Source organism: Indicator indicator, chromosome 5, assembly GCF_027791375.1.
Source record: "Indicator indicator isolate 239-I01 chromosome 5, UM_Iind_1.1, whole genome shotgun sequence".
NCBI lineage: Eukaryota > Metazoa > Chordata > Aves > Piciformes > Indicatoridae > Indicator > Indicator indicator.
Genome location: NC_072014.1, coordinates 25,837,710 through 26,081,410, shown reverse-complemented (window position 1 = coordinate 26,081,410; position 243,701 = coordinate 25,837,710). Strand labels below are relative to the sequence as shown.

General features: G+C 53.4%; 21 protein-coding genes across 29 annotated transcripts; 14 read left to right on the top strand and 7 right to left on the bottom strand.

Moving 5' to 3' along the window:
- Positions 1 to 5,345: 5,345 nt before the first annotated feature.
- On the top strand, positions 5,346 to 10,140 carry RUFY4 (RUN and FYVE domain containing 4). Its single transcript, XM_054381239.1, has 10 exons — positions 5,346 to 5,391; positions 5,791 to 5,897; positions 6,224 to 6,349; positions 6,596 to 6,702; positions 6,858 to 7,001; positions 7,626 to 8,676; positions 8,753 to 8,859; positions 9,479 to 9,625; positions 9,824 to 9,955; positions 10,038 to 10,140. The coding sequence occupies exons 1-10, from the start codon at positions 5,346 to 5,348 to the stop codon at positions 10,138 to 10,140; spliced, it is 2,070 nt and encodes a 689-aa protein (XP_054237214.1).
- Positions 10,141 to 12,363: 2,223 nt separating this feature from the next.
- On the bottom strand, positions 12,364 to 13,440 carry LOC128967282 (C-X-C chemokine receptor type 2-like). The gene has a single exon (XM_054381343.1). It carries the CDS (start codon positions 13,438 to 13,440, stop codon positions 12,364 to 12,366), a length of 1,077 nt encoding a protein of 358 aa, XP_054237318.1.
- Positions 13,441 to 17,671: 4,231 nt separating this feature from the next.
- ARPC2 (actin related protein 2/3 complex subunit 2) lies at positions 17,672 to 37,801 on the top strand. Of its 2 annotated transcripts, XM_054381410.1 has the most exons (11): positions 17,672 to 17,794; positions 27,754 to 27,788; positions 28,787 to 28,899; positions 30,844 to 30,889; positions 31,479 to 31,665; positions 32,098 to 32,191; positions 34,479 to 34,605; positions 35,869 to 35,969; positions 36,450 to 36,550; positions 37,464 to 37,523; positions 37,770 to 37,801. In XM_054381410.1, the coding sequence occupies exons 1-10, from the start codon at positions 17,721 to 17,723 to the stop codon at positions 37,486 to 37,488; spliced, it is 903 nt and encodes a 300-aa protein (XP_054237385.1). In that variant the 5' UTR covers positions 17,672 to 17,720; the 3' UTR covers positions 37,489 to 37,523; positions 37,770 to 37,801. The 2 variants fall into 2 exon arrangements, with proteins under 2 accessions (XP_054237385.1, XP_054237383.1); XM_054381408.1 differs by lacking the exon at positions 37,770 to 37,801 and having other exon boundaries at positions 37,464 to 37,691.
- A 744-nt stretch (positions 37,802 to 38,545) lies between these two features.
- AAMP (angio associated migratory cell protein) lies at positions 38,546 to 42,651 on the bottom strand. Its single transcript, XM_054381407.1, has 11 exons — positions 42,564 to 42,651; positions 42,072 to 42,224; positions 41,542 to 41,661; positions 41,246 to 41,385; positions 40,991 to 41,135; positions 40,757 to 40,840; positions 40,358 to 40,473; positions 39,899 to 40,002; positions 39,338 to 39,428; positions 38,892 to 39,046; positions 38,546 to 38,623 (listed from the first exon to the last, which is right to left on the bottom strand). Exons 1-11 carry the CDS (start codon positions 42,649 to 42,651, stop codon positions 38,548 to 38,550), a joined length of 1,272 nt encoding a protein of 423 aa, XP_054237382.1. The 3' UTR covers positions 38,546 to 38,547.
- Positions 42,652 to 44,326: 1,675 nt separating this feature from the next.
- On the bottom strand, positions 44,327 to 50,416 carry TMBIM1 (transmembrane BAX inhibitor motif containing 1). Its single transcript, XM_054380828.1, has 12 exons — positions 50,284 to 50,416; positions 47,041 to 47,285; positions 46,828 to 46,913; positions 46,672 to 46,736; positions 46,483 to 46,536; positions 46,293 to 46,343; positions 46,086 to 46,125; positions 45,877 to 45,914; positions 45,602 to 45,689; positions 45,400 to 45,495; positions 45,073 to 45,126; positions 44,327 to 44,976 (listed from the first exon to the last, which is right to left on the bottom strand). Exons 2-12 carry the CDS (start codon positions 47,255 to 47,257, stop codon positions 44,833 to 44,835), a joined length of 933 nt encoding a protein of 310 aa, XP_054236803.1. The 5' UTR covers positions 47,258 to 47,285; positions 50,284 to 50,416; the 3' UTR covers positions 44,327 to 44,832.
- A 1,696-nt stretch (positions 50,417 to 52,112) lies between these two features.
- On the top strand, positions 52,113 to 54,565 carry LOC128966888 (probable hydrolase PNKD). Its single transcript, XM_054380827.1, has 8 exons — positions 52,113 to 52,254; positions 52,467 to 52,579; positions 52,826 to 52,884; positions 53,027 to 53,119; positions 53,351 to 53,514; positions 53,628 to 53,714; positions 53,822 to 53,937; positions 54,150 to 54,565. The coding sequence occupies exons 1-8, from the start codon at positions 52,113 to 52,115 to the stop codon at positions 54,321 to 54,323; spliced, it is 948 nt and encodes a 315-aa protein (XP_054236802.1). The 3' UTR covers positions 54,324 to 54,565.
- Positions 54,566 to 55,342: 777 nt separating this feature from the next.
- Positions 55,343 to 58,333, top strand: CATIP (ciliogenesis associated TTC17 interacting protein). The gene is made up of 10 exons (XM_054381238.1): positions 55,343 to 55,418; positions 55,630 to 55,836; positions 55,983 to 56,038; positions 56,350 to 56,436; positions 56,591 to 56,761; positions 57,322 to 57,446; positions 57,541 to 57,617; positions 57,703 to 57,791; positions 58,021 to 58,197; positions 58,247 to 58,333. Exons 1-10 carry the CDS (start codon positions 55,343 to 55,345, stop codon positions 58,331 to 58,333), a joined length of 1,152 nt encoding a protein of 383 aa, XP_054237213.1.
- Positions 58,334 to 59,855: 1,522 nt separating this feature from the next.
- Positions 59,856 to 65,247, top strand: SLC11A1 (solute carrier family 11 member 1). Its single transcript, XM_054381237.1, has 14 exons — positions 59,856 to 59,987; positions 60,700 to 60,822; positions 61,181 to 61,300; positions 62,074 to 62,180; positions 62,272 to 62,342; positions 62,438 to 62,505; positions 62,637 to 62,792; positions 62,916 to 63,074; positions 63,252 to 63,341; positions 63,509 to 63,628; positions 64,147 to 64,296; positions 64,382 to 64,455; positions 64,897 to 65,050; positions 65,137 to 65,247. Exons 1-14 carry the CDS (start codon positions 59,913 to 59,915, stop codon positions 65,245 to 65,247), a joined length of 1,578 nt encoding a protein of 525 aa, XP_054237212.1. The 5' UTR covers positions 59,856 to 59,912.
- A 3,627-nt stretch (positions 65,248 to 68,874) lies between these two features.
- On the top strand, positions 68,875 to 72,582 carry CTDSP1 (CTD small phosphatase 1). 5 transcript variants are annotated; one of them, XM_054380809.1, is made up of 8 exons: positions 68,875 to 68,941; positions 70,251 to 70,393; positions 70,618 to 70,719; positions 70,931 to 70,987; positions 71,244 to 71,246; positions 71,474 to 71,587; positions 71,883 to 72,068; positions 72,165 to 72,582. In XM_054380809.1, the coding sequence occupies exons 1-8, from the start codon at positions 68,875 to 68,877 to the stop codon at positions 72,291 to 72,293; spliced, it is 801 nt and encodes a 266-aa protein (XP_054236784.1). In that variant the 3' UTR covers positions 72,294 to 72,582. The 5 variants fall into 5 exon arrangements, with proteins under 5 accessions (XP_054236784.1, XP_054236781.1, XP_054236783.1 ...); XM_054380806.1 differs by lacking the exon at positions 71,244 to 71,246 and having other exon boundaries at positions 71,495 to 71,587; XM_054380808.1 differs by lacking the exon at positions 71,244 to 71,246 and having other exon boundaries at positions 68,875 to 68,961; positions 70,259 to 70,393; positions 71,495 to 71,587.
- Positions 72,583 to 76,951: 4,369 nt separating this feature from the next.
- Positions 76,952 to 82,518, top strand: VIL1 (villin 1). The gene is made up of 19 exons (XM_054381496.1): positions 76,952 to 77,041; positions 77,272 to 77,346; positions 77,486 to 77,682; positions 77,953 to 78,061; positions 78,356 to 78,466; positions 78,556 to 78,758; positions 79,221 to 79,299; positions 79,396 to 79,494; positions 79,589 to 79,742; positions 79,850 to 79,950; positions 80,086 to 80,223; positions 80,394 to 80,552; positions 80,639 to 80,818; positions 80,931 to 81,076; positions 81,183 to 81,327; positions 81,623 to 81,811; positions 81,966 to 82,034; positions 82,184 to 82,321; positions 82,405 to 82,518. Exons 1-19 carry the CDS (start codon positions 76,967 to 76,969, stop codon positions 82,516 to 82,518), a joined length of 2,481 nt encoding a protein of 826 aa, XP_054237471.1. The 5' UTR covers positions 76,952 to 76,966.
- Positions 82,519 to 86,694: 4,176 nt separating this feature from the next.
- USP37 (ubiquitin specific peptidase 37) lies at positions 86,695 to 118,368 on the bottom strand. The gene is made up of 23 exons (XM_054381196.1): positions 118,213 to 118,368; positions 114,266 to 114,437; positions 113,616 to 113,716; positions 112,149 to 112,330; positions 111,707 to 111,781; positions 111,077 to 111,174; positions 109,466 to 109,550; positions 108,461 to 108,622; positions 107,856 to 107,987; positions 105,839 to 105,962; positions 105,385 to 105,590; positions 104,264 to 104,381; positions 102,988 to 103,067; positions 101,479 to 101,643; positions 99,952 to 100,017; positions 98,640 to 98,790; positions 94,716 to 94,968; positions 93,139 to 93,305; positions 91,370 to 91,430; positions 89,049 to 89,164; positions 88,017 to 88,086; positions 87,531 to 87,669; positions 86,695 to 86,782 (listed from the first exon to the last, which is right to left on the bottom strand). Exons 1-23 carry the CDS (start codon positions 118,366 to 118,368, stop codon positions 86,695 to 86,697), a joined length of 2,967 nt encoding a protein of 988 aa, XP_054237171.1.
- A 1,226-nt stretch (positions 118,369 to 119,594) lies between these two features.
- Positions 119,595 to 133,587, top strand: CNOT9 (CCR4-NOT transcription complex subunit 9). Of its 2 annotated transcripts, none has more exons than XM_054380965.1 (8): positions 119,595 to 119,618; positions 123,760 to 123,939; positions 125,437 to 125,552; positions 126,216 to 126,325; positions 127,087 to 127,196; positions 128,131 to 128,229; positions 131,112 to 131,202; positions 131,901 to 133,587. In XM_054380965.1, the coding sequence occupies exons 1-8, from the start codon at positions 119,595 to 119,597 to the stop codon at positions 132,074 to 132,076; spliced, it is 906 nt and encodes a 301-aa protein (XP_054236940.1). In that variant the 3' UTR covers positions 132,077 to 133,587. The 2 variants fall into 2 exon arrangements, with proteins under 2 accessions (XP_054236940.1, XP_054236939.1); XM_054380964.1 differs by having other exon boundaries at positions 131,112 to 131,203; positions 131,908 to 133,587.
- Positions 133,588 to 136,952: 3,365 nt separating this feature from the next.
- Positions 136,953 to 143,656, top strand: PLCD4 (phospholipase C delta 4). Its single transcript, XM_054381055.1, has 15 exons — positions 136,953 to 136,996; positions 137,305 to 137,480; positions 137,928 to 138,156; positions 138,369 to 138,498; positions 139,094 to 139,325; positions 139,703 to 139,904; positions 140,237 to 140,381; positions 140,842 to 140,994; positions 141,313 to 141,453; positions 141,796 to 141,952; positions 142,342 to 142,458; positions 142,725 to 142,903; positions 143,049 to 143,184; positions 143,277 to 143,426; positions 143,550 to 143,656. Exons 1-15 carry the CDS (start codon positions 136,953 to 136,955, stop codon positions 143,654 to 143,656), a joined length of 2,298 nt encoding a protein of 765 aa, XP_054237030.1.
- Positions 143,657 to 144,414: 758 nt separating this feature from the next.
- Positions 144,415 to 153,699, bottom strand: ZNF142 (zinc finger protein 142). The gene is given in 9 exon segments (XM_054381195.1): positions 144,415 to 144,914; positions 145,224 to 145,329; positions 146,191 to 149,419; positions 149,966 to 150,143; positions 150,399 to 151,211; positions 151,707 to 151,967; positions 152,235 to 152,290; positions 152,292 to 152,871; positions 153,417 to 153,699. Coding segments are annotated over 9 exon segments (6,006 nt in total).
- Positions 153,700 to 155,428: 1,729 nt separating this feature from the next.
- On the top strand, positions 155,429 to 158,891 carry LOC128967106 (mitochondrial chaperone BCS1). The gene is made up of 7 exons (XM_054381130.1): positions 155,429 to 155,748; positions 156,005 to 156,141; positions 156,256 to 156,450; positions 156,825 to 156,888; positions 157,218 to 157,387; positions 157,830 to 157,947; positions 158,575 to 158,891. Exons 1-7 carry the CDS (start codon positions 155,429 to 155,431, stop codon positions 158,825 to 158,827), a joined length of 1,257 nt encoding a protein of 418 aa, XP_054237105.1. The 3' UTR covers positions 158,828 to 158,891.
- Positions 158,892 to 162,770: 3,879 nt separating this feature from the next.
- On the bottom strand, positions 162,771 to 167,012 carry RNF25 (ring finger protein 25). Its single transcript, XM_054381280.1, has 10 exons — positions 166,975 to 167,012; positions 166,800 to 166,874; positions 166,612 to 166,714; positions 166,450 to 166,517; positions 165,703 to 165,772; positions 165,523 to 165,594; positions 165,099 to 165,239; positions 164,253 to 164,342; positions 163,617 to 163,751; positions 162,771 to 163,502 (listed from the first exon to the last, which is right to left on the bottom strand). Exons 1-10 carry the CDS (start codon positions 167,010 to 167,012, stop codon positions 162,792 to 162,794), a joined length of 1,503 nt encoding a protein of 500 aa, XP_054237255.1. The 3' UTR covers positions 162,771 to 162,791.
- Positions 167,013 to 167,475: 463 nt separating this feature from the next.
- On the top strand, positions 167,476 to 179,145 carry STK36 (serine/threonine kinase 36). Its single transcript, XM_054381112.1, has 26 exons — positions 167,476 to 167,559; positions 168,401 to 168,541; positions 169,236 to 169,313; positions 169,753 to 169,883; positions 170,133 to 170,382; positions 170,791 to 170,884; positions 171,137 to 171,306; positions 171,529 to 171,728; positions 171,807 to 171,933; positions 172,037 to 172,168; positions 172,421 to 172,597; positions 172,816 to 172,913; positions 173,238 to 173,343; positions 173,748 to 173,889; positions 174,177 to 174,304; positions 174,808 to 174,906; positions 175,160 to 175,258; positions 175,453 to 175,547; positions 175,867 to 175,930; positions 176,122 to 176,232; positions 176,380 to 176,454; positions 176,871 to 177,042; positions 177,439 to 177,586; positions 177,784 to 177,943; positions 178,130 to 178,876; positions 178,978 to 179,145. The coding sequence occupies exons 1-26, from the start codon at positions 167,476 to 167,478 to the stop codon at positions 179,143 to 179,145; spliced, it is 3,996 nt and encodes a 1,331-aa protein (XP_054237087.1).
- A 487-nt stretch (positions 179,146 to 179,632) lies between these two features.
- Positions 179,633 to 204,977, top strand: TTLL4 (tubulin tyrosine ligase like 4). Its single transcript, XM_054381235.1, is given in 21 exon segments — positions 179,633 to 179,694; positions 179,769 to 180,047; positions 186,089 to 186,430; positions 186,527 to 187,447; positions 188,111 to 188,220; positions 188,640 to 188,703; positions 190,273 to 190,397; positions 190,770 to 190,880; positions 191,821 to 191,897; positions 192,807 to 193,001; positions 193,085 to 193,167; positions 194,167 to 194,295; positions 194,903 to 195,025; positions 196,505 to 196,603; positions 197,150 to 197,284; positions 198,010 to 198,150; positions 199,893 to 199,995; positions 200,852 to 201,062; positions 203,229 to 203,299; positions 203,870 to 203,952; positions 204,758 to 204,977. Coding segments are annotated over 21 exon segments (3,606 nt in total). The 3' UTR covers positions 204,900 to 204,977.
- Positions 204,978 to 207,105: 2,128 nt separating this feature from the next.
- Positions 207,106 to 211,863, top strand: PRKAG3 (protein kinase AMP-activated non-catalytic subunit gamma 3). 3 transcript variants are annotated; one of them, XM_054380706.1, is made up of 12 exons: positions 207,106 to 207,138; positions 208,039 to 208,078; positions 208,396 to 208,616; positions 208,702 to 208,783; positions 208,870 to 208,928; positions 209,178 to 209,223; positions 209,354 to 209,408; positions 209,502 to 209,628; positions 209,729 to 209,894; positions 210,028 to 210,065; positions 210,297 to 210,443; positions 210,519 to 210,635. In XM_054380706.1, the coding sequence occupies exons 1-12, from the start codon at positions 207,106 to 207,108 to the stop codon at positions 210,633 to 210,635; spliced, it is 1,131 nt and encodes a 376-aa protein (XP_054236681.1). The 3 variants fall into 3 exon arrangements, with proteins under 3 accessions (XP_054236681.1, XP_054236680.1, XP_054236682.1); XM_054380705.1 differs by having other exon boundaries at positions 208,039 to 208,081; positions 208,387 to 208,616; XM_054380707.1 differs by lacking the exons at positions 207,106 to 207,138; positions 208,039 to 208,078 and adding an exon at positions 211,841 to 211,863 and having other exon boundaries at positions 208,518 to 208,616; positions 210,519 to 210,612.
- A 1,520-nt stretch (positions 211,864 to 213,383) lies between these two features.
- On the bottom strand, positions 213,384 to 218,494 carry LOC128967271 (sterol 26-hydroxylase, mitochondrial). The gene is made up of 9 exons (XM_054381332.1): positions 218,249 to 218,494; positions 216,039 to 216,229; positions 215,586 to 215,785; positions 215,306 to 215,503; positions 215,009 to 215,169; positions 214,502 to 214,668; positions 214,164 to 214,245; positions 213,875 to 214,075; positions 213,384 to 213,782 (listed from the first exon to the last, which is right to left on the bottom strand). The coding sequence occupies exons 1-9, from the start codon at positions 218,492 to 218,494 to the stop codon at positions 213,657 to 213,659; spliced, it is 1,572 nt and encodes a 523-aa protein (XP_054237307.1). The 3' UTR covers positions 213,384 to 213,656.
- Positions 218,495 to 227,690: 9,196 nt separating this feature from the next.
- On the top strand, positions 227,691 to 239,994 carry WNT6 (Wnt family member 6). Its single transcript, XM_054381172.1, has 4 exons — positions 227,691 to 227,767; positions 236,013 to 236,233; positions 238,953 to 239,254; positions 239,533 to 239,994. Exons 1-4 carry the CDS (start codon positions 227,691 to 227,693, stop codon positions 239,992 to 239,994), a joined length of 1,062 nt encoding a protein of 353 aa, XP_054237147.1.
- The last annotated feature ends 3,707 nt before the right edge of the window (positions 239,995 to 243,701 follow it).

The following is a 243,701-nucleotide window of genomic DNA, read 5'->3' as shown; positions in this document are numbered from 1 at the left end:
ACTCATTGTGTCCCCAAGGTCCCCACACTTGCTTCTAGCAGAGCTGTCCCCGCACTGTTCTTGGGTGCACAGGGCACACGCACACGTTGCACATACGTGCTGGGGTGCACTCAAGCACACCACATGTGTCGGTGCCCATCTGGGCATGGAAAGGGATGGGGAAACACCCTCTAACACCTCACACCAGTGTAAAGCTCCGCTGCTAATGCAGCCAGCACACATGCACATACTAGAGGGCATGCACACACACCCATGCACCCCATGGCGGCTCCCCAGAGGCTTGATACACACCCACACTTGTGTGAGCTGCAGTTCACTCCCCTCTGCCCTATCTGCATACTTGTTAGCATGCACATGCCCAAGCACATGTGTGTTACATGTACCCATGTTCTCACACCCACATCAGGGACACACACGGGGATGGACATGGGACTGCATAACCACCACCCCACATCTCGCCAGTGCCACACACCCACCCACAGCCCTGAGCACCTGTCTGTGCTCTCAGCAGCTCACGGTCCTCTCTTCCTGGTACACGATGGGGTCCCCAGCAGCCAGGGGCCTCTGCCTCCTCCAAGCTTGGTCCCTGTCTTGGCACACACTGGCCTGTCACCACCCTGCAGTAACACTCCCCCAGGCACTGCCCAGTGATGCCTTTGGCACCTGTTTTGCTGGCACAGTGAGCCAGAGTGACCCATGCCAGCCTGCCAGGCACAGGACAGCTTCCCAAAGGTTAAGGAACTAAGTGAGGGTGGCACAGTGGAAGTCCCACATTGTTTGCCAGCCTCTCCCCTCCCTGCCTCAGTTTCCCCAGCCCAGGCAACAGAGTAGGATGGGTGCCCACACCAGGCACTGCATGGGCACAAGGATCCCCTGTTCACAGCTGTCCTTTGGCACAGGGATCTCACACACATCAAGTGCTGATGGGCACAGAGATGCCCCATGCCAGGTTGTTATGAGCATGGGGAGTCTCTCATGATGGACACTTTTTTGGACACAGGGATCCCGCACAGACTGAGCGCTTTAGGGGCACAGGGATCTCTTGTGCCAAGTGCTTTATGGGCAGAGGGGGGCCTCACTGTGGGCGCTGTAAGGACACAGAGACACCCTGCACCTCTGTGATGATTCTGTAAGGACGCAGGGATCGCAGTAGATCCCTTTGCATGAACTGCTGTACAGCAGATCTCAGCAGATTCCCCCCCCCCCCAAGCCAGGCACTGCAGGGGACAACAGCTGTGGGTTATTGGATGGAGGAGTTACAGTTCCAGGCTGGGAGGGAGACACAAGGAGGGACAAAGGACGTGCCCGGCACCCTGGCATGCATGTGCATGGTTTAACCCCCCACTGCCCGGAGCAGGCAGGGCCAGCACCAGCCCGTATCCCCATTCCCTTGCCGTCCCCTGAGTCCGTCCCATCTCCGTGCCCCCCTTGCAGACCCTGACCCTGACGCCGTGCGCAGCGGTGCCTGCTTACCTCCCGGCGGCGGCAGGCGCGGAGGGGCAGGAGGCAAGACACCAAGGACTTTCCCCAGCGAATCAAGGTGGCAAAGCACCAGCTCAACCGGGTCATGGTGCCCCTGCCCGGGGGTCACCAGGCCGGGCGGGGGCAAGTTCCAGGGGCCGAACCCTGATCAGGACACGCTCGTGGGGGCAGCCAAACCCAGCCGTGGTCTCCCCGGCTGCAACAAGCTGCGGTGCCCGCTCAGTGCCCAGGAGGTGCCCGGAGGAAGGCACGGGGCTGTGCGGCGATGAGCTAGGGGGGTTGCGGTCCCACCGGGCCCTGTCCCCCGCGCCGGTCCCCCAGCGTCGCCTGCGTGCTGGCAGCCAGGCAGAGAGCACCGTGCCCGCCCCTGTCCTGCAGTGCTTGGGTGTGAGCCAGCTCCGCCACGCTCCCCCTCCTTCTCCTCCTCCTCCCCCTTCTCCTCTCCCCTCTCCCTCCTCCTCCTCCCCACACACGTCGCTCGGCACCCCCGGGCTCACCCGCCTGCCCACCCTGGGATGGATGCCGGACAGTAACTGTGCCCCTGCCTCCAGCCACCTTTGATTTGGGGTGGAGGAGCCTAGATGCCCGAGTTCGATCACAGCTCAACCTGCAACACCCTCTCCTTCCCTTCCTCTGCCTCAGTTTCCCTCCAACATGCCTTGCTCACCCCAAGCCCTAAATGGCAGTTTCTGCACACAGAGGGGCTTCCCTGCCCCTCTGCCAGCCCTTCCGGTGCTCCACCAAGCCTCTCCCCTTCCCAGGAACCTGACGACACCTTTAGAGACCCTCCTGTCAAGTGCCTGCCACAGCAGGGTCCTTCTCCAGAGAGTGTCTGGGTGATGCACCATGATGTGGGCGCAGCATTACCCAGGTACACCCCTCACCACAGGACACCTTGTCACAGTCCCTTGCACACTAACCCTGCCACTGGGCTTATGCAGAGCAGGGGGTCAGGGTGCACCCCACACTGCAGCTGCACCAGGGACATCATATCCTCCCTCCTGCACTCATCAGGGTGGTGCCAACGGAGGGTGGCTGCTGCACCCCTGGATGCCGCCACAATGCTGTGGTGATGCTGGGCAAGTATCTGTCCCTGCGGGGCAGCTGCTGGTGCCAAGCGTGGGCAGCAGCTGTGCCAGGCCTGGATGCTAATTGCATTTGCCTCAGGAAGGCTCCTAAGGAGTGGCAGCACCAGGGAGGGGTGCAGGGGACAAGGGAGTTCAGAGGGTCCCCCATTCTTCACAGCTTTCCATCCCAGCCTTGCCTGGCACCTTCTGTCTGAAGAGCAGGGTCTGCCAAGTTACGGCCTCCCCACCCCAAAAGCACGAAGAAGGTGACATCACCACTGTCTCCATCATCCCCCACCCCCATTTAATTAGCAGATGGCCCCTGGACCCCCCCCCGCCGGGCAGCACCAGGCCTGTGCAGGGCCATTAGCGTTATTGGCTGCACTGAACCAGAGCCAGTCCTCGTTAATTGAATTGCACCCACGCCAAGGACAGGCGGGCGTCTTCTGCACCCCTCCAGTCCCTGACAGCTCCTCCCTGGCCCTTGGCTGGGGAGGGACAGGGGACCATTCTGCCAGGGCTCTGCAGTGGCACCCAGAGTTGCCACGTATATGGCTTGTGTCTGTACCTGTGCACACAGCCTGCACACGTGTCCTGTCACACACACAAGCAGCCCTCTCCAGTACAGTGGGGCAATGCTCCACTGCCTCTCTGACACCCTACCCACCCACTCCCCATCCAATGTAGGGTGCTGTGTAGGTCACTGTCACCAGGTCCCCTCTCCCCTGCAGCTGCTCAGGGGCACCCCATGGCTCAGCAAGCCCCATTGGGGGCAAGGAGGGTGCAGGGAAGCCCAGGCTCCTGCTCAGCATCACTTCCTACTTTCACTTTGGTGCGGAGCCGAGGCTTGGCCGAGGGGAGGCCCCCTGGGTGGCACAGGTAGGGGCAGTAGGTGCCGTAATGGACCATGGGGAGCAGGTGGGCATCGCCAAGGACAGTGACCAAACTGGATGGTGGTGGGTAGTGGGATGGCAGCGGGTCCCTGTGTCTGGCACAGAGGGGGTGAGCTGACATCATCCCCAACCCTCCTGACAGGGATTCAGACCCCACCCTGAAAGGAGCTCGCAAGTCAGGGCTAGCACAGCAAAGGGGTTCAGGCACGGTAGCTGAGGGGCACTGCCGGGCAGGGGCCCTCCCAGGCACAGATAACAAGAGGGTGGGGCTTGCCCCAGGCACCCAGGAAGTTTGCATCCAGACTCTGGGCATAGCCTCCAAGTAGAGGGGGTAGATGGGTGGGGTGGGCTGTGGGCCTTTCTCCTGTGGCCTGCAAGCTCCTGGAAGTAGTCTGTGTTCCGGAGCTGTTACCACTGGGGAATGCTGTACATGGGAGAGAGGGGCTCTGTGCCAGGGGCTGCTGCCCTGAGGATGCTGTTGGCTGCTGTTAGTTGGGTATGGGTCCCAGTCTCCTTCCCCAAAAACCTGAAAGGGGTCTGTCAAAGCATTCCCAAGCCCCATTCCCATAGAAGAGCACCAAGAGTCCCCCCAAAACCTGTCACTGTCCTTCCTTCTTCTCCTCAGGGGCTGCACAGGGGAACTAGTCTTGCTGACCCTCTCCCCAAAACTGGCATCCCCCAAACTGAGGAGCTGGGTGCTGGGAGGCCAAGCTGCAGTGCTTGATAGGATGTGTGGTGGGCTGAGGGGTGGCTCCTGTGGGTCCCTTGATCTCCCATACTTCCTCCTGCCAGCATACAAAAGGAGAAGCACACAGGCATAGTGTGGGTGGATGTGGGGGGTGAGAGGACACACCAGCATTCTTCCAGCACCCGGGGAGCTCCTCAGGGCACTCCACAGCTCCTGGCCACAGGTAAGGGGCTCCCCTTCCCAGGGAAACTGAGGCATGGGCAGGGTGGGCAGGAGGGAAGATAGATCTTCCAATGTCACCCAAGGGCAGTGGGACAGGTATCTAGGCATCCAGAGTCCCAAGACCTGCTCTGCCCAACAACCCTCTCTGCCATGGAAGGGCATAGAGGGCACTCATGCATTCTTAGGCATGCTCGGGCATGCTTGGGTGCACATGCTTCTGTGAGCATACACACAGCCTGCTGTGCACAGTCTCACACACAGGCATGTGCTCCCCTAGCCCTGTGCCCAGCCATCGGCTATGGTGACAAGCCCTGGATCTGCAACCTCCTTGGGCACCAACCCTCACCCTGTCCCCGGCTTGCCACTTACCACCCTGCAAAACCATCGCACTGCATTGTGCCCCCTGACACCATGCACAGCGCAGAGCCCGCACCAGTCCAACAGGTATCATGCTGTGCCAGAGGCCTCTGCCTGAGGGGGAGCTCAGTTTGGGAAGTTACATCTCAGGGACTGTGTGTCCCCCTTCCCTGCCCCAAATGGGACCCCCTCCACTGTTTGTAGTGTGAGCAAGGGAAGTGAGAGTAGAAGCAAAGGCACCACTTCCCTCACACAAAACCCATATCCTGAATCCTGAGTGATGGGGACAGGGACACATCAGAGTGGGGGGACTCAGCCTCAGGAACCCCAAGGAATGGTGGCAGAGGCTGGGTACAGTGTGAGGGCAGAGCCTGGGGGCAATTTGGGACAGAGCACATGGACAACGAAGGTGATATAGGTTTGCCCACCCCATACTCCCTACTCCATGTAGTGGGGGCAAATGGGCAGGGAAAGAGAGTGCCTGAGCCCACCCTCTCTTACCTTAACAGCAGGCAGTTCTGGGATGGAGCTGGCAGGACAGACCCTCTTCTTGGGGCAGAGAGTCTGGGAGCACCAGCTGTGTGCCAACCTGGCACTTATCACTGCCTCTGTCTTTGCAGATTCCCAGGGACAGCCATGGCAGGGGACGGGGAGCTCAACCGCATCATCAAGGACCTGCAGAGTAAGTGTGCCAGCCTGTCCCCTGCCAAAGTGTCCCCTGCCAGCATGTCCCCTGACGAAGTGTCTCCTGCCAGCATGTCCCCTGCATGGCACATCTTACTCTGGTCGTGCCAGGTCCCTTCTCATACCCATCCCATCACTGCTGGGGGTGGTCCAGAGCATCCCAGTGCCACTGCCAACTGCTCCCATCCTTACTGCCAGCCCCAGGGAACGAGCAGCACCCAGTGGGTGCCTGTGCCCCTTGCTCTCCCTGCTCTCCTGTTTCATCCCAGGGCAGGTTCCTCTTTCACCCACTGGCAAAATTCCCCCGGAGGCAGGAGGAAGTGGGAGGGGGGTGGGATGAGACAGGGTGCCTGCTGCCCAGGGAGGACCATGCCAGCTCAGCCATTCCATCCTGCAGAGACTGTGGCCGAGCTGAACCACAGCTACAGGGAGCAGAATGTGCCAGTGACAGATGGGAGCCGTGAGCTGCACAGCCTCTGTGCCCAGTTGGAGTTTCTCCTCCAGGTACTGACACTCCTCTGTCTCCACCACTCCTTGCCTCAGTTTCCCAAATGAGAGCAGAGGGGATCCTGCTCTAGCCCTGGGCTGGTGGGATGACCCCAGCCTGGGTATCTCTAGCCATGTGAGCATCCAAATCAGGCTCACACACATCCACATGCATGTGCTGCAAAGGGGAAACTGAGGCACGGGGACAGCTAAGAGGAGATAGCCAGGGAACTCTGGGCCTGACCATGCTGGGGGAGCTGGTCGGATTGCAGCCCCACAGGACACAGTCTGGAAGGATGAGAGACACCCCCAAACAAGCTAGTCCAAGCTTGTGTTTCTGTCAGTTCGACCTCAAGGAAAAGAGGAGCTTCTTTGGGCAGCGTAAGGACTATTGGGACTTCTTGTGCCAGGGCCTGGCACGGTGCCGGCAGGAGCATGAGGGTGTTCGCTTCGTCACCTCCCTGGACAAGGTGGGCACAGTCTGGCAGGGCACCTGGGGGCTCATATGCCTGTACTTCTGCTTCTTTGTGGGAATACATGCACTCACTTGGGCACTGAGGATTCACCCACTGGTGTTGTAAAGGGTTTTCTCCCCTCTGGGGTCCCTGCTGCCTCCTATCCCTGGCCTTTGGGACCTCCTTCCCCCTGCAAGGGCTTGGGGGAAGCATGTGTGGAACAAGCTGTCATGGTAGGGCTGAATAATCCTCTCCTCACAGCTGAAGACTCCTGTGGGCAGGGGCCGAGCCTTCCTGCGGTACTGCCTGGTGCACCAGCAGCTGGCAGAGTCCCTGCAGCTCTGTCTCCTAGACCCTGAGAACCTCTGGTGAGAGTAGGGGTCACAGGGAGGGGGTGGTCATGGTGGTGAAGGGCTTGGCCAGAGCAGGCAGTGTCCTACAGCACCCAATCAGTAAGGGTGCTGCAGGTGCATGTGCCCACCCAGGGCATAGCAGGGTACGTGACCCTGTTCTGTGTTTGCAGTGAGTGGTACTATGCTCGCAGCCCCTTCCTGAGCCCCCAGCACCGGGTGGAGATCCTGGGCAGTCTCTACGAGCTGGACAGTGTCACCTTCCACCTGGCCCTGCACAGAGCTGACCTGGACACTGCTTGGCCCATGTTCTCTGAGTGAGCCTGGGGACAAGGAGGGCACTGGGGGCATTTGGGGCACCAGGGATACCAAGGGCATCAGGGGCATTGGGGTACTTGGGGCTCAGCATCACAGAGCAGCATATAGGCATTGCACCAGACCCCATGTGGCACCCCAGCTGTGCCTGCCTTTCATACATGGTCCCAGGCAAGCAGACACCCATGCCAGCATGTATGCCACATCCATGCCTGCAAAGATGCCATACATATACACACACCTATGGTCATCCTCTGACAATCAGAGGCCCAGGCACAGGTCTGCTGCAACACCATGACACTGACATCTAAGACATGTGCATGCAGATCCTTGCCCCCAGCCACACTTGCAGGGGGGCACCCAGGGATGCAGCTGCTCCAGCACACTCATGACTGTTCTGCTGCTTGCACACTTGAGCGCACGCAGAGCCTCAGGCACATGTGAATCCCCCAGATCACCCCTACAACTGCCCGGAGGTGGTGGCACAGGCATTACCAGGTGCCACCCAATGTCACCAGCCCTGCTAATCTCTCCATCTCTGTGCCCAGGGAGCCCTGAGGGAGGGTGGTGGCACACTGCTTACCCTAGCTATTACCTCATGGCCCTGAGTGCCCTGTCCCTTCTAGGACACTGGTACGGCCCAGTCAGGTGGCAGGAAGTAGGCCAGCAAAGACCACCCCACAAAAAGGCAATACCAGCGCCATGGCACATGGATGTCCCAGTGGCATCAACCATCCCAACATGGCACCCCATGGAGCGCCAGCTCACCTATGTCCCCCCACCTCGGTCGCCCTATGGGTCGAGAGTGTACACGTGGAGGATGTGGAAAGGGATGTGGAAGATGTGAAGGGGAAGAAGGATATGGAAGAGAAAGATGAAGAAAAGGTGGAGAATGATCAGGAAGAGAAAGAGAATGAGGAGGAATTGGAGGTGGAGAAGGATATGGAAGAAAAGGATGAAGAAGAATTGCAGGAGGATGAGAAGGATCTGAAGGATGTGGATGTAGAGGAGCTGGAGGATGCACACAACACTGGTAAAGCACCCCAGATCTATGGTGATGGGGAGCCTGGCACGTCACCACCACCCAACACAGGTTGCATGCCAGGCTCCACACCACCAGTGTACAGACAGCCAGAGGGGACAGAGGCATCCCTGCAGGAGCTGGTGTCCAGGCTGCAGACCAAGCTGGGGCAGCAGGAAGAAGCATTGCAGGCACTGGCAGCCCAATTGGCACAGGAAAAGCGTCAGAGCCAGCATCAGGAGGAGAGCAGCGCCCAGCAGGCCCAGCTGCAGGCACGTGAGGCCGAGGTACTGCGGGAGACCAACATCTTCCTGGAGCAGGCACTGGCAGAGGCAGTGGCAGCAGGGGAACCAGGGGCATTGGCACAAGCACAGGAGGAGGCACAGGCCTGGCGGAAATTGGCAGAGGAGCGAGGTGCCCAGCTGGCTGGGGCACTGGCAGAGGCAGCAGCACTGGCCTCACGCCTGCAGGACTGCCAGGCAGCACTGGCAGCTGTGGGACAGACAGACACACTGAATGATGCCAGCGCCCTGCATGAAGTGGGCACCATTGAGAACGTGCTACGGCAGGCACTGGAGCTTGCCCATGGCCCCCAGGACCCCCCAGTGGACCACCAGGCAGAAGGGAAGCCCAGTACAGCCACCAGCATGGCCATGGTATGGAAAGCCCAAGGGGATTCCATTGTGTGGTGGGGAGTCAGGGGGATGGTGATGAGCTGTTGCTCTTCTGCAGTGCTTGGCCACCCTGGCTGCCACAGCACGGAAAGAGGCCCTGCAGAGCCAGCACCAACTCCAGGCCCAGCAGCAGGAAGTGGCATGGCTGCAGGAACAGCTCAGCAGGTTTGGCAGAGACTCCCAGCTCTCACCACCCACCACCCCAGAGTGGGTTTCTCCCATTTGCACCAGACACAGAGTTTCCCCTGGAACCCCTCATGATGCTCCACTTGGACCAAGGGGAGCAGCACCTGAGGATGGGCAGGAAGAGGGAGAGCAGAATTTGAGGAGATAGGGATGGAGGGACATGTCAGTTTGGAGACTGATAAGTAGATGGTGGGTGGGAAGAGGGGTGGGAGAATGTGTTTGGAGTGAGAAGATGGATGGAAGGGTGGATGTAGGCATGAATTTGGGATGTATAAATTGCAGGTCAGGCACACAGAGGGATGGAGGGATGAAATTGGGACAAGTGGATGGAGGAACAGAGGGATGAATTTGGAATGTGTAAACGGATGGATGAGTGGGCAGAAGACCAGAAGGAAAGGTGTGGGGAAGGACAGATGAAGAGATGGGAAATGGATGAGTGGCTGGCCCCACAGATAGTAAGATGGTTGTGGGGATGGGGAGCCAGCATGGGGGGGATAGGCAGCAGAGAGATGGATGGAAGGATGGACAGGTGGATAGATAGATGGAGAGACGACCAGCTGAGGGACAGGGGGACCATCACTCCACTGCCTTACACCAGGGCCCGGCAGGATGGGGAGCGCTGGGCATCGGCACTGCAGCGAGCACAGCGGGAGAGCCTGGAGAGGGAGGCCACGCGTGGTGCCGAGCAGGCGCGGCAGCAGGAGCTCATCCGTGACATGAAGGGGCGGCTGCTGGAGCTGCTGCGGTGAGCGACCACACCACTACGGGGTCACATGCGAGCGTCAAGCCCCAAACCCCTTTGTCCAGAGGAGGGCACCAGAGCCCAGGCAAATGCCACTCACCACCCTTAGGTGCCCACTTTGGGTCTGGGGTGCCAGGGTGTGATCCTGGACTTCCACTACTGGGCATGCTTCTGCCAAGGCTCACCTGTCCCTTCCCACAGGGAAAAAGATGCCTTGTGGCAGAAGACAGAGGGCATTGACACCCCAATACCCAGCCCAGTGCCTCGTGATGCAGGGCTGTGTGCCTGCTGCCACAAGGATTTCCGTCTCCTCTCCCGGCGCTACAACTGCAGGTGGGCTACAGGAGGGGATACTGGATGGGGGACTGACATGGCTTTGGGACGGCACAGCTCTCACTGTCTGCTCCCTTGACAGGCTGTGTCAAGGCAAGGTGTGCCAAACGTGCTCCCTGGACGTGGGAAAGCAAGGGCGCTGCTGCCTGCTTTGCTATCAGCATGGGCAATCACAGGCTCTGTGAGCTGGCACCTCACACGATGCCTGGGACACCCTCTGCTTTGGCTGCCTCCTCTTGAACTTACCGGGGACTCAGACATCTGAGACCTGCAGGCTGGTCCTGCTACCCAACATTTTAGGTTTGAGATGTGTCTTTCTTGTTGCTGGTCCAGAGAGAGGAAAAGAATCATCTCCTGCTACCTCTGTAGCTCCCATGTTGTTTTTCAGTTGCCAGTGGCTTGACCCCTAGGATGAGTGTGGGATGGGAGAATGCTGGCACCAGGGAATCTGAGCCCTCTTGGCGGGGAATCACCCTGATAAAGGGTATCCCAGCTGCAGCCAAATTGAGCTACCATCGATGCCACCCTGCAGCAGGGACACAGCATCAGGCAAGGGAGATGACTCTTGGCTAATGCCCTCAGCTTCCTGCCAGGCTGCAAGGAACCACTTGGACAAGAGGTTTCCCAGATGCAAAGGTGATGTACTGTCCCTGCCTGGCACCCACACTGACCCTGCCCAGCAGTGAGTCGCTAGGGCTCCCTGCATAGGTATCCACAACACCTGTACCCACCCATGAACCAGCACATATGTGGCACCCACTCATGCTCCCCAGTTAAAGACTCCTGTGAGCCTGCAGCAGAGGAGGTGGAGGAGCAGTATGGGACGCTCATGGAGAGATGCTTGGGCACATTGGGGCAGACAATTCTGATGCTTGACACACTGGGTGGCAGGAGGGACCCCAGTAGGGCCACAGCCACGTCTTCAGCCCCTCTGCCCCATGCTGGTGCCAGTCTCAGTTGCCCAAGCCAGGGCGGAAACATCCTGGTTGTGTAAGGGACAGGTTCCCAGCCCTTTGCACAATGATGTCCTGCCACCAGGAGAGCAGGGGGCACCCCAGGTGCTAGCACCCTTCAAGCAGGAGTCACAGGCCTGGCTCAGTGTCAGCAAGGGACTACCCAGGGGCTTGCAGCGATTTGCTTCTCTGGGACTCTGGAAGAGGGTGGCTTTGTCCCCAGCTGGGACAGACACTGCAAGGAGACTCTTGCACAAGGGAAGTGCCAGGACCTGCCTGGGTGGCTGTAAGGACCAAGACCTGAGTTTGGATCTCCTCTGGGGATGTACAGGGTGCCAAGCTCTCTGCAGTAGCCTCTTGGGCCACATCCCTTCTGTGGCCTGGAAGCAGGGTTACCCATACTCTGTCAGGCTCAGAGGGCACCCCACCAGAGGTGGGGAGATCAGGACCCACCATCCCTGGAGATGTGCCCCAGCCCTGGCCTGCTGTTCCCCTCTGTAGGAATAATCTCTCTTGAATGTAAGTCACCTTGTGGATGTGATGATTACATTAAGGACAAGTCTCTCAACAAAGATCAGATCATCACGAACCACCCATCTGATGTGTCAGTCCTGCCTACCAAGGTAGCACACTTGGAAGTCACATATCCATTGTGATGTGACTAGGGTGTGGGCCTGGGGGAGCTATGGTGAATGAGCCAAGAACAGTATAAAATTCCTGAGCTATGGCAGCTTAGTGGGGGGAACATCCCCTGGGACATCTCAGGCTGCAGGCAGCAGCCCAGGAATGTCTTCACCCCTACCACCACCACCACCCCCACCACAGAAGGACCCTATGGTGATAATTCTCTCTTCTGCTCTCTCTTTCTCCATTCTTTCTTTTTCTCTCTCCCTTTTCTTTTCCTTATTTCTCTGTTTTGTTTCTAAGTATCTCTCCCACTCTCTCGTTCTTCATTCTCTCCCTCTCCCTTTTATTTTCCTTCTTTCTCTGTTTTATTTCTAAGTAATAAACAGTCACATCTTGATATATGACCTTGTTTGTGTCTTAATTCCACTCACAGGAATGTTCAAAAGAACCACATCTCCTTCCTAACTTCTGGATCGAGACACCCTGCCTGTGCAAAAGAGGAGCCAGACCTGGGTGACCAACTCACCAATTCCTTTATTGCTGAATGGCCACTGGCCAGGAACACCATCCCCACAGCAGGGTCTCCAAAGTCACAGGCTGTACTCCCAAGAGTGGAGACAGAGGGTGGTACTTGGTATCACTCCCCTGGCAATGGCATTCTAACCCCCCCTCTACTCAATCCCCTTTCCAGCCATGTCCAGCATCCAGTGGTGGCACCTTCAGTCCTGTGGCATTGCTGCCTGCATTCCAAGGAGATGGACAAGGCTGCGGGGGTGCGTGGGGTGTCAGGACCTGATGGAAGCTGCAAGGGTCAGGTCCTAGTGGGGTTCAGAGGGTGGTGGAGGTATTGCCAGAGGTGGAGGCATAGGAGGCACGGCCATAGCGGGCCACAGCATCCTTGCTGATGATCCCACGCTGTGCCAGGATCTTGAGGAAGCTGTTGCGAAACTTCTGCCCAATGAAGGCGTAGATGATGGGGTTGATGCAGCTGTGGGCAAAGCCCAGAACCTGTGTGACGGAGAGGGCTGTGTCAATGCGGTTCCTCCTCTCGCAGGTCTCCATGATGGCCCGTGTCCTCATGAGGGTGTCACTCACCAACGTGATGTTGTAGGGCAGCCAGCAGATAAGGAAGACTAGCACCACCGCAAAGATGACCTTCATGGCCCGCTGTTTCTGGGCATTCTTGGTCTGCAGGAGGGTGTGGATGGTGACACCATAGCAGAAGAGCATCACAAGGAGGGGCAGGACAAAGCCAAAGGTCTGTGGTAGGACCCGCAGCACCACCCGCCACTTGGCCGTGTTCTCACCGCCAATGCGCTCATAGCACACAGTGCCATTGCTGGGTGAGCTGAAAGCCTCACGGAAGAGCAGCACAGGCAGGGACAGCAGAATGGAGAAGACCCAGATGCCCAAGCAGACAAACTTCACCCAGTGCCTCTTCTCAGTGGCAGCCCTGGTGGCATAGACGATGGCCAGGTAGCGGTCCACACTGATGCAGGCCAGCAGCAGAATGCCACTGTAGAAGTTGGCCTCCTGCAGCACAGAGATGGCTTTGCACATCACCGTGCCAAAGACCCATTCGTGGGCTCGGTAGGCAGCCCAGAGTGGCAGGCTGAAGGCAAAGAGCAGATCCGCCACAGCCAGATTGAGCAGGTAGACATCGGTGACAGAGCGGTTGGTGTGGCTGGAAGTCACCACCAGCACCACCAGTCCATTCCCTACCACACTGAGGATGAAGACGAGGCAGTAGACCACCACCACCAGGTACTTGTTGAGGACTGAGCTGTCAGGCTTGCACGGAGCGGAGGAGATAGCGGTGTCGGGCATGGCTGTGCTGTAGTCGTAGGTGTAGTTGTAGAGGGCGAAGATGTTGGAGAAATCCCCGTTGAAGGAGAAGGACTCCATTTTGACTCTAGAGCACAAAGCAGCATGAGTGCATGGGGTGGGAGGGTGGTGTGGGTCAGGGGTAACAGTGTCTCTGAGTCCCCTGGCATTTCCATTGTCCTGCAAGTCCCCTCCCAGACAGTGAGCAGACCCCTCCATTGCTCCACTGTATCCACACTGTGCCCTGTAACAGGCAGTGCTGCAGGTGGACACTGCCTCTCATATGTCTCCTTGTACAACACCCTCAGCACCCATCAGTCTGCTCCACTTCACCCCAGCTCTGTATGTTCTTTGTCTCCCATGGAGGAATGGGTTTCCCCAGACACTGGTCACTCGTTCCTGGGCTGAGGGGCTCACTCATCAATACAGCATCACGTGCCTCCAGGAGACACCTGGCCCTGCCAGCATCCCTACATCTCCCTGGTTTGTTTGGGTCCTTCAAAAGCCTCTGAGTTCTTTGGGCATCTCAGGATCCCTTAGGCACCTCCAAAGTCCTTCAAGCATCTCTGGATCCCTTCTAGTCTCTCTATTCCTTCAAGCATCATTGCTGGATCTGCTCCTCCTGTCACCCCAACCAGTGGCAAGGTTGTGGTCATGGTCCCCAGGGCAGATTGGTCTTGAGAAGGTCTGAAAGTGGTTTCATGCCCTTCTCCCCTCCCTGGTTCTGTCACTGTGTGAGTGGTTTCACACCCCGGACGGAAAGAGATGTCACCCTTTGCAGGTGGCTGTGGAAATATTTCATGTCTCTGGTTTTCCTGTTGCTTAGCTGGGTGCTGCCAGGCACCTCTGTGTCCTCAGTGCTTGGCCACGATGGGGAAATCACAGCTGACAATCACTCTTCCTGTCCCCTCATATGTAGGACACCCTGCTCTGTTCTTGCCTCCCCAAAGACCATTTGGCTTCAGCCTTCTTCCAGTATGGATCTGGACTCTTGTTTCATTCCTGTTTCATCCCTCTCCCTCCTTTCTGAACACCCCCAGCTCTTCCAGGGCTCAGCGATAACAGGGCTGTTTGGAGTGGCTGAGTTGCCACCAGTGAGGTGGCAGGGGTCTCAGGCCCCAAGCTGGTCCTGGTTGAACCCAGACTTTCCCTGGAACCAAACCTGCCCTCCTGCCTGGTAGGAGTTTCCTGGCAGCACCTTTGCCTGGAAAAATCCCTCCCTAGTTCTGCCAGACCCACTCCTGCAGAGATCCTAGAATGGTGATCCTGGGGTGGTGACCTCAGTGACAATGGTGCTGAGATGGTGATGCTCCAGCATCCCAGAGGACCATGCCTGGGAATACTGACAGTGCCAGTGTGGGAAGGTTGCCCCTAACAGAGCTGCCATAGGCATGGAGTAGAGACAGACAATCAACACTTCCCTTCAGTCTATTTTTGGCTGCTTCTTTCTGCCTCTCCATCCCAAAATCCCAGCAGTTCCTCCGAGACTGGCTATCCCCTACTCTTGGGTACCCTGCAGGGGTACCCTGGGGAACAAGCAGCATCCCATTTCCCCTTCTGACTCTGGCAGAGCTGGAAGAAACTGGGGTGGCCCTGAGGGTCTCCAGGGAAGGAAGGAGGGACATGTCATGGGGAAGTGCCCTCATGGCTCCTTGCTGTGAGAGGAAATGGGAGTGGGTGCTGCCCCCCAGGACACCCATGGTCAATGTCCGTAGGGACTGTGGTGTGTCTTTGCACACCAGAAGAACCCCGAGCAACAGCCCTGAGTACCACCACCTGCTGCCTCCCACTCCCTCTGCACTGGGCAGCCCTTTGGGCAGACAGAGCTGCCCACCCTGGTCTCCAGTCCAGCCCACTCCACATGGGATAGTGCTCAGCTAGGTGCTGAAGGGCCAGAAAAACCCAAGGAAAGCTCTGATCTCCAGTGGAGCACCCTGGGCACTCACCGTTTGCTGCCCTTGCTGTTCCCCAAGTCTTGGGTCTTCTACTGATCCCAAGCCGATTCTCCCCAGGAAGCACAGGGCACAGGGATGAATCCAGGCGTCACCCCCAAAGGGCTCCAGTGCAGAGTGTGGCAGGACCAGGTCCAGGGGTCTCACAAGGCCAGCTGGTCCCTCACCTGCACTCGCTGCCTTGTTGCCTCTCAGAACCCCTTCCGTCCACCACCCTCTTTATGCCACCCGAGGAGGAAGCAAGGTTGCAAAATCTTCTCCCAGCATGAAGGGGAAGTGGCAGCCCACAGACCCCTGCCACTCTCCTGTCCCAGGGTGTCCCAGGCCACCTGGCAGCATGTGGTACCAGGGGGGCATCACCCCCCCTGCAGAGATGCACCCCAGGGATCTCCAGCCAGGGGGTCTCCAGTCTGTCCCCTGGCCCCCAGTGGCTGTGAGGCTCCCATTTAGGGCTTCCCTGAGTGCAGACCTCGGTGGGCAGGCCAGTGGGCTAAGTTTCCATGCCTAAGTTTCCCTACTGATTGAGCAGGGGGCTCCCATCCTCACAGATTCAGGGTGATCGTCAGTCTTAGGGGTACCTCACACTTTTGGGGCATCTCTTCCCTGGGGGCACCCACACAGTTGTAGAGCATAATACCTCTGGAGTGTCACCACAGAGCCAAGGACATTCCTATTCCCTGGAGACACCTCTGATGTTTTGGGCAACCCCTGGCCCCAGCTCCAGGACACCCTCACAGTCCCCCTACGGCATCCCCACTTCTTGGGGGTGCCTCACACTTTTGGTGTCCCTTAACTCTGGAATCATTCCACTTACAGGACACCCTGTAAACTGTCCTCTTATGAGGACTTCAATATCCCTGGAGCACTCAATTCTTCCTCAGACCACCACACTCTGGGGCACACCCACTACTTCCTGGAGTACCCCTATATCCTTGGTGGACACCTCCAAACTTTTGAGGACCCACATACACCTAGAGCACCCCATGCCTTCAATGGCCATGTGACCTGTCTAGTGGATGAGAGGAAGGCTGTGGATGTTGTCCACCTGGATTTTAGTAAAGCCTTTGATACTGTCTCCCACAGCATTCTCCTAGAGAAGTTGTTGGCTCATGCCTTAAGCAGCTGTGCTCCTTGCTGGGTAAAAAACTGCATGGATGATGAAGGTCAGAGCTGTGGCGAATGGAATTAAACCCCATTGGAGGCTGGTCACAAGTGCTGTTCCCCAAGGCTCAGTTTTGTGGCCAATCTTGTTTAATGTCTTTATTAATGATGTGGATGAGGGGATTGAGTGCCCCCTCAGTAACTTTGCTGATGACACCAAATTGGACAAGTGTGTTGATCTGCATGAAGGTAGGAGGGTTCTGCAAAAGGATCTGGACAGGTTGGATCTATGGGCTGAGTTCAGTTGTATGAGGTTTAATAAAGCTGAGTGCTAGGTCCTGCACTTGGGTCACAACAACCCTATGCAGGTTTGAGGATGAATGGTCGGAAAGCTGCCAGCAGAAAAGGACTTGGGGATGTTGGTTGACAGGTGTATGAACATAAGCTAGCAGCATGCTCAGGTGGCCAAGGAGGCCAACAGCACCCCAGCCTTTATCAGAAATAGCGTGGCCAGCAGGGGTAGGGTAGTGATTGTGCCTCTACACTTGGCACTGGTGAGGCTGCACCTCAAACACTGTATTGAATATTGGGCACCTCACTACAAGGACATTGAGTTGCTGAAGCATGACCAGAGAAGGGCAACAAAGCTGGTGACCTTATTCTGCTTTATGACCACCTGAAAGGAGGTTGGAATGAGGTGGGGATTGGTCTCTTTCAAGTAACTAGGGATAGGACAAGAGGAAACGATCTCAAGGTCTGCCAGGGGAGGTTTAGATTGGATACTAGGAAGAATTTTACTGAAAGAATGGTTAGGCATTGCAATGGGCTGCCCAGGGAGGTGGTGGAGTCACCATCCCCGAAGCTGGGCATGGTGGTGTGGGGGTGATCGCTGGACTTGGCGATCTTGGAGGTCTTTTCCAATCTTAATGATTTTACGCCCAGGGGGAACCTCTACATTTTGGTGATGTTCCCATGCCCCAGGTACGTCCTGCGCAGCTCCCCGCTGCACCTCTCTGCCTCTGCCCCTGCCCCTGCCCCGCCCCACTTTGGGCCCACCGGGCGGTACCCAAGTCCCCGGCGCACCCCTCTTCCCCGGGGGCCAGCGGAAGAGGCACTTCGTGACGTTGGCCCGGAGGTTGGGGCGCGCGCTTGCGCCGTCGCCTGCCGGCTCCGCCGCGGCCGGAAGTGACGCGCGGGCGCGAGAGCGGAAGCGGCGGCGCAGGCTCGGGCGGGTCCCCGGTGCGCGCAGCGGGCTCGGCTCCCTCCGGCCTCGGCTCCCTGAGAGCCCCTCCCCTCCCCGGTACCGACATGATCCTGCTCGAGGTCAACAACCGCATCATCGAGGAGACCCTCACGCTCAAGTTCGAGGGCGCGGCCGCGGGGTAGGGACGGCGGGGGTGGGGGTCTGTTTGGGCCTGATCGGGGCGGGAACGGGAAGGGGAACAGGCACGGAGGTGGCGGTGCGGCGGACTGAGGCAGGGGCGGGGGCCATCGGCTGACAGGGGCCGTCGGCTGGCAGGGGCAGGGCGGTGCCAGGCGCCCAAGCCTGGCGGATGATGGGGTGGGTGGCGCCGGTGTAGGATGGGGGCCTGGGAGAGGATGAGCCGGAGCGAAACGAGAGGGAGCACTGAGGCAGGACGAGGGACTGGAGAGGCTGGGCTGAGGGAACTGTTACAGGGGCAGGAGGGGGGCCAGGCGGTGGAGGTGCTGAGCTGGGGAATGATGGGGCTGGACTGGGAGGGGTGGTGACAAGGCAGGATGGTGGCCTGGAGAATGCTGAGGGAGTGGCATTGAAGTGGGACAGACAAGGAGGGCAGAGCTGGGACAGAATGGAAGCATGTAAGTTGAGAGTGCTGCAAGGAGGGCTGATACTGGAGGTTTGGGTAGGGGTATCTGAGTCGGAAACGGTGATCATAGCCTGGGGCAGAGTGAAAGTCTGGAGTAGAATGAAGGCCTGGAGCATAAGGGAGCAAAGCAAGGCAGGCAGAATGGGAGGGTGGAGTGGGGCTTGTTGAGGTGGTTAGAGCTAGGGCAGCGTGGAGATCTAGGGGAGGAGTAGGGAAGGTGCTAGAGTTTGCAGCGTGGAGGCAAACTGAAGGTGGAGATCGGACTAGGGGTGCACACCGGGAGGAGAGGAGCAAGACCAGGAGCAAGTTGAAATGGAAAAGGTGGATTTGCAGGGATGTTTGCTTTGGGTAAAGAAACCTTCGTTAGAGCCGACCCAGCATGGTGCCAGCACTGCCACAGAACTGGGGAGGGGGGGAGCCAAGGAACAGGAAGCCTCTGTGTGCATCTGCAGCCTCAGCATTTCCCTTTGGGGCTGGGGAGCAGTTTCCAGCCTGCTCTTCTTAGCTTTCCTTATCAAGAGGGATGCAGGGAGCAGGAGGGATGCAGGGAACAGGAGGGATGCAGGCCTACAGGTCTGCCACAGCCCCTGGTGGGTGTCTTTGCCATAGGGGGTGGGTTGGGGTGCGGACTGGTTTGCATCTGTATCTCTGGCTGGGACAGTTCAGTGCCTGGGGAGCCAGTGATTATTTTGCTGTGAGTGTTGCACCAGGGTTGTAAAGGTGCCTGTCTGAACACAACTTATCTTGGAAGAGAGTCCTTCTTATAAGTGTCTTTATTTGCAACCAAGCTACTCACAGGTTCGCTGCACGTCTGCTGGAGTCGATAACCATGCACTTTGTACAGAGACAAAGCCTTGGGTGTTCTCTCTGGGGTGGAGTCTCAAAGAGCACAACCCAAGCTGCTCCAGAAGGGGACACCCCAGGGAGGTGCCTTGTTCTGTGTCACCTTTTGCTCTAGCGGCTGTTGAAGCTCTCAGGTTTTTTGTGTGCAGGACTTTGACAGAGGCCATTCCTTCTGCTTTCCCCTCTTAGCTGATTTGTTGCTTGGGTTGTGGTGGGGTTTTTTAAAAAATAATAAATGTAAATAATAACGTCACAGACTGCACTGCCTTGCAGCGTAACAGAGCTACTCTCAGGCTTTTTATTCTTCTTGGGCCTCATGGTTTAATGCAAGTTTGCCCTGGGCAGAGGCGCTGCACTGGGAAGAGAGAGTTCCTGAGTGACTGCAGTGGTAGTGCAGCTGCATCCATTAGAAAATATTACATGTACCCAGGTTCATAGTGTCTGTCCAAAGTGCTCATTCATCACAGGATGAATGTGCATGTGTACCCTGTTTGGTGTAAGTGTGGGGGTGGCAGTCTGCAGGTTTAAACATCAAGCCTTAACTCTGTGTGACCAGAGCTGGGGCTGCTCCCTCTGCACCAGCCTGCAGGCCCCCAAAGTTTCCATTCTGCTGTTCAGCAAAGCCTCACTTTTGCGTCAGTGCGCTTGCCCGGAGTACCAATTGTTCCTGGATTGATTCGTAGTGCAGCTGATGGTGCTCTGCTTCTGCCTCTTATCTGCAGCATGTTCTATTGTTTAGATGTTGTTTCTAGATAAGTTTTGTGCCTGGAGTGTGTTGCTGGAGGAGAGGAAGTTACTTACTTCTGCATTTTCTTCTGTGCTTGTGCTGAGGTTCTCCTGTCCAGGCAAGCATAGGGCGGAGACAAAGGTCTGAGACGTGCAGGGAGGTACATTTTTTTTCTCTCACGTTTTCAAGTCTTTTAGGGAATGGGTGTTGTGCAGTGTTTACTCACGTGAAATTTCCTTTCCATCCAGCCACAGTTCTGGGGTCATTCCCATGGTGCTGAGCCTAGAAGCAGGAGGGGATTTTATGTATTTCACTATTTTTTGATGGTTTTCCCAATGTGTGTCTTGGGGCTGGACACAGAACAGTCAGGCCAAGACCAGGCCTTGAAGCATTCAGTGACTAGGAAGAGTGAGCTCAGCACTAGGGCTGAGTTGGATATGTATTACTTGTTCTAAACCAGGAGTGGGGCAGATGCAGTGTGCAAATTTGTCTGTGATGGCTGTCACAGAGCCAGGTGTGTCTGGTGGTTTCAGCACCAGCCTGGGAGTTGGGCGGGGTGGTGTTTATTTCCAGATCCCTTGCCAGAGATTTGTTTTGTGGTGTGGACCGTGTCACTCTCTTCTGCTTCCCATGGCCATGCTGTGGTAATGATTCAGTAGGCTCCCTGCCAAGCTTTCCTGGACCATCAGGTGAGAGATGCTTTGTATTTCACTGTATCATGTAGAAGGTCACATTTAGACATTGGTATTAAGAGCTGCTCATAATGTTACTGCCATATGTTGAAATCCTTATCAGCTGTCTCTGGAGTTCCTAGTATGGAAGGTGCTTTGACAGGGGTGCAGACAGAAACCAGCACAGGAGGCAGGACCTAATCTCTGTCTAAGAGCCCTTCCTTGACAAAGTCTTTGGTGCTTGGTAGCATCCAACTGTAAATAGGATAATTCCAAATTTAGTGTTTTTGTGGGCAAAACCTGTGGAAATCTTACCTCCTTGGAAAGCCACCATTGAACTGTGGTATTTATATTTAGATCAAGGTGGTGACAGGTAATGCATCTGGATTTTAAATTTAATATTGTTATTTCTCATTTTAAATCAACCAACCACAGTTTTAAATAAAGGCCTAAAGCTACCAAAATCTGTTGAAATAGCTCAACAATAGAAATTTGCTGCTGAAACTTTCAAACATCAAAATACTGCAGTGGAGCAATACCTGATCAGTATCTGGAAACAAGTGTGTTGAAATAAGGCAGGCAGCTTGTGTGCTTTTGTAGGTGTAAATAGAATAAACTGGTCTGTAGGCTTTTGACTCATTTCATTTAGTTTTGGAAGTTGCCTAGAAGCTAGAGTCACATTTGGTGTTTCCCATTTCTGATAGAAACATAACGTGAGAGGAATGAGTTCTACCAGCTGGAAGATTTTGTTCCTCCTCGTTACTTCCCTTTGCTAACCACACAGAGAGAAGACAAGGCAACAATTTTGTGTGAAACATTTTGATTATTGTCTTCTCTATCTGGAAAATACCCATTCAACACGTTTAATGTACAGGGAAGAGCTGCCTCCCAAAACAGATTTACCCTCCATTTTTTTCTTGCTCTGGTTTTATTGACCCCCATGAAAGTGGCAGAGGGCTTTATTTCTGGGGTTTGACTTTCCAGCCATACATAGCTTAATTGCTGGTAAATTAATCATCTATCTCAAATTGTTGCTTAGTGTTTACCCACTGTGCAAAATAAGACCAATTGGCATAGCTGAGAACAGTGTGCCTTTTCCTTTGGCTGGAGTCACAGGGAAGAGAATCCCAAATTAAATCATTGGTTTCTTTACAGCCCTTAGTAGATACAAATCTGCAGGGCTTTATGACTGTTAGCTACATAGGAAAATATCTGAAGCTTGAACTTCCCTGATGTGGAGCAGGAGCAGCTCCTGTGGGCTGCTTGGAGAGCAGGGCTGAAGGTGCACTCGTGTGCTTTATGGTATTTCCCATCTGTGGTTGCTGTGGTGTTTGTGGACTGTGGAGCTGAGACTTCAGACAGAGAGGCTGGCCACTGGGTGAAACTGGGTAGTATGAACTTCTTGTTCATGATTTGGTGTGCGAAGTGAGTTCATTGTCAACAGTCTGATTTGGAGGCTGTTGGGCATGCTGGGAGAGTAGCAGAGCCTCAGGTTCTGCATGGCACCACCAAGAAACTCCCTGTGGGAGTGGCTATGGTATTCTATGGTTCTGGTGCTTCAGGGGAACTCAGCAGCCCCATCAAAAAGAGAGGTTGCTCCTCTGCCACCCCACCCTTCTTGCTGACACAAGTATTTTTGTGGCTTCAGGGGAAACAGGATTGGGGAAGTGACCTAGGTTAAAATTAAACAGGCAAAACTGGGTATTTTTAGCCCAGAGTTTCCTCATCCCATTCATTGTGCGAAAGCTGCTTGCCATTGTGCAGCTGAGGAACAGGGATCAGATCTCCCTCCTTCAGCAGCAGTAGCTGGTACTGGCTCAGTGTCCTCACAAGCCCAGGCTGGAGTTGCACATCTCTCCCAGAATAACCTCACCTGCTGAAACTGCCTGACTCTTAGGAATGCTTGTCTGATGCTGCTGGCAGAAAGTGGTACCCTTGGGTTCAGTAATGCATGAGTGGCACTAGTGGTAAACCTTGGCTGTCCATGTTGACTGAACGTGCTGTAGCTGTTTGAGCGTAGCTCTTGGGCTGCCACAGCACATCTTGCTTCAGCCACCGAGGAAGGTGACCTTGCATTAATGGTGGATCGTGAACTACCTTGGTCTGGACCAAGTGCTCCGCTTTCAAGCAGTAGTGCAGGGAACAAGTGGGAAGAGCAGCCCAGATCTGCAAAGTGTTAGGCTTTTACAGGTTGTTTCATCATTGCTTCAGCCTCGGTTTCTATCTCAGGTTCCCAAGAGGGACCTGCTTCATGTTGTCCTTTGGAAATTGTTATTGCTGCAGCCGTCCATGCTTGACACCAGAGAAAAGTGGGTATTAGTTGCCATACTGAAGAAACAAAGCAAACGGTGTACACAAAATGAGGCTTTTCCCCAGAGACCGGCCACAGCACTGGATCACTCCAGCAAGGACCTCTGGGCTGCCTGCTTGTAGCTGGAGCAGAAACGTGTGGAGCAAAGACCTGACTGGAAGCAGACCTACCCATACCTGTACACTGTGGTATCAGCCTATGCTTTGTCTACTGATAATCCCAATGCCTTCCTGTGGGGGCCACAGTGAAGGAGAAGCTCAGCCACAGAGGGGTCACCTAACTGAGAGAGGAGAGCTGGCACATGTGGGGGCTGTCTTGTGCTGCTCAGCATCACCTGCCTGACAGAGCACTCCTGCTTGAGTTTGTGGTGGGTGTGCTGCCACAGCTACAGGAACTCTTTCCTTTCAATACGCTCCCACAGCTTACGCAGAGCAGCTTTTGTTAGCTGAGCAGGGCCCAGGAGTGAAGGAACTGTTCAGATAATTTTAGACATTGCTCATATTTTTTTTATTGGGTGACCTTTTTGTAGCAAGAGCCTGCAGTCTGTCACTGAATCTCTCTCTCTCCAAACTCTGTGTCAACTGAAGTGATGCAAAGGCTCTGCTCAGAGATTTAAGCTTTGAAATAACCCCCTTTCTTCCCTTCCCTCCCCTCCTCTCCTCTGGGGCAAGAGATTAGAATATCTGCATGCCTGCAGCTTTTAAAGTGATTGCCATCCTCCTTTATTTGGTACAGGTTGTAATGGTTCTGTGGGTTCAATACAGTTGTCAGCCAAGTTTGCATTTAGGTCTGTGTAATACCGAATATGAGGACTCTGTATAATTACAGTCTTTATTTTTCTGTTCTTGAATTTGTTGTAACATATGGCTAAGAGCCTCTATGGCCTGAGAATGAAGTGGGGAAGTTTGGAAGTTGTCCGAGTCAAAATTGAGGAAATGTCAGAAAAAAATGATTTGCTGATGCTCTTAAGTGCTCACTGGCATCTGTCCATGGGCGCCGTGGTTCTTTGTGGATGTTCTGCTGGGGTGAAAAATATGATTTGGAGCTGGGTCTATGTTAGATAGAAGGAGCATAGGAGTTGCTTGGCAGTGAGTAGGAGGAATGCAAGAAGACATAAAACCTGTCAGGGCCTTTTATTGCAGAGGTCAGATGGGATTTGTTATGGATTTGACTTCAAACCTGATAAGTGTTATCAGAGACTGGACTGCTGCTTGGAACAACTGCCATTTTAATGTCTGAGTTCAGGCAGGGTTTTGCAAAGTGCAGAGAGGAGCCATTTCAGTGATTCCTAGTGTGAGCTGGTTTTATTGTCTGATGCAGAGGGTAGCAAACAGGGAAGGTTGCTGGGGGAGGCTATGGTTCAGGTAACATTGGTGGTAAGGAGCTTGCAGAGATCCCAGGAGCTCTCTGCCTCAGGAGCAGATGTAGAGTCTGAAATCCTCTGAGCATTGCCAGGCTTAATCTGCTTCTCAGAGACTTGCATCGGGGTGGAAGTGAACCCCAAGCAAGCTCTCAGCTGCCCAGAGCTCCACTTCACAGTAAAACACAGAAAGAATGTCTGGGATTTGCAGTCACTCTGGGCCTAGGTACTGAACTACCTGTTCCCACCACGGGCGTGGATGGGTCTCACCACAGAGGCTGGGGACACTGGCGCACACTAGAGCAGGCAGAGCTCTTTGGGATCACACCAGTAACCTGATGGTAACTGGTGCACACCCCACAGTGGTGCAGCCCTGCTCTCAGGCCTGCTGAGCATCCCCTGCCTGAAGCCTTCGCCCACACAAGAGCAGAGCAGGCAGGGAGGGCTAAGCAGAGGGAGGACACGCTGTGCCTCGGCAGGGTGTTCAGTACATCCCCACTGCTATTTCTCGTGGCAGGAGATGGGGTTGGTGGAAGGTCGAGGTGCAGTAATCGCGTTTGTAATACTGGCAGTGCCATCGCTCGTACGGAACCTACGGGAGGCCGGAGGTGAGAGCTCCTCTGCTTTCTGCCTGCAGACTCCTTGATGGAGGAACAAGAGATGCTTTTTCTGTTGTGTGAAGTACTTGAAGTAGCCAGGATAGTTGCAGTGAGGTGAGACAGAGAAATAAAAAGAAGCACTTTGAACTTCACAGTTTTAAGGCTGATGAATGGTGAAAGAGTAAGAGAGTTCACTTTGCTCCCAGTCACATTTCTGATACCCTTCTCTGTCTTCCTCTGGGCCAGCCCAGGCCTAAGCTACTTAGATGTGTGCCAGACGAGGCAGAAAAATCACCCTGCAGTAGATGATGGGGCTGCTGTGGAGCTCCCTGGAGCTCTGCAAGAAGCTCAGTATGCAGCTCACGTGAGCACTCGCTTCACTGAGGCTGTGTTGGGAAACAGTTGAATATTCAGCACCCAAAGTTCTGCCTAGTTACCTGCTTTTCCCTCAAATATCTCCTCTCCTCTCCATCCCCAGGGACAAGAGCCAAGCCACACAGGAAATCAGTCTTAGTATAAATAACTACTCTAAAAAATCGTGCTTGTGTGGTGAAGGGTTCAAAAATGGGCTGTGTCAGCCGTCAGCTTTTGTGTACAGAACAAAGGCTCTTGTGCAGAGCCATTAGTTGACTTCGGGTACATGGCCTCCTATGGCTCCTGAAATACCGTGGAGAGCAATCTTACTGCAGTCACCTGGGGTACTGGGTGAGTGAGCAGGAAATCGTCCTTCCTCAGCAAAACCACTCCAGTGCTTGCTGTCTGTCGTTTGACTCCCTGCATTACTCTTGCTTGTAGGGAGATCCTGTGTTTGGAGGCTCTACTGGGAGCTGGGGCTCCAGAAGGCTTCAGCTCCCTGTGTGTGGGGAATGGGGATTGAACAGTGTAACTTTGAGAAGAAGACAGAACCCGGGTTTAAGGATGCATCCTTTTTAATGTTCCTAGCTCTCATGTGCTGACTGTGCTATCTTTAAAGCTTCCTACATAGGTTTCTTTTTTTATATAAAATTTATACTGGCATCCAATCTGATTCCCAAGGCTGAGTGTGGTGCTCTAAAAGAAGAACACGTCTGCATCAAGTGACCGAGTGGAATCAGTGGGATTTTCTTTTATATACTGTCTGAGTGGTCCTCAGTGAGCAGAAGTGGCTTGGATGTGGCTTGGGTAATTGTTCCCCTTTCCAAGGGCCTGAGTTGAATATGCAGCTAGGGATGCCCCGTAAGCCTCCATCTCTGGCCCAGCTGGGAGGCAAAGATGAGAGCAAGAGAGGTCGCAATAGAGTCTAAAGGTCCTGTCTTGGGTGCACTCACACTGCTTCTTTTAAGTGTGTGGATTTTATCTTCAGCAGGAGGCTCTCCATCCTTCCTCACAAAAAGAGCTATTGCTTTGCACAGGTAATAGCTTTCAAGAAGCAGCAACACTTTGTCATTTCCACTCAGGATTTCTGGACAGGGGTTAATTACTCCCTTTCCACTCAAGTAAAATGTTGTTGACCCAGTGCACGGTCTGAGATCAGGGGTGTTCAGTGCCTTCGTCTCCCTGCATTGCCCATCTTGAGTTTTAGCACATCGTGGAAGCCAGAAGTGAGGCCATCTGCAGAAAAGCTGATTGAAAAACTGACTTCTGCTGGGTTGGGTCAGAAATTGAAATCTTTCTAAGAATATGGTAAAGGATAGTAGATACTGAGTCACTGCTTCCTGCAGCTTTCTCAGAGTTTGTAGCTGGTATGCAGCAGCGTACGTGTGTGTGGACAGGGCAAATTTTGGATGAAAGATTGAAGCTGGTCACTGGGCGGCAGAACCATAGTGGAGATCACAGGGCTACCTCGACACTGGTTTTGGTGTGGGCAGTTATTTCAGTGCACTGGTTCAGATGGGTGTGAATTACCTGGTTTAGAGGCTTCATCTCTGTTAGCAGAAGCCTGTACTCTATTTTACAAAAGCAGCCAATATTAAACAGGTATGCTGTGGAGCAGCAGCAAGAGGCTGGCATTTTTGTCTTGTTCTTATTTTCCACCCCTGCTCTCGGAATTGGAGGTACCTTTGCATTGCTTCCTGTTGAGGAATGGGCTGTTAATGCCAATCCCCTTGGAGCTGCCAAAGTAGTTACTGCCAGTCACAACAAAATAACTTTCAGAAGCAGTTAGAGCTTTCACAGACCCTGCTCTTCTACAGATCAAGGGCAAACTGGCAAGTAGAGTTTAAGATCTTCATCCCCACAGCATAAGAAGTGGTGTGACTTTGGCTCATGAGGTGCTTTTGTTGCTGACCAGGAATTCCAAAGACTACACTGGGCAGTGTTAGAGTAAACCTAGCTCTATAGTTTTTCCTGGAGAAGTAGCTGGCATAGCGTTGGAGTATTTCAGAGGGGATGAGGGGGTGGGGGGATAGGATGAAACACACATCTGGAGAATTTCTTTCTGTGGTTTGCTTCTAGCCCTGAACTTGGAGAAGGAAGGGGTCTTACCTGTGAGTGAATGATCCCAATCTGTTTGCAGAGCTCTCATTGATGGTGAAGGGGGCACTGTCAGGAGGAACTGCTCAGCCTCTGAGTCCCTTCCATGAGCTGGTATTGCACGAACTCACAAAAGAGCCTCTCTCTCCAAGTCTGTATCATGGCTGTTCCCTACGGAGATGGCACTTGTTAAAACAAGCTCCTTAGTGACAAGTAGTTTATCAGACATTTCTAACTGGAAATCTGTGATCTCAAAATCTATTAATAAGCTACAAATAATAACAATCTCTGCCAGCTTCAAGACCTATTTTTATCATCTGGAGTAAAACTGGTGTTTCTAGGAAGGGGGACAAGTCTTAAGATCTGTTGTCGAAGGTTATCTGCAAGTTGAACAGCAGGAGATTGAAGGGTTTTCAGGCAGAGCTGCTTGTGAGAAATAAGGCATTGGAAATTAATCCTCTTTCCTACACAGCTTGGAGGTTGTTGTTTGAGCTCTGGTTTACCTTTTTTTTTTTTTTTTTTTTTTTTTAAGGAATAAACCAGAGGCAGTAGAAGTAACATTTGCAGGTAAGCTCCACAAGTCTCTTGACTTCTCTGGAAAAAGGGCCTGGTTCAAATATTCTGCTATGGTTACGCCTGGTGTGCTCAAATTCACCTGGTATCACTGGGTGGAAAGTAGAGTCACATGGGCAGATGGTGTGGACACCCTCCAGCATCCCCCAACCTGGGGATTTATCACCAGCCTCACTGTTTTCTCTGTCCATCCACCTTCCCTGGGACTTTTCCCGCAGCACTGAGTTCAGTGGTGGCAGTGCTTTGTTTGGAGTGTGTATGCTGCATAGCTGTTCCCTTTTGCTGTTCTCCAGTCCTGCCCTCAGTGCTACTTCTTATTAGGTCTTTAGCACCATCTGGTCTGGGTTGATAGAAAGCTGGCTCGGGGTGACAGGCAAGATGAATTAATTGTCTAAAGTTTGCTCTCCAGGATGAGAAGTGCCTGGGAAGTTCAAGTGTTCATTCAGCAACTGATGTTTTGCTTCTGTTATTAAGAATCTGTGTAAGCTGCAGAGCTGTGTGGGGAAGTGGAGCTTACTAGGTAGCTGGAGGGTTGCCTTTCCCTGCCTGTTCTGCAGTGAAGTGGAAGCTGTCTCAGCAGGCAGTCTGAGCTGTCTTTGCTGGCAGAGAAGTTTTCTCCTCCAGGCCACAGCTCTGGCCCAGTGGGCACGTCAGTCACTTTCTGTGCTGGCAATCCAGAAGGCTGGTGTCTCTGTGTGTTTGTGTCCTCATGTGATGAAAGCAGATATCCCAGGGATGCTAAATGATGCTAGACTAAAGCTTTCTGTGATGGACAGGTGTCAAAACTGTTTCAGCCCTTTTAATAATAGCAGGCCTCCCTACATGACATTACCACTTTCCTTAATTGCACATTTTCTCTCGTAGTATATACGTGAGGGCTAGAGCAGGGGAACAGTGTTGCTTTCTGCAGTTCCTAGAACATGCAGGGAGAACATCCCTCAGAAATAGGAACTGGTTCTTGTTTCCTCACGTTTCTCTTGCTTGCTTCATAGACTTCGATGGAGTCCTTTACCACATTTCAAACCCCAATGGAGACAAGACAAAAGTGATGGTCAGTATTTCTCTGAAATTCTACAAGGAACTCCAGGAACACGGTGCTGATGAGGTCAGTGAACATCTCTGTCTTAGCATGGGCAATGTCCTTGCTATATTCATGTATTTAGCATCTAACTCTGCTTCTTTGCTGAAAACTCAGTGCTGGTCAAAGGAGCAGTCCTGTGCCAGCCAGGAGTCCCACTTTTCTAGAAGACAAGGGCAAAGTGTGTTCACACTCACTTTTGAATAAGTCATTTTATATGACACTAATTTAGAAAGTCTGAATGAGTGTGACCATATAGAAATAGTTTCCCTAACTGATGTGCTGAGCCCATGAGTGAAGGAAAAAAATCCAGAGTGTCACGGCACTGCTCTTCTGACTCTAACCACACTTGAGAGCAAGTGATGGGCTCCTGCTGTGTGTGCAGCCCTTGATCTTCAGGCTGGTTCTCTTTTTGCTGCTGCTGTGTGAAGTAGCAGGTTCAGTTCCTCTTGAAGGGGCTGGGGCTGTGGAGGGCCATTTATGGTAGAAAGAAGGAGCCTCTCTGAGCTGTGGTTGGGTGGTGAGACAGGAAGTGTGACTCAGTTCCTGAGTCAGTTTTCAAATCTCCACATGGTAGCAAACAGGGCTCATCCAAGGCTCTTCATCAGGATTTTGCCTCTGGGTGATTGTCCTAGGAGGAAAATAAGGAAACTCCTCCATGAGCTGATTGTGAATCTGGTGATTGGAACCCAGAGTGAATTACTGCAAGCTGCAGTCAGAATAAAACTGAAAATATGACCAGTGTCCTGCTTCCATGGTTCCTGTATGCAGAGCTTTCTAGGAGCAGCATTGCCTGCTACTGAAGGTACTGCTGTTGGCAAACCAGAGTCAAGCAGCCCAAATGGTGGAGCCCTCCCAGTATGTTTAGCAAGATTCCAAGTGTGATTCCAAGAGAACTAATGCGTGTAAGTGGCTGACACCACTGTGCACCAGCAGCCCCCACAGTAGTGGCAGAAGGCAGCTTCCCATGGTTTTAGAGGAAAATGGGATCTCTGCAGGACTGCCTTGAGAGTGCTGACTAAACAGAAATTACATTTTAAATCACCATTTAGCAAACTGTTGCTTTCTGTGCTTCCCTGGAGGTGATGGAGCTTGTTTACTCTGTCTTTGGTGAAATCCCGTGGTGAGGAGTGCAAAGTGGGGCTCTTGCTAGGGCAGAGCACCCCTCTGGGCCACTGCAGGCAGGCAGGCTCTCTACAGAGAGGAGGTTTTGGCATGCAGGAAGCCCATGTGTCCTCTCTGCGTGACAGTGGGTGTCATCCCAGGAGGGCCAGTTCTGCCACCACATTGTTGTGTTCTTCTCTGTAGAATGCCTCCTGTTCCCAGCCCCCTCACTGACACAGCTATGGCTCAGTTGAAAATTGCCCTTGATGTAAAATTCAGCAGTGATTCTGTTTCAAGAAAGATTTTTGCTGTGCTGTAGGTGGCTTTGCTTCTGGGAGGCATCCAAACTGCCTGGCAGTCTCTCCTCCCTCCCCATCTGTCCTGTGTGATAGGCTGAGATGGGGAAGGCAGTTGCACAGCCACACTGCACCTGACCCCTGCTCTGAACTGGCCTTCCTGCAGGGAGAGGGACAGGGCACACTTTGCATCTGCTTTGGAATGGGAAAAAGGTTGTAGCCCTCAGATCTGTTGTGACAAGCTCTGCTGACAGTTCTCCTTTCAAGGCATAGGGTGTATGGAAGGGATTTTCTTCCCCTTGCAAGTTGAAGACTCGCAAAAACTTAAAGTTCCAGTTTTGAGTCAGGTCCTTCAATGTCCCCTGTCAGTATAGTTCAGGGAGCTCTGCCTAGAGCAGGAGCAGCCAGTAAAGCTGCTAGGTGGTGTCTTAACATTTGTCCATGTTCACTTAAAACTGGGGGAGTCAGATGCTGTAACGGTGTTTCTAAAGGGAGACCAGCCATAGCCTGGGCTGTGCAGGAGCAAACAACTCTGACAGCTTGTGCTCTTGATGTTTAATTTCTTTCCTAGGTCTTGAAGAAGGTCTATGGAAACTACTTGGTAAATCCTGAATCAGGTAATGCTGCAATAATGTTTACTCTGTGCCTGTGAATGCAGTTCCAAAATTATTTGGATCACCTCAGAAATGCCCAGATGAAGGCTCACTGAGCCTTCAAGAGCTCAATATCTGGGGCTTTCTGTACATTGATGTACCTGAGCCACTGTACAAAAGGTGGCTCTGGTACCTCAGGGCTGAAATAACTTAGCTTGCAGCACAAGCTGTAACTCTTCCTGCAGCCATCCTCCAGGAGGCTTCTGTTCCTCACAGCTGGGGTCTTTGTTCTTCTCTAAGATGCTTCGTGAAACACAGGAAAACCATGGTTACCTGTGACAGCATCTCTTCCTAGTCACTGCAAAAACTTGGGAGCAGCTCAGGCAGCACGTGTGTCTGGGAGCATGGGAAGGAGCCCCAGGAACGTTGCCATGGCCACACACAGGGTTCAGGCACAGCTTCTGGCAGTGCTTGGAGTGGGAAGCACTCATCCCTGGGGCTTTTGGGAGAGCTTAAGCAAAGGTGGGACTGTAGGTGTCTCTTTGTAGAAAATGTCTCTTGCTTCCTCAGGGCCCTGGGTAGATTATTAAGATTTGTGTCTGTCCCTCCCCAGGTTACAATGTCTCTTTGCTCTATGACCTGGAAAACCTTCCTGCAGACAAGGATGCTATCGTGCACCAAGCCGGCATGTTGAAGCGCAACTGCTTTGCTTCGGTCTTTGAGAAGTATTTCAAATTCCAGGAAGAGGGCAAAGAAGGAGAAAAAAGAGCTGTCATCCACTACAGGGATGATGAGACAATGTAAGTGTTCAAACCAAGCATGGGAGTCAGGCAGCTGGTAGTACACTCTGCTCCTGCTCACAGCTGCAGGCTCTGGTGGAAAGTCAGGAAATCCTGCTGCTCTATACTTGGCAGAGTAATTAATAAGAGCCTGTCCTCAGCTGTCAAAAGTATCCAGTGAGGGTAATGCTCATCCCTCAGGCTGCTGGGATGTTACACAAGAGCCTCTGTTAGTGGCAGCACTTGTGGCTGCATGCAGGAGGAACTGGCCACTCCCAACAGAAATGTTTTGCTCTCTCTTAACTACTGTCTCGAGGGAGGAGAAATATTCAGCAGCCAGGCCTGTGAGTGGTTGTTGAATCTACTTGACCTTGTCACATGGTTGCTTCCTCATCCACTTGTACTTCTTAGCTCCTGTTCACAGCTGGGTTCTCCTCTCTCACCCACCTGCAGGTATGTGGAGGCAAAAAAGGACCGTGTCACGGTCGTGTTCAGCACGGTATTTAAAGACGATGATGATGTGGTGATCGGAAAGGTGTTTATGCAGGTATGGAGACTGAACTATGGGGAGGGGGTCTGATCCTCCAGTCAGGTGCCTTCTTGCTGAAGCAGCATTGCCAAACAAGCAGGCATTGGGCTGAAGGGAGCTCACAGACAGTTTAATGCACGTAAATGCTTTGCAGGGCTCCACAGCTGCAGGGCTGCTCTGGGATGGAAGAGCCATGTCAACTAGGCATAGACACTGAGTTTTCTAATCCAGGCTCTTGCATTGGCATCTCTTTCATTGATGATCTCGCTCATATGGTCAATCAAACACATTATGTGTTACAGATGAGAAACACCATGATGAATATTTCTACTTTGAGGCCCTGTAGTGCAGCCACCTGAGGAGCTGAGCATGGTGGGGAGGCTGTAGAGGCAGAAGGGGTGAGGCAATGTTGTGCCATGCCTGGGATGGTGCTGAGGGTTGTCTTCACCTCAAAGTTTGTGCCTGCTAATGCTCAAATGCTGCAGAGAGATTCTGCAGCTCAGTGTGGCTGCTCTCACATGCTTCAATGGGCTCTCAAATTTGAGCTTTTCCAAGCTATGAATTTGTTTAGTTTATGGGCTTGCCAAGTACTTCTGGACTCAGCTACCATTTGCATGGCCATCTAGCTGGGAAGCCTTCAGAGGCCTATAGGAGACACTTGTGTTAGCCGCTACATGCAGCCTGTGGAGACTGAGACATTGGCTTACAGCTGGGAAAGCTCGCTGCATGCTGGTACCTCTGTTCATCCCTGTCACAGGCCCACCTAGCTCTCGCCTTGTGTCTGCTGAAGGACCTGGGGAGCCTTCTGAGCAGGCATGTCTGTGGAGTGTGGCCCTGCAAGGTGTTCCAAGGCTAGAGGACCTTCATCCCATATGTTCAGGCCATGCTGCTGACAGGCTTGTGGACAGCAAGTCACTGGCCTAGTTTACTGCATACCAGTTTACCTATCTTGGGGGTCATTAGAACAGAGTATGTTGATAGGAATCTTATGTTGTAGTTCTGTTTTCTGTTCTTTACCTACAGGCAGGGCATCTGCTCTGGCTTTGAGCTTTTTCCCTACCAGCATATCGCACAGCCTGGAATTCAGCTTTTAAAACAGGAAGGGAGATGTGAGGTAAACAAGACAGGGTTTGTGAGGCTCCCAGGGAGGTGGCAGGACTTCAAGGCAGTGGCTCTCCCAGAGTCTCATTATCCCAACTTCTTGGTTTTTACAACAGCAAACCTTGTTCCCACCCAGCCACAAGAATTTCCACTGAGTCACACTGGCTTCTTCCCTCGAGCTATTACTCTTGCATAACAGAGCCCAGTCAGGCATGGTGGTTGCTCATCTGGGCTCTCATGGAGAAAATCTGACCATTAACTAACCAGTGAAGCCATTGGAACCATTTCACCCTCTGGCAGATGCAGGCCAAAATGCAAGCTAATAATTTCATCAAGGAAACCCTGGTGGACTTACTTGGTTCTTTAAAAAGGGACACAGATGCTCCTGTCCTTCCCAGGGTGAGCTGTGCTCAGAATGGAGGAGGGGCTGAGGGTGGCTGATGAAAGTGGAATTAGGGGTCAGTGAGGCAGAAGGGAGGCTGTCCTACCTTGGGACAGGAGAATGGTGTCTAGACTTTCCCAGTCCCACATAGGCACAGTTCTATAATTCCTGAAATGCTGAGCCAGTTCATTTCATGTGATGTGTGGGTTGCTGTCAGAGAGGTTTCCTGGCAGAAGGGATATCCCTGCCTGGTGATGTTGTTTCAAGGTGCAGAGAAGTCTTAGGAGAAGCAGGCTTTGCATACTGAGCTTCAAACCTCATAGATGCCTCTTAATGCCTAGGCATGGTCTGCTGGTGGGAGATGCTTTCTCAAACAGCAGAGCCTTTATGCTAGGTGTAATGAAGACATCACAGCCCCTGCTGAGAATTTCCTTTCCTCTGGGGTGATGGGCACTGCCCGTGTTCACTGGAAGCATTGATGGTGTCAGCTGTCTCTCAGGAGCTGTGCTGCCCCATGTGCTTGCTCAAACTGAGGTGTCCCTTCCACAAGACATCCACAGCAGAAAATGTGATGTTGAAAGCTGCCCCAGATGAGAGGCTGCTCTGGGGCTCTGTGTGAACTTGGGACAGCCATGTATTCTGGTGTGGTTTTGCTGGGAAAAAGGATTGTTTTCCAAAGGTTTGGCCTGATTGACTTGGGCCCCTTCAGGGAAGGCTGAGAAACCTGCTCGTTGCTGTGTGGGAGAGGGGAACCCCATTTGCTTTGCCAGTGTGGTGTTGGGAGTATTCCACTGGGATTCACCTTCACTTTTTCTTATTCAGGAGTTCAAGGAGGGTCGCCGGGCCAGTCACACAGCCCCACAGGTGCTCTTCAGCCACAGGGAGCCGCCCTTGGAGCTGAAAGACACAGACGCGGCCGTTGGTGACAATATTGGCTACATCACCTTTGGTAAGCAGGCAGCTCTCAGGCCTGGGGACACCTGGGAAGGAGTGGTTCCTGCTGCTGAATGAAAAACAAGAAGCAGTTCACCTTCTCTTGAGTGTTCAAGTGGGAGGCTGAAGGGGCTCTGGAGCTGCATTCTGTGTAGTCTGCCCCTGTAGGTGTGTCCGTTTTGGTATCAGATCACCACAGCTCTGCTCTGGGCAAGGTGTGGAAGCAGACTGAGAGCCATTTAGTGTCTGCCTGCAAAGTAAGTTCAGCATTTGGGAGCAAGGGAAGTGTGGCTGTGCTGTGATACTGTGCAATGTGGGGGTTTCTTGAGGGGTGTTTCATGTGACCATATTTGTACCTTGTCCAGCTGCAGGCACCTGTGCAGAGCTCGGTCAGCTGAGGCAATGGGGGAGCAGGGCAGTGAGCTCTGCTTCTCCAGCTCTGCCTCTTTGCTCTGGGCCAAACACTTCCATCTCTGATGAACCACTTTCCCCTGCCTGCAGAGGTACTGGCCAGCAGTCATTGCTTCCTTCTGTGCAGCAGTGCTGAGGACTGAGCTGAAGAGTCCAAGCCCTGCCCTGTTCAAAGGGAAAGGTCTCTTACAGAAAAATGGGGGGCCATGGTTAGATGTACCATTAGGGTATCCCAGGCCAGTGTTCCTGCAGTTCACAGCCCAGAGGTGGAGCATAGACACAGCAGGGGAAGATGAACTTAGCTGCCTTTATTCCCTGCCGAGAATGGTGCTTTGAGGTTAGGACAGCTTGTCCAGCTACAGGATGGCCCATCTAATGGTAGCAGGTCTGGGACAGTGAGTGAGACTTTGATCTGGTCAGACAGAATTTCCCTGTTACCTCACAGTCCCAGGTGAGATCATCACCCAGCCAAAAAGGTCTCTCAGCCCTTGGATCTGGGACACTTAAGCACAGTGACAGCCTGTGGAAAAAATGAGCCACCAGGCATCTGCACATCTGGCTCTGTCATTGGGCTGGCAGGGATCCACAACTGATTTCAAGATCCCAGAGCAGACTGGGATCTTGAAATCAGCTGAGCAGCCTGATTGCCCTTGTCTGCCTTCCAGCTCTCTCCTGTTTGCTTCTCCCAAGACTGAAGTAGCATCATGCAGTTTCCTACAGTGCCGTCATTGCTGGGCTCTTGACCTCACCTGTGTCCTCCAGAGCGCACAGCTATGTCTGGGTGGCTGCTGCAGATGTGGCAAAATGCTGCAGTTAAAATCACAGGTGCTGGGAGGCACTAACAGTCTGTGCCACCTTCTTCTTTCAGTGCTGTTCCCCCGTCACACCAATGCTGCTGCCAGAGACAACACCATCAACCTGATCCACACATTCCGGGACTACCTGCACTATCACATCAAGTGCTCAAAGGTACCAAGGGGACAGGGCTGGGGGATACAGGGTAACTTCAGCCATCTAACCTGGGTGCTGCAGTGGAAGGGCATGGGGCAGGAGTGCCTCCTGACGTCTCACTAGGGTCTGGCATTGCCCTCCCAGTCACGCAGGTGTGGCAAATCAGCAACATCACCTTCTCCCTGCTCTTTCATGCAGGCAGTGCGGTTTTGCTTCCTATTCTAGCAGTGAGGTTGGATTTTTCCCTTATGGATCTGGTTTTTCTTTCTGGAAAGAGAAATGAGGGTAATTGTTCAGAGACCTGGCTTGAACCAGAGCTTAGGCAGCAGAGTTTTCACCATTGCCTCCTGAACTCCCTTCACAGCACCATGGCTGTACAGAGCTAGGTGTTTTCCCAATAAGGGGCAGAAAGACCCCAGGCTCCAACCCTGTGTCCTGAAAGCTCAGCTGTGAAGACAGGATCCTGATGTGTCCCCACTTTGTCCTGCTGAAACACAGGCCTACATTCACACGCGCATGCGGGCGAAAACATCTGACTTCCTGAAGGTGCTGAACCGTGCCCGGCCAGACGCAGAGAAGAAAGAAATGAAAACAATCACGTGAGTACCAGAACGGGGCCTGGCTCTCAGCTTCTCTGCCAGCCACCAGCTTGCTTCCTCCCTCCAAGGAGGACTGGGATACTCTCGGTGTGATGTGGCCAGGGCCTGATGTGCTGATGTAGGAGGTGTTCCACAGTGAGGTGCTTGCCTTGGTGCCTTGAAGCAAGAGACTGGATCGGGGCATGTTGGCCTCCCAGGACCACTGTGCTCTCTTTCACCACACTTTCTGTCCCATGTGTCCTTTATAGGTCTGTGGCAAGCCCCATGACAGCAGGTCTTTTGCAAAAGGCTTGTATATGGCTCTGCAGGCCCTGACATCTCCACTGTTCTTGAGCACATGGTGGCATTTGTGGGGCTGGTGTATTAAAGCTGGCTGATTTGCTCTGGTGGCAGCTCCAGTTCATGAGCAAGAGTGGCCACGTCCTTCATAGGGGTTTGTGGGTGCTGGATCAGGTTCTTGCTGCCTGGTGTACCTGCAGCTCCCTGGGTCCCAGGTGCCTTTGCCCAGCAGATTGCTTGGGCCAGGAGCACTCCCAGACTACCGTGCTGGCTGGTTTGTTCTGCCTTGTTAATGAAGCAACCCAAAGCTAAGTGGGTGGAAGAGAGCAGTCCCGTGAAAGTGCTTCCCTCAGGTCCTTTACCCTTTGCTGATCCCAGAACCCCTTGGTGTCCTTTCCCTGTGTCATGCATGGCATGTCCCCTTTGCGTTCTGCTCCGGGGCACCAGGATTGTTTCGTCTGTAAAAGCCACCCCATCCCCACAGCCCCGTGACTCAGTTCTGCAGCCACAAATCCCACGAGCTCCGAAGCAGCGGCACCTGCCTGCCTGTGCCCCACCAAAAGCCCTGTGGCCACGCTGGGGCATCCCAGAAGGAAAGCAGGGACTGTGCTGACCTCTTTCCACCTCCTTTCAGGGGGAAGACATTCACAACCCGTTAACGCCAGGGTGTCGGAGGCTGCCGTGGAGGACAAAGGTCGGGGCACTCGCTACCTGATAATCGTAGCTTTTAATGTTGCACCTCTGTGGGCTCATAAAGGAATTCAAGCAATCGGGGTCTGTTTGTAGGACAGTTTGGGGAGTAATCTGCAGAAACGAGCTGTGCTTGCGAGGACTCGATCGTTCCAAGAAACAAAAACCTTAATTCCAGTTTGATTGACTTTAATTTCTTTTTTTTTCTTTTTTTTTTTTTTTCTTTTTTTTTTGTTTTTTTCTTTTCAAGCTGTTTCGCTTTGCAATATGTTACCAGAAATAAGTTGCAGTATTTCTTATGAGAATAATGCAATATTAACTTGTTTTCTTCTGAGTATTTGAGTTCAAAACTCCTGTATCTGAAGAAATACTGTTGGGGTTCATTAATAAAGGAGATCTTTCTATCTTAAGGGGCTGTGAGGCTTTGGCTTGTCAATGCATGTGGCCTTGCCCTGGAAGTCACAGGCACAAGGGGGATAATTACTATATTCTGGAGCAAATTAAACCCGGTGATCTCTGTCTTGGGGGCTGAAATAGGGGGAGGGTGCTGTTCCCAGGTCCAGGAGCGAGTACCCTGTTGTGTTAGGAAAACTCTGGGGTTGCACAGAACAAGTTTCTCTTAGCCTTGGCTTGTAATCTGCACCATTACCTCCTACTCTGTTCCCCTCATTCCCCCAAACAGGGAGAGCTAGGATTGGGGATCTCTGCTTCTACCCAGACCAGCATAAAACTGTCTGCCATTGATCTTCAAGCCATGGTTGGAAGCTGGGGAGATCCCTGAGAAGGCAGGGAGCACAGCTCCTCAGGTCCTCTTCACCCCAACAAGCAGAGTGGATGGCATCCAGTTAGGTGAAATAATTTATATATAAAGACATTTTTATACAAAATCCCAGGCTTGGCCTCTGATGGTGAAGGCAAAGCAGGGCAGGCTGGAAAAATTACAAAGCAGGCACTAGAGATGGGTGGTGAAACCCATCTCCTGTATCCTTCTGTACATGAACCACCAGAACACCGTGCCTCAGCAGGTCCTAGCGATCGGGGCGCTGGACGCAGAATACTTTGGCTTGGTGGTCACCAGAGGTCGTCACCACAATGGAGGCATCCCTAGAGTGGAGAGACAAAGCTCAGAGATGGGGCTGGGGGCTTTGGACATCCCTCACCAATGCCTCTGGCCCAACTCTGCTGTTCCCCATTCCCTCTTAAGACCTTCAAGTCTCAGCATGAAGCTGGGTCTGTGTGCCCACCTTGGAACCAGACCCCAGGGACACCTAAAGGAAAGTCATCTTGTGATTGAACTTCCTGAGGCTGGAGGCCCCTGCCACCTCTGGTCCCTCCACCCAGCAGAGAAGGGGTCTAAGAGCTCCCTGCTCACTTGTTGACAGCAAAGTCGAGGATTTCGGCCGAGTGCCCTCGGTACTCGCTGATCATCTTCCCTGAGCGGGCGTCCCAGAGCCGCACGGCACCATCCAGGCTGCAGGTGTACACCACGGCCGAGTTCTCCTCCCACAGCAACTGCACAATCCCTGACTGGGGCAGGGGGAGGCCACAGGGTGAGCACAGAGGACCCTCAGGCAGTCTCAGTTCTCCCCCTGTGCCCCCCACCCCTGCAGTGTTGTCTGCCACAGACAGCTTGGCCCTGGGGCCTGGCTCTCCTCTGTGACACATCCTCTGTGCAAGAACTGTAGCTGCCTTTGGGGAAGCCAAAGAGGCCAAAGGAGAAGCACAAATTGGGAAATGGCCCCTGGACTCCGAGGGAGGTCTCAGATGGACCTAAAGACAACGACGCCCTGCCAGGCCTAGGGAGGAGTAGGGCAGTACCTTGTGTTGGCACGTATGCCTCAAGCTCTGTGTGGAGAGGTCATAGATAGCCAGTGTGCCATTCAGGTAGCCCACAGCAACCAGTGGCATCCTGCAGAGAGGGGGACAGGTGTTACACGGGCCTAGGGGAAGCAGGAATGTAAGTACATGAAATAGCAAAGTTAAAGGCAAAGCACATTGAGAAGCCATGGGACAACCTGAGGACCAGAGCCATAAAAATCCTTGCTTCAAGAAACAAACAGGACAGTGAAAGCCTGCAAGGGGCCGGAGGCTCACAAGCAAGAAGACAATGTCCTGGTAGGAAAGATCCTCAGCAGTCCTGGCTGGAGGATATCCCAGCCAACAGTGGTATATTGGGCTAGGCCAGAATCCTAATGGATTGAGGGGGAACTGAAGAGCTTCTGTCCCTTATCCTCCCTCCACACAAATGAGCTGGGATACCGCAGCCAACTGGCAAGGACAGGTGAGAGCAGAACAAGGACAAGGGAAGGAAACATGCTTCTGTAAGGTCTGGCAATGAAGAGGTCTATCACCCCCCAGGCCATGCATCCCCATACTCACACATTGCAGAATCCCAATGACTCCACTGAGTTGGATTCAGCCTCCTCACTCTGGCCGGCAGGAGCCTTGGGTGCTATGTTCTCCATCTTGAACACACACACCACCTGGAAGGAGAGAGACTGTCTGGTCCCAGAGGGAACCTCCAGTTGCACTGACACCCTCTTGGACCACCTGGACACCAAGACCCAGCCCCAAAAACCTCAGCTCCTTGGAGAAAACAAGGGTGAACTTCCTCCTACAAGCCTGGTGTGATCACTGTGCTATGGGTCCCACCAGTAGCCTAGAGGAACCTGGTTTGTTGCTCAAGGGCACCTCCTGCTGGCCACTGATGGCCACCACAGGCTGCTAGGGGCTGACAGAGCCCTGAACTTCCAGGAGACACCCACCTTTCCCAAGACAAGGGCTTGGGAGGCTGATCCCCCAGGGCTCCTGGCTCTGCCCCTGCCAGCACAGACCCACCTTGCCCGTGGTGGAGTTGACCAGCTTGGTGTAACAGTCCACTGAGCCTGTCATGATCAAACTGCCATCCTGGTTGCTGGCCACACATGTCAGGGGGTCCTGGTGACCATCCTGCCCTGGAGAGCAAACAGGACAGCATGAGCTCCACGTGTCCTCCTCAAAGAAGAACCAGTGGGCTTCGAAATCCATCCTCCTGCAGCCTCCACCTTGCCTGCCTCTGCCAGCACCCTGGTGGCAAGGAGCAGACATCCTTGGGGACAGGGAAATCCAGTGACCGGCTCTATCCAGCAGCCCCTGGCCTTGGAGTGCTACTTTGCCAACCAACCAGATTCAGGTCAGAGCCAGAGAAGGGGTCATTGTCCAGTTAGGGAGCACCCAGGTGATTGACTTCTTCCCTACCTTTCAGGACATGCAGTGAAGTTCCCTGCTTCAGGTCCCAGATGCGCATGGTCCCGTCCTCATACCCCACCACCACTCGCTTCCCTGGGTGAGACAGAGCCAGCAGATAGAGCTGGATCTTCCTCATCCCTCCACCTCCCACTCAGCACAAACTGGTAGAAGCAGAAGGGCAGATGGTGGCAGCGGAAACTGCTGGTGACATTTCCCAGCAGTTGAACAGTCCCTGTGCCTCACCATCAGGCAGGATCTTGCCACACGTGGCTGGGCACGCAGGGCCTTGGAAGGTTTTGCAGTCTCCACTGGGGATCTTCCACATCCAGGAGTTGCCATCAGCTGTGCCCGCCAGAAGGACATGGGCTTGAGGATGCCACTCCATCCACTGGGCAGAGAGGGACAGGCAGTGTCACAGAGGTCACATACCCCCTGCCACCCTGAGTCCTGGCTGCCAGGCCACAAGATCCACACATCACTATGGGTCCCACCACTTACCTCCAAGTCCCCCACCTCAAATGACCACACTTCTTCCTTGGCATCCACCCGCCACACTTTGATAAGCCCAGACATGTCACCCGTGGCCACAAACACAGAATCATGACTGAAGCCAGCACAGGTGACTGAATCCTTGTGTCCTAGACATATCAGGAGACAGAGACTGCTCAGGCCAAGCTATGGAGGACAGTCAGGAGTCCAGCTCCAGCAGAACACCGGCTGAAGGACAGCACGTCCAGAAAGACGTAGCTAGGAGGGGACATGGCTGCTCACTCAGACAGCCTTAAGCACCTCACCTGAGCATTCAAACAGGAGCTCTCCATCGCTCACGCGCCACACAAAGGCCTTGTCATCCTCCCCACCTGTCACTGCCAGCGTGTTGGTCTTGGGGTCAAGGCTTACGCAGAAAACAGAAGCTTCACAGAAGAGTAAAAAGAGGCTACATGGCTTAGATGCCACTCACACCCCACCCAACATTCCAAGGGTAACAAAACCCCATGCAGTGTTTGGGCTGGGTGGTATGTCAGCAAGCTGAATTCCCAACACAAACCAGTGGGAAGCAATTCTTCCCATGGAGGAAGAGCAGCACAAGCTGACTGCCAAGCCAGGGCAAGCTGCCATGGTAGGAGGCTCAAAGGGTTTCTCTACCAGAGTGTAAGGTAGAAACAAACACAGCCTAAAGCAGCCCTCAGCCATAATGGGTGTCCCAGGAACAGCCAGGAGACAGCAGCCTGGCAAGGACCTGCTGCAGTCCTTCACTCTGGGGAAGGCTAGGACCTAGTCCCGTAAGAGGCCCCTGCTGCTGCTGACCGTGCGCACCACTCACCTGAGTGGAGGGAAAATGTGACATCGCTGTCATCCTGCACCTCCATGCCATCCTCCACTCTCTCATCCTCTTCCGTTTCCCAACCCTCGGCATCGGGCTCTTCTGCCCCCTCGTCATCAAAGTCCACGTCTTCCATCTCGTCGGCCAGGTCATCTGCAGAGGACGAAAGTCAGGACGCGGCTCGCGGCCTGCCTGGCTCGGCCTTTCCAGGGCAGGCAGCTGACGGCACTGGGAGGACCCCGGGGGACGGGGCAGCACGGAGGGCGGGGCGGGACGCCCGATGCCACTGCGGTCAGGAGAACCAGAGCAGAGGAGCCACAAAGAACCTGGGCGCGACGCGGGGAGAAACCGCAGGCCCGACGTGGGGACACAGGCAAGGAGCCGCGGCCGGCCCCGGCGCTGGGGCGGGGCCGGAGTGGGATCAGAACCCTGGCAAGAGGCCGGAACCCCGCAGGCCCTGCCTGGTACGAAGCGTGGGGCACCCCGTCTCACCCGGCCCGGGTGGGCCCAGCTCCACCACCTCGATGATCTCCTCGTCGCCGTGGAAGCTCACCGCCTCCGGGCCCTCGGCGGGCTCCATGCTGGCCTGCCCGCACACCCTACCCCGCCGCCGCTTCCGCTGGTCACCCCGCCCCGGCCAATCCCCGCACACCGCCCTCCCGTCGCACCCAACCCCGACCAGCGTTCTCCCGTTGTGCCCCTCCCCTTCCGCCAGCCATGCTAGCCAACCCTGCCCCGCACGATACGCTCTGGGAGTTGTAGTTTCTCTCGCACTCCCCGGGGCAACGCCATGCTCCGACAGCCAACGCTCGGCGAACTGCAGCTCCCAGCATACAACGGGGCGGCCGCACGCCCGGCAGGGCCCAGCATGGCGGCGCGCGGCGGACTGCGGGGTAACGGCAGGCGGAGGGGCGGCCCGGGGCGGAGGTGGGGAGAGCCGGGAGCGTCCCGCTACCATCCTCACGGCACGACAACTGCGGACCGCGAACGCATACTCCCCCTAGTCCGCAGGGACTCGACCCCTCTTTGCTGAGCAGAGGCCTTAGAACCACGCCCTGGGCCTCACGGCCGCGCCCCTTTGCCGCAGCTTGGCTGCGCGCCTGGCCACGGCCCGCGCGGCTCGGGGCGCGCCCCCGAGCCCCTGCTGCCGCGGGGGAAGAGGCAGAGAGCCCGGACAGCTCGGGTTAGGAATCCGTGTGCCTGCCCTCTGGCCTCCCTTCCTCGATGCCTCTCTCTCCGCAGGGCTGCTGGCGGCAGCAGGACCGGCAGCGGGTCCCTGCAGGCCTCGGCGCTGGACGGCCGACCCGGGCTCACGGTTCATCAGGCAGAGCTGCAAGGGACTGGCAGGGCCAGGGCCTGGCCCGGAGCCTGCCCGTGGGGGACTCCCTGAGGGGGTGGAGTACATCCCCACACGCAAGAAGGCCAAGAACCCGATGAAGCCGGTGGGGGTGGCCTGGTGAGTGGCTGGAGCAGTGAGAGAAGCTCAGCACCAGGAGGCTTTGGTGCTTAGTGGGACCTGGAAGGAGAAGTCTTGGGGGCTGCCACACTGAGCAAGGACAGGTGGCTGTCCTGCCCTAGGGTGGCACAGGGCCCTTGTTTCCCCACTGTCTTTCTCCATCTCCTGCCCACCAACTGTCTTTCAGGGCCATTGGATTGCCTTCTGGCATCATCCTTTTCCTCCTGGCCAAGCGAGAAGTGGATAAAAACCGTCAGGAGCAACTCAGCATCCGCAGAAAGATGATGGAGGCCAACCGGGGCGAGTATGAGTCAGAGCGATACAAGAGTGTGGCCAGGGGCGCATAACCAGCTGCCCCACCCCCAGCCTGGCACCGTGGCACCTTAAAAGGACTGCCGAGGCAACACCAGCCCCAAGGGATGCGTGGCACTAATGCTTGTCCTCTCTGTCCAGTCCATTGGGTGGTGGTGATGCTGGATAGGGACTAATAAACCTCATTCCTGGTGAGTGGAAGAGCTTGGTGCCATTGTACTTGTTCCCTCAATAGTCAGCCCCAAGTTCTACCTGCCCCCACAATGGTGGGGGCCCATCTGCTCTGCAGCCAGCATTCTGCCCACAAGGGGTACCAAGGGGTACACAGGCAGGGGAGGGAAGCCAAAGCTGGAATAATTCAACCTTTTTTTTTTTTTTTTGCTCCCTAAAGCAGGGTTTGTGCAGCCCTAGGCCACAGCCCCACCTCAGGCTGCTCAGTGTTTTTCAGGAGAGTCACCACACTAATAAGACTACAACTGTCTGGAAAATTAGTGTTTTATTTAGCAAGTGCACTTTGACCACATCTGTGGCTGCAGGGCCTCTGTGACGTAAGCTCTGCCACTAAGTCCTGCCACAGGGCTCCCACCTGCACCCTGCCTACACCGGGCATCGCCACAGCTCCAGGAGGGAGACAAAGCCAGAGCTACGTTTAAGGCACAGAGTGATTGAAACCAACTGGGCTCTGCCAAAAAAGTTCCAACATGATCCCAGTGGCCACTACCAGCTCCCAGCACCCAGGCAGGACTGTACTGCTCCATCTCCAGGTCAGCAGTGCTGTCATGGGCTTGGCAAGTGGTCTCAAAGCCAGGCACTGCCTAAACCCTGGCAGCCAGTGCCCCCACTGCTCTTGAAGGCTTTGGAGGGCAAGTGGTGATCAAGGGAAGCTCTTTGCTTAGCAGCCTAAGAAATGCCGAAGCTAAGGGGCCATATGCTGTACAAAGGCCAGAGGAGGGGCTGAGGGGCAGTGGGCAGGGCACAGGAGGGGCCCCAGTGCTAATCCCTGCCCACAATCTGCAGGATGAAGGTGAAGATGTAAATGATGTCAGTGTAGATGGTGAGAGCACCATAGATATACTCCTCAGGGCTCAGTGTGTTCTTCCTGTTTCCCAGCACGAGTTGGGTGTCGTAGGCAAGGAACTGGAGGGACAGAGAGTGTCAGGCAGGGACCAAGGCAGGGATTCCCCACTCTCCAGTCCCTGCCTGACCCTCTGCCCACCGCAGCTGTCAACTCACCAGGGTGAAGGCAATCGCGCCAATGGCTGCATACAGCATGTGGAGCCAGGGGACCTATGCATGGAAGGGGACACAGGCAGGGTGAGCTGGGTGCTGGCAGGCAGCAGGTAAAGCACAGCAGAGCTTGTCTGCACACAGCTGCTGAGAAGGTGCTACTGATGCTGACGCCAACGCCAGCACACCCTCTCCCTGCGGGCAAGTTGCCTCTGCCGTGGCTGACACCACACCCTGCTCCCCAGCATCCAAACCCCCCTGTCCATGCCAGCCCAGGGAACACCCAACCAGACATGTGTGGCACTTCACAGCCCCTTTCTTCCCACTACTTACATATTTGAAGGAGAGGACAATGGCAGTGACAATCCCAGTCACCATGACCACAATGCCAAGCACACAGAAGAGCCCTGGACACGACGTAAAATCAACCTGCCAGGGGAGGACACACATACGTCACAGGAGAGCCCAGGGTGTCCCCACCACCCAGCTCCCCATGCCTGACCCCTCCCAGGGCAGGGCACATCCCCCTCCTTGCCTTGGTCTGGAAGCAGAAAATGGTGACAATAATGGCCACGATGGCAGTGATGAGCATGGCAATCAGGACAGCATTGGTCCGGTACATGCTGCAGATGGAGGAGATACCAGAGTCACCCCACACCTCAGTGTTCCCCTGCCGGGAACTCCACCACCCTGAGCCCAGGAGACACCAAAGCACTCCTCAGCTCCCAGCAGCCTATCATTAGAGCCAGCCATACAGCAGAGGACAGCAGGGCCCCCAGCTCCTGTCACAGCACAGTCTCCAGAGTGTACCTGGCAATCGTCCCTGTCATCAGCCCCATGGCCAGTGTCTGCAGGAAAAAAAGGTGGGCTTAATGGTTGTGAGCGGCACCAAGGTGGGCAGAAGTTCCTGGCTGCCACCTACCTGCCCTCACATTCTCCCCAGCCCTCCCAGCCCACCTGAGGAGCTGAGGAGCCACATGAGTCCCACCAGGTTTCCCCACCTGCCCCATCTCACTCACGAAGATGCTCAGCAGGATGATGTTCCAGGGAAAGCGTCTCCTGGGGATGAAGAGAAGTGAGCTGCTGACAGCAGCTATGTCATGTTCCCCTGGTCCCCACTCCCCAGGGGCAGCCCCAGGTAGGGACCCCACTCCTGATGCCCTAGAGAACCCATCCTCAATATCCACAACCCTCCACCCCAGCAGTCCCAGGCACCAGCAACTCACCGGAGACCCTGGCAGCAGGCCAGCATCAGGTAGGTCACCAGGAACACAGCACTGCAAGAGAAAGATAGCGAGTGTCAGCCTCACAAAATCCCCACCAGGACTGCCCCCAGGCTGGGAGGCTGTGACTGTGGGGTGACAGCTGCCAAAGGGCACCCTGGGAGGGGCATTAGCTGGCAGAATTTCTACTCACTACGAGGCGTAGTAGACAGCCACGTTCCTCTGGACGAAGGAACGGACAGGGGAGCTGTGGGATGGGAGAAACAAGCGTGAGGGAGCAGGCACAGCAACTACTGTCCCCTTGGGACACTCCTCCCCAGGGGACATGGGGCCAGGCTCCCTCCATTTTCAGGGAAAGGCTAAGGAATGACCCTCCACTCACACAAAGGTGAACACAGCGATGATCCCCACTGTCACCAGCAGCTGCAGTGAGATGATGGCATAGACCTGCAAGAGACCAGGCCATCAACAGCTGCCCCCTTCCCCCGATAGGGGCCATCCAACCCTGGACAGGTGCTCCTCATCCCCTAGGACTCACCTTGCGGATGAAGGTGTGCCTGACTTTCCTGTCATCCCAGTCGGCTGATTGGAAGGGTGAGCCATCACCAATGCCAATGCCATCACCTGCAGTGGAGGACACCTCTCAGCACTAGGGAGGACTGAGCAGCTGCCCATAGAACTCCTGTTTCTACTGCCCCTCCTTCCCCCCTGCTCCCCCAAAAAAACCCAGACCCAAGGTGTCCCCACTTACCAAACCGAACTGGCATGGTGGGCATGGCCATTCCTGGTTGGGGGTACCCCCCTGCTGCTGGATAGCCCCCAGGGTGTGCATACCCCCCTGCTGTGGGATATCCCCCAGGCTGTGGGTACCCCCCAGCATAGTGGGGGGGCTGGGGGTACCCCGCTGGGGGTGGGGGGTAAAGGGGGTTCTTGTCATCATAGAGAGGGGGTGCATTGGGTTGTGCCATGCCAACTCCCTGTGTCTCCCACAGGCACCTAGAGGGAAGAGAAGATGGGGGGGGGGAAGGAGGTCAGCACAGGTTCCCTTCCTGGGCAGGACGTGTCCCCAGCAAGTAGAGTCAAGGAACACATGGGAGAGTGCAGCTGCAAAACCTCCCCCTCCCACTTTAATAGCAGCTTCTAACTAATGGAGATGAGCTGGCCTGCATGTGAACAGGTCAAGGAGAGGCAGGGGACATCCCCACTGTCCCTTGGCTAGGGCCACCCACATTCCTGTGCCCTGAGTCCCTGACACCTGCGTCAGTGTCCAGCCACAAGCAGGGCACAGCCATGTGCTGACTCAAGCCACAGCAGGGACATGACCTCTCTGGCAGGGATGTGACCACTTCGGCCTCTGGAGCCCACCCTGCCGTTGCTGGGGGGTGGGGAGGCAGGGAGCATCCCTTGGTATGCTTTGGCTGGTCTCCAGCTCCTGGTGGCACAACTCCAGGGACAAAGTCCATCGCTCTGCCTGCTACCTGGGATGGAAACACAATGCCTGATCTCGATCAAACCCATGCAGACCACAATTCTCCCACCCTGTTTTGCAGATGTCCCCCATCCAGCAGCCCAGTGGATCATCTAGGGGCTTCAGAACTCCTGACTTCTCCCAGGGAGTTACAGGAACAAGTTCTACCTGTGTCACATTGCAGGAAATTAGACAAATCCCTTGGGATGGGAGCCAGGACCATCTAGGGCCCGAGGTTCCCCCCCTTCAGCCAACACTGGGCCCCCTTGCAGAGCCCCCAGCAGCTGCGAGAAGCCAGCCTAGGCCCAGGGCCAGCTGCTGGGCTTGGCCCCAAGAGAAGGAGGAGAAGGAGGAGGAAGACAGGATCTCCAAGGCCACAAAAACAATGTCAGTGCCAGGAGCCATTGCCAGGCCTTTACCCGCTTGCCACCCTACCCCGCTGCTGACACTGGGGGACACCCAACCCAAGCCCCAGGCAGGTGCTAGGACCCTCCACGTTCCCACCCGCCTGTAGCAATGACAAGACCCTGGGAAGGGGCCAGGACTCCAACTGGGTTCAGGCTGGGAGGAGACCAGGAGCTTCCTTCTGCATGACGCCAGCACTTCCCGCAGCCAGGCTGGGCAAACAGCAGTGCTGGGGGGGGGGAAGCACACCCAGGCCTGCCATGCCAGGCTGGGGGAAGCAGCTCAGTGTCTGTCTATCCCTCCCACTGCCCGTTCATCTGCCCCAGCCACAGCAGAGCTGCCACAGCCACACCGCCCTTCACCATCACGATGACAGCAGTGCTAAAAATAACCAGCACAGCAGTGCCCACCCCACCAGGAAGTTTCACTTCTGCTGCTCTACGGCTTCCCAAAAAGCATCCAGTGTTCCCTGGCACTGCCTCATCTGCAGGACCAAGGAAGGGCCCAAAATAGGAACCTGACCCCAGGAATACCTCTGCGATTGGCACCCAGTTAAGGTGGACCAGAGTCCCCAGGAGGGAACCTACATGCCTGGAAAAAGCAGGGTGTATCTGGCTGGCACATGATCACTGGGGGGTGTCTCACCCTGTGCCCATGGTTGGCACCCAGCAGCAGGGGTCTGCCAGCTGCCCCAGCCTCTCCTGTCCCCACTCCAGCGGGGTGGCCTCCAGGGCAGGAAAGGAACCAGCCTGACGGGTCCCTGCGGCCACTGCACCCACAGAAGCAGGCAGAACCTTACACCCTCTCCAGGTCACGGCACCGCAAGGATCTGAAACCAAAGACTGCTGGCCACGGAGCCACTCGGGGTCACCTCAGTGGCCCCAGCACAACACATCATCCCCAGGAACAGGGTGCTACTCTGTGCTGGCACCATGACTCAGCACAGATGACGTAAACATGGTGGGGCCCTGGGGCACAGGTATATGTCATCCCCCAGCATGGCACCACGGGTGGCACCAGCCAGCATCCCCACAGGTTACCCTGTCATTGCTCCTGGGCTCAGGCTCCTGTCACCAGTTCCACGGGGGGCCTTGGGATGCCAAGGGCCATCTTTGGAGTGGACTAGGGTTTGGGGTGGGGGCCAGGCCTCCTCAGTTTCCCCATGGCTCCCCACAGTGAAGGCTGCCTGGGAAAGCATCTGACTGCCTAGAAGAACCTGGAAGCTCCCACGAGTATGGCATGGCTTGGTACAGCACGGCAGAGCTGGGCACTGCATGGCACAGCTTGGTACAGCCATGGCACAGCCTGCTATGGTACACCATGAGTCCATATGACCCAACAAACCAGCAGAATGCAACTTGGCCTGGCTCAGCCTGATCTGGCCCAGCCCAGATCAGTTCAGCTCAGTCCAGCTCACACCAGGAGGGTGAGCAGAGCCCAAACAGGCTGGGGTCCTCTGCTGCCCCAGGCCACTCACAAATGGGAACATGAGTCTGTAAGACCTCGGCATCGCTGTCGTCTCTCTAACCATCCCCACCTCGAAGCCCCACCTGGGGAGCAGGGGCTGTGCCTTCTGCACCTGAGCCCCAGCGCCCAGAGTCGGTCTCCACGCACCCCTCGCGGTACCACCCTACAGCCTGCCGGGCAGAGACCCGTGCCGTGCCCTGCGCTCGCCTCCCGAGACGACCTCCAGGGTCCGTGGGGACACCCTCCGCGGCACAAAGGGCAGCGTCACTCTCGCACTACCCCACGCCGCACCCCGATTCCCCTCTCCCACACGTGATCCCATGGGGTCCGTAAAATGGTCCCGGCCCCACAATGAAGTTCCTCCCGTGGGGTCCTGTCCCACAGCGTCCCCGCCGGCAGGACTCCGCTTCACCCTCGCTTCCGACCCGAAGTGCACCCATTCGCTCCAGCCATGAATGTGTGCGTGGGGTCACAGCAGGCTCAGGAACCGACCTCTCGCCCCCCCACGGGACGCTCCTTCGAGCGTTGGGACACCCCTGCTACCAGCTGTGGCACCGGAGGGGGCCTGGGACAGGGGGGTTGGGAGATACGAGAATGGGAGGAACCGCAGGGGAGGGGATCAAGGGACCGTCAGGAGCGGTCTCCGTGCCTCACCTTATCAGCAGCCCCCCGCGAGAACCGTGAGCGGCGGGAGGTGCGGAGCTTGGACCTAGCCGTCCTACCTGCTGCGCGTTGTTCTTCCTGGCTGCAACCGCGGACAGCCGGAGCGGGACGGAACGTAACGCGACGGGACGGGTCGCGACGGGACGGGACGGCCGAGGCGGGGAAAGGCACCGCCCGCCCCCCCCCCCCGGCCCGCCCCCGCGCCCTCCTGCGGCGGCTTCGTGCTTCTGCACCACTGGGGGGCAGATAAGGCGGGAGGGGTAGTAAGGGGGAGTGGGAGCTTCTCCTACAGATCCGCGGGACGGGATCCCTCCTGACCTTCGCCTACCCCAGGCCCCCCACAGGAACTCCTTTCTCTGCTCTGACGTCACTTAGGAACCCCCTTCTCCACACAGTGATGTCAGCTGGGGGGGGGCATACCTTTTGCACGTACAGAGCACGGGGGGAATCTCCTCCCTTCACCTATGACGTACCCCGTGCACGTCCCTCTCACTTCCTCGACTCCCTCGGCAAGTGACGCGGCGCGACCAGCAGGGGGCGCGGCGGCCAGCCCGAGCGGGGTGAGTCCGAGCGGCGTGACGCGAAGGGGCCGGGCCGGGGAGGGCTGGGCAGGGCCGGACCCGGGGCGGCATGGCTGTGGCGCGCGGGGGGCGGCGCCCGGGGAATGGGGGCTCCGTGCTGCGGGTGGTGGTGGCTGGTGCCCGCGGGCTGGGGGCTGCCTGCCTGCGCCTCTGCCTGCCCCTCTGCCGCTTCGCTCGCCAAGCCGCCGCCACGCTCATGGCCCTCGCCGGCCCGCTGCTGTTCCGCGTGGGGTGAGTATCCGCCGCTTCGGTACCCCAGCCGGGAGGGAGCCACCGCCGCCCGACTTTGTTCTGTCTCCAAGAGGAAAGGCCCGTCCTTTCATTGTGTGCGCTCCACCGGGGGCCAGGCACTGGGACCTGCCCGATGCGTTCCGGCCCCGCTGGCACCGTGGAAGCTGGGCTGGAGCTGAGGGCTGATAGCTCTCCACCAGTGCTCGGTCCGCGGCCGTGGGGCTGAAGGCAGGCGGCGTCAGTCCAGGGTCTTCGCAGACCGCGGAATCGGTCACTGGCTGCCCCACTGCGGGGACAGTCACCCTCGGATATGACTCCCTCCCCTTCCCTCGGGTTTAATCATTAACCCCTGCCGGTGCCCACTGGTGATCCGGCCGTGGCCCCGCTTTCCAGTGCTGGCAGGAGCCCCCGATCCCCGGCTTGGCACTCCCACTTCTCCACAGACACAGGGGATCCCCGGTTGCTGTCAGGATCCCCTCTGATGCACCTGCCAGTGCTAGTGCAGAAGCTGTCACCATCCAGGGGAATACCCTCGACCCTGGGATGGGCTTTGCAGCTCAGACCTTTGCATGTTTTCCGTGACATCGATCCCCAGCCCCATTCTCCATCTGTTGCGCCCCTGTGTGAGACATGCCACAGAGGCATCTCGTTTTGCTTTTCCACCAGCCCTTCTGCTTCCGCTTTCCTTTTTCCCGGGGCTAAGGCACTCGAGGTAGGTCCTCAGAGGGGTTGAGCCCCGGACATGGCCCCCTTGGGTCAGGGGATGGGGACAGTCAGAGACAACTGGCAGGAAGCAATGTACCTTGTCCTTGCTGCCCAAAGTAGCTGACAAGGACTGCCTGGGGGAGTGATTCTACCCTCACTGCATACTTAGGGAAGGGAAGGGGGGACACACGCCACCTCTAGCACCCATGTATGGAATGTGATCATGTATGTGTCCCCTGTGTGGGTTCTGGTCTTGGCAGCAGCTCCATCCCCAAGAGGGCTCCTTGGAGGGACTGGGGTTTCATGCTAGGGGTGTTTGCCCTCCCCAGGTACAGCCTGTATGCCCACACGCGGCTGGGCTACCTCTTCTACCAGCGGCAGGTGAAGAAGGCCCGGGAGCGGTACCCACAGGGCCATTCTGCATCCCAGCCCTGCCACTTCCCTGGTGAGTCCTGGGGCAGCCCCTCGAACTGTGTCCCTGTCATCTCTCCCAACCCCATTGCTTTGGGTGGGGAGGGGTTGCCATTGCCAAATTGCCCAAAATGTGTTTAACTGAAAAATTGTCAAAGATGTAGGGACTTTGGCATGGCCTGCCCACTGCCCCCTTTCCTGGCAAGGGGATTGCACCCTGATGTCTGTCTGTCCATCCCCTGCCAGGAGTGAAAATCCTGCCCATTCCTGTGCTCTCCAACAACTACAGCTACCTGGTCATTGACACTGGCTCTCGCCGGGCGGCTGTCATCGACCCCTCCGACCCACTGGCTGTGCAGGTGAGAGCCACGCAGCCTCCACCTGACCCAGGGTTGCTGGGTGAGTGGGTGGTGTGTCTCAGGTTTTTGGAGGTGAAGCGGGGGGCAAATTGCCCCCAATTGCAACTCTTAGTGCTCAGGGTAAGGTTGGAGGGTGACAAGTTTCACTCAGTGCCTGGGGAGCTGGGGTTGGGAGAAGTTAGTGGTAGACTCATACTTGGGGTCTGTATATCCCCCAAATCTCTGTCAACCCCTTTCCATTCCCAGGCTGCTATTGAAGAAGAGGAGGTAATACTGGAAGCCATATTCTGCACCCACAAACACTGGTAAGTGGCAAGACTGGGCCATGGGTGGGTCAGTGGCACTTGTGAACAGTGCTCCAGCTGAGGCAACCCCTAGCCCTGCTCCATTTGGAGAAGGGATATAGAGGGGGACACTTACAGGACGTGCTGACCTCCCTATCCACAGGGACCACAGTGGGGGGAATGCTGTGCTCCATCAGCGGCACAACTCCTGCAAGGTGTATGGCAGCGCCCTTGATGCCATCCCAGAGCTCACCAGGTAAGCCTTGTGCTCTTCATCCCCTCAACATCCCTGTAACTTCGGAGTGGGGGCTTCACTCCCAACCACCACTCACCCACCAGTCCATTCCCCAGGTACCACACTGCCCCATTTATGGGGGCATGCTCATGATCTAGTGCTGGTACCAGGGAAGGGTTTCATGGGGAGGTGGGTGTTTTGAGGTGCAGGATGGGTAGGCACCTTGACAATGCACCCCTGTGCCCGGTACAGCCCGCTTGTGGACAGGGAGAAGGTGAGCGTGGGCTGCCTGACCTTCGAAGCTCTTGCCACTCCTGGCCACACTGTGGGCCATATGGTGTATGTGCTGGATGGGGGGCCCTTTGGTGCTCCCCCCTGCCTCTTCTCTGGGGACCTCCTCTTCCTCGCTGGCTGTGGTGAGTGAACCCTACCCCAGACCTGGGTGGCTGGGGGGAAAGTCCCATCGTAAGAAGGGCTTGAGGGGATCCCACAATCCCCTGCCATAACAGGCACTTGTGGGGGGGTTCAGGCAGACTGTTTGAAGGCTCCCCTGAGACTATGCTCGCTTCCCTGGATGTGGCTGTGGGCTTGGGTGAGGATACACTACTGTGGCCAGGTGAGTGTGCCTAACAGCAGAGCAGAACCTCCAATATCCCTGCTAGCCCCTGCTGCTAATCTGAGGGACAATTCAGGGCTGATGCTAGGGGGTCCGGGGATCCACAGGCCATGAGTATGCTCTGGAGTGCCTGACCTTTGCCAGCCTCCTGGAGCTGGACAACCCTGCACTGGAGCAGAAGCTGCAATGGGTGACACAGCAGCGCCAGGAGAAGAGGAGCACGGTGAGTCTGAGGGGGTCCCCTGACTGCAGACACTCCCCTCCCCTGCTTGACCAGCCCTTCACAAGGTTCCCCATCCCTTGGTGGGAATGCTGCACCCTGACACTCTCAGGGTGGTGGGTGCCATAGGGGAAGTGGCCTTGGGGGAGAAGTGAGTCCTGGCTCCCTGGCAGGGGTGTTACTTCTGGCAGGGGGCTGAGCATCTGCCCCTGCAGTGCCCGTCCACACTGGGAGAGGAGCAGACCTACAACCCCTTCCTGCGGACCCACCGTCCGGAGCTGCAGGCAGCGCTGGGACTGCGCCAGGGTGCAGGGGAGCAGCACAATGCCTTCCGTGCCCGTGTCCTCAAGGAGGTGCGACAGCGCAAGGATCTCTACAAAGCCACCTAGGACCCCGCTCCCCAGCCCTGTCCTTTCCATGGGGATGGGTGCTGCTCAGGCATGGGAGGCCCAAGGCTGTGGTCTATTTTCCTGAGTTGTAGGGTTGAAGGGGGAAGAGCAGACACACCCCTTGCCTTTGTTACCCCAGACTTTGGGGGTCACCAGCTGTGATGTTGAAGCACCTTGATCCTCTTTTGGGGGGTCCATAGGACCTACCCCACTGCTGGGTCTGTAAGGATGGCACCAAGATCTTATCCTAACACCACCACCCATTTTTCTAGGAGCCCCAAATTCCCACACCACAAGCACTCAGGGAGTACCCCCGTCTCCTGGTAGCCCCCAGTACTGTGCATTTCCTTTGCTGAGGACAGGGCTGGGATGGAGCCAGCAAGGAAGGGGGCAGTACTATCTCCAGGCAAGGGGCTCTTCTCCACCATCCGATGCTTGGTGCCGGACTTCCAAGCCCCTGCCCCACCCCGTTCTTGAGTACGCACGCACACGTACACTGGGATGGGACCATGGGGGCTTGCTGGTGGCGGGGGTGTTGCTGTACTGTGAATTTAAGCCTCTGCCCGCTCCCCCTCCCCCCAAATAAAAGATAGGATCGAATTTGTACCTGTGTGGCTCTTCCCTTCCACGGCCAGTGTCCCTGCCTCCCCGGTCACTCAAAACCTCGCCGCGGGGTCGCCTCTCCTTTAAGAGGCGGGGCCGCGCCGTTGCTGTGGAGACCGCTGTGGCGTCGGGAGGGGATACCGGGGCCCGACCCGAGCAGGTCCAGGGACCGGGCGGTGCACCGGGGGCTGGGGCGGATGTTGGGGGGCGCTGCTGAGGGGAGAGGAGTGTTGGGAGGGTCCGTGGGAGAGCATGGCGGGAGCCACAGGGGCTGGGGGGATGCGGAGGGCGGGGGGTATCAATGCCCCGTCCCAGCCGATTACACCTGTGGGCGCCGGGGGATGATACCACGATTTGGGGGTGACATGCTGCCCCCTCACCTGGGAGGTCTGGCAGCAGGAACCCCCAGGAGAGGCATGGAGCCCCCCGCCGAGGGCCGGCAAGAGAGCTCAGCTCTCACGGAGGCAGCCGCCGAGTTCCTGGGCCTGATCGGTGGGTACCGGTCCACTAGCCTCACCTTTGTCCCCACACCGTGCCCTGGGAGGTCCACAGCGCAGGGATGGGGGGCACCGGGACCGGTAGGAGGGGGACAAGCCAGATGAATGGTGAGGGGCTCAGCTCAGTCTGCACGGGGAGTTGGGGGGAAGGAAACTGAGGCAGGGATGAGTATCCTCCAACCAGGGGTGACTGTCCCTCTGGACAGGACTGGAGGATTTAGACCGTTGTGTGTTTGCTGAGACGCTGGAGGTGGTGGCAGAGGGGAGGCAGCCAAGGGGCCAGGCAGGGGCCCAGTGGTGGGCTGCAGTCCAGTGGGCACCCTATGAGCAGATGGGCAAGCCAGCACGCATCTGCCTCCTGGTGCAGGCCCACGGCAGGCAGGATGGCATGCCTGGCTCCAGGACCCTCAAAGGTGAGCTGGTGGGGGAAGGACCTTGAGGTGTTCCCTCCATCTCCCCAGGGCTGGAGCATCCCCCTCTCACTGGCCCTCCAGGCTAGGCTGGGGAGGGACTGCTGCAGTGCCAGGAGGGTGGGCTGAGTATGGCTCTGTTCTGTCAGCCTATGTGACTCCGCAGCTGGAGACCTTGGAGCAGGAGGAGCAGGAGCGCCTGGAGGTGACTGATGTGGTGGTTGGTGGTGGTGTGTCCCCTTCCCATGTCTCCCATGTCCTGCCCTCCTGCCTGGGGTGCTCCTTGCAGCGATGCACTCTTGGGCCTCATGTAAGGTCACTGTGGGCAGCCCTGTGTCCCTTCCTTGGCTTGGACACCAGCTCTGTCTCAGTAGGCCCTGTGTGGCCCCTGGAGCAGAGTGTTTCCTACAACACATCTGACATGGTGCATTGTTGAAAGGGTGCTGGAGTGTACCATCTCAGAGAGGCTGTGTCCTAGCTCTGCCCCCCACCCTGTGCCCCTCACCCCTCCTGCAGCTAGAAGAATACCCCATAGAGAGGAGGACCCACATAATAAGCCATCATCATGGGATGACTGTCACAAAGATACTCCAGGAGGGAGAGGTGAGGCTGAGGGGGAAATATCTCTTCCCTCTGCCCCCTAGATGGGGCAGGAGAGGAGGTATGGCTGGTCTGTCACACCCAGAGGTGACCCCAGGCTCTAAGGGTTGCTGTCCTCGGGGACAGTGTTCCATGAGATGGATGGATCTCTCTGCAGGCAGAGCCACAGTGCTGGAGTTTCTCCTACAGCCAGGCCAAGCTGCGGGGGCTGCTGCTGGAAGGTGCCAGTCTCCTGCTGCTGCGGGTGCTGGCATGCCGGCAGGCAGTGCCCCCTGGCCTCATCTTCCCAGCCTTTGACATCCAAGGCCACCTCTGCACCTCAAGCTATGTGAGCTGCTGGCCAAGGGCACCCATGGGATCAGGGGTCTGAGTCAAGTTGGGAGTGACAGAGTGGGACGCAAGAGGTGGAAGTGAGCAGTGTGGTTGACTGCATGAGGGCGCATGGGGATGGAACCCGGAGACGACAATGACTCCAGGATGGGTGGTTGACTGCATGAGGGCACATGGGGATAGCACCCAGGGACAGCAATGATTCCAGGACGGGTGGTTGACTGCATGAGGGTGCATGGGGATAGCACCCAGGGACAAAAATGACTCCAGGATGGGTGGCTGACTGCATGAGGGCGCATGGGGGCGCATGGGGATGGCACCCAGGGACAGCAATGACTCCAGGATGGGTGGTTGACTGCATGAGGGCGCATGGGGATAGCACCCAGGGACAAAAATGACTCCAGGATGGGTGGTTGACTGCATGAGGGCACATGGGGATAGCACCCAGGGACAGCAATGACTCCAGGATGGGTGGCTGACTGCATGAGGGCGCATGGGGATGGCACCCAGGGACAGCAATGACTCCAGGATGGGTGACCTCTGGCCGTGTTTCCCCAGCATGCCCTGGGCACCCAGCAGCAGGCAGTGGGCTCAGTGGAGATGGAGGTATTTGTGATTGAGCAAATCCTACACACTGGCACAGACATCTCCACCGTTTGGCACAGCAGCTTCCTCCCCAGTGGGTATGAGGGGTTCCATCCAGGGGCACCTATGCCAAACCTATGCCAGCTTGGTGAGGAGTCAGGAGTAGGAGGTCACCAGCTCCTCCTCCCACAGGCATTTGGCACGGCTAGTGCAGGTTGGCTGCCCAGTTGAAATGCTTCTGCAGGATGAATCAGTCCTCACCCAGAAAGGTACTAAGAGGAGGAAGCTTGTACCTGCCCCAGCACAGGCAGTTCCTGCCTGCTGTCTGGCAGCAAAATGCCTTTCTGCTGCCAGGTGGGATCAAGCTCCAGCCACACTTTGCCAAACAGCCCCTGGACTGGGAGGAGGACATCCAGCTCTACTCCTGGTTCCTGGAAAGGAAGGTGAGACGATGGGGCATGAGAACATGGGACTGTGCCACTCCCCAGCAGGGTCACCCCTAGGGTGCCCAGGGGACACAGGGAGGGGAGCAGACTGGCCAGCATCTTCCTTCACACCTCCTCAAGGGTGGGAAAGGACTCAGGGGGCATCTTGCCTCCTCCCTGCCCCCAGCATAGTACTTGGTGGGGGTTATGTTGAGTGCCCTCGCCTGTTTTGCCCACCATGCCACAGGAGGAGCTGCAAGTGACCTACACCACCTACGTGCAGCAGCACCCGGAGCTCAAGGCACAGATGGCTGACTTTCTTCTGGCCCTGCTCCTCCAGCAGCCTCATGATTCTGTCTCCTTTGCTGCCCAATTCTTTACCCCCTTTGACTACCAGCAGCCCCCTGGGGACCGCTTTGCCTCTGCTGGTGCTGTCAGACCCCTCCCCAGTCCCCCACCTCATCACCCTCCAGCTAACGGGGAATAAAGCTGCCAGCACTGCCCGCCCAGGATTGTTTGCTTTGGAGAAACTGAGGCACAGGGAGGGCAGGGGGTGCTGAATTGAGTACTAACACGCCTCCACACCAGTCTAGGGGGAACCCTGTTCCACTCCCAGCTGTTCTACCCCTTGCTTGGGGTGGAGGTGCTCAGGACATGCCCTGGAGCAGAGACAGGCTTGCACCTGGTCATGTGCTAATCCATCACCCCATAACTCCCTGAGGGCAGACCCCAACGCCTACCTTTTTTGGGGGCACAGCACAGCTGCCAGAAGGGTACCCTGGAGAGGCAGCTGGTACTAGCCAGACATCCATGAGTGCACCTGGGATGCTCCCCGTCCCACCTCCACAGCCACAAGGGTCCTGGGGATGGGGTGCCTCACTTTCGTGGACACAAGCCTCACCTGCAACAACACTGAGCACCTCATCTTTGGGGTGAGGGTCCTTCCACCTGAGGTGGTGTGAGCACCCTGTGGTGCAGAGTTTGCCTGGCTAAGCACTTCCCACCAGCAGCTGAGGGTGCTTTTTGACCAGCTCATGCACTTGTGCAACACATGCCTGCTTCCTCCTCACTCCCTTTGGTGTGGCCTTTCCCCTACTCCCTCTCTCCCCACACTGCAGAACACTGTCCCTGTCCTTTCAACTGTCCAAGGAGTAGGACCCCTGGCATGGGATGGAGGGTGACACTCAGGCACACTCCCACCACCCTGAGCACGCTGGTGTGGGTGCCCTGTGTTGGCATGCAAATGTGCATGGCAAAGGGGAGAGAGGTGCTGGCCCCCCTGCTCCTGGCACAGGGTGGGGAAACTGAAGCCACACACATGCACAGCACCCACCGAGCCCAAGCAGGGCCCCTTTCCCAGCCCGGGTCAGCAAGTGGGGAAGGAGCACTTCCTTCTCCTCCTCCTTGGGGGTGGGAAGGCAGCTGGGAGGTTGTTTAAAAACTAAGTGAAAGGCATTGCACCCAGTGTCGAGATCAGGGCTGCTCAGCACCATGTCCGGATTGAGCTCATCCACAGCACCACTGGAGCCAGGTGAGCCCCATAACACTTGGGTGTTTCCTTCCCTAGAGTCCCTTCCCTCTGCCCTGGAACCCCTGAGCTCTGCTCTCCTTCACTCCACTGGCCACCATCCCCTCTAGCCTGTCCTGGCTTCCCCACAAGTCCTGTCCTCTATTTCCCCCAGCCCACCAATGATTCACCCATGCTCCCAGACGTGGGTGGGCTAGCAGTGGACTGGAACCAGTACTTGCCTCTTGTCCCTGCTTGGTGCCCACCCAGCAGCAGAACCCAAATCAGGGTCCTCTTCTGTCCCTCCTGCCCAGAACTGTACTTGGCTCTTAGACTGATGAAGACTGGGCTGGGATTGGAGGTTTTCAGGGATATCTGAGCTGGAGGTGGCATCCAAACCTTTTGGGTAACTACTGACAGCCACCATACAGCCACCTTCATGCCCCTCTGCAAAGGGCCTTGTCTGTCCTGGGTATCACTAGGTATGGGCAGGTGAAACTGGGGGGGAAGCTGGTACCAAGTGCCATTGACCCCCCGTGGGCTGCCACCTCTCCTCTTCCTCACCCACCCCAGGCCTCACCAGGTCTGTGAACCGCAGCGAGACTCAGACTTATGGCACCGGCAGGATCCCCATGTCCCCGCAGTGCCCTAGCACTCTGGATCAGACCTACTTGGACGAACTCATCAGCATCCCCAAGGGCAATGGGGTAGGTGCTGCAAGGCTGGCACCTCTGTCTGAGGTTGGGCAGGGAGCTGGTACCACAAGAAGTTTAAGGTAGGAGAGCAAAGGGCTACAACAGTGTAGGGCACAGGCCCTGGGGACCATAACATCCCTAAACCTGTCTCAGGCAAGTCATAGCCACAGGCTTGGAAGTTTCCAGATGGGGAAACTGAGGCATGCAACTAGCTGCTACCCAGCCCTCAGGAATCACCCTGCTGCTCACACAGCTCCTGGGCCCCGCATTCTGGGCCACCCGTGACCAGTCCAGTAGGGCTTTCCCAGGCTGCCTGCTCCCCCACCAGCCTCCATCCCCATCTGGTCCCAGGGGGTAGAAGAGAGGAGGGAAAAACATTGGAGCTCTCCTGCCAGGAAGGGTGCTGAAAACAGGTCTCGGCAGTAGGATCCCACGGGGGATCTGCTCCTGACAGTCCCAGGACCTCTCTGCAAATCACTATCCAACCCGTCACCGGGTGGGATGGGGGGGGGTCTCGCTGGACTTGGCACTGCTGCTAATGGAGAGGGGCTGAGGAGCAGCAGTTCACTCCCGAAAGCAAGAGGGAGAAATGCCTCTGGTGTACGAAACACGCCCGTGCAGGCAGCACAGGGCTTCCTAGAACTGGGGCCCGGGAGCGCAACGGGGAGATAAGATAATGGGTTTGAATGGGAGCAACTCCCTCTGACCTGCTGCCACGTCCCAGCCCGGTTTCAGCTTTAGGAAACTGTGGGCTTTCACCGGTCCTGGTTTCCTCATGAGCATCGCCTACCTGGACCCGGGCAACGTGGAGTCAGACCTGCAGTGCGGGGCGGTGGCAGGATTCAAGGTGAGCCCTGCCACCCCCCCCCGGCCCCCGGCCTCGAAGTCAGGAAGCTGTGGGGGTTTCGTAATCTCTCCTGCACCAACGGCCACCCGGCCCTATGGCACACTGGCTTCCTCAGCCCGAGGAGCAGGAAAGGCATGAGGGCGGGGGTGGGGGGGAGGTGGTGTTCTGGCACTGAAAGAAGGCACCCAACAGTGCCAGAGCTACCCCTGCTCCTGGGCTGGGGACCACCTCCACTCCTTTGGGCTTCTCTTGCCCGTGTCCCCGGGCTGATTCATGAACTTGCTGGAAGCCCCCGGCAGCGTGATCCTGCCTGGTGCCCAGCTTCTGCTGCCTCCTTCCGTCCTCTCCCCACCTGCAGCTGCTGTGGGTGCTGCTGTGGGCTACTGTCCTGGGGCTGCTGTGCCAGCGCCTGGCCATCCGCCTGGGCGTGGTGACTGGGAAAGACTTGGGCGAGATTTGCTACCTCTATTACCCCAAGGTAAGCAGCCACTGGGAGCACCCCCAGGGGTCACAGCCTGGGAGGACCCCATGCTTGGGTTTGCGATGGGCCTGGCAGGGACTCAGGGGCTGGAGAGGAGCAGAAAAGATACTGTGAGAGCTCTGCATCTCCCAGGGGCTCCCCAAGGCCTGCCCAGCCCCCCATCCCCCCTACCTAGTGCTTGCACACCACTGTGGTACAGGGGCCCAGGCTGAGGCAGGGAGAAGCAGCTGCCTTGGTGTCCTTGTCTGACCTAGGGACACATGAGAGTGTCCCCAGCAGGGTGAGCGTGGGTATCAGGGCAGTGACACACAGCCAAGATGCAGGACAAGCCTAGGCACATTGGTGCAGGGAGTTGGGGATGCTTGGGGAGAGAGTCACATGGCAAAGGAGGAGTCCCATCTAGGCAGAAGGATCCTGATGGGGGGAACAAGCAATGAGGTGTCGGCTAAGTGCCAGATGCCCAAAAGGACTGCTGAGTACCTCCCTTTGCCCCAGCACATCTCCAGAAGCATTATAACCAGACAGCTAGATGCCATCTTCAGCTCCTTCTGAGGCAGGGATGAGAAGGGGGAACAGGCTGGGATTTAGGCTCCATCTTGCACCCTGAGTCATGAGAGAGGTTGGCGAGTCTCTCCTGAGATCCCCAAGCTGCTCTGGGTGGCCTACCACAGGCTGGGGACAGGGACATCCATCCTGGAGGCTGTGCCAGCTCAGCAGGGGACAAGCCCCATTTTTGGCTTAGGTACCTCACAGTGCTCTGGTCCCTCCAGGTACCTCGTGTCTTGCTCTGGCTTATGATCGAGATTGCCATCATCACCTCTGACATGCAGGAGGTGATTGGGACAGCCATTGCCTTCAGCCTGCTCTCAGCTGGCCAGTGAGCTGCCCCACGAGAACCCCCAGGCCTCCCCAACGGCCCCGCTCTGCTGAGGGGCATGCGTCTAATGCCATCCCTTGCCATCCCACAGCATCCCCCTCTGGGGTGGGGTCCTCATCACAATCATAGACACCCTCTTCTTCCTCTTTCTCGACAAGTACGGTGAGTGCCGAGGTGGGGGGACAGTGGGCAGTCCTGGTGCTGATGCAGCTCCAGTGTCCCCTGCTCTGTCCCACCCCATCTCTTGACCCCTCTAGGGCTACGCAAACTGGAGGCTTTTTTTGGCCTCCTCATTACCATCATGGCCCTGACCTTTGGCTACGAGGTGAAGGGGGGAGCTGGGAACACCCCTTTCCCTGCAGGGTGCTGGCAAGGGTGCCCAGTGGGACATCCCTGCTGGCACAAAGCTGCAGCAGGGAAGAGCAGCTCATAGTGCCCCTTCCCACTGGTCCCCAGTATGTGATGGTGAGGCCAGCGCAGATGGAGGTGCTGAAGGGTATTTTCTTACCCTACTGCCCGGGCTGTGGGCGAAAGGAGCTGCTCCAGGCTGTGGGTATCATTGGTGCCATCATTATGCCCCATAACATCTTCCTCCACTCCTCCTTGGTCAAGGTGAGACCAAGGCACTGCCACCCCATTGTCCCGGGGGATACTTGGTGGGGACCATCTGGCCCTGGCTGTGCAACAGGGTTGCCCACCTGACCCTGTGGCACCCATGTCACCTCCTGTGCCCAGACACGGGCAATTGACCGGTCCAAGAAGGAAGCGGTGCAAGAGGCCAATATGTATTTCCTGACTGAATCTGGCCTGGCCCTCTTCATCTCCTTCTTCATCAACCTCTTTGTCATGGCTGTCTTTGGCGAGGCCTTTTACCACCAGCGAAACCAGGATGTGGTGAGTATCACCTTATACCTGCAAGGAGGTGATGGCTGTGCCTGGCTGTAGAGATAGGCATGGAGCACATCACTTGGAGAGTGGATGTCCTCATCCCCTGAGATGTGGTGTGGGGGATTCCCTCATCTCTGGGGGCTACTGGGTGACCATCACCCTTGTGCCCTTTGTGCCTTGCAGCACAATCAGTGTGTCAACAGCAGTGTCAGCCACTATGCTGGTATCTTCCCCACCAACAATGAGACAGTCTCTGTGGATATCTACCAGGGGGTGAGTAGCCCTGGGCTGTGCCCAGCGGGCATCCATACCATTTTGGAGGACAAAGCACTCCCCTCTCTGGGGATGGAAATTGCTATGACCAGCCTAGGAAGCCAGGACATACGAAGGTGCCTGGGGTGCGCGTGCTTTGAGGTCCCCATGGAAGTGTCCCTGCACAGGGTGTCATCCTGGGCTGCTATTTTGGGGCAGCAGCACTGTACATCTGGGCCATCGGGATCTTGGCAGCAGGACAGAGCTCCACGATGACTGGGACCTATGCAGGGCAGTTTGTCATGGAGGTGAGGGACAAGGATTCCAGCATGATCGCCTTGCCCCTAACAGGAACCTGGGGAGGAGGTGGGCTCTTGGTAGGGTTTCTATGGGCAGCACCCCCTACCACCCCAGGGTGTTTGGTAGAATTAATGGGCCCCCATTCCTGCAGGGAGCTGGGCATGGGGCATTGCCCATCTGGTGGGGGGTAGCTTGCTAGCACCAGAGTCCCAGGTGCTCAAGAGGCGGGATGTGGACAGAGCCCACTCATTGCCGTTGCATGGCCACCCCCGCGCCCTGCGACACCCCCTCCCGGAGGCATCCTGCGGGTGCCCCGAGCAGTGTTTCCCTAATGAGATCGTTTGTTTAATGAGCTGGAGCTGACACCTAGTGGGACTCAGCCGCCCTGCAAGGGCCCGCGCCCCGGCACAGAGGAGCAAGCAATGCCTCCTATGTGCCTCCGAGCCAGCGGTCTGGAGGGAGCCACCTGAGCATGGCATGCCAGACATGGCGAGGGCCAAAGGTGCATGTTTTGCCATGTCCCCAGGGCTTCCTGCAGCTTCGCTGGTCCCGCTTCGCCCGGGTTCTCTTCACCCGCTCCTTTGCCATCCTGCCCACTGTCTTCGTGGCTGCCTTCAAGGATGTCAGCCACCTCACAGGGATGAACGACCTTCTCAATGTCCTGCAGAGCATCCTGGTAAAGGGAGAGGACTGGGGGCATCACCTGCCTCCCAACACTCCAGTCTGGAGGCCATGCCTTCCTCATCTCCATCTCCTTTCAGCTGCCCTTTGCCGTTCTTCCTGTCCTCACCTTCACAAGCCTGCGCCCACTCATGCAGGACTTCACCAATGGCCTGTGAGTGCCATGGTGGGGGGAGGCACATAGAGGGACACAGTGGGGTGCTCTAGTTGCAGGCACCCTCTCTTTGTCTCATCCTGCCCCCTTCAACTATTCTGTGGGGGCAGCTGTGGCGGGCATGTTCATTCCCACCTGCTCAGGGAAGCCAGGACAGGGCAAACTCTAACATTACCCTTTTCATCCTCATCCCAATGCCACATTCAGTCCTTTTGGGCATCCCTGGGTCTTCAGCATCCTCCTGGCACTGCCAGCCCTGCATCTGGAGAGCAGGCAAAACCTATGCCCCATGATGGCATTGGGGTGTTGTATTGCCATGGGTTGCACCACCTCACTGGTGTCTCACTCATCTACAAATCCAGGGCACCCACACCTCTGTGCCTGTTGGGACACAGCATGGGAACTCTGTTCTGGTGCTGATGCCTGCTCACCTGCCCACAGCCCTGGGAAAGTGCTGATGACCCTCATCACAGGGTTGGTCTGTGCCATCAACATCTACTTCGTGGTGGACTTTCTGCCCACACTGCAGGGACTGAAGTACTACATCCCCCTGGGCTTGCTGCTGGCCGCCTATGTGGTCTTCGTTGCCTACCTGGTAGGGCTGACACCACTGGAAGGGGCAACTGGGTGGGAACCAGTCCCCGGTGAGTGCTCATCGATCTGCCCTCTGTACCCTTCCAGATCTGGACATGCAGCATCGCACACGGAGCCCGGTTCCTGGCCCGAGGCCATCACAGGCAGTTCAGCTTCGGCGTCTCTCTCGACCCGCCGGCGCTGGCAGGGAGCCGGTGACAGACCCCGGCCCCCCTTATTGTCTTCTGTGTGTGTGTGTGTCCCCCTCCCCCGGGCACCGATTTGATGCCGCACCGAACCCGGGGATGATGTCCTGCCCAGAGACGCACCCAGCAAATAAATAGTGCAGATCACTCCTTCGGCTTTTTAAAGTCCCCTAAGGCTAGAAATCGAGCGGGGAGGGGGAGCTTGGCACAGAAACTTCAGTGAATGAGCAGCCCTGGAGACCTCCCCTCCTCATTAGTGCCGGGAATCGCCGGCACCCGGGACCGCTAATCACCCCTCGGGACCGCTAATCACCTCCCGGGACCGCTAACCATCGCTCACCGCCCGCGCCCAGGCACGGCGGGGCCAGCCTCTGGGGACCCAAAGCTGCCAACCCTGCTGCCTGGGACTGGCCCCAGCCTCCGGACCTCCCTAGGGGGCTCCTAAATTCGAGCGCAGGGGTGCTAATAATGGGGCTAATAAATGGCATGTTTGTAACCGGCCTCAGCCTCGCTGCTGCTGGGCGCTCCCGGGACCAGGATGGAACCTCCCCGGCCCCCCTATACCCCGGGTCGGACCCTTAGCATAGGGCAGGGAGTGCTTGGCAGGCGGTGGTGTCACAGCATCTAAAGCGTGGCCGTTGGGGCGCGGGACGGGGGTGCTCAGTCCCAGCTCGTTGCATTCCCGCGGGGAGGGAAAGGGTGAGGTAGGGGTCCCCACCGTATCCTCCCCGACCCGGATGCCCCGTTTCCCGCTTGTTGGTCTCGCCGGATGCAGGCTCACGTGAACCCTCCCCGGGGGCAGCCATTGCCCCGGATCCGCAGCCCTGTGGAAGCGCGGAGCTGGGGGTCCAAGCCGCCCTTCGCCCCCCGCCGCGATCCGCACTTGCGAGACGCTCCCTGGCTGTTTCAAGGCTCCCCCTTCTCTCTAGCACCCCCTCTACCCCTAAAATCCCCTTTCCCAAACCATCCCGGTCAGGAGGTGAAAAGGGGGAATTCAGGGGGCCTGGCATCCCCCACTCCATACCCACCTCCCCCCTCCAAAAAGTAGACCCCCGCCCCAGCTCCCAAGGGCCGCGCTTGTTTATGTGAAGAATTTCCCCTTCCTTAAAAGGGCGATGCCGGCCGGGCTGGGGCGGTGCCTTCCCCCCCCGCCTCCGCGTTGGCCCGGTCTTGGGCTGTTCGAAGGAGGAGCGAGAGTGGTGGGCCCCACCGAAAGGCGGTGTCCTATGTATCCCGCACCACCACCACCACGGGGCGCAGCCGAAGGCAGCTCGCCGAGGTTGCCACCGGCTGTGGGGAGAAAGGCAGTGACTACCCCACCACCACAGCACCTGCAAGAGGCAACATCAGCCCAGAGTGCCCCTGCCCAGGGGTTCAGGGCTGGAAAGCCCCCAGGGCCTGAGTGTGGCCGCAGGGGGGGAGTGTCTGGAGGGTATGGGGTATAGAGTCCAGCTCCAGGAAGGAAGAGATCCGCATGTCTGTGTCTTGGGGATCACCCTTCACCAGCCAGGAGCCTTCGGACCAGAGCATTCCCGGGGGCACCTGCCCGCGCCTGGCTCTTAGCAGGAGGTGTCCGGTCCCGGCCGTGGGCCTGCATTCCGTAGAGCGGTGCTTGATGGGGCATAGCCCCCAGGAACACGGTTAGCTGGGACAAAAGGGACAGCACCTGGGACTTCAGCGTGGGGTCAGTGGAGTGGCAGAGAGGAGCCTCTTGTGCCTGGTTTGACAGAAACCTTCTGCCTTTCTGCCCTATTCCTACCCCATGCAGCCACACATCCAGCAGGGCTCTGCCTGTTCCCGCCTGTGCTGGGGGTGCAGAAAGAAGCTCCACAAGCTCCATGTCCTCAGCTTGTTCCACAGCCCAAGGACAGGGGCAACGTCCCCCTGAGCTCCCCAGCTACCCGAACTGCCCCATAACAGACAGCAAAGCTGGAAATGTCGTTCCAACTGCAGTGCAGGTGCCTGTCCTGGCGACTTCCCTAATTGCATTAACTAGAGGACAGGCAGGGCCTGGCTGAACAGGGGCTGCTGCCGGTGGGTGGTTTATCAGGCAGAGAATTCGACTAGAGCAACAGGGGTCGTGGAGGGGACAGTGTATGGCCTCTACAGCCATCCCCATGGCGAGCAGCTTCCAACAGGCCAGGGTCAGGCCAGCCAACCTGCTGGGGATGAGGCAGGCATCCTGCCGGGGTTCCACCTGGGCTAAAGGAGCAACATAGGACAGCCCAAAATAGAGAGGAGGAAGCCCAGCCTCTTCCTTTTGAAACCGCTAGGCAGGGGCCGCAGCTCTGGCTCCAATGCCGAACCTCGTCTCCCAGAGAGGCCACCTGTGGGCATATGTCATGCTCTCTTGTTCTCCAAGCAGTCAGGGGTATCACGTACCCTTTCGGCCTTGTTTCACAGAGACTGTGCTCCCTGTAAAGAAAGGTGCAGCCCCAGGGAGCTGGTGTGGCAGAGAAGACCCTAAGCAAGCTCAGACATGGAATTGCCAGCCTGCTTCGGCACCCGATGCTGACAGAGGACACACCATGTCCTGCCACCGAGATGGCAAGGGAGGAGGTGACCAGGACGGGATGGAAACCCCCCAGGGGTGGATGCTGTCCGGGAGCACAGTGGTGCCAAGTTGCTCTGGCTTGCAGGATCGGGGGAAGGGTCTGAGAATGAAGGATGCCTGCACATGGGGGGCTTGGAGGCTGGCACGAGTTTCTCCCACGGGGGTTGGTGCATTCTCAAGCTCCCAGTAAGACCTTTTTGGAAAAAACCTGCAATCAGTCCTGCTTTCCCTGCCAAATACAAGAGTAGAGCAATTGCAGGGGGAAGTACATACATACATACACACATACATACATACATACACACATATAATTGTTTTCCCCTAAAGCAATTAGGGAATTGCAGGAGAAAGAGGAAAAGAAATTAAAAAACCTCATACGGTTATTGGTGCTGTCTCCCATCACCTGTTGCCCCGTATGCTGTCCTGCCCTGGCAAGCAGGAATGGGTTCCCAAGGGGAAACAGGAACCCCTCCAGCTTGGCGCCACAGGGTCCAGGGATCTCTGTTCCAGGAGACACCCAGCATGGAGGAGTCTTCATATGCCGGGAGTGGCTGCAAGGGGGTCCTTTCCCTGGGGCTGCCAGATGGATGGCGATGTGACAGCAGAGAGGAAGGTGACAGCAGTTCTCATCCTCCGCTCCATTAACCCTGAGTGGAAACGTGGCGTGTGGGAGCCCAGTGCGGTCTAGCACCAAGACACAATAAGGGAGGGTCCTTTCCAGCCAAGCCTGTGCGGCGGCTCCTCGGCGGGGCACCCCTGCTCCTCCCTTGCGGGGCGGGTGCCGGCAAGCGGAGATGGGAGGGGTAGGAAAAGAAGGAGGAGGAGGAAGCGAGGGCCCCCCATCCGTCGTTGCCCTTTTAAGGGGTTCCTTGAAACCGCGCCCGGGTTCCATGTTTGCAGCCCCAGCCCGGGCGGAGGAAACTCCATGTTGTAACAAAGTTTCCTCCGCGGCGCCGCTCCCGCGCCCGCCACCCCGCGCCGCCGCCGGCCCCCGCCCCGCCTCCCGCCCCCCAAACGGGGGCAGCACTGGGGGGGGCGCCCCCTCCCCCCCCAACTGTCCCCCCCCCCCCTCTCCCCGGGGCGCCCATGGAGCACCAGTCCATCATCGCCCAGGTTAGCAGGGAGGAGGGGAGCGCTCCGCTGCAGGAGAAAGGTAATCACCCCCCCTTCCCGGTGGAGGAGGAAATGTGTGTGGGGTGTCTCCCCGTCGCTCCGGTATTTGAGGGGGCTGGGGACGTGTGGGTGGGTGCTCCTGGAGGGTGTGATGAACTGCGGGTGGCCTCAGCCAGTCCCTCCTGCCCGAAGCGACTCCACTGCCCAAGAGCTGGGGCACGGGGAGGGGGGAGCGGAGTTGTCTGCACCCGCCTGGGCTCGGGGGACCGTGCTTCGTCCTCCTGAATTCTGTTGGGGACTCTGGGGTGCTCGGGGCACTGCTCGGGCCATCTGCGCTGTTTCCTCCAGAGCCGGGCGGGGGCAGTGCACGTAGCGCCAGGGGTAACACAGCTGGGGAGGGTGAGGGGCGAGCGCCGGATACCAGGCTGCAGCCCGGGATCCTGCCCACCCAGTGCAGGGGGTTTGGCGGGGAGCGCTGCCCGTCGCCGAGGTGCTACCCGCCGGTTTCGGGAGCTGGCAGGGCCGAGGAGGAAAGCGTGGGAACGGGCCTTGTCCGCAGTAGGGAGCTCCTGGCCTGCGGGTTCCCTGTTGTGGGACGCCCCACAGGGCGACTAGGGCTTCAGGGGTGCACAACCGGGGGAGCTGCGACTCCCATCCCGGTCCAGGGGCATGATCCGGCTCGTCTGGCCGGTGGGGAAGGGACTGGAGCCACCGCGCTACCCTCGGAGCCCGGACCGGGTAGGAGCTGCCCCTCTGCCTCAGTTTCCTTTCGATCGGCCAATGAGCGCTGCGGGAACGGCGCCCAGAGGCGGGCGCTGCGCCCTGGTTGGCCCTCTCGCCTCCGGTAAGCTCGAGTCGGACAACGAGAGGGAGGCTGGCTGGAGGCGGGGAAAAGGGGCGCTGTAAGCCCCGCCTCCCTCCGCGAGTCCCCGCCCACATATTTCTCCCACCCGGCGTAGGTCCGTGTCCCCCGCGGGCGGTCCGCGGGGTCGAGCCGGGGATCCGCTGCCGGCGCTGCTGCAGTGGCCACGGCCTCCTTTGCGGACAGAGCCTGGTTCTGTTAAAGTCTTCAGCCGCACAGGGGAGTCCACGGGGGTCATGCGTGGGGACTGTGGGTCTCCAAACCTCCCCTGTGTCTGTGGTGCTGCCCCGGCACTGGCAATTGATGGGGCAGGAAGTGTGGTCGGATGGGTGCTGTGGGCTGATATGAGTCCAAAGAGCTCTGGAAGATCCCTCTGGCACCTCCTGTGTCCAACATCTACACCCTAAACCCCAGTTCACTTCACCAAGCTGGGGATGGGGGTGCCCCTGCCCCTTTACCCTTCTTTCTGCCCTCTTTTGCTCTGCAGGTACCCAGGTCCCCACCAAGAAGCCTCGGAGCCGCAGCATTCTCCAGTCCCTGTTCTGCTGCCTGTGCTGTGATGAAGGGGAGCCCTGTGCCAGCACCACCAGTGCCCCACTGCTGGTGGAGGAGAATGGGGCTCTGCCCAAGGTACCCCCTACCTCAGGAACACCCCCTCCACTCCCAGCCTTCCACTGGGCAGGGCAGGCAGCACTGCCCATCCCCAGATTTTTTCCTGTCCCAGGATGGAGGAGCTAAGTGGGCTTTCCTCCTGTGCCATGCCCCCTCTTGGAGTGGGCAGGAGGGGAGGGGTGCCCCTCACCACCCCACTGAGCCCATAGGTTTTTGAGTGTGTGTGTGTGTGTCCACCATAGGCTGCTGTCAAACACCTCCTGCCTGAGATCAAGCCACAGGATGCCAGCAAGCTCTGTGTGGTCATCGACCTGGATGAGACACTGGTGCACAGCTCCTTCAAGGTGGGGGACACCCCAGCCCCCCAGCTTTTCCCCTACCTCTTCCGCCCCAAGTGATGCTCAGCATTCAGGCACCCAGCACTTGGCAGACCTGCTGGGTGGGATGGGGTGCCCCTGTGAGTGGGCATGGGATTGGCAGGGTGTGTGTGGTTGGCAAAGGGGCATTTGGGCATGAGGTGTCCACCTGCTGCTGACCCTGCTGTGCCCTCCCCAGCCAGTGAACAACGCTGACTTCATCATTCCCGTGGAAATAGATGGCATCATGCACCAGGTAAGGGGATGCGGGTAGGGTGCCTGGCAGTTGGGGCACAGTCTCCTCTGCCCCCTCCTCAGGGACTGGGAACAGACCCAGCACTCTGCACTGAGGGGCAGTCAGGGTGGCAGGGATGGCTCCTTGGGAGGCAGAGGTGGGCAGTCCCTCTTTCCAGCAGGATGGGGAGTTAAGAGGGGTCCTGGCATGGTGCCCTACTGCAGCGGCTGGCTCTGGGTTCAAGTAATCCAGGATAGGCTGTGGTCTGGGCAGTCAGCCTGTTCTCGGTTACTTGGCTCCAGAGCTGGCCAGATGCTTCGTCCCAGAGGTGCCAGCAGGGTGGTGGCAGCCCCAAATCCAAGCAAGGCAGTCCACAGGGCAGAGACAGCTCTGTGTTCCCCTTACCCAGCAGGGAGCCATTGACTGCTCTCAGGGACATGGGTGTCCCTCAGGGTGGGCGTGAGGGTGTGGAATGGGGGCTGGGTTGCTGGTGCCCATGGTGCACAGCCCTCTGCCCCCTGCCCACAGGTGTACGTGCTCAAGCGGCCACACGTGGACGAGTTCCTGCAGCGCATGGGCGAGCTGTTCGAGTGCGTGCTCTTCACCGCCAGCTTGGCCAAGGTGGGTGCTCCTTCTACCCCCTACCATAGGCCTCCCCAGCTGCCTTTTGGGTGACGTAACTCTCCTTGCCCACACCTGTGGGCATTGCTGGTCCTTTGTCACCTGCCTACCTGCAGGCAGTGGCAGTGGCAGTGTCAGGCACCGCTGCCTGCTTCTCCAAGGCACTCATCAGGGAAACTGAGGCATGGGATGAACTGGCATCAGTGAAGAGCTGGGTGCCATCATCACAGTGGGGTGGGCACAGTGTGCCCCAGTGACACCCCCATCCTCACCCCACCCCGTTCCGTGCCCACAGTATGCGGACCCCGTGGCTGATCTGCTGGATAAATGGGGGGCTTTCCGGACACGGCTTTTCCGGGAATCCTGTGTCTTCCATCGTGGCAACTATGTGAAGGACCTGAGCCGCTTGGGCCGCGATTTGCGCCGCATCATCATTGTGGACAACTCGCCTGCATCCTACATCTTCCACCCCGATAACGCTGTAGGTACCCTCGGGGGAAGGCTTGGGCAAGGGGGGTATGGAGGGAAGGTGGTGGGAGCCTCCCCCCTCAGCTACTGCCCAGTGCTCTACCCACAGGTGCCTGTGGCCTCCTGGTTCGATAACATGGCGGACACAGAGCTGCTGGACCTGCTGCCCTTCTTCGAGAGGCTCAGCAAGGTGGAGGATGTGTACGCAGTGCTCAAGAAGCAACGGACTAACAGCTAGTGCCCCCCCTCCTCCCCCAAAGGTGCTGCCTGTGTGGGGGGCACTGCTGTGGCAGCCAGGTGCCTTATTTTAGGGGCAAACGGGGTCCTGATGTGCCCCCTGCTGTTGTCCTTCTCAGCCCTGGTGGGCACGAATGCCTGCTGGTGGTGGAAGATGTAGGTGCCCGTGCTGAGGAGCTGAGTGTCCCCCTTTCTGTGGAGGAGGGGGTACATGTGTGACCCACTGCCTTGCTGTGCTGGGGAACTGTTGAGGGGTGGTCTCAACCTCCCTTACTGTCTCATCCCCATCCCCCAACCTGTGTTCCCCCTCCCCAAAACAGTTCTCAGGTCCTTTTCCCCTCCGTGTCCCCCTAAGTGGGAAGGGGGGGGCCAGCAGCTGCTGCTTTCCACTGCCTTTGAGGGGGAACTGGACCCCCCACCCAGGTTCTACCTGCTGGGGAGGGCTGGCAGCCCTCAGTCCCTATCTGCAGGGGGACACAAGAAGGGTTAACCCCTCACCACCCCCAAAAAATGCAGGGGTCTTACTGGCCTTGGCGCATGGAGCCATCACTCTACCATTAATTCTGCCTTTGGTGCAGCTGACCACCTTGGGGGAGACCTGTCCCCACCCTCTCCTTGTGCCTTCTGCTGCCCCCTGCCCAGGGGCTGTATGTTAGGTAGCAGCCTGGTCTCAGACCTGTGTATCTGGCCACAAATGCCACCCATGTGCCTTGGGACACCACGTCTCCATGCCCCACCATTCTTTCAAAGGGTGTGCCTGAGGGGTTCTTAACTCACCCTTTCCAACCTCAGTTTGTTTCTATGGGGGTGTTCTGGTGGCCTCCCCACTTCTTATGCTGTAAGTCGGAGCCACTCCAGTCCCAGGCCCTCATGGAGGGGCCACACACTCCTTCCCCATCCATTTGCAGCTTCACCAAAGGCTGCAAATCCTAGAGGTGAGGGGACCCCCATACCAGCCTTAGTGTGCCCCCACCCAAGCCTTGCTCCAGCCGGGGCATATGGTTGGAGGAGGGTACTGTGGGCTCCCTCTCCCTGCAGCCTGGGGTTACACTGACCCCTGTGGGGTTGGGCTTGTGCCAGGGTGTCTCCCAGCCTTGAGGGGCTGGGGGCTCTCAGGGATGGTTTTGGGGGGGGATGCTGATCTCAGCCAGGCCTTTTTTAGCATTGTGATATGGGCAATGTCTCATATCTTTTTAGGGGGAAAAGCAACGGTTTCCCAAAAAGTCATAGACGCCTTTTTATCGCTGTGCCAGGGAGGGGGAGCAGTATTTGGAGGCAGAGGGTGAAGGGTTTTAGCTCTTCGGTGCTGCCTGGCCAGCTCCTACCAGCACTGCCTTTTTGCCAACACTGGTTGCTGGAGGGTAGGCCTGGGGGACCCCCTGCCTGCCCACACTGCAGCCTCCATGCTCTGCCTCCTCGTGGGGGGATGGGATGAGGGATGCTGTGGCACCCCTGGCCCTCTGCCTTTCCTGCCCCTCCAGGAGGATTAACTCAGCACTTTATATTAGACAAGTCGAAATGGCACCAGCGAAGCCTGCTGCCCGGCAAGCAGCTGTGGGTGCTGCAGCATTTGAGGGGCACAGCCCCTGCACTGGGCAGCACCCTGGGGAGGGGTCTGGGGGGGCCAGAGGCTGGGGTGGGCTGGGGGACCAGATCCAAGTGCCTTCATGTGATTAAAGCTGTCAAACCATCTTGGAAAGGGGAGTCTGTGTGTGGGCATGTGCCACCTGCGTGTCAAGAGTGGGTATGCACAGTGTGAGAGCAGAGAGCCCCCACGATCCCCTAAAATCTCCTTGGGGAGGGGGGATGCTACAAGTCTGTGCTGACGGAGCACCCTTGGGCTGAAGTGTTAGGGGGTGTCACCCGTTGCTTATTGCCAGGACGGTGCCTTTATGCTCTGGGGCAGACCCCTAAAGCTGCCCTGACACCCCCATCCTAACCCTTCTTCCTGGAAAAAGGACCTTGAGGCCACAAGGACAGGTATCCTGCCCCTTAACAAGGGCCGGGGTGGGGGGGTGGTGGGGGTGTGTGTGAATTTACTGTATGAGCTATGCCCCTCAAGCTTTAGAGCTTGGAGGAGAGTGTTAGAAGTGCTGCGTTCCTCAGCTTCCTCCAAATAAGGTGGCAGACCCACCCTGCATAGACTGGGGGTCACTGAGGGCAGACTTGTGCCAACATGCAGGCAGTGGGATGCTTTGGGGGAGATGCCTCTTAACTAACCCCCTCTGTGTCCTCATTGGCTCCGTGCCTCCCCTCGTTAACGAAGTCTCTGTCCTCCCTGATGGCTGCACTAATTACTGAGTTCATTAATGGCCCTTCGTGACAGGCTGGGGGGCCCGGAGAGGGGGTGAGCCCTCTGGCAGGCATAGGGCCCCCCCACTCCTGTGCCATACTGACAGGCTCTGCCCCGGAACGCACTGAGTGGAGAGCAGCTGCCCAGGTGTCACACCCAACCTGAACCTGAGCCCCACGCAAGGGCTCAGCACACAGGTAAGGGTCCTGCAGGGGGCACGTGTGGGGTGCAGAGCATGGGGGCTGGGTGACAGGAGAGTTTTAAGGCTAGGGGAGTGGAAGGCAGCAGCAGAGCCCATGCTCGTAGCATCAGGGCACCCCATTGCTCGTGGCTGGCACCCCCCGGCCCGGTTCAGCCCATTACCATCACTGTGGGGGGGAAGGGAGGATTTGGGGCTCGCTGCAGCACAGGCCTGGTGCCAGGGTGACAGCCGGTGTGTGGGATGCTGTGGTGCTCATGGCCAGGGCTGCTGGCTCAGCAGAGTGGCTGAGATAAGACTGTGGCAACCCTGAAGGGCTGGGGAGGAGATAAGGGCAGGACGAGGTGCCCAAGGGCCTGTCCGCTGCTGTGAATCCCCCCTCTCCCCACTTGACCCCTGTCTGTCTCCCAAAACCACCTCTTTGGGGCCGTGAGTCACTAGGCAGGACTCTAGTCCCTTCACCTCCCTGCCAGTGCCAAGGGCATCATCAGGTACCACCCCTTGGGGCTGGGGTTTGGGCTCAGGGAGCAGGGCATAGGGCTTAGCTGTACCACCGCCCTATGCCCTGCCTCATGCCCCATTCCTGCACCTCATTTCAATCCCCAAGGATGGGAAGGAATACAGCCTTCCAACTAGGAGATGGCACACTTTGGGAACGTTCCCATGGGCAGTCAAGTGGTGTGACAGGTAGGGAGCAGGACATGAGGGCATGTGGAGTGGGAAGGAGGGAGAGGCCCTGGGAAGATGCTGCTGCATTGCTGGTGGCTGTAAGGTGGTGTCACCAAAAATCCCAATGCCATACGACTGGGAGAGTAAAGGAATAACCCCTTCCTATGGCATCAGGGCATCTCCATGTTTGTGGCTGACACCTCTCTGTCTTGGCTCAGCATTTGTCCTGCTATCAGTTTGGGGAGCCTTTTGTTGCAGGATTGGCATCAAAACCCCCCTCACCGTGGGCTCAGTGCCAAAGGCCAAGAAGGGAGCAGGCCTGGGAAGGGCAGCAGGCCACACCCTGGGCACAGCAAGCCCTTGGGCAGGTTGCCTGGCATTGCCCTTTGCTGCCATAGCACATGTAGGGAGGTAATCATCCTGTGAGTAACGGGGCTCTTTAAGTGTCAGGAAGCCTTGGAGGACTGTGGGGACCTTGACTCTGGGCTGTTCCTGTCCTTATATGGTGAGCATAGGCTGGGACATGATAGGACAAAGGTCTCCTGGGCAGTGGCACCTGAGCACTTTGCCTAGGTACACTCACCTGTGCCCAGCTCTGCAGGGAAGGTAAGGGACTGGAATGAGGGGCTGGAGAGTGGGCATGGGCAGGGCAGCACATCCCACAGCCACTACCATTCCTGGCACCAGTGTGGCTTGAGGATGGGGCCTGGGGACCCACTTGTGTCCCACCTGAGGGCTGCACTGGGGGATCTGAAGGACAGGATGCAAGTGCTTTCAGGGCAGTGCAGTGGAACCAGGTGGGATTTACAGGGGGAGGAGGAGCAGAGACTGAGAGGTCTAAGGCTGAACCTTGGCACACTCAGCACCTCTGTGGGGCTGGGCTATGCCCGCCCTGGGAGCTTGTATCCAGAGGTGGGGTTGGGATTGGAGGTTTGGAGGGCTGAGTCTGTAAAGTGGACAGAATGCACTTACACACGTGTGTGTGCATGCATATGTCTATAAGGCCACCAGCAGTGGCCATGCCATGCTGTGCCATGTCATGCCAGGCTGTACTGGAACCAGGCTTGAGCAAGGCCAATTCCTGCTGGTGCTGGGGAGGAACAGGCCACTGCGCAGAGATGTCACCCAGCTGTGGCTACTGTACTGGGGATGTCCTGTATAGCACTGCCCTATGCCTGGGCACAGGGCAGGACACTGAGGGCACCCTGCTTCTGCCCACTGTGGGCCATGGCACAAGGCCATGACAGCTCCTATTAACTGCAGTGCCATCCAGGTTGAGGGGGATAGCAGCTCTGCTTGAGTGCCAGCTGCCCTGGCACCAGGGTGCTGAGGGCATTCCTTTACCCCACACACCACTGGACGCAGGGTTTATGGCCTGCCTGCCTGCTGACTAGGCAGGGCAGCAGATGGCATGGCAGGCTGGCTCTGCCCTAGAGCTTAATGACATTGCCTGCTATTAACAAGGGTGTTGCCAATGCCCTGGCAGGTCCCCTTGCCTGCAGCACCCATCACCATGGTGGAGCTCAGCACCAAAGTCAGGAGGACGCTCAACAAGACCACGCCAGGCATCCAGATATGGCGAATAGAGGTGGGGAGGAGGGCACAGCCTGGGCACCCGTCACCAAGCAGTTTGGGTGGGTTGTGGGAGGGAAGAGCCCACCTTTGTGTCCTTAATGCCTGAGGATTTGGGTCTCAGTGCAGCACCTACGGTTAAACCCACCTAGCTTTTGGGTCTACGGGCAGTGGGGGGTGGGGGGCTAGAGGGGGTGGTGGGGGTGTGTGTCCCTGCCAGGGCTGATGTCTCCCTTCCTTTTGCAGAAAATGGAGATGGTGCCAGTGCCCACCAAAAGTTATGGCAACTTCTATGAGGGGGATTGCTACATCCTGCTGTCGGTAGGGCAGCCTAGGTTCCTGTGGGAGACTGGGCATGGGCTCTGCCCTGTCTGAGAGGTTGGGGTGCATGGACAGATGACCCTGGCCAGAGTGGTCTAGGAACACAAGGGGTCTTCTAGTGGGGATTGTTGTTCTGCAGACACGCAAGACTGGAAATGGCTTCAGCTATGACATCCACTACTGGCTGGGCAAGGAATCAAGCCAGGATGAGCAAGGGGCATCAGCTATCTACACCACCCAGATGGATGACTACCTGGGCACAGTGGCCGTGCAGCACCGTGAGGTCCAGGGCCATGAGAGTGAGACCTTCCGTGCCTACTTCAAGCAGGGACTTGTGTATGTTGGTCACCTCCAGTGATCTGTTCCCACAGTGGGTGATGGTGGGTAGAGGTCCTCTGCATGCCTCCCATGGGGACATCTCCAGTGGGGATGGGGACAGTCCTGTCCCAGTGAGGTGGGGAAAGCAGGAGGAATATCTGGAGCTGGTCTTACTCCATCCATCGCCCATGTGGATGGGGGTATCCAAACATTTCCCTGCAATTAGAAATGACTCACTGGGGTGAGAGGGGAGCGAGCCAGGGCTGACACTGTGTCTGTCCTTCCCAGCTATAAGAAGGGTGGAGTGGCCTCAGGCATGAATCATGTGGAGACGAACACCTACAAAGTCCAGCGCATGCTGCACGTGAAGGGCAAGAAGAATGTGGTTGCAATAGAGGTGAGTTATGTGATGCAGAGGGTCCCCAGCCACCAACATGCAGAGATACTGGCTGGGGTCAGAATAAGGCCAGACCTCCCCAGACACAGCTACTCTTAAGAAGGGAACAGAGTGGGTGTTGGGCCATGCTGTCTGGTCTCAGGAGTGACCTCACCTTTAAAAGCCCCTCTTAGGGTAGGGAGGAGGAATACAGACTGGAGGTATCAGCACTGAGCTGGGGCAGACGGAGCTATGGAGCCAAACGGACCCAGGTTTACCCCTGCTTGACAGCCTCATGATCACATCCTGATGCAGGTGGAGGTGAGCTGGAACAGCTTCAACCGTGGGGATGTGTTCCTGCTGGACCTAGGCCAGCTCATTATACAGTGGAATGGCCCTGAGAGCAACAGAAATGAGAGGCTGAAGGTAAGGCTCCAGAGTTCCCCGTTGGAGGAAGAGGATATCTGGCCATCTCCTCTCTGCTCCCGGCTGACCCCTTCTCTCCTGGGGTGCAGGCAATGACCCTGGCCAAGGACATCCGTGACCGGGAGCGTGGGGGCCGTGCCAAGGTGGGTGTGGTGGACGGTGAGGATGAGGACGCCTCGCCAGGGCTCATGCAGGTCCTCAGGCACATCCTGGGAGAGAAGAGGGACATCAAGGCAGCCATTCCTGATGACAAAGTGGACCAGAAGCTGAATTCTGCCCTCAAGCTCTACCAGTGAGTTGCCAGGGGTGGGTCACCCATGGGAGCATCTTGCAGGGTGCCACAGGGACCCAGCACTCATCTCTGCTATGTCCCACAACTCCTGTCCCCATGGACAGCCACCAAGAGGAGTCAAGGCCACCACAGTGGCTGGAATAGGTCCTTTGGATACTGACAGAGAAAAGGGAATCTCCGGTGCCATAGGGTTGCTACTTGCTTGTGAAAGCACGATCTTTGGATATGGTGGCAAGGTCCCTGGGTGGTCCTATCATATCTGACACCCCTTTGTTCCTCACTCATGGTCATGAGTGAGCTGCATAGCAGGGCAAGAGGGTCCCTGGGTTCCACCTCTGCCATGATTAGGGTGGGGAAGGGGCTGGGTCATCCCCATTCAGTCCTGCACTTCAAGGTAGGGATGGGGGAATGTGGTTTCTCAGCCCCATTTCTAACCCCTTCTCTTCTTTTTTCTCCTGCCAGTGTCTCCAATGCTAGTGGGAACCTGATTGTACAGGAGGTGGCAACGCGGCCCCTGACTCAAGACATGCTCCTGCATGAGGTATGCCACTCATGGGATGCTTAGGGGTGCCTAATTTCCTTATCAGCTTTAAAGGTGCCCAAAGCCCTAATTTCTGCTGTTGTCTCTTCTTCCAAGGACTGCTACATCCTTGATCAAGCAGGTCTGAGGATCTTCGTGTGGAAGGGCAAGAATGCCAACAAGGAGGAGAAGCAGCAGGCGATGAACAGGGCACTGGTGGGTGCTGAGTTAGGGGTTGGTTATAGGATAGGTTGGCTGCTGCCTGGAGTGCCAGACACCTTATGCACACACTGGCTCCGAATCTCTTCAGGCCTTCATCAAAGCCAAGAACTACCCAGACAGCATCAGCGTGGAGATGGAGAACGATGGATCTGAGTCGAGCGTCTTCAGGCAGCTCTTCCAAAAATGGACTGTTCCTAACCAGACCAGCGGGTTAGGCAAGACCCACACTATGGGCAAAGTGGGTGAGTGCCCCCCTTCCACCTCTGCAGGACTCCCTGAGTTGGGATGGAGGGCTGTGAGGACCCCCATGGACAGTGGGATGTGACTCAGCCCTCTACTCCTCCCACAGCCAAGGTGGAGCAGGTGAAGTTTGACGCCACCACGCTGCATGCCAAGCCCCAGATGGCTGCCCAGCAGAAGATGGTGGATGACGGATCTGGGAAGGTGGAGGTAGGGTGGCCAGTGTGGAATGTAAGGCCCTCTTGGGGCACCCTCTGGGCTGTATCAGGGGATGAAGTGGGGTCCAGAGGCTGTAGTGCAGGGGGATGTTCCAGCCCTGGCAGCAGCACTTTCCTGTCCCACTAGGTCTGGCGTGTGGAGAACGGGGAGCTGGTGGCTGTGGAGAAGAAGTGGCTGGGCCATTTCTACGGTGGGGACTGCTACCTGGTGCTCTACACTTATTCTGTGGGGCCCAAGGTGAACCGTATCATTTACATCTGGCAGGTGAGACCCCCCCCAGGCCCCTGACTGTGGGTGGAGGACAGGGTCACCTTCCAGGACTAGGGGTGCTCTGCCCCTGTGTATGATTCCATGAGAACAGCATGAGGGCTCCCTGTTCCCAGGAGGGAGAAGGGGATGATGGTGGGTGCTGAGCTTCCCTCTGTGCTGCCCAGGGCCGCCATGCCAGCGCAGACGAGCTGGCTGCCTCTGCCTACCAAGCTGTCATCCTGGACCAGAAGTACAACAACGAGCCCGTGCAGGTCCGCGTCACCATGGGCAAGGAGCCAGCCCACCTGATGGCCATCTTCAAGGGCAAGATGGTGGTGTATGCAGTGAGTGCAGGGCTGCCAAGGGGTAAAGGGCAGCAGGTGGGTGAACCTGCAGTGCTGGTGATGACCTCCTGTTCCCATTTCTACAGGGAGGTACCTCTCGGGCAGGTGGGGAGGAGCCCATGGCCTCCACCCGCCTCTTCCAAGTACATGGCACCAATGAGTACAACACAAAGGCCTTTGAAGTGCCTGTTCGTGCCTCCTCCCTCAACTCCAATGATGTCTTTGTGCTCAAGACCCCCAGCTGCTGCTATCTCTGGTATGGGAAGGTGGGTACCACTGGGCACCAAGGTGTGTGCTGCCACTCCTAAGAGAAATGTCCTGACCTCCTCCTCCTCCTCAGCCAGGGCCAGTGACAGAGCAACTGTGCTTCCTCGGCAGGGCTGCAGTGGGGATGAGCGTGAGATGGGCAAGACAGTGGCTGACATCATCTCCAAGATGGAGAAGCCAGTGGTTGCAGAAGGACAGGAGCCACCCGAGTTCTGGCTGGCCCTGGGGGGCAAGTCCCATTATGCCAACAGCAAGAGGTACCAGCCCTGTGACCAGAGGTCCCTTGCCCTACCCACCCTTCTGGGTAACATGGGCCATCAGAGAGGGTGAGCCCCATTCCCAGCACACATTGCTCCCTACCAGGCTTCAGGAGGAGAACTCCTCTGTGTCCCCTCGACTCTTTGAGTGCTCAAACAAGACAGGTACCTTCATGGCCACGGAGATTATAGACTTCACCCAGGATGACCTGGAGGAGGATGAAGTTTACCTGCTAGACACCTGGGACCAGGTGAGCCCAGAGGGCATGGGACAGAAACCTATCTTTAATCTCACAAGCTGATGTCCCCAAAGGGTGGGTGAAGGACCTGCAGCAGCCAGAGGTAGTGGCATAGGAGGCTGGAAACTCCCGTATCTCTGGCCCCACGTTGTATTTTTTCCAGCCCCCCCTGCTCCAGGGATGGCTAAGGATGGAAACCTGGTGTCCTTCCCTGTAGACAGATCCTACATGCCCCCAGCTATGGGTTAAGCATGGCTCCAGAGTCCCTCATCTCACCCTGGTGGTGGACACAGTGACCTCGTTGCAGGTTTTCTTTTGGACTGGGAAACATGCCAACGAGGCGGAGAAGGAGGCAGCAGCAGTGATGGTGCAGGAGTACTTGCGGAGCCACCCCAGTGGGCGCGACCTGGACACCCCCATCATCGTGGTGAAGCAAGGCTATGAGCCCCCCACCTTCACTGGCTGGTTTCTGGCCTGGGACCCTCTCAAATGGGATGTGAGTTATGGAGGGGGCTGGAAAGACCAGGGAGGTCCTTCACCAATGGTACCAGATGCAGATCTGTTCCAAATCAGCATCTCTAGGGTGTGGGCAGCAGTTTGCTGGATGCTTGCCCATGCCCAGGAGCTGAATGCTTTTGTCCCGTTCCCAGGACAAGATATCCTATGAGGCACTGAAAGCTGAACTAGGGGATGAAAACAGCCTTGGGCAGCTCACCTCAGTAAGTGGCATAGGGAGTGGATGGAGTGGGAGGGGACCCAGAAAGCCTGTGTATCCCCCTGTCAGGTGACATATCCTCCAGTGAGGGGACACCTGGAGCTAGCCTAGTAATTCCATCCACGGGTCAAACCCTCATCCTTCCTCATCCAGGCATTCACATCCAAGCAAGAGGTTTTCACTGCTACCACCACCCTCATCCCTGACAAACTGGAGACATTCCCCCTGGATGTACTGGTGAATACCTCAGCTGAAGACCTGCCTCGGGGTGTGGATCCCAGCAGGAAGGAGGTGAGATGAGGCCAGGGGTGCTAGTGAGGGGGAACAAGAGGAAGCCCCCCAGCTTTAGCTCAACCTCCTCTCTCCTCCCCCAGTACCACCTCTCCGACCGGGACTTTCAGGATGTCTTTGGCATGAGCCGCTCTGCCTTCAGCAGCCTGCCCTTGTGGAAACAACAGAACCTCAAGAAGGAGAAAGGACTCTTCTAGGGCAGGAGCCTGTGCCAAGGGACAACTCTAGTGTGCTGTTTTTATTAAATAAAATATATTTGGAGACCCTTGGGCTTGCAGTTTATTTAGCAAATAGATGGTATGCAGGGGAACAGGGATCTTGACCCCACAGGGAAGGACCCTCCCCTCCTTCTCCACATCCTTCAGCCCCCACGGTGCTCAGGGCAAGGCACAAGCTGGCCACCCCCCAGGCACCCCTGGGGAGCCAGGGCTTCCACATCCCATTCCAGCAGCAGCAGCAGCAGCTTGGGGCTAAAGGTCTGGTGTACACCTGGCACCACACCCTCAGTAAATAGGTGCAGTACCAAAGGTAAAAGTGACAAAGCCACAGGCTGAGAGGATGGTATGTGTGTGGGGACATCACCTGCTGGAGACAGACACCAGGGATCACTTGTCCTTGCCCTGGGAGGGGAGAAGGGCATCTCCCTCCTGCTTGGGTTTCTTGAGGACACAGAGATGGGCAGGGTGGTGGGGCATGTGCTGAGATGTTCCTCACCTGGTGACTCATGAACTCACAGGATGGTCCCAGACAGCTGGTCAAAGTCTCAATGGCAAACACAGGGCAGAGGTGCAGCGCCCAGCACCTGCGGCATGCAACAGACAGCATGGAAATAAGATCTCAAACCAAGAGAGGGTCCATAAAGAGGTTTTAATTTCACAAAAATCTATCTACACATCATTTAAAAAGGGTCGGGGGGAACCCAAGAGCAAAAACTGTAAAGAATATAGGAACAGGTCTGCTAGAACACAGAGAAAAGCGCTGCTCCATATCAACAGTGTAAAGAACCAGGAAGGTGGGCTGCAGGCAGAAACCAGCAGTGGTCACCCTGCAGCAGGCAGGGCTGGAGTCCAACAGCAGAACTAAAGGACAGCAGCTGCCAGGGATCCCACGTCCCTTTGTCTCTCTTTGGAGGGCGATTACAGGGACAATGAGCTTCAGGAGAAAGAAAACAAAGCAGGTGAGTTATTCTCAGTGCCCTTGCTCCCACCAAAGCACAGCGATCCCCATGTGCCCCATGCTGGGGTGCTGACCCACCACAGGAAGTGCTGGGCTGGCCATCAGTCCTTCCTCAGGATGTGGGACGAGAAGGAAGATACACAGGTGATGGTTATCTGTGCTGCACCAAGCAGGGGTGCTGCACCAGGGGGTGGAGGGTGATGCTGGGGCCACAGGTGTTTGAGAGCCCCACTCCTTGTCCTGCTCCACTCCCGGCATCAGTGCCAGGCTGCTGCAGCAGCTGGGAAACTCATCCTCACTTTGCGAAGGCTCTTTGTGCAGCCCCACTTGTCCAGGGCTCCCCAGGTACCTGCACACACAAGTTCCAGTTCACCAACATGAACAATTTCATACCTCTTGGAGTAGGGGAGTAAATCAAGACCAAATTATCACCATCAAACAATGAAGGGGCAAGCAGAACAGCAAGATGGGAGTTCCTTGAGTTATATGCTGAATCACACTTGGGCTAAATGAGGCTGATTCAGGAGCAGGTACATGTTTAACTATGGTTCTGTACATCTGAGAAAGAGCTTGCATGCGTTCAGGGACCACAACTGAATTTCTCCACCTACCTACACCCCAGGATGCATATCCTCCTTGAAGAGATGACCTTGCTGCCGTGACAGAGTGAGTTCTGGGAACATTACAGGTGGTGGGCAGCAGAGCACTTAAGAAGTACACATTCATCTTCCTCCCCCCTCCTCATTGCTCCCAGACAGGGAGAAAGTTGGCTTCTGCAGGGCAGGGGCTCCAAAAACTCTCCTGCCAGGGTGGAAGTGCAACTGAGCTGCCATATGCTAAACAAGCTTAAATTAATTAATAGATGTCTTCAAATTCATACTGGCTAGAGTAACAAGCTAGAACTTTTCATAGAACAAGGAATGCTGGCTTCGAGCGTCAGCTTTTGCAGCTTGATTCAAAAAGAAACTGGTTTTAAACAAATATTACTGCATTGAAAAGTCAAGGCAATGTTTGCTCTAATTCATAAATTAACTGGAGTGCAGCATCTTGCAAAAACAACTTTGCCACCCAAACAAGCAGAGCCGAGTTCTGATACTACAGGAATACTGGCTATTTACAGCACTGGCATGGGATGTGCTTGGGGAAAACAGGTTTGCCCTCTGGACAAAGCAGTCCCTTCATCACATTTGCAGGGGCAATCGGTTCAAAAGACAGCTCCTGCGTCATTGCCTCTTCCCATCACCCAGAATTCTACCAAAATTAGCATCAACAATAGAAAAGTAAAATGCTTTGTAATAAATTAACACACACAACCACTCGGGCTGCATCTTACAAGACAAAGGCTCTGTCATGTTTACAACCAAACGTTTGCTCCTAGCTTGGAAACCAGAAGATGTCACCTTGACCAGGTGCACCTGTCTCGCCTGACACCGGGACTGGAAGGTCAGTCAGTCTTTTCACCACGTATTCAGCTTGGGGAGGGCCACTGCTGGCTGTCACTCACTGCTGTGCAGAGGTTAGAAGAGGCAACTGAGGTAGCACTCCACTGCCAGCCCACTACAATAACCTCTAGTATGGAAGGAGGTGCCTGTTGTTCTCCTAAAATTGGTGTTTTTGTCTGCTTTGCTTCAGCTGATTTATTCCTGAGAAATCTTAACAATAGTTTAAAAAAACCCCAAAAACTATCTGGACAGCAAAAAAATATATATTTTTTTAAATTAAAAAGAAGTCTTTTGCCTCTAAAACTTAAGCTGCAAAAATCAGAATAGAGGCTAAAACAAGAGCAACTACTGTGCTTAACAGCAACTTCTCTGAAATGAGTAAATGCCAACAAAAGGAAACACATGCCCCTGCTAAGTCAGTGTGAAGGAGCTCAAAAAACAGAGCAACTGGGCTTCTACCCCCTGCTGAAACACGTGATTAAAGGAGCATCATGCCTCCAAATCCAATAAAAAGCAACACTTCCTCCTAACTGTGTCCTGCTAATGCTCGACGTGGGCTTGCTCAAAGCTTTCCACCTGGTCTAGTTTCACAGTTGAGGGCTTTGCACTCCTCAGAAAGAACAGAGGCAAAGCTGCAGTAAAAACCTTCTCACCCTGGGATGTGAGAAGACCAAGGCAAGACCATGGTTCAATCAAAGAGCAATTCAACTGCTAAGCACTACCCTGCAGACCCTTTTCCCACGGTTCCCGTTTTGTGATGACCCAGGCCTGTGCAGAAAGGGTAATGCTAGAATGCTCTTTCCCTTCCAGAAGATGAAAAGTAGCTGTTGCTCATCACCTGACACTGCTCTTGGTCTGCTCCAGGTATTCTCCTGCCCCCCAGAGACATATCGAAGCAGCCCTGAGCAACACAATTTCAGTGTGAAATACTGCACAGCCCACGAGAGACTTCTCTCCCAACGGTACTCACACAACCACCTCATGAAGAAAATGCCATCAAATAACAGAACTTGTAAAACAAAAGAAATCACAGATATAATCTCACATCTAGAGAAGGATGACAGTGAATGGTTCAGTAAAACCGAGAGAGCTGCCACCAGGTATGCAATACATTCCACAGCACTGACAGCTTGTTTCCTGGGACCACAGGGAAACAGTGGAGCGCTTACAAACCCAAGAGTGTCAAAACGAGGCCTGTGAGCAAGTTGACCAGCAAGAGCGTAACTCGGTGATCTGGGTTTCCAGAGCATATTACTAACACAACACATGCCAGGATTACAGAATCTATTGCTTAAATTGCTCTTGGAGGAAAAAAAAAAAAAAACCAAACCAAACCAAACCCAAACCCGAAACCAACCCAACAAGCCAAGTGATATGTAAATCTTCGCCACTCACGTCTCACAGGTGAATGGGCTTTTAAAGTCGAGTCTCTTTTTGCACTTCTTGTTTGTTTGCTTGAAATCAGTTTATGAGCAGCTGTAGTCTTGTGGCTTGATTCAACTCTTTAAGGCGCCATGCTGACAAAATTGTTTGAGGAACAATAAAACTTCACCACAGGAGGATCGCTCTGGGATGCCAAACTTTAAACGTGTGGTTCAGGCCCAGGACTCGCACAGATGGTTCAACAAACCGAGCGTCCTGTATCTCTCTACCTTTTGTCTCTTGTTTTGGCCCTGAGCTGTTTGTTACTCCTGCGTGTCTGGCACAAGTTCAGAATCTTCCTTGCTCCTCAGGAGGAACAAGGTGTTTTACTCTTCACAGAGGCTGACGAACCGATCTTCCTACTTCCATGCTAAGTGGCTGTGCATTTTTTTCTGTTTCTAGTAACTCATCGAAGATATCCCTAGGATGGAGGGAAAAAAAAACCCAACAGTGAGACTTCTGTACGACAACAAACGGCTACACAAGACGGCCCCGAGGGAAATCAGAAACCAGAGTGAATTTGCAAACTCAAGTATCATGAACAGTGCCAGAGAAAAGTGTCTTATCTGGCATCTCTAAGCAAGGCTCCTTGAATCCCCCAGCACTTTTTTTTTTTCATTTATTACAATGAATAAGGTTAGTGGTAAGCCTCAGAGAACAGTAACAACAGTTACAGTAAGTCCTGGATGGTAAAAGGATCAGAAGCAACACAAGACAGTCTGTAGATAAAGGAATATCCTTTATTAGGGCAACCAGTAAAGATGGAAGAAGGACAAACTGAAGCACAAAATTTCAGTTCTGTGTGCCTGAGAAGGTATCACTGCTACCCACAAACCTCATCTTGCCTGCCAAGGCTGCAACAACACAACTGCAAGGAGCAGGCATAAAGACATTTACAAACACTACATTTCAGGGAAAAAAACAAGCTCCATTGGGATTCCTGGTATAAGAAATGAATGGCTGAGATCCCTGTGTATTAATGACACACAATTCTGTATCTCTGAATTCAGAGCAGTTGAATGTTTGTCATTCCTGCTACAATTTCTTCTGACAAATAACACAGAGATACTTTTCCACTCAGCAGAGAGGGTTGTTAGAGGAAGAAGAGAAGCCCACTTCCTCACAAACAGCAAGTAATTACAAGCACCAAAACTCCCCAAGACACCTACTTGTGCATGTAGAAGAAGATATAACCGCTTCGGTCTCTGTCACACTGAACGGTGGACTCCAGAGTTCTAGACACTTCGAGGTCATTGTAGGTGAACCAGGACTGCTTCTTGATATCATAGACATCACTGATATAATGACCTTAAAAACAGAGAATGCACCTCTCTTTCCATGCTGCAGTTCAACCAGTAAGCTGCTTAGCCAGACACCCCAGCCCAGCAACCTGGTGATTCCTGGTAACTTGTTGGTGAATGAGCCAGTAACAAGCACAAGCAGTTCCACACAACCCATAAGCATTATATTGTCCACATGTCACAGAGGCACCGTGACATCTTCCACTTGCTCTTCCACCAGCAAGCCACAACAGAAGACTTTGCTTTGAGTCTTGCCCGAATTCTTAATTGCAAATGATCTGGCTATGGTAATTCAGTACTACAGATGTTTTAAAGAGAGGTAAGAGATGAAGAACAAGACAGGGTATCTTTTACCTGAAGATGATGTGCTTCCAATATGGCTGACAATGCTGATGAGGCGATAGGAGTGAGGGAGCTCTCCTGTCTGAAACAAACGAAGTTCAATTGAAGCTTTTAGGCATTCACTTTTGTCTCATGGAGCTTATGGACAAGGTGATTTATACCTGAGCTATCAGCTTTGGCTACTGTATTCAGAGCTGCAATCCAATTAGGGATCACCCAGGTTCAAGACCAAACAAGGAGTCCTTCCAGAAATAGGAAAAAGTCTCCCATCTTAACTTCATCTTTCAGCAAGCCAACGAACACACAAAAGAGCCACTCTGACCTCAGAATAGATGCTGACACGAGCTCTACACTGTGCAGTTTTCTAAACAACCATTTCCTGAGCAACTTCTACTGATGTCAGAGTTAATCCACCAAATAAACACAAAAACCAAAATGGGAACACCGTGCTTATTTCTGAAATATCAAAGAAACACTCTTAGTAATGGTACACAGATTTAACAGCTAATACTGAATATGTAGCCCAGATTCTCTTGTCCTGCACCCATAATGTCAGCAGACAATGTCCTCATTGCATGCAGGAAACATACTCCAGCTGTTCACTGCCAATAAAACTATAAACAGTGGTAACTGGTTTTTGACAAGTATTTTTTAATCCTCTCTGACCAGGAAACATTACTGATACAACTCATCAACTATACTCTTAAAATGTAACGTGTGGTGTTTAAGGGTAAGGAAACTGGGGAAGTCTGTAAGTAAAAATTTCTTTACGTGCACTGGAACATTTCTGGTATGAAATTGCTGTTTCCTTTTCATCATTATCCACATCTCAGAGAAACTCAGAGGGCCTCTGCAGCTGTTTTGTTTTTTTTTTTTTTTTAATTAAAATAACACAATAGAACAGAAAATCTCTATTAAGAGCCTATCTTTTCACTTTTGAACACAAAAGACCTTCCTGGACTTCACACCTTCTCTGTAAAACTACCTCCAACACTAAAAGAAAGGGTCTGTTTCTCATTCGGCTTTTGAAATCATAGATCACACCTCAGCATTTCTTTTCAGCTCTTCTGCTTCAGCTTCGGAATACTCCATGTCAAGAACATCCTCATTCCCAGAATCTTCATCAGAACCAATGCTGTCCAGGAGAGAGCTGTTAAACTCTAGATAGCATGGAAATGACAACACTGCATGAGAAGTCATGGCACGCACAGATATTCACAACAGGTTGAGATCTATCTACCCACACAAACAAGCACAGTAAGATGCTAACGTTCCAAGCTTCCTTTTCAAGGAAAACAGGTGGTATTGGAATTTCCAAACAAAACCTCTCTCCCCCTTACCCAGATTGCCTATGGAGTTAATTCTAGCATCACCTCTCTCATACTTTTACTAAAGGGCACTATGGCAATGACAGCTGGGTGACAAAACAGCATTTAAACACCCAATTTGCTGCAGAGCACCAGGGGTCTGCAGCCAGCATTGCCATGAAAAGAAGTGCAGCCAAGTCTGGTCAGTGAACTGCAAGTTTCTGCGATGAGAAGCTACAAATTAGAGTTTTAACTACAGGTTGCATTAACAAAGCACATTTTTCAATTAAAACTGGCATCAGAATGCTACTGCTGGCAGCAGGCATCTTTTCATTGTTTTCAATGGCAAGAAGGCTGCTCACTGCAGGAACTTCCAGTTTGCTTGGCTGAGCAAAATGCAGGCAGCTTTCTGCAAAGAGCCGGAAGGCACCACTGCTCCCTGTACAGGCTGTTCCAAACTTCCTGGGATTCTGCAGCTACCCAACTAATTTAAGACTTTGTACAGTACTCATTAGCAGAAGTAACTATGCTTCCATCAGCTAAATTAAAGCTGTGCAGTCCTGGGTGGATGAGAAGTGGAGATTAACAGGACACTGCTCAGGAGATATATAGATATAGATATAGATATATATATGTACATATCTTTTTTTCCCCCTTTGTTTTGGAGATTATCACGGCAGTTATGATGGAGATGCTTTGCCAAAGAGATTCTCGCACAGCTTGCCCTGTTAAATCATCAGGAGCTGGATAAGAATAATCTTCTCAGGAAGTTTATAGATGAATTCCTTTAACTGAGAATATTTTACTGCTGGTTTCCACACTGACTCAGGCTGTTGCAAATGAGACTACAGCCAAGAAATGCAGCCACTTAGGTGGGTCTCAGCATGCAGCGCTTGCCATGGGTATTGCTAAATGTCACTTCACCAACAGTGCCTAGACAACTAGTGGTTCTTTGATTGCAGTACCACTGGGAACCTTCCCAATACAATTACTGCCAGCTATAATATGCTGTTAGCATCCCCTTGAGCAACTGCTGGCTGATGCCTTCCAAACGAGACGGTACTAAGTTGAGAAGCACAAAACAACGCTCATGTTTAAGTCAGAGTGACTGCAAATCAGGAGGAAGGATTTCTACCCTTGTGGTCTTCCTGGACACAAATCAAGGCGAGCCTGAAAAAGACGGGGCGCTCAGTCTGCCAGAGCTCATCAGGGGACAGGACTCAGGCTGAGGGATGCTTAAACAGCATTCAACTCAGTTGACTTCAGAAGCAGACACAGCTTCATTCAGTAATAACCAAGGGCCTTTAAAGGTGCCTGAGCAACTACGAGTATCTTAACATGACATTTCATTACCCTTCCCTCCCTGGAGCAGGAATTTTCTCTCAGTTATGCTTTGTGCTGCCAGATTGTATGAACTCACTCACACGCCAGCCTCACATAAATGTTAAACAGTGCCTGAGGCTCCCCACACTGTCTGGGTTTAGAGAAGACAGATAGTGTATTTCGTGTTTCTTTTTTCACCCCCAGCAGTTATACCTTGCAGTGAGGTGTGTCTCCCTCCCATTCTGTATCAGATAAATGTAGCACTTATTCATTTTGCTGGGCAAGGCCAGAGCATTCGTTAATCAGCACTAAAATACCAATGCAAGTAAGAAATAACTTTTATGCTTCAACTAGAGCCATTCATTGGCATGTTGGCTTTTTCTTGTAAAAACTGCAAAATTTCCAAGTCCATTTTGCTCTCTCTAGACTAATATTATATATTAAATACATAATATATGTATTTAACATTATATATTACATACATCCATATCTAATTAATAAAATATTATTGCAGTCTCTTGCATTTTGATTAATTTTTTCCTGGCATCTGCTTTCACAATCACAGGGGAAAAAAAACAAAAAAGCTGACCTGAGCAAATCCAAGCATGAAAAAAGCACACACCAAAAGCCCATGAAATACCATCTGTCTTATAGACACCCTGGAGCTGTGCTCCTACATACAGATCTATTTTCCCCTCAAAAGCAACATCCTGGAAGAAGTTAAATAAGCTTCACCTTGTAGACTTAATTCCGTGGCTCGTTTAAGGTCATCATCCTCTTTTTGTTCTCGTGCCTCCTAATGGGAAGAGAGCAAAACTTAGCTCATTGAGACACTTCACTCTTTAAAATTCTTCAGGTGCTCTTTTTCCAACGAACCCGTGCTGCTCTGGTTTCTACAACAAACCTGACATTGTAAATTAAAGGTTCTCTGTGAAGGAATGTTTGCAACCAGAGAGAGTCCAATGTTCCCATGCAACAGAACCTGAGACAAACTTTCATTAAGGTTCATCAAAGCTCCTGAAGTTTGGCATGCAGCAGAGCAAGTCTCTAGTAACACTGAATGCTTTCTCTGGATCATTAATGTGAAAAACATCTGAATGAATTTGCAACCTTCTGCTAAGGAAAGCTGTCACTTACACAGAAACCTCCTCACACTTTAATAAAATTTAGTCTTCTGCTCAAAGCCAGCTGAGGACAGAGTTAAATCCTGACAGATTTAATTATTTTTCAGCCAGTTGACAGTCAAGCCTATGGTTTGATGTCACACATGAAACTCATAAAGGCAGGATGCAAATAAAGACACCACTAAACCACCAAGTATTAAAAACCTCAAGTCAACAAACCCTTCTAATATTTGTACAATATTGTGCCCCTGTTCCTTCCACCACTCTGGAAAGCTCAGAGATACAGCAAGCCAGTCAATAATATTTAATGAGCTGGCTTCTTCATTCAGGGTTGGAATGCTTTCAGGGTTCTGTGTTCAGGTGCACTAACTACTTATTTCAAATCAAGATAATCACAGCTACTGCATTTCCATGCCTGAATCATTAGAATACCAGATTTTTGCTTCAGAACTGTAGCAGGCCAAAACTCAAAGGGCAGTTTTACACTATTAGCATGAGGCCTTTTATCTCACTATTTCTAAAGCATTTGGGAATCTTTGTTAAACTACTCGGCATCGCTGAATCAAAGCTGCATCTGGCATGGAACATAAAAACCAGAACCTCGTAACAAGTAATGGGAGAGAAAAATCCAAGAGCCATGGAAACATCAGATCTCATAAGGAACACCATGATGGCTAGAGAGCAGACAAGGACACCTATTTAAAGAAAGACCTGGCTAAGCATTTGCTTCATTCTCAATGGCTCAGTCAAATTTGTGGAAACGAGTTACAGGTCTTGAAATTCAAGTGGAATACAGATGGCTAGCACACAACCCAAGATCCCAATTCTTTCCAAGTCTAATTTAAAGGACTTGTTTTAGACTAAATTATTTAGGTTCCTTTTCCAAATTTACTAACAGGGAAGGATCACACAAATGCTCAGCTTCTATATTCTTCACGAAGCATCCTCTGCTTCCTAGTACCAGAAACAAGGCACTGGGATTGACACATCTTTAGCCTGACCTGGCATGGCCATTCTTAGTCTTTGCTTTGACACTTGTCTGTTTCACTTTGAGTCTTGACACCACATGCTGCCAGAAACAACTGCCAGGGAAGCTAAAGGTGGGTTTGGTTTTCAGTGACAGATTGTAAGAGTTTAGTTCATCTTATCCTCAGCTTTGAGAAATCTGCAGGTCTGTGATGTGATACATGGTTTCCAAAGCACATACATTATATACCAGATGTATCCAGGGCTGTGTCACTGGAAGAAACCCGCATCTTTTTTTCCAAAAAAAGCTGCAGAATCCCTTTGCAGTTACTGTCTGAATACAAGCTTTTCTTTCAGCCATTAGATTTCCAGTGCTGGGGAAGGTAACTCAAGAAAGCAAACTTTATTTCTTACTTGCTCTTGAAGGCTTTGAGCCAGTGCCTGTTGAAGTTCTTGTTCTTCCCTCTCTCTTTCCATATCGTACTGCTGCAGCCAATCAACCTCTCCTTGGGAGCCTTCTGGAGTTTTGTTTTCCTTATTCTCATCAAAATCTTTAGCTATCTCGGTGAAAGTGGCAGAACCTGAGGAATGAGAAAGTACAGTGATACTTTCCCTGCCTCCTGTTTGTTACCAGCTAAATCCTCTTTAAATCACCACAATCCTTGCAGCACAGTGACATCTATTGACAGGGAGAGCTCTCCAGCTATGAAAAACCCACACGAGTCAAAAGGAAGAAATCTGTGAAGCACAGTTTTGTTTTAACAGGTGTAAGATGAACCACGATTAACCCCAGAACCTCTTCTATGTTCACTCAGCAACAGCAACTTTAACGCAAGTTAAGATGTCAGCCAGCACTAGGTTTCTGCAGCCATGGAGCTGATACTTGGAATCTCTCTTGAAGGAACCATGGATTATAAAAATTTGCATTGCATATTCTACCTGGGAGTACTACAGATGAAGGCATCATTAAAGCCAAGTGATGTGTAACGGAACCATATCTCTCAAGCATTCTTTAAATTTGTCAACTTTTTGCTTTGGGTAAAAAGCCTCAATCTTGAGGCTGCTATCTACAGCTTTAAAAGTGCAAGAAGATTATGACTCCTCAGTTTACCTTGAAAGAGAACACTGTGGCAGAAGTATTTTAGAAAGCTTCTGGAACGAATGCTCATTCACTGCATACATCTCCTGCAGCTGCAGGACACTCTGTACCTCCTATTTACTTACAGCTGAGAAAGAGTCAGGACCTGCTCTGATAGTTGCCATGCAGCAACATGTGAAACCTCAGAGTTTTGCCCTACGCAGACTTCAACATCTGCTCATTAGTTGTTAGCTAAGATTATACAAGGCAGTCACAGTATCTGCGACCTCTTAAACACAGGACCACCAGAACAAGAACTATAATCCATCAGTTTAATCCTCTTAAGATGAAAAACAAAACAGAATTTATTACACGACCTTTGAAAACTTCCAGTGTGAGAAGAAATACTCACACAATCTTATCCGAGGATCATGTAGCAGACAGGATTTCTTCTGTCATCGCTAAATCAGCCTTTTTTGAAAACATACCCCAGGTATCACTCTTGGACACCAACAACGTGATTGCTGCTAACATGCTTCCCAGGCTGCAGAAGCTCCAGAAATGGAAGTACTTTCTGGCTATGGAAGATTAAGTTCCAGACACTGACAAACTTAGTAGACTAAATTGTCTGGTCTGGGAACCAATGGAAGTATGTGTTAATCAGGAAAAACGGCAATTAACTCTGAAGATGATCTCGCTTTTATCAGAGGTAGTAGACAGAAGCAAAAAAGAACTCACAGTTCAGTGAATTAAATGCTCTACACACAAAGTGTGAGAGAACTCTGAGGAAGTCAGGCAGTTTCAGCAGTGCACTCGCATCCAAATCTACCACCACACATTAATAACCTGCTGCTGTCAACAACGTGCTTTAGCTTGCTATAGTCCAATTAAGATGATGGTTATTTTGCCTTACCTGAGTCTAATGCTGCTTTGGGTTTCTCCATCTCCATAGATTCCAGGTTTTCCGGCAATTCCTGAATTTCATCGTCTCCAAAACCAGTGTCTGGGCTGCTTGTGGGCTTATCTTCATCGTGGCTCAAAGACTGAGAAGCTTCCCTTTTGCTAATCTCTAAGACAGCTGCTAGCAGTTCATCTTCGCTCATCCCATCAAAACCTGCACTGCCCAGCTCAGGTTTATCGCTCTCCATTTTACTTCTTTTTGAACCCTAGAGATGGAGTTATGATTAACTGCTTGAATAAACAAGTTAATAACATCAGCTTTACATTTCTGTGGAGATGGGGGTTTTTGAATTTTATTAACTGAGGGAGTGTCAGCTCAGCTCTATCAACATTAAACAGGTAGTTATGTGAGACTCAGAGGAGAGACAATCTTTGTAGCTACACTCACTCCAAGGAATAACATTTAAATATAAACTACAACCAGTCTTTACAGGCCCTGTGGATTAACATACACAAGGTAACTCTTCCCTTCAACATGTTCCCCCTTTAGGTTCTGATGAATCCTCAAGTCTCTGGCCAAAGTCAGTGCTGAGGCGCTTGCAAAATTGCAAGTTTGTTAACAAAGCCTGGAACAGCAACATGGGAATAACTGAACACAGGGATGGAAGGACAGAAACTGAAATCAAGCTGTACGAAGAGCAATTAAAATTAGATTTGTTGCTAGAGACTTGCCATGTGAAACTTTGGAAGGGGGCAGGACTATGCAAGCCAAGTGAGAAAATAGTTAACCAGGGAAAGGGGGGAATGATTCTTTCCTAAGGAAAACAGAATTACTTTAAATTAGAAGAAAGGAAAACCACTTCAGTCTTAATGTCCATTTTTCCTTTATTTAGTTATTTTTCTAACACTCATCAATTCCTACAAGATACTAATCTGCAGCTAATATAGTAATTTCAATTTTTTTGCAATTAACTATTAATGAGGTTAACCTCCATGCATAAGTATTTACAATTACACTACTTACCATATGCTTAGATTTTTTTCCCTACGTTATGTTAAAAACAGGGATAAGTAGATTCTACCAGAATGTACTTATCCAGGTCTTATTCCAAACTGCATTGAAATGGGTCTCAGAACTTTGCTAAAATGAACAAACCCCCATTTTTCCAGCTGCTTTTTACTTAAATACAGTAAGGTTTTGAAAAGCTAGGCTGGTTTTATATAGCAAACATTTTGTGTTAAATTAGACTTATCAATCAAGATTAGCAAATGAAATCAGCAAACTAAATTTCTTGTTCCAGACATCATGCTCTCCAAGTATAAGGACTGACAAATGTAAACTTCTCACATCTATTCATGCACTGAATAAGGAAAGCAGAGTACCTGCTTTTTAAGCTTTCTGATTTCTCACTCTGCACCTGTGGGCTACTAAGATGAAAACTGGTTTAGGTCTTCAGCAAACTCTGGTTCCAGGCTCTTGGCCAACAACTACCACCAACTCACCGGCTGGACTTTAAAGACTTGGCAGCATCTGTGCATTATTTGGATACAATCTTTCTACTGGAAATTATTTGCATAGACTTTAAGTAGCTTAGGCTCTAAAACAGCCTGCTTTAAATAGGTATTTTTTTAAAAAGTACTTCAAATACCACTTCATCTGCAGGAGCAGAAATCACAGGAACTGCATCTCTGCCTCTAGAACCCAGTGTCATCCTGTACACACGTTGCTCCAGTGTTCTCCCACATGGCAGGACTGGTTTGCAAGCTGTGCCCTGCAGGGAATATACTGGCAGTACTGGCTGTGCAAAGTGACTGCCAAGCCCCTAAATGCAACCTCATCTGAGGAGCTTATCAAGGGAAATGGTGCAGCAGCAGTAATGCCACTTTCCAAGTCCAGGACCAAGTGCCCCCAGGACAACAGTGGGAAGGAGAAAGGATCTGGTTAATGGCTGGCCAGGCCTGTGGTTGAGGACTAGCCTACGTGCATGGCCACAAAGAATGAAGTCACTTATGTGGAATCAGCACCGTCTCTTTCCCACAACAGGCTGGAAAGCCTGTAATTAATTTGCTATTCAAATTAATAGCCTTTTATTCTCACAATTTCTGCACTCCCAGGGCTCGTGCAACAGAGACTACCTATTCCTTCTCACAAAAAAAACTCAAGGAAGAATCAATGAGGACAGTTTGGAATACTTTTTCTATACAGAAGAGGGACTTCAGAGAAGCCAGTTTCTCTCTCCCCCACCCCCCCCCCCTCAGCCAGCTATAGATATGCCACACAGGACAGCAGTTGCCTGAGAGTACCCTGATCCTGAGACTTTCAGCAAAGTCTTTCTCCCAAAGAAATCTATTCCATTCCTACACAATCTGAGCATTAGGAATTTCCTCCTCATATTTAATCTAAAAATTACAGTCTGAATTTAGTCTGTTATTTCTTGTTCTATCCTTTACAGGCATGGAAAAAAAGGTCAAATGTTTCTATGCATTTCTTTCCCTTCCTTGAAGACACAAGCCCTGCTTAAGTTTCTCTATAAATTAAAGGCCCAGGTTCACTTGCCTGCTCTTTCCCTCAAAATCTTCCTTTCTAGACCTCCAACAATTCATGTTTCTCTCCTCTGGCCCCTCTCCAATTAACCAACAGCTATCTTCAGTAGGGAGCCCAAAGCTGGATACTGAACTCCAGCTAAAGCTGGGGAAAGCCTTTGCAGGCTAAGCCCTGTCTGTACATTTCTGTTTTCAACCAGTGTGACCCTGTGACAGATTGTCACCTTTCACACCCTTTCTGAGTGCCTGCTGCATTCCCAGCTGTTCCTATCCCATACTTACAGTAGATCAGTCCTGCTAAGATTAGCACTTTTAGCTTGTTCCCACTGAACAACCTCTCCCACTTTTATGCAATTTTGCAGATTTGTCAAGATCACACTTAACTGTAGTTCTGAGCTTCATTGTACAGGCAGCCCTCTCCAGCTCTGGGTCTTCTGAAAATTTAATACTAATTATGTATTTTATCATTTACTAAATATTGAGTGGATCAGGATACTCTCTTGATCTCCTGATCAGATCAGAAACTGTAGATATTGTCCTCTAGTTACCTTTTGTATTCAACCAGCCTTAAATCTCTCTTTACTGCCATAATCAAGACCACAAATCTCTCATTTGATTAAAATAACCTCATGAATACTGCCAGAAACTTTTGAGAAGCAGAGATGCAAGACACTTGTCCTAAGTACTTGGACACTCTTAATAGAAGAAAGTGGTACTGCAAGATAATCCTCTAAGCTTCTTGTTTTCCCATCTGGGTCATCATTCCTCCCCACACAACTCATCTACCTGCTAATACACTGCCCTGATAGAGGCAGAAAAATATCTTGGCAGCATTAATACTAGCCATATGAAGAGCTCAAAGGCAATTTGCAGTTAACTGTGCCTTTACACCAACTAACCTGATGTCTACATGCTTCTATGTGTCCACCCCCAAAGACTCACAGCTTGTTTCTAAAAGATCGACAGGTGACACAGATGTGAAGTGCAAAAAGTCCTCTCCATTGAATATTTTGCCTAGCCCCGTTTGTACTGTTCAATTTTAATCAAAGGCTTTAGTGTATGATTTTACTATTGACAGTCCATTGTATTTCAGCCTGGGAACATTGTGAGTTAAAGTTGCCCAACGGATTATAGAACTGCTAAGCAGCTGGTATACATAACCTGAAATTTCAAATGCAGTTGCAACACAATTGCCTCTGTTCCCAGTGGGAAGCCAAGACAACTGTACAGAGAGGTCAAGCAGCAAATCACTCTCTTCCAGCAGTGCTAATTAGGCGAGGAAAAAACTTATCTTGCATCAATTTTACTCACAGTCTATGCTAAGAAAGGCACAGGCCAGATATGAGCATGTGTAGGATCTCTGCATACAGAAGTTTGTGTTTTCTTCCCTTACCTTTTCTGGTTCTTCTTGCAGTTGCTGCTGATCTCTGCTCTGTATGTTACACAACCTTTGGCTATGGGCAACAGAGCGTTTCAGTGGCTCATCATCACTGTCAGAATCTACATAGAGAGCTGTGGAGCTCTTTGACTTGAAAGTGTATTTTCTGTGAATGAAAAACATGACTATAAAACTATAGAATTGCACAAAACTGTTTAGAAGTAACTGCTAAAGAAGTACTACATTCAGTTTTCACATTGAGGGGCAGTACCATTTGGGAACAAACAGCAACGCCTGACAGTGACATTTACCAACACAGCATGCAGGGTTGTCAGAGAAGGAGTTTTTACTAGGTTAACTCACACACATACCTCAAGCCTGCAATAGCAACTTGCAACATTAAAATTGATGGTGAAGCTCTTGCTGCCAAGGCCAAGGACTGTATGCTTTATTACCTAACAACCTCAGACACTCATTTGAGTTGAGTCCACAGCAACATGTAGAACTCAGCACAAACCATTCAACTTCCCAAGTTCACTAAGCTCAGCTCAACATCATTACTGGGACGTAAGTTTAAATCTACATGAGATTTCTAGTTTTTCTGTTTGGTCTTTCATCAAGATCTCTTCCAAAGTAAGAATTTAAGACATGGGAGCCCGGAGAAGCCATGATTTCTGCTTGATTAGAAGTCTGGTCTTAAAGCATTTCATGGTGCAACCCTATCCAGAGTGACATCATGTTTTTCACTGTATCAAACACTGGTCTTTCGAAATGGCCTACAAAAACAATACCCTCATCTTTGCAAATGAACTTAAGGAACTAACCACCTATTCCCAAAACACACACTGGGGCACCAGAGTCTCAGAACTGAGAAAAAGCCAGATCGCAGAATTAAAAACCATTTTGCTTCTTATATACAAAACTTTTAACTACACATGCAAGCTAGTTTAAGATATCTGGTACTGACAAGTCATCTGCACAAACTAAATCCAGTTCTCATTCTGATGCTCAGCCTCCTGTCTGAGAAAAAAAAAAAAATCATCTTTGCTTACTCACAAATCCTCAAAGGTTCTCAAAAGAAACACCAAGGTGATCATGCCAACCAGGCAATTTGTACCCTTGATATTAATTTCAGCTAGCATATAACACAAATAAAACTCAGATATTAAAAAAGACAGCAGTTGAAATAATTTACAATACTAAGAAAAGAAAGAAAAAAGAAGAAAAAAGAAATTAAAGAAAACAGAAAAAGTGGAAAGATCAAAGAAGTAGTAGTAGAACATTTTCAAATGCCTCAGGCGATGGACATTTCAGAGTTATAACTCACCTACAAGGTGTGGAAGTGCTTACAGTACAGGAATTCACCATTTGGGAGGCTTTCAATGGACGGGAACTATTAAAAAAGCAAAGTATTTATTGCAGCAGTTACAGTCTTTTAAAAAAAAAAAAGTTTACTTGTCTGCTGTGCATGCAAATCCATGACCAAAGAAACAAGTAGAATACCATTATGTACTTGCTAATTGCTTAGATTTAGAGTAATAATTCCCTCATGCTATAAATATACAACAGTTGTTCAAAATCATATATAATCTTCTAAACTTGATTCACTTCTGAGTGATGCAGCCTTAGGCACAAGCTCACAAATTAAAGGCTTTGGGCTCCCATGTCAAGACAACTCATTCCTTTATTTTTCATTCCCACCAACACTTGAATTCCTGCTCCCAAACCACAGTCTCCTGCTGCTGTCCGGATCAGCCGGTTTGCTGGCATGTCCCAGGTCTCCATTTCTCCTCCCTTACCTAGATTCTTCTAAACAAACTTTCTGATCCATTTAACCCTTTCACAGTCTCCTCAAAGCCCTTCACTATCACTGCACATCTATCCACCAGATGGCCAACAACACAGAAATCTCTTCTCATCTTCTCCCTCATATCAGGACTGTTTCACTCCATCCTAGCTACCCTTCCACTCTCTGATCAATTAGAATTGTTTCAGTAATGAAACAAAGGAACCGGAAAGCTACTTCAAACATTTTCAAGAATTTTTGCTTTGGTTATCTTAAGATGTTTGTTGTGTTTGGGATTTTGATTGTTACAGCAAACATTTGGGAAGCATCCATGTAAATCTCAAAAACCACCGAACACTCAGCAATAGGACACCTGACACACTGCTGAACATGTACACCAGATGTGTCCTAAGGACAACCACACTATGGCTACTGTGGTTACACCACTAGGCAAGGATCACAAAAGACCTAAAGGTTTCTTCTTCCTTTTTCTGTCACAGACTTCCTATGTGACAACTGGCACATTTAATCTGTGTCTCAAGACAAGCAGCTGTACAGAAATAACTGTCATTGGGAAAAGGAAAGAGTATTTTCAGCATGTGGAATGCTCAGATACTACAGTGGCACAGGAAAGACAATGAAAAATGAATGATAGCACAGGAGGTGCAAATGGAAATTAGCAGGAAAAGGTAGGATGTCACACATCACCTAAGTAAAGTGTGCTGTAAAGGGAATCTAGATTATTTTGGACTGGGAAGCAAAAATTTTAGACATTGCTAAACGAAACTCTTAAAAACGATAGAAAGTTATACTCAAGGACATTGAAAAATATTATCTTACCAAGAACTCCCTAGATAATGCCCCACCAGCTCTTCCTGCTGCTTCTATCATGCTTCCTCTTTCCATACACGTTCTCCCAATGCCATTATTACAAACTAGCAGCACACATTTGAAGCTGTGTAATCTTAACATTTCCTTGCCCAAACATCTTTTGGAGATCTGACAACTGCCTACCTTCTGGCCTATGTGCTTAACCTGGCATGGATCACTCACAAGCTGTACACTCACATGGCAGAATGGACGCTCCATCCCAGCGTCAGTGGCAGCCTAGTGCTTTCTGTACAGTGTGAGAGCAGGGTTAAGTATCTTGGAATAACCACCTGCTGCCCGACTTTATGGTTGAGAGACAATGCTACATTGAAGCTGTATCGTTTCAGATGAAGAATCAGGACCCTGAGAGAGATGAGAAAAGGACAAATGTTAAGATTAGGGCAGAAGTCAGTGAAAATATACTCAAAACTCAAGTAACTCCATTTACAAAATGCTCTCATCTGGCTCTAAACCCGGTTATTCCTTCAGGGTGGTAGGAAAATTTTGTCCACCTCTTATTGGGAAAGAGACAGGCAAGTACTCTCCTGTCCACCACAACTTTGTGCAATGTACAGAATGCAGACTCTGTTGACTCTGGAAGCTTCCTGCTTTCATCTGCATCACCCTGCTCTTCAGTCAAGCAGAAGCAAGCAGCTCTTACCAAACCCATTATTTCTACTAATCCGTGAGAGGTAGGAAAAAATCAAAATATTATCATTAGAGAAGAGATTGTTAGTATATTACTTCCAGATACTCAAGACTGTCATGGAGGGCTCACATTGCTGCCCAAAACCGAGGAGGAACTGTGCCCAGTGCAAGATGGGTAGTAGGTTTATCTGTTACACCTTCTCTTTGAAAGAGCTTTAGATCACAACAGTATAAAGAGCCTGGAAAGGCCTCCTTACACTGAATTTTCCACCTGCTGCACAGTGTCCTATTTGGATCATGCAGCTGTATTGACACTGCTTTTGTGCTAATACTCAAAAGCTCTGACAAGGGTTTTGCAGCATCACATAAACACACTCTTTAAGCAAAACTCAAGCTAACTACCACAGGTACTGGGTTCAGTATGAGTTTATTTAGGACAAGGAAACAGGCCAGACAATAATCTAAAACACTTTTAGCTTTACGACCCATGAGAAAATGATGACTACCTCTTAAGCACTTGCACTCTAGATAATGAACTAAACCCAACCAACAGGTCAGAAGCTATTGAGTGTGCCATTAGCCCTCAAAAGCATCTGCCTTCTTCCTCAAAGTGCCATACTTACTGAAAAAGAAGAGAGTCATCAGCATGGGAAGAATTAATTGACCAAAGCAATACACCTCTCTATACACCTTCTGGCATTAATGCTTCCAACTCAGTCCTGCTTATCATGGCAGCTGAGAACAAAATATTAAACTTCCAGGATTTATTTACTGTTTCTGCTTTCCTTGCATCCCAGAAACCATGAGAAAAGTGGATGTGGAAAACTCAGCCCTCTTTGCATAGTGATAGGGAGGAAGAAGGAAGCGTTGCAGTGGGTGTCCAAGAGAGGTTCTTTAGAGGTGAACTGAAGAACAGCATGAAGACTTGTCTGCACACATATATTTTTCACATGCTGACCACCATATGTGCTGTCCAGCTCATTCTCCCAAGTTTACTCTGTGGGACTTTTGCTTGTGGGGTTGTTTCCAAGAAAGAGAAGTACAGACATCAGCATTTACCTGGGAAGCCTGTTGAACTTGTGCGTGACAACAGCAGACTTTCCATTGCACTTCTCACAGGAATATTCAATCTCCTCTGCCTGTTCAAGAGAACAGAAACATGACTAGTGAAATAAAAGACACATCAAACATCTCAGCAGAAAGCACACTGCTTTTGGCCGTCATAGAAGCTCTTCAATACAGCAGTTACATTACCACAATCATAAATGCCTTCAAGATGACCTAACAAGAGGGCATTTGCTAATAGGACAGCTTACAATTTGACAACATATCCACTAATACAAGTAGAATTTTTATTGCAAGTCTACTGCAGACCAGTGAACTGAGACAAATTAGCTTCCAGAGAAAGGGGACAATCTTGCAAGTTTCCAGTTTTCTACCACATACACAGGTTTATTTTTTTCTTCTAATAACTTCTGGTGAAGAATAGTTTTCCAGGAAGCTTTCTCTCCTGTTTTCAAAACCTCAGCTTTCTTCCTGAAGACTTATCCTCATCTAAACTTGTCAAAGATGTGTTACATCAGAATAGAGCTTTCAACAAATAGCAAAAGGGGAAGCGTCACTATACTGAAATTACATGACTTAGATCAAACATTTCTACAGCTCTTTTCTTTAAGTGAGGCCAAATGACATAACTACAATTTAAGACTTTTTAAAAATCTTAAGATCTCCAGCTTTCAGAAGAATAAGCACATCAATTATCCTGCTGAAAACACTATCTGTAAATGGAGAAAAACCACAGGCCTGTCTCAAGATATAACAAAATACAACACTAATTTCACAGACCAAAGGACCAAAGGCTCATTTTTAGCTTTCAGAAACCTCACCTTGAAGCTCTACTTACAAGATGAGCATTCACATATTATAAATTATTACATCTGCATGACCTTCTTCCCCCTGCTAATTTTGGCTAGTACATAAGCTGTTGAAGCACCACAGCCAAGGAGAGGAAGCTGCAATTCCTGAGTGATTATCTCAATCTGACAGCATCCCTTCTCTCCTTTACATTTATGCCTCAACTCTTCCACCATAAAATGGGGAAGTTTACCTGTGCCACAGCAGTGTTGCAAGGATTGGTTAACTTATGCACTGCATTTTACAATAAAAAACTCCTGTATATGGTTAATGTACAAAAAGGTGCCAAGTTAATTACTTCATATACCTGCAGTCACTGTCATACAAACTAATAATCAGCTATACAATTGAAATTTCCATATGCTATGTAACCCACACACAGCCCACCGTGGATAAATAAAACAAACTGAAGACCAGGTACCCGGAAAAAGAGGTCAAGGGAATCCTGGATGGATCGGGAAGGAAGCAATTTCTTTCTTCGAGGAAGGTCAATGGAGAGGTCGTTAAACTGTTCTCGTTTAGTGACTGTTTCACCACACCTAAAGAAGAAACATGCAAGTCTGATGAAAAACATACTTTAATGACAAGTGACATGTTTTAAGCTACTTTCCAGTAAACATACGACTCCTGATCAACCTATTTTTACTCATCAAAACGAAACTGTTTGATGCTTATGACAAAGCTGCATTTTGGGATTTCACTTTGATGCTTTAGAAGTTAAAAGAAACCTTGTCTAAGGGTGAGAACAAAAAACCACGGACTGCTTTGGAAAAGCAAGTGATCAGGTATACAGGAAATCAAAGCAGCTGTTAGGCAGCTGAACAGGTCTCCTTCATTCAGCATTCTTAGGAGAAAAGTGAGCCCAGCCCAGAAGGGGAAGCCAAGAAATACTTTCAAACTTAGAAACAAAATAGTAGTCTAGCTAAACACCCCAAAAATCTCAATTTCCACCTGAATTTTTCAGAAAGGGGAAGACCCTACAGTCATTTGTCTTCAATAATCATTACCTGCATGTAATTTACTTCTAATTATTTTAGGGAAACAATGCAGAACATATAAAGTAATATTCCCAAATACTTGTGCTTATGAAAGCACTCTGTGGAATGCAAGTATCTTGTATAAGAATCTGTTGCACAGGTCACACACAGTGAATGCCCAGACATACTGGTGTACACCTTTTTCTGCAATAACTAGAGACAGAAGAAAATACCATTCCCTGGAAGCACTTAGAAAAAAAACAAATTAAAAAAATCTGGCCTCCCATTTTTTGTGTTTAAGAGGGAAAAAACCCAAAGCATAGAGGCCTTCCACTGGATATGTAACAAAGAACTAGATGGTATGAGACTGTTCAAAGAATGCCTTTAGCCACAGTGTGGTGCAAGGTTTACAGGATTTCTAGACCATATTTTCTAAACACAGCTTTGGAAACAACATATTCCTTAGTTTAAGTTCTAGCTCTAGCCTGTAGATGAAGTCACATAAGATGGAAACATTTTCTAATCTTTTAAGTAAAGTATGAGAAAAGCTCCCAAATATGCTTACATTTTGCAAATGATAGAATGCTGAACCTCAAACTCCAAGTTACTTATAACTGGACATGTATAAACTTTGGTGGCTGAGAGGTCATCAGAAGCCCGTCCAGGTGAGTTATCCTCATTAGGGACTGGCTCACTCTTCCAAGTTTTGTTTAACTTCTCCATGTCTTCCTTCAGCTGATCCAGACACTGGCTTAGGAACTCATGTGCATCCTAGAAACAGGGTACAAAGTGATTCATGTACAACTTCATTATCTTTCTCTCAAACACACACAGAGGGAAAATTATCTTTTAATTCACTATATTCAGCAATATTAAGGTAGCTCTGCTCTGACAAACAGCAAGCAATCATTGTCCTTCAATCCAAAAATCTCAAGTCACTGTCAAAGTTACAGGAGTTCAATGTAGTCCGAACACTGAACAAATTACACACAATTATTTCTAGGCAATATGGTACTTACGTTCTGCATGTACCCAGAAAATCTCTCTGCAGTGGCTGAAATGGCACTTTTCACCTTCTTGAGCAGCTCTTTCTTAACCTCAGGGCTGCAGACATCCTTTTTAGCAAGCAGATGGGCAAAACGTCTGCAGAAGTCAATGCAATGAAAGACTGATTGGCTTTCCAGGACTTTAGAGAATCAAAATAAAGCTCATGATACCTCATTTTAAGAGTTTCTAAAAGCTTTTCTGCTCTGCTAAGTGGCTTAGTGGTTGTCTATGAAAATATTTCATATATCATTAACCTTTTCCATTTCAGTATTTTGAAAGCTCATTTGAAGCCATCACTAGAACAGGATCAAAATGAACAAAAAAATTCCAGTCTTTTAAGGTAACATGAAGACCCTTACAAAGTTCTACAAAACTTGTATTTGCTGTGTATTTTACAAGAAGAAAAAATAAACACCCTATCATCATGCCTTTTGAAAACATCTGTGCTGATAAGAGGTATGAAATCACATGGCATCAAAATAAGCAACACAGAATCATTACATACAGCTTGCATGGTCAGACTGGTTTCTATCTTTCAAGTTTCTACTCTGTTTCAAGTCTTCTTCTTTTGACAGTAAACCATTACAACAGAGCAGGAAAAAAAAGCTGTAAGAAAAGGAGGCAGGAAGGGTTCCTTGGTTCAAGCCACATAGAGTGTTACTGGTAACTTGTTAAAAAAAAAAACACAAACCTGCTGAAATTATTTTTACCTGCCCTTTTCAGTGTGATTTAGTTATCTTCCACAACTGCTTTACAGTTCCACAGGAAATATACACCCAATATATTCCAAGCACAACAGTTTTGGTCATAGTACATACATGGGAAGACATCATGTCCCATGATACACCAAAAAGAAAAACAGAAAAGACCTGTGCAATCCCCTCTCACTCCAAACCAGCAACTAATACTCAGTTAGCCAAAGAATCTGATCAGTTTATGGCAGCTCAACAAGTTTCTGTATTCTGCTGAGTTACAGTAAGTGTATGCTCTCCTTACCAACTGCAACTGCTCAGTGAGGCATGCTAGGCAACACACGTTTTTTCACCACAAAGCAATTGAGAGGCAACTGCTTTTCTACCAGAAAAAAAAAAAATCATCGTATTAGATCAAGTGCCCATACCCAAACCAGTAGAAGCCAAAGTAGATGTTACTGAGCATGAGCTCTTGACTTGTACTTGGGCACAGATCACACACTGCCCTCCATCAGAGGTGCTACGGAACAAGCTCTTCCCACAGAGCTAACTGCAGGGCACAAGCTTCAGAATTATTTCTACAAAAATTAGGGAAAGCACATTTCAAGAGGCACATGGAATAACCTCTGATCCCAAGCAGCTTAGGAAGAGTTCAAGAAAATGAAGCAAAAGAAATGACCCCAAAAGATATAAAAGCTATTAAATGTAAAGGGAAATGGTTCTGATAATCCTGAGTCTTGCACAAGGCACACAGGAGCACATATAATAAAAATCCCAAACGGCAGAGAACGTGGCACAGAAAGCAAACACCAGTTTGCCATACAAGGGCAAATGACTGGCACATGAATTAAAAATTTCCAAGAGAACAGAAAGTTTTATGTATTACAGAAATCTTTGGAGTTTCCTGACATGAGGTTTGACTGAACTGAGAGTTCACTATCCATAGCTACTAGACAAAGGTTACTTTCCAAAAACATATAGGCCTTCAGCTGGTAATGTTTTAAAAGGAAGTTATCCTACATCTATTTATTTTGCAATTTTTTTCCATTTTCTTCTCAAGTATTCACTCTACCACTAGAGACATTGTAGAAGACATAAAAAGACTGCCTGTAACTCAGCATTGCAATCTTTAAGAGCCTACTTCCTATTTCAAAAGTAAAACTCCAAAATACAGAGAGATCAAGGATTTATTTTATTATCTGTGCATATAAATTACCCTCTATGGAGGTGCTTCAGGTACGAAACAAGTTTTTCAGTAATGAAAGAGAAAATATCCTTCCCAGAAAGTGCATTTTACCTGATCAGTGCATTGAGTGGAATTTTTTTCCATGGGATACCCTGCTTGAGCAAATCATTAGCAAAAGACTGAATTGAAAACAAGGACTGTAGAATGGCATTCATGTAGCAGGTGTTTCCCAAGTTTGAAAATCTAAAAATAAAAAAAAAAAAAAATTTAATTGGGTGTGTGTATCAATGCATAAACTTGCCAGTGTTAAGCATGGCACTGCTAACATGTAGGACACTCACCCCAGCTGCTCCCCAGAGCTTCTTGCTGCAGCTGCACTCCTGCCCTTCAGACTAACTAGAAAACTCATGGGAGGTGGCATTTATCAGGAAAGCACCCATGGGTTTCTACAATCAACATTTAATCAAATGTGTGTATATACACAAGACAGAGAAATCATGAAAGCGTACAGAAGCAGCAGGAACTACCTGCAATTATTACATCTCTAAATTTGCACGAAGTGATTTTAAGAATATTTTCCAAACCAGGAAAAAGTATTCCCTGTCTCAGTGTGGATCAATTTCAGGACTAACCTTTACTCATTAAACAATTATAACAAGAATGAGCATGTTCTGATGAACAAAGTGTGCATGCTAGATAAAGAAAATCATATTTACCCTTGTAACTGCTGTTGAGGATGGGTGGAAAGGGGCACTCGGGGTTTGTTCCATCCCGTGTAATCTTGATTAGATCTCATTTTTTTAACAGAAAGAGGGGCAGGTTGAGAAAGAAATCCCAGGCTTCTTTTGGCTGAAGGGGTCTGGTTGGATACACTAGACCTAAAACCAAAAAAGGGTAAGAGTCGCAAGATTTCAAGGCCCTTCCTTAAATATCTATAGTCTATGACACAGGAATTGTATCACTATATAAGACAAGGACCAGTAAAGCCCAACAAGTTAACTGCCATGTATGCTAATGCAAAAGAGGTGTCAGAGCAAGAACTTCTTTCCAGAGCACAGGTATGCATGCAGTGTAACCAAGTCTTTTCTCTAAGATATTTAACAGATCCCCACACTGTATGATGAGAGGAAGAACAATTGTGTAGTATGAGACCACCAAACCTAAGATAGGCTTAACATTCCCATTTGGGCCAGAGTCTTCACTTTCAAATTCTTCTTGTAACCCAATCATGCTGGACTGCTGTCCCTCATTTGGAAAGCATGGATAATGCTTCTTTTCTTTCTTGAGCTGGTATCTCACCTATCTAGCACAGAGACTGACACTACAACTGCATAGCATCTAACACAGAATCCCAGCCTCAGCAGGATTCAGTATTACTAAAATCCTGCTATTAAAATATAGTGTCTCATGCTAAAATGGAGAGTTTCATGCCAGAGTTAGATACCATCTGGATCAGTTGCTCCTATGACTGTAAGAGACTTGAGTGATTTTAGAAAGTCTGTTGCAAGTAGTAACTGGAGTTTGTAACTAGATGTAACTAGAACAATTGTAGCTGCATTCAACACCTAGATTGTACTCCTGTGGGAAAACAAAGTGAAAACATACATATAGAAATTTTAGGCATACAAACTACAGACCACAGGATAAACACACAGGAAACTGAAGATTCTAATTCCTGGGAAAGAACTGTCATTTACAGTTCATGGTAGTGAATCAGATACCTGTCCAGGGTGGAACTGCCAGTGGAGTATTCTTTTGATGAAGATCGGCTACCATAAAAGGATGATGACTGCAGTGGTAAAATACCTTGAAAAACAGAAAGGCAGGTCATTTTGGTCCAGTTGACTCAGCTATTAATATAATAACTCATTCAAAAGTATGTAGCCAAAACCAAAGTTTTTTAAAAAAAATCCTCGAATATTGCTTTCCAGAATCAGTTGGGAAAGTCCTAAGATGCACACTTAGAACCACTAATGTGAACATTAATCATATGTAAGTAAAGACATGCTGGAGCTTTAATGAATTTAATACCACAATCTCCATCAAATTCAAACTGCAGTATAGAAACATGACAAAGTCACTGAATGGTCTTAAATATTTGAAAGATAATAAATAACCACTTCTTGTTCAAATACACAACATACATGTAACAGAACATACTAGTGATTTCCAGTACAGTGCTCTGAAAACACGAAGTAAATAAGCAGAGGTGAAAAGTTTCTTTTACCACTCCAAATCCACAGTAAATTACTATAAGCTTGGGACAAAATATGCTTGTTTTGTTCTGGTATCATTGATCAGATCCTCAGACTCTAATGCCTCAGATGGTGCCACATTAAAAAAAAAAGTGCTCTCAAGAGTAAAAAAAAAAACACCTATTATATGATGGATTGCAGTGTAATTCCTTATGGATAATGAATAAACATTTGCTTCTATCCCAGCTTGGAGTGGTTTGAAAACTTTGAAAAATGTAGGTATATGAAGAAAGTTTGCAATACTGTTACCTGAACTTACAGGTAATATGCTCACAGATTCTGATTTTTACTCTAAAGAGGAAACCAGATTTTCATTCAGAGATAAACATTCACCTTACTGGCTCCTCCAGCAACCAATTTGTGCCATCAGAGCTGCACTTTAAAAAAAAAAAAATCATGCATTCAGTAACATTCCCCTTAAAAATGAGGCCTTGAATGCATTTCCCTTTATGGGGAAAGAGGCTTAGTATTTATTAGAAAAACTGAACAATAGTGCTGCTTTCTAGCTTATGTACATACTGTCAACATTTTTGTCTAGAAAACCTTGTCACACCCAGTATCTAACAGAACTTTGGTACATATAGAACAAAAGTCTTTGCCCCAAAGAGCTCCCCCTCTAAGTTCTGGGGAACAGATAGGGAGGTAAGAGCAAACAGTACACGTTTTCAGAACAAAAATCCATCTACAATTCACATGAGCATTAATAACAAAGGAGAGCTTTAAAAATAACAAGAAAGTAAGCAAAAAGGAAATCCTTAAGCATTTGCAGGAATCCCCTCCCAAGGGGAAGGGCAGCTTGGAGCAAAGTTGAAATCTGCCTGTTGAATTTCCCAACAAGCCTGCATACAGGCTGGCATCAGCACCCAAGTATAAAGGTCAGGGTCGACATGACAGACTTTGAAAAGAAGGCAAGTTTGCATCTCATATATGGCTGTGTAGAAAGCAAGAAAGTTAGTGGCACAGGGAAAGCAGATTAAGAAAAACACCTCTGCAGCAGCTTTCTAAACTTATACAAAAAGGGTAAAATTGTACTGGTCAAAGTCAGGTATCACTTGGCTTTACTTTTATTTTTTTTACCTGATGTTCTGTTTTCCTCTGCCTGCTTCAGATTCAACTGTTTCTCTCTGCTACTGTTCAAGTACTTCCATGATGGATCACTCAAGGCTTTATTATTCCTACAGATACACAAGAGTTGATGTCAGTGCAGTATAGAAGATACAGGATATCCCTGCTTGATACTTACAACTTGTTTTAAAGTATTCATTTTCCTATTACCTTTAATACTTGCCTATGGAACAGTTAAAACTCCACTGGCAGTGAAGTTCAACCAATTCATTTAAAACAAGCCTTCTTACTTACAATTAAATGTGATTTCAAACAAGGAGCTTATTCTTCAAACAGCAATTTCCCTTTCAGAGCAAGTTCAATAACTAAGGTACCTACTGCTGGATAGGTAGAGCACATACACTAATCCTGACAGATCTAAGAAAGGTGACAAAATTTGCATGTGCTAGTTCCTGCAAAGCAGCTGCTAGAGGTCGTATTTCCTTTGTTAAACTTGGATGCAAACCCCATTGCAGGCACCCAGTGTAGTATGTTCAAAAGCTGACTAGTGGCTGGCCTGCACCATGTTGCTGAGATGGGACACATCAAATTTACCTTCACAGATGAACAAAGAGTTTAAAACCAGAAATGACAGTTACTTACGTTGAAGAATCATTCTCTTTGGGATAATCTTCACTCATTTCTGAACCAGGTGGTTGTGCTCTTTTCCTCTTTTCACTGATGACAGATAATTTTTGAAGCAGTCATTTATTTCAGAAAGGCTAGTAAATGATCCTATTACAACTGAACAGAACCTCTCAATGATTTTGGTGCATTTTGCACCTAGCTTCCACAAATCTCCACTTTCATAACATACCATACAGAGAAGAATTTGGTCTGTCCAACTCTTAATTATAATTGTTCACAAAGCTCTAGTGCCAGTACCAGACAGAGGCTAGAAAAGCACATATCCTGTTAAAAGTGACAGCAAAACCAGAGGAAGGAACACATGCACTTTCCCACTTCCAGGTGTACTGAGTTCCACCTGCAGCTCTATAAAGAACTAAATGTCAGTGATACCATAAGAAGAGAATAATGGTCCTACCGATTCTCCAACAAGCCTGTCCTGTGAGGGACTGATGAGACAGGAGATGCTGAAACATTCACCCTAGTGCTGGGTGTTCCAGTTCCAGCAGAATTCTTCACAGATGCTCTCACTGGGGTAGTCAGCACTTTGCGAAACAGATTTTCCTCCTTACTTTCCATGGTCACTCTTTTGGGAGGAGTCTGCAAAGCCCAGGTGGAGGGAGCCAAGGAGACAAGAGAAACAGTGACAAATATGACCATCTTTAGTCTTATCTAGCACTTACACCACCTGCTTTTGCTGCTACAGTATAGCACACAACAGCAAAAAAAAAAAAAAAAAAAAGCCACACCACCACCACAAAAAAACAAAACAAAACAAACCAAACATGCTACTCGTCGTAAAGGAGTTTAACACCAATTAGACAGGGGTAAAACTTTGATTGTATATATATGTCTTAAACATGAAATTACAGCAGTAGCCCATTTCCCTTCTCATTTTCAAATGCTAAGCCAGTTGAACTTCAGTTTTTAAAATCTCCTTTACGTGCTGTAACGTTAAAAAAAAAAAAACCCAAGGCACAATTCCTAACTATACTCACATCAGTCCTGGGTGGTATTAAAAGAAACCTTGTGCAGTATTAAATCCTACACAACCAGAATGGTACCTTGACAGCCTTGGGCCAAGCAAGTGCCATATGTAGTGAAATGGAAAGAGCTAACAGTTGGGCAACTAAGGAACGTCGATCAATTTTGGATTTGAAAATTAAACATGTCTAATCTTACCATGGTACACACAGCCTTAAGAGTTTTTACTGAGAGACTGCCTTTAGGTAACATGTAAAATTTGGTTTGGAACAATATCAAAAATATTCTCCCTCAGGACAGTAGTACAAGTATATTCACAGAGATAAAGTAAATTAAACCTGGCACATGCACCATGAAATTTGTGCTGTGCAGGAAGAAAAGGAAGAATAAAAATATTTCCAAGAAACCCCCACTTTCAGGGAAGTCTGCTAAATTTACACAAAAAAAAAAAAAAACTGAGCAGAATGCAAAAAATTCAGTTACTGTATTCTCATACAAAACTGGGTCAGCAGCTTTTCAATATATACATTTAGCTGAAGCCTGCTAAACTCAGAGACTTATGCTGACTACAACATGTTCAGCTGCTACATAAGGTGCTCAGCACAAAGAGATATCCAGAACAATGTGAGAAGTGTCTTGTGTACTTTCCCTTTACCTATGCTGCTTCTCTGCCTCACTGAAAACTCAGCATGAAGAACATACTCTGTCTTCCACAGCCAGACACTGACCTATTGTATACACCTATTCTAAACCCTCTAGATTCCAAATATTTTGGATGCAAAGTAAGCATTTGTGTTATTATCAGTGCTAATATCAGTGCTATTACAACGTGCAATAAGAGAACGAGAGGAGGAAATGAATGAAATTAAAGGGAAGGAAAAACTGGAACAACTAAACAAACCTGGTTCTCTATATAAGAGAATTGCCTATTAGCTTCCTTCTGTGTGGTCCTGCTGCCCAGCACACCGCCAAAGCTGCCAGATCCCTGAGAGGGTTTCCCAGCTGACAGGAAAAGTAACACAACATTTGATTTGATTGTCATTTAACTGACTGGCATTCTTATTTGTAAGACATTTTTTAGTTGATTTTGGAAGTGACACACTAGGTCCATTGTCAACAGACAGTACAATAATCTGAGTCCAGACATAACCATACTTATAGCTATCCCCTCTATTGGTCATTTACTAGGTTGGCAGTAAAGTTCCTAGCCTTTAAAAGAAAGGTAAAACAAAAAAAGGAAAGGGATTATGCATGTGTGATAGACAGGAGTCTTTCAATTACTAATTCAGTACAAATATGTACAACACAATTCCTACATACTTAAACTCTTATTGTTCAGCATGACAAAGGTACATGATTAGAAAGGTGTGTAACTAAAACTGAGGTTTGGGGACAGAAATAAGCACTTGTACAATTGCAAAGGAAGTCAGTAACACGAGGAGAACAAAATGGCTTAAAAATGAAAAAACAAAAACCAACCTACAACCAACAACCATAGCACTGATCCCTCTCCAAACTGTTATTACCATGATTTACAACAACTGCACTTACCAGGATGAACCTTGTCTTGATGGACTGCATCCAAATACATCCGCATTTCGTTGGCATCTTTAAATGGTACCTTATCAATCGTCAGGAAGCTGGTATCCTTTAATGTTAGCATCAGGCAGCACAGTTTTCTACCATTTGGTCGTAAGGTCACAGTTTTAATGTTATGGCTTAGCTGAAAACAAGAAAGTGACTATAAACTTAAAACCATTTTAACTATTTTAGCCTCTTAAAAATTCAAACAAACCACTCGGAGCGGGTAAGAGGCACTCACACCAACATACTCCTTATTCCGTTTCAAGCCAACATTAAGTCTCACAGAATTAATGCACTTGGTGATCTCACAAGCTGACAGAACCAAAAGGACAGTAACATTATAGCTCAACAGTGCCTGTATTTCTGGACAAGCTCTCTGAAACTTGCTTTGTTATTGAGTGTGTCGTTTTTAAATTTCAAGGAATAAGAGCTTCACACAGTCCCATTCAGCTGCCTGAAACTTCCATATCAAGTTGGAAATGCAGTTTAAGATGGGGAAAGTTTTAAATGCTAATTACAAACTTCTACTTACTTTATGATTTGCTCTCAGTAAAGACAGATTTGACATAGCTTAAAAAAAAAAATCTGCTGAGGGAAATAAGTCAGTAAGAAACATAGTTGGTCTATATACAACGTTACCACAATTAAGTGGTGTCAAAACTTTCAGGGTTACAGTCAAGCACAAGAACAATTTTAACAAGAACCTGTGCTCCCTAGTAATGCCACTGCTATTTTATTATGGCATTAGTTAAATGTTACCTCATATTACATTTCTTTTAAGAGATGCCTCTTCAGTAAAGGCTGTACTACCCACACAGGCTAAAGGCAACTCCTAAAGCAGAGGAAGCAAAAGAATACCTCACATCTGTGGATTGCATGGAGGTTTGACAGCGGAAACCTAACCATACTCTCATTTTCAATTCCCTTGTCCTTTTTGCTCAGTTCTTCATTTTGCTGCTGCTTTGCTTGCCTTGCCTAAGACCAGAAGCTAGCTAGACAATGATCTCCACACATACAGGTATACCCATTGCTTCACACAGGATTGGACACCGCAGCTGTGGTCATTAGACACTACACGAATCAGAGTCCAATACTGCAAATCAGACCAGAGTCTCCTAATTTGGCCTGACATCCCTACTGCCACACTACCCATCTAAAGTAACAATGATGAATTAGTGGACATGAACACTAATAACGCCAAAGTTTCACTATATGTTGCCCTAAAACCTGACTTGTCTGCTTCAAATTCTACACAAGTTCAAAAAGAAATTATTTCTGATTTTTGTTTAGATTTGGTCAGGTATCACAGTATATCAGAGGTTGGAAGGGACCTCAAGAGATCATCCTGCCAAAGCGGGATCAGTTGGAGTAATCCGCACAGGAACGCATCCAGGTGGGTTTTGAAAGTCTCCAGAGAAGGAGACTTCACACCCTGCCTGGGGAGCCTGTTCCAGTGCTCTGTCACCCTCACTGTAAAGAAGTTTCTCCTCACGTTGAGGTGAAATCTTCTATGTTCTAGTTGGAACATATATATAGGTATATAAGACTGAGACAATAAAAGGTGCTCCATTTCAGTAAGTGAGATTTCTTTTTTCCCCCACACAGATCTCCAGCTTTTGGGAAGCCAATCTAAACACATCAGCTGTTTATAAGAGAGGCTAGGAAACCACCTGAATCAGAAACTAAGGGTTTCATTTGCTGGCAAAATTGCCCTTCAGAAATGCTTCCCTTCTCAATTCTTTTGTTGTTGTTTATTGGTTTGGGGGGTTTTGTTTGTTTCTGTGGGGCAGTTGTAGGTTAAAAAAACCCCAAAACTTAAAGGTCTTCAAAGATTAAAAAAAAAAAAAAAAATCAAAAAGGGAGCTCCAAATTTTTCATCTTCTTAAAACATTGAGCCTAGTGGAAAGGGATCACAGTTACTTCACCATCTCAGTGCAAAACTACCTATTTCAACTCAAAATGCTATCAAGAGAGGGCTCCACCCATACTCCCCATGCACCTGTTACAACCCAATCAGCACTGCAAAGTCACAGGAGGTGGGAGTAAATGAAGTTTTTGTCTTAATAGGTATCTGGAATCTAGGACAACTTAGTGAAAGTTCTGAAACATCAGTAAAACATCATCTGACATAAGAAATCTGACGACACACCAGTCACCATAAAAACAAGTAAAAGCCTGGATTCATCCAAGTGTTCTGTCACAGAATGATGGAAAAATCATGCACAGTTCTCTCAGAGTACCTTGTCAAAAGAACTGGAATGCTGCTTCTAAGGCAAAATTATCAGGAATTTATGCCTGAAATGTCAGCAAGTGTCACGGTAACAGTCTGGGGCTGGCTCACACAAACTACACTTGAGCACAAGCCTGGAGCGCAAAGGACAGGCAGCTCTCCCAGACTGTTGTTTTCACCCACCAGCATTTTTCTGCTGATGTCTGGGTTGCATCAAGGCGAACAGGACCAGAAATCAGATCTCACTGAAAAACTACCACCAAACAAAAACAAGTATTCTAAGATGTGGCATTTTCTTCTCCTTTGGTGGGGTCCTTTGATGTGGCCTGGTGCCACATCTCCACTTCCACCAATCTTGCATTCAGTCTCTTCCCCAAATTAAATCATGTTTAAACCCTCCACTGAGCTCACAGACAGATCTCACAAGTGCCTGAGCCAGCAGATGCAAAAGGCTGATAGCAAAACCTGCCCCTTTAGGCCATGGTTAGCTGTTCTATACACTCATACTTCCCATGAAATCACCTTTCACGTCACTGTCACACCACGTTAGCCCTCATCCAGGCAGAAAGGAGAGGGTGAGAACAAGCACCTGGGGAAGGTAGGAGGGGAAGAAAAGACTACTCTTCTCCAAAGCAACATGATCTAATGCTGGTTTAAATCAAACAGACAGTCATAGCATGCCGCATGAGAAGGCAGATGATGCTTTTCAAGTCTGCAGTGACAGAGGTAGAAAATTATCCACAGAGAGTATTTTTCTCATGCTTGAATTCCAAGGCGACACAGCCTGCTAGCTTGTTTGTTGAGACTTTTCAGCACGCTAAGGCAGCTAAACCTCATCTTTCAAAAATAAAGTGGAGTTTCTCACCGAGTCCACACGCAAAAATAAACGGCTCAGAGAAAGATCTGGTGAATGCTATAGATGAAAAACATCTGTGGCAGAAGCCAGCTTTTAAATCAGTTTAGCCTGTTACAAACACACTGAATAAGACAGCATTGGTTTTTCTCACAACTTCTCTTACATCCTCTACATATTTTAAAATCAGATAGGAATTTCTTACAGAAATATACCCCTTCACGTTCTTCTGATTTGAGGCATTTTGTACAAGACAATAAGAAGGCTGAGATGAAAAGGACTATAGAATAGGAAAAAAAAAAGGCAGTTTAGGCTGAACAATTCAAGAAACTTTTTTAACAGTAATTTGTATCTGCTTCCCAGAGAGGCAGCCAGACTGCCCGGCGCATTTAAAACCTAAAGCTGTAACAATTGTTCAGTAGAGTCCTTTATAAACAAGCAAAAGCCTACAAGTGTTTTAACATCATTAGTCTTCAGCTAGGAAAACTGCTAGAAGCAAGAGCTCAGGATCTTCTCTTCTAGAGAAGGTCACACATTCCAAAAATGTGAACACGTGAGCTATGACGCTATATACTCTGCTAACTTTTCTTTGCTTTTTGGTTCTTCCCATTCAGTGGTATCTTGATGCCGACCTTAGCAGATCCTTTAACAATACATGTGAATAATTTACAGGAGAGCCTATACAAAGGGATCAGTGTTCAGGAAACAAGGAACAAGAAACAGTGACAGAGGGAAGTTTGTGTGACACTTAATAGCCTTGAAGAGGACAGCTGTTCACAAAGGCACACAATCCATGCACTGCTCAAACAAAAGCCTTAATATTTGGTGTACCTGAAATGTCTTTGGAATTCCTCCAACATTGTAGTGAACCACTAGACTCACTTTGTTGTCCTTCTCCACAATCTCAAAGCTCCCTTCTTTCCACTTTGTAATCCCAGTCTGCATACTGCGCATCCGGACAGGTCCATGCACCTTTAGCGGGGCCATATTTTCTCACTCAAACACGCTAGCGACGGTAAGCACACTCCACCTTAAAAACCTGTTAAAAAAAAAAAGAAATTTAGAACCAGGCAAGCCAAAAGGTCTCTGCAGAAAGATTTAAGTGTGGCTTAAGGTTTCAGCAGAGGTTCGGTAGGGCTGTTTGCTGGTATTTTTAAACACGGTGAAGGGGAGCTAGGAAGTAAAGGAAACTTAGTTGAGTCTCAGAGTCTGGGCAGCAACATGCCAATGTCTCGCTGTGAAAGGCGAGCGGACCCCAGACAGGGACAGAATACTGCAAATCCTTAAAGCAACTCCAAGATAAACCCCGATGTTTCTGAGGAAAACTAGAAGAGAAAACGTGCTCGTTGCTGACGGGCCGTGAGCCGCGGGGCCCGGCCAGCGATCTCCGGGACGGACAGCTGTCCCAACAGTACTCCATTCGAAAAAGCCACCGATCCAGCGGGATAAGAAACAGTCCCTGTAGCGCCGCGGGCGCCCGGCCTGCACGACGAGGCATATTTAAAGTAAAGGTTATTAGAAATGAATGAAGCGACCCCTGCGCGCTACCCGGGTGGCACCGCCAAGGAGCGTCCCCGCTTCCAGTCATCCCGCGTTCCCAGTCCGGCTCGACGGCGGTCCCGTTCCTCTCTCCCGAGCAGGGCCCCGCCGTCCGTCCAGGCAGGAAGCGCCTCCCGCCCGCTGCTCCATGGCCGCCCCGGGCCGCTGTGAGGGGTGGTGCTATGCCGCGGGGAGGCACCCGGCCGGACGCCACGGCGGGGAGCGGGTAGGAACGAGAGGAGAAAACGAAGTTCGGTACCTGCGTCCCAGCGCGTCCCCGGCGTCGCTCGGCGGGCTGAGGCCCAGGAGGGAGGGGGAACGGGGAGGGGGGAAGGGGAAGGGGGAGCGTCAGCAGCGGCGGATGGCGGGAACCGGGCAGCAGCGCGAGACGCCGCGCGACGCACGCGCGCCCGCTCACGTCAGCGCAGCGGCGCCCTTCCCGGCACGCCTCGCGCCCGCCCGCGCTCCTCGCGAGCGAGCGCTGCAGCGGCCCACGGAGCCCCAGCCCCTTCGCCGGCCTCGCGCGCCTGCGCGCGGCGTGTCCCGCTCCCCCCGCTCCTGTCCCAGCATCCCTCGCGGCGGTGCGCGGCAGGGTGAGGGGTCGTGGCGGCCTTGCGTCCATGGCCGCGGCCTCTTGAGCCCGGCCCAGCGGCAGCATCGGCACCGCATCCACCATGCACAGCCTGGCCACGGCCGCGGTGAGACACGGCTCTGTGCCGGGACTGGGGCTGGGGCGGGACCCGTTGCGCAGGCCGCGCAGGGAGAGGGGCCGCCGTAGCTGTGAGGGTGCCTCTGGGCTGGTGGTGAACTTCTTCCACTCAGTGTCCCGGTGGCCGGCTGTGGCGGCGCAATCCCTTTGGTAGCGGGGAGGCGCTAAGTGAGCGCTTTCTTGCTCCGACTGCTGCTACTGGGATTCCTCCGCGCACCCCTGAAGCGGCATTACGTTGCTCTGCTGCTCGTTGGGATGAAGTGGCCCTTGCAGAGTCTAGGAGGGCTTTGCGGCAGGGTGCCCTGGCTGTACTCCTTTCCCGCCATGTATGTCACGTAGAATTTTCCTTCCTCTTGGCCCCTGCCTTCCCTCCCTGTGCATGGACGCCTTCTGTATGCCCAGCCGTTTTCTCTGGAGCTCTTCTGGCCTTGGCTGCAACGGAAAGAGGAGATAGTGAAAAGTTTGCTAGGACGGCAGGCAAGCCGGAGGAAAGGCTGAGTCTGCCTGTTTCTTTTCCACCAGTGCCTTGCAGTGTTGTCCGTAGTTGGTGCTTGCCCTCTTCCCCTTCAGGAAGCTGCAATGGGGATGGGGTGGAACAGTACCTTGGCCTGATTTGGTTCAAACAGTGGAAGCTGAGTTTGAATGATGTCGTTATTGCATCTTATCTCCCATCAGGGCAGGTTTGTATTTTTGTTTTCGCTTCTCCAAATGAACATTCATCACATGTATAAGACTTCCTGGAGTTGATTGAATCTCTGGTGTGTATTGGGTTTGAGACATGTTGAAAGAGCCGCAGCTAAAGCTCTTTTCAAATTAACTTAGCTCAAGGAGCTGCTTGGACTAACAAGCAGATGCATAAAATACTTAGGAGTAGGAGTTGGGGAAACTTTTTAAGTCTTCCTCCTTTAAGTACTCATGACTTTAAATTGCTTCTTGGAGTACTGGCAAATACTTCTGATTTAAAGTAATGCTTTCTGGAGCATAGAAGGGCATGCAAGATCATAGTGAACTCTCTTAATTAACATTTACTTTTCTATACCAATGTAGATTTTAAGTGCTTGTTGAAATGCATGACGCTTTTGTGCCCCCTGTTAATTCTCCAGATCTGAGTCTGGTCACCTCTATATAAAAATATTTATGTTTTTTTAAAGACAACTTTAACGAAGTAATCTCTATCAGGAATAGAAATAATTCTATTCTGGGACTCATTTGCATATGTATTTACTTTATATATCATTCACAACACCTGGTAGTTCTGTATTGAAATATTTCCTACCACAGTCAATAGGCATGCTTAGACTGAAAGGAACAGGGAAGGGTGTTTGGCTGTGGATGTGTACTTGGGAGCTGTGGTTATTAATTTTGCCTGTTACTGGGGTCATAAAGTTGCTCAGGAGTCCCTTTGGGTGTTATGAATACTGTCACGATAAAGCTGTAGTAAGCCAGAGCACTGGTCTTTATACAGCAGTAGTGGTGTCAGAGCTGGCACTTCAGTTTCAGACCTGAAGACAACATAATGTGCTAAAGGCTTGAGAACAGGCTAGAACAAATAAATGTAGCTGTAACTAGCAGTAAAGCATTGAAATCCCGATTCAAACCAACTAATTCACTGCTAGTGAAGTTCAAAGTTAATTTTTCTATTTTTGAGTTGGTGATCTATCAAACTAGTTTGAAAATTACACATATCCAGTTAGTCAGTGCTTTTGTTGACCAGTACTCTTAGCAGTGTACCTAGCAGCAGTTGCCCAGTGAGGAAGATAAAGCCAGCTGCTTGAATCTAGTTTGTTATGCGGTTGTTGGAAATGTAATCAGGTATGGATGTTTAAGGTAATGCCATTTCTCTTGAGAAAGATGTTACCACATCTTTCATGACGCAGAGGTGGCTAGCATGTGCTGTGTGGAGAAGCTGTAGGTAACTTTTGTTTTCCCTGTGTGCAAAAGGCATTCTGCCTGTCAGGGTTTGTGTGTAGCCCTCAGGGTTCTCCGGAATTTTAGGTTTAGAGGGAGGAGAAGTTGTGACAACAAGTAGGAGAATAAGAAAAAAGTAGGTCTTTCAATTTAAACTGAGAGAAGCAACTGTCAGAAGCAGGTGGTTCTGGCTAAGAGAGATGTTGGACATCATAAACTTAATTGTGTGGAAAATCTACTTAATGCCCTCTAGGGATCACAATTGCATGATCGTGCTTTTAAAGGGTCAATGTATTTAAGCTTACAGGAACTAAAACTTCAATGAGTCTAGAAAAATAGATGGAAGCTTTAGATAACACAATTATAACAACATTTTTTGCTGCAGTGCTTGTCACTCTCCTATCCCAAATAAAAACAAATGAGCTCTGTTCATTCTCTCTTTGAGCTCTCATTCTCTCTCTGAGCTCCAGTATAGGAGTTGGCACTGGAATTGCATGAGGTTCTGGAAAACAAACAAAAAAACCTATGCTGGCAAAAGAAAAAAGAGGATAGGAGGAAAGACGGCAAAGGTGTTTGAGCCCTAGAGTACAGGGATTGCAAACAGCACATTGGCTTATATGTCAGTATTTAAAATGATGGAAGTAGCTGAAGGAGAGAGAAATCCCACAGCTGGGGAAGAATCTCTTTGGACGTGACTATGGATGTAGTACGTGGATTAACGGAGGAGGGGAAACCTTTGCAGTAATAGAGACAGAAAGCTCTGGAGGTGTCTGCAGAAGGCTAGGAAGTCTCCCTTCATCCCTCCTGCAGCTCTGGGAGCCTGCCTCTGGCATATGGCCACTTGATTTCTGAACTCATTTGTGTTCTCTTTGGTGCTTCGGTGATGAGCTGCTTGGTAGTAACGTTGCTGTCAGAGTGGTACAGGCAGTCCTCACATCTGTTGTGCTTGCATGGAGAGGTTCAGTCTGAGTTAAGAGCAGAAACAGCCTGTTCTCTGCTCCCAGTGTGATTGCCACACATGTCGGGGTGTTGAGGTGGTTGCTTGCAGACAGCCTCAAGCTCAGGAGCAGCAGCATACAGCCAGGGCTGTGCTTTACTTGAGCAGTAAATACTGCAGCAGAATGTTTGAATAGATTTTGAACTGGCTTTTGGAAGTATTCACACAGGAGAGTTTAATGTGATGTTTGTTTTGCTCAAAATTTGGTACCTGAATTACCAAGCTGTCTACTTAGGAAGCCTGCTGAGCATTTGTTTGCACTTTGAGTGCTTGTGCCAGCAGAAGCATGAGGCAAACTTTGACTTGTACCTTGCTCTCTCCACAGAAACTGTGCTACAGTTCTACAGTCCCTGTTTCTCTTCTTTTGCTTTCCAGCCTTCCCTCTTTTTTTTTTTTTTTTGTCTGAAAACTTGTTGGCCCTCGTGGTGTTCTTTTCCTGATGTTCCACAAAAGGCAGGAGAGAAATCCTGCATTTCTCCTGAACAGTATGAAATGTGCTTCGACTGTGAATACTGATCTACTCTTCTCTGGGATTTTTTTCTAAACAAGATTTTTTGCACAAATTCTTTTGCACAAAGTCTTGAAAAAATCCCTTTTAGCTTTGTGCATGTAAGCCAAATACATGGGGTGGATATGAGACATCTCTAACAGCAGGTGTTACTGGTTGTGGACAGTGTTGTGCTGATGTTGGAGTAGTGAGAAATTTACTAGAATTCATAAGAATGTTTTTCTCATGTACATTGAGTGAATCCCATTGGCAGGTTCCAACATCATGGACATCTTTGGAGAGGAAAAGGTAGCATATGCCTTAACTGGAACTTGTGTAAGCTTGCACTTGAATCATGAAATGAATGTATAAGTGCAGGTGGAGCAAATCATAGCTGGCTAAAGTATGTGTGTGCCCTGCTGGCACAGGCAGGCAGGACCATGGCTATCCAGTGTTGCAAAACAAAGTTACAAGGTGCTACTTGACAGGTGGATTAAGAGAAACTGTCCTAACAAATCAGGCCAGAAAATAAACCCCTTGCATTTCAAATATGTGACATAATAAGATTAATCTAAGAAAGGGTTCTGTATCCAGAGCATCTTAATGCAGCTTTAGTTCTTTCCTCCCCCAGTCAGGAGTTTCTTGAGCACTTTTTTGCTTATCTGCCAGGTTGTGGAGAGGGTTTGGGTGAGACTTGGATAAAACATTTGGACTGAAGTCTTCTTGTCTCCCTGTCAGCCTGTGCCAACAGCACTGGCTCAGGTTGACCGTGAAAAGATCTACCAGTGGATCAATGAGCTGTCCAGCCCTGAAACACGGGAGAATGCACTGCTGGAGTTGAGCAAGAAGCGTGAATCTGTGCCTGACCTTGCCCCGATGCTGTGGCACTCATTTGGCACGATTGCAGCGCTCCTTCAGGTGGGTAAGACCGGCACTGTCTTTGTCTGCGGTTCAGCACCCGCACATTGCAGAGCTTATGCACCCATGGGGCAGATCTGGGGAGGCACTCCCCCACTGGGGAGGTCCGTGGCAGGATAAGAACCTTTTGGCTGGAAAAGACTTTTAAGATCATTGAATCCAAACATTATCTAACTCTACTGAGCTGGCTGCTAAATTGTGTCCCTTAGCACACCATCTGTGCATCTTCTAAATGCCTTCAGGGATGGTGATTCAAACACCTCCCTCAGGAGCTTATTCCAGAGTTTGATAACCCTTTTGGGGAAGCATTGTTTTCTAATATCCAATCTAAACCTCCCCTGGTGCAACCTGAGGCCATTTCCTTCCATCCTATCCTTTGTTACTAGGGAGAAGACACCAAATCCCACATCGCTACAACTTCCATTCAGCTAGTTGTGCACTTTCTTTCAGGGTGAGAAGGTCTCTCCTGAGCTTCCTTTTCTCCAAACTAAACAGCTCCAGTTCCCTCAGCTGCTCCTCATAAGACCTGTTGTCCCATTATTGCCATTGCTGAGAGTATGATGTATGTTGGATCATGTGGTGAGAGTATCAAATGTTGGAAGCCTATTTGCTATTCATCATCACTAGCAAGGCAGCATATGTTAGGCTGTAAGATTTCTAATTAGTTTCTAATTAGAGAGCTTACATAGTTGGAAGGGCTACAGGCAAGTTCTTGAGTGTGTGAGCTCCCTGCAGATCACATTCTGCTTATTTTCATACAATGTCATAGCAAGGCCATGACAGTTTTATTCCAAAGATCTCTGTTTTGATTTGCTTCACACAAGCTTGAGCACTTCCTGATCAGATTGCTGCTCACTGCTCCAGAGATCTTCACAAAGGAATGTACCTGCGTTCACGTGAAACTGAGCGACTCAACTTGTCTCTGGGCAAACTACCCTAACAGCTGATGACTGGCATCTTTCAGTGCTGAATCTAGTAATTTTGCTCAAAGGAGAGAAAGGAGTGCAGAACTGGCAATGTCAGACTCTTCTTGGAGTGACCCTGAAACAAGTGAAGAAAATAAGAAGGAAGCTGTAGTTGGAAGCAGACAGATTTTTGAACTAGATTTCTTGCCCTGTGCTGCTTCTCCCCCACTGGGTTAGAAGAGTACCAGGAGCTGCAGTGTGAATAGAGTGGATGTGCTCTGCCTCTAGGCACAGCAGCAATGCTTCTGTTCAATCTAGAAGTACAAAACACTAGAAAAGAGTCAGGGAATCAAAAGAACCCTTTTTTTACTGAAATTAAGGTTTTAACATATTCCTGTTAGTCCTTATCAAATTGACTGACACAGCTCTGCCCTTGTCTGGGCAGCATGGTGGCTGCCATGTGACTTCAAAGTGATGTTTGGGGAAAGCAAACTCTTGTCTCCTGTCACCATAGTTCCTTGCTGGGCAAATGCTGTGGTGCAGCTTTCTGATGTTTTTCTCCTTTAAGTTTTCTTCATCTATTCATTTTTAGGAAATTGTAAATATTTACCCATCGATCAACCCTCCAACGTTGACAGCCCACCAGTCCAACAGAGTCTGCAATGCTTTAGCTCTACTGCAGTGTGTTGCATCACATCCCGAAACAAGGTAAGCGCTTCCAGGTGAGGTGTTGATGTTGGTAGCTCAGCCTGTCTCACTCCAGAAGCTTCTTTTTTCTTTTTTACCAAAAAAAGTGGAACAGACAGAGCTGGAACACAGGCAGCTGCCTCCTGCTTTCATTTGTTTGCATTGATTATCAGGATGTCAGCTTTATGGTGGTCCTAAATGTATTGCATTCCCTGAGTTGTCCAAGACACTACAAATTCCCCAAACATCAAGTTGCAGCGGCTTGTGGCAGATGAGCCAGAGATGTAGGTGCTTCTGTGCTGAGTGCTCACTGCAGGATCCTTACTTTAATGAGCTTACAGCTATATAGACCAGCAGCTTACAGTTATTTAGACCAGATGTCCAAAGGGTGGAATGAGCAGGACCATCTTTCTCAGAGACCCTCTATGTCAAAGGAGCAATAGCAGAGCCATGTCTGGAGTCCTCAGTAAGTGCCTGACTTCAGGTTTTCTCAATCTGTGTCCCGCCCATGTGAAGTGGGGCTAAAAGAAGTTACTTCCTACCTTTCCACCAGAGAACAAACTGTTAACCTTTTTTGAGGAACAGCAGCAATGGTGTCTGTCAGGAATAGTTGAGGCAATGCTGGATGGTGTGCTTACTTTCTTTTTCTTGTCTCTCATGTCGGGTGTTCTCCCTTTCCTTCAGGTCAGCTTTTCTGGCAGCTCACATCCCACTCTTCCTGTACCCCTTCTTGCACACTGTTAGCAAGACACGTCCGTTTGAGTATCTGCGGCTCACGAGCCTTGGAGTGATTGGTAAGCAGCCAGACTGATGCTAGAGCATGGGTTTCTTACTAAGCTGGATGCAGTGCATGCACTACCAGAATCACAGGTCTCTTTTTGCTGGGATCTTCTGAGTCCTACAATATTACCAGGAGGAGCTGCTCCTTTTACATCAGTTATAGAGGCAGGTTCCTCTTCATGTGTAGGAACTGGGGGTTTTCACTCGTAAGAAAACACTGAACTCTGGGTGCATTGCCAAAATATATTTTCTGTGAGTATAAGCACCCTGAGCCCAACCAGTAGACTCTGGGATAAATGGGTGCAAACAGGGTTTTCTTTTGGTTTGGGTTTTTTTGTTTTGTTTTGTTTTGTGGTTTTTTTGCCATTGATTGGCTTGGGTGTGTTTGCCTTGCCTTCTTATCCTATTTATTCCTTCTTTCTACCCAAAACACTTTTCTCTCAATGCATAAAGTAAGAGGGTCTTAAAAGTACGTTTCTCCTTCCCAAAGGTTGCTGTAGGTGGCATGATCCTCTTGTGTTCGTGTTATCACTGGGGGAGGGCCAAGGATGCTTTCCCTTTCTGAAAAAAGCATCCCCCATTCCCAGTTCTATTACTTCTATGCTGCCAAAGAGATTTCTTCTCCAGCCATGTGTTGCCACATATTTAAAGTGACAGTTGCTCTGCCTGCTTAATGATTTGGGGAGGACACAGCGCAGCCCCTCTTTGAAATGTGAGATTTTTTTTTTTAAACAGTTTATTGGTTATTGACTTGGGGGTTTCTTTTTTTTTCAAGGGGCCTTGGTGAAAACTGATGAGCAAGAAGTGATAAATTTCTTACTGACAACAGAAATTATCCCCTTGTGCTTACGCATTATGGAGTCTGGCAGTGAACTCTCCAAAACGGTACCTACTCTTTTTGTCTTAATTAAGGCTTCTTCTTGTTTATCTCTGACCAATCAGCCAGTAACCTGCAGAGCTGGCTTTAATCCTGTTGCAAATGCTGCAGCAATTCTGGATGATGTTTTTACCTTCTCAAAAAAAGACCAAACAAACCAAAGCTGCAGAACTAAGTTGGAGTTCCTAATCTTGGTAGTTTTACTGGGAAAGATCTTGCTGCTTTCAACAACCATTCCTTCCTTTGCAGTCCTGCAGCAACTTTCCTTGTCCTGAGAGAACAAATGCTCTAGCTATGTGTTGCAGAAGTGGGTCAGCAGGTGTTAGTGGTGATTATGGGGATGTTCACCACACTGGACCAGTTTTTTTTTCTCCTCTGATCAGGGGCTCCTTTCCCTTGAGCTCTGATCTGTAGTCAGACTCTCTGGGTGACCCAGGAAGGCTGGTTGCAGGTTTCAGTCTGTGTGTGTGTTTCTCTGGTGAATCCTGCCAGCATAGCAAGATGAGGTTCTTCAAGAAAGTCATGTCTCATGAATTGGTAACACTCAAGATGAAAACTGAAATCAGCTTGCTGTCTAGATGTCAGGGTCAAGGGACAGATCCTTCTCCTTCTTCTTGCTCTGTGACCAGAGTAGTGTGGCCATAATCCTGAGGCCATCTGAGCATCCCACCAGTAGTTGCTGTCTTATGCAACCTGCATCCAGTTGTTTGGACACATTGTTTTGCATCCTCTTTCCTTTAGCCAGAAATGCCAAGCCTTGTGAGGTGTCCTGCATTTTTTTTTTGGCTTTAATCTTCCACCAAGTGAAGCATTTGCTACCTGCTGAAAGGTGTTTCAGCTCTGGGACTGACTTGAAAAGAACACAGCACAAAGGCTGTCTCTCTCTTTTCAGGATAGGTAAGTTGTTCATACGCTTTCTTTTCTACTTTCTCCCCACTCTAGGTTGCTACTTTTATTCTTCAGAAAATCCTGCTGGATGACACAGGGCTGGCATATATCTGTCAGACTTATGAGCGGTTTTCCCATGTTGCCATGATACTGGTAAGATAATTTTTTTCCTCTTTCATAGCAAGGGAGAATTGTACTCTAGCAGCCTAGTTCTCCAGTAGCTACTTCATTGCTCCCTGGCTGGAGCACGGGTCTGAAGGAGGCAAATGGTTCTTGGGCTTACTGCTTGTGACGCTGTAGCTCTCTGCTTTGGCATGTTTCCCTTGTGTATCTCTGGTTTGCTTGCCAAGAGAACATATTAGTTGTAATATTCTCCAGGTAAACATCTCCAGAGAAGAAAAAGAGTTTTCAAGGTAGTTGGATGGACAGGGATTGATTTAATTTTATGTAGGAATGATCACACAGCTCAGACTATGAATTCATTCATTTCCCATCTCTGTGTCCCACAAGACATTGAAAGAGCAGCAGGTTGAGCAAAGGAGTGAGAGCAGGGCAAGTGTCTGTGATCATTGCTCTCATAACAGTCTTACAGCTGCCAGCTCTCATGGCAGTTGTGGGTTTCCCATGCACTAAACCCCCCATGTTTGTCCTATCCTCCCTTTGAACTCATGGAAACCTTTTGCATTCACAGTGTCCTTTACCACAGACTTTCACAAGTTTCCTATTCACTGCTTGGAAGGCAGACATCCTTTTTTACTCCTTGAACCTGGCTCCTATGAAGTGCTGCTTATGACTCCAATTCTTGTGTTGTAACATGGAGAGAGCAAACGTTATCCATTCCCTGTGAAGGAGAAGTTGGTTACTCATTTGTTCATCACAGGAGTAGTAGCCCAAATTTGAGCTTTGTTATCTTTGAGCTCGTTGAGGGGAATATATCTGCCCTGGAACAGTTATTGTCCTGTTTTTGTGCTTGGCTCTTTGCTTGCTTGCTTTCTAAAGGACAGTCTCAGGAGAAATAAATACAGCATTAAGTGCTTTGCAGTGCTGGTTCTGTGCCGAAATGTTGGTGTTTCATTGGGAACATTTATTTGTCTGTTTTCTCAAATGTAAAGAAAATGTTACCTCTTAATTCACCCCTAAACAGCAAAATAAGAACAATTGTGAGTTGATACCCATATTATCTAATATGACTTTTTTATTCAAGAAAAGCATTGGCTTTGAGATTACATCTGGCTTGAGGGCAAAGTGAACAAATCAATTAGAAGCCCTGGGATATGGAGGGAGGGAGACTGTGGTGGGTTGAAATTACCCCCAAAATAAAATTGCCAGACAAGCTCAGTTGGAAAGCAAAGGAAGCTATATTTACAAGCAGACTAAAATCTAGAAATATGAAATGCAATGAATATGTACAAAATATAAAATATTTACATATATTTATAAACATACGATATTTACATATATTTATAAACAACACAAGAACCCTGCTGGACAAAACCAGGGGCTACTGATAGCTTCCTCCTCTCTCCCCCCAGACAAGGGAAAAGAGAGAGAGAAGAGCAGAGAGTAGCTTGTTTGTACTTAGCACAAAGACAGCAACAGCCAAGCAGAAGCAATCAGCTAGTATCTGTTAGAGCGAAGAAAACAAAGAGAGTTAATTTATACAACTAACTTTATGTTAGTTATCAGATCAGTGGGATTATTTTAGACCTTATAGTTATTTTCCCTTTTGCATCCAATGGTAATTTATTTACATTCTTCCACTTTCTACTCAATCTGTGGAAAATTTCCTAGGCATCAGCCTAAGACTGCCACAGAGACCAAGGAAGAATCTGTGGCTAGTAAGGGTACAAACATAGAAGGGTGTGGACATCTAAAGCTGTGTTAGGATGGAAGAAATCCTGGGTGGGGAATAGTGAAGCACTGATGTGATTAATGTTCTGCAGTGCTATGGAGGAAGATGAAAGTGTTCATAGATGTCTCTGTTTCACGTATTTGGAGAGTGATCCTGTCTCATGAAGGTGATTATATTTGCTTTCTTTCCTGCTGATAGCTGAGTAAGATGTTAATGCAAGTATCAGATGCTTTTAAAAAAGCAAGTTAGTATTTCCCATCCAGGAGTGGTCTGAGATGCTCTCTGACCTGTTCATCTTTGTTTCAAAGAAGTATTGGTGTCCCAGGGAATTGCTGAGAATGGGAAGCTTGCAAAAGGGCAGATGAAGCTAATTGCTAACTGTTGACTATCCAAATAGAGATGAATTTGGCTGATGAGGAAAATTGTTAGTGATAGCCAATGTTGTACAGGAAAAAAAACCCAACGTGTTAGGGAGATGTGATTGACTCCTAAATATGAGGAAGCAGCCTGCTGAACTGCTTCAGAGCAGGTGTGTTGAAGGCACACTGTTCACTTGTCTGGGCACATCTGAAGGTGCAACCATGTGCAAAATCCTACACAGCGGGAGAAATAGAGACTGGACCAGGGAGATCTGCCCTAGTCTTACATCTTAGTAATGTTTTAATGTGAGATGTATCAGAAAGAGAAAATACAACTCCTGGATGCTTGATAAGACCAGGTGTCACTGTTACTATGTGTGATTTGGGTGAGGCTAGTCCTTCAGCAAGGCTTCCCAAGCTGTGGTTAATGTTTTAAAAGGCAGCACAGTGAGAACAGGGAGTGTTGCAGAGCTTGGGAGCACACCTCACAGGGTGACTCAGCCTGAGTTTATCAAAGCATTTTGGGATATATTTGCCTTCTTCCATGAGTGGGTCTCTTTAATCTAGCAGAGATGTGGACCTGAGGAGGTAAGAACCAAGCAGAGATGGAACAGTCTTTTGTGAGCTGCTGGCAGAAACCTTTCCAAATCCAAAGGCATCTTGGCAAGTAGAGCACTGGTTTCTGTGTGGGAGTGTCTAGATGAAAGGTAGTGGGCTGCAATGCATGGGAAGCCAGAGTGAATGATTTAATGGTCCTTCCTGATCTTCCCGATTGTGAGATTGTACTTACAAAGACTTTGGTGATGCTGGCCTCTCTCAAACAGGGTAAAATGGTCCTGCAGCTCTCCAAGGAGCCGTCGGCACGACTTCTGAAACACGTCGTCCGCTGCTACCTTCGCCTTTCTGATAATCCCAGGTAAACATTTTAGGAGTTTGGTCAGGGGCTTCTGCTGCTCCTTTGGAAGTTTAGTTCTCCACAATGCCGGCCTGGGGACAGTCAAAGTTCCTTGTCTGTCCTTAGATCAGCTTTAGTTCAGTATGGAAAATGGTTGGGGTTTTTTTTTATTTTGTTTTTTGTTTGTTTGTTTTTTACTGCTAGTCCCATGAGGTTTTATGGTATACGGGAGAAACAGTGACTGTCTGGGGCTTGTGCAGATCACCTGAGTTCAAAGGGAGCTTGAATTATGTACAAGGGAGGGGCTGATGTGGAAGGTGCACTATGCTGAACCTCTTCAGCATCATGTGGGCTGTTAGCAATAGAAGCCAATAGATGAAATTTAATTGAAGGACTACACACTGATTTCATGCTGATCAGCAGCTCTGCCCAAAGCTGCTGGATATGTATTTTTTTATCTCTACCTCTCCTGGCATTGCATTGCTCTTGACTGATAGGTGTCAGGACACAGGAGTTCTTCACTCAGTGGGGTGAGGCATGGGGACTGGGAGCCGTGTTGGCTGGCTGAGCACCACATGCTGCAGTGCTGCTGCTTGTGCTTTCCTTGGCTGGATCCGCCAGGGAGACTCCCAGGCAAAGGAGTGTTGTGTCCTCAGTGGGGTTTGCTTCCCCTCTTGCCCCTGTGAGTTTATTTGTTGGGCCCTGTTTCTTGTCTCTTGATGTAGGGCACGTGAAGCTCTCAGGCAGTGCCTTCCTGACCAGCTGAAGGACACCACCTTCGCCCAGGTCCTGAAAGATGACACCACCACAAAGCGCTGGCTGGCTCAGCTGGTCAAGAACCTGCAAGAGGGTCAAGTCACTGACCCACGGGGCATTCCCCTTCCTCCCCAGTGACTGCTAGGGGAAGTGGGGGACCGGGGAAGAAACAGCTCAGGTTTACAAAGAACCAGGAACAGATGACCTCTTCTGCAACAAACTGGGCACACCAGCTGGCTGCCAGCCTGTCAGACCATCCCACCCAGCCAAAGGCCTGCTCTGTAGCAATGCAGCATGCCTCTGGGGATTGCAACACCAGCAAGCGCTGATACTACAGCTTAAAGAGGGAAAAAAAAAAAAGGAAAAAACAAGAGAAGAAAATCAATAAACCAAATCTGTACAGATCCCTGCAACCCCAGGGGGCATGGCTGGCATCTTCCCCACTGCCAGGGAGAGAGAGTGTGGGTGTCTGCTTTTCCAGGTGGTTAAGCCTCTGCCCAGGAGGTGTATGGCATGAGGTGTGCACGCCACATCCCTCCAGTTCCCTGTCACTTCTTGTTTACACGTCTGTAGATGAGTGAGATGAATAAAAGCCAATCCAGTTTTATCCCTTCAAGACTGCTACTGCAGGTAGCCCAGGGTCAGCTTGCTTTCCTTGCTCCTGGCTCTGCACCCAGCTGGCACAGCAAGCTTCCTTTCTGTTGGTGTGGAGGCAGTGGCTGGAGCTGGGCCACTATAATGCTTTCCCCAGAGGAGGGGTGATGAACCCACACGTCATCAGCTTGCTTCCCAAGGCATTGGGGGAGAAGAAAACAGCAGGACTGTGGCTCTTGTGCTGTAAACAGTTCACTCCTGCAGCTAAACAGGGCTTTATGTGTGCTGGCCTTGCCCCTAGCCCAGGTCTTGCCCTGTGGGGCCACAGCTGGCTTGCTGAACGACATTCTGCATTTGGAAACCTGTGTTGTGGGGGGTGCACAGGCCACTGACTGATGATCTTCTGCCACAGGACAGCTGGGAGTGACATCTATTGCAGACTCCAGGTATGCCAGCTAGTGCTGCTGCCCCTCAGCCCTGGCCCCCCTCCCTTTCCCCCTTCTCCAGCTCATCTCTGCCAGCTGAGTGTATCCATTTCAGCTTTCAAACCTGCCTTGGCGCCTGCCTCAGCCCCACTGCAATTCAACTTGACCAGCAGCCACTTACCTGCATTCCCTGTGCCAAGGGGTGAGCATAGCCACTGTGGGCTGTCAGAAGCAGCCAAGGAGCTCCCAGGCTCTGCTGCAGTGGAGCCTACTCTGCCTGCTCTTGGCTGCAGGCAAGCCTGGGCAGGTTTCTCCCCCCTCCTCGACTAGCCCATTTTGCTGATCATCTGCAGTGTCGTGCCAATAGTGTCTTAAATCCCATGTCTGAAATCCCTTCCCTCCTCCCCTTGCAGCCTTGTGTAACAGCGGCAGAACACGGTCTCTTCCGTGCCCTCGGGGTCCCCTTTTATAACCATTGCCTTTCCCCTCCCCTCTGCCCTGACCTTGACAGGGTGTAAAAAGGCTTCAGTTGGTTGGTTGGGTGGTGGTCGTGGTGTTTGTTTCGGGGTTTTTTTGTTGCTGTTGGGGGGAGTTGGTTTGTTTGTTTGTAAATTCGGATTAGTAAATAAAACCCCAGCCAGCACAAGCTGCTCCCGGTCTGGTCTCCTGGGGGGAGGGCAAGAGGTGATGTGGGGTCGAATATACTGTCGGCAGGAGGAAAAGGGCTGTGGCAGCTTGGGCCTATGAGCTGGGGAGAGTGCGTGGCCGCATCCCTGCAGCACCCCCATCTCTCCTGCAGCAGGTAACACGGAGGGGTTTCGGGGAGGAAGTGTCGCTCCGTCCCGGTTTGCTGGGAGGCAGCCAGCGCTGTCCTCGGCGGGCTCTGGGAAGGGACAACGCTGGCTGCCTTCCTGCAGCATATTTGCAAGTGCTGCCACACGCGCCTAGGGCACCGGGGTGCCCCGTCTTGGATCTCTGTTGGGTTTTTTTTTACCCCGGGATGCTCAAACCATGCCCTGCTCTTCGGGCCCTGGCCCTGGGAGCGCCCGGGGACCACCTTTTCTTGAGAAGAGAGCAGGTACACGGTGAGGACAAGATATGGATGGGAAAGGGTCGGCATGTGGTGGGCGCAAGGGTGTCTAGGGAGGCCCAGGCTTTGCTGGAGAATGGGACTGAGGGCTCAGCCCCAAGCAGGGAACACTATAGAGTGCTCCCACCCTCGCCGACCCCGCCATCGCCTTCCCCATAGTCCTCCGGAGCGGCGTGACCTTAGTCTGGGGCGACCTTGAAAGCCGGCGGCTGCGGGGCGTGCGGGGGCCGGGGGCGTCCCGCGGGCTTGGGGGCCGGGGGCGGGCTCGCTGCTTTACTGCTGCCGAGGGGCGGGCAGCCCGGGCAGCCCTAGCCCCGTGCTGCCGCAGGCGGTGGAACACCGGCAGAGCAGAGCGCCACCGCGCCGGAGAGCAGGTACGGAGCGGGATGCCGGATTCTCCGGGAAGCAACGGGGTGGGCTGGGACCTCAGAGCCAGCTGCACGGATGGGGTGGGGGGAGACGTGCAGGGGGTTTTTGTTTCCTCTGAAGTGTCACTTGCTCCCCGAGTCCCTCGAACTTGTGCTGCCCCTTCCCAAAGCCCCTTGTCTGATTCCTCGGTCCGCGTCAGCTGCCAGCTGGTACCCCGGGCGCTGCGGCGTGTCCTGGAGCGGGTGGGAAGGCTGCGTGGGGCGGCGGGGCTGAGAGGAGCTTGTGCCCCCACAGCGGGACGGCAAGAGGATGAGGGGTACCCTGTGGGGAACAACCCTTGCTGCTCGGACACAGACACTCTCTCGGTGGCATTTCGTTCTGCCGCGGACTCCGTTCGGGGGCGGCTGGCGAGCGCTCCCACCCGCCGGCCCTCTCTCTCTGCTTGGGGACCTCCGGACAGAACCTACAGCTTGTGTTGAGGGAAGCTAGGGCTGTCCCTAGCAGGAGGCAGCGGCCCTGCGGGAAGCCCTTTAGTTGAATTTCTTTGTCCCCTGGCTAATGTCCCACTCCTCTCGACAATTCAACTCAGACCAGGGTGAGAGGGAGTGCTAGGAACGGGCTGCGCTGGGCTCGGGATATCGCTTGTGTGCCGGGGAAAGGCGAACAGCCGTGTCCTTGTGCCCACACTCCCGTAGTCTTCCCTGTGCTGGAAGCAACCATCTCCTCTTTGCTGTATGTGCACGGACGGCTGGCTCCGCGGCCGGGGCAGGGCTGGATGCGTTGGGGCCGTGTTGGGAGCCTGACAGGGCTGGCGCTGGGGGTAGATTAGAGTAGCTCTAAAATCTAGCATGGTTACAGGTATGGGGCTACAAGCAACTCTCTTGCACACTGCCATCTTTCCCACATGCGTGGCAGGGTGCAACGAGGACTAGACCTATTAGTGGCACCAAGCTCATCTCTGTCCCAACCACTGTCTCTCTCTAATTCCTCCAGCCTTGGTGCTTCCATCCTGACTTCCCTAGAATATCTTTGTCTCCATCCCCTTGCCTGCTTGCAGTGCAGGGCTGTGACCCTTCTAAGTGGCCATGCCAGGCTGGGTGTTGCCAGGAGGCAGAAGGATGCAGGCAGATAAGTGACTGGGGTTGCACTCTTCTGGTTCCCTGCAGGCTGTGGGGTGCAGGGGGCTGGGAACATGCTAGGGAGTGTGGAGCACTCCTGAGACTGTGAAAGTCAGTGGGCATCAGGGCAGCCACTGCAGTGTGCAAGGCAAGAATGCTGCCACTCCCCTATTTGTGGGTGCGGGCACCCCGGCACGTTGAATGTGAGAGGATGCAGGTGCTACACCAAATCCTTGCAATCTGAGCCCTGCAAGAAGGGCCAGTGCTGGGAAGGCACAGCCCTGGCACTGGACGCTGCTGGGAAGCTTCTGCAATGTCACCTAAGCTGGCTCATGTCTCCAGCAAAACATGAGGTCCCCAAGAGCATGGACAGCTAGTCCCCACTTGCCCTGAAGACAGCTGAACATCCACTGGAGTGTCCCCTAGGATTGGGGCCCACACCAAGCAGGGGATGACTGCCCTCTGTCCCTGGAGCCTGCGAGGATCTGACAGAGAGGCTTGGCAGCTGCTTGCACACTGACGGCACTGGCTATTCCCAGCCCTGTACCTCTGGTGCCTGTGCTGAGTCAGGGGCCTGGGGCATGGCTGCCACCCCTGTGGACCAGCACAGATCCCTTCTTCCCTGGCGACCCCTGGGTTCCCTGCTGCACCCAAATTCCATCCCACTGACTGCAGCATCTTCTCCTTATGGGCCCAGCTCCAGCACATGGGTGATAGGCACATCCAGCGATTTGTTGGTCTAATTAAAAGCTTAAGAGCCTAATCAGAGCTTTATTGTTCAGTCCAGTTGTATTTATAGTCCCATTCCTCGCAGCGCACTCCCTGTACAGCTGCCACTGCAGTGCAGCCCTGCGTTGCTGATGTTCCCCGGAAAGAAGGGGCTGGGAGAAGTGAGGGTCCTGCTGTGCACCCCATTCCTTGCTCTTACAGCAAGTAAGGCTCTCGCTTACTTCCAAATTTGCTGATTGGAGGCCATTTCCCCAGCACTGGAGGCTTGTTCTTGGCTTTGCTGGCACCCCCAGAACAGTTTTTCCTGGTTCTTGGGGCAGCTTCTCCCCTGGGAGCAGTGCCCTGGGAGTACCAGGGCTCCGGTGCCCACCAGGCTGCGGGGCAGCCATGCTCACAAGTTTTTCTGTTCTCCTCTGACACCTTTCGAGCCCTGGCTTCCCGGTAACGCACATTAATGTTGCATGAGCACGGCAGGATGAACTCGACACTTAAGGAAAGCGGTGACCTAGCAGGACACAGGTGCAGGTGCGCTCGCACACAGGCAGGGGCCTGCGCACCTTGCACATGTGTGGGCACAGCTGGAGCCCACCCAGTGGGACCTGGGCGCAGCAGGGGGGTCTGGCCCTGCTCCCCCAAGGCACCCTTTGTCTTTCCTCCCCAGCAGCTGCCAGCGTGAAGGAGAAGGAACCATGGCATCGCTTCTGTGCAATGCCCGTGAGTGCCTTGGCAGGGGGGAGGTGCAGGGCACTCGGCCATCAAGATTTATGTGAGGGCAAATCTGGCCCTTTGGCTGAGCTCACTTTGTTGTGGTCAGGAGCATTCCTACCTTACTGTGGCCATTGGGATTTGGGCTTGGCAGCATTGAGGGTGACTGGGAAGGGTTCATGAGGAATTAATTTCCGCCCCTCTTGTGGCAAAGGGAGTTTATTTGGGGCCCACCCCTCCTGCATCCCTTATTGAGGGACCATGTGGAGTCCCAGAGGTGAAAGAAAGCAAGGTACCAGGGCATAGTGCCTTGATACCTCTGCCATCAGTGATGCAACCCATGCTGCCCCCAGGCATCCAGCTCACAGACACGCTGGAGCAGATGCAGCAAGGGACTCTGATGCGCAAAGTCAAGTCCAAGAGCTGGAAGAAGCAGCGTTATTTCAAGCTTCAGGATGACTGCATGACCATCTGGTACCAGTCCAAGAGGACAGGCAAAACTGAGTCTGCCTGTGAGTACTAGCTGCTCTGTGCTGGCCATGGGGGCTATCAATAAGGTTCAGAGTGAACAGGGATGTAAATGTATGGAGACTCCTGGAGCCACGCTTGCCAAGAGAGCTGGGGCATTCAAGAGAGGCTCTGTGTGCATGTCTGGACTCTTCTCACCCCCGCTTCTCCATGAAGCATCTTGCCACCACTAGGACCCATACTTCACAAGGGCTGAGTAGAATTTGTAGCTGTTACAATTGAAAGCTCTGGCATACCAGTGGAGAATTAGGCAAACAAACTGAGGTGCAGGTTGATGAGCAGCTCAGTGGGTGCATGGATGGATGGATGTAGGGATGGATGGGCAGATGAGCAAAAGAAGGGATGGCTGGAAGAACAGATGACTGTGGGCAGTGCCCCCTGCCCTGCAGTCCTTGTCCCCCACAGACAGACTTTCCCTTCCTCTGCCCCAGTCTCCATCAGTGATGTGGAGACAGTGAGGGAAGGACACCAGTCGGAGGTGCTGCAAAGTCTGGCTGAGGAGTTCCCCCCTGAGCGCTGCTTCACCATTGTCTTCTATGGCCGTCGGGGCAACCTGGACCTCATTGCTGGCTCAGCGGAGGAGGCACAGTGCTGGGTCCAGGGCCTGCGCCAGCTCATCGAAGTGGCCACCAGCATGGACCAAAGGGAGAAGATAGACCAATATCCTTCCTGCAGATAGCACTCTGCCCTCTATATCAAATCCTTTCCTCACCTCTGTTCATCCCCCAGGCCTTTCATCTCCAGCCTTGCCACAGCATGTGCTTAGCTCTTCTGGGTCTCACTATTTGCATCAGGGCAGGGAGGCCCTCTGATGCTCCCTGTATCTGTCTCTCTTAGCCAAGATCCTTAACATCTGCTCTGGCTTCTTGCACGTGGATTCGTGACTGGTTCCAGAAAGCTGACAAGAATAAGGATGGGCGCATGAACTTCAAAGAAGTGCAGCGACTCCTCAAGATGATGAATGTGGACATGAATGAGGATCATGCCTTGCGGCTCTTCCAGGTAAGCACTGCACCTGGGGGCCTGGAGAGTCTGGATAAGGACTGGAGGGGCTGGAAGAAGCTGCCCAACACCTCTCTCCAGAAGGATGTGGTCACTTTCTTCTGTCCATCCATCCATTCAACCACTCACTCATCCATCCATTTATTTGTTTACTCAACTACCTGTTTACCCAGACAAATATCCATTTGTTTGTCAACCCAGGCAGCCAAGGCAGCTATTCCTTCCTCACGTTCATTTGTCCATTCAGCTGCATATCAGCCAGCACAGCTAACCATCTACCTGTTTATGCATCAGTCCAACTAGCCAGTCAGCTATCCATCCATTCATGTAACCATCCATCCACCCATCCATCCCTCCACCTGTGTGTCCATCTCTCCATCCACAGATGCATCCAACTATCAGTCCACCCAACCAGCCCTCCACCTTCCAATCCATCAGTCCATCCATCCATCCAGTATTAATCTATGCCTGTCTCTGCCACTAGAGTGGAGTCTCTGTGCTCTGTTTTGAGGGTGGGTGGATCACCCCACAGCCCCGTGGGGTGGTCAGGAGAGACGTTTTTCCCTGGTTGGGTGCTGAGTGAGCTCCCTTGCAGGATGCTGACAAGTCAGAATCAGGGACGCTGGAAGGGGAGGAGTTCGTGCTCTTCTACAAGGCCCTCACACAACGTGATGAGGTGCTGAGCCTCTTCCAGGACTTTTCTGAGGATGGGAAGAAGCTGACACTGCTGGAGCTGGTGGATTTCTTAAGGCAGGAGCAACTGGAGAATGAGGGCACAGAGGAGTTGGCCATGGAGCTCATCGACAAGTATGAACCATCTGAGACAGGTGAGAGCCAGCCCAGACTGACTGTGTTCTGCATGAGGGGATAAAGGAGGGGGCCAAGACACACAGCCCCATGGCAGGGGCATCACCAGAGCCCCATCCTGTTGCAGATGGGAACAGGGGGAAAGCCCATCATGGTATCATCTGGGTGAAACTCCTCTTTTTTTTGTCCATTCCTGGACCATTTGGGTGTGGAAAGTTGACCAGCCATGGGGTGCAAGCTCTGGCTGTGCTGGGGCATCTCTCCTTGTGCCCCAGCCTCTGGTAGCATCTGTGCCCACCAAGTAAGGGATATCAGGAGCCACCAGCAGCCTCATTTTTCCTTATCCTGTGCCCTCTGGGTCTCTGGCTGTTGGTTGAGCTTCCCCCTCTGCCTGCAGCCCGAGCTCTCCATGTGTTGAGTGCTGATGGGTTCCTCATGTACCTCTGCTCCCCGGAGGGCTCCATCTTCAATCCCCGGCACCGGGCACTGTGGCAGGACATGAGCCAGCCACTCTGCCATTACTTCATCTCCTCTTCCCACAACACATACCTGATAGAGGACCAGATCCGGGGCCACAGCAGCATTGAGGGCTACATCAGGTAAAGGGGCTGCCCCCTCCCAGCTGCCCTCCAGCACCTTCCTGCCCCAGTGCTGTGGTCCATGGAGCTCCATGGGTCAAACCCACTAAGAGGAGAATCTCCTTTACCCCTTCCCGGTCCAACACCGCTGTGGTCATGCCACATGGTGCCCAGCAAGGGGGTTCATTCTGGGGATGTTGAGCCCAGCTCTTCCTGCCCTGCATGCAGCAGCATCTCCACCCTTGGCAGTTGTCCTCCGGTCCCTGCAGGGGTGACACCCGCCGCAGGAGGGGAGAACAAGGGGCTGGTTACCTGGCCAGGTGCGGAGTCCCAGGGCTGACCACCCATTGTAGGGCTCTGAAACGGGGCTGCCGGTGCCTGGAGGTGGATTGCTGGGACGGGCCGAATGGGGAGCCCGTGGTGTACCATGGCCACACCTTCACCTCCAAGATCCCCTTCCGGGAGGTGGTGAGCACCCTGGGAAAGTATGCCTTCAAGGTAGGGCACCCTTCCCTGGGCTCTGGGTGGCCCTCAGTGGGGGGAAGGGATGTAGTTGCAGTTTGGGGCAGTGATGGGGCTCTGGATGGGGAGCCAGTGATGGGGCTCACTTGTCTGGTACTGCAGCAGGTCAGATCTCACCACGGGTGAGGAGAGGGGCTGTGTCTTTTTCTGGGGGACAGCACTGTTGGGTCTGACCCTCAGTCCTGTATTGTCCTATGCCAGGGGCCAGGAGCTCATGAAGACATGGGGAGGTGCAGAGGTGACATGAGACCTGGGTGATGCAGGAGCGAGATGGGGTATGGAGGATGCTGGAGTATTGGAGGGGTATGAAGATCTTGGGTGGTACAAAGACATACAAAGGGCTCCATCCTGGAACTGATCATGCCTGGGCAAAGCACTTGTGAGATTACTTCAACCCCACTGAGACTGATCTCCATCTGTGTCTGTTGCTCCTCAGACCTCAGATTACCCAGTGATCCTCTCCCTGGAGAACCACTGCAGCATGGAGCAGCAGGAAGTCCTGGCTCAGCAGCTCAAGACCATCCTGGGTGAACAGCTCCTCATCGCCACCATTGATGGGCGAGTTCCTGCCCAGCTCCCATCCCCAGAGGTAGGGAAGAAGGCATCACCATACTGGGCATTGCTGTTCTGCCTGGGAGTAGGGTGAGCAGGTGGCTCTGCTGCCCAGAGGAAAGACCACATCTGTCACAGCATCATTCTGTTCCATGGGAACAATCAGGGACTTTGGGAACACTGTGTCGTCGTGTTCACCATGGTTCCAAAGCTGTCCCCAGGGTTGTCCCACCACATGAGAGACATCTGCAGCCCCAGAGAGCTGTGTGCTCCTACCACATTCCCAGGGGACAGCAGATTCAACACAGGAGATGGGTACCCCAGGGTGCTTACCTTTCCATCCACAATCTTGCAGGAGCTGAAGCACAAGATCTTGCTGAAGGGGAAGAAGATCGGGCGGCTGGAGGACACACTGGATGGGCCAGAGGATGAGGCGCCTGACGTGTCTGATGATGACAATGGGGCAGAGGCAGAGGAGGAGAGGCGGAGGGTGAAGGTGGGTGGCTTGGGATGGGAAACTGCTGGGAGCATCAAGCCCCCAAACACAGTGCAGAGAAGAGAGGCAGAGACTGCAGGGACATCACCAAAGAGGGGTAACAGCCATTTTTGTCCCTGGCCATGCCAGCCCCCTCTTTGCAGAGTTCCTGTGGTGACACTGTGGTGGAGGTCCCCTGCTTGCTCCATTTCTGTCAGGAAGGTTGCCTGTGGTGTGGGTGCTGCCACCCGCAGACCCCCTCCAGCTGCTATCAGCTACTCCAGGCTCTGCAGCCTCCATCCTGGGTGAGTGCTGGGGGCCAGCGCTCTTCTCAGGGGGACCTGATATGGCTCTGCCTTGCAGAAGGACAAGGAGACCCTGGCGCAGGTGTTGTCCGACTGTGTTGTCTACTGCAAGAATGTGTCCTTCCGGGGCTTCCAGGAGGCCCGCAGCCATTCCCGGCCCTCTGAGATATCCTCATTCTCTGAGGCCAAGGCCAGGAAGCTCATCCGGGATGCAGGTGAGGCAGAAGGGATAGCAGCATGCAGGCGCTGGGCCAGGGTGAAGGTGGCTTTCTTAAGCATAAGGTGGAGCTTTCAGACATCAGGATTCCCTCCCTGTCTAGGAGAAAGGGGGAGCAATGGGGCTGTACCCTGGGTTGTGGCTTTGAAGGATGATGGGGGGGGAGAAGGGGGCATCAGCTCAGAAAGTGAGGCAGGACACTTGGGTTTCTGGGAGGGGTGAGAGGGATGAGAATTTGCAGGTTGGTGGGTGGATGGATGGATGAGTGAAAGGATGGATGGATGGATGGATGGATGGATGGATGGATGGATGGGCAGGCAGCACATTTTGGGTGGCTGCACAAGCCAGGGAATGACCCCACAAATGGCCCTTGCACTCCATTCCTAGGGAATGAGTTTGTCCGCCACAACACCTGGCAGCTGACACGCATCTACCCCAGTGGGATGCGGACTGACTCCTCCAATTACAGCCCCCAGGAGATGTGGAACGTGGGGTGCCAGATTGGTATGGCTGGGGGGTATTAGGGCTGTGGGGTGGGAAGTTGCCTTGGGTCCTGTGCCTTGGGCCAGTCACTACCCCAGCTGGAGCCAGGTCTGGCTGTGTGTTCTTCCTCTGCCTGGGGGAGCCTGGGAGTACCCAGACAGCAGTGCTGTGTCCCGATGTGCAGCCCCACATATCTCTGGCCATGAAAACAAGCTTGTTCCTCAGCTCCAAGCAGGGCATGGTGTCTCGGAACTGTCCTGAAACTTTTCCTGGCTGCCTACCCACAGTGGCCCTGAACTTTCAGACGGCTGGCATGGAGATGGACCTGTGTGATGGGCTCTTCAGCCAGAATGGTTGCTGTGGCTATGTGCTCAAACCACCTTTCATGAGGGATGAGGAGACTCTCTTCAACCCCAGCGACCCTGGCAGCTGGGAGGGCCCTGGCCCCATCACTCTGACGATCCAGGTATGGGCCTGAGGAGAGACCTTAGGGAGTCGTGAGTGTCCTGGTGCTCATTGGTCGATGGGTGGTGACACTGTTGGGCAGGAAGCTGAGCAGGCTCTCAGCAGATTGGTTTGGCTGCTCATGAAGTCCCTGTCCCTCCCTACAGGTGATCAGTGGGCAGCAGCTGCCCAAAGTGTCCAACAGCAAGGAAGGAGCCATCATCGACCCACTGGTGCGTGTGGAGATCCATGGGGTCCCCGCGGATCAGGCACACCAAGAGACCAAGTATATTGAAAACAATGGTGAGCCCTATGGTGGTACCAGGGACACAGCTGCACCCAGGTGCCCACCCCTGCCTTCCCTCACCCTCCCACTATCTGCTTTCCCTTCCCAGGGTTTAACCCCCGCTGGGATGAGACACTGCAGTTCCAGGTCAATGTTCCTGAGCTGGCCCTTGTCCGCTTTGTGGTGGAGGATTACGACAAGGCATCCAGGAATGACTTTGTGGGCCAGTTCACCCTGGCCTTTGCCAACATCAAACCTGGTGAGCGGCTGCTACCTGCTACCTGGTGGTGTCCCAGGGCAGGCCTGCAAGGACATCAAGGGCTCAGCTAGAGAGCAGGGAAGGGGGCAGCAGTCAGCCAGAGCTTCACTGTCCCCACTGCAGGCTACCGCCACATCCATCTCCTCTCCAAGGACGGCACCAACATCCCACCCTCTTCGCTCTTTGTCCACATTCGCATCAGCAAGCCACCTGGTCCCGAGCAGGACTGAGCTCATGAGGTGAGCAGGACCTGGATAGAAGCCATAAGCCTGGCCATGTGCAGCTGGGACCACAGAGCCAACTACACTGCCCTCCTGTTGAGCCATTTGTGTCATTGTTGCTGCTCTGTCCCTCTTTGCAGTAGCCTCCGAGGGCTGGAAAAAGGCACTAATCTCCCTTTCCCAGGTTTGGGATGCTGCCTCCCATGCATGAGTGTGGAGTCTGTGATGGTGCAGCCCTGCTGTGCCCACCCCATGCATCTTGGCCTGGCCCACGGGCACAGCGTGGTTGTGAAGAGTAGAGAGGATGCATGGTCCCCCCTGGCCCTGCTGCACGGGGTGGTCAGGGGAAGAAGGCAGGAGTTGGGCAAATCCCAGGGCTGAGCAGAGCTGGCAGAAGAGTTGATCCTCACTGTGCCCTGACCCTGCAGACCCCCATCTAAGCCCCCTGCCCCTCCTCACCCTTGTCATGTCCTTCCTCTGTAAGCAACCTAATAAATGGTTCGGTGACAGGCAGGCTCAGGTCTGAGCACAGTGGCATGAGGAAGAGAGGGTGTGTGTGTGTGTGTGCACTCTTTCCCTATGGGCTTCTGGCCCACTGTTCACACAGGGCTCCAAACAGCCCCAAGGAGCAGCATTAAAAGGAAGTGAGAGAGTCCTTTTATACAGCCACACATCTTACACCCCATATACACATATGCCTGTACATACTCATACACCCTGCACCAGGTCTACGCCACTGGGGCCTCAAAAGCTGTCAGCATTCGGCCTCACTGCAAAGCCCCATCCTTCTCTGCAGGGCACCCTTCTTCCTGCTCTGTCCCAGGGGGCCCTTCAGCCTGGCTCTCCCTCTGCACATCGTGGAGGTGGACACTGGGCACACTGGGGTCCTTTCCCACCCCCTGGCTGGGGTCACCAGCTCCACGCTCAGGGTGATGCCGCTGGATGTGTTTGATGACCTGGAACTTCTGCTTGGCCTTGTAGGGGCAGTAGCGGCAGAAGAAGGGGTGCTCGTTGGTGTGGGTCAGGTAATGGTGACGCAGGCCGGCCGCCCAGCGGAAAGCCCGCCCGCAGGCGTTGCAGACATAGGGCTTCTCCTCGCTGTGCTTCTTCAGGTGGGTCTTGAGGAGGAAGCGGGTCTTGAAGGCCTTGCCGCACTGCTCACAGATGAAGGAGCGAGCCTCCTGGTGCCGTGTCTCCTTGTGCACCCGCAGGGCGTCGGCACGGTTTGTGCGGTACTCGCACTCGTTGCAGCGGTACGGCTTCAGGCCTGTGGCAACAGAGAAGGGGATGGCACCGGGGACAGGGGGGATGGTGCCTGTAACAAAGCACTGGCCCCCAAAGACTCCATTGACCATGCCATTGTATCAGCAGGCACCTCAAGACTCCCCCTTTCCAAGGCACACCACCCTCCCACCCATGCCAGAGCACTGTCCCCAGCCCACCAGCACATGAGAACACGCTGACCCTCAACTGCTAGGGGTTGTCTCTAGCCTCCAGCTGGGCCACTGGTAACAAAGGAAGCACACAGCTGGGGTTCATGAAGCCCCAGGGCCTGTCCCCAGTGGGCATCACTCACCTGTGTGCTTCGTCATGTGGTACTTGAGCTGGTTTACCCACTTGCACTTGTAGCCGCAGTCAGGGCAGAGGTATTTCCGCTCCTCTTTGTGGATACGCATGTGGTACTGGGCAAGAGGATAGAGTCAGGATAAGGCCATGTCCCCTGTTCTGGGAATGTGCAGGGCTCTAGAGTGCCAGTGAGGGGCTGTTCTGACATGGACAGTTCTGACACCTCAAACTGTATGAGCTAAAGAGGGCTGTCTGCTTGCCTGGCACATTATGGGCAAAGGGGATCTATAGCAGGGTCAGAATGAAACTCTTATCCTGCTGAGCTTGCTCTGTCCCAGTCTGTGGATGGCACAGGCTTTTTTCCCCAGTTTGGTATTTAGGGCAAAGTCTCGGTTTAAAACCAGCCCAGCAGAGCTTGTGTTGAGCTGAGCACCCTGTGCAGCTTTGTCCAGGCAACCCCACAGGGCTCCAGCTCAGCCTGGCAATTAAAATCTCTTTTAGCAAAACCAGGCCATTTTCCCTTCCATTATCATGTCCTAGCAAAGGCCCTCCATCATAGGTGAGGATGCTAATTACCTGCAGAAATGAGAGCAGGGACTAGCTTTGCACTGAAGCTGAGCTTTTCCTGCACCCTGTTCAGTTGGTGCCACAGAGCATGCTGCAAGCCAGTAGGCAGCCAAACTTGGCTTTGAGTGGTGCAATCTGTACCCAAAGGACACCAGAGATATCAGTGAAAACAGAATCGAACTCAAACAGCTGTCTGCCTTACCCCTTCTTCCCTTAATCTGCAACAGCAGGAAATAAACATGGTACCCATGGAAGTTTTAACCGATGGTCTCCCATTCCTGTGCGAGCTACAGGAGAGAACAGAGGACAAAGCCTCCCCTTGGGAGTTTCTTCTTCCTTAAATCCCCATGTCTGGTTCCACCCCAACCCACACAGATGCAGTAGGATATATCCCCAAGGAGGGTTCTCACCTTGAGACGTGAAGGGTCGGCGCAGGCGTATTTACAGAGGTGGCACTTGTAGGGCTTCTCTCCGGTGTGAATGCGGATATGCCACGTGATCTTCTGCCTGTTCTTGGTGGTGTACTTGCAGTCCAAGCACTTGTACACACGGGTACCCCCATGGCCCTTCATGTGCTGGTCAAACACAAGCTGGTGGCAGCAGGCAAAGTCACAGAAGGGGCACTGCAGGGCTTTGTCCTGCGGGGCAGCTGGCTCGTGGCTCTCCATGTAATGCCACACCAGTTGCTGCCGCTCCTTGGCTGCGAAGCTGCACAGCTCACAGCGGTGGCTGAAATGCTGCATCTTGTGCTCCTCCAGAGCCTCCCGGGTGGCAAAGGTCTCCTTGCAGGTGCCACATTCCAGGTGTGGGTGCTGCTTCTGCATGTGGCACTTGAGTGTGGCCTCGCTGTGGCACACAAAGCCACAGCGTGGGCAGCCATAGGACACCTTCTCCTCATGGCGCCGCAGGACGTGCTGCTTGAGGGCCGTCTCAGAGCTGAAGCGAGCCTCGCAGCGGGAGCAGCCAAAATTGAGCTCGCCATGGTGGCAGCTGTTGACGTGGCGAGTGATGTCGTTCTGCAGGTAGCTGCTGTAGTCGCAGAGCGGGCAGAAGTGGGTGGGGGTCTTCTCGTGCACCCGCAGGCGGTGGATGCGCAGCTTGGAGTTGGTGCCGAAGGTCTGGCTGCAGATGCTGCAGGTGATGCGCCCCACGCCGGTGTGCAGGGACTGGTGGGCTTCCAGGCGGTAGCGCCGTGTGGTGCTGAACTCACAGTAGCGGCACTTGTGGGGCTTCACTCCCTCGTGCTTGATGCGGATGTGCTGCCACAGGCAGCGGGCCTGCTTGCAGGTGAACTCGCACTGGTGGCACTGCAGCTGCGGCCGCTTGCTGTAGTGCTTGCGGTGCAGCTTGCGGTGCAGCCTTAGGGCTTTGGCTGCCTTGGAGGTGAAGGGGCAGGAGGAGCAGCGAAACTCACCCAGCGCCATGCAGCCCCTCTTCTTATGTGTCTTCATGGCCCGTTCCTGGTGGCAGGTAAAGGGGCAGGTGGGGCAGGAGAAATGCCTTCTCTTGGGCAGGGTGGCTTTCTGGGGGGGCACATCCAGTGGAAGCTCACTGGGCTGGCCTGTCTCAATGCTGGCCAAGTCCCACTCGAGAAGCTTTGTGCTTTGGGGTCTGTCCTCCTCAGGACACATGATGTGCTTCTCAGCACAGTGGCTCTTAAGGGCTCTTCGGGAGCGGAAGGTCTCAGGGCACAGGGAGCACCAAAACTGTTCCAGGCTCCGGCATCCATCCTCCACGTGGGAGGTGATGGTAGAAACACGAGAGCACACAAAAGAACAGGCATTGCAGTGCAGCTTCCCTCCTTCCAGCCTGTATTTCTCTGAGGGTTTCCCAAGCTGGAGGGGACAAGTGGCTTCAGCTGGCTCAGCCCCATGTCCTTCCTGGTGAGGCTCTTCTGCCATCTCTGTGCTGTCACCTGGTGGAGACTTCTCAAGAGCTGAACAGCCTAGTGCCTGTTCCCCAGCCAAAGGGCTGCCTTCTGCCTGAGTTTTATCAGGCAGCAGTTCAGTATCCCAGGGCTTATCAGCATGCCCACATTTCTCTGAGCTTTGCTCCTTGCTCTCTGCTGTTTCTGTACCATTATCACCAGGCTGGTCAGCAGATTGGCACAACTCAGGTGGCTCCTGACCAGCCGGTTTCAAGATCTTGTTCTTCTTGAGGAGGATCGGGCACTTCTTGAGGAGGTGGGTGTTGAGTCCCCTTTGCTGCTTGAAGCTGGCGCCACACTCACGGCACAAGAGCGGGGCCCGGCGGCTCTGGCAGCTGGCCTTAGAATGCAGGGACATGGACTTCTCCTTCCGTGTGATGTACGAGCACTTCTCACACTTAAAGATCTGGCTCTCCGACTGCACCACCAGCATCTGCACCCTGCCCTCCATCACCAGTGTCTCTGCCTGCTCTTTATCCTGCTTCCGCAGAGCCTTCAGCGCCAACTCTGAGCCACCCTTGGCATCATCACCAGAGGTGGCCACATCCTTTGGAACAGGTGGGTCGCTCTGCTCAGCTGTCTTTAGCATGCTGAGCCAAACCTTTGGCAGCTCAGCTTGGATGGTCTCTCTCACCTTGGTGTCTGCTACTAAGTTATGGCGCTCTGAACACGATCCCTTGAAGCGGCCCATGGCCTGCCTCAGATCATCTTTTCCCTGTCTGTCTCCTGCCACTACACCATCTTCCAGCCTCACCACCTCCTGTACATCTGCCTCCTCTTCCTCAAAGTCTGGGATGTCTTCAAGTGTATTGTCATTGTCCTCCAAGCCCAGCTCATCCTGGGAGCCCAGCATCTCATAGGCTGTGGGAGTCTCCTTGCAGGACAGCATTTCCACACTCTCTGGCTGTGCCACACAGGCTTCTCCACTCAAATGCGCCAGGAGGGGGTCAGACGAGACGTTCACTGCCTCCAAGTGCAAGGTACAGGTCTCTGCCACATCCTCAGCAGCAGCGAGTTCAGTTGAGATTGTGACAGTATCTCCCTGCATGCACTCATCTCCCAGGGCATCTGCAGCAGTGGGATGGCTCTGCTCATCCTTGCCCACATCTCTCTCTGCCTTGCTGCTGCCCTCTGACAGACCAGCATCCTGCCCAAGGAGGGGTACTATGAACACTTTCTGGTAGCCTTCTTTCCCCTGGGATTCCAGCTGGGATGTCTCTGCCTTTGCCCACTGCTCCTTGCCAGCAAGAGGGGAGTCAGCATCCACACGCAGAGCTGCACCGAGCTCGTAGCCAAAGAGTGTCTCGGGTGAGCTGATCTCCAGCTCCTTGCTGGTGTAGTTTTCCAGCCAGTCCTTGTCACCGGGGACGTAGCCGTGAATCTTGCGCTTGTGGAAGAAGAGGCTGGTGTTGCTGAAGGTATAGTAGGAGCAGAGGGCACAGCGAAACTCCTTCTGCTTGGTGTGCTTGCAGTTCTCATGGTTCAGCAGCGCCTGCTTGTATTTGGTCTGGTAGGGGCAGTACTGGCACTGGAAGACAGGCACCTGGTAGTTCTGCGAGTGCTTCGCCTGCATGTGCTTCTGCAGCTCATACTTGCGCTTGCAGGCGAAGCCACACACCTCACAGATCAGGCTTTTGCCCTGGTGCCGCAGCTTGTGGCTGCTCAGCTGGTCAGCACGGTGGCACCGGTATGAGCACTGGTTGCACTGGTACCTGTGAGAAAAGCAGAATTGGGCAGGCAGGATGAGGAACTGGGACAGGCTGAGCTCTTCTGCTTCCCTGTTCTGGATACCCCTGAAGGGGAACTGCCAGATCTGACCTTTGCCATCCAGGAAAATTACTCTTTGCTGTAGCCCTTGGTAGCGCTGGTGCTTTACACCCCTAGCCTGAGAACAGATTCCCTGGACAGTGACCACATATCACATCAGAGGCACCTCCAGCAGCCCTGAAGGCAGACTAGACCCAAAGGAGGTGATAATATGAAGGTGAAAAACATACTCTGACAGAATCCAGCCATGAGCTAACAAACCCAGCTACACCGTGGTAACACGGACACACCAAAAATAGCACAGCACCATGCTAGCAACAACCTGCAAACTCAAAGACTGCATTTCTTAGGTGGAGGACAGAGCAGGCTGTAGCCATCCCCCCAGACATGGGGGAGCCTTGCACACAAGGCAGCCCAAAGTAACAGATCCTTGGAGCAGAATCTGGGGAGCCCTGACTATGCTTCCAGGCCAGTGGAGCCGGGAGTCATACCGGAGATCTCCAGTGTGCTTGCGCATGTGGACGTTCAGGTAGTGCTTCCACTTGGTGATGTACCCGCACTCGGTGCACATGAAGTTCTTGTCACTGGAGTGCGTCAGCATGTGCTTGGACAGGTAGCTCACATCCCGGCACGTGAAGTCACAGAGCTCACACTTGTGAGGTTTCTCTCCTGCATGCAACACAGGAATACCCTTAGCATGATGGCCAGATAAAGCAATATGGTTTGCCCTCCACTGCAGGGAAACTAGCTCAGCAGGAGCTGGGGGTAACAGGAGGGACAGAATCATGCCACAACTTCAGCCAAGTGACACTAGGGTGACAGAGCTGTTGGTGGGACCCAGAAGCCCCGACGCAGCCACCCTGGAGCAGGGACAGGACCCCTCTATCCCAGCTTGGATCTCAGCGCCCCGAAGAGGACACCCACCAGTGTGCAGCAGCATGTGCCGGATGAGCACCCTCTTGTGTGCAGTGGCAAAGGCACACTCGGTGCACTTGTGGATCTTCTCATTGGCATGCATCTTGCCCACGTGGTCATGAAACTCCACCGGGTTGAAAGTGGCATAGGGGCAGAAGCTGCACTTGAGCTGCTCACTGCCTGGGTGCCCCTGCTTCTTGTGCTTGCGGAAAACATGTTTGTTGGAGCAGATGAAGTCGCACTGCTGGCAGTGGAAGGCATAGTGGGTTTTTCGGTGAGCCTCCATGGCCTCAGCCGTGCTGAAGAGCAGTGAGCAGGCATAGTACTTGCACTCCACTGCCTTGATGGCATGAGCGTCCTTGAGGTGACGGACAAACTCCTTCCGTTCCTCAGTGCAGTAGCCACAACTGCTCTGGAAGCAGTTCAATTTCTTGGGCTCAGCTTTGTGAGACTTCAAGTGCTCTTTGAGGGCCTGGCTGAGCCGAAACTTCTCCTCACAGACAGGGCAGGAGTAAACATCAGAGTAAAAGTTGGAGATGTCCTCATGCATGCTGGCCATGTGGCGGTTGAGGGCATTCTTCTCCACCGAGCTGTAGTGGCAGAGTGGGCAGCGATGAGTCTTCTCACCAGTTTCCCGCATCATGTGGATTTTCAGCTTGCTTTTGCTGGTAAAGTACTTGTGGCAGTTGGGGCACTGCAGGCTGGGGTCAGGGAAGTGCAGATGGAGGTGCTCCACGAGGTGTGTCCGCTTTTTGAAGCACCGCTTGCATTCAGGGCACATATGGGTTTTGTACAGGTACTCAGAACCCTCTACAATGCCTCCTGCGAGAGCAGAAAAGGGGCAGCGATCAGAAGAGAAGGGATGCAGAGGCAAATATGTTTTCTCCCCAATCCAGCGGTGCCACTGTGAAGGCTTAATACACATTTGGTCACATAGCTGCCGTCATCTACCTGGAGGGACTATCCCACCCCAAGTCACCAGCATGATTCAAATGAGATCCTTCCAGCTCAACACTGGCAAAGTGCAGCCTCAGTCAGGGCTGCCTGCATGTCCCTGGTCCCCAGACCCAGGCAGATGTCTTCCTGCTTTTGCCTGAGCCTGGCAGTGGTCATGGAGAAGAAAGAGAGGAGACCCCTTTGCTTGAGCAGAAGGCACAGGGAACAGTGTGCTGGTACATGCAGGAGACGTGAGGCTGCTGGGCAGCATGGGACTCACAGGCCCCACCGGCCCAGCCCATGCTTGCCCACCAGTCTCAGGACTGTGCTTCTTGTTCCCAAGAGAGCTCAAACAGCTTCTGGTAAGTCCCCACATCCTACCTTTGAAGTGCTGTGCCTGTGGCACTTTGGCTTTCTCAGGAGCTGCCTTTCCATCCTCTTTGGCCTCGCCTTCACAGGGGCTCTCACCATCCTCCTCCGGTGACTCATCCCCACCACTGCCAGAGTCCTCTTCTCCAGCTGATGCTTTCCTCCCCTCCAAGAAGCTTTCCCTGGTGCCTGTGGGTTTTGATGGTCTGTCTTCTGCTGAGGTCGCACCCCAGCCAGTGTGGCAAATCCCTGCCTCCTCCTGCCCTTCTGCTGCTGTTTCAGTGCGGAAAGACAGAGACCATCATGTTCCAGGCAAGAGGGAGCCACTATCCCCAGCCCCCCACCAACACGTGCAAAATTCTTCCTGGCCAAGATAAGAGCACAAACACTGCAAACAGGATAAAAGGATAAAAGCACACAGGGCTCCATGGCCCTCTGTCAGCAAAGCCTATCCTCACCCTCCTCCCATTTATAACTGGGACATACAGACACAGGCAACCTCTGCAGCAACCACAGGTCCCAACCCCCACCCAGCTGTACCAGATGGCAGGATGCAGCACTGCTCAAGGATATGGGGGGCCACCTGTCATGGGCGTCTCAGCGGGTGTCTCAGCAGGGGCCTCCATGGTGTGGCCCTTCCTGTGCTGCCAGAAGAGCTTGGCATTGGCGGTGACGAAGTCACAGTGGTTGCAGTGGAAAGGGAAGTGGGTCCGGTGGTGCTGCTCCATGGCCAGCTGGCTGGGGAAGAGCAGTGGGCAGGCACGGTAGGCACAGGACACAGGAGAGGCCCCATGCAAGTGGCGGAGATGGCGACGCAGTTGCTTGCGGTCCTCTGTGGCAAAGCAGCAGCCCTCCTCGGGGCAGGGCAAGGCTCCTGGTGGGGCACGGTGCATCTTGAAGTGCTCCTTGAGTTCACTGGGCTGTGTGAATGCCCGCTGGCAGAGGGGGCACAACAGGTGCTCAGGAGCAGAGCCCTCCTGTGTGCCAGCTCTGGGCTGGTCCAAGCTCCCCGGCTTGCTCTGGCCCTCTCTGGCAGAAGCCAACAGTGCTCCAGGGAGCTCCAGGTGCTCTGGGTGGGGCAGCAGCAGGCACTGGTGCTGGGATAGCAGGGATGCCTCTGGGAAGCTCTGGCCACACCTCTCGCAGAAATACAGCTCCACCACTTTGACCAGTACCTCTGCAGAGAGCAAGGGGTGAGGGTTAGAAAGGGCTTTCTCCAGGCTCAAAGCTTGGGGCTGGCAGTTCAATTCCAACTCCAGACAAGGGGATAAATCTCTGCTGCTATAAATTACAGTTTGGACAATCACAGCTCTCTCCTGCCCAGAGTATCTCAGAACACCTCTCATAAGAGAGAGGATACCACCACACAGGTGACTATGATGACCAGGTCTGTCTCTTATCACCTTTGAGACACACAGAGATGCAAGGTCACCTTGGCCCTGCTCCTAGCAGGATGTGGCAATGCTGGACCCAGGTGAGATGCATGCTGGTGCAGTAGTCCAGGGTCATCTAGCACATAACTTCCACAGCCACCCCTCCCCATCCACACAGCCAGCTTGTGCTAGGTCTGTGCTGAACGGTGGCACCAGAGGTGCCAGGGTCAGAGATGCAAGGGCACCGTGATGTCCAGAGTGCCAGACAGAGGAGACAAGGACCCTGGCCAGACTGCTCTCCCTTCACTTAGTGCCATGGGGCCTATGCTGCCCTCCCTGCAACACATACCTGTGGCACTGGCTGCATTGCCCAGCGTCTCATTGCCAGCCATTGCCTCGATGAATATTTCCATATCGCTTCCTTCCGTATGAGTCCCTTCCCCAAGCACCGATGCCTCTGCCAGCAGCAAGTCCTGGCTGGCACCCAGTGGAGGTGTCCCAGCCAGGTCAGCGTTGGCCACACCAGGGCTTCCCAGGACTTGTGGCTCTCCCGATGTGGGCAGCAGCAGTTCTGAGCACATGACCTCCATATTCCTGCTGGCACCTTCAGGCGCAACCACTTCTGTACTCATTGCCACCGGGCACAGGCTTGGTGCTGGGCAGGAGGACCTCTCACTCTGAAATGGAAGAAAGTGCTTTGAAAGAGGGCACACCCAGAGGCTCAAGGGCCCTAGAAGATTTTTGGGGGAAGCCAGCAGTGACAGTCCCCAGGCAAAGATATAAACTGGGGTACATCAATGCCATTCCCATTCTGCTGTGCCCCAAGTGGGCTGCTGGCAAAACCCACTGCCACGGGGAACAGAGAGCACAAGGACACCTGTACCCTCCCAAAAGACACCTGTGGGCCTCTACCTGAGCCCAATAGTAAGGGCTTACTCCCCGGGCCCAGAAGCAGGCCAAACCCCAAACACGGGCCCAGGTGGCCCCAAGCCCAACCTCCAGCCTTGTGCCAAATCTCCAGCGAGGAGGTGCCCACCGCGAATCCGCGCACGGCCGAGGCCTGTCCCAGCGCCCTCCCAGCGCAGCCCCGGCCTGTCACCGTCACCCCAGACCAGAGACTCAAGCCGGACCCCGGCGCCTCCAGCGCTGACACATCTCGATGGTGCGCACGGCGGAGGAGGGAGCGTCACCCTTTGTGCTGCTCACGCCACCTCGCTGCTCCGCCCCTCCGCCCGCCGCGGCCTCACTCTATGGTGCGAGCCGGCAGCTGCCGGAAGCGGCCCCGGGCGGAAGTGAGAGGCGGGACCGTGGAGAGCGGTGCGGCTGCGAGGGGATTGAGGGTACCGGTACCGAGGGGATTGAGGGTACCGGCTGCGAGGGGATTGAGGGTACCGGTAGCGAGGGGAGTGGAGGCTTTGCTGTGGGGCCGACTGGCGCTGGGCCTCTGCTGTGGGGAAGGGCGGTGTGGGACTGGGTTTTCTGCGGGGGAAGGTGGGCTCCTGCTGCGGAGCTGAGGCTGGGCTGCGGTAAGGCAGGCCCCACTGCGGGGCAGTATCCTGCTGTGGGCCCGAGGCCTTCCTGTGGGGCCGGGGACAGCCTGCCCTGGTGACGAGCCTTGCTGCCAGGTCAGACCCCCTTCTGGGGGTGGTGGGAGAGTGCTTGAAGGAACAGAACATGTCTGTTTGGGGGGCCTCCCCTCATCTCTGTCTGACAGACCTTTGCTGAAGGAGCTGAGTGCGAAGTGCGACTGTGTCTGTCAAGGAAAGCTCCCCCTTGTTCTTGATATCTGACAGACCCTTGGTTAAGGAGCTAGAGAAACTTCAAGCTCCTTAAGCATGCAGCTGGTGTCCTTTATGCCCTTTATGGAGATGCTGCTTCCACCACAGTCCTGTGCTCATTGCCAGCAGCAAAGAACTGGTTCTTGGTTCAGCCTGGGAATGTGCTTCAGCTTTTTCAAACAGGAAACGTTAAATAATTCCAGTGCTCAGTGACTTGTATATGCTTAAAGAATGAAAGCTTATACAGATCCAGGTTTCTTTCTATGATTGAAGAACTGGCAGATACTCTTTTGCTGACCTGAGAGCCTCAAGCTCCTTGACCCCTCGTGCCTGAGGCTGGAGAGAGGGAGGAGACTTCTGTGGCCAGTGACTGTCTGAACCCACAGTAATAAGAGAAGCATGAGTGCAGGGGATCCAAATGTGCCAGGCAGCCTTTTCCCTTGAGAACTGGCCACGATAAAGGCCAAGGAACTGTGGATGTCTGTTGTTTCTCCTGCTGCCATTCAGTCCTTCTCTTTCCATGCAGGTTTGTTTCTGGAACGTAGAGACGATGCTGCGGAAAGGAGTTGCTTAACCTTCCACAATGCCCTTTTCTGACTTCATCTTAGGACTGAAGGACAATCAGTACTTCGGGGCTGGGTTTGGCCTTGTTGGGGTAGGCACAGCCCTAGCATTAGCCCGGAAAGGGGCCCAGTTTGGGCTGGTGGCTTTCCGGCGCCATTATATGATCACCTTGGAGGTGCCCAGCAAAGACAAGAGCTACAGCTGGCTGCTAAACTGGATCTCCCACCATGCCAAGCACACACAGCACCTCAGCGTCGAGACGTCGTACTTGCAGCATGAAAGTGGGCGTGTCAGCACCAAGTTTGACTTTATCCCCAGCCCTGGGAACCATTTCATCTGGTAAAGGAGGGCAGGGGAAAGCAGTCTGGGGATTAACTTGCATTTTAGCAAGGAAACTCCAACCTGGGGGAGCCTGGAAAGGCAGCAGAGAGGATCCTGCTTCCTCCTTCAGTCTGGGTTAGGGCAGAAGATTTGTGGTAGTGAGAGGAGTCCTTGTTCACTGGTGCGAAGTGATTTCTTTACCTAAAATGGGTGTTCCCTTGATGCACTTACTGGGCTGGACTCAGCGTCCCCCAACCCCTTCTTCCCACCCCAGGTATCGCAGAAAGTGGATTCGCATCGAGCGCAACCGGGAGCAGATGATTGACCTGCACACAGGGACCCCTTGGGAGTCTGTCACCTTCACTGCATTGGGCACTGACCGGCAGATCTTCTTCAATATCCTGCAGGAAGGTCTGTAGGGGGCTGCCTGGGCTCCTGCTGGGAACAGCCTGCTCCTTGGATACACCCAGTGTTTCACAGGAGATCTGTTTCCCGGCCAGCTGTCCCCTCTGACTCTCTCTGCAGCCCGGGAGCTGGCCCTGCAGCAGCAGGAGGGAGGGACAGTCATGTACACAGCCATGGGAGCAGAGTGGCGGAAGTTTGGCTACCCCCGCCGCCGGCGGCCTCTCAGCTCTGTGGTGCTGGATGAAGGTGTGTCAGAGAGGCTGGTCCAGGACGTGAAGGACTTCATCAACAACCCCAAGTGGTACAGTGAAAGAGGCAAGGTTCTGCTGTAGTGTTCTCTGTACTGTGCCCAGCATGGCCCCTTACCCACTGCCCCACAGCTGTGGCTGTGGGGCACCACCTTGGGCAAATCCCATAAACAAGTGAGCCCAGGTGCTGAGGGACAAAATCCCCTCAGTTCAATCTAATCCTGGAAACCACCGTAAGCCTCAGAGCTCATTACTCCAGCAGTGCTGCTGTGGGTGGGGCTGGCTGCTCGGGGTCCTCTCTGGAGATGGCCGCAGAGAGATTTTTCGTAGCTGCTTGCTTTCCCCAGGTGTATCCTCTGTGTGCTCAGCGCAGCCCCATGGCTCCCGGGGAGAGAGCTCAGGGCAAACCAGCTGGTTCCTAAAAGGATGCTGTCTCCCTAGGTATCCCTTACCGAAGAGGCTACCTGCTGTATGGCCCTCCTGGCTGTGGGAAAAGCAGCTTCATGTGAGTATTGCCTGCTGTGGGACATGGCAGCCTCCTGGGAGAGGGTGTGGGTGAGTCCGGGTTTGAAATGCCAGAGCAGGCTGTGCCTACTGCAGAGTGCCTGGTGTAAAAGTTTGCATTGCCAGCACAGTGATGAGTCAGAGTGACAAATCCTCCATGCTCTTGCTTTGCCAGTGCTGTGTGGCACCAGTGGGCTGCCCCCCATATCTGATCCTGGCCAGTGGAAGATGCTTTTGTCCTCTCCCCTGCTGCCAGGCAAGGGGATTTGGTTCTTCATCTGCTCTGGGCTTTCTTGCTGTGATTCACTGCTGTGATTTGTTCCTTCCCAGTACAGCCCTGGCTGGGGAGCTGCAGTATGGTATCTGCCTGCTGAGCCTAAGTGACCGCAGCCTCTCCGATGACCGGCTCAATCACCTCCTGAGTGTGGCCCCGCAGCAGAGCATCATCCTGCTGGAGGATGTGGATGCTGCCTTCGTCAGCCGGGACCTTGCTGCTGAGAGTGAGCAGTGCCTCTATTCCTGGGCCAGAAGTGGGAAGGAGGTTTTCTGACTATGCTGGGAAAGGGTTTGGACTCTGTTGCAGAAGCAGAGCCCAGGACTGGGCAGTTTTCTGGGGCCTTAGGGCCCAAGTTGGACCTCACCAAGTTTTGGCTAGGCCATATAAAGGGAAAATTTGGGTGTTTATCCTCAGACTAAGACAGTTCTTCTGTCCACTATGAGGGTAGGAGGTGGTTTTCCTCCCTCACTCCCTTTTTGGGTTCTCAAGGGTGCAAGTGGGCAGGGATCATATATGTGCTGCCATTCAGAAAGAGGCAGAGGGACAACCTCGGGACATGGAGAGAGTGGGCAGCTTGGCACAAGCCTTGGGTGACAGGGAGTTGTCCTGTAAGACTGCAGAGTTGGCAGCCAGTGGATACGATCTCAGACTTCTTTGTCCCCCAGACCCAACTGTGTACCAAGGCATGGGGAGCCTGACCTTCAGTGGCCTCCTCAATGCGCTGGATGGTGTGGCTTCCTCAGAGGCCAGGATTGTCTTCATGACCACCAACTTCGTGGACAGGTCAGAGCTGCCCTTTGGAAGGGAACAGGGAAAACCTTGCTCCCTTTTGATGGGCTTTATGGAGAGCTATTTGTATGCTTCACTGTGAAGATTTGGGAGTTCAGGTTTCCCAAATCCTTCCTTGGGATGCAAATCTCTTGACTGCTAATCAGGATCCCTTCTGATGGAGCCTCAGCTGCTTCCTTGCTGTTCAGACCATTGTTGTGGCCTTCAGGAGCAGTACCAGCCTCCTGCCCATGGGGCTCTGCATGTTTTGGGAGCTGTGCTGCGAGTAGAGTGCTGGTCCTATGCACACTCCATGGGGTTGGCAGAATGCAGCCTGGCTTATGCACCTGGCCAGATGCTGCTCTGTGCCAGGCTTGGCTGGCTCCAGACTGAGCTGGTCTCGAGGCTTGTTCATTGGTTGCTCATAGGGCAGAGATGGACAGAGCTGTTTTCCAGGGTGTGTTTGTCATCCAGCAGAGTGAGCCCTCCACTTGCTTCTTTTGGGTTGGCTTCCCACCTCAAGTCACCAGGGACAAAGTTCTTCCCCACTTTGCAGATAGGACACTGGCTGTGCCAGTGTGTGTAGGGGGGTTCCTGCAGGACTTTGATGGTCTTTCAAGGCATCCTTGTGTCTTTTGACAGGCTGGACTCGGCCCTGGTGCGCCCTGGTCGTGTGGATCTCAAGCAGTACGTGGGGCATTGCTCCCACTGGCAGCTGGCCTGCATGTTCCAGCGCTTCTACCCTGAGCAGCCCCTGGCTGCGGCTCAGCGGTTCGCTGAGCAGGCGCTGCTGGTCTCCAAGCAGATCAGTGCTGCCCAGGTGCAGGGCCACTTCATGCTCTACAAGACAGATCCTGAAGGAGCCATTTCAAATGTATGCTCCATCCTGCTGTGACCAGGGGCCAGCTTTCCCCTGTCAGGCTACGAGGACTGGGACAAGGACACATCCATCCCAGGGCTGCCATGGAGCTGCCCGGGCACGCAGGCCAGGTCTCTGTTCACCTCTGCCCAATGGCCTTGGCTTTTTATTAAAACATGTGGAGAGTCAGAGCTGCCAGCCTTCAGCAGGGAGAGAGAATTGGATCTTGTTGCTCCCCAAATTTGGGTGCTACTGCTCATCAGTATGTGCCTTGTGGCAGCACTGCCATAAGCTGCTGCAGCTCCTGGATGTGGATCCCTTTCCTTTCAGGAAGCCTTGGGGCAGATCAGAAGGGCATTTCCCTGTGGCAGGATGTGGGGGTGCTGCACTGCTAAAAAGCTGCTGGTCTTTGAAAGGAGAATGAAGGTGAAGCGTTTCTCTTGGTTGTGAATATCCTCTGTGAAGTGCACAACATGGTTTTTGGCTCTCTAGTTCCTTCACCTGTTAGTTGCCCCACTATCCAGCTGCTGGTCTGGAGCCCTCCTGGCCAGGGTCTGGCACAGCCAGTACTGCAAACACAGTGTGTTTCAGAAAAAAGCTCCCAAGAGACAGCTCATGTTCCCTCAGGCTACCAGCTGGTGGCATAGCTCCTGCCCTGCTGGGCTGCAATGCCAAGTCCAAGTTGTAGATCTGCTCGGACATTGTCCCTCCTGCCAGAGGAGATGGAGCTACTGCAGGCCTGTCTTTGGGGGCAGGTGAGAAGCTTTGGTTGGTTGCAGAGTATCTTTCCAAGAGCTTGATTTGGGAAGATACTCTGTGAATTCCCCAGCATGAATTTCTGCAGCCAGACCAGCCCAGTGCAAGGTGCAGAAATCCCCACTAGAGGTAGAGCCGAGGCCCAGAGATGCTTAAGGAGGGGTGCAGCCAGCCCGGTACTGGCAGTTTTGCATCCTTTGTCCTGTTATTTGGCCTCCTTCCAGCTAGGAACAAAATTCCTGGATGTCTTGGTAGAGCCAGAGGATTTGCATTTGCCCGAAATTCAATTGAGAAGTGGGCAGGGGGTCAGGAGGTGCATGCTGACCTACTGAACAAGCCAGCCAGAGCCTCTCCTTTCCCAGGTCTCTGTTTCTGAGTCCCCAAATTGTTTTGCCCAGAGTCAGCCCCATGTCTGTGTCTTCACTCCAGGGGCTGTGTCACCTTGGTGGGGTGGGGCGAGATGGTTCCAGGCCAAACCCAAACTGTTAGGCCACTGCTCAGCCCTCTTGGCTCTGTCCTGTGGAGCCAAAGGCAAAGCTGAGTGCATGGGGATATGATGCCACCCAGCCGTGTTGTAGCATGAGCAGGCCCTGCCGTGATGCAACCTCAGACTCCCACAAGTGTTTCTGCAAGTGAAGGGTTCATCCTCTGGTTGTGGCAGGGGGTCTCTAGTGATTTCAGGTGGCTCCCAGAGCAGGGTGCTATTGGTGGCATCTCAAACCCTGTGCTCAGCTGTCCTGCTGAGGTTGGTGGCTTGGATCCAGCTGCTTATCTCAAAGCTGAGGGTCAAAACTGACCAGAGCGACTGGTGAATGCCTTAGCCACCGAGGAGGATGGGGGGAGTGGTGAGGGAAAAGACACAGGGGGCCCTCACCCCACTGCTACCACACAAGACCACAAGCAACATCTCTCTGCTTGGTTTTAATAGTGTTAATGCTACAGGTGCCACTGGTGCCCTGCCCTCCCGAGGGCTTCTGCCAGTGAAGCCTCACAACAGCCCTGTGAGGTAGGTGGGTGACACAGGCAGACACCAAGGAAGGAGGCCCAGGGCAGAGGGTATAGGCTTCATTCCTCCCCTCTGGTCTGGAGGTCTGTTTCTTTTAACCCAAATTCACTTCCATGTACAGTTGCAAAATGTCCTCTGCTCCAGGCTGACAGCAGCTGAATCAGAAAGGGTTAAGGCCTTTCCTAAATCCTTACTCTCAGGAAAAAAAAAAAATTAAGACATCTGGCATTTGACTGAAGTTACTCAAGTCATCATTCTGATTTCCATGCTCCAAATATGAGGCATAGCAGCTTTCCTGCTGAGAGTAAGCCTGGTTCACTGGAGGAAGTCAAGGAGCTACAGTTGCTGCAAGGGGCAGCAATCTGCATTTCTTTCAGGACATGATCAAATGCCTTTCTTGGAGTACAGCAATTTCACAAGGCAGGGAGCAGCAAAACAAGCACCAGTGTCAGACAAAGTTTACACCTTTTTACCCAAGTGTGGACAGGCTGTTCACCCAGAAACCAGCCAGAAAAAGGACAGGGAGAGCACTGAAGAAAAATCAGGGCTCTCTTTAGGGAGCAAGTGCTCAGCCCTCATCCCTAGCAGGACAGCATCTGGCTCCAAGATCCCCAAGCCCAGGAAGGTAGTGTAGGCTCAGACCAAGAAAGGCGAAGGGGAAAGTGCTTTTAGGATGTTAACATTGAAAATAGGCCTGCGTTAGAAATTTAAGGACAGGAGGTTCTTGGGCAGCAGGTTAAACCAAGCTGTTCTGAACAAGGCCAAGCAGAGAAAGAGCAGGGTAGCAGGTGAGGACTCAGGACAGAGAGCTTCTGTGCACCCTTTGTGTGCCAAAGGATCAGCTAAGCAGACGCAGCACAAACGTCCTCCCAGCCAGCATACAGCCCTCAGTTTCTTGGGGATCTTACCCAAAACTCTGGCAAGTCCATTGTGGCACAGCCAGTTTTGCACTCAACAGGAAGACTTAACAACTCGTGTGTGGCCAAAAGAGAGGTGGGGCAGAAGGCACAAACAACTGTGAAGTAATTGGTACCACCTGGGTGAGGCAGCTTACACTGAGCGAGGCAAAGCAAAGACTGGGAGCCCTCCTGCCACCCAGGAGTGGCAGGGGAAGGTTTCTGGCCTGGCCCCGAGTGCAGGGAGCAGGGGAGGGAACGAGCAGTAATGGGGATCAACATCTTCAATCCAAACAGCAAAGAACACAAGCAAGGGGCAGAGAAAACAAAGGTTGCAGGCTCTGGAGAAGACCCAACAAATTAATAGCAGTGTCCCACTTCAGAGACTTGAGAGTGCCTGTCACAGCTCTAGAGTGGGACACTAAATCTGTGAAGCAGCAGAAGGAACTACACCAAGTCTGTTTCAACAGCAAATCCTTACTTCCTTGAGGCAAGATCAGCTTGAAGATGAAAGGAGGGTAAGAGTACTCAAAGTATTGGGGCATGTCATCACTGCAGGCTGTGTGGTCCTAGAAGGGGATCCCAACAGATACAGACTGCTCTCCCCAGGCCAGTCCCCCATGAGCTTCTGCCTGCACAAAAGCTGCTGAAGGACAGGGCAGGAGCTACAGCTAAATTCAGGCTTCCTGGGGGGCCAGGAGCCAACTCAAAGCTTCAGCCCTGACCCGCCAATGCACTGATGTAAGCTTTATTTAGTGCTCCTAGCTGGGGCTGGGAAGTGTCCTGTCCTACAAAGTACTCGTGCAGATGAACCCATCAGCTGAAGAGCAGTCAGGGCTGCAGGAGAAACCATCTTGTCTCCAAGGGGCAAGGAGAGCAGTTTAGAATGGAATGGGGACACAGCAAGCCTGGCTTCAGGCTCCTGCCCTAGCACAGCCTCATCATTTGGCACCACCACAGCTCCACTGTGACGCTGGCTACCAGGGAAAGTTCTGCCATGACAGCATGCTCAATTCAGTCCATTTGCTCTGTAGGTATGCCTGTTTCTTGTCAGCTCACATACAAGGATGATGGCTGCAGGTCCCTGGTCAAGGCTTCCTCTGTCCCCTTGTCCTCTGAAACTAAGGCTGACATCATTTGTCAGGTGTCAGCTCAGTGGTTACAGTTTCTTGTGCCAGGACGCTTCACTTTGCATATACCCTGTTCCAAGCTGTGCTATGTGCCAACTGCCCCCTCTCTCCCAAGAGATATGTTGTCTGCTCACTACTGATCCACCAAAGCCTTCACTGTTCTTCCCAGAAACAGGCCTTCCCTTCCCCAGCCCAGCCCCTCACCACTCCTGCTAGGAGCCACTCTCCTTCTCAAGATGAGGTTCTTGATGTCCACTGGGCCTGAATGCCCCTTGCTCTCTTGGTGCTCTGGGGTAGGAACCACGCTTCTGGACCCTGGACTTCTCCCACCTCCCACAATCCCAGGGCCTGTGGTGGCCCTGCCAGCTGGGAGCTGATTTGTGGTCACTGTGGTTGAATGTCAGATTTTCCTTCTCCCTGCCTGTGGCCTCAGCCCCCTCTTGGGTCCATTTCTCCATATCATGCTGCTCCCTTTTCAGGTCCACCATATCTGTTACTGGCAAGGGGTCTTCAGGGTCCAAATCCTTTCTTTCAGCCAAGGCAGTAGCCCTGCTTCTGCCATGAGGCTTTGGAAACTCCTGGCTGTGCCTCCCACCAGGTCTCCGCTCTGGTCTGCGGCTGAAGCCCCTGGGCCCCCTGGAGCCGGGCAGCAGATGATGGGCTTCACCTGCTGGTTCCTGCAAGCTGCTGCAGGTCTGCTTTCCCTGGCCTCTGGGGCCTGGCCTCTCCCCTCGGTGCCTCTCCCTCTTGCTTTGTTGCTCTCTGGGCACTGCCGGCCTCTCAGGTTCTGCCCTGGCCTCTAGTGCCCCAGCTGGCTCTGGAGCCAAGGCTTGGCTGGGTGGCTGTGGGACGTTCACAGCACTTGCACTCACCGGCAGCTCAGAGGTAGAGGCTGCTTGGCCTGGATCAACAGCAGCTGGAGGCTGAAAGAAAAAAGCCACTGGTGAAGAAAGGGACAGGGAAGTCCCAGAGCAAACAGAGCTCACTCCTGCAGCCCAGAGCCTCCCTCTCTGCCAGCTCTGCCTTTGCTGCCATACCGCCTGGAGGCTGATGAAGTAACGGTTCCGCTCTGCTTCAGGGTCAATGATGCCTCCTTTCTCCTGCTGTCTCTTGAAAATTAAGCGCAGCTCCTCCTGGCGCTGAAGTGTCTTGGCATCTGGCCTGTATGGCTCCTGAGTGGCAGAAAGCAGGGAACGATGAAGGCTCTCTCACACCTAGCATAGGTAGCCAGCTGGCAGTGCTACTTCTCAAATCCTCCTTTGATCACACAGCACCCAAGCAACTTGTTTACCCTTACCACACTTGACCAGCTCTATAGACAGGTGAAAACCCTAAGGCAGAGGTAAAGCATGATACTGCTGTGACTTCCTTGGGATGTCTACAAGACACAGAGTACTTAACAATCAACCCTCATTATATCCCAGCGAGTACAGAGACATGTCCTGTGGCGGAATCACCTCTCTCCCAGCACATCTGCTAAAGGCTCAGGGCTATATAACTAAACTTGGTCTTTGTGGACACATCAAAGAGTCAGGAGACATCCTGTAGGTTTTGTGAACTGCCCCTAGGATGGGCCATCTGGAAGGGCCTGGCAGTGTGCATTCGCTCATCCATTACAATGCCTGGTTGAAGCTGCCCAAATGCAGCTGGACAGGTGAGCCCCCATCTCTTACCAGTGGGTGCTGCGGGGGTGGCGCTGCCTTCAGAGCACAGAGATCATAGACCAGGGTCTCCCGGCACACAGGGCACTGCACACCGACCTCCTGCAGGGAGGCAAGAGGTGACACCAAACCCCAACCTTGACACAGCTCACGTGCTGCTGGTTAACCCAAGCCTGGAAGTGGAAGAGGGTGGCCTTCATTCTTCTGCCACAGCAGGGAAGCCCAGAGGGGTTCTAGCAGCATGAAAGCAGCCTGATGTCTCAGCAGCTGCTACAGAAGGCATCTCCACCATGAGGCATGCTGGGGTTTGTGCTCCAGTGGCTGACTGCTGTACAAATCACCTTTGTCAGCACATATGGCCTCAGTCCTCCTTAGCTTAGGATCTATTCTTCTGCACTCCAAAGTGGGGCATGTCATCTAGGCAGAACATCTTTGAAAGGGTTTTGCAGAAAGAAGCCTTTGATTTGTTTCATACTTAGCTTCACTGTTTGCTGTGGGGTTCACAACTGGCCCAACACCTGCTCAGGGAGGTTTTATCACCCCAGAATGCAGGTGATCATGTTCAAGGACCAGGGAGAGCTCTCATTTCTAACTTCTGTGGTTCTAGAAGTCCAAAACAACAGGCACCAATCCAGAGAGCCAATAAAACAAGTGCTAAAATACTAAAAACTCAGGAAGTACTTTTTTTTTTGAAAGTTCCCTTAGAGATCACTTGGTCTAATCCCCACTCTGACTCTCAGTGCAGGCATGATACTGACTGTGCTGCTGGGTGAGGTAAGCCCTTGCTCTATGTCCCAAAGGGAGTGAGACATGGGGGTCTGTGCATGAGGCCAGGGGTGGGAACCCAGGGCCTAGTACCTGTTTGGTGGATGGTGCCAGGTGTTGCTCTCTCTCCTCTTGCTGCATGAAGATCTCCTCCTCCATGTGCTGGGCATAGCGGGCTAGGCAGTGGGAGTGGAAGTAGTGGTAGCACTGGGTCTTTGTGAAAGCTTCTCTCTCCTGTAGAGGAGAAAGGGCAGCTTTAAAGGGTTTCTGAGCACTTCCTCAACTCATCTGGAGATGTTCTGGCATTGTTCACTGTCCCTCTGCTCTGTTTTTGTAGACAGCAATCTTCAGGCTGATGAGAAGAGTAGCCTATATTGCCTTAGGAAGGTTCATGCTAACCAGGATCACTTACAGACCAGGTGGACAGAGGGCTGCTGACCCAGACTGATATCCCAAGCTTTGAGCCTCAGGCTCCCCATTTTCTTTCCTCACTTCCCAGTGAGCTTTCAGGGCCTACCTGAAATCCGTAGAGACAGATCACGCACTGGCCATGAGGAATGTTGTTGTCAGTAAGGATCTCCTTCCCCTTCTGTGGAAACAATAAAGCAAACATTTCACTCACTGGCCTGCCCATGGGCTCAGGGTTGTCCTGATCCTTGGGCAGTCAGGGACATGCTCAGTGTCCCTGAGCTCTCACCTCAATCAGTTCATAGAGCACTTCTGTCCCCAGCCTGGCTTCAGCAATACTTCTGAGAGTCTGTGAAATCCTACAGAAAAGCAGCAAAAATGTTTTCACAAATGTATCCATGTACTTTCATTATCCCACACAACTGTCAGGTCACCATGATTACAGGAGGAAGAAATAAGAACATTTGCCTTCAGGCTTTGCCTGCCACACAGGACAGGCACGCATGCACACACATACTCGTGTGCTCTGCCAGGTCCTCATAAACTGGTGTGCAGGAAGCCTTTGTCCTCAGAAGACTTGGAAGAGCTCGTTTGCTGACTGCTTTGGCTCGAGCTCACCCAGCACCCTTCAGTTTTGGTGAATCTCAGGCTTTTTTAATCTGATGGAAGTCCCTGAGCAGGACTAGTGGGAGCCACATTACTCCTGTGCTGGCAGCAGATATCAGGGCTCTGCACACACTCTGCTGCACCAAGGACCTGTTTCAGTCCTACTTCTGTCAAAGCAGCAGCTTCAAGGGTTCAGGAGATTTCGAGGGCTCAGGGGGACCAGAGTAGAACAAACATAGGGTGAGCCACTTGGTGTCAAACTCAGCACCAATGGCTCTCATGAGATTTTAGACAAGGGGATTCAGGGACTTGTACCCAGCTGTGAACTAGGCACAGGGAGCCATGTTCATCTAAGAGACTTTTCCACCACTTCTGCCTCCCAGACCTCCAGAAGAAAGAATCACCCTTTCCCTGCCCTCCTGATACTCACTTGTGAATTTGCTCATCTGACAGCCCCCGTGAGTTCCTGATCGAGATTTCTGGAGCTTTGTTTGGATACTAAGAAAGAAAAAAAAAAGAGAGAGAGAAACACCCAAAGCACAAGGAAAGCAGAAAGGCCCTGCTCGGGGAGAAAAGGGGGCCAGCAACATACCTGGGGGGGTACGGAGAGCACCAGGGTGAAACGGACATACTGGGAGTCCTGGTCCTGGGCCGTGGCGGGGTGCAGGGTGATGCTGATCTCCCAAGGGTCCCACCTGCGGGGCAGGCCGGGGTGAGGGGTGGCGGCGCGGGGCCAGGCCGGGCCCGGGGTGTGGGGGGAATGTGGGCCACCGTACATACCTGCCGCGGCCCCGCACCACCCGCAGCTCCTCCAGGTAGATGGACTCCAGCACCTCCACCTCCAGCGGCAGCGCCCTGCAGGGACCGGGCAGGCTCAGGTGGTGGCCGCTGCCAGCCTCGCTGAGCTGGGGGCACGGGCACCGGGGGTGCCGGGAAGGGAGGGGGGAAGCATTACCAATCCATCGCCTCCGCCTCCTCGCCGGCCGCCGCCATCCTGCCTCCCGCTCCGGAAGCGGAACCTCCTCGAGCGCGCACGCGCGGAAGGCGTTGCTGGGCGACGCCGTGGCGGCGGCGGACCCGAAGCGGGGCCAGGTTAATCCCAGCCGGCGGCTGCGGGGAAGCCTCGCCCAAGGCTTGGGTCCCGTCCTGCCGTGGGGCAGCGCAGGTGGAGCCGGAGGAAAGGAACAGAGCCTCGCGGCGGGGTCCCGGGCTCATCCGCTCTGGAAAACAAGCCCTGAGTGGAGCTTCGCGGGGAGCCTTGGGATTTCGGGTGGCGGAGGATATAGCCCTGGCTTCCCAGCGCCGGCACTGCCCATCTCCGTGGCAGCTGGGGTTGGGGGGTGACGTCCCGTAGCAGGCAGTGGCGGAGGACGAAAGAAGGGGTGAGAACACCAAGTGCTGCTCCTCATCGACCGCTTTTCCTTAGCAGCTCACCGACTGCACCCCACCACCCGTGATGGAGAACTACCATATCCTAGAGAAGATCGGTGAAGGCTCCTTCGGGCGCGTCTACAAGGGGCGCCGGAAACACAGCGCCCAGGTGAGGAGCAAGGTGGCAGGGGAGAGGGCCAGGAGTATGCTGTGTGGTGCTGGGGACTCATTTCTAGTGGCTTTTGCGTTCCAGGGCCCTGGCTTCCTTCATTTTTCTGCTGACGTTCTGGGCCAGCTCCTGCTAGCAGAGAGTCCTTCAGGACTCAATTCTCAGGAGGTCCCCTGTCCATCCCCTGCTCAAGGCAGAGCCGGCACTAAATTCGATCCTGTGAGACCTCAAGAACAAACACCCCACAGCCAGTGCTTTACTGTATTGAAGTGAATGAGCTTTACTTATATCAAGCTGAAGCTCTTCTGTTTCAATTTGTAATCAGCCACATGCTTCAGCCACCTCACACCATCCCGCTGGCATGTGCTATACTCACTCTAGCTTATCAGTTTCTTTCTAGCCCCAAAACTGGCCACAATATTGCCAGCATGATCTAAGAAGTTCCAAATAAAGGGCAATAATCACTTCCCTCTAACTCCTGCCTGTTGATAGACCCCAAGGTGTTGCTAGTGCTCTGCAGTGCCAGGACACGCTCCTGGCTTATGTTAGGCTTGCTGTCCACTGGCATCTCTGGGTACCGTCCTGTGTTTCTGGCAGTCCTAGTTTTGTCTGGGCTTATTGATTAAATTCCTTTGCTTTAAGCACCAGCGTGCAAAGTATCACAAGCTCTTGTACTCATTTGCAAAGGCCTGTAGGAAGCCCCACTTCCAAGGTGTCCAGTGAACAAATGTCTTGTTTGCTGCACTCATCTGGAAAATGCTGAGTCCTGTTTGGGTTAAACACAGCCTCTGCCAAGGCAAATAGGAGCCTGGTCTGATCCTAGCTTTTCCTCTTTTGAAAGGTGGTGGCCTTGAAGTTCATCCCCAAGGTGGGGCGGTCTGAGAAGGAGCTGAAGAACCTGCAGCAGGAAATAGATATTATGAGAGGCCTTCATCACCCCAACATCATCCAGATGCTTGACAGCTTTGAGACCAACAAGGAGGTGAAGTGGACTACTCTCGGCAAATGCTTTTCCTTGACTGTGGTAGTGGAACAAGGGATAGTACTTGTTGTCATAGGGACCTTTTTCTGAGGACCTAGTGGTGACACTGTCCCAGGGCCTGGTCAGTGTTTTTCAGAGCTCTCCAGTATGTGCGGTGTGGGGAGGTAGCCCCTGTCTGTGCAAGGTGGAGAGATGAAAGAGCTGGGTGTGGGGTGCAAGAGGTGTGGTTTGGGCTCACAGGAGGACAGTGATTCTTCAGTCACTCTTCAGAGACGATTTTTCACTGGTTTATACTCATGCAGACACAATGACAAGAAAGGACTGAAGATTGCTATGGGATATGGGTGCATGAAATGAGTAATTGGACATCAGAGTCAATATAAGTTCAAGGGGAGTGATTCTACCCACTAGATTTGGAAGTATTGTTCCTTGTCCTATACTTTGCTCTTCCCTGTTCTTTGCTGGCTGGCTGAAATAAGGACAGTCACAAGGCTTCCTCTAAGTGCCAGGCCCTTGCTACAGTACAGCCATGTGGGATCTCTCTCACCCCAGGTCCCAGCCCAAGTTCATGAGCCATGCATGACAACACCCCAGCACTTCCCTCAGACTTACCGTGCTCTGTTCCAGCCCCTAGGGCATGGTGGTGATGTGTCTGGGTGAGTACCTGATGTCACCATGCTTCTTTTCCCTCCAGGTGGTGGTGGTGACAGACTATGCAGAGGGGGAACTCTTCCAGATCCTGGAGGACGATGGGAGTTTGCCTGAGGACCAGGTGACTGTTGTGGTAGTAACCATGCAGTGTTTGCTACAGGATAAAGAGAGCAAGATTTGCCTGCCTTCAGGCAGAGAGTCTTTGCTGTGGGCCAGGGGACATAAAGAGGGTGAGGATGCTTTTGAAGCTTTACCTGGCAGAACTTCTGAAGGGGATAGAGAGGGCTGGGGATAGAGTTGCACTGGGGGACAGTGGAGTCGAGAAGGACCTTGTTTTCCCTAGTCCTTCTTTAACAACCATGGCACCAGGCTGCAGCCTCAGCCATTTGCCTCCTCCAAGAAGCAGGGAAAGGACCCCTCATGGCTGTCGCTGGTCCCTGCCTCAAACAGGTCAAAGGCAGGAGTAGGGGTACTGGGGGAGCCAGACCATAAGGGACCCCATGGTTGTGCCAGCTGGTGGTACCATGGGACACAGAGTGAGGGCCTCACGTCTCTGGCAGGTCCAGACTATTGCTGCCCAGCTGGTCTCTGCTCTCTATTACCTGCACTCCCACCGCATCCTGCACCGTGACATGAAACCCCAGAACATCCTCCTGGACAAAGATGGCGTTGTCAAGCTCTGTGACTTTGGGTGGGTGCTGGGGACTAGCTTAAGCGGGGACACATGATATTGGGGCAGACAAGGGTGTTGTGGGTGCTGTAGCAAAGGAGGAGGGAGTATGAAGGGGACCTGGATTCTGTGCATTTTTAGGGGTTGAGCAGGGATGAAGGGATTTTGGACTCCAGAAGGGAGAGGTGTTGGTAAATGTGTTGGGATATCCCTGGAAGCTGCAGTGGATTTTCCAGCCTGAACTGGCCATCTGTGTTTTGTTCTGAGCAGGTTTGCCCGTGCCATGAGCATCCACACCATGGTGCTGACCTCCATCAAGGGCACCCCATTGTACATGCCCCCTGAGCTGGTGGAGGAAAGGCCGTACGACCACACAGCAGACCTGTGGTCTGTGGGCTGCATTCTGTATGAGCTGTTCGTGGGCACTCCTCCTTTCTACACCAGCAGCATCTTCCAACTCATCAGCCTCATTGTCAATGACCCCATCAAATGGCCTGTGGCCATAAGCCCAGCCTTCAAGGTAAAGGGGAAGGCTTTGTGTGTGGGGTGAGATCTGTTAATGCAGTAGCAGCATTGACCTTGCCTGATGCCCTGAGGGTCACTTATAGGGGTTATGTGTCCTAACAGGGATTTCAGAACCCAAGCGGTGATAAGAGTTAGGCCTCCTGGGAGGAGGACGTTTTTATCACTGCTGTCCATGAAATGGAAGACTGAGGCTGACAGCAGAGGAGTGATTTAGTGGGCTGGGAAGGGAAGCATCTTCCTGTCTGCTCTAAGCACAAGAGTTACTCCTCCACTCCTTTCCCAGAGCTAGGCAAGGAAGGCAGACCTCCTAGGTATCCTTACTAGGGAAGACTGGAGGGTACACTGTGCTTACTGGTGGGTGCCAAGCATGTCTCAATGGTGGTGGTTCTGTGCTGTCCTGCAGAGCTTCCTGCAGGGACTACTAAAGAAGGATCCCCGCCAGCGCCTGTCATGGCCAGAGCTGCTCTCTCACCCTTTCATTGATGGACAGGTTACTGGTGCGTATCAGCTCTTTTTCACGTGCTAGCCAGGTCAATTTCCTTCTCCTTCTGCTTGGAAGCTGGGAGGACCACCCTGCTCTGCTTTTTCTACTTCCCTAGACTTTGCTTTGCTCCTTTCAGCTGTCTCCAAGCACTGACTCCTAGCTCCTGCCCACAGGCTTGCTCTGCTCCCCTGGGGTCCCAGAGCTGATTGCTCTCACTGTGTCCCAAGGGAGAGCTGCTGACGAAGTTCTCCCATTGCCTCCCCAGTGATTGATGACACAGAAGAACATGGGATCTCAAACCCTTTCACCACCAAACTGTCACCAGAGCTGCAGGCCCTGAAGGAGCAGCAAGCCCATTCTGTGCCCCCCTGCAGTGGCCAGTCCAGGATCGTGAGAAAGGCCCAGCAGAAGATGCTTGAGAAGGCACAGAAAAAGGTGGAGGTAAGTGTGGGGTTGCCCTGGCTGTATCACACAGTCAGGGCAAAGCAGGGGCATAGGAATGGGATGTGAGGGGAAAGGCAGAAGGTACATGGGTCAGGCTGGGGTGTCAGCCACAAACAAGGCAGGATCTGGGGTCCTCAAGGTGGTGGGGTGTCGGGGGCTCATCTGGCTGGCTGAGTGACCGTGCCCTGAGCAAAGGTCTCTGCCATCATGCAGGGGCAACTGAAGGCAGGTGATGCACCTATGAAGGATTTTGGCAAAGGATGCCTGGGGCATGGACCCAGAGGAGCTCCAGGGAAGGCAGCCCTCGGGGAGGGGGAGCCACAAGGTGCCTCCAACGAGAAGAACCCCAGAGTCCTGCAAGGAAAGAGCAGCATGGCAATGCGAGACCTGAAGGAGCCTTCTCCCAGCGCATGGTGAGGGAGGACTGAGGCTGTGTAGGATCAAGGGGGGAAGGCAGGGCCACTCCCTGACTGTGCTGTTTCCTTGGCCAGGGAGCACAGCATCACTGGACACTCCACACAGGCGTTCCCTGGAGTAGGTGCCGCTTCACAGCCTGGTGCTGGCAAGGCAGAGTCCCAGGGTGGGCACAGCATTGAGACTGTGGACCTGGAGAGTGAGGTAATATGGTGTGTTGTGTTGAGCACAGCAGGGCCCAGTTCCCAGGGGCTGGTACAGAGACTATGAGGCAGGCATGGTCCATGGCACCAGTTTGCTCTCCTAGGAACTGGAGAGTGATGAGGAGTGGCAGCAGCTGATCGAAGCTACTGAGCCCTCGGCTATGCAGCTGAGCCTCCTGAGTGATCCAGCCTTCCATCACCGTGTCCAGACCTGGCTGGCAGAGTCTGCTCAGCAGGTGAGCAATGTCTGACCCACGCAACTGTGACATGGATGCCACCTTCCTCCTCAGGATTGGGTTGGAAGCACTGGGAGGGTCCTCCTTTCAGCCAGCAAGAAGATCCTGTACTGTTCCAGGAGCTGGAGCTGCCTCATGCACTTAGCTTGCCATCTGCTCCCCTGCCTGAGTGGGTTGAAAGGCTGCCCCATGGCTGATGGAGAGGCCACAAACACTGCTGTTGATGAGTTGTTCTGACTTCTCTGTGTCCAGGTGCTAGAAGGGATGCTGGAGGGAGCCTGCTCTCTCCGTCCTATACTCCGTTTCATGGGCAATCTGGCTACCCGATGTGACTCTGAGCTGCTGGAGTACTTCTTCCAAGAGCTAAATGTGCCTCTGTCCCTGCTGTCTTTAGCCAAGCAGATCCTGGAGAGTGGTAGCACCAAGGAGGTGGGTGTAGAACCCTGGAGAAATCTGGGCTCCTTCCAGCCTTGTAGAGTGTGGGTGCTGAGGAGGGCCTGCTGTCCTGGAGCTTGCTCACAGGACCAGTGCCTCATCCAGACCCCCTAGACAAGGAGGGAAGTCCTGGCAGGGAAGAATCCCTCCGTGGTGGTTTTGGAATGGCCAGCAGACAATCCCTGTTTGTTCTTTCTCTCTGGATCCTGCAGCAGCCCTGGTGTATCACAGTGCTGACAGATCTCCTTATGGTGACAACAGTTTATTTCAGCAGTGAGCACAACCTAGAGGAGAGCGTGCAAAAGGACAGGTAGGGACAGACTTCTGTGCTGAGGCCACTGTGCTGTGGCCACTTTGAAGACCTGGCTGTAGACAGGGGGGTGGTGTTTATACTCTGTGGCCAGAGCTGTGGAGGAAGCGCTTTATGCCATGTTGCTGTGCTCACAGAGGTGGCTTTCTGTGAGTGGGTCTAATGAAAAGGAAGGCACAGCTGACCAGAGTCAGTGTTGCCTGCTGGCAGCAGCTCAGTGCTGGTGTGTGCTGCCTGTGCCTTTAGCCATGGCCTGGCCCAATTCTGTCCTTACAGCAGGGACCATGTTTCTTGGTTTTCATCTGCCCCCACTGCCTCCTCCAGCCTTCAGGCCTTCCTCAAGAGTGTCAGCTGCTTCCTAGCCCTGCTGCCTGAGCTGCTGGCTCAGCCAGCTGACAGCGAGATGAAGCTCTGCCAGCAAAGCCTCCTGGTAAGGCTGTCCTTGTTCCTTGTCTCCCCTCTCCCTGCCCAGAAGCTGTGGGGCTGGGGATGTGTGTTGGTAGGAGCACATGCTGAGGACCCTGCTCCTGGTTTTGGAGCCTGGTGCATTCTTGTCATGGCTGGCTGTCTTACTCACTGGGGTGGGCTTTTCATGTCCAGAAAAGAGGTTTCTGAGGGGTCACCTTCCCTGGCTCCATTCTTTCAGCCAGCATGCAGCTGCATGTGGCTCTCACACAGTAACCTGGCTGGAGAGGATACTTGAAGGTCCCTTGAAGCTCCAATACATAAGTCCTTGTCCCATCTCTGCTGTCCCACCCTCCAGCCTCCTCTGCTGTCATCCTCTCTCCTCCCACCCTCAGTCTGCAGTGATAGCAATCCCTGTATTGCCCCCAGTGCTTCACCCTGCTCTGTGAGAGCTTGGATGCGACACATCCCTCCATCTCAGCCCCCTTCTATGCCAGCCTGAGAGAGAAGCATCAGCCCCTGCTGAATAGACTCCTCCAGGGATCCATCCCAGAGCAGCCTGCTTTGCAAGGTAGCAGTGGTAACAGCTCACCGTCTCCTCCTCAATTTTCCTCTCTCCCTCCTGCCCTTGGGCACCCTCAGAGCACTGACTGCCATTGCAGTGCTGTTGGCTGAAGGAAGTGGCTGAAGCTTATCTGCCCGAACCCCTGCTAACCAGGGTTCTCCTCTCCCTCAATCCTAGATCTCACCCTTCTCTCATAATATCCTGACTTCCTCTCTTGGCCTCCACCTTCATCCTGCTGCCCCTCAGTGTCTCTCACCCTTAGCACATGACTCCCAACCTCTGTCCCTGTCCAGGTCCGGTGACAGAGGCCAAGGCAGCCCATGACCAGAGCCCACATATGGAAGACTTCTTCATGGCTGCACTGGCTGCTGCCTGCAGCATCCCTCAGGAGAGGAAAGGCTGTCGGGAAGCCAAGCTGCAGGTTAGACTGTTTCTCTTTGCAAGGTGAGGAGGTGCTGCTCCCACAAAGGGCAGCAGCTCTTTCCAGGAGGATCTCTTTTTCAGCAGTAGAGTGGAAAACTGGGGTCAGATAAGAGGCTCATCACACTTAGAATCTGAACTGTGGGATGGGCTAAGAATTAGGGAATGCAGAGAAAACATGAAGAATCCTTGTATAGCAGTGATATGAACTGTAGGGAATCTGAAATTGAATGGACAATAAATAAGAAGGAAAACAGATTTTCATTTGATGCTTTAACTCAACTCTGAGTCAGCACAATGGGAAGAGGAGTAAGAATCTCACCTTGCTCATCTTGGCTCTGGGGCTGCGCATCAAAGCCATGTTGGGTCATGGCAGATGGACATCCCTTTGTGAAAGCAGGCAACACGTAGGAAACGTTTTATTTATTTGATGCTATCATTAAACTTCTCAAGTCTGTGCAGTTCTTCAGGTGCCTAGGATGCAAACCAGTGTGATTTCTGCAGGTTGCTCAGGAGGTAGCTGCAAAGCTTACGGAGAGCCAGCAGCTTGGGAAACTGCTGGACGGGCTGGAGTACCCAAGTTCCTCCTTAAATGTGCTGAAGGTAATGACCCTCTCCATCTATCTGGCTGTGCCCAGAAGTGCCTGGATGTTTGCTCTGGGGTTAGGAGTGTGGGGAGGTGGGGAACTGATGACTCAGCCCTTAATGACTCCCATCTCCCTGTTACAAGTTGTTGAATAAATCAGCCCACGGTAGCCATGAGATGTAGTTGGGGTGGACCTGGTCACTGTGGGCCTGGTCATTGTGTCCCTGTCCCCAGTGGCTGGTGTGAATCTACCTACCCTCTACCTTCCAGATCCTCTATGCTGGCTGCCATGCCAGCCTGAGCCTGTGCCAGCACCTGGGAAGGGGACAACAACTGTGGAATTCCCTCATTCAGCTCTTGAAGGGCAAGGTAGGACTGACAACAGACCTGGAAGAAGTGTGGGCAAGCAGGAGACATTCCTTTGAGCACAGCTCAGACCAGGCTGGGGAATGTGTGAAGAGTTTTGGGGAAGCTTAATCTGGAGAGTGCAGTTCTCTTTCCAGAGAAGTCCCTTCCTCCCCTCCCAGCCTTGCTACCCCCTGTGACTCCTGCTCCTTTGGCAGGTCCCTGTGGTGGAGGTGACCCCAGGGGCAGCCTGTGAGGCCTCTCTGTACCTGCTGGCCCTGCTCACCCTGCAGCTCCAGGCTTCCCCTCCCAGGTAAGCACTTGCTTCCACTCATGGGTGGGAGAGGAACATGTCCTGCTCTGAACAGCCTTCTGTCCCACACCCTGCTCAGAGCTGGAATTTGCTCCCACTGACCCCTCCAATCTGGACACATAAGCAGAGTGCTAGGCAGTGTGGGTGGGTGCTGGGGATGCAGTGAGGACCCAGTGTGGACAAGAAGGTGCTGTGAACCAAGGCTCACTCCTCCTGCGAGGTAGCTGTTTCCCAGCACTGGGAGTATTTGGATGCTGCTGTGCTGTGGAATGTGAAATTGTGGGAACACAATGCCTCTACCCTGGTCCCTGTGTTTTAGGCTTGAGGAGGTGGTTACCCTGGCTGTGGATCTCATCACCCAGTCTCCTATTGTGTCCCTTGTGGTAAGTCTGCCCACCCTGCCAGAGCCACCACCGAGAGCCCTGCAGAGCCCTACATCCCATCCGGCTCACTCAGAGTGGGATGGGAACAGGCACAGCCTAGCTGTCCCTGCACTGAGCCAAGGGATGAAGAGTCATCACTGACTGGGCAGATGGGAAAGTCCTAAAGATGCTGAGCTCTTCCTCTCCCACAGGGTGCTGCAACATTTCTCCTAACACAGCTCAGTCAGCATGGGGTGGCCTTGGAACTAAGGGGAGAAGAGATCCTACCGGTGGTGATAAATGTGCTGACAGCAACTGCTGAGGTATGGGATGGGGACAAAGAAGCAGGGAAACCATGCTGTCATCCCACTGTGAGGTGTGCAAAGACAAGCTCACGAGAGTCCAAGTGTGGTGCTGCTATCCTCAGACCCAGCACCTAGCTCTGTCCTGTCCCTTGCTCTCTCTTACAGCTGCAGCTCCCTCCACCAATGAGTGCTGGTCTCTACGATGCTCTCTTTTTCCTCCTGCTGAAACTCCTTGCCCAGGTACCAGCCTGCTCGTCTCCCTGTGCCTGGTCCCTGACAAAAGGTGTGGGGGTAAAAAGGCCTGAATGTGGATTGGTAGGCTGAGGAAACCTGGGAACAAGGCATCTTTGGCTGAGCCTTGCAAGCCTGTGAAAGTCACCTAATGTCCCTGGGTTGTCTGTAAAATTCTGGAGGACTGGGAGAATGGTGGGCAGAGAGGAGTGATTTGTGGGCACGCTGGAGTGAGAGAGGGCAGAGATGGCCTGGGACTGGCACTGTCAGCAGGTGCAGTGGGACTGCCAGTCCCTGGCCCTGACCTCCTCTGGGGCATGTCTATCCAGCCCTGATGTCCTCAAGAACCATGGGGTGGACAGGCATGCGGATCAGAACCTTGGGGTGCCATGGGGAACCACCAAGACCTGTTTTCCCACCCTTAGGAGGACATGTCCATGGAGCAGAGCTTTGCTGCTTCAGACCTGTGGGGCGTGCTGTGGCATCGTGTTGCCTCAGTGCTTCGTGTGGGCAGTGACAGAGCAGCACTGGAGGGAGACCCCCCCGGGGCAGGTCACCTTGTGGCAGAGCCAGACTGGAACCTCCTCTCCCCTCAAGGTAGGAGCTGCAGAACAGCAGGGCATCTGTGCTGGATGCTTCTCCACATGTGGCCCTCTGACTTGCCCATGCCTGTCCCCATCTGGTCTCTGAGGCCAGAGCTCACAGGGAGCTTTTCTTGAGAATTGCTGTTGTCCTCTGGGGAGAGAGGGCTGGGCTGGCCCTTGCTGTGCCCAGTCAGCAGTGGCCCAGCTGGCTGGGTGTGGAGGAACAAGAAAGGATGTCCATGCTACAGGGAATGTTCCCTCTGGCAGGTGTGACCACCATGTGTGGAGACTGGTCTGGTTTTGGGCAGAGAAGCACAGAAGCAACCCTGGAGCAGCGTTGAGGCAGTATGAGCAGACAGATGAGGGGAGACCTCATCTTTGCCACCATGCTGCATTTTTTCCCTGGCAGGCACCCTGCTCTTCCTAAGCCTGGCTCTCTTTGTCTTCACTCGTGAGTCCCACTGCTGCCTGTCTCAGCTCATCCAGTCCCACGGAGTCCTCATGGTGACACTGAAGAGGCTGTTGTCCCCTGGCTTCCTGGCATGCCTGGCACAAACGTGAGTTGTGGGGAGGGCTAAAAGGGGTAGAGCTCAGCCACTGAACAGGGTTTGGACATGAGCATACAGAGGGTTTAGAAGTTCCTGACCTGGCACTTGCAGGCAGCAGCTTGCCAGCAGAGCCATGCCCCCTGCTGCTTCCTGTGATGTTTTCCTGATCACCTCTGTATTAAAGTCCTTTTCTCTAATAAATTCAGGCAAGCAGGACAGGATGGGGACCCTGAGCTTGTCCCAGCTGTGGTGATCCAGGCCTGCCAGCTTCTCTGTTTTCCTTTTGCCCTGGATGTGGATGGAGACACCTTAGCATTGGTCATGGAAGCTGTAAGAGATGCCCAGATCCCTGCCCAGCTGCTGCAGGTACCCTCTTGGCCTCACATTTTTCTTTCCCCCCACATAGTGATGTCACTTGGGTGCTCTTCAGCGCTCACAGCAGCTTGGCCAGCAGCTGAGCTCTGCAACCTGGTAGCCTTCAGCCACTGCTTGGCTTGTCCCACACATAAGTGCTGTGCATTCAGCCTCATTCAGTCTCTTCTTTCTCCTCAGGTCTGCTCTTGCCATCTGCCCCTCTCATACACTGAACTCCCCATGAGTCTCCTGTGCCACCTCACTGTGTCTAACAAGCAGGTCATAGACCAAGTGGTGAGGGAAGCCGCTGCCTCAGAGCACATCATTACCTTCTTGATGTCTGCCTTATTTTCAGGCAGCCTTAAGCTCACAACTGACCTCCTGTCCCTCTTGACCCACGTGGCCCGGGCCCACCCAGAGCACCTGCCCTTTCTCCAGAGCATCCTGAGGGGCTCCGATGTGGCAGGCCAGCCACTGACCCACCTGCTCAGCCATAGGCAACACCTGATACGGGCCAAAACATGCAACCTTCTGGGCAACCTGCTCCGACATGGCCACAGCTTTCCCTGGGTGCTGCAGAGCCAGCACGGTTTGCTGGAGAGCCTGGTGGAGTGCCTGCTGGACCAGGAGGACAGTGTGCGCAAGGCAGCCAGCTTTGCAGTGGGCAATGCCACGTACCATGAGTGCTGCCCATCTAGGACCCTGGGCAGGGCTGTGCCTCAGCTGACGCGGCTGTTGGGTGATGTGCAGGCCAGGACACGCTGCAATGCAGCCTCAGCCCTGGGCAACCTGGGCCGGCGCTGGGCTGAGCTGGGGGACCTGCTGATGGAGAGCAGGGTCCCTCGTGCCCTACTGGAGACAGCCTGCCAGGACCCTCGGGAGAGCGTGCGGGAGGAAGCCCTCATCGCGCTGCGAGTCCTCAGCCAGCACTCTGAGATGCAACAGGTACTGCACGGGGGCCTTGGCTCCTCTGTGGGACTTAGTGGGGCTGTGTGGACAAAGGACTGGGCTGGCAGGTGACTCTTGTTCCTCTCTTTGCTCCACAGGTCCTGCACTCCCTCAGAGCCACTGAGAAGTTGTCTGTGCTGGCCGGCGGTGATTCTCAGCCTGCTGTTGCTGGCATCCCCCGGCTGTCTTCTGCTCGGCACTGCGAGAAGCTCCTCCGCCTCCTCGCCCCTCTGCGCACGGGCAGCAGCGGTGCTGGAAACCTCTAACATACTGTGCCACTGTGAAACGCCCCCGGCCCCAGGATCCCGGCAGGCCCGCTGCCCCGCACCTGCGCTGAGGGCTGTCACCGGGGCTCGGCCCGGCGCAGCCGACAGCAGGGCGGGGCAGACGCGCCATTTGTCCTCAGGCTCCAGCCTGGCTTTGGCGGAACCCGCTTTGTCAGCCCGAGGGGCGCCCTGCCCAGCCAGCTTATCGGGGACACCCCCTCTGTAGGGAGCCGTTCCTGGGAAAGTGCCTGTACACCCAAGAAACCACCGCTCCCTGAGTAACCCTCACGCCCTTGCTGGGCCTCGGGCTGTCGCGCAGGGCGTCCTGGTGTTTCGCTCCTCTGCCCGAGGCCGTGTCCCTCCCCCCCGGCGCAGCCCCGCGGCGGCGCTCGCACGCAGGCTGCCTGCCCGCCAGGCCGCCAGGGGGCGCGGCGCGGCTGGCGCAGTGGCTGCCGGCAGGCGTAGTCACGCGGCAGCGCAGATCCCTATGGTAACGGCTGGCAGTGCGGCGGCGGCGGTGCTGCTAATGGCGGGGCCTAGGCGCTCTGGGTAGGCGGTGAGTACCAGAATGGGGAGCTGAGAGTGCTTCCCCGCCAAGGAGAGGGTCCCTTCCCCGCTCACAGCGAGTACGTGACCCTCCCCTCCCCGAGTGTCACCCCCGGGATCCTCTCGGGCGTGCGGTCCTTGCCTCCCGCCCCCGACACTCCTCATCTCCGGGCCCCCGGCCCTTCCTGCCCCAGCGCCGTACCCCTAGCACCCACCTGGCCTGTGCCCGGGCCCTCGCCCCGAGGGGCGCCCGGTCACCTCCAGGCCATCCATAGCCTGATCCTGTGTCCCCTTGGGGTGTGCCAGGCCGGGTCCCGTGCGGCTGAGCAGGCGTCACGGGGATGCTCTGCGGCAAGGTGTGCTGGGATCTGCGTCCTGGTGACGGCCCTGGTGCAAGACAGAGCGTCTCCTTATGGCTTTGACCTCAAAGACTTTTTTTCCTGAAAAAAATAAGAACCAGCATGTGTTCCCCAAGCGTGTGCCAGAGAGGAGGAGCTGGCTCCCCAGCGAGCCTCTTCAAGGGCACTTGGAGCAGTAGTAAGGACGGAGCTGCGCTTGACTAGACCCAGGCAGGGTACTGGGGCAGCCAGGCTGTTAATCCTTCCACCTGGATCTTGGCTTCTCTGCTATTGTGAAAATGAGCCAATGGGCCTGAATAGCAGAGCTGCGGAACAGCTGAGACAAGTCTGGGGTGTTTCCTGAACGTCTTCAGGGTTGTAACTGGGAATGAGTGGCACAGGACTGGGGAGGCCTCATAGCTCTGTGCCAGCCTGTTGTCTGCCTGACTGGTCTGCACAGATCTCATGGGTGGTGGAGTTCAGCACCACAGCTCCACATCAAGCCCCTTCCTACGTGATTCTGTGATGTGGCTTCTCTTTGTCATTGCTGTGCTTTCCTCACTGAATGGGCTTGTAACATCTAGCAGCTCCTAGGCAGTTTGGGGGTATTAATAGTGGGATTTTTTTGTGTGTGGTGTTTTGGTTGGTGGTGGTTTTTTTGTTTTTGTTTTTGTTTTTTTTTTTTTTTTTACTTTTAGCAGGTTTACCTGGCAGATAGTGGTACTTGTCTGTCCTTACCTTGCTGTCTTGCTGCAGTCCTTAAGTTTTATATTAGGCAAACTTTGTTGATGACAAATTGGGCTCTTTGGTCATGTCTGGGGCCCTTCTGAGCAAAGCAGGGATTGCATTGTGAGGAGGACACTGACAGAGCCAAATGCCGCTGGCCCCGGATAATGCTGCCTGCATGAAGATGTCATGTCACCAATGTAGGTCAGGGGCTTTGGCTGCCGTACTGGCTGGGCTGTTTGCCATTTCTTGGTGTTTCCCAAGTTCATTCCATGTAGCAGGTCTGGGAGTATTCAGTGGCTTATTCCCAACTTGAATCTGTTTCTCCTCCATTCCCAAGCTCTGAGGGACTGCCTTATGGAATGAGGTGATTGCAGTGCCTCCATAAGAATGTTTCCCACTCTAGTCAAGACATGGAAGCATCCTCATCACATACTGAAGGACATACACCTGAGAGCTTTTCCCTCCAGATATATTTCAGAACAAAGTATCAAGAAATTAACAAAGAATTGATGTGTTTTGAGCTAATTGGGTAGTTCTTGTCTCCTTGCTACATGTTGATATTTTATACTCGTTCCCCTCAGCCCGAGTCTTTCCCTATTGTTTTGTTTCTCTGTCATACGCTGAGAGTGTGGCCAGATTGACTAAAACCAGCAGTGCTGAAACTCAGCTGTGCTGACTGCCTGTAAATTTCTGCACTGGTGGCTGCGCTCTTGCAGTTCTCACTGCATAGTTCTGTACTTTTTCTGCCATTGTGAAGCTCACTTGAGAATGCTATCCCTTCTGTTTGCTGTCTGCCTGGGTCTGCAGGAGGTGCTTTAGACCTCCTCATTGAAAGGCTGTAAGGCACCCTATGCTTTAGCTGGTTGCTTTTAATCGATACTTGTTTTTCTGCTCTAGTTTACACTGTGATACAACAGTTCCTGTAGCCCAGATGATGGCAAGGTATGAACTGGGGATGGAAGCGAGGGCAGGGACTTCCCACCTTCACTGCCAGGGAAACACAGAGCTGTGTGGTCCACTGTTGCTGTGCAGCAAGGTCCCCTTTTGTGGCCTGGGAACTCTGTCAGGGCAGAAACATCCATATCTTTTGATAGCAATGAGGACTCAATGCTCTGGATCTTTCACCCTTTGGTGTGGCTCCTGCACTCTCTAGTCACAGCCAGGTCAGCCTGCCTGGGGTGAGCACTAAGCCAGCCCTTTATTTTAGATGTCTCCCATGTGCTCTCTCCACAGCAAAGCTGCAACCCCAATTTTCTGCCTGACTATGCTGTAGTCCCTCACCTCATCTGATACTGCGTTCTGATGCCCTGAGAGCGGTGAGGGAGTCCCCTGTGAAATCAAATGAATGAGCATTGCCCCCCACTCAGCCCATGTGTATGTGCAGGGAGCACAGAACAAGGCAGTGGCTGGATTCCAGTTCTCCTGGGGCTTGGTCTGGTGTCCTGCTGCCCATAACATTTGCCTTCTTCCCTCCCTGCCAGCTCAGGAATGGGAGTGTGCATCAGAGCTGTGCTGCTCTTCTTGCAGGGCAGAGCTCTGCTTAGTTAAAGGATCGCTTTGGGCAGCCGTGCCCTTCTCATGCCTCCTCTGTTCAGTGTGGAGTTCAGCAGTGCAGCTGTTGAATCAAAGTGGCTGGCACAAATGCTGGGCATAAGGGTAATCCTGGGATCCAGGTGGAATTTGCTGACTTATTCCTGTGGCAAGTGGTTTCTCACTGGTATTGTTTTTTGACTTAAATGGCCAAGTAAAAACTTGAGTGTTTTGATTAGAAGAGAAATTGGTCATCATCCTGTGCTGCAGGTTTTGCACTCAAAATGTGGCTCTGCAGGACAATACTGGAGCTGAGAGAGCAGCAATGCTTAACTGCTTGGCATTGCAGCACACCAGGCTGTTGGTCCCTGTGCTGTTGGCATTTTTGGGGTGGCTGAGCTGTCTCTGAGCCATCTTGTCCTCATGTGCTGCAGCGGCCAGCAGGGCTCTCTGCTCTTCAGCTTGAACTTGTCTGCAGCCTTGGATGCTGCTTTGTCTCGGTGTGTGACTACACTTGAGGCCACTGATTTTCTGGGTTGTTTCTGTGCAAACGCAGGAGTTTGTACTTAGCTACCAGATGTAAGCCCAACTTAGGCACTTCTGGTCAGTTGGTTTCAGATCAATGTGCTTGAACTTGTTGAAAGCTTTTCGTTTTTGTTGAAGGGATACAAACCATTATTTTGAAATATACATTGGTTTAAAAAACTGTCCATTTTGCATTGTTCTTAACTTGCTTGTTCAAGCTTTAATCAAAAGCCCCAGAGCTGCAGGTGAGGAGCTTGGTGTGACCTCAGGTGTTATTTATAAAAGGATGTTATCCATTCTAATTGTAAAGTGAAATTTTACCCTGCCGTGGCATAGAAGACCACAAGTCACAGTTCCGTGACTGACTTTGGGCTGTGTGAGGCTGGCAGCATGTTATCAGGTCAGCTTGCAGCTTTGCAAGCCCTTGTTATTTTAGGAGTGTCACCACAGCAGCGTTTAAAATAACCTCCCCAGCCAAATGTGACAGAAGGGCGATGGGGGCTCTCACGATCTCCTCCTTCTGTGTTAGAAACAATTCCGTCAGGAGCTGCCGTTAGAGCTGCACAGGCCATGGGGAGGCTGGGCTGGAAGGAGGGACTTCCACTGACGCTTAGTTGGCTGCGTGGTGGCCCCTGCACACCTGTGATGTGACATTTGTAAAGGTTGTGGCTGGGCTCCAGCTGAGGTCACGAAGCTTGTGAGCTGGCTGTGCAATAATAAAAGGTACATTAATTGTGAGTGAGTGCAGGTGTACAATCACCCCAGCTGTGACAACTTTGCCCTCTATATTATGTATCAATATGTCCAAGCCCAAATCTGTTAATTACTAGTAATTATGTTTGGGTTTGCCTTCCAGTCCAGCCAGTTCACCCTGGACTTTTCTTAGCTCCTGTTTCTCCAATAAAATTTCCAAGTGTGGTTTTATTGCTGTTGTGAGCAGCAGAACAGACTTCTGTTTGGTTTTTTGTTTTTGTGCTTTAAGGTTGGGCTGCAAGAACTAGGGATTGCATCAAGCTGTGACCTTCCTCTTCCCCAAAACTCTGACCAAATTAAACATAAAGGGAAAATTTGCCTGACTGATAACCAGCAGGGATTTACCTTGGGGAAGGTGGTGTGGTTTGTACTCAGAGCCACAGGAACGTGGAAACTGCTGTCCTGCTGTGCCCACAGCCTGGCATGTGAAGGTCCCTCTGTCTCCACTGGCTCTGTGCGTTCAGCAGATGCTTTGCCAAACTGTCCTTGCAGTGAGGACAGGAGTCAGTTAGCAGGCAGACATTGGAGGTGGCTGTGTTGGCACACAGGAAGTGAGACAGGAGTGTGGACAGGGGGTAGGACAGGCAGCATAAGCTGGTGCTGCCAGTCTAGATGCATCCCACCCTGTCCTGTGCAGGGACATGTTATTCCTTTCACCCTTCCTGCTCCTATCTCTTGAGCTCCTGTGTCTTCACAGGGAAACCATGGTAGTTACTAGCTGTTGGCCAGCACAGTCCTTGCTTGAAAGCAGCTTCTTCTGTAGCTGCTACTTCCAGTGCACCCCTGCACTGTGCTGGCCCAACCCCTTCTGCATCTCTGTGGCAAAAGTGCTCCGGAGAGGCGCAAGCTCGGTATGTTCTCCTTCTTCCGCTGCAGGGCTGGGGTCCAGACCTGGCTGAGCCAGGTTGTGGCAGCTAAGGCTGTGTGATGGCCAGACCTCCACCCTGGCAGGCACAGCTGCCAGCAGTACCCTTGTGCCTGTGCTGGTCACATCTGTGCCACTTGTAATTTGCTCCAGAGCAGGGTCACACAGGGCTTCTGCTGGCATACTCATGGCCTGTGTCTAAGCTGAGTGTAGGATTCATGTCCCTTGTTACAACTTCATTAGGCCAAATCACTTTTTATAGCAGGATGATCCACTGATAGTTGTAAAGCCGGCTGGAGATGAGGCACAAGTGGCTTTCACTGCAGGCTGGGTTTGCAAGGTCATTAACAGCTAGGTGAGAGCGCAGGCCATGGCTGAGCTGGCAGTGCCCATGGTATTTCTGCAGTGACAGCTTCCTCTAGGCAGTGACTCTGGGGACACTTTCACTTACGTCCTTGTTTTTATGTTGTTTTTTTTCGCCTACATTTGTTGGTGTGCTAGGGACACTTTGTGGTTCAAGCATGCTTGTGCCCTGGGCACATCTAAGGGAGTGACATATGGAAGCCAAGCTTCACTTGTTTGTTTACTGGGGGAAACTTGAGCTGGGCAGGTGGTGGCCTCTGAGCCACAGGCTTTTTGCCCTGTGTTAATTGTTGTGAATGTCACAACACAGCTGGGTGTGCTGCTGGGCACGGATCAGATGGCAGTTGGATAGTGTGGTACAGCTCAGTTCTGTACAGCCTGTGGGATTCCTTTCCTCAGAGCTCAGCTTCAATACACTGCACCTCACAGGGGGATGCTACTACTCCTCTCTGCTCACTGGAACTATACAAGTGCTAATGAGCAGTGTAACCATGGGTGTGGAGCAAACCTGACCCTTTCTATACTTCCAGGGCAGCAGCTCTCCTTGAGGTTGTATAGCTCCTGTGAGTGTGGGGCATTCCCACCTCACACAGCCTCCATTGGGCATGCTGCTGACCATAATGTGCAGTGGAGATAGGTGCCTGATTCACAAATTGAGAAGGTCTGTCAGGTGTAGCTCTTTGCAGCGTATAGGTCTGTCTGACCAGGCCCTGTGGTGGGTATGGTGCTGCGGAGAAATCCTGGGGTCTTCTAGCTGCACTTCAACTGCTGGACCCAAGGGTTGATTTTCAGGTGAGAAAGGAGAGTGTATTGCAGGAAGACTCGGAGAGTGATGGTTGATGTTCTGCTTACCTTTTAGTTTTTTGAAACATGCAAGCTTGTGAGAGCTGGCAGGTGGCAGAGCAAGCCAGCCAGCCTGCTTGGGATACAAATTCCTATCCTGGCATGTGTTAAAGCAAGACAAGGACTTGGCGCATGGTTTGTTTTCTCTTTTTCTTATCTGGGGCTGCTGCCCCATAGCCCTGGCTGGCAGCCAGGCACCCCTGCACGTTTGCAGGCTACAAGCTTTCCTGCAGGTGGCACTTTTCCCAGCTCTGTCTCTAAGTTATCCCTTGCATTCCTTAGTTTCCTGTGAGATGCCAGCTCTTCCTTTGACTTGGTCCCAGGAGGCTTCAGGAGAGCTCAGCAGACAGAGATATGTTATTTTATCCTGCAGGGAAAGCACCTCACCCTGCTTCTCTCCTAGGGCAGGAATCTTTGCTCTACCAAGGTAACAGCACCTTTCTCGTTTCAGGCCAAAAAGGATGCTACTGTGCGTGACTGACCTGCTCATGCCTCATGTGCTATGACTCCATATGGCCTCTGCAGGAGCAGAACATGCTAACCTGTGCCCCAAACAGGAGACTACCATCAAGCTCGAGTCAGGCACCCTTCCAGCAGGGAGAGCTCGGCCACACCAGGCTTGGCACCTTGCTCAGCAGCAGGCAAAACCTATCTGGAATTTACAGAGCAAGTATGTGAGTGCTTTCCAGGATCGTAGCCTGCTGCCCTCAGGGATCCCTCTGCAGCAATCCTGCTTCGTGTGCCCACCGTCACTATGCCACACACACCCTGGTAAAGACATCCTCCTGAGCCTGCAATTGGTACAGCCCTGTTTGGACCTGGGCAGGAGTGCTCTGCTCTACCAACGTTTCTGTCTTGGACCCAAGCCCTACAGGTTCCCTTTCACAAGCCCTCCAGACACTGGCTCTGCCACAGGAAGGCTGATGTCTTCCTTGCTTATGGAGCCCTGCCTGCTGCATCCACTGATGGAGGAACACTCTGGTCCTGGGGTCAAAGGCTCTGCCCTCAGCTCAGATCAGCAGGCTTCCAACCCCTACAGACCAATGCTCAATACCAATCCCTTCCTACGGCCAAGCAGTGCTAAAGTGCCTTTGCTGCAGTCACTGGAGATGAAGAAGGTGAAAAACACCCACAGCTTCCCTGCTGCCTTATGGCCCCATTGCAGGGAAGGTGGAGACAGCTCCCCTGGCAGCCTATTCGACAGAGCAGTGAAAAGCAGCAGCTTTGTGTTGGAGCAAACCGCAGTCCCCTCTCCTACCCTCGAGCCCAGCAGCATGATCCTTAGGAAGGATCAGTGCTCTCAGGAGGTTTCTGAGAAGAGAATCCACAGGGTGAAAGAAAAGGAGGCAGAGCTCAGTTTCACAGAGGCTGCACAGCAGCCACCTGGACAGACTGCCACACACAGCAGCTTTGGACACAAAGCTGAAAGCTCTGGGTTTAGGAACATGGGCAGCCTGTGCAAATCAAACAGCAGGTGGGGGCAGCATATCATAGCACAGCTCACCCCAAAAGAAACCGTTGCTCCTCTGGACTCAGAGCTGGGTAGCTATTGCCTTAAAGGTAACCTGAGCCTTCCAGGCACTTCTGGTGCTGCTGTGTGCACTGAGCGTGTCGGTGCCCATCTCTCGGCCTTGCACACTGCCTCTCCTGACCCCAGCACTGACTGCTGGTTGCTGAGCCTGCACAGTGGGGACCAGGTGGCAAGATCAGAGCCTCCACACCTTGCTGCCATCTCTGAAGTGACAACCCAGATGTCTACCATCCAACTGGAGAAAGAGAAGAAACAGGCCCAGGCTGTGCTCCCGAGAAAGTAAGTAGAGCCAGGAGGAGGAGGGAAGGCCGTGACAGGCTGGACTGGGCTGGCCGTTGTGTCTGTGTGCGATGGGAGAGGATGTGCTGTGGGGTGGGGTGTGTATTGGGGTGCCCATAAGTATAACTATAGGCTGCATCTCTTAGCAAAGCCCATCTGTGGCATCCTGGTCTGGGAGGAGCCTTCCTGCCACCCCCAGCTTGACACAGCTGCTTGGGGTGGCTCCGAGCCTTTCTGCTTTCTCCTTCAGCCACAGCTTGGACTTGCTGTGTGGCATTTCTAGCTGCTCCCCGTGCTGTGGCAGGCTCTGCACATACGTTGGGTGAAGCCTGCTGTTGAGCCAGGTTCAGCAAGGCTTTCCTGGGCAGAGACATGGGTTCCTAGAGGACTGCACAGTGAGGGTGCATGGATATGGAGCTCCTGCTCTCCTGCTGAAAGACGGTGTCCTTGTCCTCTTTCTTTTCGGCTGCTCTGGAAAATATTTCTTCTCAAGGTGCCCTGGGGCCTCTCCATGTTGCTAGCTTAGGATAAGTGCTTGTACATCAGCACTGGGGAGACAGTGCTGTCACTCCCCTGCCCATGTTATCTAATGCTGCCCCAGTGGTCTTCTGGGTCTTTTGGCCCTGGAAAGCTTTTGACCCTCCTAATGTAATTTTGTCCTAGTGTCACTGTTGAGCAATCACTGCTGGAGCCAAGCCATCCCCAGGATGAAGCAGAGGAAGAGCTTCCTGATGGCCTGGATGAGAGCTGCAGTCAGGAGGAGGATGAGGACAGTGAGTGCTGGTTCCCTGGGATGGATTGTGCTCCATGCCTTGAGTTGGAGAGTGTGGGGGCTTTTTGGGAGTTGGAGCTGAGCACAGTTGCCCTCCTGTCTTACATTCATACTGTCATTTTAGGATGGTTGAGAGACAATGCTGAACCCAAAAGCAGTGTAGCTGCAAAGAGCAACTGTATAGGGAACAGGCTAGGGTTCACCACTGTCCTGCTCCAAAACTTACCCACCTTTTCTGTGTGCAGGGCTGTCAGCTCCACTCCCTGCTCTGCTTTTTATTCCACCAACTGGTAGGCAAAACCTAAGGTCCAAAGATTTGGGGCAGCCAAGAAGGGTCTATCCTCCACAGTATTTTTTTGTTTTGTTTTGTCTCACCTTTCTAACTGTGGAGACAAAACCTGCATCTGTCCCCTCCTGCAGGTGACTCAGATGCTTCCTCTGTCACTGGCGCATCATCCCATGGCTCTGTGGCTCTTGTATCCAGGTGAGTAGCTGTAAATAGTGCATTGAAATTGGCATCTTTGTCCAAACTTTGCCCTCCCTGGTCACAGAGGGGACCTGTAGCATATGAGGGAATGGAGTGAAGTTAGCAGCAGGCTTCCCATCTTGAGCGAGCTTCCTTGCCACCCTGCACACCAGAGCTACTGACAGCAGCCTGCAAAGTGCTGAGGGTGCATCCATCACCACAAAACAGGGTTCTTAATTCCACTGCCAGTTACTGGGTTGAGTTTACTGCATTAAACTGTGCTCTTGCAGTGTCATTGCTTTGCAGATGAAGCGGAGTGGAGGCTTCCTGGTCCAGAGGTTGCAAAAGATCCATGAGGTTTTGTATCTCAGCGTTGCGTCCTAGAAACAAGTACTGGGTCTGGGTTTTTCTTTAGCTTTTGGAAAGGCTTCTCGTTGGAGCATTGGTGAGCCTGCAGTCATCTGAGCCCTGCCTCTGTGATTTCTGGCAGACCGTTGTGGGACCTGTTCTTAGCTATGCTGCCTCTTGCACTAGGGCTGTCCTGGGCTTTGCTGCCTGCCCAACAGCTTGCTGCCTGGGAAATGAGGAAGGCTTCCTGCGCACAACTGTTGAACCTCAGGGTGTTGCAGGGCTCTGAGTGTGAAAGTCCTGCAGAGGTGACATAAATTGGACCAGCAGCTGTTTATGTCAGGAAGTGCCTGGTTGTCCTCAGGGGCAGGTGGAGGAAAGCAGTGCTTGAGCCAAATGCCTGCTGTGACTGCAAGGGAGGGATATTGGCCACTTCTGTGTGGGCTGCGCACTGGGCTGGCTCTCCTGCCTTCAATCTGTGGGCAAAACCAGTTTTATGCCAAAAAATATTAATCAATATAATTTATTGTCAAGTAACAAACTTTAAATTACCAATTCTAGTATTGGGGGGAAAAAAAGCATATATGAGGACTTGGGAGAACACCTCTTATTCCCTTGTCCTGGTCTCCAACCCCCTCGCTGCCAGCTCTACTCAGTCCCTTCAGCAAGGCAAGGGATGATCTAGGAGTTTGGGATAAGTGTGTTGTGGTTCTTTTTCTTTTCCTGCTCTTTGTTCCTTAGTGGATTGCTCTATCATGGTTTCTTCCACTGGCTGCAGTGGCTGGTATTTCAATATAGATGTTCATTTTAAAGTGTACTTTTAGCATCATCACAACCTTAACAGATAGGTTATAAATTCTACCTTTCCTCCCAGGGCTTAGGGATCACTGTAGTAAGAAGGTGTACTTCCTGGCAGCACACCAAACCCAAGAGGGTTACAACAGCTAAATCACATATGCATATACAATCTCCACCCCTTGTTCCTGTGGGGTCATGGGGTTTGTTATGAAACTGAACCCCTTGCCCTTGCTAAACACAAGCCCCACAGAAGTTATGCCACATGGCATGTGCACTCAGTGCAAGCTTACCCCCTTGTTGCTGCGGACTGGTTCCCTGATCTTAGCACACATGGCAGTGATGCACGTTCCTGATACCAGGATCAAGGCTCTTTCTGGCTTTCCCCTTTGTCCCTATGCTACTTCTCAATTTTAGCCAACTGCCTGCTGCTTCATCTCCTAGGAACTACATTAAGTGCCTGGCCCAGCCCACTGAAGACCAGGAGAAAGTGCTCAAACCAGCTCTTGTCTGCAGTTTATTCCCTAATGTGCCTCCAACCATCTACTTCAGTACTTGGGATGAGAGAGGTGAGCCAGTGTCTGTTGCCATGGCAGGGTGAGAGTGCCCAGCCTGTTGTTAGCAAGCAGAGGTGCCAGCACACATGTGGGAGCTGGTTGGCAGTACCTTCTCTGTACCCTTCTCATGGTGAGACATGCCACTGCTGTGAGGTCCAAAAGTCTTGGGGTAAAATGAGGTCTTCTCCCACAGCCTGTAGCATGAGTTAGGCTGGCACCAAATGTTCCAGCATCTCCCCTAACCATGGAGTCTTCTGCAAAGGGGCCGCCTTGACAGCCCTGGTACCCATGCAGCAAACCATAAGAATTCCCCTGGGTGCAGCTGTACAAAATGTGGGGCATTCTGTTTGTTTTCCTTCTGTGCTTATCTTTTTGCTTTCCTAGTGGAAAAGTTGCCTTGGGAGCAGAGGAAGCTGCTGCGATGGAAAATGTGCACAGTCACGCCAAACATAGTGAAGCAAACCGTCAGCAGGTCCCACTTCAGAGTCAGCAAAAGTAAGTTGTGGGAAGCTGGCAGTATTGGACACATCACGTCCTCCCTTGCCTCTAGCCCATGGCCAGGAGAAGGCAGACTCTGCCAGCAAACAGCAGAAGAGGAGCAATACAGGCTTGTCAATGCAGGATGCTGGATTCATGTTTCTGCCTGTCTGACCCACAATATACGAGCTCTGGAAGTGCTAGTAGGGCCTGATTTCCCTCTTGTCTTGTCCCTGGCATGGACCACAGGGGCTAATTCCTGGGCTCTTAGGAGCTGAGGCAGTGTGTGGCGTAGAGGTTTGCTTTGTCTTGTTTGAGCTGTACCTCTGGATGGTGCTGGCACTCATCTGGTGGCAACTCCAGCAATGCCGTTCCCTGCCCCCACAGGCTGAGAAAGAATCCATCCTCTCTGACCATAGTCAGAGTTCTCAGGGTTGGGATCTTGTTGCTGAAGAGGTGTGTAGGAGAAGGGTGAGGAAGCAATGAGTATCTACAGCTGTGACCTGTACTCTTGAGTATGGTCTCCCAGCAGTACTTACAGGACACCTGTGCATATCAAGAGACCTCTGTTCAGACCATTTTTAGACTATAACGGGACATGCTGGCCAGAGCAACACCTAGGAAGTCTTGCTATCTTCCATGTCCATCTGCAGCGCATCTGCTGGTCAGCCACCTGCTTCATTCACCTGCTATAAAGCAAGGAAGTCAGGGTGCTGGGGTATTAAAGCCATTCCCTTGACCCTGTGTCTGCCCAGATGCCTGCAAGGACATGATCCATATGGTTAACAGGATCCTGCTCACAGCCCTTACTTTGGCAGTTTCACAGTACACTGTATGAATACTTCTTGGGCATTGCTGGTATGCTTCTGCTAGCCCCAGGAGTTGGGATGCTGGTGGGTTGAGAGAGCATTGTGGGTGACAGGGTACTTGGTCATGGACTTTTCTGGTCTTCCTGCAGAAAGCAATGACTGGCTGGGTTGCTGGGGCCACCACATGAAATCTCCGAGCTTCAGAGCCATCAGGGAGCACCAGAAGGTAGGGGATGTTTTGGGCTGACCTCCTTCATGTGCATGGAGAGCATGTTGGGAGCAGTTTGGGTGTCCCTCTCTTCAGGACCAGGTGTTTGCTATGCAGGCTGTCCCTGCAGCATCCTTTCCAGCAGGTGGCAGCTGGCATTCCTGTGCTGGGAGATGAACCCAAGAGACAGGCACAGCTTGGTGAGCATCCCCACTGTAAAGGTGGTTTTACACAGGCCGAGGCTGTAGCTAAGCTGTGTTCGCTTGTGAGCTTGTCTAAATTCAGTCATTGTTGCTCAAAGCAGGCCTTCTTCTGGCAGAACTGAGTAGTAGTGCCAGTGTCTTCTCTGCCAGCACAGCTAGAGGGGATGTACCTAACTTGGATTATAAAAGGATCAGGAGTAGCCCTTGGCTTGGGTAACATGTGAGGGACCAGAGGTTTGGTATCTATCACACTGAAATTTGCTGTGGAGAGCTGTGATGCTTCAAACTGGTTGGTCTTGAGGTAGCATCCAGATTTGGAAGCTAGCAGCCTTCAGCCCTGTTCCTGTCCTGCTGCAGAGTCTTTCTGTCCCCTGGGCAGATACTGGCATACAGTTCAGAAGTAAGCGAAAAACCACTGAGGTGGAGAACACTGTCAGAAGAAGCTCAAAGGCTGGGGGTTAGTGCCCTGCAGCTGCTCAGACACCAGAAGGGATGAGGTGGCAGCTGCTGGCTTTGTAGGCAATGTAGGTCACTCATGCTAGCATTTGTCCATGCAGAGCTTCAGCATCAGGTTGATCTTGTCTTGGTGCAATCTGAGAGGGGAGCAAAGAGCATTACCCTGCACTGTATTCAGAAAGGCTGTATCCTCATGCCAGGGAGCAGCAAGAGCTGGGTGGGGAGGTGGAAAGCTGGATCTCACAGTACCTGGTGGGTTCCTTTGCAGCTAAACCACTTCCCTGGGTCGTTTCAAATCGGGAGGAAGGACCGTCTGTGGCGCAACCTGTTGAAGATGCAAGCTCGCTGTGGGAAGAAGGAGTTTAACTTCTTTCCTCAGTCCTTCATCCTGCCCCAGGACATCAAATTACTCAGGAAAGCGTGGGAGGAAGGAGCTAGCCGCCAAAAATGGATTGTAAAACCAGTAAGCACAAAGTAGAGCTCAATCCTGTGTCCTGTTGCAGCTGCAGGGAGAAGATCTGATACCTCCTCCTTTGTGTTTTGCAGCCAGCATCAGCAAGAGGCACTGGTATCCAGGTTATCCACAAATGGAGCCAGCTCCCCAAAAGAAGACCACTGCTGGTACAGAGGTGAGTGAAGGAAAACAAAGCTGACACACAACCTGGACTCTCTGGTCAGCTCTGGGATGCTGCCACTGTGTGGCAGAGCAGAAGTACCTGATTTGCATCTGGAAACTGCTCAACTAGTGCAATGCTGCTGCTGAAATCTGGTTCTGTCAGCGGCAGCTGAAGTGCTGCTGTCTCTTTGTGGGATTTTGAGACCTTGGGTAGAAACTGGTTCCACAAGCTTCCTGGAGCTTCTGTTTGGCAGGTGATCAGCTTCAGCTCTGCTGTGATCCTGCTCCCCCTGCTTTGTACTCTGAAATTTGTCATCTTTGGATGCAAGCAAACCTTATCTACTGCCCACAAGCACAGTGGGAAGAGAAGTCCCAGGGAAGAGAACTGTTGTTATCCAAATTAGAATTGGTCAGTAAGAGCCTCTCTGTATGTGGATGTTATTTCAAGAAAACCCTTTGACCAACAGAATTTTCAGAATCTGCTTTCCTATTGCAGAAAAATAGAATAGCTCCTCTTGGTTTGAAGCTGCTTTCTGGGAAGGAAAACTGGTGTTTGGCAGACAGGGAACTGCTGTGTTGGCTTGTCTGTCCTTCTTGCCTGCTTCCCATGCAAATACACTTTCCTTCGGAAAATTGTGAACTTCTGGGGTGAATAATCAAATGAAAATTGCCAACTGTTTCTGCTCACCAAACCATCTGTGGCCCACTGCATGTCTTAGCTGTTCTTGAATATTGTGATCAGTCTTGTGGGTGTGGAAAAGCTACCGTGCCTTAATCTCATCATAATGGAACCGAGCAGAAGGGAGCACTGCTGGTGTGCAGCAGGCTCTCCCCATGCATAGGACAGCTTTTTCCTCTCTCATTTTGACTGTGATGCACTTAATTTGGTAATATTGTACAAGAGGTCTTCTGCATTGATCCCTACTTTTTCCAAGCCTTCCGAGGCAGGGGCTAGAGTCGTTCCTGCATGTGGAAATCATAACCCTCTCCTGGTGCTTGCTTTCCTCTGCAGATACCTGCACAAACCCTACCTCATTGGTGGGAAGAAGTTCGACCTGAGGCTCTACGTTTATGTCACTTGCTACGATCCCCTTAGGGTCTACCTGTTCAAGGATGGATTGGTTCGCTTTGCTAGCTGCAAGTAGGTTGTGGGGAGAGCAGTGCTGGGTGCTGAGGCAGGTGTGGCTGTGGTACCCACCTTGGCTGGGGCAGGTTGGAGGTATGCCTTAGACAGTGATGCTTAAAGCTGTAGAAGCAGTTTGGAAACACATGGGATCACTGCAGGCAACAGTTTTGCAAGGGAAATTAAGCAGATGTATCGTTCATCTTCCTTTCCCAAGGCAAGATCAGCTCAGTGTAAAGCAGTTCCAGAAATATGCTGGCTGCTTTGTACTGCCTAAGGGCTGTCATACCAGAAACTCAGATGTTTCTTCCAGTTTTGACTATTTTGCCTTGGGCTTGCTGCAGTTTTGTCAGTGGTTTTGCTCACCAGTACTCCAGTCTTAAGGACATGCTATGAGGGTGGGATTGCATCCCACTGCCCCAAGGCAGCATGCTTTGTATCTCATGCTTTGTCCCATCAGCTCTAGGAGAGTGGGGACAGAGAGCTCCAGGCAGCTTGGGAAAGGGAGGCAGCAGGGCTGGTGGGTGGCCAAGAGTGGCCTGAGGCAGGACAGAATCTCTTCCTGCCCCAGGGTCCTGGGGGCACCCAGCTCAAGCTCAGACTGTGGTCCTATTGCCTCCTCCAGATACTCCTCCTCGATGAAAAGCCTCAGCAACAAGTTTGTGCACTTGACCAACTACAGTGTGAACAAGAAGAACACAGAGTACAAGTCCAACCTAGATGAGACTGCTTGTCAGGGACATAAATGGTAGGTACTGCTTTTAGGGCACAGGGCAACTTTTTCTGTTTGCTGTTAATTAAGCCTGTTTTCAGTATTCTTAACCAAAACTTGAATGTTCTTTCTGTATAGTCTGCTCCTGCTTGGGGAAATGGGAGGAGCAGGGGGATTTTAGCATGGGTTAGTGTCAGTGGAATTTGGATGGTCTCCCTGGCTGTGACTCATCCTGTCTGCTGCTTCTTGGGCTGTGGTTGCTGTTCTTTGTTTCCAGCACTGCTCTCATCTGTACTCACCCTTGCCCTGTTGTAGGGGTGATGGGACGTGGTTAAAGCAGAATCTGATTTTCTGCTGGTAGAACTGGAATGGGTAATTGTGATGCTTAAGTTGGTTAGATGGAGGCCTCTGCCCACCTCATTCCTGACTACCTGCGGAGGCAGAGGAAGGGACAGCTGATAATTTGTATGCTACTCAGGGTGAGCAGGAGCAGCAGTGCCATTTCTAGGCATTTGGGAGGAGGGCTGCAGTCTTGCAGAGTTCCTGTTCCCTGTGCGCCCATGGATGGACTGATTCAAGGGCCCAGGCACTTGTCTCTGATTCCACAGTGCTGTTTGAACTTTTTTAAAAATAGTGCAGGATAGAGTTCTCAATTCATTGGCCTGGGCAGGGTTAGGTCACTTCAAAGGCTGGTGCAGAAGGTGGTTTGCTGTGGTAGGATTACTTTCTCAGACCTGGACCTGCTGCACAGTGGTTGCTTCCTCCACTGGGACTTTGAGTGGGGTCTGCTGTCCCCCAACAGTTTAAATGCCATGGGGGTGGGATTGTGTGCGGTTTTGGTACTGTCATGCAAGTCAAAGCTGGCTGCTCCCATGCTAGAGTTGAGGGTGGCTGTAATCCACTCCATCTTGTATGCAGGAAGCGTGACCTTTGAATTCCTGGCTATTAGCCACAGGGTCTCGCTTGAGCAGTATCTGAGTATCCTTGGCTCAGTGTCAGGGTAGCTTGCAGTGCTTGGTATGGGGTAGGAAACTCCTATAAAAGCGGAGATGCTTCCCCTACCATCCTGTTTTCTACTTCTGGAAAAAATTTTCTCCACCCCCAAAGCTTCAGTGAAATGGCTCAAGCTGAAAGATTCATGGGGTCTTGCTGGATTCCTGCTGAGCTGCTTTGCAGTGCTGCGGGGGAAGGCCTGCAGGAAGAGGAGGTTTGCTGAGGACATGGAGGGGGAGGGAAGAGAAGATCTGGGCCTGATTTATCTTGCTCGTGTACTAATTTGGGACCTAATACTCCAGTGCTGGGACAAGACTATGACAGATTTATGTTTCTAGGGGTTTGGGCCTACAAGATCAGTCAGGCCAGGCTGGGGAGGGCAGCAATCAGGAGGTGAGGGATTTAGAAGGATGACTATGCCAGGGAGGAGCTTTGTCAAGGCTCTCTTCTGCTGCTTTCACTTCACTAGGAAGGCTGGGCAGGGATGGGCTGTAGAGCTGCCTGCTTTGCTTTCTTTTCCAGGGCACTCAAAGCTCTCTGGAGTTACCTGACCCAGAAGGGAGTTAATAGCGAGGTCATCTGGGAGAAGATTAAAGACATTGTTATCAAAACCATCATTGCGTAAGTCCTGACACCCCTTACTCTGTGCGAAGCTGTGGGGTGCACTCTGGCCTCTCTGGCTCTCCAGTTCCCTCTAAGCACAGTTCTTTTGCTCTTAATTTAAATGCTGCCACCACTGTTGGCTTCATTATTTCTCTCTGGGTCCTTCCTTTCATCCTGTAACTTACGCTCATGCTGCAGTTGCTGCAACAGGTAAGCAGACCTTACATTTCCTGGGTCTGCCTGCTGTGCCAGGGTGGGGGGTCCACGGGGGTGCCACATATTCAACACTCTGCCCAGCTTGTCACCTGGCAAGTTGGCAAGAAAGGTCCCCTGGTGCAAGATGGATGTTGTGTTCAGAAGTTGATCCTGCCCAACAGAGCAGGGATGCTCAGGATTCAGTGCTGGATCCATACGCAGTGCAGCAGCAGCTTGTGGGCCTGCATTGGTTTCAGCCCATCTGCTCCCACAGCACGTGGCTGCGAACACGCTCAGAGCTGGCACTGCAAGCAGCCACAGCTCTGCTCTCTAACTGTAGGAAACAAGCCCTCTTCCATTGGCTTGCAGATCTGAGCCCTACGTGAACAGCCTGGTGAAGATGTATGTGCGGCGGCCGTATTGTTGCCATGAGCTGTTTGGGTTTGATATTATGCTGGATGAAAACCTCAAGCCCTGGATCTTAGAGGTCAACATTTCCCCAAGGTAAAGCAGACTCTGAGCCACAGCAGTGTGGATAATGGCCTTTCTTATACCACAAAGTGAATTTGGCTTGCGACGTCCCCTATACTTTGTGCTGAAAGATTGTGGGCTTTGAAGCCTCCCTCTCCAGATTGCAGGAATCAAAGTCCTCCCTGTCTGTGAAAGCAACATCCATCTGCAGCTCAGAAAGCTTTGCTGAGCATGCTCCACCTAGAGCCAGGGAAGAGTATGTTAAAAAAGGAAGGCCAAGGAGGGATGCGTCACGTAGGGAATGGATGATGGCAGAGATTTCTTCTTTGTGTGGGCAGAAGGGAGCAGCAGCTCTGATCAGCAGCTCTGCTGCCTGCTGCACTATTCCTTGCTGGCTGGTGGCACCTGGCTGCGTGGTGTTGGCTGCGCAGGCAGAACCAGGAGCTGCAGCGTACCTGCGCATGGCCTCCTGCCTGCCAGAGTGGGTGGGCATAGGCCGGACACAGAGCTGTGGTCTCACACAGGGTTTGGGGATGGATTTACTGGTTTTCAGCAAGAAATGAAGCCTGTCTGGTGGGGACTTCCCTTCAAAGAGCTGTTGTCAGGATTTTTGTCTCAATGTCTCATGGCTGGCTGTGATAAGGGACAGGTTGCATTTTGTATCCCAGTCAGTATTAACCCAAGGAATGATCTCAGGGCCATGGGGCTCAGCAGTTTTGTTCTAGCACTCAGACTGTTGTGATGCTTCCTCCCCACAGCCTCCACTCCAACTCTCCGCTGGATGTGAGCATCAAGGGCCAAATGATTCGAGACCTCCTGAACCTTGCCGGCTTTGTTCTGCCCAGCACAGACAGTATGGCCTCAAGGCCACAAGTCACAAAAAGTGACTCTACCTGCAGGTCAGCTTCCTCCTCTGTCAGGGAGAAAGGCTTTTTCCTTGGAGGATTTAATCTAGGGGTTGCTTACTGGTCCTTCAGCTATAGTCTGAGAGACTTGCATCATTTCTGGATATCTAGTTCCTGTGGTTTGTTCAAGGTAGAACTTGTGCTCTCTCCTTCTTACCAACAGAATCTAACATGATGCTGAGCCATGCTGCCTCTCTGTTTACTTTGAGGGATGGCTCACTTTGTTTGGGCTGGATCTACTTGCCTTCTACCCCAGGGTGGACATGCTGCTGCCTTGAGCAAGAGGAACATCTGTTACTTTGCAAAGGCTGGAGTCATCTGTTCCTTAGGCAGGACTACAGGTGTTGGAGGCTGTAGACCTGTGGGATAGGGAAATGCACAGTCTTACCTTGCACCTGATGTGACTGTTTCTTGCATAAGGCTAATTCCTAGATGTGTGTCCACCCAGACCCCTGCTCCTCCTGTGTTTCACCACAGCTTGGGCTTATACTAATTTCAAACCTGATGATATGGGGGGTAAACCAGTCCTGTTCCCTGCAGCGGAGCAACCATTGGTGGTATGTCACTGAAGAAGCAGCTTGCTGGGTTCAGCACCCAGCCCGCTGTGATGAATGGGCTTGCCAAAAGAGAGGACTCTTGCCCTCTGCCTGCCCTGTGCCTTGTGCAAAGGGAGAAGCCTGGGGCATGGGCCTGGTCCAGCCGGGGAGCACTGGCCAGCGTGCCTGCGGCGCTTTGATCACACGCTCGTTTGCAGCTTGTGACAGAGGTGCTGAAGGGCAGGTGTCCACAGAGCCACAGAGGGACACACAGGGGATTAAGCGGATCCTTAGCATGGTTCACATAATGCATTACCAGAGTTCTACATCCAGGGGCAACCTTGCTTAAACATATCCCTTGCCCTGAAAAGGACATGAATTTTTTTGTTTGTTTGTTTGCTTTTTTTTTTTTTTTTTTTTTTTTGCATATAGGCATAATTCCAGTAGATCTGTATGTTCCCCGAGCAGAACAGCCTCGAGCCTCTGCTCTCCCTGTATGGATCCACACACAACTAATTATTCTTGCAGAACAAATTAGCTGTGTTGATATAAGGGTTAAAGGTGTTGGATAAGTATCTTCCACACTCTGGTATCCCCAAATGATTCAGATGGGTGCTTAGAATGGTTTAGATGGTTGCTGGTCAGACTGTATAAAAGGCCAGGGTTTCCCATGGCATGTGAAGCTGGAGCTGAATTTGAGTCCTGAGAACTCTTGGATGGAAGTTTGTGATCTAAGAGTTCTCTCTTTTCTTGCACTGTACCAGTACCTAGTACTTGTACCCCTCATTCTGTGTTTACAGTTAGGAAGCTGCATTCCAAGCAGCGTGTGAACATGAGATCCCACCAGACTTAAGTGCTGTAAATTATGTTATGATGTGTCTCTGGCTCTCTTGCATTCTATGTGGTGTGAGGTGATGGTTCACCTTTTGGATGAAACATTGCCTCCTCCTTACTGAGGAGCCGGCAGGACCCTCACAGTTCACCTGCCTGTATCTTTCCTGGGTCCTATGCTGATGCACAAGGCTGTGAATGCATCACTGATCTTGGAACTAGTGAAATCCTTGGAGAAAGCATTCTCTCCTCCGTGACATCTTCCTGGGGGCGTTACTGCTCTCACAGAAGCTGCTGGGAGCAGCTCTACCATGACAGGACTTTGTCTTCTTCGCATAAATGCTCTACTGCTTCTTGTTGTGTCCTCAGTCTGGGTGGTGCTTTGAAGGAGAAGCCGAAGGCAGCGTCTGAGCATTTCATAGCAGAGAAGATGAAGAAGGCCTATTACTTGATGCAGAAGATACCTGACCAGGTATGACATAATCTCCTCTGATACTTATGTTGCATGCCAAGCCGCTGTCCCAACCAGTCCCACATCCCTTGACCCTCTTGGGATTGTACCTTTTTGTGGGAACAGACAGATAATGGGGGGCACTTGGGCTCTGGTGGGTAACCACACATCTGGTCATAAATAACTTGGGTCTGCTTAAGCTACTGCGGCACTGGCTCATCTTTACATTAAAATAAACACGTGCCTAGGGGCACATTACCCACCAGTGCCCAAACACGGTCTGAGCACTGCTTGTTCCTCCTTGTGTCTCTGTGCAGCTCTCACCATCTTTGCCTGCTGACCCTGTTCGGGGGTTTGGGGTTAGCAGGGGCAAGAGGACACAATCTCAAGCTGCGCAGGGGCAAGTTTAGACTTGATCTTAGAAGTTCTTCACAGAAAGAGTGATTGCCCATTGGAATGGGCTGCCCAGGGAGATGGTGGGGTCAACGTTCCTGAAGGTGTTTAAGAAAGGACTGGATGAGGCACTTAGCACCATGGTCTAGTTGATTAGTTAGGGTTGGGTGATCAGTTGGACTTGATGATCTTGGAGGTGTCTTCCAACATGGTTGATGTTGTGATTCTGGGATGCTTGCCTTGTGTGCCACTGGGCAGTGTCAGTAAGAGGGGCTGGGCTGCAGAACTGGGAATCTCCTCAGTTGTGTGCCACATTAAAGTCACCACTGAATCTAGATTTCTTCATTTTCTGTGTGGTCTGTGTCCCAGAGATCACAAACACATGGAGACCTCTAAGAGGGTTTGAGGAGTGGGGAGGTGGGAAGAGGAATAGCCAAAACGTGGTTCAGCTCTCCCTGACCCAGGGGGTTGCTCTTGTCTGCAGGATTTTTATTCTTCTGTCTTGGACATCCTGACTCCAGATGACGTTCGCATCCTGGTGGAGACGGAGGATGAGTATTCCCGGCGTGGGCAGTTTGAGCGAGTGTTCCCCACCCACATCTCCATGCGCTACCTGCGCTTCTTTGAACAGCCTCGTTACTTCAACATCCTGGTGACCCAGTGGGAACTCAAGTACTACTTGAATAAACACAAAGGTAACTGCCATCTGAGAGCCTGGCACGGTCACCCAAGTCTGGCAAGCTGCCTGCCAGTGTTCCTGGGAAACTTCCGAGCTATGCGTGTTTAGGGCGAGCTGCCTGCCTGCACACTAGCCCTAGGAAGTGTGTTACCCTCCCAAACTGCTTCAGATATCAGAAAAAGCTTATTCTGAGATAGTCAGGACTGCTCACTGCTCTGGTCATTATAGCAGCACCAGCATTTCAAAGCATCCTGGGGCTGAAGCAAGCTGGGATTCTGCCTTCAGCCTCTAGCTCTGGCCCTTTACTGCATTCCTCTGCCCTCTTGAGGGAGAAGCACCTGGAGTCACTGGACTTTGCTCTATACAGGTGATCTGTGAAGTGAAGGAAAAATCTGACCTATTCCCTGGTCTCGTCCTGCTTTCTTAAAACCACCATTATGCACACAGAGGAGTTTTTGTTAAACAGAAGAAATCTAGCTATCATTTCCACCTTTCCAGGACACAGTGCTGTATTAATGAGGCATACCTGGGCTGGGCCATTTCATTCTCACCCAGGGCTGTCTCTATCAGGGCAGCAGTAGAGGCTGCTTAGGAGAGAGAACTGGTGAGGTCTAATGTGAGGGGTTAGAGAAAAGAAAGAGACCATAGCTCAGGTCCCCATTTAGCATCTGATCTAGCTGGAGAGGCTTCTGCAGGAGCTGGCCCTCCCCTGAGGTGACCAAGTGTGTGCTCCTAGCCTGGCTGTCATGCAGAGGGAAAAACAAACAAACAAACCTTTGTCACTTTTCACTGGTGTTAAAGCAAATATCAAAGGGGTCAGCAAATAACAGTCCTTCACAAAGAGATGGTAACCTCACAGCCCTCTCCAGCTGCAGTGTCAGCCTGTATCATCTTTTGCCTTGCTAATACCTTTGCTGGATGCTCTCCTGCCAGCTAGGAGAAAGATCCTGTCATCATGTGCACTGAAGTGCTGGCCTGAACTTTGCCACTCCAGCTGGATTCATGGTTCAGCACTTCAGCTTCCCCCAAGCAGCCCAGTGAGCTGCTTTGCTCTACCCCCTCGTTTCTATTCCCAACCTCCTGCCAGCCTCTATCCATTCATGTGTGTTCCATCCAGCCCTTTCCTCTCCCTGGCCAGCAAGGTCTGGGGCAGAGGTGCTGAGCTGGCTTGCTCCTCTCAGCCTCTAGCATCTAGGGTTTTTTGTTTGTTTATTCCAAGGTCCTGGGGTTTGCTGAAAGGTCACTGAGGAGCAGAATTTGGACAGCAAGGATTCCTCCTATAGCCGGGGTTGGTGTCATACAGCAAACCACAGTAACCCCAACTGGACAGCACCGAGTTTCTGGCTATTGCTGTGCTGGTTCTTAAATCTCAAAGCATCTTAGCTCGTACTATGGCATTTACACTCTTAAGAAAACAGTAAGGGTGCAGGTCTGGATTTCTCAGATTTCTAGGCGAGCAGAGAGCAGGGAGCTTGGCTGTGGCTGAGACAGCTAGCAGGAGGCCTTGGAGGAAGTGAAGCCTGTTCAGTGCAGTTGGGCACGTGGTTCTGCTTAAGCATTCAACTTGTCCTCTGGAGCAGCATGCCTTGTGTCTCACAGCACTGGTGAGCATGCCAGGATGGAGAGCAGGTCTCAGCCCACACTGTGCTCTGGATGGATCTGTGCAGGGAGGAGATGGTGCACTGGGACACTACTGCTGATTGGTGCTGTGCAAGAAGGAAGTTGCCCAAGCTGCCCTCCTCTGAAAAAGGGGCCAGTGGCAGCAAAGTTGCCCTACATTAGCACTGTAGGAACTTTCACTGGTGCAGCCCAAAATCAGGTGCTGCCAGTGGCAGGCACTGGCCTCAGGGGAACAGCCAGTCGGGTCTAATTTGGCAAATCCCATGTTGTCCCAGTTTCCCTGCCTAACTGAGGCTGCTGCGTGGTGCGTCTGGCTGGGAGGAAGGCAGGCGCTGCAGCAGCCCACATGCTGGCACGGGCTGGTGTTTTTGTGAAAGGGTGAACGCCCTTGGTTTACCCCATGTTTGCTGGGCTTGGGCACGTGGTCAAGTAGTTACTGCATGACATGAGCAGCACAGGCAGCTTGCTCTGTGCACCATATTGATGTGCCCCAAGCTGGGAAGGCTTAACTCCCTGCGGATGTGGTTGTTCATTCTTGCTTGTTGTTTCTGTTACTTGCCAGGTCTGGAGCTACTGAAGAATTGGTGTATCAAAGGATACCACACTGGAGCAGGGACTGGTTTGGCCGAGATGGTGCGTATGGCTGTGGGTAAGCTAGGGAGAGATGATTGTTTGCCTGGGCAGAGTTGGGCAGACAGTGTGCCTGTCCTGCTTCCTGTGGCTCCTGCCCTACCTGTTTGCTATTTCCTCTCTGCTAAGGCCTCCAGGAGTCTGGAAAAATCCATGCTTCTCTCTCTCCCACCAACATGAAGTCCATCCAGTATATCAGATCTGCAAGTATTATGTATATGAACATCACTGGGGGCACTAGGCACAGCCCTGCATATTTGGCACTGGGCCTGCCCTTTATTCTCTCTGTCAGGGAGCCATCTCTCTCTGTTGTTCCTGTGCCTTAACAGGAGGCTGATACAGTGACAGAAACCCACTCTTCTGACCTCAAGATGCTTTGTTCCCACTTGCAGCGAGGGACCCATTAAGCAGAAAGCAGAGAGAGCTCTGTTTGCTATTTTAGGAACAGTCTGGTGGCAGTGATGATGCACAGCAGAGTGAGGCAGTTCAAACTGAAGCACACTAGGGCAGCAGGCTTGAGGGGTTTTTGCCACGACTTAAATAGCCATTTGGTTGTCTTTTCTTCTCTTGCAGTGGTCGTTGCCAAAATCTATTTTGCTCCAGAAGAGCAGCATTCAATCAAGTGGCTTCAGTAAACAGGAACTGGGCAAACTGGGGTAAGTTTGCACTTGCTGTGACTCCCATGTTTGCAGTGTGGCTTTAGGATTGGGAGAGTATTGGCAGCAGGGAAAGCAGCTTTGTTTAAGGGAAGAGGAACAGGTTGCCTTGCAGGTTCTGAAGCCAGCTTCCATTCTCTAGAGGGCCAGCTCGTAGGGCAAGATGTCTGCATGACTGGGCATGTCTCCTTGGCACTGTATGCCCAGCTTGGGTGGGACTGAGGCCCAAAACAACCAGACTGGGTGATGTTTGGAGTTGTCATGGTCAAGACATGCTGACAAGGTGGTCTCTACAAGGGCCTACACTACTTCCATGGGTTCTGATGTAGCCAGCAGTGAGCAGAGGCTCTTAGCTGCAGTGTGGGGCTGGGAAGCAGCAAGGGGTCCAGGTGTGCTGCATTCTACCAGCTTCCCTGAGCAAAGCTGGGCTGCAGAATGGGTGCTGCTGGCCCTGACAGCCTCCTGCAGAGAGTTGGAGGACTGGGGTTCTTCTGGGTGAGCTGAAGTGGAGGACAGGCACACCCCTGGTCTCTGGTGTTAAGGAAAAGGGTATCCGAGCTTCTGTTCCTGTGCCAGGCTGGTATTGGGTTTGCATGCAGCCAGGAAGATCAAACTGTGACCCTAAAGTTCTGCCACTCTCTTGGGTGACTTTCGGGGTGAGTGGTGCTGCCTGGGATGAGAAACTGAGTAGATGAGCCTGGCAGCCCTGCCTCTGAGTCTGTATAATGATACTACAGATGAATGTTGCACCTTTTGATCTTTACTCACTGCCCCTAAGCAGCACAGTGTCTCCTTTCCCCTGCAGCACACTCTTTCCTTCAGCTGGTGAGGACCTCACAAGATGCCTGGATCCCAGCCCTACTCAGAGCTTACCTCTCAACAACTACACTGGTGAAGACAACCAGAAACCTACTGTCTGCCTCTTGGACACCGCCCTGGTGATGTGATCAGACAGCCACGTCCCTCCCAGGGACACCTCAACCTACCTCAAAGGAAGAGACAGGAGCTGACTCCGGAGAGCAAGGACTGTGGGAGCCCCTTGTGCTGCACACTCGCTGGGGCTGCTTATAGAGAGGAATGTTTTACTGGGCAGAGGAGAGCTGTGTGACTTACATTTCTAAAACAAATGGCAAAGCCTGGGTTAGTGGGGTTTGTCTGCCCTTTATCCAAGGCTGCTTTTAAAGCCTGATGTGGTGGTGGTTTCTTTGCTGTGTGGGAGCTGACAAAGCTTGGAGTCAGCCTGGCCTTCTTATCTCTGACCAAGCATGGGGCATGGGCTGAGCCCTTGCTCACCTGTGACTCCATGTGCTTACTCTGAGCCACTGGGAGTCAAGTCTGCTCCTGTGCTGCAGCCTGGCCCCTTGAAAAAAGTCTCCAGTCACCACCCTCCTTCTTTGGAAGAAGCTTGGGACTTTCAGCTGAACTGTTTTATCCTTTCTGAACTCCTGTGCCAATATCCTGTCCTCCCCCAGCTTTGGGGCCTCGTGGAAACCTTGGGCTTACACATTGCTGCTTAGAGAAACCATAGGTTCCAGCACAGCTCTGCTTTGTCATGGGGAGAGTAGGGCTGCCAGGGAGGCAGCTGTCAGCTCTCCCAGGTGCCCTGCAGCATGCCTGTGTTGACTTGCAGGCTGATGCTCTCCTCCTGGGTTTTGCTCTCTATTTTCTCTTAGTTTCTCAAGGATTTCTATTAAAGTCTAATGCTCAACTGCTCTCCCTGCCTACATCTATCTGGCTCTGTTTCCCTGGCCTGTTTGGGTCTGTGGGCCTGCTCAGCTTTCCTCGTGCTTTGCTGGGTTCTGCTGCAGGATCTGTTGCTGCTGCACCCTGCCATTTCCCTGTCCTTCCCAGGCCCGCCTGCATGAGGAAGCAGCTCCCTGCAAAGGTGCTGGGGTCTGTATTGTGTTGTGAGGGCTATCCTGCAGATCACTGATGAAGGGAGGCAGAACAGCCCTGCTTGCCTTGCAGCAGAGAAAGGGAAAGTAAAGATTTGGTCCCCTGAGCTGTCCTTCGCTAGGTTTGGGTTATGTCCCCCCAGCCTGGCATGGGCATGTAGGGGGGGAGGGGGGAGTGTTTGAGCCCCATGCAGGGGCCCTCTTTGCCTTGCAGGAACCTCCCCTCTGCTTGCAGCCCCCTGCTGCTGCCCGGAGCTGGGCCCTGTTTCTGTGGTCTCCTTGGTGACAATCTCATTGCTCCTCGGCTTCTCTCCAGCACCTGAAAATAGCCACTGAAAGTGGAGATGCCTGTTCCCTTCTCTGCTGCCAGTACCCAGTGGTGGGCAGGCTGGAGACAGGCTCAGTACCCCTGCACTGCTGCAGGGCCAAGGCCACCCAGGACCAATGGAAGCAGTTACTGTGTGTCCTTGTGTCACCCGGGCCCTGGTGGCCTGTCCCCACTAGCAAACCCTCATCTCTCCCTCCGTGCCTTGGGCTAGCAGCTGGGGCTTTGCTCTTTGCACCTTACCATGGGCTACTGTCCAACTGCTCCCCAAGTGTCAGAGCCACTTTGTCTCCCTGGCCCAGCAGGCACCAGCCTGCTCACCCACAGCTGCTTCAGGGCCCACAGGGCAACAGGCCAAGGGGTTATCTGAACCTTCCTGAAATAGAAATGGAAGCAGGAGTGAGCTGGGGCTGGTCCTGCAGGCAACGAAAGACGTTTCCCCGGGACCGTAAGCCCCTGGGTGGCTTGGGGAAGCTGAGCGGGAGCAGGACCCCAGGCAGGGCCAGCACCAGGGGCAAAGGGGTCGCCAGCTGCTCTGGCGGCTGCCCAAGCCTGTGGCCAGGAGTCGGTCCTGCTCCAGCATCCCCGGGAGAGCAGAGGGATGCTGTGCATGCTCCCGCTGCAGGGCTGCATCCTTACAGGTGCTGAGCACCACTCCTGGAGGATGAGGATCGGTGGGGTGGGACAATCTTTCTGCTCCCCATCATCTCTCCTCCGCCCCCTCCCTCGCATCCCCGGGACCGCGGCCATCCCCACCAGCCCGGGCCCGCGGGGTCGCTGGGCGGCGCAGTGGCTGTGGACGGTGGTGGCGGTGCCGTCACCCCCCCCGCCCCGGCGGTGGCAGGGGCACGGCTGGCATTCCTCACTGACACCCTATCTGACAGGCCTCCGCCAGCCGCGGCCCCAGAATAGCCGCGCTGCCCCGCAGTCAGCATGGAGCGACTCTCCGGCCCCGCTGCGTCCCAGGTACGGCCGGGGCGAGCAAAGGGCCGTCCCTGACACTTCGGGGACAGACCATCCCCAGGGTGGGGGCGGGATGTGTGGGGGTTCCAGGTAGCCGTGGGGACAAGAATGTGGAGTGTGGCGGCCCCACCTGTCCCCAGCCCCTTGGGAATCGTTAGGTGACACTGGGGTAGGGTCTCCTCCGTCCAGGGACCGGCTCTGGGCTCTTAGGGAGAAGTCCCTGTGCCTTTGTTCCTGTGGGTTGTCTCGAGAAGGTTGGTTCTGCCACCAGTGGATTTGTGGTCCAGGGGCACTCTTCCTACCGTGTGCCACTTTGTTGTGGTAGGGTCTCCTAAGGACCCGGGGGGCACAGGGTCAACCAGCCAGCTGTGCTCAGTTACCTCCCACCTGTGGCTGCCCACCCCTCCCCGGTTATTGTAGGGTCTCCCGAGGCGGACCTGATTCTCGGGGAGCAGGTGGGGCTGGCGGGACTCCCGGCACAGGAGGAAGCTGGACCGGACTTCACACCTTGGGGTTGGGACAGGGAGAGGATGGTCACGGAGCCACTGTGGACACGCTGGGCTCCAACAGAGGAGTCAGGAGCTGGGGGCTTTTGCCATCCCCTGCCCTGACCTGGGGATTTCCTGCTGCAAGGGGACAACCTGGGTACCCTGGCCTGGAGCCACTACAGGGGTGGCAGGCTCCAGAGATCCTGGGTGAACAGAGTGCTCCCTAGGAGCACAGAGTCTGAGTGCAGCTTGCATCTCTGCTGTGAAAAGACTGTCCCATCTGCCTGGCCTGTGGGGGGGGTAACTGGGGCAGTTCCTGTACCCCAAGTGGGTACAGGCAGCAGCCACGGGTAAGGAAGACGATGGGCTGGCTCTTGTTGACCCCTCTTACTGTGTGCCCCCCCCCCCCCCTCAGGTGACGCTGCTGGATGCTGCTGCCCACCCTAAGGAGGAAGGTGGGTAGCAGGCAGCATGTAGGTGGAGGCGGGGTGGCTGGTTTACTCATGCACTGGTCCTCTGCCCACTCTACCCATGCCCCTTGTTGCCCTCACTCCTCAGATCTTAGCTCATTCCCAACAGGTCCCAGTGCTGCCCAGGTTGGAGAGCTGCAGTAATATGTGTTGCCTCTGTGGAGCAGGGAATGGGGAGATAGGGGAGTGGACTGTGGGGAGCATCCCCTCCCACAGCATCTCCCCTGCTGCCCACATGTAGAAAGGTGCTGAGACCCAGTAGCTCAGCTCACTGGCCGGGGCTGGGGTGGGTTTGCCTGCAGGGTTCCCAGAGGCCCTGTGCCACAGGGAAGAGGAGGAAGAGGATGAACGGAGCCCAAGACCTGTCACCTTCATGCTGGGCAACGAGGTAGTGGGGCTAGGCCCAGAGAGTGACTTCCAGAACCCTGATGCTGAAGTCTACATGCACTTCATGAGAAGCCACTGTTGCTACGATGCCATCCCCACCAGCTGCAAGCTTGTTGTCTTTGACATCTCCCTGGAGGTGACAAAGCAAGGGGATTGGTGGGGACAGTCAGGGAGGAAGTGGGCTTGGGCACCTTCTGACCCCCTCCTAACTCTGCTGGCAGATCAAGAAAGCCTTTGTGGCACTGGTGGCCAATGGGGTGCGTGCTGCCCCACTCTGGGACAGCAAGACGCAGAGCTTTGTGGGTGAGTGTCAGCAGCACAGCCTGGTCCCTTCTCCTGCCTGGCAGTGAGGGTGGGGGCAGCGCTGCCAGCCCCACGTGTCTCTGCAGGGATGCTCACCATCACCGACTTCATCAACATCCTCCACCGCTACTACCGTTCACCCCTGGTGAGTGCAGCAGGGACGTCATGGGGTTTGGGGTGGGCTTGGGGTAGGGAGGGGCTCTCCCTGCTTCTCCTAGTCCCCTTTTCAGCACTAGGCCATGACTGGGAGATGCTCTGGGCCAGCCCAGCATCTGCTTGGCACCCAAGCTGTGATTCCTTGCACTCACAGTGATGGGGTGAGATGCCTGGGGAGGGGCAGCACTGCAGAGTCCCCTGTGGGGCCACTGAGACTAGGTCATCTTTCTGCCCTCAGGTTCAGATCTATGAGGTGGAGGAGCACAAGATTGAGACCTGGAGAGGTAAAAGGCAGGGAGTGATGTGGGTGGCTGGGCTGGGGATGTTGTGCAGGGCATGGCGGCGGGCTTTGTGGGTGCATTGATGCATGAGGGGGCTGGGGGGATTCCCTCTCCCACCTCTCTTCCTTGGCAGAGGTGTACCTGCAGGGATCCTTCAAGCGGCTGGTGTACATCTCCCCGAGTAATAGGTGAGCACCTGCCCACTGTGGGATAGCACATTCAAGAGGGGATGGTGCCTGTGATACACCCATATCCCTCCACTGCATCCCTATCACCTGCAGCCTCTTTGATGCAGTCTACTCCCTGATCAAACACAAGATCCACCGCCTGCCTGTCATCGAGCCTGTCTCGGGCAATGTCCTGCACATCCTGACGCATAAGCGCATCCTCAAGTTCCTCCACATCTTCGTGAGTGCCAAGGCTGTGTGCACACATGGCGAGCGCCTAGAAGCACAAGCACGGGTGTCGGGGTGTGTGTAGGTGTCAGCCCAACCCTGCCCCACCACAGGGCTCCACCATCCCCAAGCCACGCTTCCTGAAGAAGACAGTGCAGGAGCTATGTGTCGGCACCTTCCGTGATATAGCAGTTGTGCCCGAGACTGCCCCTGTCTACACCGCACTGGAGATCTTTGTGGATCGCCGTGTTTCAGCCCTGCCAGTCATCAATGATGCTGGTACCTGGGGAGGGAACTAGTGACCTCCCCATCTCCTTCTGCCAGCAGCTTTGGTCCCATCCAAAGCCCCCATCCTGCCCCTTGGAGTGCAGGGGGAGCACAGTGGGTGGCCCATGAACTGTCTCTCTTGCAGGGCAAGTGGTTGGCCTCTATTCCCGGTTCGATGTCATTGTGAGTACCATGTCTGTTTGCATGGCCAGGCATGAGTGTGGCCCCTTGCATGCCACTGGCGGGGTGCTTATACCTGCTTGTGCCCACGCAAACCTACCCCACACACAGTGACATGAACTTGCCAGTGCAGATCTGCCCTGTGCATCCCTAGGGCTTGATGTCCCGTGCTGCACCAGCATAACAGAGCGTGAGGACACATTGGGGCATTGAGCAGGGCTACCTCTCCCACAGCATCTGGCAGCCCAGAAGACCTACAACAACCTGGACATTAGTGTGCGGGAAGCACTGCGGCAGCGCACTATCTGCCTGGAGGGGGTCCTCACCTGCTACTCCCACGAAACCATGGAGGACATCATTGATCGTATTGCCAAGGCACAGGTGTGATGCTAGGGGCTTGGCCAGCACCAGCCCCTGCTGCCCTACCTGCCTGTGATGCTCTGTCTGTGCCCACAGGTCCATCGCTTGGTTCTGGTGGACGAGAATCAGTACCCACGGGGCATCGTCTCCCTTTCTGATATCCTCCAGGCCCTTGTGCTCACTCCTGCAGGTATCAATGCTCTTAACTCTTAGCCTGTGACACTCCATCTTTCTCCACTTGTACCTTCCATTTCTCTCCATTTCAGGTAGGCGCTGTCCCCTACTACTGCACGCTTGTCCCCTCCCCACTGCTGGCTCACCCACACCTTAGTTACCTCCCTGCTCGGGCCACCTCCTTCCACCCCAACTTAGCTGGCCCCAGGGAATGGAGGAGGCTGGGGCTGGGGTCCAGCAGTGCTGGGTGCCCAGGTGAGGATGGCAGAACCCAGGTGCTGCTTGTCCCCAGGGACACAATGATCACAGGGGATCCTTTATGGTGCTTGTGAGGAAGAATGGGGCCACCTTGCATGGAGACACTCCCAGACCCCCATCCAGGCAGGGTGTGGGAAGCCAGTTTTGCAGGTCCTTGTGCTTTGGGCTGGATGAGGGGTTTGGGATGTGATGCACCCCAAGACAAAAGTGCTTTTTTGACCTTGCCTCAAAGCTCTTTCCTCTGAGACCTGCACCCTTCCAATGCCATTCCTGGGGGACACAGAAAGATCAGACCCCTGCTCACACACCCCTGACATGCCACCCACGACTAACACATAGCACAGCATGGCTGCCCCACGAGCCATGGCTGGCAGAGCCCTCCACCCACAGCAGCCCCAAAATGGCTTGCTCCAGGGACAGGGCTCACGCTCAGGCTACACTGGGACTGTGCTGCCTGGCTGCCTGCACCTGGCTCCACTTGCCCACTGCCTGGTGAGTCGTCGCTGGAGATGGGTGGGCATGGTGCTGGCACCCATTTAGGGGTGAATTGGGGAGGGGGGATCTGGCCCCAGTAGGCAGCTGCTTCCCAAAGTGCTGACACCTTTTTGGGGTGGTGGTGGGAACAGAGTTGAGACAGCCCCATAGCCACCAGTTCACCCAGCAGTGCCAGGCTGCTTCACACAGAGGGGGACTGGAAGCATTGTGGAGCAACTAGGTACACCTCCTCCCTCCCTTGCTTTCCTATCATGATGCCATCATTCACCACATCCATGGTGCCCAATGAGGGTGACCATTTCAGGAGTCCATCAGGATGTCCTCCTCTGGGCCAGCCCCCATCTCCTACCCCAGGGTTTCCATTCATGACAGGGATGGAAGCAAGACTCCACTGTGTAACAAGACAGGGCGAAGGGTTATGCTACAAGGTGCTGAGCCCAGCACCAGTGCTTGCTGGGGTTTACGACCTCACATATTCTCTCACCCCACAGGCATTGACCGATCCTCACTCTGAAGACACTGGGGAAGTGCTGTGGTCTCATCTGACCTGGGGGCCTCTTGTGCGACCCTGGGGCTGTGGAAGGAGGCTTGGGCTCCAGAGGCTCTCCATGGGGAGGACCTGCCCACCTGCCCCGGTTCTGGTGTTCATTTTGAGTCCAGGGTCGGATCCTGCCAGCCTTGGGGAGGCAGGGAGTGGGGAAAAGAGGCCCCGAGGTTGCCTCCTACCAGCAAGCACATGCTGATGCTCAGTGGCCACTGTGCAGCAAGCTTTGCAACATCTGTAGTTGGGCACAAGGACTTGAATGGTCCTGCACAGCCCTGAGGGACTTGGCCAACCTGCTCCCACCTTGCTGCTGGATTGGAGCACTTTGGCCATGGTGCTCAGTAGTATAGGCTCAGCTGCACTCACAGGCTTGTTTATTGTAGGGTCACACTGGGATGGCATTTCCTGGCAGAGGCACAGCCTGCGTTGGAGCTGGTGCCAAGATGGGCACTTGCATGGGGACCCTATGCACGTTTTGAGGTGGACAGAGGGTATTTAGTTGCTGGTCTGTTCAACCTCATTGTGATAAAGCAGCCTGCTCCAGGAACTGCTGCTTTGCCTTTGTGGGGTGTGCTGGACATGGCTCCTGCAGAGAACCAGGCTGGGAAAGGGGTGCCAGCTGCTCAACTGGGCTGGAGAACCCAGCCTGGGATTCCAGCAAGGGCAGCATAGGCACAGGGTGGCACCTTTGCCTATGTGGATCAAGCCAGGAGGACAGGGACACAAGGTGTGCAGTGTTGCTAGCTCCACCATGGCAGTGGCACATGGGTGTACTCGGGGACACCCTGAGATGGCAGCCTTGGTGCCAGCAAAATTTCTGCTTGCTGCTTCCTTCACTTCAGCTAGGGTCACTGTGCACCAGGAAAGTGAGGGGGGCTCACTGTTAGGGTGCCCCATAACCCAGTTCTCCAGCACCCTGGGCAATCAGCAATGCATCCCTTGCCTGTGGCTGCTGCCAGCTCTGAGACCCTGTGATGGCCCTGGGTATCAGCCCCGTGTCTCCACTGGGGACAAGGGAACTGAATCGATCCTCCCCAGGCTGCTTCACCAGGAGTGAGCCCTGCCTCCCATCTCATGACATCATATCAACATCTCAGTGCAATAACAGCTGCTAGTGAAAGGTCCCGGGTGTTCCACACCCCTCCTGTGCTGGCTGGCCAGCCCTGGGCCATGACAGGCCTCCTCCCCACCACCAAGGATGTGCCGTGTTAGTGCTCCACGTGCCTGGCACCAGGGCTGGTTCTGTCCTTTCCGACCAGGAGCCAACCCCAAACCCCTGCCAGTGTTTGACCCTTTCCTGGGAGGCAGGGGGGAAAGTGAGGCACAGAGAAGTGGCTGAGGTCAAGGTCAACTGTTCAGAGAGGACCCAGACGTCCTGACTCCAGGCACAGATCCACACGACGAAGGAGACACCAAATGGCTGCAAGCCCCCTCCCCGCTTCCCCCCACCCCAGCACAGCTCCCAGGTCCCCAACACAGCCCAGCTGGGCAGAAGATGAGGGGGATACAACCCCTTGTGGCATGTGAAAGGCACAGCAGCTCCCCAACCATCCTGCTGATTTGGGTTAGGGGGATACTAGTGCCCTAAAGGCAATGTGGGGGCATCCCTTATCCCACCCATCTTCCCCACAATGGGGCTGGGAGTCACCCAGCTGAAGTTGGGCAAGTGGTGGGTGCTGGGGTGGCGGGTTTGCCTTCCTGTCCTATTCACAGGGCAGTGGGAGTCCCCCGTTGGCACTCAGGGTAGGGGGATGGGCACGCAATCAGGGGGCCCCCGAGCGAGCAATGAACTCCAGGTTGATGGGCTTGTCAGCCACCAGGACAATGCGAGACACAGACGTCACCTCCACGCCACGGGGATCTGGCCGCACCTCGAACGCCTGGATGATCTATGGGGAGAAGGAGGGTGGCACTGCCTTTGAGACCCCTTGAGGCCCACATCCCAGCTTATGTTGTTACTGAGGTGAGGGACTCTACCCACCCTGGCAAGGGCCAGGTGCATCTCCAGCTCAGCGATGCGGCGACCAACACAGGCACGGACACCATAGCCGAAGGGGATGGAGCTGAAGGGGTGGTGGGGGGATCCATGGCCCCGGAGCCAGCGCTGGGGCAGGAACCGCTCAGGCTCGGGGAAGTAGGTCTCATCGTGGGACATCGCATAGTGTGCCAGGACAAAGAGGGTCTGTGGGGCAAGAAGGGTGGGGGGTTAATGACCCCTGCACAGCCCCACTGAGTACAGTAAGGATCCCCACAGAACAGCCCCCACTCACATTCTTGGGAAAGAGGTAGTCTCCAATGACAATGTCCTTCTCATAGAAGACCCTGGCATTGGTGGGCACCACGGGGTAGACCCTGGCATATGGAGAGAGTTAATGAGGGAGCAGGACTCATCTGAGGACACTTGAGGGAGAGAGCCACAGGCAGGACACAGGGAGCATCTGCTGCTTGGCAGCTGCATCTCCTTCCTCAGGGAGGAGTTGGATATATGCAGGCCTGAGGGACTGAAATCCAGTTCAGCACCATGCCTGGCTGGTACATCCCTCAGTGCAGGGGTAGAAGGGTCTGGTGACCTGAACAGGTCAGGGGCAGGGACAAGGCTGGGTTGTACCTCAGCGTCTCCTTGATAACAGCTCGAAGCATTGGCATCTTGGGGATATCCTCAGCACCAGGAAAACGGTCAGCAGGCACGACAGCTTTCAGTTCCTGGTATAGGGTCTCCTGGATGCCTGAGTCCCGGGAGAGGTGGTACAGCGCCCAGGACAGTGTGTTGGAGGTCTGGGGGAGTGAAGCACCAAGAGGAGTGAGGGAGATAGGGCTGGTGCCTGAGCAGGCTTGTGCCAAGCATGGCACCAGAGAACCCCTGCGCAGAGAAGCCAGGGGCAAGGGACAGCAAGCACAGGGAAAACTGAGGCAGGGAGCAGAGCAGAGGACTGCATCTGTACTGACTGACCCCTGAGCACTGACACCTAAGCATTTGCCCCTGTGTACCATCAGCCCCCCAACCACCAGCCCAGAGCTCCCAGGGTCTGGGCAGTGCAGCTGAATGTGGCCCTGTGGCTCCCCCCCAGCACAGAGCTCAGTGGGGATCTCCCAGCAGTGGCTCCCCAGCTCTCACCGTGTCCACACCAGCCAGCAGGAGCTCGGCCACACTGCCATAGACTTCATCCAGGCTGAGCCTCCCACTGGCCAGCAGGTAGCTTAGGTAGCCAGACACCTCCTTGCCCCGCTCCACCTGCCCTTCCAGCTCCTCCATTTTTCTGTCAATCAGTTTCTTGCCTGCAGGGATAGAGAGTGGGACCCAGTGCTGAGAGTGAGGGCAGCTAAAACAACACTTGGCCATGGACTGGCCCACTTTTGAGGGCCCCTATGGAGTCTGATCCCACCATGCTGGGCCCCCATCATCATCACTCACCAAAGGCGAAGATGGTGTCCCAGCTGTTCAGGTAGCGGTCCCAAAAGGGCAGCACTTTGCGGCTCCATCGGGGCAGGACAGTAGCAAAGATGGAGTTCTTGAACATGAGGTTGATAGAGTCAATGAAATGCTGGGTCTCAACCGGGACCTGCTGCTTCAGGCATCCAATGCGGGTTTCAAAGAGGATATAGGAAATCCCTGTTGAGGAAAGGCCTCATGCAGATGCCTGCGGGGATGGAAAGAGTGGGGCCAAGCAGGGGTGAGGAGGAGGGTGCCCTACCTTCCAGAGCAAAGCGGTAGAGCAAGTTGGCCACGTCACCCACTAGCACCCCTGAGGGGCTGCGGCTCCGCTCATCCCGCAGTCGCACCATCAGGTCTGATACCACCTCCCCGATGGCATCCGCATACAGCACTGCCTCCGAGGGCTTCAGCAGCCTCTTGTTGAGCACCTGGCGCAGGCGGTACCATCGCTCCCCTTCCCTGCATGGGGACAGGGCTCAGTGCCAGGGACACAGCCAGGCAGAGGACAGAGGCTGGCAGCAGGTTCCCAATGCCTGGGTGCATTCTCCCTCCCCAGAGGTCTTTCTGCTCCCCATGGCCATGCCCTTCTGTTTGGCAGGGATGCACTGCTTGCAGGAGAGGAAAGCAATGCGGGCTGCCACCCAGGCCCTACACCTGAGGAAGAGCCAGGAGCATCCTGACCCCCACGGAGCACAGGCAGGGCAGGACTCACTCAGTGAAGGGTCCATAGGGCAGGTGCCGGGTGTCCCGGTGCTCCTTCCACAGTGCCATGTCGCTCCGCATGGGGTACTTGCCCTCCTGCCGCAGCAGCTGCTCCAGCACCACTGGGCTCCCGATGTTGATGTTCTCATAATGCCCAAAGGTCGACTTCCAGATAGGACCATATAGGCGCCGGGACAGCAGCTGCCATGACCAGAATATGGCAGGGTGAGTAGGACAGGGCCAGCGCTGGACCTATATCAGTCCCTCCCTGCTCTGATGCTGCCTTGCATGTGTCTGGCATGCTCTGGACCCATCCCAGGCACTCCTCAGCACCAGCTGGGCCCAAGCACCCACATGTGACCCCCCCCAAGCTGGTACTATCCTTCAAGCACTCTGCAGGTGGCTTGAGTTGACATCTCTGGGCACATGCTGTGCCAGCACCAACCACACCTAGTATCAGTCCCTGGCACAGGTGGCACATCCCTCACCCACCCCAGAGATGCATGGAGGGCCTGGTGGGTCTTTTGGGGAAGCAAGACCCAAGAGGGCACAGCAGGGAGAGGGACCATGGCCAAGCACAGGGCTGTGTTGAGATGCAGGGCCATTGCAGCAGCTTTTGGCAGGTCCAAGGCCTGCTGCTTCAAGCATAACCCTGGCTGTGCTCTGCCTGGGGGCAACAATCCCTTTGTGGGTCCTTGAACTCACCACCTGCTAACTGTGGTTAATGATCAGCAGTGGGAGGGTAACACCAGGCTGGGGCAGGACTGGGCTGCTTCCAGGGAAGGCTGCAACCCCTGGGGCAATGCCCTGGGCTCACAGGCCAGTTAAGTATCCATCAGAATCAGCCCCACTCTGGGCTCTGCTGGCTGCAGCTCCCATCTCAGATGCACCCATGAGTGCCGTACCTGCCTCACTGCTGGGGAGCACCATGACCCATTAGTGCATCCCTGAGGGGCAGCAGGGCACTCCTTTGCAAGTGGATCTGCACAGGGCCACATCCAAGGGGTGATTTCCATCCCGCCCAGGCACTGCCACAGAGCCACTGTGGAGTGGGGCCAAGGCCAGGGGGCTGTGGGGGACCTAACAGCAAGCCCCCGGTCCCCGTTCCCCGCGGCTGAGGGGATACACGTGATACAATCTCCCTTGGTGACTGACTACATCGCAGCCTGCGCCCGGATTCAGCTGGATTCGTCACTGCGGGGAGACGTTCCTCGTGTGTGGTGGCAGGAGGAGGGGGAGGGATATCTGCCCTGGTGCCAGTGTTGCAGCCAGCTTGCCGGTGGCAAACATGCTGCATGGGGCCACGGGCAGCTGTGGCCTGGGTTGAAGCCTGCCCACTGGCATCTGCTGGCAGGTAGGACCCGACAAGGCACAGGCCTCTGAAAGCAGAGCTGAGCACTGCTGTGATCCAGGGAAAATCATGTGGGCATCTGTTGGTAAAGCTGGGCTATGCTCGGAGCCCCAAGGGCAGGAGGGAGCAGCAGAGAGCTCCTGTGCCTGCTACTCAAGACCCTGCTGCCCTGTGACAACCCTGTCTCCAAACAGCAGTGTCTGGTGCTTGGTGGTGCCAGGGAGGCATGATCCTGCAAGCTCCTCTGGCCACTCAAAGCTCCAAGATGCTGCCTGGCCCGCAGCCAGCCAAGCCCATTGCTTGCTTCATCGACGTATGAGGAAGTGTTGACAGAAGAAAACAAACACCTCTGCCTATCCCTCCGCTGCCTGCTTGGGAACCATCTGCTCAAACACCTGCCCAGCCGCCTGCCCCTTTAATTGCAGCCTCTTCAGCCTGGGGAGCCTTAGGGTGCCAGGACTCCATGTGCTGTCCCTCGAATCCTTTACCTTTGGCTGTTCGGCCAGCTTGGGGGTGGTAGAGCAGGCTCTGGACTGGCAGGAGCCTACCACGGCCACCCGGTTCTGTGCTAGCCCCTCTTCACATCACTCCAGGGTGCAGGGTGATCCCCACCACGCAACCCTTCCTCTCACTCGCCCCACCGCCCACCCTCAGCTTCCTGCCGGTACTTGTCGCCTGTCCCCCGCCCCCCATCCAGAAAAACCCATCTCACCCTGCCCCGAACACGCACCCACGGAAAGATCCCTTCGCCGGCACAGAACCTGCCAGGAGCCCGTTCACCCCACGCACCCCTCCCGGGCCCCCACGGGTTCCCAGCCCCCGCGCACCCCCGGTCCCCGCAGCCCCCGGGCCGGGCTGCCCCGGCGCACCTGGAGCCGGTGCGTGTGCAGCAGGTAGCCCCGCAGGAAGAGCCAGACGAAAGTCCGGAACAGCCCCGGCCCCGGTAGCTCCTCCGGTCCTTTCAGCCGCGCCGGCCCCGCTGCCGCTGCAGCCGAGCCCCGTGTCCTGCGGGGCGGCCCCGGGCTGCTGCGTCGCGGCGGCAGCGGCAGCGGCGGGTGGGAGCGCAGGAGCAGTGGCAGCAACGGCCGCCGGGCCCCGCCGCTCGGGCCCGCCATGCTCCGTCGGCAGCGCACGGGACGGGGCGGGGAAGAACCGGGGGTGGCGGGGGGCGGCACCGAAGGCGGTGCGGGGGGCGGTGCGGGGGCGGCAACCGGGCACCGGCACCGGGAGCCGCGCACTGGGGACCGGTTGCTGTGCGCTGGATGCGGGGTACCGGCTGCTGCATAGCGGGGAAACGGCACTGGGCCATACGTACTGGGCAGCTTGTGCCAGCTACTGCACACCTGCTACCGGGCCACGGATACCGGCTGCTGTGTGCTCGGTACCAGTTATGACACACTGGGTACCAGCTACCGCACACTGGATACCACATACCACACAATGTACTGTACACCGGTCACAGCTCACCAGCACCACACACAGCGCACTGGGTGCCAGGTACTTGGAATTGGTGTCAGCAATACCTAGTGCTGTGTACCAGGTACTGGGCACCACATGCTGTGCACTGCGCAGTGTCATGGTGCATCAGGCAGCTGCTAGACAGTACTGGCATGGCACGGTAGGTACAGCACACTGGGCACAATGCAGTGTGTGACGCTGGTACCAGCACCAGGTGCTCACACCAGGCATTGTGCGTATGCAGCAGGCACTAGGAATTGCTCACCAGGCACCAATTCTGACACTAGGCACTGCACCAGGCACCAAGCATCATATGCCAGCACCAGCTTTCTCTCTGGCACTGAGTACTGCACCCCAGACCCTTTATACCCCACAGTGGCACAAGGCTCACTGCTGGGCACCTGCTGGCCTGAGCCCTCCTGCCCTGTCACCATCCCCTCTGTCTGTCATATCCCTGCTCCTGCCTTGATCCTTCTGCACTGCAGGATGATTCCCCAGGGAGCTGGGTGCAAGCTGTCCCAGGGCCTCTCTCAGTGCTTTCTCAGGGTGCTGCCAACTGAGAGCCCAGATAGGGAGATCTCAGCTTGCCCAGTTACTTGCAGTTGTAACCCAACCAGAGGCAAGTTTTGTTTGTCTTCATGCCAGGTAGAGTATGGCACCAGCTCCCGCACAACCTGGTGCAGGCCCTGCTGTCCCACCTACAAGCAGGGCTCTGCCACGGTGGTGTCCATGTCCATGGTTGCAGGGCATGTCCCCTCCAGCCATCCTGGCATTGCCACCAGGCCCTGATGCCATGGGGACAGGATGCTGCTTCTCCCAAGTGTCACACCTGGGGCAGGCAGTACCATGCCTCTCTAGCAAGATCATCGCAGCACTGATCATTAACCATCTTATCATGTGGTAGTTCAAGGTCCTGAACCTGTGAGGTTTTGTCCCCACATTGGACAGACATCTCAAAGCCCCATCAGTGGCTGTTGCCCCATCAGTCCTGCATCACTAGGATGGAAGGGATGTCTCAAACTGGGCTCCAGGCTGGTGACTGATGTAGTCCCTGGCAGTGGAGCTGGGGTGGTGGTGCAGGATCCAAGCACTCCTGCAGTTTGTAGACACCCGAGAGGCACCCAGGCTGGGACAGCCAAGCGTGAGCGCCTGCCGCCATCTCATGGCTATTTGCAGCCAGCTCTGCAGCTCTCCCTACCCCAGCCGGTCCCAAATCCGAAGCCAATGGGAAAACCCAGTCCCCTGCCCTGCTCGGGCCTTTCCAGCCTGGCACTCTGGCCAACTTGTGGCACTCACTCCCCGGAGCAGGGGGTGCCCCAGCTTGTTCCAGCCTGCTGCAGCTGCCTTTTCCCTTTCTGAGGACCCCATCACCTCTTTCAGTTTAAAACTATTGCCCCTTGCAAAACCAGTAAAAACCACAGGCCCTGGTAAAAAGTCTCCATTTTTCTTAAAAACCTCTTATATAATTGGAAGGCTGCAACAAGGTCTCCGCAGAACCTTCTCTTCTCCAGGCTGAACAACCCCAACTCTCATGGAAGTTATCACAGCCCTCTGATCATTTTTGTGGCCCTCCTCTGGACCTACTCTAAGAAGTCCATGTCCTTCTCATGCTGGAGACCTTGGAGCTGGATACAGTACCCCACGTGGGGGGTCTAAACAGCATGAAGTGAAGGGAGGGCACCACCCCCTTTACTCTGCTGGCCACCCTTCTTGTTTTGCAGTCCCAGACACAGTCGGCTTTGGGGGCTGCAAGCTCATACACTGTTTTCCATCTCCCAATATCCCCAAGCCCCTCTCTGCAGCATTGCTTTCCACTGCTCCCCGGTCCCGACTGTTCTGATACGGGGGCTGTCCAGATCCGGGTGGAGGATCTCGCACTCGGCCAAATTCTAAAGGGCAAATTCTACAAGGGCGGCTTTGGCAGCCGTGGCTTTGCAGGCCGGTCCCCACTGCCCTCGCAGCCCGGCCGAGGTGAGGGGCTCACGGGCAGCTCGGTTGCTCCCGTCTTCCGCCGCTAGGCTGTGCTCCCCGCCCTCGGACCGCGGGCGGCAGCGGGGCCAGACAGGGGCTCTCGGGGCCCGTTGCCAGGGCTGTGCGAGAGGCCGTGCAGGAAGAGGGGGAGGGGGTCGGGGGATCGGGTGAGTCAGACCCCTCCACAGCCGCCCGACGGGGACTTCCGAAGGGAAGAGACTGGGCCACGACATCCGCAGCCGGAGGATGCCGCGGGGAGCCGGCGGCATCGCCAGCTCCAGGGAAGTTCCCTAGTGCGGGGCCAGCCCGGCCGCAACTTGATGACAGGTGGGGCAGAGGCAGGGGAGCAAATGTTGCATTTATCCATGAGCATGGGGAACTGGAGGTGGTAAATTCCATCCTGTGTGTCCCTCTGCCCCAGAGATCCTGCAGGTCTGTTAGTTCCACAGTCAAGTCATCAGATCCAACCTCAAGTCACCAGTGGGACCTGTGGGTGCAAAGGAAGGCACCACAGGACTCTTGCACTGCTCTGGCACTCAACTCATTCACCACACACTGCTTAAGAAGTGCTGCCCTCAACGTGGAGGGTCCTGGCTGCCAGGACAGAAAGATGGCTTCTTTATGAATCTTGTGCAGTGTTACCCAGGAGCTGGAAACTTACCCAGGAGCTGGAAACTTTCCCAGGGCTGCATCAACTAACCCCCCATTTGCCCTCCCACAGGCAGAGTGGAAAGTGGGGTGTCCCAGGGGAGGGCGTCCCCTGACTCACACCAAGCAAAGCCCAGGATATGAGAAGGCTGAGCCCCCGGGGTCCTGGGGACTGTAAACCATCACGCCAGCTGTATGTCATTGCATTGTCACTGCCTGAGTCATGAACCATGCTGGGGCTGGTGGGGCTGCACAAGGGGAACATGGGGAGATTCGGAAGGATGGGGCCAGATCCAAGGCTTGGAGACAGCTACTCTTCTCCTACACAGAGGGTTCAAGTGGGACACTCTTGCCCCTCTTCCAAAGGTCCCCATCCCTTGTTTCCTTCTGTCTGACCCCTCAGACCTGGGCAAGGGCTTGGGAACAACGCAAAGATTTAGAAACAAGAGGTAAATCAATGATCATGATGGTGTTCCTTCACAGACTATGTGGGACTCAGCACCCAGTGGTGAGCTGTGCTTTGGGCTCCCCCTGTTCTGTGCCCCACGAGGCCCAGCTGGGCTAGGACCTTTCCCTGAGGACATGGGAGTGGGACTCTGGAGTGAGCCCAGGGCTGGCGACCCGTTATCATGGGAGACGGGAGGCAGTCCCAGGCTGCTCTCAAGTGGTCCTGGCTGATTAGTGACTTCAAGTGCCTATGGAGTTATTCTAAGTCAAGTAGGGACGAAGAGGGCCGACCCAGGAGTGGCGAGACTAGTGCCGGGTTTTGCTGGGGTGTCCCACATCACCTATGCCCCTTGCCAAGCTTTCTGAGGTGGGTTGGTGTCCCCCAGCTCCAGCTGCTCTCTCTGTCCTTACTCCTCCTGCAAATGGCTGTTTGCTCCAGCCTGAAGCAAACCTGATTTTATCTTCTGACTCCAGTTCCCTTGGCTGTGGGCCACAGTTGATGCCTCCCACACAGAACTTGTGAAGCCCATTCGGAGACCCGTGCACAGAGTGGGCTGTGTACACTACCACATGACATCATGTTTACAGCCTGCAGGGGCCCAAGGACATCCCTCCCAGCCCCATCCCTCCCAGCCCAAGCAGTACGTGTCCTTTCTCAGGCCAGACAGATGGATGTGCAGGGAGTTGGAGCAAGCAAGACTGGACACAGAGCTGTGCCTGCCTGGAGAGGGGTGATTTCATCTTTGCTGCACTGCAGGGCAGTCCCTCCTGGCCTCAGTTTCCCCTCTCTGAGCAGTGGAGAGTGGATGCTGTGAGGGTGCATGACAGCTGTGGCACAAGGTCAGGCACTTGAGTTGTAGTGCAGAGTGAATGACAAATTTTCTTCCTTTGGAATGCTCTTTCCCAGGACAGAGTTGGGTCTTTGCTGCTGCTGCCTGAAACTGAGGTTGTTGTGAAAGTGCAACAATGTCTAGAGCCACAGGGGTTCACTAAGGAGTGCTAGGGCCATCTGTCCTCCCAATCCTATTTCCCTGTTTTCCTTCCCCATCCATCCATCCACCCATCCATCCATCCATCCATCCATCCATCCATCCATCCATCCACACCTGCATGTGGCTTTTTATCTCACAGTCATCTCTCCCAATCCCCCTTCTGAGCTGCCTGTGCATCACCCATCCATTCGTTGACAAATTCATGCATCTCTCCCCATTTTTACCCAAACCTACCTGCCTATCTATCCACCTAGCCTCCCACCCATCTGTCATCCATCCACCCACCCACCCACTCATCTGTCACCTATCTGTCAGTGCCCAAGTGATGCCCAGCCACCAAACAGCTCTCCTTAGGGATATGATAGTGTCCACTTGTGTGCACATCTGTGTGTGTGGGACATGCTGCCCAGCCTGGCCACAAAGGGCAGGGATGTCCCAGGCTATGTCCAGCCATGGGGCAGGGGCTGGGAGCTCCAGCTGGGGGAGGCAGTGGATGCATCTAATTTAAGAACGAGCCTCGTAGTCGCTGTCAGCACTGAGTGACTCTGATCTGGGGACAGGTCCTCGTCAGCTTCGCTCACCACCCACCGACCCGACATGAAAAGGCTCTGTGCCCTGATAAGGCCCAAGACACTTGGCCCCAGAGGTGGGCAGTGTTGCAGTTGAGCCTAGGGGACCCCTGAGCCCTGGCATGGCTGTCCTCAAATTCACCATGACACCGGTACCCTGGGGCTCATGTGTTTGCATTTGTGGGTGAGGTCAGCCCTGGGGTTTGCTCTCTGTTTTGGGTGCTGGATCATGCCATGTGTCACCACCAGTAGCTCCCACCAGAGACACGACTCCAGGAAGGGCTCTGTCCCCATCATCCCCTCAGTTGTCCCCAGCCCCTCCACCAGCCATTACCCTGCACAGGATCCCCCAGCTGTGAGTGGCCATGGATGGCGACCATGTTGTTTTAATAAGATCATTCTCCTCCTGCTGTGAGGTCGCAACCCTCGGCTTATGACATCACAGTGTGCTGCCATGGAGACACTGGGATGTCACAAACACAGCTCTATGACCTCACTGCAGGAGCAGGAGATGGGGCCAACCTGGGTTTGATCGCCAGTGTCCTCGGGAGTAGAGGAGGGGAGGGACGCTGGGAAAGTATGCGGCTGCTGAGCGCTGGGGTGTTTGGGTTGGAAATCACCGCACTTTCCCCGCAGCGGGAAAGGCCCTGCTCCTTCCTTCCCCTGTCCGCTCTCTCCCAGCAGCCAGAGCCCCCCCCGCTGCCTTGTGACTACGGGGCAGGGGGGCTGGGGAAGCAGGCACCCCTGTCCCCTGCCCTTGAGGCCACACAGGGGGAGTGGCAGCTAGAGCTCAGCACAGCACCAGAGTACCATCTTAGGAGCAGAGGGAGGTCGGTGGTGGGGGCTGTGTTCTTGAGCAGGATGGGGCATTGAGGGGTGCTTTGTCCCAGAAGCAGGATGGGGACTACTTGAGGATGCTGTTGCATGGGGTAGGGTGTCCTCTTGCCCAGGGGAAGCCCAACCCTATGCTGTTCATGTGGACATGGCTCCTCTTCACAGCACTCTGCAGCTGGACCCCAAAGCACCCCTTGGCCCTACCCAGCCACCCAACAGCCATTCCTTCCCCATCCCATAACCAGCAGCACCTTGTGGTGACTGGTCCCCCCTGTCCCTTTTGCAGCTCAGTTCTCTATCATCCACACTCTTTTCTTGCCACTGGAGAAACCATTGACTGACTGGGGGGCTACCCACCCCTCCCCGTGCTTCTGCTGCAGGGGTGCAGGAGTGCCTGCTCTCCCTCTGCAGCCCCCATCATTAATTTCCATCAGTGGCCAAGAGGGGCTGGGGCTGCCCAGGGGTGGCCGAGGAACACGGCGCTTTCCCCTGATAGCAAAAATAAATACATTAAAATTCTTGCAGGAGGCAGAAGAATGCAGGACGGCAGGAAAAAATTGTTTTATAATTTGTAATAACAGAAAAGCTGAGGGGTGGAAGGTGGGGGGGAAGCTGTGAAAGGCAAGGGAAGGAAGAGACAAAGGATCAACCCTGGAGGCGAGGTTGCTTTGGGGTGGCATGGTGATATTCCTGTCATCCGTAGCCCTGTCTCAGTGTCACTGCAGTGGCTTTGTCCCCTGAAGAATGTGGCCCTTTGGGTTTTATTGCAGAAGGCAGGGTGAGCAAACTCCTGTGTCTGGGTAAGCAAGCTGTCACCCCTCAGCTGCTAAAGCAGGTCTCAACATCCCTATGCCTCAGTTTCCCCCTTGCTAACGGGGGAATTTTTATGCAACTGGGAGGCAAGCTGGGAGGCAGGGGCAAACCCTGGGCACCCCCCTGGTTCCAACCGCCCTGGCAGAGGCACAAGGCAAGGAGCCCAATTTGCCTCACCAGCCCCTCTTGGGACATTTTGCCACGGGATCCAGGCAATGGGGTGAATTCCCATGTGTGTGCTGTGGGCATCACAACCCACCCCAGCCCTCTCCAGCCTCACATGATAAGGTGAGCTCCTGTGAGCCAGCCGCACCTGCTCACTAGGACAGGGCTCCCCCTCCTCCTGCTCCCCTCTTCAGGGCAAAATCAAAGGGATTTTTCTGCCCTTAGGAAATCAGATAAAGGCTTCTCACCTGCCCTGCGCTGCCTTTGCAAGGAGGCCGGGTGCTAGGGGCAGGGGGACAACAGGCACTTTCAACACGCCGGCAGATGAGCTGTACCTTGCAGAGAGCTGTTGTGGAGCTTTGCCTGCCGGGACTGGGGCCCTGGGCGTGGTGTCAGCCTGTCCCCAGCTTTGGCAGCTCTGTCTCCTCCCCTCCTCCCCAGTAGTTGCCTGTTGCTAACTTTCCCCCTAGTCTGGCGATGATGGGGTTCTCATAGAGCAGGTAGGATGGAGGCTGGTGAGTGACAGCAAAAGACGCAGGGGACCAGACGTGGTGAAGCAGCTCCGACGCAGTGTGCAGCTCAGGGAAGGTCCCCACGACTCTCTGTGCTTCAGCCAAGATGGCTCAGTCTTGGTCACCACATCAAGGGTGCAGACTGTGAGACCAGTCCTGGTGTGGGAGGGCAGGGAAGGAGCAAGTGGGAAACCTCCAGAAGTGGGGGGATTCTCTTACCTCCTGTGCTCAGAATGGAGAGGAGAATCATACCAAGGTACAGATAAAACCTGAGTCATTCATCACCAAATACCGCTGATGGGGAGTGAATATGCCCAGGTGAAGGGGAGAAACTGCTGTTGATGGGGGCAGAAGGAGCAGTGATGGACAAGTCAGGGGCTAGAAATGAGCAGGGGATGGGGAGTGATAACCTCTCAGGAAGGGAGACAGAGCTCAAATCACTACTGGAGGGAGCAGGGAGCTCACCATCAGTAAAGGTACTCTTTGCCCATCACTGGTGGCAGACACCCATTTCCGTTGGGGTAACTCGAAGGATTGGCTGCTCAGTGGGGGTGAGTGCAGAGCTAAATCAGGACCCCCCAGGGAGGTTGTTCCAGCTCCAGGATCCATTGCCCTGATGCTGTAGGGCTGGGACCTGCACCCTCAAGCTCTGCTCTGAGTCACAGATGGTGCAAGAGGAAGCAGAGAGCCAGGGCCCTGGTCTGATCCCTGAGAAATCATTCCTGAGGCTGCTCAGGATGGGGAGAAGCCTGGAAGAAGATTGAGGTGGAAGCCTGCGGGCACCAGCTCCTCCTATGCCCACTACCTCCTAGGCTCCTCAGTTACCTTCTGCCCCAGGCACCTCCTGCTGTCTGCTGTGATAGGGTACTGAGGGGGTGTCTCCTTCCTGGGTCCTGGCTACACCTGAGACAAGATCACCCTAAACAAGCCAGCCCTTCCTGAACTCTTTTCCTGGTCTTTTCACTCCTGAGGCTTGCTCATGTCACCCACCTGTCTGTCCCCCTGCCCCAGGGATGTCTCCCCAGAGGATCTGGAGCATAGGGAGATGCTTGGGTACTCATTCCTTCAGAATCCCAGGCAAAGTAGACTGATCCGAGGGTAGGCAGAGCCATGGAGCCAGGATTGTGCCAGGTCACCCAGTGCAGGGACAGGATCCAGGCAGGGCTCTGTTGGGGGGCAATGAAGGGGTGTGAGGCTTGGGCAAAACCACGACAGAGGTGCTTAGGTCAGGCAGGCGGATGATGGTCAGGTGCCAGGAAGGGCTCTAGGGGCTGTGTCGGGTTTGGCAATGTCATGCCACAACCCCGAGCGAAGCCGGGCAGGTCTGTGCCAGGAGGGCTCCCGCAAGTGCTTCGGGGCTGAACCGGGCTGTGCCAGGTGGGGCTGTGCCAGGCAGCTCCCTGCCAGGTCCCTGGGGCTGCGGGGGACAGGGCTGTGCCAGCCAAACCCTGCTAAAAGAGGTGCACGTCCAAGCGCGACAGCGGAACTCGGAGCCAGGCAGACTGCGTCTGCCTTCCTTCTGCCGGAGGGTGCCCGTGCCCACGCTGTGGCCGTGGCTGCGCGCTGGGAGCCGAGCTTGGCACCCAGGAGTCCCCCCGCCCGGCCCGCCCTGTCCGTCCCCCCGGGCTCCGGTTTCCCTGTCGGAGGCAGATGCTTTCGCAGCCCCGTCCCTCCTCCTCCTCCTTCTTCGGAGCAGCCTCCGCGCCGAGCTCCAGCCGTCCGGAGGTGCCTGCCCAGCCCAGCCCCAGCCCAGCCCGGCCCCGCCGGCCGCGGTGCCCGCCCGCCCCGGCCCGGCGGAGGGAGGCAGCGGGCACCCATCAGCCGGGGCGTCGGCCCTCGGGGCTGCCCGGCACCCCGCAGGGTGCGCGGAGGGGGTTCAACGCTTCCCTCAGCCCTGGCAGGATGCTGCCTTCCTCCCGGACCCAGATGGGGCTCTTCTTCATCCTCCTCTGCCCCGCCAACATCATCGGGCTCTGGTGGTGAGTAGAACATCCCGGGGTGGGTGCCAGGAGGGCGCACAGGATCCCTTAATCTCCAGAGGTGGTCTCTTCACCCTAGCTTGGGGACAACAGAGTACACTACACTGGGGGCATCCCTTGGGTGAAGACCACTGCTCGCTGGCCGGGCAGATCCAGACTGGGAGCACCCTCACGCTGTCGGATTTTGGACACATGGATGTGTCGGGGACAGCAGGCTAGGGGACCCCCAGGAGTAGGAGACACGTAGCTCCTGCAGAGAGAGCAGCAGCCTACCTCCCTGCACCCTAAGCCCACAGCCTGGGAAGGTAGTATGCCTGAGGGGTGGCGAAGGCAGGATAGGGTCCTCTACACACCTCCAGTAAGTCAACTTTAATTAAAAGCCTGAAGGTCCCTATGGTGTCCCTTCTTGAGTCGTGTCTCAGACACGGCAGGGACAAAACCCCTGTTTGTAATGGTGCCTTCATCAAAGGCAGAGACGGTGCCTTGTAGGATTCCGGAGGGGGTGGGGGATTCATTACAAGCACAGAGCTGGGACCCAACCTTGGAAAGCCCAGGTATCTGTCGAAACATGAACTATTTAAATCTATTAAGAATTTCACCCAGCCTGTCTTTATCCGGTTTTAAGTGCTTAGATTCCAGCTCCCTGGCGTGCTGTCCAGGCTATCATTCATTATCTGAGGCTATTCATCTCCACATTGTCACACTCTTTTGACCCCTAAAATAAAGCTCTCCATAAGCCTTTCCCTCCCAATCCCCTGCCTGCCCGCCAGTGATTTATTCTGTGACTCCATCCTCTTCGTTAGCTCCAGGAGTGCAGGGCAAAAGGGGTGCCTTGCTGGGCATAAATGCTGCTGTTACAAGTCGGTTGTATATTGGCTGAGAGTTTGGCCCTGCAGCCTGAGCGTGGTGTTTATTGCTGGGGAAGGGGTTAATGTGTCAGAGAGAACCTTCCCTTAGTATTTTTAGGAGAGGAGAGCATGGTAGGGTGAGCCCTGATGGGGCAGAGTGCATGTGGAGGGTCACCCTGCTCCCTGCCACCCACCTCAGGGTAGCTGTGCCATCCTGGGGCACAGTCTCTCCTACTGCCTGAGAGCTGATGTTTTTCACTGGTGAACTCTCAGATCACTACCCTGCACATACAAGCTGTCCCTTCATCTCTCTCCACTTTCTCTGTTCCATCCTCATCAATACCCATGCAGCAAGACCTCACACCGAAGTTTGTAGCCTACCCCCAGATCCACGGACATCAGAGTCATTCTGCCCATGGCTGGAGCAGGCAGGGGTGAAGTGGGAGTTCAGTTTGCCTTCATTTCAGGGACAGACAGACGACATCAGCAAGAGCAGAGTGCTTGGGTACCACTGCCCCTCAGCTCAGCTGCACAGAGCTGCATCTTGTTTTGAGACTGGGTCCTGCTGGAGCTGTGACCATGCCGTGCATGTGCTGGCAGTGCCGACTTGGGGAGATTAGCAGAATTTGGCAGAGGAGAGCAGGGGGTCAAACTTGTTTGTTCTTCCGTTAAAAAAGAAGAAGAAAAGGAACTTTTAATTTAAGAATAATAACTCTGCTGCACGCAGCACAGCCAAATGCGCCGGGCAATGGAGTGGCTGCAGGAAGATCCTCAGCACGCATTCTGCTTCACCGCAGAGCCCGGGAGCCAGTGAGCCGGGAGGAGCTGATGTGTGAACGAGGCCACCAGCACCACCAAATGGACGTACCGGGCTTCCCCAGACAGGACGCCTGAGCAGCTGGTGGATTCACGAGCTACTTCCCTCAGACCCTGGGATCTTCGGTCCTGGGCTGAGATAATCCCTGTATTTCCAGGGAGCTCTTCCCATGCTGGTGAGAGAGGTCGGGGTGATGCTGGCCCTTTGAGCCAGCTCAGGGCAGGCATCTTTCCATATATTCGTCCCCTCTCCCTGGTCTGTGCAACTACTAGTGTCTGTTGGTTTTGGTTTTGGTGAGGAGGGTTTCAGGGCTGCAGCTGTCTGTGTGCCAGGGCTCCTGGAAGCCCCAAGGATGATGATATTTGTAGAGCTGTTCCTTGATGTCCCTGCCACTGATGTGAATGTACTTTGGTGGCAAGCCTTTGCCTGTGCATCTTTGGGCATGCTAGGCTGCTTAGCCTTGGGGGCATGTTTCCCTAGGTAAGAAAGGAAAGTCTGCATTTCCATGCCAGCCCACCCTTGGAAGCGTTACCTGTGCAGTGTAAGGGACATACATGCAGGGGCTGCCTGTCTGAAGCAATTTTCTCCAATGTTGGTGACAAACTGGTTTGTGACAGTGACATGGCAGAGTGAAGCAGGGCTGGGTCCTGGGAGACATGGTCCTCAGCCCCATGCCAACATGCAGCCAAGCTCAGCCACTCACAAATGGTAACTGCACCTGTTGGGATCCTGGCAGATAGCTGCAGAGAAAAAGAGCTCAGGTGTGATGTACAAGTGGTGATGCCATGCTGATGATGTCATAGCCTGGGAAAGAGCATCCTCCTTGAGAAAGAGCATCCTTATTGTGGTAGGATGGCCCCAGAGGTCTCACTGATAGGTGTAAGAAGAGGCAGAGGGGCAGACACACGGACCTGCCCATGGCAGAGAGGAGCAGGCGATGGACAGTGCCACTTGGAAGATGTAGCATTCAGGTGTTGCCAGTCACTTAGTTCATGCCAGGATGCAGGGAATAAGTCCCCCTTGCTTCCATCAGCCATGTAAAATCTCCTCCTCTTTTTGTGTTTCTCACCTGGCTCCTTGTGCAACAGTGATTCCTCCCTGAGCAGGACAGGGAAGGACTGCCTGGGTCTCCTGGGCTGGTCTGGAGGGTTCAGGGATATCGGGCAGGCAAAGCTGATGTGTCAGAAGCATTGAGCAGGTTCAGGGCAGGGTTGCAGCTTGTAGATTCAGTGTGTGGTTGACTGTGCTTGCAGGGACAGAGGCATTATGGGGATGGGGGTGAGCAAAGGCAGGATTCCTCAGTGCCCAAATGCCCATTGATTCTCCATGGGCACAGACAAAAGCAGTCAGGAGGTGGAAGAGAAGAGTAAGGGGAGAAATCATCCCAGGTGAGATGTGCTCCACTCAAGCTGTGGATCTGAGGGAGCCTGGAGGGATGTACACCTGCCGTATGTCCCCTTCCCATGCATACACATGGGCAGTGTATCTCCAGGTTTTCATGGCACTCCTTCAGAGGAGCTCAGGGGGGACCCATCCACCAGCACCTATGGCCATATCTTTGCTTGAGGGGTTCTGGCCCTATTCTCTCTGAGATCACATATCCCAAGGTGAGTTTCATATTCTGGTGGCCTCACACTCTCCTCTGCTGCCCTGGAGCCTGTAAGGGCAGGCTGGAAGGCCCTACCTGCGTGCCTTGCAGGGAGTATTGTGAATCACCCCCTGGGCCTGCTGATTCACACCCACCACCCCACAGCCCATGATCCCCCACAGTACTTAGTGGACTAATCTACCTGATTGTCCCAGATGTGCCCTCACCCCTGAAGCAGTGCTGCATGGGGAGCGAAACACTTCCCAGTGTGTGAGCCCCAGTCTGGTCACATCTCCCTGTGCCCCTTCTGGAGCAGCTGCTGACCTGCTGGACTTTTCTAAAGGAAAATATTTCCCTTGGGCCCTTTGAGATGGCACCGGCTTCAGAGCTGGGTATTTGTGTCCTCCCAAAAGGCAACTGAGCTTTTTCCCATGCCATCCCTGGTCCCTGCTCCTGGTTTTCTTCACTCTCCCATGGTGACACCCAGCTTGCCGAGCTCTGTCCTATGCATGCCTCAAGCTGAAGGACTTGACTGGGCTTTGCATCAGTCATGAAGCCTTCAAATCCCCCACATGCAGGAGGGTGCTGGGTCACCCCAGTTTCAGCCTCCACTAGCACCCTGAGGAAAGACACAGTGATCAAGGGTGGGTGGACTCCTTTCTTCTCACCCCAGCCCTTCTACGGCTTGGACACAACTCTGGGACCACCACCTCTGCAGGCATGTGCTCCCTCCATCCACCCTGGTACTCACAGCACAAGTTTGGGCAGCTCCTGCCCATGGTGCCTGGCCTCAGCATGACCCTGCAGCTGGCAAGTCTGTGGGTTGACACCATGCCACGCTGAAGCCTCTTACCTTTGGGCAGCATCCCATTGATTTCCATCCCATCCTTGCTAAGGAGTTCTAAGGAGGAGGTCAGGGAATGGGGGCCCTCTTCTCTCCCCAGCTCATGGCATTCCCAGCTCTCTTAATGCCTCTGGTGCTGCTTGGTGGCCAAGACCTGGCTGTGCCCCCCAGGGCGGTGACTTGCTGATTACTCACTCCCTCCATGCACCTCCTGCTCTGCTTTCCACACCCAGCTGCCCCAGTTAGTGGCAGCACCCACACATCGCCCCGGGTGAGGGGCTGGGTACCTGTCGTGCGCCTGCGTGGGATGAAGACGAAGGTGGATGGGTAAAGATTCATGTGTGTCCCCTCCTTGCCCTGTTTGCACAGCTTGGAACGAGCTGTGCTCCTTTTGCATCTGATTTCTTTGCAGAGCTGTCAGCAAGTATGACACTACTGGGTGGGATGCAGGATGATCTGTCCTCTGGGGATGGAGTTTGGCTCTCAAGGGCTGGCATCCTGCAAATCTCACCTCTACAGGTGAAGAAGTGCCTGTGGACTCAGGGCACTGGGCTGGGTATCCAGGCACCCTACATGTCACACCTGAAGGTGTCCAGGGACTGGAATGGAGATCTCAATGGGAGGCAAGCCATGCCCTTGTTGTCCCACAGAGGGATTCCTTTGCCACTTGGGAATACCCAGGCACCAGTACATAATGGGTGAAGACCTGATGGGTCCCACATGAAGCTGGCATGACACAGCCACTGCTTTTCCTTGGGGCTTCAGGACCATCAGGACCAAAGACTCAAGATGCGGTTGCTGTTTGTGAAGGCTGACTATCCTCTTCCTCACCACATAGGTTTGCTACCCTTTCTCTGTTGGCTCCCTGCAAACTGAGACCCCACTGGATCTCATTGATCTTGGTCTGCTGGCATGAACTAGAAGAAGCCCTGCTCTACACCTTCATCATGTCCAAGGGGCAGATGGAGGCTTTGTTTAGGCCAGATCATCTCGCCTGTAGATCATCTCGATCTATGATTTTGGCTGGGAACCAGAATGGGACATGATGGACATGCACGTGAGCTGAGCAGGAAAAGCTGGTGATTATGGTTCTTAGGAGCCCCTGTCCCTGTGGCTGTGAGGGCAGCATCTGGATCACACAGGTTACATCAGTTGTGCCAGTGACTCCCCTTTCTTATGTGTCACTGAAACTGGGCTCAGGCTATAGCTGTGGCAGCTGAAGAAGTGACAGCAGTAAGTTGGCAGGAGGTTGCAGGTGTTCTTCTGTGCCTCAGTTTCCCCTTTCAGCAATGGGGGTTGTCTCCCTTGCATAGAAGTGCTGGAAATCAGGTTGGACAGTGAGACTCACCATCTTGGCTCCTTTTAGGCTGAGGTGGGCAGTTTTGGCAGCAAGTGAAGAGCACCAGGGACAGAAGAGAAGAATGTCACCAAGCTGCTGAGCCTGACTGGGGGCTGTTGGGCAGGAGGCAGCAGGGGGCTGGGGTGTGCTGAATGGGTTGGGGGAGTCAGGCTGGAGACCTGGTTCCTTCACCAGGGCAGGGGGAGGAGTGCCCGGCAGCAAAGGTGGGGCACCTTAATTGTAGATGCGGGAGGCCTTGGAGCAGGACAAGCTCAGGCAGATCTGGGCCCCGCGCTGGAGCCCTTGCCAAAGCAGTAGCAGTTTGGCAGCATTTTTCTTGCCCTTGTCTCCCCCCCGCTCCTCACCCCCCCCCAAACCCTCCAAAGCAAAACAGCTCTTGGGCTCCCGGCAGCCTCCCCGTGCCAGAAAGCAGAGCCCAGCGGAAATTAACATCGTGCAGGACTTAAGCAGCCCACCCCATGCCTCGCCGGCATGGCCAGCAAGCCCTCACATGCTCCCGCTGGCTTCACTGCTGCCCAGGCCATGGGTCGGGACCCCCGTGGTGCCGGTGAGCCACCCACCACCCCCCAGCCCCGCAGGGCTGAGCTCCTCTTCCCAGCCTGATCCGACGGGCCGGGGTGATCTGCAGTTCAGCATTTGATCTGATGGCCCCCGGCGCCTGGCGCATCCTTTTTATATGAGTACAAAGAGTCGTCTCCTAATGAAAGTCCCGGCCCAGCTCCTTCTTCCCCACCCCACTGGAGCAGGGCCAAGCCTCTGCTGTCCTTTTGGGGATGTCTGGAGACTACGGTCCCCAAGGAAACCAAGCTTGGAGCCCAGCATGGAGGTTTAAGTGCGCATGTGGTCATCATGGGATGTGACTGGACAGGTTTGCTTGTGGTTTTCCATGTGGACCTCAGTTTCCCTACCAAAGGGGAACCTGTGCCAACCTGGCCACAGCCCCATAAGCTTTCCCAACTGCTCCATCCCTTTGCAGAGGCAGTTGTACGTCATGCAGAAAAGTGAAACCTGCTGCCAGAAGCAAAGGGAGATAGGTGCTCCCCAGCAGCAGTGTAAACTTGCCTCAGTTTCCCTGATAGAGATCACCTTTCCAGGCTGCACCTCTTGGTATTGCTGTATAACCCCTTAAACCTCCAGCCAAAGCATAAAGAACTCTTTTCCAGACTATGCAAGAGGACACATTCCCCATGAACCCAGCGAGATTTTGGTGGCTGGGAAATGAGGGCAGCTTGGGAGTCTGATGTAGGACAGCAGAACCCTGACAAGACTGTGAATTTCAAAAAAGGGACTTGGAGGGAGTTTGCACCACGGTCAGAATGGCAAGGGAATTCCAGCAGCCTGGTGTCCTGAACACAGCTTCCCTGCTGTGTGAGAGTGAGAAGGAAACCCAGAACATAGTTAAACACCAAGATTCAGCTTGTGATTTTTCAAGCCCCTGGGGCTTGGCCAGACTATAAAGATCTGGATTTGGAAGTTGTAGTGCAGCTGGTGCTCCCCAGTGAGCAGGGCTGCCAGCAGCATGGGTTGCCTGGGCTCAGCTCCCCAGGGGACCGCAGGAAACATGGCCTTGCAGTCCTTGGGTGTCCCAAAGTGCTGGGGGATGCTGAGTCCAGCCTTGGGGTCCTGTATGCATCCACACCCAGGAAAAAAATATTAGTGGGCAAGACAGACTTTGAGCCTGTGGGGGTGGCTCTGGACGTGAGGCAGGACTGAGAGGGTCTGTGTTTGTGGTGTGCTAAATCCAGGTGGGTCACGGTCTCTGCACCAAGAGATGGGCTATGTGGACAGGAGACTTTCAGCATGGTGTGCCTGCTCTCTGCCCATTGCAGCACTGGCATTGCCCAGGGCAGAGCTGGAGCTTTGCCCATGCCAGCATGGGGCAGGATGTTGGCAGGCTGTACAGCGGCACGAGCCGCGCCGTGGAGGGCACTCCCGGCAAAATGTGTGGGGAAAGTACAGAAGTTTCTGTAGCCAGCAGCATTCCAAGGAGTGTGGCATCGTGCTCAGACTTTGCCTCCTGGTCTGGAGAGCCAGGCACCTTGCTCTAGCTGTGCTGGTGAGGAGGAGCTGCCTCTGACATGGGCTCAGCTGAGACTTGCCCTCCCGTGCTGGCATCAGCTGGGCTGGTAATGCCACCTGCATCCTTCTCTCATGTGACCACACCCACTTGTGGCTCCATTCCCCTCAGGGTCAGTTCACAGTTATGAGGAGGTGAGCATAGGAGCCTGGCAAGCAGCCAAGGGGCTTTATTGCCAGCAAGATCACTAATTTCATCTCCCATGAGGCAGAGCAGCAAGCCCCCCAGAGAGGGGGAGACACACCAAGAGTGCTGGCTTGGCTCCCTGCTGTGCCCACAGGGCTTTGGAAGCTGCAGCTACACCAGGTGAAGGCAGCTGTGTCAGGTCAGCACCAGACCTAAAGAGCTGAGCAGCACAGCATCTCTGCCACATGGGACACCATTGTAACCCCCAGTGATGTCCCCAAGGGCTTCCAGGCATAGAGTGGCATGTGCCAGCATCATCCTCCAGCCAGCCCCAAAGTGGGATCTCCCCAGTCATCTTTGCAAGGTACTCCCTGGGTGCTGGTACGCAGGTACCACCCCACAACTTTTGCCTTGCCCTGCCTCCATACCTTTCCCTGTCCCCTTGGCACCCTGGCTCAGCAACGACCCTGCACTGCCCTGCAGCCCTGCTCTGTCCCTGGGAGCAGATCTGCCCATGCCCATCCCTATCCTGGTCCCCCCCGGGTTGAGGTGCTGGTTTTGCTCTGCTCGCTGTCCCTCCTGCAGGGCAGTGGGGAGCCCCCTGGTCATGGACCCCAACAGCATCTGCCGAAAGACAAAACGGCTGGCAGGGAAACAGGCGGAGCTGTGCCAGCTGGAGCCGGAGATCGTGCAGGAGGTGGCCAAGGGCACCAAGCTGGGCGTCCGAGAGTGCCAATACCAATTCCGCTTCCGCCGTTGGAACTGCACCAGCCACAGCAAGTACTTTGGCAAGATCCTGCAGCAGGGTAAGGCCAGCGCTTTCTCAGCCTCCCATCTCCCAGAAAGCCTCCAGCCACCCAGTCACACACCTCCCTGGGGACTCCTGGAGCAGAGTCTGGGCATGCAAACCTGTACCTCTGTGTGTGTGTGTGTAGGGGTTGCTTAGTGCTCCCCGGTGCAGTCACTCTGAGGTTTTACTGCCGGGACATGTCTCCCTGTGTTGTAATGAAGCAATTACCGATGCTCCCAGACAGCGCGGGGCTTCACAAAGCCCAAGAATGCACCCTCGTCTGGCAGTGATTTACTGCTCCCCCTGGGACCCCGGGCTGTGCTGGGGGAAGGGGTCTGGGTGCGAGGCAGCGCAGAGTCATGAGGAGCTGCCCCTTGCCCCATGGGTGCCTGCAGACTCCCCCTCCTACCCTTGCAATGAGCAGGAGCGAGCAGCGCTTTCCCCCTGTCCCTGTGTCCATGGTCCCTTCGTGGGCACCCTGATGTCACCCCAAGGGAGAGTGGCACAGTGGAAGGGATGGATGTGCAGGTCCAAGGGTGTACCCATGAATCTGTAAGGATGGGAAAGCCCTGCCACACTCCCCAGGGAGAGAGGGTGGGGGCTGGATAGGGAAGAGGGGGGGGGATGCTCAAAGCACCTCAGGATGGAGAGGCACTTAGTGGGTGGTGAGTTTAGTCCCATCCCTGTTCTCATGTTTATCCCTGTGCTGAAGAAAGCCCCGATTGCCTCAGCCTTCACGTGTCTTGTTGAGACAGGTGGGTATGCCCTTGGACACTGCAGGGGGGGATCAGGGCAGCCTCCCTGTGGGCATTGACAAGGGCAGAGTGCCCTGGGCACCCAACAGCTGAGGGTACCAGTGGAAGGCAGAGCTGAGGCCCCAAACGCTGGCCTGTGACAGGGAGTCAAGCTCATTTAAGCAGCTGATTTTCAAGTGTGGGTTTTCCTCAAACACAAGTATGTGTATTCACTTGAGGGGCAAGAGTTAGGGCCCACAAGTGTTTCTCCTGCCTCTGGACTCACCTATTTTCACATTGGCAGTGAGGTGGGTGGGATCTATGCCAAGCAGAGCTCCAGGCTGGAGGTGGGGCTGTGCCAGGATGCCAGGGTCTGACTGGGTGATGAGTGCATGATGCTGGTGGATAAACTGTGAAGTAACCAGTGTCAGCTTGGGTTGGAGACAAATTCATTAGGCGTGGGGATGCTGAAGGAGCTCCTATGTTCAGTGGAAATGAGCAATGTCCTGGTGATTCTAGGAACCTCTGGCACTCTGAAGATGTGTAACATCCCAACTAGAGGTGTGGAGGTGCTCAGGGCTGCATCATGGGTGTTAGAGGCAGAGAGCTTGCCTTGCACTGAAAGGTGCCAGCAGGCACCAGTCTCCTGTAAGAGAAACCGAATAAACCATCCCAGTATTTTGGGGGGTGGGGGGGTGTCCCTGCTGCCATCGGAAGGATGGTTCAGTGGGCTCCAGTTCCAGCCATGGCCTCCTTGGCACAGCTGTGGCTGTACTCCCTTCCCTCCCTGCTGCTGTTGCCAGGCATGTCATGCCAGGGCAGGCTGGCTTGGAGGCAGCCACGTGTCTGGAGGAGCTGTCAGAGGAGTGGCATGCCCCCAGGGCTCTGGCTGGCACGGTGGCATGGGGACCTCTGCCAGCTGCGAACTGCCCATCGAGCACTCTGTCAGCCCCGGGCAGGAGCAGGTGAGTGACTGTGTGCCTTAGAGGGAGCAGGAGGGCCAGGGCAGGGAACACCCATCCATGGGGTGGCACTGCTGGAAAGGCTCCTGTGTGCCTAATTCCCACCAACAACATTAAGGATCAGGTGCTTCATGGGCTTGTGGTGGACACCCTCATGGAGCCAGTGCCCCTGAGCTTCTCTTCTTACAGACTGCCCAAGTCAGAGTGCTGGAGATGAAGGGATGGGGTGACCCCTGAAGTACACCTTCCACTTCATCCCCATGCCCCAGGCACTCTCTGTGTGTCACCACCCTGGGCCAGCCCTACCCTGGCATTTGGGTGGGCAGGGATTTGCCTGGCAGAGGACAGGGGGAGCACGGGAGCCCCAGGAGCAGGGTGCTGCACCCCTGCTGCCAGAATCCCCTGCTGGCTGCGGCTGCAAGCGGCAGGTCTGGGCAGGGGAAAGATGCTTGGAATTTGTGTCCTGGAGCAGAGAGAGGCAGGAGCAAATACTAATAATAAATAATCCTGCAGGGTGGAGGCTGTGCCGGTGGAGGGAAGGGGGCAGGGAGCTATGGGGAGAGCGGGCAGCACAGCTTCATCACTGCTGCCCTGCAGAGGGGTGAGTGTCACTCACAGTGGGTGTCCTTCTCAGCACTTCTCTTCAGGTGCCAAGCCTGCGGCTGGGGACGGGATTTTTACTGCTTGGTGGGACATAGCAGGGTAGTGTGAGGAAGCTGTGGGTACCACCTGATCACTCAAGACTCCCCCTGCTCTCTGAGCCACTCTTTCCTATGGGGCAGCACCACTGGAAGGAGAGGCAGGAGATTTTTTGCCCCTGGAACCCTGTGGCTTCTGCACATCTGCTTGCAAGAGAGATCTCCTGTCCAAGGCAGCCTGCTCCTGGGTGGGTACGTTACAAGGGAACGGCACTAAGCATAGAAGAAGAGAGAGAAGGGAAGGTCCAAGCCTCCACGGGATGTTGGTGAGGGGATGCCTTGCTTGCAAGAGCATTTGGCAGAGCAGACCTTGCATCCTGGCACTATTCATTCTCTTACAGATATCCGGGAGACAGCCTTCGTGTATGCCATCACGGCCGCCGGGGTGAGCCACGCCATCACGCAGGCCTGCAGCATGGGTGAGCTGCTGCAGTGTGGCTGCGAGCTGACACGGAGCCGGGCTCCCCCTTCACCCACGGCGGGTCCAGGCACAGAGGGCACAGCCTGGGAGTGGGGGGGCTGTGGGGACGATGTGCAATTTGGCTATGAGAAATCTCAACAGTTCATGGACGCCAAGAGCAAGAAAGGCAAAAATGACATCCGAGCTCTTATTGACCTGCACAACAACGAAGCTGGGCGCTTGGTAAGACCCCCGCACTCCCTGTCTTCCACAAGCATCACTCGCCCCGTTGCCCCACCCAGCTCAACCTTCCACCTTTATCTCCCCCAAGCCATGATCTACACCAACTTTGAGTGAAACATGGACACCAAAGACCTTTGCAGGTGCTTTGGAAACTTACCATGCCTCCCCACCAGCACCCTCCCCCAGGCCAGGGCAGCACCAAGAAACAGGGCTTGGACTGTGGGTGCTGGGCAGGGATGTGGGGGACCAAGGGCTGAGCATCGGTGTCTCTTCCCCAGGCAGTGCGCAGCTACATGAGGACAGAGTGCAAGTGCCATGGGCTCTCTGGCTCCTGCACCCTGCGGACCTGCTGGCGGAAGATGCCCCATTTCCGTGAGGTGGGGGACCGCCTCCTGGAGCGCTTCAATGGTGCTTTTAAGGTGATGGGAGGCAATGATGGGAAAACGCTCATCCCGGTGGGTGACAACATCAAACCTCCTGACAAGCAGGACCTCATTTACTCGGCCGACTCCCCTGACTTCTGCTCAGCTAACCGTAAGACAGGCTCGCTGGGCACCCGAGGCCGCATCTGCAACAGCACAGCCATGGACACGAGTGGGTGCGACCTGCTGTGCTGTGGGCGAGGGCACAGGGACGAGACGGTGGTGCTGGAGGAGAACTGCCTGTGCCGCTTCCACTGGTGCTGCGTGGTGCAGTGCCGCAAGTGTTCTGTCCGGCAGGAGCTCAGCCTCTGCGTCTGATGGCCTGGGATCAGGCAAGGACCATTTTGGGGGGGCCACCCCCAGGCTCACACTGTGGCCTCCCTGGGACAGAGACAGGCTGAGCCAGTGGCAGGGATGGCATGGGTGAGCCCAGCTCTGTGCCCTGGGGAGTCCTTGCTTTCCTGTTGGACAGCATGGGGCTGCCTGGCGTCCCCATGGTCCCCACAGTGGGGGCTGTGGCGCAGAGCTTCCTCTAATAAAGATATTTAAAGCTAATGTGGCACAGCGCTTCCTGAGGAGGGCTGGGAAGTGCTGCCACTGTGCAGGGGTGTGACTGGATGGAGAGCTGTCCTGCCCCATCTGTGAGTCCCAGTCAGCTGAACTCCCTCCAGCCTCCTGTTGGTGCTGGCCATGCTGGGCCCCATGGCAGAGCCTGGCTCATTTTTCATCCACTCTCTGCTTTTCTCCACAGCTGCAGAGCCAGAAGATGAGTCTGGATGAGGGCAAGGGCTCTCCTGCCCCACTCTGCAGCCCCCAGGCTGGGTGGGTGCTCTCTTCCCATCATCCATGGTCACTGCTGCTTTGGGATGTCGGTCTGTGTCCCATTGCCATCTGACTTGGGATGTTTATGGTGACCTGCAGTTCATGGTCCCTCAAGCAGGAAGTGTAGCTAGCTGCTCTGACATCGTGCTGATGGGCTGTGAGTTTTTTGAAGGTATCTTCTGTTCTTTTCACTTTGTCTTCAGTCATCATTGCTGCAGTCCCTGCTGCAGGGCCTGGCATGGAGAATCCCCACATAGCACCGCCACTGATGGCTTGGTGGCATGCTAGGCATTCACTTTGCATGCCATAGGCAATATGAAGCCTCACCTGGCTGTCAGAGTGCCAGGCATGTCCTGGTAATCTGATCAGTTCATGCCCCTTGTAGGCAAACAGAGTGAGGAGCAATCTTCCTGGCTGCCCATAGGGCAGGCTGCCATCGCTCTCCTCCAGAGGCTCCAGGGATCTCTGATGGGGATCCCTTCTGTGCTGCAAGAAGCCTGCAGGAACTGGTTTCTCCAGCTGTACCTAGTGTGTGGGTTTAGGTAACTGCAGAGGGGAGCGTGTGTGCACAGCTTCCACTCAGCTGTCAGTGCCACAGTGGTCAGAGGACTGACCCTTTGAGGGATGTCAGCTGAGTCAGAGCCTGGGCAGAGAGGTCTGTGCTCCTGTTCCTACCCTCCACACTGTAGCAATGCATAGTTGGGGGGCTTTGCCTGTCTGCTCTTCTTTGAAAGGGCTACCAGGGCTCTCAGCCAAGGCAGGCAATGTCCCCCACACTGGGCACTGCCAGGCAGGGCAGGAGGAGAACTCACAGTGCTGGTCACCCTGCAAGGCAAGGAGAGCTGCAGTGGGGTGCTGCTGATGCCCATCAGTGAGTTCCTCTTTATCCCTGGGGAGCAAGCAAGGAAGGGCAGGGGAAGCAAAGTCCTGGTGAACCATTAACTTGGCACAGAGAGCACTGAGGTGGGAGCCTCTAAATCTGTCAGCTTCGCAGCTGGAAATTCCCTCCTGGCTTGCTCACAGCAGTGATGGGAGAGGGGAGGCACACAGGGCTCCCGGGAAATCCCAGCCACGTGCCTGCCTGCTCATGGAACACATGGGTGGGTGTGAGTGGGGCTGGGTGGGTGGGGGTGAAGGTACCTGTGCACACAAGCAGCTCAGTGTGTGTGCACAGGCAACACGTCTGTGCACGTTCATTACCACATGTGTGCGTGTCAGCTTGTGCACACAGCCAGCACCGTGCCTGTGAGCCCCCCGTGGGTGTGCAAACAAGCTGGCCACTTGTCTGCGTGAGCAGAAACACAGGGCAAACCGTCAGCATGTGGGTGCTGGTGGCCCCGTCCCCATGTGTGCCTGGCTGCAAGCTTGTTTGCATATGTCTGACTGGGCTCCTGGAGTTATGTCTGTGACAGGGACGACATGTATGGGTGCTGGAGGGTACTGTGGGAAGGGAGCTGCAGAGATGCAGAGTCTGTATGCTGGGAGATGTGGAAACCCACTGCACAGGCTGAGCAGATCCCTATGAATTAGAAACACTGGAACACTCCTCAAACCCCAGGTTGCCCATCCTTCTCTGGAGCCTGCCTCAGTTTTCACACTGGACTGTTTCATGCTCCTGGCTGCATGGACATAGCTCTGGATATCTTAATCAGGGACAAACCTTGGGGAAAATAGGTAATTCTTTTGAATAAGGGATCCAACCTGTGTCCTCTGACAGATCACAGCTCCTGAAGGCTGGAGACCACAAAAGCCAAAAATGTGGAGAAGGAAGAAGATAGAAGATGGAGCTAGTGCAGGGGCAGCGGGCTGTTACCTGGAGAGAGGGACGTGGCCACTGATTTTGAGATGACTCCTCTGCACTCCCAGCGTAACTCCAAGTGCCTTGCTTAACTGAGGAGGAGGGTTAGCTCTTGTGGGAGCTGTCAACCCCCTACCTCTGTTCTCTGCTGTCACTGGGCTGGAAGAGCCAAATGCAGTCCCATAGTAGCCAGGAGAGGCCCTGGTATAGGCAGGTGATACCCATAGCCAGTCAGGGGCTGGATGTGATTCAGTGATCTGGAGAGGGTTGAACTACCAGGCGAGTCCCCTAGCAATCTCCCAGCTCACCGATTCCCTGGCAGTGGCCTCCACTCCCCAGATGTCCAGGGGCTTCCTAAAAGCTCCCCGTCCACTAGCACCCCACCCCAGACTCCAGTAGTCCCTAAGAGCATTTTCCTAGCAGCTTCCAAGGTCCCTAAAAGTGCTCCAGCAGTCCTCCAGATTCCTAGAAGTTTCCCCAGATCCCTAACAGCCCGCTATATCCCCTTAAGAATCCACAGCTTCCATCCCGGGGTGGGGGGGCAACATCCCTTGCCGTCGCCGTGGCAACCCGGGATGCAGGCCGGGGAGGGCGGTGCGGCAGCGGGCTGCCGCCAGGGGGCGCTGCGGCACGGCAAGCGCGGCACGCCGGGGGAGTCCGGGGGTTGTGGGCCCACGGGGGACACAGGATTGAGCATGGAGGAGTGTGCAGGGCATATGGGAGTGGGCATGGAGGGCTGCGTGGAGGTGTGTATGGAGTGCATGGGAGTGGGTATGGAAGGGTATAGTGGGGAGCATGAAGGAATGCATGAAGGGTGGGTACTGGTGTCCACGTGGGAGTGCATCGGGAGGGGGGTGTATAGGAGGACATGAGGGCAGGAGTGTGTAGGGGTGCACATGGGCAATGTGCATGAATGTGGGTGTGCAGGGGAATGTCCATGGATGTTCCAGGGATATGCAGGTGGCTTGCTTGGGGAGATGTACCTCTGTGCTTGTCTGCGTGGGGGATGTATATGTATGGGTGCATGTGGGACTGTAGTCAGGAGAAGGTGCATTGGAAGTGTGTGTTTGCAAGAATGTGTGTAAGTATCTATGAGTAAGAATGAGTCTTCACATTTCCCCCCAAACTTCCATCCCCATGCTCTTCTGGGTGGTGCTCAGACGGGACTCAGCTTGGGGAAGGGCTGGTGGGAGCCAGGAGTGCCTGGGGTGGCTGTGGGAATGCCACGTGTAGCTGGGGAGTTCGGGGGGTGTAGTTGTACACGTGCATGCCTAATGCAGATTCCTGCTTCTGGGAAGTTTACATTGCAAAACTTGCAAAATTTTCCCAAGGGAAAAAGAGGAAGTTTATAAAATGTGGTTAAAAAAAAAAAAAAAGAATTCCAAACCTTTGTAACATTGATAGC

Coding starts and splice junctions, on each gene's coding strand:
- RUFY4 (XM_054381239.1), top strand. CDS start 5,346: ATGGCAGGGGACGGGGAGCTCAACCGCATCATCAAGGACCTGCAGA. Junction 5,898..6,223: donor AGTTGGAGTTTCTCCTCCAG/GTACTGACACTC, acceptor TGTTTCTGTCAG/TTCGACCTCAAGGAAAAGAG. Junction 7,002..7,625: donor GCTTGGCCCATGTTCTCTGA/GTGAGCCTGGGG, acceptor TGTCCCTTCTAG/GACACTGGTACGGCCCAGTC.
- LOC128967282 (XM_054381343.1), bottom strand. CDS start 13,440: ATGGAGTCCTTCTCCTTCAACGGGGATTTCTCCAACATCTTCGCCCTC.
- ARPC2 (XM_054381410.1), top strand. CDS start 17,721: ATGATCCTGCTCGAGGTCAACAACCGCATCATCGAGGAGACCCTCACG. Junction 17,795..27,753: donor TTCGAGGGCGCGGCCGCGGG/GTAGGGACGGCG, acceptor TTTTTTTTTAAG/GAATAAACCAGAGGCAGTAG. Junction 32,192..34,478: donor TCGGAAAGGTGTTTATGCAG/GTATGGAGACTG, acceptor TTTCTTATTCAG/GAGTTCAAGGAGGGTCGCCG.
- AAMP (XM_054381407.1), bottom strand. CDS start 42,651: ATGGAGCCCGCCGAGGGCCCGGAGGCGGTGAGCTTCCACGGCGACGAG. Junction 41,136..41,245: donor TTGAGGTGGGGGACTTGGAG/GTAAGTGGTGGG, acceptor CTCTCTGCCCAG/TGGATGGAGTGGCATCCTCA. Junction 39,429..39,898: donor TCATTGGGATTCTGCAATGT/GTGAGTATGGGG, acceptor CCCTCTCTGCAG/GATGCCACTGGTTGCTGTGG.
- TMBIM1 (XM_054380828.1), bottom strand. CDS start 47,257: ATGGCACAACCCAATGCACCCCCTCTCTATGATGACAAGAACCCCCTT. Junction 45,915..46,085: donor TCATCCTGCTGAGCATCTTC/GTGAGTGAGATG, acceptor TTTTTCCTGCAG/ACACTGGCCATGGGGCTGAT. Junction 45,496..45,601: donor TTTTCTGCTTCCAGACCAAG/GCAAGGAGGGGG, acceptor CTCCCCTGGCAG/GTTGATTTTACGTCGTGTCC.
- LOC128966888 (XM_054380827.1), top strand. CDS start 52,113: ATGCTAGGGGTGTTTGCCCTCCCCAGGTACAGCCTGTATGCCCACACG. Junction 52,580..52,825: donor CCGACCCACTGGCTGTGCAG/GTGAGAGCCACG, acceptor TTCCATTCCCAG/GCTGCTATTGAAGAAGAGGA. Junction 53,120..53,350: donor GCCATCCCAGAGCTCACCAG/GTAAGCCTTGTG, acceptor TGCCCGGTACAG/CCCGCTTGTGGACAGGGAGA.
- CATIP (XM_054381238.1), top strand. CDS start 55,343: ATGGAGCCCCCCGCCGAGGGCCGGCAAGAGAGCTCAGCTCTCACGGAG. Junction 55,837..55,982: donor TGGCTCCAGGACCCTCAAAG/GTGAGCTGGTGG, acceptor CTGTTCTGTCAG/CCTATGTGACTCCGCAGCTG. Junction 56,437..56,590: donor AGATACTCCAGGAGGGAGAG/GTGAGGCTGAGG, acceptor ATCTCTCTGCAG/GCAGAGCCACAGTGCTGGAG.
- SLC11A1 (XM_054381237.1), top strand. CDS start 59,913: ATGTCCCCGCAGTGCCCTAGCACTCTGGATCAGACCTACTTGGACGAA. Junction 62,343..62,437: donor CCTCTTTCTCGACAAGTACG/GTGAGTGCCGAG, acceptor TGACCCCTCTAG/GGCTACGCAAACTGGAGGCT. Junction 64,297..64,381: donor ATGTCCTGCAGAGCATCCTG/GTAAAGGGAGAG, acceptor ATCTCCTTTCAG/CTGCCCTTTGCCGTTCTTCC.
- CTDSP1 (XM_054380809.1), top strand. CDS start 68,875: ATGGAGCACCAGTCCATCATCGCCCAGGTTAGCAGGGAGGAGGGGAGC. Junction 70,720..70,930: donor TGGTGCACAGCTCCTTCAAG/GTGGGGGACACC, acceptor TGCCCTCCCCAG/CCAGTGAACAACGCTGACTT. Junction 71,588..71,882: donor TCACCGCCAGCTTGGCCAAG/GTGGGTGCTCCT, acceptor CCGTGCCCACAG/TATGCGGACCCCGTGGCTGA.
- VIL1 (XM_054381496.1), top strand. CDS start 76,967: ATGGTGGAGCTCAGCACCAAAGTCAGGAGGACGCTCAACAAGACCACG. Junction 78,467..78,555: donor ACAGAAATGAGAGGCTGAAG/GTAAGGCTCCAG, acceptor CCTGGGGTGCAG/GCAATGACCCTGGCCAAGGA. Junction 80,819..80,930: donor GCTATCTCTGGTATGGGAAG/GTGGGTACCACT, acceptor CTTCCTCGGCAG/GGCTGCAGTGGGGATGAGCG.
- USP37 (XM_054381196.1), bottom strand. CDS start 118,368: ATGGCCCCGCTAAAGGTGCATGGACCTGTCCGGATGCGCAGTATGCAG. Junction 100,018..101,478: donor TGGAGCGTCCATTCTGCCAT/GTGAGTGTACAG, acceptor CTTTTTTAATAG/TTCCCGTCCATTGAAAGCCT. Junction 88,087..89,048: donor AGCTGAAAAGAAATGCTGAG/GTGTGATCTATG, acceptor CGTTTGTTTCAG/ACAGGAGAGCTCCCTCACTC.
- CNOT9 (XM_054380965.1), top strand. CDS start 119,595: ATGCACAGCCTGGCCACGGCCGCG. Junction 128,230..131,111: donor CCCATGTTGCCATGATACTG/GTAAGATAATTT, acceptor TCTCTCAAACAG/GGTAAAATGGTCCTGCAGCT. Junction 131,203..131,900: donor TCGCCTTTCTGATAATCCCA/GGTAAACATTTT, acceptor TTCTTGTCTCTT/GATGTAGGGCACGTGAAGCT.
- PLCD4 (XM_054381055.1), top strand. CDS start 136,953: ATGGCATCGCTTCTGTGCAATGCCCGTGAGTGCCTTGGCAGGGG. Junction 141,953..142,341: donor GAAGCTCATCCGGGATGCAG/GTGAGGCAGAAG, acceptor CTCCATTCCTAG/GGAATGAGTTTGTCCGCCAC. Junction 143,427..143,549: donor CTTTGCCAACATCAAACCTG/GTGAGCGGCTGC, acceptor TCCCCACTGCAG/GCTACCGCCACATCCATCTC.
- LOC128967106 (XM_054381130.1), top strand. CDS start 155,429: ATGCCCTTTTCTGACTTCATCTTAGGACTGAAGGACAATCAGTACTTC. Junction 156,142..156,255: donor CTTCAATATCCTGCAGGAAG/GTCTGTAGGGGG, acceptor CTCTCTCTGCAG/CCCGGGAGCTGGCCCTGCAG. Junction 157,948..158,574: donor ACCACCAACTTCGTGGACAG/GTCAGAGCTGCC, acceptor GTCTTTTGACAG/GCTGGACTCGGCCCTGGTGC.
- RNF25 (XM_054381280.1), bottom strand. CDS start 167,012: ATGGCGGCGGCCGGCGAGGAGGCGGAGGCGATGGATTG. Junction 165,595..165,702: donor TGCTCTATGAACTGATTGAG/GTGAGAGCTCAG, acceptor TTGTTTCCACAG/AAGGGGAAGGAGATCCTTAC. Junction 165,240..165,522: donor TCTGTCTCTACGGATTTCAG/GTAGGCCCTGAA, acceptor TCTCCTCTACAG/GAGAGAGAAGCTTTCACAAA.
- STK36 (XM_054381112.1), top strand. CDS start 167,476: ATGGAGAACTACCATATCCTAGAGAAGATCGGTGAAGGCTCCTTCGGG. Junction 171,729..171,806: donor GAGCCTTCTCCCAGCGCATG/GTGAGGGAGGAC, acceptor TTCCTTGGCCAG/GGAGCACAGCATCACTGGAC. Junction 172,914..173,237: donor GAGAGCGTGCAAAAGGACAG/GTAGGGACAGAC, acceptor TGCCTCCTCCAG/CCTTCAGGCCTTCCTCAAGA.
- PRKAG3 (XM_054380705.1), top strand. CDS start 207,106: ATGGAGCGACTCTCCGGCCCCGCTGCGTCCCAG. Junction 208,929..209,177: donor GCTACTACCGTTCACCCCTG/GTGAGTGCAGCA, acceptor TTCTGCCCTCAG/GTTCAGATCTATGAGGTGGA. Junction 209,224..209,353: donor CAAGATTGAGACCTGGAGAG/GTAAAAGGCAGG, acceptor CTTCCTTGGCAG/AGGTGTACCTGCAGGGATCC.
- LOC128967271 (XM_054381332.1), bottom strand. CDS start 218,494: ATGGCGGGCCCGAGCGGCGGGGCCCGGCGGCCGTTGCTGCCACTGCTC. Junction 215,170..215,305: donor GGACACCATCTTCGCCTTTG/GTGAGTGATGAT, acceptor CTATCCCTGCAG/GCAAGAAACTGATTGACAGA. Junction 214,246..214,501: donor GTTATCAAGGAGACGCTGAG/GTACAACCCAGC, acceptor TCCATATGCCAG/GGTCTACCCCGTGGTGCCCA.
- WNT6 (XM_054381172.1), top strand. CDS start 227,691: ATGCTGCCTTCCTCCCGGACCCAGATGGGGCTCTTCTTCATCCTCCTC. Junction 227,768..236,012: donor AACATCATCGGGCTCTGGTG/GTGAGTAGAACA, acceptor TCCCTCCTGCAG/GGCAGTGGGGAGCCCCCTGG. Junction 236,234..238,952: donor TGGCAAGATCCTGCAGCAGG/GTAAGGCCAGCG, acceptor ATTCTCTTACAG/ATATCCGGGAGACAGCCTTC.